The sequence below is a fragment of the Protopterus annectens genome, chromosome 1.part0 (assembly GCF_019279795.1).
Source record: "Protopterus annectens isolate FY-2018-M chromosome 1.part0, PAN1.0, whole genome shotgun sequence".
In the NCBI taxonomy this organism is placed as follows: Eukaryota; Metazoa; Chordata; order Ceratodontiformes; family Protopteridae; genus Protopterus; species Protopterus annectens.
This window is the reverse complement of record NC_056725.1, coordinates 1,473,978,893-1,474,267,250: the sequence shown is the minus strand read 5'-3', so window position 1 is coordinate 1,474,267,250 and position 288,358 is coordinate 1,473,978,893.

Below are 288,358 nucleotides of genomic sequence, written 5' to 3'. Positions count from 1 at the left end.
CTACCCCAGTCTTTACTGCAGTCTTTACTACTATCTATGCTTAAGGCATGTGTTATTCATTAGTGTGCTGTACCACCCCTTTGTACTTCTGCTAAGTAGGGCATAACACCATGGGTAGGCATCTTCACAACTTGTCTGCCATCAGCTTGGCATCCTGGGACAATGTAGGAATTGTGTCATGTTCACTGACAACTAGCTATTCCTTTGAGAAACAGATACAGTATGTCAGAGATGTACTTACACAAGGTCACTGGAGGCAAGACCCACACAAAAGCACTCAAAAATACTCAAGCTGTTAGTAATGTAAGCGTTACACCCACCACACATTGTAGTGACCCAACATATGGAATAATATATGCGGAGGCTCTACAGGAATCATCAGAGGAGGTTAGAAAAGACTGGGAAGAGAGAGCAACTAAGCAATTCACAAGGAAACAATGACAGGACTTATGTATGGTTCCCAAATATGTAACAAAGTCTAGCCCCTGGATTCATGAAGCTTGTGCCAGGTGCAGGTGTAGCGTAGGTGGCATAACGCCAAATATGTCCGCCGAGCGATTCAGGTATGAACCAATCCCACGTGCACTACTGGCATACACCAGAGCTACGCAGCCCTCGGCATAGGTATGCAAATCACCCCATGCGCAGTGTTGCACCATGCTAATGAAGGCATACAACAATTCACGAAGTGGTGCAGGCATAGCGCAAGCCCTTAGAAATGTAAACCAAAAAACACGGTTTACATTTTCCCAAACAGAACATCGGAGTTATGGAAGCAGATCGCACACATGTATTACAAAGTTAACATATGCCAATGGAGAAATACACAGCCAATGGCACAAGAAAGGCTGCACAACACCTAAAAAACAACATTTAATGTCATGTCCACAGTAACGCACAGTACAACCACAGGGCATGTGTGTGCAAACAGGAATACAAAGGAAATATATAAAAATGGCAGAAAATTGAAATAAAAGACAAATCAGGATTGCACCATAATATGCAATGGTAGGCATGGCACACCACAAGCAAGGCGCAAGGGTTGCCAGGGGCCTGCGACAGTGTTCGGTGCTGTAACTATGAATTAGTAGTCAGTGCCATGCAAATGAGGCAGGTAATACTGAATCGTAAATGTCCCGCCGGATTAAGGATGTACCTGACGGCACATCGCTATAACACCGAGCAGTGTATCAAAGGTGATACATGACATCAGCAGAGGGGTGTGCCACCATATCAGTAAGCACATTGGAGCAATGAAAATCTGGCCTGGCTGTTGCTAAGCAAAACTGAAGGACAGGGGTGGGGAGGAGGGTATAGAACCGTTTAGCTGAGAGCACACATGTTGCCCAAAAGCACATGTGTATGGGAATGAACTCGTGCCCGAAACCCGGTAAGCGGATGCACGCGCCACAAACAATAGTACAATCAGGAAGGTCATGGGAAGAAAAGAAGGAAATGCCGAAGCAGGGTAATTGGCGTAGTAATGAGCAATTAACACCAATCAACACACGGCAGCCAATCAATGGCAGTAGACAAGCCTGCAGGCAGAAACCTGCAAAACAGGATAGGGGAGGCATAGGATTGCAAAGAAAGGTGTGGAGGACCTGGAATGCAAAGACAGGAGAACTGTCATAGCAGAGCAAAGCAAACCCACAGTTGATCGGCAATAGCACACATTATGCAAGATAAGCCAGGTCTAGGAAAGTACAAATGAAAGCAGGCAGCTGGATGCATGCCAGCAAATGGTAGGTGTAATGTGCACAAATGTAAATGGAAGGGCAGGAGGTAATCACAGCATCCAAATGTAATGCAACACCAAAGGCAGCACAATAGCAGTTTTGTAAATAAAACACAGAAGATACCCTGTAGCCACGATCATACATACACACCCTATGATATCATCAGTGTTTACAGCAGAACAGTATAAAGTGTGAAAGCATCCAACACACACCTGTGTATTCCCAAACACTGCACCATAGGTGTAAACAGATGGGGAACTTTTAAAATGTACATGTTGGGAGCTGCCATAGCTGTGATTCATCAGCATGTGTTACAGACCGACGGTGTTGTGGAGGATGATGCCGACAACCACCGTGGGCCTCGGAGGAGGAGAAGAGTGTTCAGACCAAGGGTAACCTACCAGGGGCTACATGATCTGGAGATAGTAGAGCATTACAGGGTGGACAGGGACATCTTACAACAAATAGTAGAGCTGTGCCGGCCACGCCTGAGAACCAGAAACAACAGAGGGGAACCCATCCCAGTGGACACGAAGGTATGTGTAAGCTTGCGAATACTAGCCACAGGTACCTTTCAAAGGCCAACTGGAGATATAATGGTGATCTCACAGGCATCGGCATCCAGGGTACTGCACTAGTTCCTGGATGCCATGTTACCACATGCCAATGAGCATATACACTTCCCCCGAACTCAGGAGGAGTTGGCCAGCAATATGCGTCACTTCCACCGTGTGGCAAACTACCCGGAGGTACTGGGTGCAATAGACTGCACGCACATACAAATTAAGTCACCACCCGGTGAGTATGGTAGGCTCTACATAAACCACAAGGGATTCCACTCCATCAACTGCCAGGTCGTGTGCAATGCCCAGGGCATTATCATGGATGTGTGTGCTGGCAGCCCTGGAAGCCACCACAACTCCCATATCTGGCATGCCTCACAGCTGTATCAGGTATTTGTCAGGGGGGACATCCCACAAGGTCACCTTGTGGGGGATGCTGGCTATGCACTGAAGCCATGGATGATAACCCCCATCAGAAATGCACACACACCAATGCAAGAACGCCACAATGAGGCACACGCACAAACCAGAATCATCATAGAGCGTGTGTTCGGGATGCTGAAATCACGGTTCCGGTGCTTGGACACATCTGGTGGAGCCTTGCAGTACTCTCCAGGCACGTGTGCCCACATCTTCATAGTATGTGCCATGCTACATAATATGATCCTGTGGAAACAGCTGCAGCAGGGTCATAATGGGGGAGGGACTCACAGCCCAATGCAAGTGCCAAGGCCAACACAGGCACAGAGGGATCCAGACCACGGGCACACTGTGCCAGCCCCAGTAGGCAGACGGAGGCATGCCCAATATGCCTATGCCTTGGCAAAGAGGGAACGTATAGCACATACCTTGACACTGTAGGCTCCCACAGACTGACACCCCTCCCCACCTGCACACAGTAACATGGATGGCACACAAACACGACTACCTGTAAATTGTGATGTATAGGTGGCCACTGTGGAATCCTACATAGGCAGCCCTCAAACATTGTACACGCAACAGCCATGGGAACACAGAACTGTCAACACCTGAACAGTAGAGGTGCCCATCAGCATCTGTCGGTGCTGTGTGTATAGGTTCCCAGGTACATCGGTAGGTACACGCCTGATTGTCAGAGGCAAAACACCAAACGGGGCAAACAGTGACACCCGTCGCCACAAAATCGAGTAAGCAACTGCCGCATGCTGGAGCAGAGGCAATCGCGGGAGCACATGTGTGTAAGCACTGTCCTACACACAGTCATCATGGATTACCCGCCGCGTTACTGAGGGACTCCACAAAATGTAATCATGGATGTAGTGTCAAGGCAGGGGATGTACCCATGACAGGCATTAGTCACCCCGGCATGCTGCATCCATGGTCTTATGAATGTGTAGCAAATTATCGGGTGCACCTAATTGTGATATACATACCCAGTGCTGGAGTACAGCCAGTAAACATCACATGGACATTCCATTAACTAGACCCATCAAGTTGTAAACTAACGGAGTCATCCATGTGAGTGTAGTGTGGAGTAACTGCTGTAGTGTACTGCACATACAAATTTACATAATTCATGTACAACCCCCAGATGTCCAAGTGGTACATGCAATGACTGTCATGCATGTTCCTGGTCCCACGTCCCTCAAGGGATGTAACATAATCCCGACGGCACGCGTAATGCAGTCTGGATGCAGGTCATCAGAATATGTGTAGCACATGTTAGTGGGAATAAGCGTTGCCCACAGCTGGTAAGCGATGTTTAAATACGGCTATACAGATATGCGCGAAACAGGGCTAAGTGTCACCGACCACTGCACAGATCACGGTCAATGATGTACAGAACAGGTGACACCAGCATTAGTCACCCCTGAGCAAATCGCGCCTGCTCTAAAGGGTAAAACGACCACTGCCAGGAGTGGAACAGGCAGTCATGTACACAATCACCCAACACTATTGCTAGGCAAGATGTACGTACGGTAGGGTTGCCACAGTTCAAATGACCAATGTGGGACAAATGCCAGATGTCAGCAGGACGACACACACCCAGCCAGGATAAAAACCAGAACAACAGTGTTTTGCATAGATAAAAAGCTTATAGTTTAGTAATGGTCGCAGGTACGTGTTCCCTGTCCTGTAACATGTAGGTGGGTCAGATACAGAATAAGTGTGACATGCAACAATGACATAAACTATAGGGAATATGTTTGTCCCAAAGTCACAGGACATTTGCTATGTTCACAAATATTTCGCAGGACACAACTGCACAAAGAGGGATTGTCCCTCGCAAAGTGGGATGGGAGGTAATCTTAACCTATGGCAGGTGTGTAATGTGACAGGTACAGACACAAACATGCGGAGTCTAGGAAACACAGTATACACTGACAAACACACAATGAAAGGCGTAGTGTGCCTGTCACCACTCCTGTCCGAGATATGTATATATATATATATATATATATATATATATATATATATATATATATATACATATATATATATATCTATATCTATATATATATATATATATATATATATATATACATACAGATATATACATACAGATATATATGTATATATATATATATATATATATATATATATATATATATATATACACGTATATAATACAGATAGAAAAGGCGATAGTGTGATATATGTCGATATACAAGGGGTCACTGGCATCTGCAAATATACAGATAGGTTGACGACATTCTAAACACCTTTGAGGTACAAATAAACAGGATGCCACCAACTATGGAACGTGTCACACACCGACACATGTAACCAGGAGGATGAAAGACAGAAAGAACACAGTACTGGAACAGTAGAACCGCGAGCAATAGGACGATAGTAAGGACATGTAGTCACCGCTGTCGGCAGTGTGGACCACGTAGGTACCGTGTACAACTGTGGTTGTGTGTAATGTAGCCTGTGTATGTGTGTGATGAGGGTGCCATGTGTGTTCCCGTGTGACTAAAGTGTGTCGTGTGTGTCCGCATAGTGTGTCTGTAGGTGGCAACTCAGAGGTAGATGACTACGGTAGGTGCGGGTATAGCTATCCGTAGGCATGCGGTAAACACCTGTCCCACATTGGGAGGGACAGCCCCCCCCTGGGCAGGTGTGTCCTGACATGAAACATTAGAAAGGGCAACTGTCTGTGAGTGTAGGACATTAGTATGTCCCACATAATATGCAATAGTTGCAGGAAATACTCATGCCTGTATGTAAGAAACAGAAATGTTACATGCAAACCGATAAGTAGTGAAGGACCAAGAACAATAGGTTTGTAATGAGGATAAAAGTATGCGCTATTCTGTGTACTGACCATGGCCATATGTCAGCCTGTAAACACCACTGTGTGACCCGCAAGTGTCCAACTATGGCCATATGAAAAGGTGGTAAGCCATGTGACAGAGGGTCTGACGCCAACACCACTGCAATGACAGCAAATATCTGGGGCAGACATACACGGGATAGCGTTCATTTACAAATATCTCTGCACATATCGCCGTACATCCGGAGGTATGGAAATATCAACCGCACCTGCATACCATATTGAAACCAATTAACAACGGTCCACAGTAAATTCCCATAATAGAAGTCTATTAAGTGATAGCACTGTAATTAGGGAAGGGGCCCACACACATATATATGGACTACGTAGAAATGCAAGCCCCACAAAACCGTATATGCTACGTACACCCGCCTACATCCCCCACACTGTAAACAATAGCAATACAGACCATAACCACAGCCCAAACATCTAGTTAGTCAATTACATCTGCTGAACCATTGACATACCTTGTGAGAGACATTTAAAGGCACCATGCAAATTTGTATCCATCGTATAACGGAACAAATGGCGATGTTACAGGTGTTTGCAATAGTCCTTTATCAGACGGGTGGGATGACAGGTACAGTCACAGGTAGAATCACACACAATCCACGGGGGCCATGACCCCAAAATAGACTTGGCTCTACACAAAGCAGTTGCAATTACACACAACAAAACACAATACAGGCCGTCTCCCTGAAGGCAGGGCAAATGGCCAACGCCCAGGTGGAGAATTCAATTATACCCCACTGCTGCCGTGTAATTGGCGAATGGAGTAGCTGCACAGCTGAAGTGCATGTAATTAGTCACAATGGACCACCAATTGGCGGCAGTAAACCACATGTTGCAGGTAAAGACGTATATAAGTATGACTTGCCAGATATGCAAACTGTATGCTCATACCGTATAACAGTTGAAGGAGTGATACAGAGGAGCGAGATAGAGACGAAACATCAGAGCGATATCAAGGTATGTATAACACTAACTGTATGTATAGTATGTTCTGAATTACGTAATGTCAGTGCATGCATAGCCTAGTTTGCAGTAATTAACAGTGTCCGCCATGCATACAGTGGGAAATGGTATTTATGTAGTGATGTCTCGCTGATCGTACCAATGCTTGTAGAAGATGTGTGTCCAGCAGTGGGCCACACGGTAAACAGCACAGACACCACAAGAGATGCAACATGATGGCGTTAAACAGAACAATGTCATATGACCTGCCGTCAGTGGCAGGGTATGTCCAATAAGTACGTGCCATAGCAGGGGATAGTATATGTAGATATACTGTAACAGTACACATGTGTATGGGCATATAACGTCAATGACATGTCTAAGGCGGACCCTCTGTGCAAGTAATGGTTGAACTATGGGATACCATGTAAAACATGTGTAATGTATAGTACAGTAGATTGATACATCAGATATGTTACACAGGAGAACAGGCATATGATGCATAACAAAGGTATCATGTAGTGATGTGAGTACTATGTAATTAAGATATGCATAAACAGTTATGATGAAATAACTATGTACTCCACTCTGTGCATTTGCAAAGGACGCAAACATTACTCCCATACTAGAATAGCAGAAGAGATGTGACAGACAAATATGAACATGATTGGCGTGTACAATAACAGTAGACATATGGCCCGTAGTCACGGGGCATTGTAATAGCTGACAGCCAATCTAACTGGAAGGGCTATACCAGTAACCATGCACAAAGGACATGTAATAGCTGCACAGGTTCATAGTGGTGTACCATGCAGTCTGGCAAGTCAATGTGTAACAACAACTACAGTGTGCACACCAGTGGCACCAGGGTAGTGTCCTGTGAACAGAACAGCCATGTGTAACCTGCATCACTGCACAGTACAGCCACTACAGTGATCCCTGGCGTACATGTGTCCACCATCCAGCAAGCAAGGTATCACATGAACACGGCTATTGACTGTCCATGCGTGATGTACATAGGAAACATGTCCCAAAGCATGGTGAGTGTCCGGTCTGGGAATGCAACCCCAAGCACATGCCACACACAGTCACGTGTGTGCACATATCCATGAGCATCATGGTCATAGTGGCTATTGTGTATGTCGTGTATGCGGCGTATATCCATAAACATATTTGCAGACATGGGTCCTGTCTTTGCAGCAGACGTCACCCCTGAGTATGTAGTCTGCAAATGTGTACAGATGTGGTGTCTGTACATAAGCTGCATATGTCACCAGGTGTAGCTCAATAAACATCATGGCGTTTTAATGTTGGGGTATGTAAAGCTGTTGTGTAAGGTACACCCTATGCGGGGTGTTGTACCATTGGATGTGTGTATACGTCCGGTGTTCAGAGGTACAATGGATACCTATGTACCAGCTACACACCCAGGGCAGACATGTGTGAACACGTAGAAGGATATCCATGCCACAGTGGCAATGTGGTAATCACAGGAGTGTGTGCAACATACATGTGTCTTACACACATGTACAATGCAACATGTATGTAGGGGAATAACACCTATGTGATAACCAGTGGGAGGATGGTGTACTGCAAAGGTGATGTACACACCAAGTGTCATGCAGGTAGGGGCCATGATGTTCATATCGGTATCTGTCACAGTGACACCCGTATGGATGGGGTCTGTATCAGCTGGTGGAGCAACAACAGCGCTGGGTATGCAGTGGTCTGTAAAGCTAGGCAGGGAAGTCCCCTCAGTGGTAGCCTGTACCTCAGGGAAGCATATACTGAACATGAGGGCCCCATGACTGAGGACTGTGGTAAGCCAAGTGTAACTGGATTGCAGTATGCGATTTGGTATGCCACCCTCAGTGTGTGTGTCCCGTCCATTAGCCACATTGCATAACATCCGGAGACATATGTTGTGATGTGCAGGTGGATGTGTATGTAGTCAATACCAGAATGGAGAACGGTGCTGAATGGCAGTGAGAGGACAATGCAGACTGTGTGGACACCCGTGTTGTCATCAACAACTCTGGCGACTGTAGGAAAGGTGTTCAACAGGTGTAGGAGGCATGCTGTGGCCCCAACAAGACCAACCCAGCTGACATCAAAGGACTGGGGCACAACATAAACTCGACAAATGATGTCCATGATTATGTGCCCTATAGCCGTGCATAACAGACCAGTGAGATGTGTAGGGCAATAGTCCCAGTTGTGCAGTGTGGCGCCACCTGTGAGGAGTATTACAGTTGCTGTGTGCCAGTCAGAGGCCACAATGTCTGGTACAAGGCTATTACTGAATATGGTGTCCCAGTGGGGAGAAATGCAGTTCAGAGTTCTGTGGACATCACAGCCTGGGATATTGCAGGGTGACAAGGGGCCTGTGTCCTAGGGCATATAGAGTGCAGGTCAGTACTGTGTAGGTGTGACTGCAGGTACGCCGCAATGTACCTGCAAGGAATGTGGCCCTGCAGGGAGGGAGAGGGAGAGGGTGTAATGTTAGCAATGAAGCCATCAGACAGGATGTTGCCAACATTACCTGTTACTGTCATGTTCCAGAGTGACAGTTGTATATGTGAGCAGATGTGGGTATTGCATACGACTACTGACATACCACCAAAATGCCCTGAGGTACATCTCGGAATGTGTCGCAGTAATATGTATGTAGCTAGTTATGGTGTATGTGAGATGGGATACTGTGGCCCTACAAGGCTGACCAGTGAGTCACCCCACCCATTGGAATGTACACCACTGTGTAACAGCCCCCACCTGTTGTTGTAAATTATGTCCTTGGGACTGCACCCCCAGAGTGTCTTCTGTATTCTGGTGTGTACCTGCATGGCTCTGTGTGGAATAGCATGAACCACATTGTCGTCTACATGCTATTGAAGTGCACTGGGGTATGTCTCAGCATTTGCATGTGCATTGTCCACCTGCACGTGTGTCACGACAACAACTACCACTGTCATACGACATCTGTAGTTGGTGTTGTAGTACTCATCTACTGTGTATGCCGTGAAGTGTGTGGTGCCGGTATGTGGCTAACAAGGGTGGGTAGCAGATGTTCAGATTCCACCAATGAGGGGACAACAGCAGGTGTCGAACAGCAGTCACATGTTGGTAGTGTCTATGTCAAGGATACTGTTGGTCTTGGAGGTGGTGTATGGGTCGAACCAGCTGAGCGGAGGTTATGACTCACGCACAGTGTACGCCTAATGTGTCAGTACATGTGCGGCTATCACAGTTAGGTGTGGGTTACTGTCAGTCTCACATTAGTAGCAGCAGTAGTTCCGGACACAGTCATATACATGTGGAGCACCTGTGATGCATTGTGTGAAGTAACCAGCCGGGATGTGTGTACAACATAGTGGAATATGGGGACACCTCAACTGTGGTTGTGCCAGTCCAGGTACATGCCTGAGGGGTACGGTCTGTCTATACCCAGTCATTGCAGGTGTGCTCTGCAGAGCCAAGAGGTAGGTCCTAATCACTGCAGAGATATTGCAGTGGTGCAGTATCAGGTGTGCCTTGCCTGCGTGCGTCACAGAGGATGATGTCAAGCATTGTGTGACATGACCCCATGCTTCGCTAGCCTGTTCCCATTCTGGTGGTGACTGTTATGGCACTGTGCAAGACAGGCAGTATAAAAGCAGCAAGAGACCAACATGTGATCTGTACTCCCAGGGCTGACAGGTGCAGGTCAACTGTGCTACAGCATCATGTTGTTTGGCTGGGTCTGTCAAAGTGGACGTATACTAGATGCCTGTGGAATGACAGCAGTAGCAGGGACAACTATTGGGAGTGACACAGTCATTCGTAGTACAGTGGTAACAGGTCCGGATGAACGCAAAATGCTTCCCAGGGCGTGAACCACACCAGCAAGGCAACAACACTGGTGGGCTATTGCATGTCCCTGCACACGTAGTCTGTGCCCTGAGTGACAACGTCTGTCACACAAACATGGAAGGGGAGTCACACCGTACCTGCTGACTTGTGGCATATGTGCATAGGTTATGTTGCAGAACCAGTTGCTGGACAGCAGGATGTAAGTGACTATCGCCTTGTGTAGCCTGCTGAGTGGAACAGCAGTGTGACTGCCGACAGTCACCTAAGACAGGTGTGTTGAGTATATTCTGACACCCTATTGGCTGTATGTGATGGGCACACATGTCTGTGGGCTACAGGTTGGTGTGGTTGTGTTTGGCGATGTGGGCTGTTGTCAGTGCCCACACAGAGTATGGAGGGGTGCTGTACAAGGTGTCTCCGTATATGTGGCCTGTGGTGGGGATAATGTGGGACCATGTGATGTGTGGGGTGCGTTGCCAATGTTGCACAACCCCACATGACTGTCAGGTGCAGTCAGGGTTAGTGACAGTATAACCCCCAGCAGGGCTGCATATGTGCATTCCCCCACAGGCTGTACTGTTGTATGTTGGGAGGTGTGCATTGACTGTGGACATGAGAATAGCTCTATTGCCACATGTACAACATAGTCATCATAGTGACAGGCAATAGCACTGGTACGTGCCAGTTGGACATGTCTATATATAAGTGGTATGTGGCAGGTGGACAGGCTGTAGAAACCACCATGTCTCACGAGGTATGTGAGTGATGTGTGTACGACAGCTGTTGTACAGTTATCAAGCTGGAAATGTATGGACAGACAGTGTACCTGTGAGGACTGGTGTGAAATGGGTGCTAAACTAAGCAGTAGCTCATAACGTGCCAAGAAGCTCTGAACAAGTGATGAGCATGCCCACACATTGCAGATAGGGTGTTGTATACTATCAACCCACATGTGTTGACAACAGTCATGATTGGTGGCACCGCATCAGAACACTGCCGGGTATGGTCTGCAGGTTCATGAACCATTATCAGTGTAGATGTTAGCAGTACAGATGTACAAGACAGTACGGATGTCTGGCTACAGATGCCTGAGTATGTCACAGGAGTGTTCTACTAGTGGCCTGTTGACAGACTCACAACTACCAAAGGTGATACAGTGACATGTGCATATCACACAGTGTCAGCTACAGTAAACCAGGGTTAATGTGTTGTACCCCACCCACATTGTTGCCCATACCACACAGACAAATGTCAGCCATCTGTGTATGTGATGATGTGAATGGCCATGACCTATGGGCAATTGTTGTCACAGTGTTGTGAACAAAATACAGAATGGGCTGTGTGTGTGATGTGTGTGACATATGTGCACATTCTGGTGGATGATATCAGCAATTACATCAGTAGGGGAATACCCCCGTATCCATTAGGAAACACCTAGGCTGTGGTCAACATGATGGACAATGTGTTAGGGATGGTGTAGTGTAGTACACCTCCCTGAGCTGGAGACATCTCCCTGGCCCTTTAGGTAGTCATCCAAGGTACCCACGACATGACAGGGTGGTATCCATGTGCACGGAGATCATTGGACAGGCATACACAGCACCTGTGTGACCAATATTGGAATACACATCACCCTCCAGGGCTAGAGCCCATGCATGGATGGCCAGTACCAGCCTCCACAATACTCACCTCCAGTATGCTACATGTCCATAGCCTGATCTGAAAGACATACGTCATGGACAACCACCATCCTACGACTAGGATGGCCACATGCTGGATAGATCCCTGTGCCATACCTGTGACATACTCCCACCATACCATGCAGCCCTGTCCACATAGCTGCACATATCACCCCTGCCTTACATGGTGTGATGGCCGTATGGTAGATGTAGTATCATCTATCTGGATCAGTAATGTGTCACTGATGCCCCTCGTGGTGGCATAATGGGTGTCAGATACAACTAGGAAACCCAGCCCGTACATGCTATAGTCGATAACCTTACCTGCAAATGACATCCGACTAGCCACTGTCCCATGTCTATCACATGTGCAACACAGGTGATCCGTGGCAGGATGTTGAACAGCTGTGCATTGTAGATGTCTATGGAAAAACAGATGCATGTACAGGTTTCCATGCGTACTTGGTGCATTGTCATTGCCCAAGTCCAGTAAGGCTGTCTCTGTGTTGATATGTGACATAACCACAGCATCTAGGTCAACAGAATTACCATGGATACATCAGGCATGGGTAGATAGGTAAGAACACCAGTGCATGCAAACAGACATGTCCACATGGAGACTGACGTCACATGCAGTAGGAACACTAATGAGGTGACACACATATATGGGGATGATATCTAATGCATACTGGGTGTTACATGTGTGGGACACATACATACCAGTCGTGTTACTGTCATGTTGATTTGCAAAGATAAATGCGCGAATGTACTAGAATGTATGTGCAGCAGTATCACTGTACATGTCTGTAAATGTGACCTGTCACCTTCATCATGTCTTACAGATAATGCCGCGTACATGCCTACTAGCATATAGCCGACAGGAGGATGATGTCGTAATACCGTACCTCCATGAGAACTACGAGGTGTTATTTAGCCACATGCCACAGCATGCACAGCAGCTGGATGACCTGTGGCAGGATCTTGGCAGGAGGGTCAATGAAGTGGGCAGCCACAACCGCACCTACCAGCAGGTGCACAGACACTGCACAGACCTCATACATCATGCAAAACAGCATGCCACTGCAATCGCCAGAGAACAAGGAGCTACGGGTGATGGGCCACCAACCCAGCCTCCACTCACACACACGGAGGAGCTACTGGCCAGTCTGGCAACACCCTCGGAACAGCCCCCACAAACAGTAGCAGCCATCGTGGAGGTGGGTGTCTCCCAACCAATGAGCCTGGAGTTGCCTGGTAAGTCAGTACTGAACATATGGCTAGTATATCCCACGTATGTGCATGTGTCAGTGTACATCATGTAATGTAACAACATATGCAAGGTATGTGGACACACATGCTTTATGCTACCCTGTGTATGCACCATACCTCCGAACTGCACAGGTAATATCAGGATGTCCAGATGTCTGCCTCATATTGTCGGTGTGTTCCCCTTAATATCTGTCCCTTTCTGGCAAATAGCTGAATAATGGAGTCATTAAATGATGACATACAGTTGTGTTTACGACTGCACATTCCGTTGCAAACCCATGTGCATGCAAACCTATTGGTCTATCAAATATACAGGTTAGTAAGAGCAATATGTCACAGCTGTCCCTATATGTCCCCCATCATAGTAGGCTTTGTCCACATTTATTGTTCTAAGAGGTTGAGAGGTATGGTATGCACACGTGCTGACTTTATGCTATTGTACAGGCAAATGTGTTAACCTTCACTGTGCACCCTGTGGCTGTCATACAGTCATGGATAATGTTCATACTGCTGTGTCACCCTATACAGGTACCTCTGGCATGCCGCACAGACAAGTGTCCATTGCAGGTGAGTCTATCATCAGTATCAGGCATGTCAAAGCATAGATCTATTCACCATGTGGCCAGTTAATACATGGATATACAGGTTGCATCACCCATCATCCACACAGGCCACCCATGTGCAATATATACAAATGAAATGATATACAGACATGAAACTACAGTATTTGTCATTGCTGCATGTGTGCCCAGCTGTGCATAAAACGGTGGAGGTGTTCTACAATGGAGGCATATGTACTATACAGTGAAACAGAATGTGTGGTACATAAACCAGTACCACACAGTGAGCTGTGATATGGGCAGACCGCAGGCGTCACCATTGTGTTATATGCCCCTGCAAAGGTTTCACACATGGTGATGTTCCATCTGACATGTCCGAGACATGAAGCGTTTTGGTTGCAATATTGTCACAATTCCCCATAACCCATACCCCACATACACCTGTTGTCTGCATAGCCCTGTGGATGGTGACATAACCAACATCTATGGGTGTGTGTCATATGGGACAACACAGACATGTGTGATAGACGGCCATCACATACATGACCAACACATGTGCACACATGGCCATGGGGGATGGCCAGAGACACGTAGCCACACAGAAGATGGGATGTGGATACACCCTGTCCCACTTTGTCCACACATGGTCCAAGTACAGCCATACTAGACCGATTGTACAGGTGATGTGGTATGCTGCACATCATAACTGCTTGTGCACAGCTAGCGGAGGTGTCAGTGACGTACCTCATAAGATGTGTTGAACATGTTGTCTGTGTCATAGCATGACGGTAGTCACCTTCACAGATTCCACTGACAGTGACACCAGGCCACAGAAACAGTACTTTTCCCCCCTGCCATAGGACATCACTGTTAGCTGTGCACCATGTGTGCGTGGTACATCAATGTCATGTGTGAAATGGTGGCATGACAGGTCCGCTATGTGTGGACATGGTTGCCAGGCAGCTAACACTCTGTAGTCATCATGCAGGGGTGTCATCTGTATGTCTTCCAGTGACCTGACACATGACACAGCATGGTTGGGTGTGTATACACCTCAGCATCATAGGTCACAATCCACAGGTATGTCATGGGTATGCCTGCAGTTCTGGATATGCAATGTGTACATAACATGCACTGTTTAGCAATATAGACATCTCATGATGCCATGCAATGGCACAGTGTCTGTACATCACACTGTACAGCAACGTAGACAGCCCAGTCCCCTACCATCCCCATGCACATTTGCTCAACATGCATTCTATCTGTAGGGCATGTGGACAACACCGCAATGTGATTCCCAGTACAATGCTGTATATGTGTCATGACACCATTGTGTCAGGCATGCATGCATGTTAATGAACATGTCAGCAGATTACATGTCAAGGTCACATCAGCCATGTGTACTGTTATCCTTTTCTGGTCCACATGGTGTATCACGGGGATGCATGCATACTACCATGATCATGTGAATTGCATGGATAATGATATGACACCTGCCTGCTGTAGTGTGCATTCCAGGGGGTATGCTTACAAACACTATTGATGTCTGAGCTGCATGCTGTCAGCTGTATCACAAGCATGCTGCATGCCATCTGCCATCTCACATGCATGGTGTGTCAGTGTGTGTGTCGGTGTGTATGTCTGTGTGTCGGTGTGTGTGTGTGTTGGTGTGTGTGTGTGTCGGTGTGTGTGTGTCGGTGTGTGTCGGTGTGTCTGTTGGTGTGTGTGTGTGTGTGTGTGTGTGTGTGTGTGTCTGTGTGTGTAGGTGTGTGTGTGTGTGTGTGTGTGTGTGTGTGTGTGTGTGTGTGTGTGTGTGTCAGTGTGTCTATTGTAATGTAGAGTATTTCTTTGCATTCACAGGTGATGTAGGTGCATTACCTTCCTGTGGTCCATCTGATAGTGTCCCCACAGATGCTAGCAGTGGTGAACATATGCACGAGGTACAGGCAGGGATGTCAGGGGCGGAATCTGTGCCAACGGTTGCCATCCCAGCTATGTCCCCCTCTTCCCCGCACACAGTTCAGCTGCCAACACATATCACATCTACAGTGGCCATAGAGGAAGGACAGTCATCATTTGTTAGCGTTGAACAGGAACGTGTGGTGGCTACAGAAGGTGTGTCTCCACACCATGGTGGCAGTATATTGACTGCAGATGTGCCACACAGGCATGTGGCTGGTGCTGCTCGTAGGAGGACCTCTGGCAGACATGCACCTGCAGGACAAAGCGCAGCAGCTGGGATTACCAGACGCATGTTCCAGACTGTAATGGTGGCACAGGCATGTGCCAAATGGCAGAACAGAGAAGGGCAGAGGCTGCAGAGGGCTGCTATCAGTACCCTAAACAACAACATCCAGGCATTGGCAGGTGCTCAACAGCAGCTTGCTGATGTTTTGGACAGGCGATTGGGTGACATGGTCAGAATCCTCAACCGTGGCATGGCAATCCATGAGCGTGAGCTGTCTGTGCTGGAACATCTGGTAGGGGTGAGGCGTAGGACATATGGACGTAGGCCAGCTACACCACCTAGTGCAGGTCAACGCAAGTGCGCCACCTCACATGGTCGCTCCCATAGTGCCGGTAGCAGTAGCAGTGCAGCTGGTGCTGCGATGTCCACACCAGGTCACACCAGGTCACAGCAGGCTACATGGACGTGGCCATGGACGTTCCCAGCAGGGACACGGTTCCAGTGGCCATGTGTCTTCAGACAGTAGCCATTCTGTACCTCTGCCTGGTACTGCCCGTGCAACCCCTGGAAGGCACAGGACACGTGGCCGTGTCTGGTCACAGTGAGCTGTACAACCTGGTCTGTACATTCTGGAACAGTCCATAATACCCTTGTGTAGGCCTCACAAATGACAGAACTGTGTGCACACATACACGCACACAGCAAACACAACTGTAGGGCTCCACAACACCCACATACATACGGAACAGACATGTCCATTCAAATCACTGGCCCTTACCCGCACACATGATGTCATCCATTGGTGCAGCCTATGTCCCTGGCAAACAGTATCACCCTGTGCATATGATGAAGCCTGTGCCACATCCCTGTCGTCCACACCATCGGTGCAGGGATATGCTCATATGGTCTGATGCACAGGGTGAACAGACTAGAGAGGTGTATCTAACATTACTTGTGTATGCATATTGCGGGATGTGTATGTTGTATTGGTCGTGTGTGAATGCTGAGACGTGAGAGGTGTATCTCACATTACTTGTGTATGCATATTAAGGGATGTGTATGTTGCATTGGACGTGTGTGAATACTGAGAGATGTGTATGTGACATCAGTGGTGTACTGTCAACATGCACCAGTCATACCAGGTGCAGCATGCTTTGTGAAATGTTCACAGTATGTGTCTCAGTTACAACAGTAACAGCACGTTGGTAATGCCCTGGTTCCCTCCTATGGTGTACTGGCATGTGCCTACAGGTAGCAGTGTTTGCAGTCCCCCATGTGTAACTGTGGAGTACTCAAAGGCACGTATGGCAATATCAGCATGCTAAACGCACCCTCAACCCAACTGTTGGACAATCAGACATGACACAGATGTCCACACATATACTGCACCTGAAGCATGTGGTCAGTTGAACAGGCTACAGCGGACAGAGATGTGACATACATACCGGGAAACATTACTGGTATGTTGACATGGTGCAGGGGTTGTACACAGCGGTCAGGCCAATGATGACGTTAGAGGCCACCTGATAGCATGAGGCCACACTGTGTAGCAGAAATACCCTGTCACAGTACAGGTACATGGCCACATTCATGGGGTCTACAGCACTATAACACACCCCATAGTGTTCATATGAGGACCCGTGCCTATGTTGCCATCACCCTCGCAGTACTTTGCACCCACATGACGTGGCACAGAGAAGGGACATGCACAGGTAGCCAGTATGGCTGGGACCGATGGCATCAACAGGGTAGTAGACTGCATCACCATGAGGGGTTAATGATCCTGTTTCCACAGTATGGTAGCATACACCCTCACACCAAGCACCAGACAGCCATACATACATACATACATACACAGACACACTGTGGTGGCCAGATATGTGTGTACGGATAGCCGATGTGTGTGATGCACCACACCTGCCAACCTCATGCTTTCCACACTGCAGTATGTACAGATCTGTACAATGGTGTACAGGGATGTGTTACATCTGGGATGTAGTCCCCACCATATGTGGCATGTGTGGTCACACAAGCGGACACACATGACAGTGCTGGGAATGATACACCTGCCATAAGATGATCTGTTTGATAGACATGCAGCGGTACTGTCTGCAATATGTGTACCAACGCTATGTCTGGCAATTGTGTGGCTATGTGCACACGGGTGGATGTCAGTGATACAGGTGTCACGTGACATACAGTTGGTTACACCTGACCTCTGTGTATGCGTTAAGTCATCACCATCAAGTAACATAGCGTACTGTTTGCACATGGCATGGTAGGGTGGTGTGTGACACATCTGTGAGCCATCCCTGGCACACATACATCTACATAGGTGGATCACCATGTTATGTACACAGATCCCTACATACTGGATGTACAACCAACTGTACTGTCTGTATGTCACCATATACAGGTGTCAATGATGGGGCTGCATTGCGACTGCATGTTGTAGTTGGGCACAGCTGTGATATGGACATTGGCCACTGCACATGCATGGTTGCTGCATGCACAGTACAGATTGTACATGTTTGTTGGTCCTACATGTGTCTCCTGTAGCCATGTTTGTATGCATTGCTATTGGTGGACATGTGTGTTGACATACATGACACATAGACTGTGGTATGATATCACGGGTGTCATGGGCGACTACTACAGGGGAATGTGTCCTCCAACATTGCTACCTCCTGTACTGTGAGCATTCAACAGACATGGACCCACCTTCCATTTGCGTGCGTATGATTGCTTAGGCCACTGTTCTGCACGGGGGACAGCAAACACTTAGCTATGTACATATGTGTTGTGTGTGGTCCATGCACACATCCACTACAATCACATGTGTCACAGCTGTGTACCACCCGGGGCCCCTGGTATGTCTTGAGCTGACCTGGTCATGTATAGTGGTATACTTGCAATGCATAACACCTGTTGGAACCCTGTCAGTACATGTGTACCCTGCCCAGTTGCTGTAGACCTCTGTACAGTCCACTGGTCATGTGTCACATGGTGTTGTGGTAATGTATGGCTGTGTACTGCTGCAGCAATGACATGGTGATGTCTCGGGGGCTACAGTGTAGACTGCGGTGTGTACATCTGGGATCTGCACCTGTGACAGCTGTGATGGCAGCTGAGCATGTGCTGGTCACTGCATGTGTGTGACCGCTCTGTGCGTGGGGACAGTTATGCCTTACTGTGCCCTTCCATGTCTAGACTCCGTCTGCATGCAAAATGGCCCTTTGCAACTGCTAAGTGTGTGAGCATGCCCAGTATGCTGTTGTGTAGATGGACACACATGACAGTCCCAACTGAGCCCTTGCGAGTTGAGACTCCATCCGCATGCAAGATGGTCCTTTGCAAATGCTAAGTGTGTGAGCATGCCAGTACGCTGTTGTGTAGATGGACACACATGACAGTCCCAACTGAGCCCTTGTGAGTTGAGACTCCGTCCGCATGCAAGACGGCCCTTTGCAAATGCTAAGTGTGTGAGCATGCCAGTACGCTGTTGTGTAGATGGACACACATGACAGTCCCAACTGAGCCCTTGCGAGTTGAGACTCCATCCACATGCAAGATGGCCCTTTGCAAATGCTAAGTGTGTGAGCATGCCCAGTACGCTGTTGTGTAGATCGACACACAGTACAGTCCGAATGGACATGTATTACTAAGTGTGTGGCCATGCCCAGTGACACCTTGTGTCGGTGATGTCCTTCTGTGCATGGCCGTTGACATCCTGTATAGCCATGGTGGTCATCCAGCCAACAGATGTCCATTTTCAACGTCACGATGGATGCCTACAGAGTACACACTGGTCGACTATCTTGAAGGGTGTACTGTCTGTGGGGCGTCCCGTGACTATGTCATGTTGTCGTGGTGCAACGTACATCTTACTTTACCACGATCACACCACTGCCGTGTGTTTGTCTACGTGTACCGTTGGACAGTAATATGTCTGTATGCTTTCAGACTGATCACTCTCTATACAATCCCTGTCGGCGTCCTTGTCAGTGCAGATGATGACCCACGCCTAGATGTCTGCCTCTAGGACTGCTATGCTTAGTAATCTTGGTAGCGCATTCTGTAAATGCGTCATGCTGCAGTGTGTTAGGGTAGTTAGGTGTATGTTCGACTCCCAGCCCTGCCAAGTGTGTGTGTGTGTGTGTGTGTGTGTGTGTGTGTGTGTGTGTGTGTGTGTGTGTGTTTGACCGCATGCTCCCGTCTGCCTGGGGACTCAGTCTTGCTTTTAGATGCTGCACACCACAGCAGTTTCCTACCGATGTCTTTGCCTTTGCGGATGATGACACGCACCTAGATGTCTGCCTCTGAGACTGCTGTGCTTAGTAATTTCAGTAGCGCGTTCTGTAAATGTGTCATGCTGTAGTGTGTTAGGGTAGTTAGGTGTATGTTTGACTCCCAGCCCTGCCAAGTGTGTGTGTGTGTGTGTGTGTGTGTGTGTGTGTGTGTGTGTGTGTGTGTGTTTGCGCGCATGCTCCCATCCACCTGGGGACTCAGTCTTGCTTTTAGATGCTGCACACCACAACAGTTTCCTACCGACGTCTTTGCCTTTGCGGATGATGACATGCACCTAGATGTCTGCCTCTGGGACTGCTGTGCTTAGTAATCTCGGTAGCGCATTCTGTAAATGCATCATGCTGTAGTGTGTTAGGGTAGTTCGGTATATGTTCGACTCCCAGCCCTGCCAAGTGTGTGTGTGTGTGTGTGTGTGTGTGTGTGTGTGTGTGTGTGTGTGTGTGTGTGTGTTTCCAGCTGCATGACAACAGTACATTGCTTTTACAGTATTCACTCTCCATAACATCTGTGCGGCGTCTTTGCCTTTGATGCTGCTGTCTGCAGACTAGACGTGTGCCTGTGTGAATCATGTGATCCACTGATCATGGTAGCGCATTTTGTAACTGCGTAATGCTGTCGTGTGGTACAGTGCTTACGTTTATGTTCTGCTCCCAACCCTGCCACGTGTGTGTGTGTGTGTGTGTGTGTGTATGTATCTATCTATCTATATATATATATATATATATATATATATATATATATATATATATATATATGTATATATATATATATATATATATATATATATATATATATGGCTCTGTGATAGTGCACATACTGTGTGCTGTAGTGATCGTGGGTTATACATGTGTAGTGACCGGTGTGTTGCTGGGTATTACACGGGCATTGGAAACAATGTTAGTGCAGCACCTTTGACTGGTCGTATGCAGATCTCGGCAACAGTCAGCAGTGGTTATTACATTGGAGTGTGAGTATGGCTCATATCCGTCTGTAGTAACTGTCAATTCTATGCACCTCAGGTTAACATTACAGATGCACATTTATCCACAGGTTGTGGTACAGATCCCAGGAATGTATGTGTAGACATTGACAGGTGCAGGACTGGGTTGTGTTGGATGCATGGAGGGGTGTCCATGGCCAGTAATGGGGATCTCTACAGCCTGGCAGGTACGGTCTGTGACTGTCCCATAACCTCTTGTATATGGCTGACACATGCTGTACCTGTGTATATGCAGACACACACACTTACCACAAACAGCTACAGCTATCACATACACACACCCATTGCACCACCATTGGGCCATGCAATAACAGTTGTCCCTCACACACACGCACCTATGTGTACATTGGATGGCTCTATGACAGCTCTGGACATGTTAACACCACACCCTGTGCATATGATGTCACCTGTGCCACCACTTGTGGTGTGTAACATTAATGCAGGATCTGACTAACCTGATGCTGCTGCACACGGTGGCTTTATTCCACTGTATTGATGTTAGCATTCTGTTAACACACAGTGTGTTACTTCCAGGTGTACTTCAGCAGGCATGATGCATTGCAGCTATGACCATCACTGTAGCATAGGTTACAGCACTGTTACTTCTGATGATGTAGTCTCCATCCATGTGCCATTTCACTGATGTGTGTAGTATTGGCAGCATGTGTGTCTGTGTGTGCAGTACGTGTGTGATGTGTGTAGTACACATGTTTGCATGCTTACAAACGCATACACGACATTACACGGGCTTCACCATTCGTACACTAACTTACTCATTCTTCCACACTCCACACGCGCACACACGCTAACACGCACGCACACATGCTTACTCAGGCTTACTGGTGCGCACGGGCGCAGACACACTGTGGGCAGGTTTGCAGGTCACATCGGTGGTATCCATGGCGTACGCCGTCAGTGTCCTGACGTTCCCTAATATAGCTCATGACATGCCTCTTCCACTGAGTACTGACAGCACACATGTGACACTGCTCTGGTGAGGTTACAGTGTTTTATACATACACACTCATGTTGTCACCTATCTTCTACTCTAATAGTCCCCTTAACCTACACTACACTGTGGAGGCTTGGCCCATAAGGCATGACATGTGATTCACTATCCTCAGCCTCACTTGCCTCACATTGCCTACAAATACTTTATTACATCTCTGACAGAGTGCTTCCATACATAAGTACCAGTACGTAGTAGCCATGTTGTCTCCAGCTTGCCTTTCATCTGCATGGCGTACTAACATCTAACTAAACCTAAATTTTGTATGTATATTATCCATATGTCTTGTTTTGAAGCACAGCGCATTCTCTTGGCGCTGCGCTACGCTTCCACACCAGGGATCGGGGGAGGACAACTACTGATTCATTGATATCCAATGGACAAAGCTGCCACTGGCCTTGGACTTGGACATTGGCATGCTTCTTCGACTGTATTCATACTGTATTTGCAGCTCTCATTGCTCCGTTTAGCAACATACAAAACGTTAGTCGCATAACATCCGGGTACATTTCTGCACATAACTCTGCTCTTACACGGACAGCTTACTGTTTCATGTATCGCATAATTACATCATTTGCATAGCTTACACATACAAATGGGGTATGTTGCAAATCCCAACATTGTCCGTGCAATGTTCGTGTTACGGGCGGTCTTGCACGCCCCTACGGGTGTTTGCTGAATAGCCTGGCAGTCATCTTTCCTTGCTGTACTCTTACCCAATCCATACACGCCGGAGGCTTAGTGTATCATGGCCTAGGCTTTGCTGTGTGCTATGTCTATTTGTGGTGTATGCATGGCTGTGGGTATGTCCCACTGTCATCATTGGTAAAGGTGACACCCTATAGGTACTTCCTGTAGACTGCTGTGTCATTTGACATGTCAGCACATACCTGCGGATGAACTTCCTACTGCAGCGCTTTTCATACCTTCTGCGTTATCTTGCGGCCGATAATGCTGTTTCCTCCGACATGCATCTGTTTCTGATCATACCTATCAACCTCCTAGTGCAAAACATCTGTGCAAAGCCTAACATGATGGGGGGGGGGACAGATAGGGGCAGATTCTACATATTGCTCTTACAAACGTAGATAGTTGACAGTATTATAGGTTTTGCATTAGTATGACCTTTCTGAGGGATTTGGGGTCTTAAACACATATGTTTATCATTATTTAATGAAGTCAGTTCTCAGGTATTTGGCAGATAGGTACAGATTGTGAGAGGAACACAACACACATATGAGGCATACATCTGCACATTCGTACAGTTGCGAGGTATGTTTCTGATACTGGACATCAATTTCCTTACGCCAATACACACAATACATGGCGCCATCACAGGCCAGTTACCATTACATTCCTATTGCAGGACACACCCACCCACAGGGTTATATTCCTCACACAGGCCAACAGGTGCTTATCCACACTAATTATTCCATCATGTACCTTATGTGTACGCCGGTATTTGCGCTTTCCGTCAGTGGCAGAGCTCACATACGAGTATGGGGGACTGGACACTGTATCAGTGACACTGCATGACACCCTGAGGGACACATGTCTTTTGAGTCTATTAACCTTCCACATTGACTTTCACAGGCCATACGTTGTAATTCACATTTGTGGACAAACATGCTTATGACTTTTACATGTTTTGTCATTTGTCCTGACGTCTTTCTTCTCACCTGTCCACCTAGTATCACTAGTTCTATACATTATATTAGGACGGGTTACCTTCATACCTCTCACCTGTACACATTATGGGTATATGCCCTGGGGTTTGACTTATGATTCTGTAACATTTGTCATGATAATGTGCCTTTCTGGTAGATTGCTGGCAAGCCATGACAGACTGTGTGGTTAGGTAATCATGACTGACATTTCTATTTCATGATTACTAACTCTCATAACATTCGTATTCCTGACTACGCAATTATTCTATCAATGGTCTGACTTTGTCTGAGGTATATTTAATATAGTCCCTATTTGTCTGTCGTGTACTATGCCTTAGTCCAGCTGTCTTATTCTGATATTCTGGCAGGTTTGGTTACCATCTTGGTCGTACGCATGTCCATCCATGATAATCGCCTACATGCCACTGATATAGGTCCCTACGTCTTCCCCCATTGGTTTACACAATATCCAGTAGATGGGTTGCACCTTTTTGGAGAATATAGGTGTGTGCTTTACCCACATAGGTATATTGATCACTCCCATGGGGCGTACCTAATAGATCTGTGCCAACCAACACCTTGGCCCAATTCTGCATACCCATGATTCCCATACCTGACACACCTCCACAGTACCCATTAGACATGCTTAATGTGAGCGATAATAAAGTGTGAGGACACTTCCGAGCACTCCCCACTCTGCGGATATCAGCTTGTACATCATACATTCAATCGACCCATGTGTTATTACCCTTGCACCTGCTACTGTTGCATATACAGCTATATCATAGTTGCAGCTGTGACATCTTTCGCATCAGTGACGGTTCGCACTTTGTACAGGATCAATTTTTGGGGTCCTGCAAAGGACACCTATATTCATGTTTAACGTGTAGAACTTGCAGGCCCTGTCACACTGGTACTTTCCGGGCAATGGTTTGGAAACCATCGGTGTATTCTCCTTTCATGCATGTCTGTCTGTCTATCCATATTAGCTACACCGTGACCTATTTATGTACATGTGTTATATGTACAGGGACATATGTTTGTTGTGTATATATCTATTCATGTATCGTGTGTGTATAGATATATATATATGTACATATATACATATGTCTGTACATTCCTCATCTCGTAATTTGCTTTGGATTATGTCTGTGGATATATGTGTATATATATCTTCATATCATACCTTTCAACTGTACAGATTTCCGCTGCATGTACAGCTGTTTGCCTCTTATCTTTGGTCCATTTTTCATAACTTTGTGTCTATCTGGCAAGTTAGTGGCATATCATTAAAGACTGACATTGGTAAATAATGACAAACATTTCAGGTTACGACTTCATACCCTTCAGAGAATCCTTGCTAGTAACACACCTGTTATTCTATCCACTTTCTATGTTTGTTAGGGCAATATCTGGGGATTGTCCCTATTTGTACCAGCTGTTGTCATGGATTTGTCCGGTTTCGTACTTTACAGGGTTGACAGGTATGAGCCATGTACATAGAACGTGGGGAAAACACCATTCATTTTCTATTCTGTGAGCGGATTACACACGCGCAGGCACACTTGCATATCCTTATTGTGGGTTACATATGTTTCATAGATAATTGTGCTTCCGTGAACTTTCATAATTCTGACCGTAACAGTTATATATCTGTATTCCAGTTTACGGACTACTGCGAAACACACGTTCACCTTTACATATTTAAATGTGTGTACAGCACGAACGCTTTCATTACACTTTCAAGATATATGTGCAGTGGTCGTAGGTCAACCAGGACTGCATTCACGTTGGCCGGATACCGGAACCACTATTCTATTTGTGTTCTCCCTCATTGATATGCATACCCATAGTACTTAGCTACATCAACATACGCCTCGCCGCTTCACCTACAACACAGGCATCCATTCCCCTGCTGGAAAAAAGGCGGTACTACATATTACATATTCCCTATTGCCTACTGCTGTGGACTCCGGCTGCATTGTTAATCACTCCGAGGATATACAGAACACCAAGGCATATAGTCCAGCCACATACAGGTCTTTGATTGTCAGGGTGTTCGTGTAGTGATCTGGGTTTAGGCTTGTCCACCTGGTGAATGGAACTTCCCTGGCCGAGTTCAAATGTCAGATGAAGCATATGGACAGGGATTATCTCCCTATTTTGAAGTTTTACCTGTGTTTATAGACACAGGTGTTTGGGCACCTGTCAGTAGCTTATTCTGTTGGCATTACATATTATGGGTGGGGTTGTTACAGTCCATACTCCAATGTGTACTTAAATGTGAGGGGTGTTCCCATTCACATTTGACTATTACCTTTATATAGTCATACGGGGATTATTATTTTTGGACATGAAGTGACTACAGGTATGCAGTTGTACATTACACAAGTGTGAAGGGCTGTTCCTGTAAATATGTACGGACCATACCTCTCAACCTCTTAGAGCACCAAACCTGTGCAAAACCTACATGATGAGGGGACAATTAGGGACACATTTTAACGATTGCTCGTATAAGCTTAGAACATTGATAGAATGCTAGATTTTGAATTAGCATGACTTTTCTGCAGGTTGTGGAGTCTTATACTCAGGATATTTCTCATTATTTAGTGACGTCAATCCTCAGCTATTTACCACACTGGTGCAGATTGTTGGAGGCACACACCAACACTATGGGGCGAACCTGTGGTCATTCTTAGGGTTGCCACCTTTTCGACTGCCCAAAGTGGGACATGTTCTGTAGAGATTTCAGATTTTCCAGGACAAAACATACCTACAGCCATGCATAGTACAGAACTTTAACCTTTTTTGTACATATAATAGCTTATTCTAGTAACATTTGAATTGCTTATGCTACTTCACATAACATATTGAGGATTCATATATAAAATAACTGTTTTATGTGACTATTAAAGTAAATTGGGAAATAACATTGTCCTAAACTCTCAGGACATTTGCTATGTCTTGATTTTTTTCACAGGACACAACTGCCTACAGAGGGACTGTTACTTGCAAAGTGGGACAGGTGGTGACCCTAGTCATTCTGCGAATATCTGGACAGTTGAGTGGTATGGCATGGACCTCTGTAATACGCTGTTGTGTTCTGGCACAGCAGTAGCTCAGCATTAAAGACTGCAGTTGGAACGTGCTGACAGACAGTTGGGTTTCAGACTTCATACTCCAGGCATTAATGCCAATGTGCAAACTGTTATTCTGTCAAATTCTATGTTTCTAAGAACTATCTTTACAGATTGTCCCTGTTTTTGGACCTTTGTCTCACTTATATTCACGGCTCTGTCCACATATCTTGCTCACACAGGTTGACAGGTATGGTCAGTCATGACTGCACACAGTCAGTGTCCCTCACACTTGATCAGGGTTGACCTGTTTACGTCAGTGTTATCCTCACCCTCATGCCGTTTTCCACTTTGCAAATGTGTGCATTATATTCTCCCTCCTATTCGTGTCTGGACACGTGTGTCACGGGAAAGTATTTTATACTGGGTGGTAGGTTATGCATGCCCACTTAGGGCTGGACAGTGTCATGGACCTCCACTGCACGTTCTGACTTGTGTCCAGATATCTACTGGATTGGACATCATGTCGTCATACCCATTCTACTATTTACACAAGTTGGTCATCCCATGAGAGATATCCCAAAAATTGGGCAAGACCAAAACAAGTTAGATACCGAAGATTTTTGTGGCTTCACGAAAACGTGCAGGGGATTTTACCTGCAGGGGATACATGGTTTGCAATCCTGACACTGCCTAGGGTGACAATACCTACTACATATGCGTAAGGGTCACTGTGTGTAGCTGTTTCTGCAACAAACCAGTGGACCAAGTACAGCTGGATTTGGTGGACATTCTGGTATGGTGGCAGGTTGTGTGTTGTGGAGGGTATGCTGGGTAGGCTATTATGCATCCAGGTGTGTTGGGTTTGTTATGGCCAGTTCCATCAGGACCCATCTGTGGGTATGTGATGGTGCCATATCTATACATTTGTCTCGCATATTTCCATATTCATATGTTTGTGGGATTGTGTTCTACACTATGGCCTGTCTGCTTGTCTTGCAGCTGTTTCTACATGAGGTTGTGTTTCTTTCCACTTCACCCACTGCCCCCTCATACACCTCCGGTTCACCTTTTCTGCATATGACACAAGTATCGCCTTTGAGGAATTTACCATTAAACACCCACCCCTCACACACGAATTCCTCACACCCCATAGAGCACTTCTTTGGTTGTTGGCCCATGACACGGCCAGAGTTACACATTGACTACCCTACATGTGTCGGGTACTTTTATGGTTGTGTGGACTACCTTGCCATGTTTGCTTTCCACATGCTATACCTCACGCACATAGGTACACGCCCTTACTTCACTTTCATTACTTGGTTGGTGTGTCCGGGTACTACCCGTTCGACTGTGTCACATACACGTTCAGATTATACAGCTGCCTTCCGGATTTTACCAGCCTGTTCTACTCATTGGTAGGATGGCACCTTTTCCTATGTCCAAGCTATTCCTTACACATGTCCGACTGTTGTGGACAATGCCTCCCCACAGTCGACGGTTGTGTTTCCACCTTTTCAATTGGCCACAGTGTGACATAGGGTTACTACCTGTCCCACTTTGTGAGGGATTGTCCCTCTTTGGGCAGTTGTGTCCTGACATGTAATTGTAAACATGGCAAATGTCCTGAGACTTTAGGACAAACTTATTTCTTATATTTTATGTGATAGTTGCATTAAACAGTTAATTCTGTATCTGAAATACCTGACTGTTATGAGAAACAGAATAAGCAACTAAAATGCTACAAGAATACACTTTTATGTAGGCAAAACAGTTATGTTCTGTCCTTTGTACTGGCTGTGGGTATGTGTCGGCCTGTACAATCTGATGTCTGTACCAAACATGTCCCACTTTGGCCATTTGTAAAGGTGGCAACCCTACTGTGACAGTTGCGGTGAGCACAGCATATTTTACAGGCCGACACATACCCAATGTCAGTTCGGCAGATAGACCTTACAAGTCTTGCCTATATCTAAGCTTATTCTTGTAGCATTTCGGTATCTTATTCTGTTTGTTATGACATTTATGTAATATACGTCCAGTGAAATATGTTTAATGCAACTATTGCATGACGTCTACAGAAGAATTATGTCCTATATTCTCCGGATATTTGCCAGTTTTACATGTTTGTGTCAGGACACATCTGCCCACAGAGGGACTGTCACTCGCAAAGTGGGACAGGTGGTAATCTTGGTCGACGGTACGGATCATACTGTTCCTTTCGGCCTACATGTGTCCGTATTGTTATGGCTGTTTATATGCTCCTTCTGTTTCGTTTACATACGTATGCTATTTCCTATCACATTTGGTATGTGAAATAAGGACATACCTTTTGTATGTGACTATTACATGGCTTGTGGGATATGATTCAGACATACAGTCACTACATATATCTACATTTCTCCTTGTGTATTTTGTTATGGACACATCTGCACAGCTATGTTCCCTCCCTCACATTATGGGTCGGCTGGTGACCCTCTCCGTTGGACTGGATGTACCTACTGGCGGCGCACTAACATATGATACGTTTCACTTCCACATGGTATAGCTATCAACACTACGTTGGACTACAGGCACATGGTTTTCATGTCATTTGTTCATGGGTAGGGACCCCGTTATTCCCTACCGTGCATTTGTGTTTGATTCTTCATTTTCTGTTCGCAGGGACTCTGCTTTGCATACGTTTCAGTCTCCACGGACACTGATAGGTATGATTACTATTGCTGGCAGAATATAATATTCAGCAGTTTAGGTTGCTCCTCGACAGCTGACATTGACATGCCTCCCTGCGCAACTTCGATACGCCCCTTGCACTCGTGCACATTTCCTATGCACGTGGCTGTGGTGGCTGCGCACCTTCATTAATATGCATATGGCACAACTACTCCATATATATGCCACACGGCCGGCGCAAGCCTTATGCCGGACTTGCGCCGAGCTTCATGAATCCCAGGCTAGAACTTTTAGGAGTTTTGCTTGGAAGTGCTAACATATCCCGATTTTATATCCCAAGCAGATTCCTAAGGTAGATGGCGAATGTTGGCGGTGTGATGGGGAAGAAAAAGGTAACTGGACCCATATGTTCTGGGAGTGTAATGAGTTGGCAGACTTTAAACATTGTACAAAAAAAAAAAAAAAAAAACTTGGGAGCCAAAGCACAGCTGAATGCAGAAGTTTATTTAAACATTGGTAAGCACATTCACGCCCTTTATCAGTGCTTCATCAGACCAAGAATACCATTAAAAACAAGCTTTTATATAGATACATAAAATCACATGACCTTAAAACATCAATCCACTCACATTACAACTCATTATGAATGACTCATACATAAAAACGAAAGAGAACAAATTTGAATATAGATGTATAAGGATCACATGGCCATAAAGCACCAATACACTTACAGTACAGCACTCTATTCATGGGTAGCTCATTCATACAAGGAAGTTAGGACATGTCACTTAAACAGATTCCTAGACCTTAAGACGGGCTTGAATGATACGTTCCCATTAAGACCCCTGCCTCTATCCACCTGTAGTTTAATGGTCCATCTAAGTTCATGCTCTTCAGTTTTATTACAAAAATCACCAAAATGCATGTCAGTATATATATTCTGAATCACTGTAAATGTAAAACTATGACCAGCATCATACCCAAGTAAATGCTTCGCTACGGCACTCCTATCATCATTGTTATTTATACTATACTCCCTGACATGCGCCTTAAGCATTCTGTTGGTTTTTCCCAAATAGAAGGATCTACAACACTCACAAACCACCAGGTAAACTAAGCCTCTGGTGGTACAATCAGCATTCACTTTAAAGGCATACCTTACACCTGTAGCAGAGTGTACAGAAAAAAAAAAAAACACTGGTATCTGCATAACTGCAATACCTGCAGTTAGAACATGGATGAGTACCTACAGTTTCTGCCAGTGCCTGTCTAGACCCACCATTACTCTTATAACATAAACGTTTCTTGGGGGACTTCTTATTTTTAAAACAAAAGTGTGGTACATCTTCCACCAAATGTTTGATCTTATCATCTGCTTGTAAGATGGCCAGTTCTTCCTCACAACTGAACATACTCTTTCAACATCACTAGTATAAAACACAGGAACTGAAACTCATTGCTTACCAGGTGGCTCAGGCTGTCCCTTGCCAGCAATAGGGGTCGAAAAATATGGTCTCACTCTCCTAGTCCTCATTTTTCCTACTATTGTACATGTCTTTAACTTCTTTACTCTTGTAACCCCTTTCCAAAAACTCTGATTTAAGCTCAGCTAGGTCTTTAGGAAACATAGCATCATCATTATTTAATTTAGAGACCCTCATCCCTTGCCCTCTCAAGATATTCTTATAAATATACCCAGGGTGCATACTGTCTCTACACAATACCCTATTCTTGTGACAAGGTTTTTTTATAAAAACTAATACCAAATGAAAAATCAGGATTTCTTACAACCCCGACATCAGGGAATTTAATGGAATTTCTAGTGATGGAATGTAAACCTCAGAAAATTCACTGTACTGTGTATATATTTTATGATATCATACAAAAGGCCTATAAAGCCTGTCTATAACATATAGATATCATCTACAAACCTTTTATATAATTTAATAAAGGGTGAAAAACACCCACGACACAACACATGATTATGCTGCCATTGGCCTAAAACCATGTTGGCATGGCTACTTGCACAAGAAGTGCCCATAGCCATGCCAGATTTTTGCAAATAATAACCTCCATCAAAGATTAAAAAAAAATGATCTAAGTATAAGCTTTAAAAATAAGCATATCAGATCTATACACTTACTATCAAACTGACTACTGACAACAGATATTGTTTAACTGACTCTATCCCTTCTTCATTCGGAATGACTGTAAATAAGGAGGCAATGTCTAAAGTCACCATAATACATTCTTGGTCATGTATTGAAACAGATTCTGCAAAAAATGTTTTGTATCCCACAAAACAACATCAGCTGCATCAAGCCCTTGTCTCAGCTGTTTCTCTACATAAATGGAAAAAGACTCAGTGGGCCATCCCATAGCTGAAACTATGCATCAAAAAGGTGGTCTTAACGGATCTTTATGAATATTTGGCAGTCCTTGAAAAACTATTAGCAAAGGAAACTTAACTTAAATTAATATTAAGTGGGCAATAAAGTCCAAAAATGTGCATATTGGTAGAGGATTAGATGAAGGCTATTGTTTTAAAGTTTTACTGATCACTGTTTAAGCTTGCTGACTTCAGCTTCCTCTTTTTTTTTTACAGAGTAATTTTTGGCTGGTGCAGTGAATCTGTTGTCAGGTCTCCCTCATTGTTTCCTGGCTCACTTTGCAAGTGTACTGTGCAAAAAAAAATGCATTTATCTGTTGTAAATCTGAATTCTGCTTGAGGTATACAAACAATATCTTCTTCTCAGTATTTATAGTGCCTTAACTGATAGCGCACTGCTATATGCATGCAGTTTGAACCTTTATGTATTGCATGTGTGTTTACTTTTATTATTATTTCTCTCGTTCCACTTAAAAAAAATAAAAAATTATCTGCTTTTACTGTATTTGTGTTTCTTCCTACTTTATTTTGCTTTTGCGTCATCTTAAAAGTACTCAATTGTATTTATTACTGCTTGGTGTAACTCCTTCTAAGCCTTTTAGTTTAAGCACTTGGGCTTCAGACCAGTTGTTTTACATTAAGGTTTGTGGTCTGCACTGTAGTGGCAGAACCGGTATCTTACATCCTTCTAAGTTGGGAACTGCTGATTGAGGGCTCAGTGTCTGTTATTCTAAAAGTACATTAGTTCTGGTTTAAGCACTTGGGCTTCAGGCCAATTATTTTACATTAAGAAGGTTCGTGGTCTGCACTCTTGTAGGAGGAGAGGCTGGACTCTGCCCTTCTGAGCTGGGAATTTCTGGTTAAAGGCTTATAGTGCCTGCATATTTTAACTGTTTCTTACTGAAATTGGTACACCTTGTTTGCTGTAGCATAGACTAGATCCAGGCCTGCTGAATCTAGCTTTGTTTGTATGCTTGTTGTTTGTTTGCTTGTTATTTCCCTGAAACGCTAATTCCACCTAAAACACAGCTTTTCAGTGCTTCTGTGGATCACTAGTGATATCTGCATTGCTTACTGTACTTATTTCCTTGTTTCACTTGAAAGAAAGTTACTGTTTGTCATTTTTGCATTTAAGTTACCTGTAACACATTGCATTTAAGTTACCTGGCACTTGCTCACTAAGTCAGCACTAAAAAATTAAAAGCACTACACCCTCACAAACTCCCCTTGAGTACCTTGTTCCCCATTGGCCCTTTTTTTCAATTATAAAGGAATTCCCAATACTATTCTAGCATGTCCAAAGGTCAGTTGTCAGTCTCCTCTCTGGTCCAGCTGGTAAATCTAGGAATCTTGAGGCAATGTTACAACTGCCTCATGTACACAGACAACCCTCTACTCCTCCCAACAAATTCCAACACATGTGAGAGATGCAACCATATAGCCAAACTGGAGGCTAATCTCTCTCAACTCAGTACTGGCGTAACCAGTCAGGAGGAGAAGGAAACCACACTCACTACAATTCCAGTCTCACATAGACCTACCACGACAGCAAACCAAACACATAAACACACAAAAACATACTCAGAGGCTCTAAATAAAAATCTGCCTAAGCAGCAGAGACCTCCAAAGCAGACACCCAAGCAACCTCTACCACAAAACAAAACACGTGCAACACATAGCTCACAAAGTCAGTGTGCCGGACAGTCACAGCCCTTAAGGCTAAACAACACACCTGATACACTTGTAATAGGTGACTCTATCGTCAGGCACACTGACGTCCTGCTCACCAGGCTGAACAAGGAGAAGGTCATGGTGAGCTGCCTGTCGGGCGCTAGGATCTGCCACATAACATACGCACTCAGGACACTCCAAGGCAAGTACAAATATGACTCAGTCATTGTCCATGCTGGTGTGAATGACCTGAGACGTACCTCCTTGGACTACATGAAAAGAGACATAGAGGAGCTCTCTGAGCATGTAGCCCAGGCCGGTATGACCCTGACCTTGAGTAGCATCTTACCCTCACGAAGAATGATGCCACAATATGAAGACAAGATGATCAATTTCAACAATTGGCTTAAGTATTGGTTTCATTCAAAGGGGATCCAATGCCTGTTAGCCTGGGATGACATGCTCGACAAGCCACGATGCTTTGCTAGGGACGGCTTGCACCTGTCACCCCTGGGCTTTCAGATATTGGCAAAGGCTCTTGCTACCCCCATAGTGCCTTTTTTAGGCAAGGCTCAAAAGACAAACCCACCTCCATAGGTATCACAAGGGATAAGAAACTAAGAGTAATGCTACTCAACACCAGAAGTCTAAACCTCAAGATGCAATCACTCGAAACTCTCCTTAGCATGGAGAAAATCAATATCTGTGCAGTAACAGAAACCTGGTTCAAGGCTCCCGAGAGCACCCCAGCACTACCAGGTTATACCTCATACCATGCTTTTCGGCCCCAAAACTTGGACCGAACCACAAAAGGAGGGGGAGTATCAATATTCGTCAAAGATACCCACACCTCCAGGTTGGTGGCACAGCACGAAGCATCAGAGACTATCCATGTGCAACTAACAGTGGGTAAATCTGCCTTCCAGTTTATAGCCTGCTACAGACCACCCTCATAAACCCAGGAACCCCACTCGGCCTTCCTGAGAACACTGGAAAATATGAAGGTCTCTCCAAACACCATTATATTGGGCGACTTCAACTACCCAAACATAGACTGGGAGCATTACTCTAGCTCCAACACACTAGTCCAAAGGTTTCTAGAATTTATAAACTCAAATGCTATGGAACAACTTGTTACCACTCCCACAAGAGGGGAAAACATACTGGACCTGATCATCACCAACATGGGGAGTCTGTGCTAGAGACTAGAAGTGTATCCCTCACTGGTAAGATCAGACCATAAACTAATCTCACTGGATATTCACATCCCGACCCTACCCCCTGCCCAGAAAACCACAGTGAAAAACTTCTCTAAAGCAAATTTCACACTCCTCAAAACCGAGGTGGAATCCTTCAAAGCCCCCGGGCCTGTGAAAAATACAGCCCAGACCACAGATTCCTTTATAGACGCATTCTATGAACACCTTCAGGAATGCATGGATCATGCAATCCCAAATAAAACCAAGACCCAATCCTCCAAAGGCAGACGTCCTGTCTGGTGGACCCCAGCCATAAACAAACTATACAATAGAAGGAGGAAGCTACTACATGATAGAGCAAAATCCCAAAAAGGGAAGGCATCTCTGATCAGTATTAGCAAAAAACTACGGGCACTCATAAAATCATCTAAGGCCAGCCTCGAGAGAAAAACTGCACAGGGCACTAAGGATAATCACAAGGCTTTCTTTAGTTATGTTAGGAACCTGGGTGGGAATTCCTAGATATGCTCAGAATTAGTCCAAAATGACAAAAAATACACCGAACCCACAGACATTGCCAACATCCTAGCTAACAGGTTCAGCGCAACCCCCCCCCCCCACCAAAAGGGCGACTATCTATCCCAGCAGAGTGCTGCCCCCCTGACATCTCAGATGCTCAGGTAAGAGCCACCCTCTCCAAAGCAAAAAACACAGCATCAATGGGACCAGACGGTGTCCTGGGCTGTGTCCTACATGAACTCCAAGAAGAGCTAAACCCAAACATAAAACTACTGTTCAGTCTCAGCCTTACTACAGGATATGTACCCAAAGAGTGGCATACAGCAACAGTGGTCCCTCTCCACAAAGGTGGTGCCTCAACGGATCCTGGAAACTATCGCCCCATAAGCCTGACTAGCTTGGTCTGCAAAGCTATGGAAAGGATCATCATGGACCTCATAAATAAAGATATTGGGGACCTACAGACACTGGATCCCACCCAGTTCGGCTTTGTTAAGGGCAGATCCTGCCTCTTAAGCCTGGTCAATTTCTTTGAAACAGTCACCAAGGCCATTGACGAGGGGAAGGTGGTCCATACAGCCTACCTGGACCTCACAAAAGCCTTCGATACAATACCCCACTCGAGCATTATAGATAAGCTCACCAGCTTAAATATAAACCCCTATGTCACTAGATGGGTTGCAAGCTGGCTCAAGGACAGAACCCACATGGTTAGAATTGATGGAGTCATGTCAGACTCCAAACCAGTTACAAGTGGCATCCCACAAGGCTCAGTACTGGGACCTCTCTTGTTCGGTATATATTTCTCGGAGGTACAGGCAAACATGGAAGGACTGTGGCTGACCAAGTTCGAGATGACTGCAAACTGAGTACCATAATTGACTCTCCAGCCAACACAAGCATCCTCCAAAAGGGCCTCATAGAAACAGACAACTGGTGCCAGAGCCATGGCCTCAAGCTAAACGCCAAAAAGTGTATAGTCATCCCCTTTGGCAAAAACAAAGTGCCCACAAATTACCACATAGGTGGTAATCCATTAAGTACAGAAGAAGTAATTATGGACCTGGGGACCGAAGTTGATAGCAATCTCTCATTTGACAACCACGTGGCCAAAGTGGTTAGAAAAACATTTTATATAGCCCACCCAATCATGAAGGGATTCACATCTAGATCAGGGGAGGTCATCGTGCCTCCTTACTCATCCCTCATCAGGCCCATAATTGAGTGCAATGCCCCTTTTGGGATGTACCTTACCAGACACCTGCAGCAACTGGAAAGACCCCAAACGTACCTCACCAAGAGGATCAAAGGGCTCAAACAGATGCCATATCCTGCCCGGTTAAAGAAACTCCAGCTCTACTCAGTGGCATACTGCCTGCTCAAAGGCGATCTGTGCCTGACATATAAAGCCATGTCCGACCCGGAATTAATGGACATGCTGCACCTCAGAAACTCCAAATCCCATCGAGCTACGCGCTCAAGAGACTTGAACTAAATAAATAGGACATGCTGGAGGGACAGATTCATAACCCAGAGGCTCCCTTCACTCTGGAATAAAATCCCAGTCCAGGTTAGGCAGAGTCCCTCATTGACTCTCTTCAAGAGGAATCTTGATGAGTGGATGGGAGATCGTAGGTTTACCCCGGGTATCACTTCTGTGTCACTGTTAGATAGAAGCACAGTATACTAACCTCGAAAAAGGGCATAGCAAAATTAATTTAAAATGGGTGGCGAAAGCCAAACACACACTGGCTAGGCTTACAAATGCCCTAGGGCAGATAGCCTAGTATGAACCTATGAACCTATGAACCTATTATATTTATAGTGCCTTAACTGATAGCGCACTGCTGTATGCATGCAGTTTGAACCTTTATGTATTGCATGTATGTTTACTTTTATTATTATATTTATAGTGGCTTAACTGATAGCGCACTGCTATATGCATGCAGTTTGAACCTTTATGTATTGCATGTGTGTTTACTTTTATTATTATATTTATAGTGCCTTAACTGATAGCGCACTGCTATATGCATGCAGTTTGAACCTTTATGTATTGCATGTGTGTTTATTTTTATTATTATATTTATAGTGCCTTAACTGATAGCGCACTGCTGTATGCATGCAGTTTGAACCTTCATGTATTGCATGTGTGTTTACTTTTATTATTAAATTTATAGTGCCTTAACTGATAGCGCACTGCTATATGCATGCAGTTTGAACCTTTATGTATTGCATGTGTGTTTACTTTTATTATTATATTTATAGTGCCTTAACTGATAGCACACTGCTGTATGCATGCAGTTTGAACCTTTATGTATTGCATGTGTGTTTACTTTTATTATTATATTTATAGTGCCTTAACTGATAGTGCACTGCTATATGCATGCAGTTTGAACCTTTATGCATTGCATGTGTGCTTACTTTTATTATTATATTTATAGTGCCTTAACTGATAGCGCACTGCTGTATGCATGCAGTTTGAACCTTTATGCATTGCATGTGTGCTTACTTTTATTATTATATTTATAGTGCCTTAACTGATAGCGCACTGCTGTATGCATGCAGTTTGAACCTTTATGCATTGCATGTATGTTTACTTTTATTATTATTTTCTTAAGTCAAAGGAATCTGTAAGTGTTCCACTTTTTATGTCAGGATGCTTGTGGACACTTAACTTGTAGCAACTGCTTTTTTTAAACATCTCTCTGTTATATAGAGTTGCAGAAATTGGAAGGCATCAGCAGTTGGCTGTAATATTTCTTTTTAAAACATGTAGGTAGCGAATGTTGGATTTACATACTGATTGCTCTTTCTAGTCTTCATGCATGTTTTTAGTAGCAATAGCCCTTTATTACATAATCGTGTGTTTAGACAGCCACATCACCATTAGCAATGCCCAGTTGTCTGACTATATGCAGCTATACTTCAGTTTTCACAGAAACCATACAACTGAAGAAATATTTCCTGTCATAGGCATTATTTAAATATGCACACTTTTTCTAGATGACTGATGCTGCAAAAAGTTGTGAGCTATGCTCCAAATATATGGTATTCTGCTGTCAGATATTGGAAACAAGACTTGGAGAATTAATGGAATAAGTAACTGCAGTCAACGTCACAAATTTTAAAATGCCATTATACTCTGTACATATAGATTCTGGACCATTTTATACAGTACATACACTAAGGAGATGCTGTTCTAAGAAAGCATGGTTTGTGTCTGAATAACTATAGATCCATAGCTATTCTGTCACCCTTGGCTAAAATTATGGAAAAATGCATCCACAATCAACTCCTGAACTATCTTATCCATAATAATCTTCTAGCCAACACCCAACATGGCTTTAGACCATTCCATAGTACAACATTAGCCCTCCTCTCCTCCTCTAACATCATTAACCAACATCGAAACAATAATAAACTTTCCTCTGCTATCTTTCTCAAACTTTCAAAAGTCTTTGATATGGTAAACCACCAAATACTCATAAATACTTTGAAATCCATCTCCCTAGATGACCAGGCCATCCAATGGTTTCAATCATATCTCAGTGGTAGATAACAGACTGTCCTATGGCAGATCAAACTATCCACCCTTTTACTCATCACCCTCGGAGTACCCCAGGGCTCCATACTAGGTCCACTATTATTTTCCATTTTCATCAATGATTTCTATAAGGTCATCCCAAATGCAATATGCATTCAATATGTGGATGACTTCACTTTAGTATGCTCCCCACACTTCACCTACAGAGTTGCAGATTCTATCCCAAAATACTTTTAACATAGCTGAAAATTGTCTCCTTAACTGTAGTTTCATGTTAAATTCTAGTAAAACTAAACTGATGCTTTTCTCCCCCACTCACAGGTCTGCCTCTATAACCTTTACATTAAAATCCAACAACGGCTCCATTGTTTCCCCAGATTCCTCAACCAAACTGTTTGGAGTTATAATAGATAATAATCTTAGGTTTGATCTGCATATCAATAAAACTATTAAAACAGTTAATAAAAAACTTGGCTCACTATATAGGATCAAGCCCTTCCTAACGCCATTAGCCAGAACTGTAATTGCTTATACACATCTTCTCTTCATCTTCCTCTATGCTTCCCCTCTATTTACAAACCTCAGCAAAACTGACCTTAATAAACTTTCTAGCAGCTACAATCACATTGCTAGATTTGCTACCAATGCAGCCTGCAGAACTCATCATAACCTAAATCTACTAGGATGGCTTGAACTGCCTAACCTACTTCAAGTTAACCAACTTGAGTTGAGTTAGAAAAGAGTCACTATATCAAAATAGGGTCTATATTATAACATAGAAGTTCAAAAACTACGAATGTTATAATATCGAACCCAGTAGAGCAAACGTTTGAAATGGTGAAGCTGTAGAACACCGAATACTTTCCTAGGGAAAGTATTCAGTGGGCCGTTTCTGCAGCTTCTCTATTTCCTCAACTGTAGAGCGAAGGTTACGGACCGGGTTAAGGTAAGTGTGCGGATGAAGGTGAGTGTGCGATTGGGCATGGGTTAGGTGAGTTAGGGTTAGGGTGCGGGTCAGGTAAATGTGCGATTGTGTGGATGTAAGGGTTAGGGTGGGGTAGGTGAGTTAGGGTTAGGGAGCGGATAAGGTGAGTGTGCGATAGCTAGGGACCTTAGGGTTAGGGTTGGGTTAAGGTAAGTGGGCAGCTAGTGGTGTATGTCTGGTTTAGTGTAGGGTTTCGTGAAGTGTATGTGTGTGGATTATTTATTTTGGTGTGCTTGAGTTGTGTGTATGTTTGTCGGAACAGCTTCGCTATTCTGACTGTTTGGTTTTCTGGTGTTTCGATTGAATGGGTTCGATATTATAACATTTGAAGTTTTTAGACTTCGATGTTATAATATAGACCCATCAAAATACTTAGTTTTGACCCTTTTTATTTTTGTTTGCAATATGATGTGATTTTTCAGTCCAGTTTAAATAGTTTGTTAATTTTGACATATGAAGACACAACACTATATTGTATTGCTTTGACTGTACTTTTGTACTAAATTACATTTTGTTCTCACTGTTGTGCATGTTGCCTATAGAACTGCATATTGTTATTGCACAGTTTCTTTAGTTAGACGTATAATAGAGAAATACCATCCTGATGTCATGTCCAGATGCATATATACAAAATGTACATATACATCTATGTGTTTATTTATAATTTTCACGACCTCTATGATATTTTCTGTTAGCATATTAAATATTAAGTCATTTATTGTAATATAATATCTGCTCAGAATTGCTACTTTAATAATAAATAGAATATATATAATCTTCTTCTACTTTTGGCTTTTCCCGGTAAGGGGTCGCCAGAGCGGATCACCTGTCCGCTCATGATTGGCAGTGGAGTTTTATGGTATTGAGTTGCCAGCCCAGTGCCTAACCTTCCACATAAGGCACACACATGCACCAACTCACACCTAGGGCCAATTTAGAGTGTCCAATCCACCTACAGCATGCCTTTGGGATGAAACCGGAGCACCAGGAGGAAACCCACGTGACCACAGGGAGGACATGCAGACTCCGCACAGAAGGCACCCCAGCCGAGGATCAAACTAGAGAACCTCTTGCTGTGAGGTGGCAACGCTAGCCACTGCACCACCGTGGCCACCCAAACAGAATATATATAATATATAAAGGTATATTTTGATGGAATATTATGAACGTAAACTAATGCATGCATTCACTTGTTTACATCAGATGACTATACTATTTGTATTGGCCATTGAATGTGGTGGTATATATTCTGGGTACTTGTCTTGCACTATGGCCACTTTTCTGGACTGGTAGTTCAGTAGTTTAAGATATATAGAAATTTCAAAGTTGAAGAATCCCATGGCATCTCATAGTGTATCCCAGTGTCAAGCTAAATGTCATCAGTTGATGCCTTCTGCTAGTCTGAAAAACAGAGGCAGGACTGTAGGTAACCTTTCAACACCTGCATGGCTGTGTGTATGTAAATTACTGATTCATGGTGCAATGATATAAAAGGAATCCTCACGTAATCATGTTATTTTAATGGAGGAGTATACTGAGACACGTTTCACTGCACATCTGTGAAAAGCAGATATTTTAAGTGCAGACGTCCTAACACTATTCTACACTTTAGTACACGGACATTTGACATAACCACTGGTATCATTACATTGATCTGAAAAATGACACATGGCATTTTCAAAAGTTTAGAAATTAGAGGAAATAAATAAAAATTACTGTCCATTCGACAACAAAAGAATCATTGTTATTTTCATAGACATGCGGAATATATCTTATATAGTGCAACTAAGGGCTAGGGATCATTCAAGAAGAAAGCAGGCATTCAGCATCTATGCAGTGGTAGGACTGTAGTCAAAATCCCAACAAAACATGGAATGTTTTACACATCTATGAGGTCTCATGCCTGCTGTGCTATATGAATTGCTTTGCACTGCAGAAGGCTGCATACACAATCTGTGTCATCAGCTTCTGCAACAGTATACTGCAATAGGTATTATTTAGCCGCTGTGTTTCATACAGACATGATAACAATAATAACAGTCTTTGTATTGAACCTACTTTACCTGTCATTCTGACACATGCCTAGTATGATAAGCATTCACAGGTAAGATTAGCACATTTGCATGAGATTGGATTAGTCATAGGGGATTTTCTTGGGTTTCATACTCAGTCTGATCTAGAGGGCATTTCCTCGCCTTGAGTCATACAGCTGTCGTTGCCCTTGACCCGCCTTGTTATGGTGACGCAGCTTTTTTTCTATGAGCAAGACCATCTAATCTATTGGAGGTTTGGTTTGCTTAGTCAAGCAGCAGGAATTATCCCGGTGAGACACTCCATGCTTTTTGGGAGTTCCTCTCATTATTCAGTGATTTATGACTTGAGGGGAGGATCCAGGAGTGATGAATTGGCCTGAGAAACCTGCAATGTCGGAAGTGCCGTAGAGAAGCATGGGGCTATGGTGCAAAATGTACCTGATTTTCCTATGAGTCCATTCTACATGGGTATTTGATCTTCTTACTACTCCCAGGCAAATAAGACTTGGGCAATGTAACTCTGGAACCTGTGTAGGCCACATGGGTGCTTACGATGCAGATTCTTGTTTTAAATGACTATTTACTAGTCCTGGGGATACTTTATTTAGTATGCCAGTACCACCTGTTGGAAGGATATTATTCTACTTTTGGCATTAATGGTGTCATTTATACCTTTTTTGGCAATTAACCTTATGAGGCTCCTTCACCATGTGGCTGTTTACTGACTATGGTTCTCAAGCTGCAAGAAGTTGATGGTAATGTTATCCAGCTGTGCTACCAGGGCTGAGATGGCTTTGATCTTTCAGCAAAATATACCCCCCTGACTCTGTGACTCAGCCCACTTGGCCACCAAGAGTTGGCTCTTGGACTGAGCCAGCAAACCTGGCCCTTGTGACCCTTTTTCACATTTACTTTGAGGCTTTTCTGTAACTCTGACCTTGTGGGTATCTGCTACTACCTTTTTGCAAGATTTTCTTGTGGATGATGTTTCAAACTCCTGTTTCAGTTTGCAGAAATATCTTAGGAAAGTCAAATATAGAACAAAGCAATTCGCTGCCTTCGAGGTGCCAGATAAGGTCACAAAGGAAGTCATCAAAGGCTATGTGGTCCATTATGAGGCTCTGACCAATTGCAGCCATAAGATCTGCCTGTTTAAAGGGTCGTTATTAATGTCTGGGTGTGAAGGGTTTGTATGTTTTATGTCTTTGTTTCCGGGGACATCCTCCATGGCTTGCCGGTGATGATATTGCTTCACGGAGTTAAGACAGACAGATGGTGGAGCTGTGTGGAGCAGTGGGCCTTCACTACTGGGTGACCAGTTTGGAGCACACCACTGCTTTGCACGATCCTCCCAATTCTTTTGCAGCCTGGTGGGAGCCTAGCTGAGCTTCCCATGAGTGCCCGCACTTTGGGAGTTAGAGGCCGGCACACCATTTGGGGCGTTGGAGATGTTTGCACTTTCTTGGGGTGTAGTGTATTTTCACGATGCTTTCCTTTGGGGAGGGCTTTGCACTGAATATCAGTCCTTCTTTTGGGGATCTGAGTACTTTGCACTGATCTGTTCATCATTTTGAAGTCTGTCTGAGCATATCCTCTCAAAATCCTTTTTGCTTTTTTTCTGAATATAGAGAGTTTTTTGATTCCCATGTTTCTCTTATTTTTTCCTTTTAGTGATTTCTTTCTCTTTTTTTTTGGATTTTTAGATTTTCTTTTCTCACTTTTATTTTTTTGTCTATCTTATTTAAGTTTTGCTTTTTAACTTGTAGTGACTTCCTCCTTTTGTTGTAGAGTTTTAGTTTCCTTGTTTGTTTGTCAGAGTTTGTTGCCTTTGATGGTTGGTTCTGGGGTCCAACCTTTTTGGTGCTGGCCTTTTGGCAATTAGTCTTTTCATTGTGCTGGGTGCCTTTTCCATGGGTGCATAGCTGGTAGAAGGCATGAGTATACTGCGGCTTCGGTTTGAGCAGCCTGGTCTACGGGGGCTCTAGTTCTTTTTAGTTGCCAGTGGTTGGTACCAGTTGGGAAGTTATGTCAGTGAGGCGAGGAGAAGCTGTGATCTGATCCTGATCATTTTGATGTTGGTGAGAGGAAGTATGCAAGTGTGACTTGTGATGTGATCTCCAGTGACTCCATGTTTGTTTGGTAGGTTTGCTCTCTGTTGTCTTTGGGCTTTTGATTTTGTTCCATGGCTTGTGGGATGGTTTGGTTTCAGATCCTGGGGTTTGGAGTTTATTTTGTCAGGAACCTTTGGGCTAGTCGTATGTTGGTAGTATGGTTCCCCATCATATATCTGGGTGGTGATACATGCTAGTATTCTAGTGTTTGAGTTACCTATCCTCTAGTGTTTGGTTATAGAGTGTGTGAGGTCTCGAGCGCAGGCATGGTTAAGTGCACTGCACCAGTCTTGATTTGATGGTGTTTGGTGATGGCCCGTCTTCTTCCGTGGGGTCTCTTGATGATTATGGATACCCTGCCTTGTGGTGGTACTGAACCGACTTTTGGGGGTCTCCTGCATCTTAAGAGGTAAAACCTGATAGTGCTGGGGTGCACAGGTGAGGGCTGCCTGATAGTGCTGGGTGCTCAGAGTGCGCATTTCTTTTTACTGACAGGGGCTTCGAGGCGCTGCACGCATTTAGGACTTTTTGCATCCTTTTTGTGTTCTAGGCTAGTAGGTTTTGAATTTATTCTTTTCGTGTTTTTTTCCTATAGGTGTTTCTGTTTGGTAAGTTAGGGCCTTGCCTAAGTATTGTGCAAGTACTATGGGGTGGCAATTGCAATATCCGCAAGCGGGGTGACAGGTGCAGAGGGCTTGTCCAGAATTGCTAAGCAGCGCAGAGTTTCCAGCATGTCATCCAGACACTGGATCATCTATCCTTTGAACCAGGTGGATCATTGTGAGCCTTGTTGAAGCTCATCTATCTCTGTATTGTGGCATCATTCTATTGGTGGTGAAGGATATCTACAAGGGTCAGGGTCATCATCACCTCCTCATAGCTAATCAGAGAGCCTCTCAATGTCTCTTTTCATTGTGTCCAAAACTGGTGAGCTCTTGGTGCGTTTTAGGTCTTACTACACCTGTCAGGATTCGCTATGTACCATTGTTATTGAGACCTGAGTGCTTACGTTATGGGTAATTCTGCGAGCGCCGCCCGACAGGCAGCTGTGATTCTGACACCCTTCTCACAGTCTGGTGAGCGGTCGGTGACTGTGGTGTCTGGAGTCATGAATGTGACGCTGACTGTGCTGTGTGTGCCTTAAGGCTGTGTGTTGTGTTGTTGTTGACTGTGTTGTTGGTCTATTGCAGGTGTTGTGTTTGTCTCTGGGGTGGTGTTGCCTGCGTTTTTTTTGGTGGTCTGCCTGTTTTGTAGATTTTTGATCAGAGATTTGAGAGGGCTTTATGGTTTTATGTGTTATATTGTAGTGATTTGAGGGTGTTGTGGTACTATGTGAGACTGGTGACTGAGTGTGTGTGGTTCTCCTCTCAGCAGCCTCAGTCAGTCCAGGTTGAGTTGCATCTCTCAGCTGTATATTTGGTGTTTTAGTTGCATCTCTTGTGTGTATTTGCATGAGGCAATTGTAACATTGCCTCAATATTCCCAGTAAAGTTGCCCAATGAGCAGAGGTTCACCAGCTGAGTCAGGCAGGACAGACACTACTGATCCTCGACACAAAAATTAGAAAAGACAAAAAACTGGAAAAGAAGGGAGAGAAAAAAAAAACCGAGAGAGGGGGGTTTTGTGCTTTTGGTGGGAGCTATAGGTATGGTGCCGGTACAAAGTGAAGTGCAATAGAATCAAGAGATAGATAAGTACAACAGGGAGTCAAGTAGAGATGATCTTAGGGTAACTATTGAGTCAAGTAGAGATGATCTAGGTAATTAGGATGCTTGTTGTAGACAGTGGCACTAAGTGTGCACTTGAGAAGAATGCAAGAGAAGCTAGAAGTAGGATATGAAAAGGAAAGTTGTTTAAGTTATGTTTGTTTAGTGGAGAGTTTTTTAAACTAAAAGAGTTACTTTAAAGGGGTAAAGAAAAACTGATTTTTTTGTATACTTTACTATTTTTTTACTGGCGAAATAAATAATAATTGAAAAAATTTAAACAAATGAAGGTGTTTTGTGAATACTCACATAAGCCAGTGAAAGTAGAGAGAAGAGAGATAGAATGAGAGATTATGGTCAGATTAACGTAAGAAGAAAGACAGTGGTATTTTAACAAGACAACTTAAATGGGTGGGGGGGGAGGGGAAAAAATTCGCCTGACTCCTGAACAGAGAGACAGAGAGAGTCTTTGAAGTTTTTTTAATGCTGTGTGTTAAGAAGAATGCAAGCAAAACACAAGGTAAAGAAAACAAACTACAGTATTCAAAATATAGAAAGGCAATACAGAAATACAAAATATGAACTTTGAAGTCAATTCATTCTTATCTAGTTCTACTCTACTATGAAGGTAAAGCACTCTGGGGTAGAAAGACAGTCTGGAATGTTCTCAGATGCTCAGCCATATGCATACCCTCAAAATGAACTCCATATTATGAAGTTGTTGATCCTGAATGCAGCCAGTCCTTGCCTTTCACAACTGTCTGTTGCAGAAGTGTGGCCTTGTATGCCTGTGCTGACACCAAAAGTGGCAGAAATAAACATGATAGTCCACATCTACCACCTCAATTAATGAAATCATAGACACAAAGTGATTGAACATTTTGTACACTGGACGCTTAAGTTTAGAGGATTGCACACTGGTTTCTATTATAGAAAGGATGTGTATGTGTATGTGGATATGTATGGTACGAGCCCGAGTATCGAAATTTCGTGCAGTGACACTCACTTTTTCCTCTGTGTTGATCTGTATGACAATAAAGTTTACTTTGGCTTTGACATTGATGTGAGAATGTGTGCATGTGTGTGTGTCTATGTGTGTGTGTGTGTGCGTGTGTGTGTGTGTGTGTGTGTGTGTGTGTGTGTGTGTGTGTGTGTGTGTGTGTGTGTGTGTGTGTGTGTGTGTGTGTGTGTGTGGAGTCAGAGCTGGAGGTAGCAGAGTTAAAGATGTTAAGATTTGCATTGGGTGTGACGAGGATGGATGGGATTAGGGATCAGTATATTCGAGGACTGGCACAGGTGGATGGTTTTGGAGACAAAGCCAGAGAGGTGAGATTATTGGTTTGGACATGTGTTCAGGAGGGATGCTGGGTATATTTGGAAAAGGATGCAAAGGATGGAGCTGCCAGGTAACAGAAAAAGAGGAAGGCCTAAGATATGGTTTATGGATGTGGTGATAGAAGACATGGAGGCAGTTGGTGTGACAGAACAAGATGCGGAGGACAAGAAGAAAGGGAAACAGATGATCTGCTGTGCCAACCCCTAATGGGAACAGTTGAACGAAGAGGAAGAAGATTAGGGAACAACATTTCATAGTGTTAACAGATGACAGGCTTCAGTTTACATGCATAAGGGAAGAAATATTTAATAGATTATAAAATCTAAACATAACACTAATAAAATATTTCCAAAACTGATACATATCAATGTGGCTCCTGAAAGTATTTCAGATTTGTATTAAAAAAATTGCCCATCCTTTTACTACTAAAATGTATCTTTAAAATGCATAAATCATGCCAAAAAGCAAATGTTGTTTACCTTGGAAGAAAATTAGGATATGATAGATTTTATGTAGGTAAAATAGTTACATTATATTGCAAGTGAATGAGGGTAAAGAGTAATAAGGTCACACAAACAAACCAATTTGTAAAAACTACAAGAAGAACCTAGCAAAGTTAATTTTTTACTGATACCTTAAACCTTCTGTAAAAGAAGCCCACATGATATACAGGAATTACTCCTTAAGAACATCAAATGTTTCAACAATATGGCTTATGAATGCCCATTACTTTTTTTTTTCTTTTTAAGTGTTTGTGGACACATTCAGGCCAACAAAGCCAAACCCCACTAGCTCGAGACATGTATATTTCAACCTTCTTATGACCTCATCAACAGAGCATAAGTGGAATGTTTAGCTGTTTTTTAGAAACATAGGGTCTACAACCCAGATGATGTCCATAGCCATTAAGGTGTCTGCAAAATATCCCAACTAACATCCAAACAAAGAGTAAAAAAGTCACACAGATTAACCAATTAGTAAAATATCCCATGGGCCTCTCTTACAGGAGGTTTAAAGTATCACACAGTGAAAACCCTGACTTGGATAGGTTTTTCTTAAAGTTTTTCCTAATTGCGTGTGTATGTGTGTATATATATATATATATATATATATATATATATATATATATATACATATATACACATATATATATATATATATATATATATACACACACACACACACACACACACACACACACACACACACACACACACACACACACACACGTGTATATATATATATATATATATATATATATATATATATATATATATATATATATAGGTATTTAGGTAGGTTTCTGGTGAGTACCTCCATGTATGATGGTTTATGTGTTGAGTGCATGGTTTGCATAGGTGGTGTAATAAGTGAGCTGACAACCTGTTCAGTGTTACTGCTCTGTGCATAAAAGAGCAAGGATTCCGGATTCTTAGTGTAGATGCATCTCTCATAAATTGTACTTGGGTGATTTAGGAGTAGAGGGTTGTCAGTGTACATAAGGCAGGATACCTTTGTCAATCAGACTGATATGAGAAATGGAGGGAAACTGGCCATCCATAATTCTAGGTTAAATCCTAGTTATACAGCAGATCAGTGGCTGATCAGTAACTCTGTGGAGCTATGTTAAATCAGTGAGTATGTTGTAAGACATGATGATTTTTTTGTGATGCTGTCCAAACATTACATCCAGTAAATTATTTTTGCACACCAACATATTTGCAAATTATGTACAATGGTTTGGACCTTTGCACACATACTTGCTGAGTGGTATTAAGTAGTGTCCTTACATAGGGTTGACCTGTGTGTTTTTATATGCATTGTGCATCATTTAAGTATGAAGGAATATTGACCGTGATACAGCAGATGATGGAGATTTGCATACAATCATCTTGACCTGAACAGTCAGGAATGCTTGGTTGTCAATCCAATGTTTCACAATGATTGTCATCCACCACTGACATGGTCAATATACCATATTGTGAAACAGCTACATCTCATAGCCACAATTTCCATGAATTAAAGGATATATAACATATCTGAGCAGTTAATTACTTGTGATTAACACAATGCTGTTTTTTTCTACTTGTAAAGACAAATTCATTTTCACCCAAGCCTGTGATACACATTATCTTTTCTGCAACACACTGATGTGATCATCCTTACAAATGTGAATTATCTCACACTTAAAGTCGGACTTCTCTATGGTACTTTCTGTTGACACTGTATACTCTAGATTGTATAACTTTGTAGGTAGGCTATTCAAATCCGACAGTGCAGAACTGGTATGAGTGTGTGTGTACCTGTAGTGCTAATAAAGATATGTTTCACCCACACATCAGGTATGTACACTTCCACTCAGGAGAAACATTGCCATTATAACTTCATTGTTGTTTCCTTCATACACATATAGCAATGAAAACGTTACAGTTATGTAACCTGTATGCATATTCTAACATCACTCATGTGTACGTATGTTATTTGATTACTGTGAATCCACAAAAACAAACGAGGTCAAGCGCTTTCGTCGATAGACTTCATCAGAACAGTTAAAAATGTTTAACAGTCGACATTTTAAACACACCCAATACCTTCAATTAAGTAAAACAATTCACAGTTAAAGTGACAGTAAATATAACTATAAGTATAATGTTTTGTTTGATAAGGTTGAAAATGAAGCAAACATTAATATTGAAAGAAAAAAGAAGAAGTTGTTAAGGGATGAATATGAGTATAAGAATAACCTTGCATACCCACTTCCCAAAGCTTATTTTGAAGGGGAAGAAGTATCAGACAAACAGCAAAATAATGAAGGTAACCACTATAGGGTTACACAAGGTGTAAGATCAACTAATAATGATATCTCATATGATTCAGAGTACCCTCCCCTTAGAAGGTCAGCAAGGTTACAGGATAAATATAAATATAGGGAAGATAACAATGGTTTTTTAGAGGCAACAGGTGGAGGCGGGAGACGAAGCAGTTACATAAATCAAACTGTTTGGAGAAAGAACAGTTACCTCCAGTCCTAGACCATGTTGACCATTCTGGTTTAGGTATAGAAGAGACAATTATGGTTAAATGTAAAGGTTTGGTATATTCGTATAAAGGGTTTAATATTTTTAACTATGCAGGGGTTGAAATTAATAAAGATTTGTTTCACCTGCTTATGAAGGGGATCAAATTTGTACCAGCTATTAAGGAAAATATTTGTGATAATCTTACTGAATTAAAAATTTTTGTGAGGAAGTTGAATTTGAAACTTTTATTTAAAGATTCACAGCAAAAAAACAGCAACGCAAATGTTAGTGTTAAGAAAAAGAGTTGCCTCAACCCTCCACTACACCCTTCATTGAATTCTTTTGAAAGTGCATGCTCCCAAGAGATATATCAGAGTTTAAGGGAGCATAGGTTAAAGACTTTCAATTTAAGTAAAACTGAGAAACATTTGTTGGATAGTTTTAGAGGGAACACTGACATTAGGTTTATGAAACCAGATAAGGGTGGGGGTATAGTGATAGCTAACACAGAAGATTATAATAACAGAATTTTTTAGTATGTTGCAAGATGAAAGAAAATACAAATGTGTTTCCAGAAATGAAATTAACATTTCTTATAGAAAGGTTAAACTGTTACTGGAAGATTCACTGTACCAAGGTGCAATTAACGAAGAAATTTTTAATTTTCTAAACGTTGACCACCCTACTATCCTTATAGCTTTTGGTATTCCAAAAATGCATAAGAATGTTTTTGATCCCCCTTATAGGCTTATTATTTCTGGTCAGAATAGCATTACTTATCCACTTGGAATATTCATTGACCGTATGGTTAGAAAAGCTTTGGCGCCCATTGACCACATTTTAATCGATTCATGGGATTTTCTGCGGAGAATTAAGAGACAGTATTACGATAAGAAAGTTTGTTTCTCAACCATAGATGTGGTCGATCTTTTTATGTCAATCCCACATGACAAGGGGCTTGAGTTTTTCTATGAGGTTTTGGTGGAGAAAACCAGTTTGAGTCATAGCATGATTAATTTTATCACTGAATTAATGGAAGTGATACTCAAAAATAATTTTTTTTGTTTTGGTGGTGAATTTTTCCGGCAAAAAAAGGGGATGGCAATGGATAACAGTTGTGCCCCTTTGTTTGCTAATCTTGTCATGTAAAAATGGGAAACAACATATGTTCTCAGATCACCTTTTAATGAATACTGGTCAATTTACCTCAGATTTTTGGATGATCTTTTCATTTTGTGGAAAGGTGGTGAAACATATGATACATTTTTGGATTATTTGAATGGAGTATGTGATTATTTTAAATTCACTGGGAACAGTGGGAATTCACACATTAATTACTTAGATGTTAAGGTAATGAAAGATGAGAGTTCTAACTGTTTCTTTTCAAGTATATACCGAAAACCAACATTTTCCAATGACTATCTTGAATTTTCAAGTAGTCATCCAACCTTTGTTAAGAGGAACATTGTAAAGGGGCAAATGGTACGTGTTGCCCGTATGTGTTCAAATTTCGACCTGTTTAAATTAGAGATAGATAAATTAGTGAACATGTTTGGGGCTCGAGGTTACCCACCAAGTTTTATTAACAGCATTAAGGACCAGGTATCCCATGAATGGGGCACTAGGTATAAGCGACTATTGGGAGATGAGGATGGTATGGTTAACAACAATACAGGTGTAGATAAGGACTTTACACAAACTATGGTATTAACATATGGTGAAACATCACAAGGAGTTAAAAACATTATCAAAAACAATTGGGTGATGGTTAAAGGTAACACAGAGCTTTTGAAAACCATTGAAAATGAGCCTTATTTTACATATAGGGTTAATCGGTATTTAAAGAATTTATTAGAAAATCCAATTCCTGATAAAAAAGGTTATAGAAAAGGAACTAATAAATGTGGGGCCTGTGATTATTGTAGATTTATTATGGACACCCCATCGGTTGTACTTGGACCCAACAATATAGTTGTCAACTTTGTTGCAGGTTCCTGTACTTCCCAGGGTTTGGTTTACCTTGCTATTTGTCAGACCTGTGGACATTTTTACATTGGGAAAACAGAAAGTCGATTGAGCAGGAGAATTTATGAGCACATGTATAGTATTTTAAAAAAGGATGACAACAACGCCTTGTATAAACATATTAATGCCCACCAACCCGACCATCACTTTAGGTTTGGGATTTTAGAGGTTGTAACTAAGAATTTTAGGGGGGGTGACTGGGGTAACCAATTGCTTCGGGTTGAAGTAAGATGGCAACTTAGATTAAATGCCATGGTTGCCCCAGGTTTAAATGAACATATAAGTTTAAAGCCTGAATTGAGATATCGGACAACTCAACTTTGAACTTTTTCAGCTTCATTTTAAAGCCTTTGCAACATATTATTGTAAAATACTAATATATTAGTATTTTTATCATCTTGACAAACTTTATTTTTACAAATTATAAATGTTATAGTGATTTATATGTTGTTTAATGAATTTTTATAGGATTTTTATAGAATTTTTAGTCTTTATGTGAAGTTTTTAAAGCTTCTTTAAGTTTGGAATTGCACTGTTTGGAATTGCACTGTCACTTTAACTGTGAATTGTTTTACTTAATTGAAGGTATTGGGTGTATATAAAATGTCGACTGTTAAACATTTTTAACTGTTCTGATGAAGTCTATCGACGAAAGTGCTTGACCTTGTTTGTTTTTGTGGATTTACACTTTGTTTGGTGGTGATTTTCATGTGGATTGAATAAACGTGTCTTTAACTATTGGTTGTAGGTTATTGGTTCAAAGAGTGGCTTTTGGTGTTACTTGTGTTGATTTCCACTTTTTTACACACCATATTGCATTCCTTATTTGATTACTGTCATAGTAAGCATCAAATGGCAGAGTAGGTCCATTCATCTGCATCACAGGTTTAGCTAGACATACTCAGTATTCTACTGTGAGTGCAAATTTTTCTGAGCTTGTTTCCAAAAATGTATAATGAAAACAGTGTATATTATTTTATAACTGTGTAAACTATTGTATAATGTAAATTTCTAAGCAACACATGCTTTGCTAAGACAATTTTACCCTATAGTGGCCTTTGTATGATTACAAGTTCCAACAACTAGGGTTGGCACCTTTTGTTGTGGCCGAAACTGGCCCAAAGTCTTGCCCCCAGTACACCCATAACCCTGCCCATCTCCTTTCTCTCCCCGCCTGATTTTTACCCATTTTGTGACATTGTAGGCTCATCAGTAGAAGAAGGAATGTCTTCTTTACCTGGATCATCACACAGTTATATTGCTTTAGCAATATGTTTCTTAAATAAAAGAAGAGATTTTACAAACTCTGATAGTCTGTTTTTAAAAACAGGATACCAGAATGTGTACAGTGTTTCTTCAACAATTGGGCAATCAATTTTATTTCTGGATAGTCTGAAAAATAATGGATGGGTGACAACCCTACTGACAACTGACAATAAGAACGCTTTTATATATTAAACTAAGTGAATCACAACCAGTTACGGGTGGGTGTTGGCATGGCATGATTGAAGCCAGAGAGCTTTTTTGGCAAATTAAGTTGAATGTAACACAACTCCCTGGTTTGACTGATAACATTAGTTTAAATAGGTTTATAGGTTCATAGGTAGGTTCTAGGCTATCTGCCTGAAGGCATTTATAAGCCTAACCTGAATTGTGTTGGCTTTCGCTGGCCCCTTAGATTAGTTCCCTGTGCCTCTGTCCAGCAGACCCATTGAAGTGATCCCCGGGGTAAACTTTCTATTTCCCATCCACTCGTCAAGGTTTCTCTTGAAGAGTGTTAGCGAGGAGCTGCAAATTAGTAGCTATACCATGAATCACAGTTTGCTATAAAGACTGTACTCATGAGCAAGACCATATTAAATGAAAATAATAATAATCCGTCTGTTCACTTCTTCAGCATTTACTATTTTCATTTATTCTGCATTTTGCTACCCATACAGGGATCATTTATCAGAAATGTATAAGATTTAAAAATGTAAAGATGAATATTTGGGGGAGCCTATTGTATTTGATTTTCTAAAATCATATTTCCCATTGCTCAGGGGCTATTGTTTGGACACCAAGTCTTTCCCATGTTTCTCTTACCCCTATATCGTAGTGTATTTATTAAGTAAAACTAGCTAGCGTCAACATTTCAGCCCACTACCCATTTTATTGTGCTTTGCTTTGGCACTGATTGTCTGTTTTGCAACATAAGTGAACTGAGAATCTTCTATAATATTGGCCCTTGCAGGTATAATTGTTGCCTTTATTTGAAGGTATTGCTGCCTTTTCAATTTCCCTGTTGGATAGCACTCCTGCAGTTCCCTGAAGGATATGAGAGTATTATACTCTGAGTTCCAAAGGTCTTTAACAAACAGGATGCCTTATTTAACCCATTCTGGCCAGCAAATCATATTTTGTTCAGTTTTAATTAGATCGTAGCTCCAAAATAAGGAGAATAGAGATAGTGTGGGTGTGGAATGAGGTTTGATCCAGTTGCATATTAGAAAGCAGTGTTCCATCCCTCCTGGGTCCCATACATTGAATACAGGTTGTGAAATAGCAAAAAGAAGGCAATGTAAACATAGTTCCAATGCCACTCATATTGGAGAGAGAGGGAGTGGATCTCGTTCTTTCAAGGTACTATCCTATGATAGATACTCCATACGCCATTATGTCAAGTAACCGATAACCTCCCATCTGTGTTTGGACAATTAATCATCTTCTGCTAATTTTCAATGGTTTGCACCCCCCCCCCAATAAAATTGCTTAACATTTGTTGACATTAATCAATTAACTTGATGAATGTTACATGAGATAGGCGTCTTAGTAGGAATAGTATATTGGATAAAAAGTGTGATTTCACTTCTTATATTTTACTGTAAAACAAATGATGGTTTTGCAAGTTGTATGATTTTTTTTCTGCTATAGCTTGTATTAATAAGGTAACTTACAATTTGGGAGGGACTCAATAGTAAATAAAATTTCAGCTGTTCTAATTAGTTGTTTCGATTTAGTTATTCCATTTTCAATAGTTTTCAGTATTTACAACCTATTGAACAGACTATCTATATTTTCTCTGCTCATCTTTCCCCCCACACATGATACAGTGGCATATTTCCCACTATAACTGAATTAATGTCATGGGGTGAATCACTGAATGTCCATTTTTGTCTTTAAGTAGTGGCATCATCATTTCTTTTTGTCATTTTCTACATTTCCATTCTAACACCTTATTAGACACTATGCACTTGACTCAATGAAAACGTTTCCATCTTTAATATTTAACTGGAATGTTATTCCACAAGAATTGCCTAAATTGTTTTTATGAGATAACTAATTATTTATACAATGCAGCATTACCACACTCCTTGTTTTTGCAGGCTTTTTCTTTTGCTTTCATTTTCCACATTTATTTTTCCTGTTCATTTTTCATAGTTTACATCCACTTATTTTGCTTTACTCAGTGTCTACATTATTTTTCTTTTGAAGATTAGTCAGTCTGTCTTAGCATACTTAATTCCCTCCTATGTCCTCCCTAGTAAACGCTGACCCATTATTTCGTTTTTATTTTGAAATACAGGATTGTTTATTAGTGGGCAAACCTACACTGTCTGGAATTGCTCTGACAATTGTCTGACTTTATAATCAGGGTCACCTTAGCATGCTCTGATAAGCCCCTAGTTTGAATATGACATTCTTGCATCCAGTATAATTATGGCCTACTAACTAACCACTTATCCAATCTGCTAGCAATCTGCACTGCTCCCGTTAATGTGCATTCACCAGACATCAAACATGTCAACACTTTTGGACTAAGTGCTTTATTTCTTGTTGTACTTTACGCAGTCTATTTACCAGTGTAGGAGTTTTATTTGTTCATGGATCCAGGACTACAGTGAAGTCCCCCACCACAAATAACCGCCATTGAAAAGACTTTAGTGGTCTTAACACATTCACCCATTCCCTAACTGGGATTACAGCATCATTGTTTGGGCTATAAAAATAAACTAGACATATTTGGTTAAACAGTGTTCATATTAACAGTATGAGCCATTTCCCCTCTTTGTCTTTGTGCATCTTTCATAGTATCCATCCTAAGTGTTTCTGTAAAAAAATGGCGACTCCCATTTTCACTGTATGAGCACGAGGCCTACCCTGATCCTGGGTTTTTCAAGAACACAACCTCTACTTATCTCTGTTTCTGTTTTACTTTAATTTCTTTCAACAGTACAATATGACACATCACTTGCAATACTTTTAACAATAGCCTTACTGTACCACGGTATTGATATGCACTTTATGGTTCAGTTTATATATTTAATTCCCATAGCCCCTTGGCACAAATGTTGGAATAATTTGCATTCAATTTTTTTTATTATTATTATTTTTACATGACATATTTGAGTATGTGACTAATCATGTACTTAAATTGCTGTGTCTGTGTGTGTGTGTGTGTGTGTGTGTGTGTGTGTGTGCGTGTGGACATTAAATACTTAGATATCTTATATTTCAGATGAAAACTGCTTGCTCCAAAAACAATTATATATACTACTGCAAGTTTGAAATATTAGGCAGAGGTACTATTTTACATCCAAAAAAAAAAAAAAAAAAAAATATATATATATATATATATATATATATATATATATATATATATACACACACACACACACACACACACACACACACACATTTATATATATATATATATATATATATATATATATATATATATATATATATATTAATAAAAGAGAAAAAAAACAAATGCAAAACAATAATTTAGCAGATAACCCATTTTCTAAGTGCAATAATGCCCTCCAGGGTGCTTCTTATTGTGTAAATAACATCTTTTCAGGGTATAGAGGCCCATCACTGCTGGAATGCATTATTTAGATAATAACACACACACTGTTGGGCATTACTGCTTGTTTACATTTGTTAACCAGGTAATTGTACTGATCAAAGACCCTTTTCAGGATCAGGCATGAGTAAGGCCGTATCAAATTTTAAACAATGAAAAATAATATTGGACAAAATCTTAGGAAAATGAAACAACATGAATATTGCCAACATTCTGAAAACAATAAAAATAGATTAAAAACAATGATCCTAAATGTCTTCAAGAGACTAAGTAAAATATAAACTTAATAACGGATAAGTCATGATTGGCAGCAGTGATCAATTATAGAATTGTTAAGTAGTGAAGCATAGCAGGCCAAAGACAAACTTCTAGAAGAGGCAATAGTTAAAGAGACAGAAGAGAGAGGCAAGTTTCTAGAAAGGCAAAATATGGAGAAATGTAACTTTAGCAATCTGCAATTGCATGGAAGAAAGTGAAAAAGTTATACAGTAGTGACAGTACAAAAGTTCTGGAGTTTATAGTGCAGATGCCAAGGCATATAAATGGGCCTATAATATACAAGTAGTATGTCAATAGAAATCTATAAATTATGATAGATTTAAACATGTAATCCTGGTATGAATAGGCTGCCTAGCCAAGATTAGAAAAATCATGGGTTCACTAAGTATCTATTATCTGTTCTCTCAGCTACAAGATTATAATCCCAGAGAAGTGGCACACATTTATAAAATACATACAATTACATAAGGAAGAACTCAAGTTATCATAGCTAAGACGTAAACCCAGGTAGCAAAGCATTCTACTGGGTCTTGCTACCCAGCTCCTTTGCCAAGAGAGCAGAAATTAGAGTGATACCAAACATTAGGAAGAGCGTCAGAAAAATATGCTTAGGTATACTTAAGACACAACAGAGGCACTTCCTTCTCACTATGTTTATATTATCAAGAATGGCTGATGGAAGGACACCACCATTTTCAGTACATGATGCTACCAGCTGTCCTGCTTCACATTTCCACTTCCCTTTCTAAACCTGCTGATTACCAAGGATGTGGGAATGGGGTGGATTAGGTACTACTGGAGTAATTAGTGTAACATTGAGCAGGGGATGTTTGGCTAGAAAGTACAGAAAGGGGGGAAAACACATAAAATGTTGAAGCTAAAGTTGTTAAATTAATTGGTGCCCTGCATGACGTCTGTAAAGCAAAACAATGCAATTTATGCATGTTATGTTTCATAACAAAACTAAGCAATTAAAAATGCAACTAATGCAAGTCTGGAGTAAATGTATTAATTGTTCTGTTTAGTTACTTCAACAGATGATCTCATTAATCATTAGTTTGTTTGCAGCTGAATAATGTTATCTGTATAGCTTTGCTTCTTGTGTGTAATTGTTAGGTGTATTTGTGCAACTTTTTGCATCTTAAAATGACTAGCTATATTCCCAAAGCATATCAGCTACAAAAAGTCAAAGTCATTTACTTTTTAGGTACATTTTTCCAACTATGTTACACCACAAAGTTGCGTGTTCTCTTCACAAATGCACTTTGGCTATAAAAACTCACAAATCTAACACTGATTTTTTTTCTGATGGAACCATTGAAGAGCTGTCACATCTGCTGCTATAGTACAGAATGAATTTTCCAGACGTGTCACTATAACAACACCATACTTGAAAAAAAGTCAGCCTTACTTGCATGTTTCCAAGTAGCATAGCCCCCAGGCCTGTCTTTGGAAAATGAAATATTCCCACGTTTTGAGATCATAGGAAGTAGGAAGTAACCAGCGGTGACCGGGTCTATGACCTGAGAGACCTTACTGTCTCATGAAATATGAGATCCTCCTTGACTTACCCCTCCCTTTCCAGCCTTTGGTCTGGGGAGGGGTTGTCTATCATGGGACTACAAATCACAGTGGTCTGATGACAGGAAGAAACCTAATATAGTGTAGCAGTCAACACCATTTCTTTTTAAACACAAGGCTAACTGTGTGATTTATTTTAAAGAAGAGCATAACACCATTTATACTCTGACCTGGCAATCAAGATGGCAGTGCTGTCTTCAGAGCAAATATTGATTAGGTAATGTATGAATAGTAGGACTTCCCCATTTTGTACAAAGGCAGGGACTGGATTTTTTTAATGGTTGTTTGACTAATTACCAGATAAAAAGTTTTAACTATTAAGTGTAATAAACACATGAAAGTGTACAGACACACACACACACACACACACACACACACACACACACACACACACACACACACACACACACACACACACACACACCCTGTTGTATATAAGTCTCAAAGAGTTACTAATTGTTTAGGGTTAAATATCTATGTTTAAGACCTGCATTATATATAGAGCCTTTTCTCATGCATTCATTCCTTTGCAGTTGCCACAACAGCTCAGTTGTTGTCTGCATTTCCATATAATTCTACCCATGAATACCATACATACCATGGTTAATAGGTTATGACTGTAAATGTTCAAAATTTAATATGAATTGAAGCCGTTATAAGAGTTAGAATTTAATTTTATGCAAACTAAGCTCAGTAATAAACAATGGAATTAAATACTGCATATACAGGGACGACATTCCACAAAGAAGTGCAATGTATTGAACTTTATCTGAAGATGATTCAGTCTCTTTAATGTCATCTGTATCCTTAGGACTGCAGTTTGTAATGAGACCTAGTCATCCTCTCTATAAAACATAATATATAGCAAAAGATTATTACTTCCTGTAACTGACCAGAAAAAAAAATACTTGCTATAGTACCACACATGGGTCATTTCAGTTGTTCCTGTTATGATTTTTTTCAGTCATAATTTAATTAGATTTTCTTTTCTTTTTTTCTGGTCACAATTAAACCTTGAAGGTGAAAGGTGCATTATTTAGTTAACGAGTTCACACTAAGGGGGTTATTCAGAAATGATAATGTGACCATGCTGAAATAAACAGTGCAGCAGAAACTCTATCACATGGTCCAGTGGGGATTAGACATGTGTAAGTATTGACATTTCATGTAGCCACCAGGATAGCTCAGCATAATGAAGCCATGCAGTTGCAAAAATGGCAGTCACTGCACAAGTCACCAAACCATGCTTTGACTGGTCATAAGACCCAAAGCCATTGACATGCAGGTGACATGCTATATATGGTGCATGTCACATGATATATGTCTGTACATAGGTTCATAGGTTCATAGGTTCATACTAGGCTATCTGCCCGAGGGCATTTACAAGCCTAGCCCATAGTTTTGTGGCTTACGCCACCCCTTTAGTATGGGGAACTATACCCATTATTTTGCTGTGCCTCTGTTGAGCAGTGACACTGAGGTAATCCCTGGGGTATATCTGCGATCTCCCATCCATTGGTCAAGATTTCTCTTGAACAAGGCCAGCGAGGTGCTCTGCCTCACATATACCGGGATTTTATTCCACAGCATAGGGAGTCTTTGGGTGATGAATCTATCCCTCCAGCACGCCCTATTAATAGCCGTGTCGAGGTTTAAGTCTCCCGCCCTTGTGGCTCTGACGGATCTAGATTTTTTGAGGTGAAGCATATTCATCAAATCTGGGTTTGACATGGCCTTGTATGTTAGGCAAAGGTCACCTCTGAGCAAGTGGTAGCGACTGAATAGAGCTGGAGTTCTTTCAGTCGGGCAGCATAGGACAGATGTTTGAGACCCTTTATCCTTTTGGTGAGGAACTTTTGTGGCCTCTCCAGCTGCTGCAAGTGTTGGGTCAGATACATTCCGAATGGGGCATTGTACTCAATCATTGGTCTGATGAGTGATGAGTATAGGGAGACTATGACCTCCCTTGATCTAGATGAGAATCCCTTCATGATAAGGTGGGCAATGTAGAAGGTCTTCCTAACTACTTTAGCTACATGGGTGTCGAATGACAGACTACTATCAACCTGGGTCCCCAGGTCCCTGATAACTTCTTCTGTACTCAGTAGATTGCCACCTATTTGGTAGCTAGGGGTAACCTTGTTTTTCCCGAAGGGTATGACTATGCATTTTTTGGCATTTAACTTTAGGCCATGGCTCTGGCACCAGTTATCCGTTTCTGTGAGACCCTTCTGAAGGATATCTGTGTCAGATGTGTTTTCTACTATGGCGCCAATTTGCAGTCATCTGCAAACTTTGTCAGCCATAACCCTCCTGTGTTTGCTTGTACTTGGAAAAGTAGATGACAAACAAGAGTGGGCCCAGGACTGAGCCCTGTGGTACACCACTTGTGACAGGCTTTGAGTCTGACATGGCGCCAGCAACTCTGACCCTGTGGGTTCTGTCACTCAGCCAGTTTGCAACCCATCTTGTGATATATGGGTTAACATTTAAGCTGATGAGTTTTTCAATGATACCCGAGTGGGGTATTGTATCAAAGGCCTTCGCCAGATCGAGGTAGGCTGTATGGACTGCCTTTCCCTCATCAATGGCTTTGGTGACTGTTTGAAAAAGTCAACCAAGTTTAGAAGGCATGATCTGCCTTTGACAAAGCCAAACTGGGATGGATCCAAAGTCTGCAAATTCCCTATGTCTTTATTTATGAGGTCCATTATGATCCTCTCCATGGCTTTGCAGATAAGGCTTGTCAAGCTAATGGGCTGGTAATTTCCAGGGTCGGTGGAGGCACCGCCTTTGTGAAGTGGGACCACAGTTGCAGTGCGCCACTCCCTGGGTATGTATCCAGAGGTAAGACTATGATTAAACAGCTGTCCTAGCTGTGGGTTTAATTCCTCGTTGAGTTCGTGGAGCACACAGCCGGGGACACCATCAGGTCCCATGGATGCTGTGTTTTTTGCTTTGGAGAGAGCAGTTCTCACTTGGGCGTTGGTGATGTTTGGGGGCTGCAATCGCTTGGTATAGATATCTCTCCTTTTGGGGGGGAGAAGTTTGCACTGAACCTGTCAGCCAGTATGTTGGCAATGTCTGTAGGATCAGTAATCTTCACATCATTTTGAACTAGTTCTGAGCATATCTGGGAGTTTCCTCCCAGGTTTCTAACATAGCTAAAGAAGGCCTTATGATTGTCTTTTGAGTCTTTAGCTATTTTTCTCTCAAAATTTGCTTTGGATGATTTTATGAGAGCTCTTAGTTTTTACTTATAGTGATCAAGGGTGTCTTACCTTTTAAGGATTTTGCTCTATCTTGTAGTAGCTTCCTCCTTTTGTTGTAGAGTTTGTTTATGGCTGGGGTCCACCAGAGTGGACGCTTGCCTTTGGTACAAAGAGTCTTTGTTTTGCTTGGGATTGCCTTATCCATGCAGTCCTGCAGGTGCTGGTAGAAGGCATTTGTAAGTGATTCAGCGGCTTGAGTACTGTTTTCCGTCGGCTCGGGGCCTTAAAGGAGACCACACTAGTCTTTAGAAGTGTGAAGTCGGCTTTCGAGAAGTTCTTTACTGTGGTCTTTTTATTTCAGGTGGGGTGGGATGAGGACCTCCAGCGAGATTAGTTTGTGATCTGATCTCACCAGTGAGGGGTATACTTCGGTGTTGAACATTGTGCTCCCATGTTCGTGATGATGAGATCAAGTATGTTTTCTCCTCTTGTGGGGATGGTGACTAGTTGTTCCATGGCATTTGAGTTTATGAATTCCAGGAACTTTTGGGCTAGGGTGTTTGGGCTTGAGTAGTGTTCCCAGTCTATATTAGGGTAATTGAAGTCACCTAGTATGATGGTGTTTGGTGATACATTTATCCCCTCTAGTGTTTTCAGGAAGGCCATGTGAGGTTCCTGAGTTTGTGAGGGTGGCCTGTAACATGCTACAATTTGCAGAGCAGTCTTGCCTATGGTTAATTGCACCTGGATGGTCTCCGATGCATCGTGCGTTGCCACCAGTCTTGAGGTGTGGGTGTCTTTGATGAATATGGATACCCCTCCTTTCTTGGTATTGTCCGGATTTTGGGGCCGGAACGCATGATAAGAGGTAAAACCTGATAGTGCTGGGGTGCTCTCAGGAGCCTTGAACCAGGTTTCTGTCACAGCACAGACATCGATGTTCTCCATACTGAGAAGGGCCTCGAGTGTGTGCATTTTGAGATTTAGACTTCTGGCATTGAGCAGCATTACCCTTAGTTTTTCCTTTTTGTGTTCTAGGGTGGTAGGTTTAGAATTTGAGCCTTGCCTAAAAAGGCACTATGGGGTGGCAAGAGCCTTTGCCAATATCCGGAATCCCAGGGTGACAGGTGCAAGCCGTCCCTTGAAGCAGCGTGGCTTGTCAAGCATGTCATCCCAGGCAGACAGACATTGGATCCCCTTTGAATGACACCAGAGTTTAAGCCAATTGTTAAAGCTGATCATCTTATCTCTGTATTGTGGCATCATTCTTGGTGAAGGTAGGATACTGCTCAAGGTCAGGGTCATACCTGCCTGGGCTACATAATCAGAGAGCTCCTCAATGTCTCTTTTCATGTAGTCCAAGGAGGTACGTCTCAGGTCGTTTACACCAGCGTGGACAATGACTGAGTCATATTTGTACCTGCTGTTGAGAGACCTGAGTGCTTGCGTTATGTGGCGGATTCTAGCGCCCGACAGGCAGCTTACTGTGACCTTCTCCTTACTCATTCTGGTGAGCGGGACGTCAGTGTGTCTGACTATGGAGTCACCAATGACTAGTGTGTCTGGCATTGTGTTTGGCCTTAAGGGCTGTGACTGTTTGACACTCTGACTGTGAGGTCTATGTGTTGCAGGTGTTGTGTTCTGAGGTGGTGGTTGTTTGGGTGTCTGCTTTGGTGGCCTCTGCTGTTTTGGTAGATTTTTGATCAGAGCCGAGTATGTCTTTGTGTGTTTATGTGTATGATTTGAGGTTGTGATGGTACTATGTGAGACTGGGTCTATAGTGTGTGTGGTAACCTTCTCCTCCTGACTGGTCTTGCCAGTCCTATGTTGAGAGAGCTCAGCCTCCAGTTTGGCTGTATAGTTGCATCTCTCGCATGTATTTGTGTTTTGTGGGAGGAGGAGAGGGTTGTCTGTGTACATGAGGCAATTGTAACATTGCCTCAATATTCCCAGGTTCACCAGCTGAGCAGGAGAGGACACTAGCAACTGATCCCTCGACATGCTAGAAGGACTAGACAAAAACTTTAAAAGAGATTCCGGGGACGTGAGTGACCGAGAAATGGGGGTTTGCCTTTTTGGGGTGCTATCTATAAGAGTGCCGTATCAAGGTAATAAGTACTGTAGGAGCAAGTGCTAGGTTTAACAGATATAGAAAAGTCTACTTGGAGTCAAGTAAAGATGATCTTTTTAGGTATTAGAGAAAGTGCTAGTAACAGGGATGCTTAAAGGTAAGATTGAAAAGAATGCACTCTGCAGTGTGCACTAGAGAAGTTAGATATGAAAGTAGGTAACTTGAGTTTTACCTGTTTAAAAAGTTAAGGTTTAGTGGAGAGTTACTATTTTTAAAACAGCAAGATGGACTGAAAGGGTGGTTACTTTTGTATTTTGGTACTATGAAATACTGTAGGATGGCCAATAAATTTAAATAATTGAAGGGTGGGATTTCAAAAGTGATGGTTTTGTGATTACTCACATAAGCCAGTGAAAGTAGAGAGAAATGAGATATATGGTCAGATTAACACAAGAGGCGGGCAACTAGAAAGACAGTGGTATTTAACAAGACAACTTAAATGGGTGGGAGGGAGGGAAAAATTCTGCCTGACTCAGAACAGAGAGAGCTGTGGTCTCTTTTGAAGTTTTAATATGCTGTTAAACAGAATGCAAGCAAAACACAAGGTAAAGAAAACAAACTACAGTATTCAAAATATAGAAAGGCAATACAGAAATACAAAAAATAACAGCAAACTAACCTTTCCTTCACAGCAAAGTGTAGCAGAGTCTGGATGAGCCTTTCTGGTAAAGCTCTGAAATGTTTTAGTTTACTCCTTAAATAGAAATTTTAGTTCCTAGCTCCACCCCTCTGTTAACAAGTGATTAACCTTAAGTGACCTTTTCTGTCTTATGAATGAGTCCTTAATTAATCAGTTCTTATTTCTGCCTGACTCAGAACAGAGAGAGCTGTGGTCTCTTTTGAAGTTTTAATATGCTGTTAAACAGAATGCAAGCAAAACACAAGGTAAAGAAAACAAACTACAGTATTCAAAATATAGAAAGGCAATACAGAAATACAAAAATAACAGCAAACTAACCTTTCCTTCACAGCAAAGTGTAGCAGAGTCTGGATGAGCCTTTCTGGTAAAGCTCTGAAATGTTTTAGTTTACTCCTTAAATAGAAATTTTAGTTCCTAGCTCCACCCCCTCTGTTAACAAGTGATTAACCTTAAGTGACCTTTTCTGTCTTATGAATGAGTCCTTAATTAATCAGTTCTTATTTCTGCCTGACTCAGAACAGAGAGATCTGTGGTCTCTTTTGAAGTTTTAATATGCTGTTAAACAGAATGCAAGCAAAACACAAGGTAAAGAAAACAAACTACAGTATTCAAAATATAGAAAGGCAATACAGAAATACAAAAAAATAACAGCAAACTAACCTTTCCTTCACAGCAAAGTGTAGCAGAGTCTGGATGAGCCTTTCTGGTAAAAGCCATGCATGTATGTACTCACTCTGAGTTACCCTCTGTGCATCACTAATGAAGTTTCTTTCATTTATGCATTAGAGTGTCACATATATGCTGCACAAACAGTGCTAAGCACCAATACAAAGTGTCAAATGTATTTATTTTGTAAATGGGAAAGAAGTGCGTGATAGGAAGAGTTACAAAGGGGGAAGACCAAGCAGCTGAATAAGAAGAACACTGGAAGGGAAAAATAGTGTGACATGAGGATGGTAATTAGGGTCTATATTAGAACACAGAACGTTCAAAATTTCGAGTGTTCTAATATCGACCTGTTTTCAGTGAACACTGAAAATATCAAAGGAACAGAAAAACAAATTTTTTCCTATGGAAAGAATTTGGTTGTCCATTTCTGTTGCTTCGATATTTTCAGCGCTGTGGTGGAAAGTTACGGGTCAGGTTCAGGTAAGTGTGCAATTGTGTGGATGTGAGGGTTAGGGCGGGTTAGGTTAGTTAAGGTTAGGGCGTGGGGTCATGTAAGTGTGCGATTGTGTTGACGTATGGGTTAGGGAAGGGTAGATGAGTTAGGGTTAGGGTGCGGGTGAGGTGACTGTGCAATAGTGACGGACCTTAGGGTTAGGGTTTGGGTTAAGGTAAGTGGATAGTTAGTGGTGTATGTATAGTTTAATGTAGGGTTAAGTGTAAGAGTTTAGGTGTATGTGTGTGGATTGCTGTTTGTTTGGTGTGCTTGTGTTGTGTGTATGTGTTTTGGAACAGCAAATGTTTTCCCTAGGAAAAAATTCACCGTTCTGAATGTTCGATGTTTTCAATTTTCGATTCCTAGGGTTCGATATTAGAACACTCGAAATTTTGAATGTTCGGTGTTCTAATATAGACCCGGTAATTATATTTGTAGGGCGGGTGCCTTTTTTATTTTTAGAGAAGACCTGTAGAAGGGAAGCAGGGGAACAATGTGCAGAAAAAAATGGCATAGGGATAGAAGAAAGGATGGAGTTACAAGCATATAACATGTACAATACTGACAGGTGAAATGGGGATGCAAAAAGAGGGGGATACAATGGTGAGATAAGGAGAGGCAGGGGTGGATAACCAGTGATGGGTGAGATTGGGCAATAAGCAAAGGAGGGTGAGTTACACATAAGGAAGGTGAACTCCATAACATGCTATCCAGAGGGGAAATGCCCAGAAGTCAGTCACTTTTGTGGGTGAAATCACAGGTGGGTTGTATCACTGGTAGCCTAACGGTTGAGCCTGGGTGGCTGTTTAATTCTGCCAGTCACACAAGGATTCACTCCAGAGTCCCAATCTAGGTATTAAGCAACTAGTGCATCTCATTCCTGGCCTTTTACTGCACCCTCTGCTGGGAAAACAGGTTAGCCAGCCTGTGCCAATCTCTGATGAGGAGGCTATGCCACCAGAAGTAATGCCAGAGGCCACCAGTGAGCCCTCCAGGCCACTTCCACAGAATAACTTTTATCAATCCTCAAGGGTGGCTGGTCTGGGGACTGCTGAGGTATGGTGTGTGTGTGTGGGGTGACAAATTTTGTTGGATGGTGCCATACCACTTCCTGTTCAATGAGTGATGCTGCAGAAAAAACATGGATCAAAAGCAAAAGCAAAACAGCAAGGGAATATAATAAAATGATGATGGCAAAGAGCAAATGAACAGAACACAGACAGCAATGGTCAGTATGGTGTGGTACACTTTTTCTAAAAGATCCATGAAGAAGAAAAAAACAGGCAAGAGGTCAGTGTTTAAATAAATGCCTGTGGAACACCAATATTAAGACTAGGGATGATACTGTGTATATGAATGGCTGTGTCCTTTTCAAAGCTATCTGAAACTCTGACACAGGTTACATGCAGTACCCAATGTGCATGCAATGGACATGGAGTACCTGTGGAAAACAAGTGTGTGATTAGTTGTAATACACGATGTAGGAATGAGTGGCACTGGTTGTCATAGTATGACATATAACATGTCTAATAATAATAATAATGTAAATACACATTGGACACTACATTACTGCTGTAATTATTTAACTGGAATATAAGACTCACTGCAGTGGTACACAGCTTCATTAGAGTTGACACAGCCATGTTATTCTGAGAACAACTGCTGCAGTGAAGGACGGTGGCATGAATACAGAGGCATTACAAACTGGCAGTCCATCAAGGGCAGTGAACATCTTTACAATGATAATCACTTACAGTACGTGTGTGTGTGTGTGTGTGTGTGTGTGTGTGTGTGTGTGTGTGTGTGTGTGTGTGTGTGTGTGTGTGTGTGTCTATGAGGTACAGAAAGATTTGGGTTTCCCTGCTGCACCACACAGGAGCCCTGCCTGCCCCATAAGATCCTGCAGAGGATATGTTCACTTTCCAGGTCAAGTCCTAGAGTGAAAATAATAACTGGGCTGTGATCTCACTGAATCTGGACACATAGTTGTATGGTGCCCACACATGGCAGCATGATGCATGTGCCTAGTAACATGGACCAAGATGAAAGATGCATATTTATGCCCCACAGGCAAGGACACCTACATAACTTAGATGTATGAGTACACACATGACAGGTAGCAGGATAGAATGATGGCTATAAGCATTACTGTGCAAAGCCAAGCACACCTCAAATGGTCACATTGCATTTGCATAAGGTAGGCTGCATCTCATAGCATAGAATAAGATTGATAATGCATTGCGTTATTGATACATTTTGGAGAATGTGACTCTAAATTACTGAGCTATTTACCCCTTGTTTACCAGGATAGTCTGACTGGGTTGATAACCCCTTTTAAGTGGAAGCCCCGGGGGGGGGGGGAGGAGGCAAGTTATATTCATACTTTTACATTCAAACTGCACATACAAAATATAGAGAAATTTGAAATACAATAGTAATAAAATATATAAAAGAGAGCAGATTGCAATGATAGGTTAATTCACATATAGGTTGTACATACAAAGAAAAAATTCACACTTAGTACATTTTATCGGAGACGTACAATAATAGTGAGATTTGTCAATACTGCATAAGGTATCAGTAAGTATATTATATGAAGTTAGTGTTAGATTATTTGGTTGAGAAGTACACAAAGGGTATGTTAAAAGATAGTATTTTATTAAGTAGTGACAGTTAAAAGGAAAGTATGTTGTTATTAAATAGTATAGTTATAAATCTATTTTAGTGAATAAAAGAAAGGATTACAATGATTATGGGAGTGAGAAAGAGTAAACGAGGAAGGTATCTTAGTAGGAAAGTAACTAAGTATAATATTAGTCGGGTTGAAATTAGGAGAATTATGAACAGTAATAATATTCAGCAGGGATTAAGGCAGGAGGAAAGCCATGATTTGGATAGCTGGGACTTGAGAGTCATGCAATAGACCATGCAGGCAACATAAGGAAAGATACAGTGCTACAAAAATAGATAGAATACAGCAATTAGGTGATATTATATAAATACAAAATGTAGGGACATTTACAGCAGGCTGGAGGACTAGTAATGTAAATCACATTGCAGGGACAATTCCAGGGTATATGGCTACCACGTATGTCTGTCACATGATACTGATTGCCCTGTTGTACTATCTTCAATGACTCTGGCAGAGATATGCCAGACTGTGTTAGAGTGTGCATGGGTAGCCACTACAGCTGGGGTACTGGTACAAGAAATGCTGCAATGCTAAGAAGGAGAGGGGGCACAATGAAACAGCAAGGACACAGGGAACAGTCAGAACAGTCACTCTTCTCATGGTGAGGGAAACAGTCATCCATACCTCACTGTTTAAGCATGAAAGAATGTAATCCTTTGGCTGGAGACAACTGCACAAACCTTGAGAAACAAGCATGGCAGCTGACATACATGTAATGGCTGGGAATCTATAAGGACTCACATGACAGTAGGTGTTGGGTCTGCAGAATGTACTATAGGCAGTGCAACAAAGGAGAGGGTATGTGGAACACATGCCCCACACAACACTATCTGCCATAGTGTTGCAGCAATTATGTCACTGCACTGCACACAGCAGTGCCTATCACAAGGGTAGGGGATCAGTGGTGTGGTTGGTGTTGGCCAGAATGGACAGTCCTATATACTTATTGGTTTACCTGTGTTCCCGCAGGTTTACCAGAGTTGTCGCACTATCAAAAGAACAGCAGCATGGTGAGAAGTGGACAGCACAGGAGAAAGATGTTCTGCTGCTGGCCATGTGGACCAATGGCAAGAATACCTTGGAGATGGATAAAGCATATCATTCCTTCAAAGACCAGTTGTGGTAGGTGAATACTGTTGATGGAAACAAATGCAAAGTGTTACAGGTGTTTTGGAGGGCAACCAGCATGAACTTCCATACAAAGAACAATGCACAAGATATGACTTTTCACAGATCTATACCAGGGCTGCTCCCACAGCACATCATCAGTTTACAGAGGTGGAGCAGTTCTGGAAAACAATCATTGATATAATTCACAGGACATTGATATAAGCAGGAGGACTGGATGTGGGATCTGGACTGATAATTAGTGACTAATTATTGTTGGGGATACCTCTGGTGAGTACTAGAAAATTCCAGTCATGCAGCACATTGCCAGCTCATCCAGCTAATGTATACAGTCATTACCATGTGATTTACTGTCACCCAAGAACATCAGAGCATTGACTCTGAACACCTACAGCACAGAACATGATGTCTGTAGAAGATGATTCAGGTGAGGTGTGTGACATTTCATTGAAAACTGACACTGGCAAGCACCTACGTACAATGTAATCATACAACACACTGCAAGTTGGTCACCCAGAAACATCAATGGATGCATCCAACACCAACATATACTGTCTGCTCATGCCTGTGTATATTCCTGACATGCAGCTGTTTGTCTAATTAACTCTAATGAGCATAGTACACATGCACTAACTTATACATAGTTAAGTTATCTGTATTATTTCACAGGTCCCACAGGGAGATGATCCAGTTGTACAGTTCTGCGTATGACTCAGATCAGCATGTCTGTAGAGATGGGGAAAACAGACGGCACAGTGGCACGGTCAGTAACAAAAATTCTGGTGTCAGTATTCTACTGTCCTACAACTGAGGGGAATGTGAAGGCCATGTCTTATATCACCTATGTTTAGTAAAGGACACCCTATCCATGTACATCCCAGACATGGTGCACAGACAATAGAAACAGCACAGCATCTGACGGAACACAACCAGCAAAGTACACAGACATGGCATTAGGAAAAGGTATATCAGTCTCCGTTACAGATCTGATGCTCAGGCGCTACATAATATTGGTGCTATTGAGGCATCTACCACTACACAGCTGTGATCAAGGCCATTTCATAGTGTGACCATTGTACAATACTTCTTAAAAATCCAATACACTGTATTGTCGAGTTACAAAACAGTCATTGTATAATATATCTCCTCCCAGCTGTTGGCATTCTGTCTTTTAAATGTTCAACAAATTCTACACCCACCTACCCCAAAAAACATATATATATATATATATATATATATATATATATATATATATATAAAATCCCAATCCCTCCACACCACGCGCTCCAGAGACCTCAGCCTCATTACCACAATCAATAGAACATGCTGGAGGGACAGGTTCATAACCAAGAGACTGCCCATGCTATGGAATAGACTTCCCATACATGTCAAGCAGACCAGCTCAGTGGCCCTCTTCAAGAGAAATCTTGATGAGTGGATGGGAAATAGTAAATTCACCTCAGGGATCACTCCAGTGGCTTTACTCGACAGAGGCACTGGGAACTAAGGTTGGATGGCATGATGCCAGGGTAGTCCTATGGACTAGGCTTGTAAAGTCCCCAGGGCCATTAGCCTAGTACACAGCTATGAACATATATATATATTGGAAGGAATATTGCTGGCAAATTAGGCTTAATGCATGTGTATACCCTGGTTTAAATGACAGGGGAAACTTTAAAGTTGTTCTTAGAAGGAAAGGGTTAAGGCATTTGTGTCACATCTAATTGTTATTAAGTATTTAAATAAGCCTGTTCATTTTACAATTTGGTCTGAAGAAGTTTCATGAAGGGAATGAAAGTGCTTACCAGTTGGATTTTTATGAAATAAAGTCATTTTGTGTTTTCAGCCATTCGTTTTTTTATTATTTTGCCTTTTTGTGGCTATTTTCATTTGTTTGTTTGGAGTTTCTTGAGGTGTATTTATATATATATATATATATATATATATATATATATATATATATATATATATATATATATATATATATATATATATATATATGTACACATATGTATATGTATATACACATACACGGGTCTACTTCACTTGGCCAAAAACTCATTTAAATGACGCCTATTTGACCAACACCCAATTGACCTAAATTTCAAATGACTGACAACTCATTTGACTGACACCCATTTCACTGAAATTTAAGACATAGACTTGTGGTGGGTTTTCCTTCACCTGTGACTTGCTTGTGATAAAAAGAATTTCTGTAACTGATAGTGCTGGCTGTTAGAATTCCAATAGTCATGCAGAAAGTATTGTTGTAGTGTTTCTAAATGTGGGTTTGTGTCTACATTTTTTTGGGAAGTATCTAAAGTAATTTGGCAAATGTTTTCTGCATTCCCAGCAGTAGTGGCAGCTTGTAGAGTACTGTAAGGCAAGTTAAAGGTATAGGCCCTTTCCCCACTGTAGTGCAATCCTGGAGTTAGTATTTATAATGGGGGGGGGGCCCAGCCTCCCACCTAGTTTGCTTGTACATTGTCCAGTTTCTGTTAAGAGGGTAAGTAAGTAAGTAGTTTTTAAGTACTGGAAAGAGTTAGTTATTGGTGTTCTAAGTATGCTTGTCTATGGTTTAAGATTTAGTATGTTGAAATTCAGCATTGTAAGCTGTCGGTGAAATAGGAGTCAGTCAAATGAGTTTTAGGTCAAGTGAAGTAGGCCCACATACATATATATATATATATATATATATATATATATATATGCATATCTATATATATATATATATATATATATATATATATATATATATATATATATATCTATATATATAGATAGATAGATAGATAGATAAATATTTATTTTATTTTTATTTTACATTTGTTGGCCGGGATAGTCCGACTGGATATATGTCCATTTTCAGCAGAGGCCCGGGGAGAAAAGCTCCAAGATAATAATTCACATTGAACATTTAGTAAATGCTAGTTTCAAGCAGATTACAGTCATAAGCAATACCAGCATTTAGCACATATAGTACTAACTTATTAAAAAAACTCTTTAGAAAACATAACTTTATTTTCAAAGCTATATATACATAACATCACATTCAGGTTTAAAACACACTGAGCAGCAGTTATACAATTGGTCGTTCCTGAAATGGTGTGGTAGAAAAAAGTTAGAAGTAGTTGAAGGTAAGGCACCTAAGTAATAGAGAGGTCACTAGTCGGGGTTAGTGCAAGGACATAACCAATGAAGTACTTCTTGAGTTTGTTTTTGAAATGAGTTAGTGAGGATTCTAGGGTCAAGTCAGCTGAGAGTCTGTTCCATGTTTTTCCAACAGAGTTAGCAAACAGAGAGTCCCCAGCTGAGTAGTTGGATTTGTATGTTTGAACTAGGAGTCTAGTGGATGACTGCAGAGGCCGGGTGCTGGTGTAGGGGCTGATAATATTTTTTTAGTGCAGGTGTAGTTTCTGGTTCGTAAAGGACTTTATGTGCCACTATTAGCTGGTTGAACTGCAGTAGGCTGGACAGTTCAAGCCATCTTAAGCAATTTAGGTTGTGACAATGGTGTGTCTGGTAGGCTATGCCAGTAGCAAATCTGGCAATGTGGTTATAGCAGGATGATAGTTTATTAAGATCTGTTTTGTTCAAGATGGAGAATAGAGGTGAGGCTTAGAGAAGAGTTGATAGCAGATGGGAATAGGGGTAAGGAAAGGTTTGATTCTGTAAAGAGAGCCAAGTTTTTTATTAATGGTTTTGATAGTTTGATGAGGAAGCCGTGTTGGTACAGCGGTAGCATTGTTACCTCACAGCAAGAGGTTCTCCTGTTCGATTCACGGTTGAGTGCCTTCTGTGTGGAGTCTGCATGTCCTCTCCATAGTCGAGTGGCCTCCGAAAGACATGTGTGAATGGGCGTGCCTTCACTGAAGGTTGGGCATCGGGCTGGCAACTCAGCACCATAAAAATAATCTACTGCCAATCATTAGTGGACTGGAGTTCCGCGGTGGTGATTCCTAACCGGGAAAAGCCGAAAAGACAAACATAGTTTGATTGATATGCGCATCAAACTTAATTTTATCAACTATGTCACCCAGTAGTTTAGTTTGGGCTACTGGGGAGATGATAGTGCCATTGTTCATGGTTATGTTGAAGGATGGCAGGGGGATCCTGTGTGTGGGGAATAAGAGGAGCAGCTTAGTTTTGTTGGGGTTTAGGATTAGATATTGATTGGAGAGCCATTTTACCGCTGTATTGAAGGTATTTTGGGTTAATGTAAATAAAGTAGCTGGTGAGGTGTCAGAACAAATCAAGGTGGAGTCATCCACATATTGAATGCAGGTAGCATCTGGGATGACTGAATGAAAGTCGTTGATAAAGATGGAGAAAAGAAGGGGTCCTAGCATTGAGCCCTGGGGGATTCCTAATGTGATCGAGTAGGTGAGATGATAGCTTTTCCTGCCATAGGATTGCCTGTTGCCTGCCCTGCAGGTAGGATTGAAACCATTGGAGTGCATGGTTGTTTAAGGAGAAGGCCTTCAAGGTATTTATAAACATTTTGTGGTCAACCATGTCAAAAGCATTGGATAGATCTCGAAAAAGTGCTGAGGATAGTTTGTTATTATTGCGGTTGTGCTTAATGATGTTAGAGAAAGAGAGGAGGGCAGAAGTAGTACTGTGGTGTGGCTTAAAGCCATGCTGAAAGTTGGACAACAGCTTGTTCTGTGTGAGGTAATGCATGAGCTGTATGTGTACCCACTTCTCCATAATTTTAGCTAGAGGTGACAGAATAGCTGTGGGTCTAAAGTTTGACAGCTCAGTGGAACTACCTCCTTTATGAAGAGGTATGACACGGGAGATTTTCCATATAATGGGTATAGTGGCTTCAGATATAGCTCTGTTGATCAAGATTGAGATGGTGTATGCTATAGTGTCAGCAGCCTTTTGCAGATAGTCTGTTGGGAGGAGGTTGGCAGCCAGGTTGGTGGGTCTTAGTTTCTTAAGGAGGGCATGAATAAGTTGAGTAGGAACAGGTTGGAAGGTAAAGTATGTTTGGGTACTGGGTGTGGCTGCATTAGAATTAGAGCCATTGGGAGAGAGTTGGATGGCTAGAGACTGGATAGTCTTTGTGAAGAAGCTGTTGAAGTTATTAGCAGTGTCTACTGGGATTTTTGTTGGGAAGTGAGGGGGGTGGAGTTTCAGTTTGGCCTGGGTGGAGTAGTTTGTTTATTCCTGCTCAGAACTTTTGAGGTTTGTTTTGGTGTTTTTTCAGTAGATGGTAGCAATGGTTCTTTTTGTCTAAGGTTATGGATTTTTTGTGTCATTCCTTAGCTGTCTGAGTTGATAAAGTGGGGCTTTTGTTTTTCGATAGGTGGCCCATGCTTTGTTTCTGAGTGAAATTTTGGTTTTGGTATCTTTAGAAAGCCATGGTGCAATATTAACTTTGGTTCTAATAGAGCGGCTGGGAGCATGGGAGTTAAGAATAGCAAGGAATTTGGTGTTAAAGTATGCTACTGCTTCATCTAGGTGGAGACTTTTTTAGTACTGACCAGTTGCATGCCTTAAGTTAATTTTGAAACTTGGTGAGAATAACATTCTTGTTGTTTATTAATGCTCTATAGGTGGGTTGGTAGGAGCAGTCTACTTTGAGCTTGATTAAATAGGTGAGACAGTGGTCACTTAGGTCATCAGACAAAGTGCCTGATTTATAGGACTGAAGATGTGCATTGACGAGTATCCCTTCTAGGGTACTTTCCTTGTTATTGGGTTTTCCTGTCCTGGTGGGGAAGGTTATGATTTGAGTAAATCCATAGAGGTTTATGTGGGTTGTGCTGGTTTCACAAGAGCAAGTGTTCCAGTCAATGTTGAAATCCCCAAGAACACTTGTTTCATGGGGGTAGTTCTTGGATAACTATAGGGTTGGGAGGGTGGCCTAATGGTTAAGGTGTTTGCCTTACAAACACAAGGTGCAGTGTTTGAGTCTCATAAGGGATAATTGGCTAGGCTTAAAGTGGCTCGCAAGGGCAGTTAGCTTAGTATGAACCTATGAACGTATAAACCAATGTAAGAAGTCTTCTAAGGTTTCTGTGTTCCTCCCTGGGGGAATGTAGACACAGACAATGTTTACATATTTGTTTTTATTAATTTGTAGTTTTGAGATAAGAATTTCAGCATTATTGAACTGGGGTGGCTGCTGGGTGTCCATGCTGACAAATAGGGTAGACTTGTAAAGTATGGCTACCCCACCACCCTTTCTGGTGGTGTGGTCTTGTCGAAACATATTGTACTCTGGTGGCAGAATCTCATGGTCCTTGGTTGCAGGTTTTAGCTATGTTTCAGTTAGGCATAATATATCTGGGGAATGAACAGCTAAGAGGGCATGCAGATGCTGAGTTTTGTTATTTATGCTCCTAATGTTTAGATGGCAGGCCAGCAGTGAGTTAGGAGGTCTATTTGTTGGAGCTATGGTGGTAGGGGATATAGTAGGGAGATTAGGCTCAACAGGTGGGGATGGACCAGGGTTTGGGTGGATGTCTCAGTCCTTTGTGAGGTTGTAGTGTATCCTGAGTATGAGTTTTAAGATTTTGAATAAAGTTTTGTAATAGTGTCTAGTTTTAGGACTAATGTAATTAGGTCTAGTAAGATGGTAGTATTTAGGGGTTAAGGAGGTAAGCATGAGGGGAGTGAGTAACGGTGCATTATTATCTGTTGTAGATGGGATGGATGTTTGGAATTTAGGGTAGTGGAAACCTGGGTGACCCTGACATTCATAGGCGGTTAGGAGATATGGGATGAGTAACAGGGGTAGAAGTAGAGTTAATAAGACTATTTTGGGTGATAGCATACCTACTGAATGAGACTTGAAACTTAGGCAAAAGGTATAGTAGAGTTAGAGGACTGGTGGTATCAGGTAGACGGTGGTGCTGTTGAGTGCAAGTTGTAGTGGGGTGTGGTCTAGTACCAATAAGTGTAGCAGCACCAGGGGTGGGAGGAATTTGGGGGCAGGGTAGGGTGGGAAGCAAGCCCGAGCAAAGCGAGGGCAAGCAGAGCAGGGATGAAGCAATGCCTGTACTAAGTTGTAGCAGTTTAACCTGTTTGAGGAAAGAGGGGGTGGGGGAAAAGAGAAGGCAGTAGGAGTGGTGAGAGGGATACCTTAATTGACTCAAGACACCAAACCAGAGGTAAATTGAATGCAAGGACCTAAAATCTGTACTCAGAACTTTAATGTTACTTGCATTCAGCACTTTAATTTTACTTATGTTTAGAAGGAAAGACAGACCAACAGTATACAATTTTGAGGATTTTTACAAGGGTTACTTGTTCAAATGTCAGACAAGTAAGTAGAACTTTCAACAGGAATATGTATCTGAGTGTTAGAAAGTCAGAAAGGTACAAAGTATACCTGTAGGGTCAGAGAGAAATATGTAAGAATCAATGTACTTTAGTTACAGGGGAAGGAGGCAAACACTCAGCTAGAAAAGAGCCCTATGGCTGACCAAAATGGTGACTTGCTTAATTACACAGCACTGATATATATATATATATATATATATATATTTTTTTTTTCCAGAATTCCAGCATTAAATCTTTGCTTGTAACTTACTAAGGGAAAAGTTTGTGATACAGTGGAACAAGTTGTCTACTAGATGATTACCACATGAAAAGAAAAGTGCACTGTACACAGAGGTGAGACTGGGTGATATTACACATAAGGAAGTGACTGGAATAGCGTTTGAATGTGAATATATTAATTTTAGTCTGCAATAAATAAACAGAATTACTGTATGAAACAAAGGAAAGAATGAGAGAGTAACAATATATTATAGTTTTGATACATCCAGATTTATACCTGCATTAATGAGTCTTACTGCAGTTGGATAAAAACTGTTCATGAATCTGGAGGCCCTACAGCGGATACTCCGTAAACTTCTACCAGCAGCAAGTTTAGTGAACCAACCACAGTCTGGATGAGACGTGTCACTCTATATTTTGCAGGACCTCTTTTTACATCTCAGTTCAAAGAGCTCCTGTAAGGTAGGGAGACTAGTGCCCACTACCTTTTCTGCTGTTCTTATTATTCTTTGCAGCTTCTTCCTTTTGGCCATTGTGCTGTTACCGAACCACACAGCGCAGTTGCTGGTGATAATGCTCTCGATGGTTTATATGTAAAATGTATTTAGAGCATTCAAAGAAAACTTTTCTTTTCTGGGTTTCAACTTCCTTATTAGTTTTGCAATAGAAAGATCCTCTGATATGTGTTCCTCCAGGAACTTTCTAGTTTGGACTCTCTCTGCTTCTTTACCATTGATCTTGAGGGGCAGGTGCATGGCAGAGTTTTTTTCTGAAGTCAATAATGATTTTCTTTGTTTTACCGATGTTCAGGTCCAAACTGTTGTTATTGCACCAGTAATCATGGAGTTGACCTCATTCCTATACCCACCCTTTTCATCACCACTTATGAGTTCCACCACTGTGGTGTCATCTGCAAATTTGATGATGTAGTTGTTGCTAGCTTTAACAGAGCAGAAATGGGTAAGGACTGTGAACAGTAGAGGACTCAGCACATAGCTCTGGGGTACACTGGTGTTGATTGTAATACTCCCTGAAGTGTTGTTACCAGCACAGGTCTTTTGTGGTTTTCCAGTCAGGAAATTTCGTATTCAGTTGCATAGCCCTGTGTTTGTGCCAAGGGTGATTTGCTTTTCTATAAGTTGCATTGGAATCACATGAACAACATGAACTGAAATCTATGAACAACAGCCTGGCATAGTTGTTCTTGTCTTCAAGATGCACCAATGTGAGGTGAAGTGCTACTGATATGGCATCAGCAGTTGATCTGTTTGCCCGGTTGGCAAGCTGCAGCTGGTTAAAGGATTGGGGTAGTATTGTAGTCCAATGCCTTTTAACCAGTCTTTCAAAGCATTTCATTACATTTGAAGGCTGGCCACTTCATCATGGTTATTGAATGTGCAGCGTTGACATCTAGGAACAAAATCCAGGCTCTAAACCAATTTGATCTTCTTGTTCTAACTTACAATTTTGGAGTAGCTGACTGGTCCCAAAACATCTTTTACAGATTAGATAGGAAAACAAGAAGGATGCTTCATGCTCACCAAATGATTTATAAAAATCAGTGCATACCAAGATTATATAATTCCCTGTTTCGAAGGAGGGATGGGCCTACTTGAAATTGATTACACATACAGATCTGCATTCTTGGGACTCCACACATATCTGCTGACCTCTCAAGACCCAAATCTAAGATGGTTTCTCTGGTTAATCTAGCAGAAGCATATCAGTGTCAAACAGGAAAGGAAATCAAACCAGAAGTAGATAAAAATCAGGCAGCAACTGAATGCGCCAAAAAACAAAAGAAAGAATATAAGGCGAATATATATAAGGTGAAGGACCAGATGTGAAGGCAAGAAATGTGAAAAATGCATAAATATAGTTGCAAGTATAGAAAACTTCTGGAAGAACCTCATGTTGATCAGAAACTAATGCAGGAATGGTTAAGAAGAGGTGAATTCAAACCAAGAGATGAAAGGTTAATATTGGCAACCCAAGACATTGGGCTATGTACAAGCTGGTTTAAAAAGTCCATTGAACATGTGGGAGAAACAGACAAATGTAAGTTTCTTAAAACTGAATTGGAAACAGTCACACAACTTGTTGTTGGTTGTGACATACTAATGGCAGAAGGACTGTATACTGAAAGGCATAATAATAATGTGGCAAGACTGTTACACTGGGGATTGTGCAAACATTATGGTGTTGAAGCGGATGAAAAGCACTGGAAACATGAGCCACAAAGCATCATAGAAAATGATTAAGTTTTATATCACACGGGATCACCCATTACTAACAGTTCTAAAGACAGAAGCTAGAAAAGCGGACATAAGGGTCCAAGAAAAGAAGTCAAAAGTAACATTGTCATAGAAATCGTTACACCTAGTGACTACAGTGTCTTGCATAAAGAGAGACACAGAGTCATAAAATATCAGGATCTACAGGCAGCAATGAGAGCAATGTGCAAGAAAGATACCCAGACAGCTCCAATAGTAGTTGGAGCAACAGGTCTTATAAAAAAGAATCTACAATTGTATTTAGATATGTTACCAATCCATGTAACCCCATATGAATTGCAGGAGTCATTACTGGGCACATTGTTAGTGCTGCAAAGAACACTTTTGGCTGACATCAGAGATTGAAACAATACTAATTTAATGAACTTTAATCGTACTTTGACTTAGGAATGGGGTCCATTCCCGTCATAGTATTAGAAACCCAAAAGATTTGGAGAAGTTAAAAGATTGAAACCACATCCTTTTTCCAGTGTGTACTCAGGGTGAGTTTGATCACTGAATCTGGGTTTCTTTCTTATCCTCTGTAGTCCACTCTATCATCTTTATGGCTATTTTTTGGCCTGTCAGTTTTTCTGTTTTTTGTAGACAACTAATTCAATGGGGGGGGGGGTGCAGCATCCTCCTCCTAAGCCAGGCCTAACTGCACTGTCATTTTTCCAGCCCTGACCCTTGTGCACCTACCAGGATTAGGCACTTTTTTTTATTGTAAGACATGGGTACCCAGCTGTCTTTTTATATTTTAACCTGCGTCTGTCCATAATATATGCTATATAAAATACAGTCTATATATCAGTGTTGTCTTGGTGAGATTTTATAAAAACAAGTTCCTCCTCATGAAGGTACTCACCAAGACTTAAGGATGAATTCAATTCCAGAAATAGTACTCTCCTTTCCTTGCTGATTTTATCATCTCCATCAAGACCCTGGCATCCTTTTCCAGTTTCTACTCAGGGTGAGCTTGTTCACTGAATCTGAAATGGCCAGTAAAGGGTTACTCAAAGTTGGCCAAAATGAGTCCTTTGAGATGTCAGAAGGCATGCTTTATATTGCTACTTATTTATATTCCTCTAGATATAGCATCTTTTGCAGAACCATTTCTCCATTGCAGTCATCATCTCATCACATATTCCTACTGTGCAGAGCATTAAATTTATTAGACAGTCTACGCTTCCATTTTTTTCAATGATACTAGTATACTGATTGTTGCTTTCTGTATTTTTGCAGGGCTACATTAACTGAATTTGCTATTTTCTTTCAAAGTAATCATTTTGGGATCCTGCTTTCATTGTATCTTATAGTTATATCACAGTAATGATGTAATGGATCATGGATTAGATAGATATCTTCATGATTAATGATAAGAAGAAGGGAAAGCCGAACAAAGCAATGGTATCTGTACTCATGCCAAGACAGTGAACAATGGGCTATGCTCTGATCCTACCGTTCGGAAGACATAAGCCAGTAGAACAAGTCTAAAACATACTCCTAAGAGGACTTTAATGGTATCCAATGACTGCACGTTACATTTACTTTGTGAGTCATGTTGTTTACTACAAGCTTGAAGAAAGATGGAGGAAAAATATATTCTGTGTAGAATAATGTCTGCCTTTCTCTGAATGCTATGAGTAATCACTTCCACTTATGAATTTTAAAGTGACTTTTCAGCATGTTGTGCAGCCTGCTTTATAATCCAAGCCAGTACGTTTTGAACATATGTTGATAAACAGAGAGAAGGCAGGTAACTGTTACTTTGAGTTTAATTAATGATGCCAATGGAAAAATTAACAGTATCTATGAAAATTAATGCTTTCAGCAAAGTGGGCTAAAACTGTGGTCTTGATCAGTAATCTGTGTGTACTGAGACGGTTGCCAGACAGATCAGCAACAGCTAAATCAAAAATGCGAGTAAGCCAAAAATATACATCTGGCGTATCTCCCTTTCCATAGCCATGTGATGCTTTTTATGCAGCCTAACAGTAATTAACCACATAGTATACTCACTACATTACTCATCAGTCATCCAAACAATTCCTATGTTACTTTAATTTATTTCAACCAAAAACAGAGCATGGTAGGGAGAATAACTGCATAGTAGCATAGTTTTCTTATAATTTCAAAATGGCAAGACGAGTTAAATAACTGGCTACATTTCTGGTCCTTGTTTCCAGGTGGACGTTCTTGATACTGAACAGGTTCACATACTAGCAATTGCTACAGAGGTTAAGGTTGGGAGCTGTTGTTCTTGTTTTATTGGGTTTAATACTCCCAGCCCTCATTTATCTCTGTGAGACTTTGAGCAAGTTACTTAACCAAACAATGCAGTGGGGTCTCTCCTGAAAAGGGACTGTCTGCCCAGTGGGCCTACCTGGTAAACAAATATTATTATTATTATTATTATTATGATTATTATTATTATTATTATTATTATTACTATAACAGAAAGGGGGGTTCTTGAGTTAATTGTTAAGTAATAACTGCTGCATGATTTGTAGCCAAGAATGATCCAGTCGAACAGCCCTCCCAAACCCAATTAACAAACAAATACATAAAAATACTTTTTTTTCAACTTTGGAATGTTGTTCCAGTGGCATAAAAAGGTGTTAAAGAGGTACTGGCCTGCTGTCTGAAGGCAACACATTTTTGCCTTCATTTACCAGCCAGAGGTATTATAATGCAGTGCATAAATTGAAAATGCCTTCTTTTAGGATGTGCTTAGTAAGAAAATAGATCTCTTTCGTCAGCTTTTGCAAAGGAGATACAGATCTATTGCACACATTACCACGATGACTAGGATTCTAATACCAAACTGTTGACAAGAATCAGATATAATGCAGAGCTTTATGAATCACTATGTTTTTGGCAATCAAATGGAAATGAAATATCCATTCAGTTAGTTCAAGTCAAAGGGGCAATATGGCTATGATTTATAAAGAGATTCCTGAACTTCTGATGCTGTAGGCTGTCAGAAACGGAGATAATGCCAGCTGAACTATCTGGAATTTTGCAAATAATTATATGTCATCTGTGAATATCAGCATGATTCATATGCTTGTGTGACAAATGCATTAGAAATGTATGTCATATAAGATGGTTTGTACAGACGTGTGCTGAAGAGATATTCTGTAAAGTACTGAGCAGAAATGTATATCTTCTTCTTCTTTCGGCTTTTTCCTGGTTAGGAGTTGCCACAGTGGATCACCTGTCTACTCATGATTGGCAGTGGAGTTTTACGGTGTTGAGTTGCTAGCCCGGTGTCCAACCTTCCACAGAAGGCACACACATTCACGCACTCATGCCTAGGGCCAATTTAGAGTGTCCAATCCACCTACAGCATGTCTTTGGGATGTGGGAGGAAACCGGAGCACCCAGAGGAAACCCATGTGACCACAGGAAGGACATGCAGTCTCCACACAGAAGGCACCCCAGCCAAGGACCAAACTGGAGAACCTCTTGCTGTGAGGTGGCAACGCTAACCGCTGTACCACTGCGGCCGCCCCACTGAGCAGAAATGTATATACACTCTTTAAATGCATATATTTTAACAGGGAAACTGGAACACAGGAGATTATCTTGCAAAACCTCAAAAGAATAGTTGAAATTAAGTTATTTATGGCTGGGCCATAAACAAAAGATGTTACCTCTCAGTTTCAATGCAGTAACAGACGCAATGTCTAGAACTAGAAGTTTTTTGTATTGTCTTGGAAGTGTTTATTGTTTCATGACTTCCAGGATCTGCCTTAGATCTAAGACAAATCCTGTTTATGTATTTTCACAGGTAGATGCTAAATGCTACCAGCTTCATCAGTGGTTGGTTTCACCTGGGATAGAGTCAGATGACAAGAAATGATGTCATGCTGCAAGCTACCTGAGCAGTAATATTTGAAATATTAATTTAAGAAGTCTCTGAGAGAGAGATAGCATTCTGTATTTTGTCTTTGACTTGACAAGAAGCTCTATTCACCACATGTGCTTTGCTTGTTGTGTACGCAGGTCTAGGGAACCGTATGATTTATTTAACTATAATCAGGAATCTAGCTGAGCCTAATTTAGATGGTTTTATTTATTTATTTATTTGAGACTATCCTGCAATGTTGTTTTGAATGTTTCCTGTGATTTTGAACTCTAATGTAACTGTGATTATATACTGAGTATTTTCTTGTTCTGTTATTATTTGTAATTAAATATATTTAAACCTTTCACTGTGGCTGATATTTGTGAGATATATTTAAGTTCTGAGAGCACTTGCATATTTATTTGGTGACACTGTGGGCCACTCCTAATAGCCTTGCTCTTGGTCAAACTACCATTTGGATTAATAGTAACATTATACAGTAAGACTGGGCACCATTTGTTAAGGGCTTTCAAAATGGGGCATAGCTAGTAAACCTGTGCAAGCCTTTCCAAGGTGTGTGTGTGTGTGTGTGTGTGTGTGTGTGTGTGTGTGTGTGTGTGTGTGGATATATGTGTGTGTGTGTGTGTGTGTGTGTGTGTGTGTGTGCGTGTTTGTATATAAATCAAACTTCAAAGTGTGCGTGTCAGCTACTTGGGCAGGGACGCAAAGCACTGATTGGACAGAAAGGGTGATGGACGTCTTGGCTCGGCCACTCAACTGAGATCACAATTCTATAGCTGTGCCAGTGTGGAGTCTTATTGGGGACCTGGAGAAAGAGATATTAACCAGCCCTGGACTGACTGTGGTCTCTGTGTGTTTTTAAGGGAAATTGCAGTTGATGCAGAGAGCTGCTTCTGGAAATACTATGTGTGTACCTGCCATCCTCCCAATGTACATCCTGCACTGGTGCCAGTGGTGAGGATTGAGGCTCCTTGATTACTGGGCCAGTGGTGGGGTGGCACATAGGCAAACTACTTTCAGCTTGTTTTATAATGTGAAGTATTTGTAAACAAAAAACTATAACAACAGAAAATTCACATAAAGAGATTTTTCAAATGACTAAATCATGGTTTCTTTGCGGTTCTTTTCTTCTGTTCTAGCACACTGTTTTTTTGTTGTTGTTATTTGTCAACGTTCATTGCAGGTGAAATACCAGACTGTTTGGAAGTACACACGCAGAATAAATTATACTTTTTAACTTGAATTTCCTACTGTCGCATCACAACTTAAGTATTTCTTATTTGATGACAGGAGTTACGAAAGTCTTGTGGCTTGTACAATCAACAGTGTAGAAAAACTGTGGCTGTGATTGACATTGTGCATTGACAATTTTATATTTATATACCTATACATATATATATATATATATATATATATATATATATATATATATATATATATATATATATCATTCTACAGTTAATTTCCAAATGGAGAATAAATACACATAATTGTCAAATAATTTTCTTTTTCCATTTTCAGTTTAAGCTTAAGGGCATTCTTGTCCATGTTACAATAAATCTGTGGTTAAAACATTGTCAGTGTATTACATATAAATTCTTCAGTGGCCTGTTATGGCTTAAGCAGAAAGAAACAGCAGGTCATATTTGGCATGTAGATGTAATGCTAGAATCAAGGACTTCTGGGCCCACAGGCAGAAAAATCAGATTGTGCTGTGTCATGAATTAGTTAATAAAGGGCCTTATGAAATGTGTTTCGTGATTTAAATTTGGAATTCAATGAGCAGTGGTTAAAAAAAGCAAATGTACATTGCAGAAGTCTTGTGTTTGTATGACAACTTATCCTGGTTTTATCTCGATTTGTGTAGAAGTGTTATCCTTAAAACAATAGCTATATTGTTACTGTTTTGTTTACATGTGGAAACAAAAGGGAACACTGAGTGTGATTCACCAAGAACTACTTTTCATATTGCAGGGCTTCAGTAATCAGAACATGTATGCTACGCACTTTGCCACCTAGCAGATTACATAATTATATTGATGTATGTCTTTTCCACCTTTTAATACTGTGACATGGTTGAACACATGAAACAACACAATAATGCCAACACAGTGCATAGCTAGAAAGCTGAATTATGCAAACACTAACTCAGTACTTCAGATGCATTTTAAAACATTATGTGTTATTCAAAGCAAACTAAATGGATGCAGTTGCATCATTTGCCCTCCATATTACTATAGAAGTTAATGGAGTGCATATCATATTAAATGATACAGCTGCAAGAAGATAGGCCAGATGCTGTGGATGCAACGTGAAGGAAGGATGACCTTCTCTCTGTCATGTTAACCAATACTAATCCTCTACTAAGCATGGGGTCATTTACCTTAGGTGCATGTAGCTTGTCTAACAGAGGTTTATGGTGGACAAATGATCCTATTATTGCACATTCCCTGAAATGGAAATTCAGGCAAAAAAAGGCAGTACAGTACAGCAGAAGGATAGTTTGCATTGCTAAGAAGAACAAATCAGCACAAATTACTTACAGTGATCTTTAGTATATAGTACTGTTTATAGAGCAATATTTATAAATGTATAATTCATACAAAACTGCTGCATGGCAAACAGCTGATTTCATCACTGAAAAAAGTTGTTTCTTAATCCCAGCATTATATTGATTGTTCTTTTCTGTCCTGTATGCATGCCTTACTTTTATTCTGTGCATTAGAAAGCCAGACATCCCTCTGCTGAACAAGGTTCTACTCCCCCACCCCCTACTTTACCCAGTAGTGGATCAAACAGAATTCAGCTATGTGATGTGCTTAGTTTTAAAAAAGGAACACAATTCAATACATGTATAAGAGCTTGGGAGCCTGCTAACATGTGTGTGAGTGTATGTGAATGTGTTTCTTTCTCTTGCGCAAGCAATGTAATATCCATTATACATAATATCCATTCTTTTACTCTGTAACCATATGTTTTTTTTACTAGAGTGCAACAAATATGGCATGCATGACCATTAACACCCCATTTACTGCTATGTTTATGAGGTTATTCACAAACCCAACCCAGACCTGCTTGCCAGTTAGGAACAGAAGTCAAGAAATGCATTCCTGGTGTTGCTTCTCCTGTTCTCTCAAGGCACAGCATTGTTAAATACTGCACAGTGTGTAGCATAGTGACATGGTACTTAGCCCAAGTGTTCTTTGTCATGTACGTTTTTGTTAACATCATATCATTTGTTAACCTTTTTGCTTGTTTCCTTTATCTATGTGTCCTGTAACTCTCCACTATTGTACCTCACTTCTTGTATGCAATGTCATATTACTCTACTCATTGTATATGATGTCATATTACCCTGCTCGATGTGTGTCATGTCATATTACTCTACTCATTGTATATGATGTCATATTACCCTGCTCAATGTGTGTCATGTCATATTACTGTGCTCATTGTATGTGATGTCATATTACCCTGCTCAATGTGTGTCATGTCATATTACTGTGCTCATTGTATGTGATGTCATATTACCCTGCTCAATGTGTGTCATGTCATATTACTGTGCTCATTGTATGTGATGTCATATTACCCTGCTCAATGTGTGTCATGTCATATTACTGTGCTCATTGTATGTGATGTCATATTACCCTGCTCAATGTGTGTCATGTCATATTACTGTGCTCATTGTATGTGATGTCATATTGCTCTAATCATTAGCTTCACATTCCTGTTTCCACTTTAGTCTTTTCTTTTGGAGACCTTTGAATGTTGTGGTTCTGTGCTGGATTCATCTGAGTTCTGTCTGCTCATTAATGACATGTTTCAGTAGTTATCAAGGTTTTTCAGTAAAATGGCATATCTCTGTCTGACATTTCAGTGGGAAAAATCATATGAACTCAGGTAAGAAGATATACTTCATTCAACAGAAGTCACTGTAAAGAAAATTCTGTTTTCTCTAAGGGAGCCTAGAGTTGACTATATTGGTAAAGAAGTTCAGGAACAAATCCCTATGCATAAGGTTTTGGGAGGTTACTTCTTGCAAAATCGATTTCAGTTCCATTGCATGCATTTTGTGTTCATAACATGGAGGATATGTCTTACATCATGAATTATGTGGGTACCATGGATAGCATATTTTTTTCATAAAACTGCTTTATCAAATCATCTCAGTTTGCAAATTACATGCATGGTGTACCTTCTTTCTTTCCTAATGGTTGGCCTGAAAATTCTCAGCTTGCTCATTTACAATTCACCACTTATTGTGATTAAGGTATACAGCAGGTTAAGACAGTCTCATGGATTGCACACATCAGAATTACACTCTTCCACAGAAACATTTGCATATTGTTAAAGCCTTTTATTTTTCTTTCTCCTTTCTTGCCTCTTACTTTAGTTGTTACTGTATCCTGTCTTATGTTGGTACCTCCTCTCTTCCCTTCTTGTTTTAAGACATTGGTCTCATTCTTTCATTTACCTAAATACCTTTTATTTCAATACTCTTGTCCTTTCTTTTTGTCCTAATTCCTGTTACTTTCTCGTCACTAGCTTTCATTTTCCCTACTTTCCCTTGTGAAATTTACCTGTTCTCTTGCACCTTAGTTTCTTCTTAATTTCTTTCACCCAGTTGATTACTCCTATCGCCTACTTACTATTGGATCTTTGTCTGTTTATTTTCATTACTGAATTTTTAATCACTATCAATAAAAGTGTTATTACAATTTTTAAATGTTTCTGTACCTGTAAATGTCCTACGCAACTCAAGTAAAAAACCCTGTCCTGCATGTACCATACAGACTCCCGTAGTCTCTTTATTAATATCTGCAATTATTTTTGGTATCTCTCTAACTTATTATACCTCCAAAATATGTTGTCAATTCTATATCTGGTCTTACACTCCAACACCCCCTGTTTAGTTCTGGGAACATTTTGTTAAGCCTGCACGATATGTAGATATAGTTGTATAGACATTTCTACCCATATATCCTGAAGTTTCATGACTTTGTTGCTTTCTTTTGAGCCAAACACACTTCCTTCCACTTTTCCTCTGACATCTCCTCATCTATCATCTACTGCCACTCTTGTATCTGCTTCTTCATACTCATCCCCTTCTTGTTCTCCTCCAGGGTTCTGTATAGTCTAATTGCTAATGTGTTTTCCTAGCTTTCCATGACCGGGTTTCCATCCAGAGTTTAATTATTTCTGGCATCTCAGTCCTCCACTTTACAACTTTAGAATTGTATTTATTAGAATGTGTAGTAGCCCCCTGTATCTCAACCATTCTTTTCTCTCTAATTGATATTGGTCAACTACCTTCTCACCCTCCATTTGCCTCTTCCTGTTATGGCCTTCTCCCAGTAATGCACCATACACCTTTTCACTCTCTTCACTCTCAGTTGTTTGTGAGTGAAGCACCCAGTCTGAGTTGTTACTTAGCTCAGTAGGCCATAGTTCGATTTTCCACCAAACGGCCTTTTGTTACTTGGGAATATTTTTAGCTTTTGATGAGCTACACCCATTTAATTCTCATTGTGCTTGACAGCCATTTCCTCCAACCAAGTATTTATCCTCTCCATACTTCGTCCATACCTTTTTGTCTCAACATAATAATTTTCCATGTGGAACTGTAGTTTCTATCTTTAAATGATATATCAACCCTAAATGTGTTGCCTTGGGATAATCTTCCATGTCTGATACTGTCAACCCCTGGCCCCTCCTTTTCTGGCAATGCCATCTTCTTACACACAATCCATGGCTCCTTTCTATCCAAAATAGTCTCAAACTAAAGGGAAAAAAGTGCACACAGATTAAGTTATAAGAGACCTAGGTGGATAGCTTTCTCTCATTCAAGCACCATGTTTTCACCACAGTTAGGAAATCCTTCTATCTAGCCCAGTTAATTTCCAGGGGAATATCCTCAAGATCCAAGGAAGTCATCCTTCCATTGTACTATTCACTTCTGAGACCCATCATTGAATACAATTCTCCCCTTTGCTATGTTAAGATCCAAGCATCCTAATTCAAATATTCCTAGCTTATGTCATAAGCTACTACTACAGGTCAAACAAAACAGTAGCTTAGCTATCTTTAAGGCTAGTCCTGATGACTGAATGGGTAAAAACATATTTAAACCAGGGTTGTCATGCACAGCCCTGCTGCAGTTTGCGTATGAGCCCTATTAAGTGCTTGAAAAGGGTCTGCTTTAATGTGTATGTGACTTGGATTCTTATGGTCCCTGTCAACACATGCCTAGTATATTACTATGTTCCTATGTTCCAGACATACTTTGTTATTGCCCTTCTCAGCCTGAACCATCATTCCATTTCTGATTCATATATGAAAGCTTATCCTGCATATAATATAATGGTTACTTTAAACAGTTTCACTTCATCTGTTCTCTGGGCTAAATCCACTTTCATAATTTTTCATCTTTTAATCATCCTAGTAATCTTTTACTTTATTTTACCCTAGGATTCTTTTTGCAAATCCTCCCATTTCTTAGCAGTTCACACTCCCAAGTGTCTGTCTCTGTACTGCCCCACACAAACATGTATTAATGTATAATCAGAAATGTAATTTACACTGATTGCCTTTCTCATTGTTTTCCTTCACTTTATATTCTGCCATCTTTGTAAATTGCCTTAAAACCTCAAGTTACCTTTACATATCCTGCTTAGGATCTGTTATGCACATATACATAACATATGAGTACTATTCAGGCATGACCAAAGGGCAATTTCAGGTATACTCTCCAGTCCAGCTGGTGAACCTGGGTATCCTGAGGCAATGTTACAACTGCCTCATGTACACAGACAACCCTCTCCTCCTACCACAAAACATTAATATATGTGAGACATGCAATTATATAGCTAAATTGGAGGCTAAGCTCTCTCCACCCAAGACTGGAACAGGCAGTCATGAGGAGAAGGTTGACACTTGCACCACACCTCCAGCCTCACACAGACATACTAAACCAGCACTGGCAAAAAATACACATAAATACACAAAATCATTCTCGGAGGCTCTAAATAAAAACCTGCAAAAGCATCAGAGACCTCCAAAGCAGACACCCAAACAACCTGCAACTCCTGTCACAAACCAGACAACACATAAAACACAAAATCAGTGTGCCGCGCAATCACAGCCCTTAAGGTGAAATAACATACCTAACACACTAGTAATAGGCAACTCTATAGTCAGACACACTGACGTCCAACTCACTAGGCTGAATAAGGAGAAGGTTATTATTAGCTGCCTGTCGGAAGCCAGAATCCGCCACATAACACAACCACTCAGGTCACTCCAGAACAAGTACAACTATGACTCTGTCATTGTTCATGTTGGTGTGAATGACCTGAGATGTACCTCCCTGGACTACATGAAAAGAAACATGGAAGAGCTCTCTGATCATGTAGCCCAGGCTGGTATGACCCTGACCCTGAGTAGCATCCTGCCCTCACCAAGAATGATACCGCAGCATAAAGAAAAAATTATCAATTTCAACAACCGGCTAAGCTTCTGGTGTCATTTAAAGGGAATCCATTGTCTTTCATCCTGGGATGACATGCTCGATGAGCCTCATTGCTTCACAAGAGACAGCTTGCACCTGTCACTCCTAGGCTTTCGAATACTGGCCAAGACTCTTGCTGCCCCCATAGTGCCTTTTTTAGGCAAGGCGCAAAAGTCAAACCTACCTCTGTAAACAGCACAAATAAAAAAATGAGGGTTATGCTACTGAACGCCAGGAGTTTAAATCTCAAAATGCACATGATCGAAGCACTCCTCAGTACAGAGAATGTCGACATCTGTGCAGTAACTGAAACCTGGTTCAAGGCTCCACAGAGCACCCCAGCACTACCGGGCTACAACTCATACCACACATTCCGGCCCCAGAACAAGGACTGAAACACAAAAGGAGGGGTGTATCCATATTCATCAAGGATACCTACACCTCCAGGTTAGTAGTGCAGCATGATACATCTGAGATCATCCAGGGCCAATTTAGAGTGTCCAATCCACCTACAGCATGTCTTTGGGATGTGGGAGAAAACCAGAGCACCCAGAGGAAACTCACATGCAACTAACATCGGGCAAATCTGCAGTGCAAATTGTGGCCTGCTACAGATCACCCTCCATGACCCAGGACCACCACTACGTCTTTCTGGAGACATTGGAAAACATGAAGGTCCTACCAAACACCCTGATATTGGGCGATTTAAATTACCCTGCCGTTAACTGGGAAAACTACTCAAGTACAAACTCTCAGGTCCAGCGCTTCCTGGAATTTATCAACTCGAATACCCTGGATCAGCTGGTAAACTCCTCTACCAGAAGTGAAAACATATTGGACCTGGTCATCATCAACATGGGAGGTCAACCCGTCACTGGTTAGATCAGACCATAAATTAATCACTCTGGATGTCCACACAACACCACCAACCCCAGCCAAGGAAACCACAGTGAAAAACTTTTCTATAGCAAACTTCACCTTACTTAAGACAGAGGTGATAAGTTTCACAGCCCCCACACTAAAGGATAACAATGTCCAAGATGCAGGAACCTTTACAAATGCACTCTATGAGCACCTACAAGAATGCATGGATCATGCTATCCCCAGCAAAACCAAGACTCATCCACTAAGAGAAGGAAACCATTCTGGTGGACCCCTGTCATAAACAGGCTATACAATAGAAGAATGAAACTAGTTCAGAAAAAAAAAATCCCAAGAAGGAAAGACATCCCTGATCAGTATCAGTAAGAAACTAAGGTCCCTCATAAAATTATCCAAGGCTAACTTCAAAAGAAAAATAGCCAAGGATTCGAAAGATAACCACAAAGCCTTATTTAGCTATGTCAAGAATCTAAGTGGCAACTTGCAGATATGCTCTGAGCTAGTGCAAAATAGCACAAAATATACCGAACCTACTGATATTGCCAACATCCTGGCAGGTAGAGTCAGTGCAAACTTCACCCCCCTCTCACCCCCAAAAGGGCCCACAACAATACTGGAAAAGTGCAGTGTCCTGGAAATCACAGATGCACAGGTAAAAACAGCCCTTTCAAAAGCTAAAAGCACAGTGTTAATGTGGCCAGATGGTGTCCCAGGCTGGGTCTTGCATAAACTACAGAACGAACAAACCCCCCACCTAAACACACTGTTCAACCTCAGCCTCTCCACAGGCTACATGCCCATAGAATGGCGTACAGCAACGGTTATTTTGCTCCACAAAGGTGGGGCCACAACTGACCCTGGTAACTATTGCCCCATAAGCCTGACTAGCCTGGTCGGCAAGGCTATGGAGTGCATCATCATAGAACTCATTAACATTGGGAACCTCCAAACACTTGACCTGACTCAGTTCGGCTTTGTTAAGGGCAGATCATGCCTACTAAACCTGGGTGACTTCTTCGAGACAGTCACCAAGGCCATAGATGAGGGTAAGGTAGTTCACACAGCCTACCTTGACCTCGGCAAACCATTCCCCACTCAGGAATTATAGGAAAACTCACCAGCCTGAACATAAACCTCTACATCACAAGATGGGTTGCCAATTGGCTTACAGACAGAACTCAGATGGTAAGAATAGCAGGCTCCAGGTCCGACTCTAAACCAGTCACAAGTGGTGTCCCACAAGGCTTGGTCCTGGGACTCCTACTGTTCGGCATATACTTCTCAGAAGTACAGGCAAACACAGGAGGACTATGGCTAACTAAGTTCACCGATGACTGCAAACTGGGAGTCATAACTAACTCTCTGGCTGACATGGACATTCTCCAAAAGAGCCTTACTGAGACGGACACCTGGTGTCAAAGTCATGGTCTCAAGCTAAATGCCAAAAAATGCATAGTCATCCCGTTTGGGAAAAACAAAACACCCATGAATTACCACATAGGTGGCAGCCCCCTTAATACAGAAGAGGTAATAAGAGATCTGGGGACCCAGGTAGATAGTAATCTTTCCTTTGACAATCATATTGCCAAAGTAGTTAGGAAATCCTTCTATGTAGCCCATCTAATTACTAAAGGGTTCGCATCTAGAAATAAAGAGGTTATAGTGCCCCTCTACTCGTCAATCATCAGACCTATCATAGAGTACAATGCCCCACTTGGGATGTACCTCACAAGACACTTCCAACAGCTGGAAAGACCACAAAAGTACCTCACCAAGAGGATTACTGGCCTCAAACATATGTCCTATGCAGCCCGACTGGAAAAACTCCGGCTGTTCTCAGTGGTATATCACTTACTCAAAGGTGATCTCTGCCTGACTTACAAAGCCATGTCCAACTCAGAATTGATGGACATGCTCCACCTAAAGAAATCCAAGTCACTGCGAGCCACTCGCTGTAGTGAGCTAAACCTCACCACAACAATAAATAGAACATGCTGGAGGGATAGATTCCTGTCACAGAGACTCCCAATGCTTTGGAACAAAATTCCTAACTACATTAGGCAGAGCCCCTCACTAACACTCTTCAAGAGAAACCTTGACGAGTGGATGGGTAACAGAAAATACACCCCTGGAATCACTTCATTGGCTGTTCTTGACAGAGGCTCAGTTAATTAATCAATGGGGCGGCGAAAGCTGACACACTCTGGCTAGGCTTATAAATGCAGACCAAACCAAAAATACACAGGGAAGACAAAGTGCATGGATCAAACCATTGCAATCTTAAATCCAAAAAAATATCCAGCACATGGGAAAGATCAAAATATTTAGTAATTTAATGTAGCAAAACCCATAAATACAATAAAGCAAACCAGTTTCGGCCAAAACATTATAGCCTTCTTCAGTGCAACAAAAATGTATTTAATGGGACAAACCCTTACTGCTGCTTATATATCTCACTGAGTTAAAGTGATCCATCAATTAATCTAAACCAGGACTAGCTTAACTCATTCAAGCCTGGTTTGAATAGAGCACCTAGCCTAATCATGTTTAGATGCATTCTGGTTGTTTGTTACATCAGGATGATTCATGAATATACATGGTGTTTGCCCACCATATATGTATGTATAGAGTGGGCAGCCTATTGTTTGTATGTGAACTTCCTAGATTAGAACATTGTTATTTCAATGTCGATGCTCATTTTTGGCTAATTCTTTATGGCTTTATTGAAGTCCTGAACAATATTCAAATATATTGGAATTGTCATGATATGAACCAACCTACATCCAAATTATTTACCTTATTATACACTTGATGTATGTTTTGTAGTAAGTTTAAACTGGGATACTATAGTTTTATAATTTTGGGTCACATGGTTTGTTGACTTCAGTTATCTCTATTTTTGAGAATTATTTATGGGGTTTGCTCATTTTTGGATATATCTTACAGACCCAGGGTATGAATTATTTTTAGTCCTTGCAGGACAAAGTGAATTTACATATTTTTATATGTATTGGGTTAACATACTAATTAATGCCTGGGTGGGCATAATGATTTTGTTATGAAGGTGTCAAGAGACGAAGTCTGTCACCTTTTATCCACCAGTATATGTTCCTATTAAGAACTTTATTACGAACTAGATTAGGTGGAACTGTTTATACTGCTTTTTTGCACCAACAGTTAATAGTGAGTGGCAGAGATGTAGGTCGTCCTTTATTAACTTTTATGGTGGCTAAATCTTTATATTCTTGGCCTGAGAGATACTAACACTTAATGTGTGTGACATATTTCGAAATTTTGCAATAAAGGAAATTATTGGGACCAACATCCAGTGACTCACAATATGGGTTTATACAACTGGTTTTTGATCTGGTTTTGTTTGCTATTGGTTTCAAATTTGGTTGTTGGTTTGTTCCTTTTCATGGTTGAATAAATATTCGATTTGGGTCAGATATATGTTAATATTTGGATTTATAACTGACGATTGGAGAACATTATTCATTTAACTGCTGACACAATTGTGTTGTTATCATGGACCTCACTAAGCTATTACAAGGTTTATCAGCTGATAGAGATAATTTAGAGATTTTTGGTTTTAAACCATCCAATGTTACTAATACCTTTGCAGATAAGGATGAACCACAATATCTTTGTGGCCAATTATTTCAAAAGTTGACTAAAAATATGAGAACACTTAGGGCCAATATTTGGCACGTAAAATTATTTAAAGCTTATAAGCCTAAAGATATTACACCACAAGGTTTACGAGTCAGGATTCAACCCCTGGTGGGACAGATAGATGACCAGTTATCTCAGGATTGGGCCTTAGCACAACACAAAGCAACCATGTTTTTTGTAGACATCCTAATTGCATATTATGAAAGGATGATTGATAAATGCATAAGAGAGGTTACTATCAGTTGTGACCAGGCCACAATTTATGAGACAGAAACCTTCTTTAGTGGCTATTTAAGTAATTTGGCCAAAGATTTATCTATATTGGAGGAACAGCTAGTTAAGAAGAAAACACAAAAATTCCAAGGGACAGTACAGATTATGAAAAGGGAAAACCCTTTGTTACCCAAAAAAGTGTGATTTTCAGATTCTGGTTTTAAACCAACTAATTCGTAAGAAAAGACCCAGATCAATACTTAGAAAATCAGCACAGGTTTACAGTGGCACTTCTGAGGAGGATTCATCCTCTGCCACTGATATAGACTCCCTTTCTACCCAAGAATCTCCGGTGGCTAAAAGGAAACCTCATGTAGACCCTTTAGGCACAAAAACATATGGGGGATAGGAAACATAGAAGAAAGAAACACACAGTATTCAACAACTGTTGGAGAAGATTGTATCTCACTGAATAATGTACACAATATTTCATCATACCAATTGTCTGATGTACAGATTAAATTACTGAATAAGGGTCTCAATTTTATGCCGACTTTTGTGGTACCTGAACACACTTTGGTCAACGAACTCAATGATTTTTGTAGACTACTTAATTTGAAAATTATTTTTTTCAGATACACAAAATATTCAAGGATCTACTGGTTTTCATTTCGGAAAATCTAATTTTGAGCCCCCCCAATGACAAGCATGTTGCAGTTTTCTGGGAATGTGTGTTAAAAGAACTTCACTTTTCTCATGAACATCAGCCAGTTAGATATAATTTGTCTAAAGCAGAACAACAAGCATTACAGGACCTTAGTAATAATCATGATCTAGTCATTTTGTCAGCATATAAGGGAGGTGACGTTGTGGTCATGGATTGGAATATGTATCAGGGAGAGGCTGAAAATCAATTGTCTGATCCCTGATTCTATATATATATATGGTAGTTGATCCAACTCTGAATTTTAAAAAAGAAGTTGATTCATTCCTATACCTAGCAACTGAGGAAGGCATAATTAGTCAGAAAATCTGTAGACAACTGAAGGTTTCAGATCCCGTGCCCCACTATTTATATCTGCTACCTAAGATACATAAACATTCTACTAAGACTGGGCAGGTCTACAGGCTATTCAGTTCTGGCTCGACAAATCACAATTATATTCTAATTTCTCCTGGGTTTAACACACTTCTTGTAAGCTTAACTGAACATGTGTTGTCAAAAAATGTTTTTTATTTTCACGGAAAATCATACTGGCAGGTTCGTGGTATGGCGATGGGAGCATCTTTTGCTCCAATTTATGCCGACCTGTTAATGGGTTTTTTTGAGGAACAGTTAATATATGATGATAATCACAATATATTTTTGGACACGCTTTATATTTGGAGATCATATTTGGACGATTGTTGGATGGTTTGGCGGGGGGACCAACAATATGTGCATGAATTCATACAATACCTTAATGATAACCAGTGGAGCATTCAGTTTACATTGCACATTGAATATCAACAAATAACATTTGTGGATGTTATTATAACTAGACAGGAGGATCATACACTGGAATCACAAGTATATAGAAAATTTCCAGAATATAACACCCTGTTACATGCCTCAAGCTATCATCCTCGCCATATCATCAACAATATTCCTAAGTCTCAATATCTACATATTAAACGTATTTGTTCCTCTGAACAAACTTTGAAAGCCTGCCAGGAAGATTTAACCCATAAGTTACCCACTAGGGGATATCATCAGGATCCTATTATTCGAACTTTACATGAGGTTGATCAAATAGACAGGTGCCAATTGTTACAATATAAGGATAGAACTATTTGGACTGATAATCATTCTTCACAGCCAGTTAGACTAGTCACTACTTCTGGGACCAATACTAATAGTATTAAAAGTATCATAAATAATCATTGGGACATTTTGTTAGCCCAAGATAAATTGAGTGAATTGTTGAACCCCAGATGTCTATTTTCATACCTTAGGGGCAGAACTATAAATTCTTATTTGACCCATTATAAACATTACTGTCCATCTATTAGCCAACAAAGAACCCTATTTGGTGACATACTATATGGATGTGTTTCTTGTGGTCACTGTAGTGCCTGCACACATGTATTCCATACTAAGGAATTTACTAGCTGTAATGTGTCCAAAATTTATGAGATAAGATGTTTTGGAAATTGCAGCAATGAGTGGATAGTTTATTTGGCCACTTGTTTTTGTTCTTCATTTTATGTTGGACAAACATCCAGACCTTTCAGACACAGAATTAGTGAACACTTAAGTGAAATCAGAAACAAAAGGGTTTCCAATGCCCTTTATAAACATACTTTAACACATAAAACTGCTAAATTCACCTTTACTATAATAGATAAAATTCATATGAATAAGTCATGTAAAGCTTCAAGGCATAATTTATTAAATCAAAGAGAATCTGCTTGGATTTTTAGGCTAGGTGCTCTATTCAAACCAGGCTTGAATGAGTTAAGCAAGTCCTGGTTTAGATTAATTGATGGATCACTTTAACTCAGTGAGATATATAAGCAGCAGTAAGGGTTTGTCCCATTGAATACATTTTTGTTGCACTGAAGAAGACTATAATCTTTTAGCCAAAACCAGTTTGCTTTATTGTATTTATGGGTTTTGCTACATTAAATTACTAAATATTTTTACCTTTCCCATGTGCTGGATATTTTTTTGGATTTAGGCTTATAAATGCCCTCAGGCAGATAGCCTAGTACCTACCTATGAACCTGTGAACCTATGATGACATCATCAGCAAATGTTGCCATTTTCTGTTCATAGGTTCATAGGTAGGTACTAGACTATTGGCCCTAGGGCATATATAAGTCTAGCCAAAAAGGTGCTCTGGCTTTTGCCACCCAAGAAATTTATTTTCCTATGCCCCTGTCGAGCACAGCCACAAAGGTGATCCCTGGGGTGAATTTCCCATTCCCATCCAATCATCAAGATTTTTCTTGAAGGGTGCTAATGAGGAGCTTTATTTGATATAGATAGGTAGTTTGTTCTAGAGTGTGGAAGTCTCTGGGACAGGAATCTATCCCCCCAGCATGTTCTGTGTATTGCGGTGACAAGGTTTACGTCCCTAGAGCATGTAGCTTGGAGGGATTGGGATTTATTTAAGTGGAGCATGTCCAACAGCTCTGGGTTTGACATAGCTTTGTATGTTAGACAGAGATCACCTCTGAGTAGGTGATATGCGACGGAGTAAATCTGGAGTTTTTTTAGAAGGTTTGCGTAGGGCATCTGTTTGATGCTGGTAATCCTCTTTGTGAGGTATTTCTGTGGACTTTCCAGTTGTTGTAGATGTCTCATGAGGTACATACCAAAAGGGGTGTTGTACTCTATAATGGGTCTAATGAGTGATGAGTAGAGGGGAACAATGACCTCTTTTTTCCTGGATGAGAAACCTTTTGTGATGAGGTGTGCCACATAGAAGGATTTCCTGACTACTGTGGCGATGTGATTATCAAAGGAGAGACTACTGTCCACCTGTGCCCAAAATCTCTTATCACAGTTTTGGTGTTTTCATTCCCAGTGCCTTCCCATCCTCTTATATCTGATTCCCTTTTTAGTGATAGAGAATCCAGATAATGGCCAAACAAAAAGGCTGAGAGTGGGCAGCTGCATCTGATATTCCTGTTAACTTCAAATGTTGGAGTGACTTTCCCATTTGTTTTGTCTACTGCTTTGTAGATTTTATAGATTTCTTGCACCAATAAAATAAATTTGATTGGGAAGTCTATTACATAAATTGGATTCCACAAATACCTCCAATGCACTGCATCGAATGCTTTTTCAGCATCTAGTCTTAGTTGCACAAGAGCCATCTTTTCTCTCTCTCCACCTCAGCATGTATCATATTAGTTTGCATTACATTGTAAAATGTTTACCTTCCATTCACAAAACCTCATTAATCTACATTAATTAACTTAGCGAGCACTTTAGATAATCTATTTGCCAGGATTGCTGCAAGTAATTTATAGCTGTGGTTTAGTATTGCTATTGGTCTGTATGATCGCCAGCAAGCTGAATTCCTTCCCTCATGTAATAGTTTTTATTCAAGATTCTAGAATCTTCTTCTGTTTTATTACTGTGCTGAATATCTTACACCACATTTACTTTCCTTTCATTGCCCGATTGGGTGTCCATCCCACCCTTGTAATTTCCCTTCCTTCTGTTTCATTATCTGCCTTTCTATTTTTCTGCAGTATAAAGGATCTCAGTAATATCTCCCTTTTTCCGAATGTTAATCTAGGGAGTTTTATTTCTTCCAAGAGCCCATCCAGTCTTATCTTCCAGACCTCTCCATCCTATTGTGCCTTATGCAACTCATTGTTGTATTCTATAAACACCCTGACTATCTGATCTAGGTCACTTATTAATTTCTATGATCTCAGGCCAGATTACAAAAGAATTGCTCTAACTATAAGTCTGTCCTGATTCTGAAAAACTTGTTCTCTCTGTAAATGGCTTACTTCAGTTTAAGACCCATCTCTAAACGGTCTTACTACGGGAATCCGATTCCAAAACACCTGCTCTCAGCCTGCTCTCACTGTAAATGTCACGTATGCTGAGTACAAGTCTTCTGGAACTGGGCCACTTCTGTTTTTTTTTTTACATTATCTCTTTATCTATGTATCTCTCTACCTTTTGCTGTCATAGTTTATTTATGTATTTATTTTATTTTTTATTTGCAGTTTGTTAACTGGGAAAGCCCATTGTGCCAAAATAAGCCCATTTTCAATGGATGCCCGGGGAGAAAAGCTCCATATACAATTATTACAAAGCTAATATTAACAAAGTTAACAAGTGTAATACAATTTTCAAAAACTACTAAAACACAGTAATACAGAAGCCAGAATAATAACATTTGAGCAAGGTGTTGTAACATAGCTTTGAACAAAATTAAAACACAAGTATTTTGGAGTACATAAGTATAATTCGGAGAGTAGGCATTTATGCACTCAAAGTTTCATGAGGTGAGAGGTAGGAATATCTAGAGGAGAGTACAACGGTGAGAGGTGAATAGGTTGAGTTATGAGAAAGGAACAAAGAGAGAGGGAGTATAAATGAAATGAAGGGAGTCACTAGGCTGAGTTATGAGAAAGGAACAAAGGGAGAGGGAGTGGAAATGAAATGAAGGGAGTCACTAGGGTGAGTTATGAGAAAGGAACAAAGGGAGAGGGAGTGGGAATGAAATGAAGGGAGTCACTAGGCTGAGTTATGAGAAAGGAAAAAGGGAGAGGGAGTGGGAGTGAAATGAAGGGAGTTACTAGGGTGAGTTATGAGAAAGGAACAAAGGGAGAGGGAGTGGAAATGACATGAAGGGAGTCACTAGGGTGAGTTATGAGAAAGGAACAAAGGGAGAGGGAGTGGAAATGAAATGAAGGAGGTCACTAGGCTGAGTTATGAGAAAGGAGGAAAGGGAGAGGGAGTGGAAATGAAATGAAGGGAGTCACTAGGGTGAGTTATGAGAAAGGAAAAAGGGAGAGGGAGTGGACATGAAATGAAGGGAGTCACTAGGGTGAGTTATGAGAAAGGAACAAAGGGAGAGGGAGTGGAAATGAAATGAAGGGAGTCACTAGGGTGAGTTGTGAGAAAGGAACAAAGGGAGAGGGAGTGGAAATGAAATGAAGGGAGTCACTAGGCTGAGTTATGAGAAAGGAACAAAGGGAGAGGGAGTGGAAATGAAATGATGGGAGTCACTAGGCTGAGTTATGAGAAAGGAATAAAGGGAGAGGGAGTATGAAATGAAGGGAGTCACTAGGGTGAGTTATGAGAAAGGAACAAAGGGAGAGGGAGTGGAAATGAAATGAAGGGAATCACTAGGGTGAGTTATGAGAAAGGAACAAAGGGAGAGGAGTGGAAATGAAATGAAGGGAGTCACTAGGGTGAGTTATGAGAAAGGAATAAAGGGAGAGGGAGTGGAAATGAAATGAAGGGAGTCACTAGGGTGAGTTATGAGAAAGGAAAAAAGGGAGAGGGTGGAAATGAAATGAAGGGAGTCACTAGGGTGAGTTATGAGAAAGGAACAAAGGGAGAGGGAGTGGAAATGAAATGAAGGGAGTCACTAGGCTGAGTTATGAGAAAGGAAAAAGGGAGAGTGGAAATGAAATGAAGGGAGTCACTAGGGTGAGTTATGAGAAAGGAACAAAGGGAGAGGGAGTGGAAATGAAATGAAGGGAGTCACTAGGGTGAGTTATGAGAAAGGAACAAAGGGACAGGGAGTGGAAATGAAATGAAGGGAGTCACTAGGGTGAGTTATGAGAAAGGAAAAAGGGAGAGGGAGTGGAAATGAAATGAAGGGAGTCACTAGGGTGAGTTATGAGAAAGGAAAAAGGGAGAGGGAGGAAATGAAATGAAGGGAGTCACTAGGGTGAGTTATGAGAAAGGAACAAAGGGAGAGGGAGTGGAAATGAAATGAAGGGAGTCACTAGGGTGAGTTGTGAGAAAGGAACAAAGGGAGAGGGAGTGGAAATGAAATGAAGGGAGTCACTAGGGTGAGATATGAGAAAGGAAAAACGGGAGAGGGAGTGGAAATGAAATGAAGGGAGTTACTAGGGTGAGTTATGAGAAAGGAACAAAGGGAGAGGGAGTGGGAATGAAATGAAGGGAGTCACTAGGCTGAGTTATGAGAAAGGAACAAAGGGAGAGGGAGTGGAAATGAAATGAAGGGAGTCACTAGGCTGAGTTATGAGAAAGGAAAAAGGGAGAGGGAGTGGACATGAAATGAAGGGAGTCACTAGGGTGAGTTATGAGAAAGGAACAAAGGGAGAGGGAGTTGAAATGAAATGAAGGGAGTTACTAGGGTGAGTTATGAGAAAGGAAAAAGGAGAGGGAGTGGAAATGAAATGAAGGGAGTCACTAGGGTGAGTTATGAGAAAGGAACAAAGGGAGAGGGAGTGGAAATGAAATCGAGTTACTAGGGTGAGTTATGAGAAAGGAGGAAAGGAAGTGTGAGTGGAAATGAAATGAAGGGAGTCACTAGGGTGAGTTATGAGAAAGGAAAAAAGGGAGAGGGAGTGGAAATGAAATGAAGGGAGTCACTAGGGTGAGTTATGAGAAAGGAAAAAAGGGAGCAGGAGTGGAAATGAAATGAAGGGAGTCACTAGGGTGAGTTATGAGAAAGGAACAAAGGGAGAGGGAGTGGAAATGAAATGAAGGGAGTCACTAGGGTGAGTTATGAGAAAGGAACAAGGGAGAGGGAGTGGAAATGAAATGAAGGGAGTCACTAGGGTGAGTTATGAGAAAGGAACAAAGGGAGAGGGAGTGGAAATGAAATGAAGGGAGTCACTAGGGTGAGTTATGAGAAAGGAAAAAAGGAGAGGGAGTGGAAATGAAATGAAGGGAGTCACTAGGGTGAGTTATGAGAAAGGAACAAAGGGAGAGGGAGTGGAAATGAAATGAAGGGAGTCACTAGGGTGAGTTATGAGAAAGGAACAAGGAGAGGGAGTGGAAATGAAATGAAGGGAGTCACTAGGGTGAGTTATGAGAAAGGAACAAAGGGAGAGGGAGTGGAAATGAAATGAAAGGAGTCACTAGGGTGAGTTATGAGAAAGGAACAAAGGGAGAGGGAGTGGAAATGAAATGAAGGGAGTCACTAGGGTGAGTTATGAGAAAGGAACAAAGGGAGAGGGAGTGGAAATGAAATGGAGTCACTAGGGTGAGTTATGAGAAAGGAACAAAGGGAGAGGGAGTGGAAATGAAATGAAGGGAGTCACTAGGGTGAGTTATGAGAAAGGAACAAAGGGAGAGGGAGTGGAAATGAAATGAAGGGAGTCACTAGGGTGAGTTGTGAGAAAGGAACAAAGGGAGAGGGAGTGGAAATGAAATGAAGGGAGTCACTAGGGTGAGTTATGAGAAAGGAACAAAGGGAGGGAGTGGAAATGAAATGAAGGGAGTCACTAGGGTGAGTTATGAGAAAGGAACAAAGGGAGGGAGTGGAAATGAAATGAAGGGAGTCACTAGGGTGAGTTATGAGAAAGGAACAAAGGGAGAGGGAGTGGAAATGAAATGAAGGGAGTCACTAGGGTGAGTTATGAGAAAGGAACAAAGGGAGAGGGAGTGGAAATGAAATGAAGGGAGTCACTAGGGTGAGTTATGAGAAAGGAGAAAAGGGAGTTGAAATGAAATGAAGGGAGTCACTAGGGTGAGTTATGAGAAAGGAACAAAGGGAGAGGGAGTGGAAATGAAATGAAGGGAGTCACTAGGGTGAGTTATGAGAAAGGAAAAGGGAGAGGGAGTGGAAATGAAATGAAGGGAGTCACTAGGGTGAGTTATGAGAAAGGAACAAAGGGAGAGGGAGTGGAAATGAAATGAAGGGAGTCACTAGGGTGAGTTATGAGAAAGGAACAAAGGGAGAGGGAGTGGAAATGAAATGAAGGGAGTCACTAGGGTGAGTTATGAGAAAGGAACAAAGGGAGAGGGAGTGGAAATGAAATGAAGGGAGTCACTAGGGTGAGTTATGAGAAAGGAAAAAGGGAGAGTGGAAATGAAATGAAGGGAGTCACTAGGGTGAGTTATGAGAAAGGAACAAAGGGAGAGGGAGTGGAAATGAAATGAAGGGAGTCACTAGGGTGAGTTATGAGAAAGGAACAAAGGGAGAGGGAGTGGAAATGAAATGAAGGGAGTCACTAGGGTGAGTTATGAGAAAGGAACAAAGGGAGCGGGAGTGGAAATGAAATGAAGGGAGTCACTAGGGTGAGTTATGAGAAAGGAACAAAGGGAGAGGGAGTGGAAATGAAATGAAGGGAGTCACTAGGGTGAGTTATGAGAAAGGAACAAAGGGAGATGGAGTGGAAATGAAATGAAAGGAGTCACTAGGGTGAGTTATGAGAAAGGAACAAAGGGAGAGGGAGTGGAAATGAAATGAAGGGAGTCACTAGGGTGAGTTATGAGAAAGGAAAAAGGGAGCAGGAGTGGAAATGAAATGAAGGGAGTCACTAGGGTGAGTTATGAGAAAGGAACAAAGGGAGAGGGAGTGGAAATGAAATGAAGGGAGTCACTAGGGTGAGTTATGAGAAAGGAAAAAGGGAGAGGGAGTGGAAATGAAATGAAGGGAGTCACTAGGGTGAGTTATGAGAAAGGAACAAAGGGAGAGGGAGTGGAAATGAAATGAAGGGAGTCACTAGGGTGAGTTATGAGAAAGGAACAAAGGAGAGGGAGTGGAAATGAAATGAAGGGAGTCACTAGGGTGAGTTATGAGAAAGGAACAAAGGGAGAGGGAGTGGACATGAAATGAAGGGAGTCACTAGGGTGAGTTATGAGAAAGGAAAAAAGGAGAGAGTGGAAATGAAATGAAGGCAGTCACTAGGGTGAGTTATGAGAAAGGAACAAAGGGAGAGGGAGTGGACATGAAATGAAGGGAGTCACTAGGGTGAGTTATGAGAAAGGAACAAAGGGAGAGGGAGTGGAAATGAAATGAAGGGAGTCACTAGGGTGAGTTATGAGAAAGGAACAAAGGGAGAGGGAGTGGAAATGAAATGAAGGGAGGCACTAGGGTGAGTTATGAGAAAGGAACAAAGGGAGAAGGAGTGGAAATGAAATGAAGGGAGTTACTAGGGTGAGTTATGAGAAAGGAACAAAGGGAGAGGGAGTGGAAATGAAATGAAGGGAGTCACTAGGGTGAGTTATGAGAAAGGAACAAAGGGAAAGCGAGTGGACATGAAATGAAGGGAGTCACTAGGGTGAGTTATATGAAAGGAAAAAGGAGAGGGAGTGGAAATGAAATGAAGGCAGTCACTAGGGTGAGTAATGAGAAAGGAAAAAGGGAGAGGGAGTGGAAATGAAATGAAGGGAGTCACTAGGGTGAGTAATGAGAAAGGAACAAAGGGAGAGGGAGTGGAAATGAAATGAAGGGAGTCACTAGGGTGAGTTATGAGAAAGGAACAAAGGGAGAGGGAGTGGAAATGAAATGAAGGGAGTCACTAGGGTGAGTAATGAGAAAGGAACAAATGTTGAAAAATGAAGGGAGTCACTAGGGTGAGTTATGATAAAGGAAAAAAGGGAGAGGGAGTGGAAATGAAATGAAGGGAGTCACTAGGGTGAGTAATGAGAAAGGAACAAAGGGAGAGGGAGTGGAAATGAAATGAAGGGAGTCACTAGGGTGAGTTATGAGAAAGGAACAAAGGGAGAGGGAGTGGAAATGAAATGAAGGGAGTTACTAGGGTGAGTTATGAAAAAGGAACAAAGAGAGAGGGAGTGGAAATGAAATGAAGGCAGTCACTAGGGGGAGTTATGAGAAAGGAAAAAAGGGAGAGGGAGTGGAAATGAAATGAAGGGAGTCACTAGGGGGAGTTTTGAGAAAGGAGGAAAAAAGGGATGGGGGAGCAGAAATGCTATAGAGGGGATCAGGTGGAGTGAGAGCATGAGCATTCCCAGTGAGAAGAGAGATGGGAATGGAGCATGGTCTTGAACGTGGAGTGGTTTTGGGTGATTCAAATTTGGGGGGGAAGTGAATTCCATAGACGAGCGAGGAAGAAAGTCCAGAAAAATTGCCCAGGTGCACGTAAGAGTTTGTATACTTCGAGGAGGTCTGGTTATTGAACTTGAGTTGTCTGTCAGGGTGATGCAAGGTGAGTATGGAGGAGAGGGAAGGGCAATTAGACGGTTTGAAAATGAGTTTGTGAGCAGTTAACAGCTGAATGTAAGAGAGATACTGGAGGAGTTCCAGTCAGTTCAAGGAGTGAACTGCATCACAGTGGTGGGAGGAGGATTTGGTCCCAGTAGCAAACTTAGAGATTTTATTGTAGCAGGATGACAGTTTTGACTTTAGGGAGGATTGAAGGTTGGTGAGGAGAGGGTTCCATACAAGAGAGAGGGGGTGAGGTAGGAAATAGAGTGCATATGTTTGGATGAGGCAGTGAGATAACGGCTGTGATGATAAAGCATTCTGAGCTTTTGGTGTGTTTTCTTAATACTAGTTTGTATATCAATGTCAAACTTTAAATGTTCATCAATGATAACATCTAGAAGTTTTGTATGGGAGACTATTTCAATGGGAATCTTATTCTGATTGACTATGGAGAAGGAATTTTTATCGATAGAGGTGTTTTTAGATGGGGTAAAGATCATGATTTTTGTTTTGTATGGATTGAGAGCAAGGTGATTATTCAGCATCCAAGACTCAGTACAACAGAAGGCATCTTGTGTTAGTTGCATGAATTTGGGGGGAGACTGAGCATATCAAATTATGGTGGAATAATCCGCGTATTGGACAAGTTTGGTATTAGGGATGCAGTGATGGAAATTATTAATGAAGATGTTAAAAAGTAAGGGACCCAGTATTGAGCCTTGTGGAACTCCTGTTGGAGTGTGAGGGAAGGAAGAGGCACTACTGTTACACGTGACAGCTTGCTGTCTATTAGAAAGTAACTGGAAAACCAGTTATTAGAGGAGGGAGAGAGACTGAGAAGAGAGAGTTTAGACAAGACAGGGTTGTGGGAATCAGTATTAAAGTCCTTTGATAAGTCTAAGAGAAGTGTAGATACAATGTTGCCAGAGTCTCAGCCACGGTTGATGATGTCAAGGAAGGAGTGAAGGGCAGTGGTAGTACTATGTCCAGGTCTAAATCCATGTTGAGTTGGAGAGAGAAGTCGATTGTCTAGGAGTTGGGGAAGGAGTTGCAAGTGTATGTATTTTTCAAGGACTTTTGAGATAGGGGACAGGATGGCTATAGGATGGAAGTTGGAGATTTCAGTATTGTTGCCTCCTTTGTGGAGGGGAATGATGAATGCTTTCTTCCAGAGGAGGGGTTCATATGATTCTTGGATTGAATGGTTGATAAGTATGGTGATGGGAATTGCTATGCCATCTGCAGCTAGCTTGAGAAAGTTAGATGGAAGGTTGTCTGGGGCATGAGAGCATGGTTTTAGTTTTAGTAGAGGTTTTTTTATGGTGTGTAGCGAGACGTTGTATGGTAAAGGGAGGAGATGAGTAGTGTTGATGTCAGTGGGTCTAAACTAGATGATGTGCAATTGACGGTGGAGTAGAAGTGTTACTGGAGAATGATGTGGTGAGCTTGGCTATTGAATCAGTAAAGAAAGAGTTGAATTGAGTAGCTAAGATGTGATCTGGAGAGTTAGGGTCAGGGCAGGGATTGTCTTTTTTGCCAGGAGAGAGGAGAGTAGGTATACTGTTCTAAATTTTTGGGGGGGGTTGGATTTATGATTGTTTTGAAGTTTGGAGTAGTAGGACTTTCCGTCGAAAGGAATTTGTTTTTTCTCTTTATTACGAAGTTGCTTATACTCAGTAAGGTGTTAGGTATTTTAGATTTATGGTAATGCTTCCAAGATTTATCTTGGAGATACATGAGTGTAATAGTTGCTTTAGTTAGGCAAGAGGTGGATTTGGTTTTGATTCTTTTAGTTCTGGGGGGAGCAAAGCTATCTATTAGGTTACTGAATGTAGTATTGAAGTATGTAACAGTGTTGTCAAGAGGGAGGTTTTTTACATGGTTCTAGTTCATATGGTTTAGTCAGAGAAAGCTAGCGGATTGAATTTTTTTAGCTACATGTTGTGATGTAGTTGTGATGAAGATGGAGGGAGGATGGTGAGCGATGAGCAAAGGCAGGGAAATGATCACTGAGGGAGTTGAGTAGGATGCCATTGTCAGAAATGGAGCTGGGGTGAGAAACTAATGTCCAGTTCAGAATACTCCTGGAGTTGTTATCTTTATTAAATCTGGTATGAGAGCTAATTATTTGGGTGTAGTTGTATATGTTTATATTCTGAGGTGATGTAGGTGACTGAGTAGAAGTCCAGTTGATATTTACATCACCTGGGAGTATAGTTTCATTGCTTATATTGGATGAGAACCAAGAGAGAATATCTTCATTATTTTCTGAAGCTTGGGAGTGTTTGCTGAGAATCATGTATCTCTCCACCTTTTGCTGTCATCATTTACTTGTTAACATTTTATGAAGCTTGGGACTGTTTTGGTAGAGTCTTTGCTGTCTAATTTCACCTCTCGATGTGCACCATATCTCACTTTCAATGTTTCCTAATTCCTTCTTCTCAATATCACTTGTAAAATTCTTCTTTGCCTTTAACTTTTTGATTTTCCCTAGTCTATACTTCTGAAACCAGATTCACTCTCAACAGTTTCCTCTTTCTTGCAATTTAATCTTGATTCACGTTTTGCTCCCTGTCAAGCTGCAATCATCTAATTCTGATTCTCTTGCATTTTTTACCTATATCTACCTCCATCAATGTTTACATCTTTATTTTTCTGTTTCGATCCACTTCACACATAATCTTCAATGTATTTTCTTCTGTATTAGTTTTGAGTCTCTTACATTTATCATTACTGGTGCATGGTCTGATAGGGTCCTTGTGTTGGTGCATGATCACTCTCTCTATTAAATATTTGTGTTTTTTAAGTTACATATATTCTGTCTAACTATGACCTCCTACCATATTTTTCTGTGAAATATATATGTCTTCTTTCTGCCCCTGGAATTACTCCAACATCTTCTAGACCGTGTATTTTGCAAAAATTCCCCCATAATCACATTTCCAGAGTTGCCGTCCTTGAACTTAGAATGTTTTGTCCCCTCCATCACAATTCTTTCTTTCTTATCCCTGGTAGGATATAAAGAATTATTCTCCATTGCTGTTCTGGTATTCCCCCCGTAGCCTCTCAGAAGTACAAACTTTACTCAATCATCTAATCTGTGATACCCTATACTAATTAGTGCCTACTCGCATTACAGTTATTAAACCTATTTTTTGCATTCTGTCCCATGCCACTGCATGATATACCTTCCTGAATCCTCTCTTGATTAATTCTTTGTATTCCTATTTCTGTAAATGAGTCTCCTGTACTATTGCAATATCCATTCTCCAATGTTATATATTGTACAGTTTTATTCATTTTTCTTCTATCTGAGACCATTCACATTCCATGTAAATAGTTTTGTTACTGTACCCTTATTATTGCCTCCCCTCCATTTTTTATCCTTTGACTAATCTAGATAGCAGCCATTGGCACTTTCCTCTTCCTCTCCTGTATTTTCCCATAAGTCTCTGTTCTCTCTACTCATTTGTTCTTCCTGTTTATTCTTCTTTCCCAATTAAATAACTATTTTGTGTCAGAAACTGAACATATTTAATCTAAGGGATTTACATTAGAACTTCTTTCTCCTTCCCTCATCTCTTTCCTTCCCTGAACACTAGAATGTATGCTCTCTTATGGCATGTATTCTCTTACCCAAACTTCTCTTCTCAGTGGCATCTCCCCTCCCCTGGAAAGTATATTTGGTACTTACGTATTATTGCAATCAGATTCACAGCAAGACAACTTGCTCATTTCCAAGCTGTTCTCCTGTCAAAAAGTGTTGTCAAAGTTACTTGAGAAGTGTGTGTCACTGAAGTGTCTGTCATGGCAGTGACTTTCAGTTGAACATATCGTGCTTACCAAGTCTAAAAGAATGGCGACCTTTACCATTAACTGTCCAAAGTTCATGGCACCTTAATATGGTGCTACGAAGCGGAGTCATTTTCCAGTGGGTGTTTTCTGTATATTAGCACAGAATGTAGTGTACATCCTACCCATTTGTGAAGGTAATTTGTTAGATATGACTGTAGCAATATCCTTTCCAAAAGTGTAATACAGCCATGAAGTCAAGATCAGCCTTAAAGAAAACGGGGTTAACCTTTCACCATTACGACCTCATGCTTACGTGCAAGGTTTTAAGACATGCACATTTACAAAGAAACTGAAACTGAACTTCTCTTTCTTTGCTGTTTTCATCCCCAACTGAATACTAGTTTGTACCCTACTCGATCTTCAATTAATTTGCTTGTACCATTTATTATTTAGTCAATATAAGTTTGCCAGACTTCCAGAATCCAGTTGTCAAGGCACACACTTCCCAAGTACATTTCACAACATATTTTGGAAGGAGAATGGCTTGGAAATGAGCCACGTCTCCTGATCCGAATGTGGTTGCAATAACACACTTCCGGAATCTTTCTCTGATTTCTAACCCATTTTCTGTACCCCCACTCCACACTTGTCAAAACACACACTTCCCAAGTAACTTTGACAACATATTTCGGCAGGAGAAGCCCTAGCAAATGAGCCATTTCTCCTGCTCTGACTCTGGTTGCTATAATACGTAAGTACTGCATATTTATATTATTTTCATCTCAGTTTTATTCTTGTTGCCAATACATTTTTCCTCCAAACCTCACTCTTTGGCTATCATTACCTTCTACTTCTTCATTTATGATCTCTTATGATCTTTTCACAATAATTAACATTTAGCCTTAATTTGCTAGCTTTCCCTTTTCATCTCATTCCTTTTGTTTTCCCTTATAGATTTTTCTAGACTCTTCATTGTTGTTCTCTCATAGGTTCATAGTATGATACTAAGCTATTGGTCTGGAGGCCATTATAAGACTAGCCAGGAATTTCACCCATGTTTTCACGAAGTCAGCATCTGTTTCCCTTGTCCAGCAGGGACACAGGTGGGATCCCAGGGGTGTATTTTTTGTTTCCCATCTAGTCGTCCAGGTTCATTAAAGAGGGGTAGTGAGATACTCTGCTTGACATGGAGATGGAGTCTATTCCATAGATGGGGGAATCTTTGTGACACAAATATTTCCCGCCAACAAATTCTATTAATGTCACAGACCAGGTTGAGGCCTTGTGTGTGGGTTGCGTGAGTAGAATTTGACTTACGGATATGCAGCAACTCCATCAAGGCTGGGTCTGAGACAGGCGTGTATGCCAGACACAGGACACCTCTAAGCAGTCTGTATGAGACTGGGTAGAAGGAAAGGGCTTTTAGCCTATCTGTATAGGTGCTTGAGACCCTGGATTTTCCTGGTCAGGAACTTCTGTGGTCTCTCCACCTGCTGCAATGTGCTTGGCAAGGTACATGCTGAAGGGGGCATTGTACTCAATAATGGGTCTGATAAGGGAGGAGAACAGGGATGTTATGACCTCCTTGTTCCTGGATGAAATATCTTTATTTATGAGGTAGGCCATGTAGAAAGCCTTCCATACAACTGAGGCAATGTGATGGTCAAAAGTCAGGTTGCTATCAACCTGGGTGCCCAGGTCCCTCACGACTGATTACATGCTTAGTATGTTGTTATTAATGTGATAATTAGTGGGGATGCCATTTTCCCCAAAGGGGGATAATGATACCATTCTTGGCATTCAGTTTGAGGCCGTGCTTCTGGCAACAGTCATTAGTTTGGGTAAGGCCCTCTTGGAGGATGTTCACATCACTAGGAGAATTTATGACAGCACCCAGCTTGCAGTCATCTGCAAACATGGTCAGCCACAGACCACTGGTTTTGGCTTGCACCTCAAAAAAGTATATCCCAAACAGTAGCGGTCCTGAGACCAATCCTTGGCATACGCTGCTTGTTACGGGTCTACTACTATAGGTGGCTTACCCTATTTTGACTGAGTGGGTTCTATCAGTGAACCAGTTAGCTACCCATATGGTAACATATGAGTTGGTGCCTAGCTGGGAGAGTTTATCTGTTATGCCTGACTGTGAAATAGTGTTGAAGGCTTTGGCTAGGTAATGTAGGCGGTGTGCACCATCTTTCCCTCACCCATGCTTTGATGATTGTTTCAAAGAAGTTGAGCAAGTTTAACAGGTGTGATCCCCCTTTGACAAAATCAGACTATGTGGGGTCAAGCATTTGGAGGTAGCCAGTGTATTTGTTTATAAGGTCCATAATAATGCATTTCATGGCCTTGCAGATCAGGCTAGTTAGGCTGATAGGCCTATAATTGCCTGGTTTGGTGGATGCTCCACCTTTGTCTGTCCTCCATTTGGCTGGGACAAAGCCAGTGCTCAGGCTTTGGTTGAATAGGGTGCCTAATGATGCTGAGAGCTCTTGCCTGAGTTCATGTAGGATGCAGCCAGGGATTTTGTCAGGTCCCATGGAGACTGTATTTTTTGCCTTTCAGAGGGCGTTAAAGACCTGCTCCCCAGTGATGAGGGGAGTGGGGCAGGTGCTGGGGATGTCTTGGTTTACTGATGGGAGGAACAGGGGCATGACGTTTTCACTGAAATTGTCCTTAGTGGGTGTAGCCAATTTGGACTCAAATTTAGCCTTGGATGATTTTCACCAGTGACCTTATTTGCTTGTTCAGACAAAGGAGAGATTGCTTTTAACTTGACATTTGCTCCTTCTTGTTCCTGGACAGCAATTATTTTCTTTTATTATACTGTTTGTTTATTGCTGCTGTCCGGCAGACAGGTTTACTCTTCCTTCAGGAAGATGATTTGGTTCCATCAAGTATTGCTGAGTCCATACAGCTATGTAGGTGTTTATATAGTTTTTTGGTGTAGGCTTGGACATTAGTGATAGTTCCAACTGAAGGGACAGTGGCTGTGAAGCTGCTTATACCTGCTCTCAGGAGGTTGTAGTCAGTTTTGTAAAAGTGTTTTTGTTTGACACTGGCAAGGGGGGGTGGGGGTCAGGGAAGATGGTGACTTTGAAACTAATTGCTTAATGGTTGGATCTTACCAAGGAAGATGACACTGTAGGAATGCTACGGTGGCTACTCATGCTGGATAGTACCAGGTCCAGGATATTTTCACCTCTCATGGGGGTGTTGGCCAGCTAATCTAATGTATTGGTATTGAAAAAGTCGAGGAATCTGTGGGCTTTTGCGTTGGGCTAGAATAGGTCTTCCAATTTGTGGTTGGGTAGTTAAAGTCACCCAGAGTCAGGATAGAGAGTTGAATTTTGATGGATTCAAGTAAGTCTAGATAGGTGGAATGGGTATCCTGAGTCATGGTCGGGGGTCTGTAGCTAGCTATGATTTGAATAGGTGTTTTGTTAAAAGTTAACTGCACCTGGAGTGTCTCCTGTGAGTTATACTGTTTGACCAGCCTGGAGGTATATACGTCTTTGATAAATATTGAAACTCCACCTCCTTTGGCTTTGTAGCTCTCCATTTGGGTCTGAAGGTATGGTAGGATGAGTAACCTGGTAAGGCTGTTGTGCTCTCCACAGTTTTGAACCAGGTTTCAGTGATTGCACAAATGTCAGCATCTTCCAGAGTGAGAAATGCTTGCAATCAGTGTAGTTTCATATTAAGACTTCTAGTGTTTAGCAGCATTGCCTTTAAATTTCATTTAGAAGAATTTTTCACATTGTTAATTTTGTCCTCATGTCTTTGTCTAAAAAAAGGCACTATGCGGAGGCAAGCACCTTTGCCAGAAGTCTGAAGCCCATGGGAGACAGATGAAGGCCATCTCTGGCAAAGCAATGTGGTCTGTCAATCATGTCCTCCCAGGCTGTCAGGTACTGGATCCCCTTGGAATGACACCAGAAGCTAAGACAATTGTTAAAGTCAATAATTTTCTGTTTGTATTCTGGGTGACAGTAGGATGCTGCTTAAGGCTAGGGACATACCTGCCTGGGACACATATTCAGTGAACTCAGTTTTCCTTTACTGATTTCCCCCCTTTTAAAGTACCTTTTTACTGCCACACCCCTGTCCCTCAATGTAGTCTCACTTTCCTGTTCATTAGGACTAACATTCCTTCTCTATTTCTATACTCATGTATGCTCTGAAGGCAGCCATATATGGCTTGTTATTGCTTATCTTAGCCTCCCTACATATTCTTCAACCTCCTGTTCACCAATCTTGTTTTATTTTCTTCTGTTCTCTCTGATTACTACCTATGTGATGAGTTGCATTTTCTACACACACAATTTCCAATCAGCATTTTTCTTTTCTAGGCCAGTCCCCAAAGTATAGTCTTACTCCACTAACACTCTGTATTCCTCTACTAACAGGTGCTTCCACTTTTTCTACTGTAAGGTGGGCAGCCAATCTTTAAGTTGAAACATCAGGACCTTCAATTGAATTGGGCATGGGAAATGACAAGCCAGCCTCTGCACTGCATATACCCGATGTGCTCTGTCTATTAAAATGCTATCCTTGGGCAAGCTAATCCATTTGCTTAGTTGTTTAATTATATATCTTTGACAACCCCGGGCTTCTATTCCTCTTGGAAAGTTTATTGCTTGCAAGTTACCATGTCTTAAGTCTATCCTCCATCTCTTGAAACTTTTCTTGTATTTCCGCCGAGATTCTTCTAGCATGGCCACCTTTGTTGCTGTCTTCTTCTCTTTGTCTTTAACACCTCTGCATTATCTGAGTGGGTTGAGAAGGTTATCTCAACTTCATTCAGTCTCTTGTCATTTTTTTTGTTGATGTAATCCTTTAGGATCTCACTGATTCTTAACACTTTGGTGTACATTTTCTCTATTTCCTCATTTAGTTCATCAATATCACTGCTTATTTATTTATTTATTTATTTTTATTTCTCCAAGTCTTTTGGGTTTCTAATACCATGATGGGATTGGACCCCATTCCTAAGTCAGAGTACGATTAGAGTTCATGAAATTAGTATTATTTTACTCTTTGATGTTAGCCAAAAGTGTTCTTCGCAGTACATGCAATGTGCCCAGCTCTGCTTACACTATGGCCCAACAGATGACTATCCAATTCTTCTTCTACCAGCCCTTTATCCAAGAACATCATTTCTTTTCCTTTCACCATTATTCTTTCCTTTTTTTGTCTTCTCCTTCCCTTAGACATGCACACAGTTGCTGTTTCTTCTATCTTCACTTTTTAGCAAAATTGTACTTTTAGGAACTGGATTTGCACTATTTTCCTGCCTCTAGGAGGTGAGCTCCCACACTTGCTGTTGAGTACCTTTGTACCATACAAAAAGTCCCAGACATTTTGCAAATCTGGTGCAAAAGTACTGAACATTAGTAAGGTTATGAAGGAGTTTTAACCAAATTAAATGCATATTGTTGTTATAGGGTTGTTCGTGACAAACAAAACAGACAGGCAAGTCAGACTTGTGACAGAAAAAAATCATATTTATTGTCAAATAAGTAAAGTTCAGGAAAGAAATGCAGCTGTTACCAAAGCCAGTTATCAGTCCAATATAAACAAATTCAAATTTCAACAAGATTTTTTACAGTACTGTATGCGGTATTCATTTCTAGACTGGACTTTGGCAGAGGAGATGAAAAAATGCCTTTAAACAGCAGAGTAACTCATCCTAATTTTCAGCAACAGGGAAAAACAAAACAGTAGTAAGTGTGGATTGTCTTTATTCTTCTTTCTGGCCTTCTTGTATCTATCTATGTAAATTCAGATAACTTACTCCCCAAACCCATTTCCAACCCAAAGATCGTCAATCTCGTATGCACTAAGGCATCGTGCTTCAAATGCCCCTATATGCAGCTGCCCACCATTACCACCAGTATCCTTAAAAGACATTCACCACTATGCTGTCAAAAGTGTTCGACAATCTCTCACCAAAACACCCTCATCAAGTTAGCTTCCATCAGCCTTAGTCAGAAATTATTCTCGTGGATCCACTTCTATATACCTGATAGCCAACAAGTTCTTAAAGGGCACCAAGATTTATCACCCTTACTGCTAGTCTCAGTTGTAGTACCACAGAGATCAAAACTGGGTCCAGTCTTATTAAATATATTCACAAACACCATACAGTGACCAACCATGCCACCATTGTGCAATATGCAAATCATTCATCTCTCATCAGCCCGCACACAACTCTCCCAAATCACTCAAACGTTTTTTCTACCTGTAGATTCCCAGTTACTCTAAACTCAAATAAAACAAAACCAATATTTTTTACCCTCAAACAGTATTCTGATGAAAACATGCATTCCATGCATATTCAACCAAAAGCATTAAAACAAAAACTGTAACTCAGACTAAATCACTGTGCATCCTAATTTATGACAGTTACTATTTGACCAACATATAATTTAAGCTATTAAAAACACACATGAATCCTGGATCCCTATATAAGGCTAACCAGTATCTCACAAACAGTGCTAGCAAATTTATTGCTGTTACTTACTTACGCTCATCTTTCCTGTGTGTGTTGCATATTCTTACAAACCTAACCAAATCTGACAAAATTAGAGATATGCTATAACAAAATTGCAAAATTGACTGCAAATGCCCCATACAAAACACACCACCATGTGATCTTAAAAAGGGATAAACTGTCTAGAATTACCCCACTGTTTAACCTACTCACAATTAATCACAGGCCATAAAGTCATCTATAACTCAGACAACTGCTCAGCTCTCCAAAACACCATAAATAATAGTCATGTATCCGAAATCAGCTCTCAAGCTACAAATCCTTTCTAATTGCCATTAAATCTGACAATAATGCAGTAGTCTCAATCATATCTCTCAACATCTTACAGTAAAAAATCTGGACAAAGTCATAAATAATGGGGGGCAAATGCCCAAAAATAGTGACAATTTTTAAATATTGCTCTTAGAAACTTAGAAAGTTGATGGAATAACAGGTTTTGCATTAGCATGAATTATCTGCAGGGTATGAAGTTTGAATCTCAAATGCATGTTATTATTTTCTGACATCAGTCCTCAATGATTTGCCAGTGATTTGCAAAAAAGCACAATTTTATGAGAAACAGACCAAAAATATGAAGCAAAAATCTGGAGATTCTGCAAACATCTGTACTGTTGAGAGGTATGGTCTCGATATACTCAACCATGTTTCAAAACTTTTGAATTCTATGACACTGTCACTGACATTCACATACAGAATAATCAATTTCAAAACCCAACTTAAGCAATACTTAAACATGATGAGGATCTGTATCTGTACCACACCTGGTTAATATATGCCTTAAAAAACTACCCAAAGTAGAAAAACTATATACTCTTCATCTCTGAAGTAACCCTCACAAATGCGAAACACTCATACTCCACCTCTATCTACCATCTCTTATAACTCTTCTTTGCTTTCATCCTCTCACTTATCTTCAAATTCCCCACATTTTACTTCCTCTAGCTAGCCATATAGCTCTCTATATTTCCATCCTCTTTTTCTCTCAAAACATTTGCACCTGTTTACTCAATTCTTATGAAACTAATTTCAAAATGATTTCTCACTAAACTGCTTGTGTATTCATATTAAGATGGATTGTTCTATTTAATATTTTTGTGTGAATAGTTTGTCACTCAACAAGTGCCATAAGTTATAGCTGTTGTATTTTTTTGTATATATCTCTACTGTTAACCTGTTACTCAATATGTATGAAGTGTTTTATATGTGGAGCTTTTCTCCCTAGGCCTCTGCTGAAAAGAGGCCTTGTATGACCCAATTTCCTGTTAAACAAAAACACAATAAATAAATTAACAAAACTAAATAAAGGAACCAGCAACCTTTATGGTACAAGTATCAAAACATTGTTGATATATTTGGTGCAAAAATATTTGACTTCATTTGCTAAGTATAGATTTCTGTCTCTAGAACATCATGGTGTAATTCTGTATTAAATAATGACTTTATAGCCAATGAATAAAATGTCAATTTCCAACAAAACTGACAGTAATACTGGCATAATACCTGAGGTGGAAATACACAGAATCAATATTAAAATCAGGACTCAAAATAAAAATAGTACTGATCATGTTGCTATTTGTTCAGAGCATCATGAAAATAAAATAAATAATGTTTGTGGTCTAAACAGTAAGTAATCAGTGATATAAGACTGAAAAAATTATCTGCAGCAGATGGGGCTGTAGCTTTGTATAAGGTATACATAGGTAAGGTACTGGATAGTGGTTCTGCAGTGGGATGGCTGGGAAGGAACGTGAACTGAGTCATTTACATGTTTAGAATTTGTTAAGTGGGTTAGCCATTCATGGTAGATCCTATTTACATAAGGTGTTTATGTATATATGAGTGTTCCCCGAGTTATTGCCGCATGTATTTCATCTTGTGCTGAAAAGTTGGTGTTTTTTTGGTGGTGGTTCTGTTGGACAAATTATGTAATGATCGAAGTTCATTACATCAGCTGTTACATAATTCCTGTTTTTTGCTTTTTCTTCATGTTTGTGCAACTTTGAAGTTAGTATATTTAATTTCTGGGTCTGTGCAAAAGTTGTTTTTTTTTTTTTTTTTTTTTTTTGTAATTGCAAATGTAACCTGTTTTTGCAATTACTTTTTCATTGATTTTAGGTTCAATTAAATGCAATTGCCAATAAGTTTGAACAATGTTTTGCGTTTAAATCAAACTCACTGGTAATTATTCATTATAAATTTACCAGTACAAAGAAAAAAAAAAACAATGTTTTTCTTGTTTTCATCAGAATTCCATGCACCACAGTTCTTTCATGATGCATGTGTGTTAGTGTGTCAATATTCAGTTTATTAACCTTTTGTTACAGATACTTAGGAGGTCAATGTATGGTTTACTTGACTAATCTATGTATACCCACATTGACAGATAGATAGATAGATAGATAGATAGATAGATAGATAGATAGATAGATAGATAGATAGATATATAAAAGCCTTAACATGATAGAGTCAAATGGATGATTAATAATAACTGATTGGTGACTTGCTTTATTCAGCTCCTGACCACATCACCAGTCACCCCCTCCCCCCAGCGTTTGTACCTTTTTGCATCACTATACCCACCCACTCACCACATCCAATAGATCCTACTAAGGTATAATAACTTCTTTATAATTCAAAGCACTACCAAATTAAAGTTATTTCAATAACTTGTAGTAACTATCATCCCAGCAATAACCATGGTACATTATACTTTATATATATATATATATATATATATATATATATATATATATATATATATATATATATATATATCCCTTTATACCTGCAAATGTACAAATGTTTTACTAATACCCAAGCTAGTCTTCATTTTCTCTGTTTTCTCTGCTTTTAATAGCTGCACTATTTTCATCTGCTTATGGCACCTTTTTTATTTCAAATGAAAATGACAACATGCTATACTCTGCACACAGCATACTCCGATATGCTACATATCACTTTCTATGTCTGTTTGGTGGATTATCTCTCTCTAAGTGCCTCCACCTTGACAAATAAGTCTTTACACTAGTCGTTTGATTACTCCCCAGAAGAGTTCCATTACTTACTATATTTAGTCACTAGACTCTTTCTTGTCTTAGCTACACTACTTTTATAAGCAGGTGATAGCCATGTAAACCACAGTCCTCTTTGTACTAGCTGGAACTTCCAGTCTAATGTGCTTATCATCTGTTTATATGAATGTAAGTTGTGCTGAAAATATATGCTAATTCTTTCCTTCTTTACAAACAATAGGCAAGGTTAAAGAGTAGAAACAGTATCATGGCTTTAGTAAGGAAAGTTTCTAACCTTTCACTGGTACATTTAGTAGAGTAATGCCACCTGTATTAATGATCCAGTGTTATTCTAAAACTTACTATATGCAGCTATACAAATATTTTGGCTTTCTAACTTTAAATTGAAGCATAGTATTTTGATCTGCTTGTTATTGCACAGAGATAGTTGAACACCCACATTAGCGACTCTGTACACTAAGGAAAAGCAATAAGTTGAGAAAACTTAAGTACATTAGGTTACCTAATGTATATTAAATAAATAAACACTGTGTAAATAAAGACCTTTGTGTGTTAAGGTGTACTAACTAAATGAACAAGTAATTAAATACATAGAGAAATTAAATAAAGTCAACAAAATAAATAATGTGCATCATAATATCAAAGTAGAAGTGACCACACTTCAAGTTAAAAAAATCCTCCTACACCTAGATTTGAACCTGTGTTCATATCTGCAAACAGTTCTCAAAACACTATGCCAGCAAGTTGCTTGCAATGTTTTGCTTCACTCTTAGTGTTGCTCACAATGCATTGTGCTGTTTAATGTAGCTGACATTGTTTTCCCGACATAGTGCTTTTCTTTATTGTACAGTCACCGATCTTGACATTTAGCATTGTCTGTATGTTTACAACAGAACGAAGGAACATGCTTAAATCTAAAGTTAGGAAAAATATTTTGTTAGCTGATGTTTACATTCCATTCCCTCCTCACTACAGTTACTTCAAATGTTTCTACAACAAATTCTGAAACTAACAAAATATCACAAATTCATAATTTAAAGAGATGCATATCTAACTACTGTAGCTCATTTTAGTCATGGCTCAGTGGAATGGCAGCTATGAATCTTACACAAGTAGGGATAAAAGGGAGAGGGTTGGAGTAATGGCAAAGGTCTTACCCTCACATGTACAAGGTACAGTGCTTGATTCTGATCTCTGGTTATTGGTTAGTCTTGTAATAATTTGCAGACTGATAGCCTATGACCTTGGAAAAGTCCTGAATCAAACAAAATTCCATTTCTAAACATTTTAATAATCAGTTTCACTTATAAGTTAGATATATTCCTAGTGCTACAAGACAATGTTAGAGGCTACTGCCCTACGTTCACTATCAGGCCTCTAAAAACTATCAGACCTCCTTCACTTCTAATTTGCTCTAGATGAATACCCAGTTTTAAACATTCTTTCTTGGTTACCAAACTTGAGTCTTTAGAATAGGTACCTTTGTACAACTATTCTGACACCATTATTTTTTATCAACAGTTTATCATGTATTAATCTCAGTTCAGTTCAGACGTTATCCAGTTACAACAAAACATGTTAAAGGTTCATCATCCCCTTGGATATCTACACATTTTTCACTTTATTAAAGCAAAGAGGCAATTCTTGATCTGACTGCAATAACTCAGAAAAAATTAATGTATTATCAACATTTAAGATTCAAAGTTATTTTTCAAACGAATGTAGCTAAAGTCATGTATACTAGTGCACAACAGTCATCTAATCTTTGACTGCTAAATGGTTCCATCAAACAGTCAGGACTCAGTGAACTCATAAAGTCTTCATCAAAACTACCTTCAAACAACTTTTATACAAAACAATGACTGATGAAATTAAACAAAACATATCTTTCTCATCATATGCCAATACACAACCTTTTCAAATCCTCCTTCTGCTACATGAAGTCTACCTTTTCATAATATTTTGGAATACGCTGAATTTTATTTCCTTTCAATGCATTCCTCACGGTTAAAGCAAATCATAGATAAACAAGGCACATCACAAAAACCTGACCATCAAACTGTTCATTTAAAGTGACTATACTTAACTTAACCATATACTTTGCAAACCACTTAATGATACATACAGCCTCACTTCTACCACAAAAATGATGACTCTGTCTTAAACATGCAATAATTTTATGAAAAAGCTTGTTACCCCATCCCTTATAATGACCTATGGGTATAATTAGACACTGCATATGTAAACTGGTATAACATATTAACAGATAGGCAACATACTTTTAAGCCAGCTATAGTACCACACCTTATATGTTCTCTTTAACTGTTCAACCATATACCTAAGTAATTAATAATAAAGTCACAGTTACAATTTCTTTACACCTCAAAAAGGCTTTGGATATAATGGACTACTTTTTGCTACTACAAAACCTCTTAAATTTTGGATTCTCAGATGACATGTTCCATTGGTTTTGAAACTACCTTCCCAACAGAATTTTTAGGAGAAATGAACACATCTTTAAAAGTGAAACATTTAAGATTACAAAGTTATTTCCACAGAGGTCATTAGATTCCTCTAGTCTTTTCATTATGAATTAATAATTTCCCTTCAAACTGGCCAGACGAGTTATGTTGTACATGCAGATAGCATTACAAGTGTTTACAAAACTATTTAAATTCTAAGTCCTTGCAAGAAGATTCCGTGCCAATCAGGGACTGGCTAGTTACAAACAAGTCAAGTATTACTACAAAAAAGATTAACAGTTATAACATTTGGTATTCTACAAAAACTACATAAAATTAACTGTTTAAAAGATCACCAACCCAAATGGTGCATCATTTCTACAGAAGAGTAGCAATATTCAGGAAATCTGTTAACTGGGCATCTACTTTCTCAGTCTCATGCAGAATCTCAAATTGACAAATTTCTAAAACAAGTTAAACAGCTTTTCATTTCTTTCAACTGCTAACCACTGAAAGAAGAAAAACTATAGTCAGTAATGTCCTTCATATCAGATTACAGAATGGACACCCCTTAATGTCCTTCATATCAGATTACAGAATGGACACCCCTTCTTTTCCCTCTTTACCCACAAACTACTTATACATTAAAAGTCAGAGAAAGTAAAATTCTAAGTCATATCATTCCTGTTTTTAGGATGAACACCGCTTTTCAACAAGTCAAAAAATAAACTTTTGCCTATTACTGAAAGAGCTGCACAATTGTTAATTTCTCTGACATTAGAGAGGATAATTCAAGAAGGTGCTGTGATGTATACACCCCTGTGTACACTTTGTGGTATATTTCCCCAGTTCAGCAACTACCCCAACATGATGCCACATGGTCTTCTAACACAAAGATGTGCAGCACCTTGAAGGGCTGCCCTACGGCCATGCTAAATGCTAAAGGGATACTCTGGGGGGAGAGGCATATGCTAATTAGCTATGTGCTTTCTGCCTGGAACTACCAAGGGAAGGCATCTCCACAGCCAAGTCATTCAAGAAATTGCTCATTTGTGTAGATCAGCATGGCTTTCCCCAACACACTGCAGTACTGAACAAGGCCAAAAGGCCTTATTCAACCATCTGCTACAAACATGGTCGGGGCAACTGATACTGGGTAAAGCGATACCTATCTAGAAAAAAAGAATGTTAAAGAAGAAATGTGTGTTCCAACTAAACCAAAACATCTCTGTAGGCACACCCCATCAGTGTCTTTACTAAGCTGAAGATCCTTACACTCTTTCAGTCAGCACACATTATTATGTTGTATGTTAAATACATATTTTTATGTCACTCAGGCCACTGAACCTTTATAGTAAACTTTGAATAAGGAGAATGCTCATTCATTTATAATATAAAAGAGCTGATTGGTATTTTGCAGCAGTTTGTTGCAGTTAATCACATGCATGTATGTGCATATGGTAAAAGGTCTTTTGGACAAACCATGTATTTTTTAATCTGTAAATCATGACTCCCCATAGTAAAGCAATATGAGCTGTAATGCTTTAAAAGTTTCTTTTCCAATATAAGTGCTAGGGCAAATGGCATGTACCTTTTGTGGCAGGAGTACTTAACGTAATCAATATATCTTTGTAGCAAATAGATTCTTAAATTAACCAATTGCTGTTTAAATTGTTTATAAATGTATTACTTTATCAAGCATGTTGGGGTGATTTTGCAGTAATATCCACTCATAAATGTGGTATATGTCTCAACAACTTTGCTTCTGTGCACAGTTTAAACTAAAACCTATAACTGCGATGACAGAAAACACTTTTTACAGCATCAACTGGACAAATTCCACTTGTTTTCTGCTACTGTACAGATAGAATTCTTCTTTATTTGCCAGTTTCAACAAGAAGCTTCTAGAGGAAGATTAGTTATGTTCCAGGCTAAGTTAAATGGGAAAACAATGACAGCTATATAATCTGTCAGAGCACCACAAGGATGCAGCCACAGCATGTGTGCATGCTTATACATACATAAACTCACACACATACACACACACACGCACGTATGCACACACACACACACACACACACACACACACACACACACACACACACACACACACACACACACACACACACACACACACATATGAACTTTGACTATACCCTGACTTAGGAATGAGATCCATTCTCATCACAGTATTAGAAATTCAAAAGATTTGGGGAAAATAAATCAAGAAAGTCTGTATTTTTACTATCTGTCTTTGCCCACAGTCTTACTTAGCAGTTCATAGTCTTGGTGATATCAGTAGCTGGTATAAAAACACATTTGGAAAGTTGTGGAATTTTCTTCCACTACCTTTGTGGTAGAGAAGAAGATAAACAGTGTTAGTACACATAACTGACCACCCTACGTGGTCAGAGATATATTAGTTGGAAGTATTATTTTCAGGTAATGTATTTACAGACAATAATGTATTACTCTTGTACACAGGAAATAACTACTAATTTGTCATGCTCAACAATTATGGTTTGATAAAGTGTTTCTATGCTCAGTATAACAAATCAAGAGATCAACATCATCATCATCATCATTAAACTCCTTTCCCATATTTGTTTTCTAAATGGGTCGATGTGTGTTATCAGCTGTTGCCACCTCTCTTGTTTCAGTGCTACTCTCCTGCCTTTTTTGACAGTCATGACTGCCACTCACAGGCCTTCTTTGATGCAAACCATCGATCCATCGATCCATCCAGCAATCCATCCATCAATCCATCAATCCAACCATCTCTTTCTTGGATGACATTGTTTCCTCTGATCTTTCTTCTGTCTTTTCCAAATTTTGCTCACTAAATAATCTTCTTAATATTCTTCATGTGCCCAAACCACCATAATCTGTTCTCTTTGACCTTCTCTGCAATTGTATCTACTTTTGTTTCTGCTCTGATGTCATTTCTTCATTTATCCCATAATGTGAATCCTGCCACCTGTCTCAGGCATTTCATTGTCAGCATGTCTGTCTTCCTCAACTGCTCTACCTTCAATGCCCAGGTGTTTTGCCATACGAAAGTACTGGTCAGACCACTGTTTCCTACCCCTTACTTTTTAACTTCTTTGGCATTCTTCTCTCGCACATTTTCCTTGACTCTCTGTGCCAGGTGGTTGCAGCTCCTGGGTCTATATTACATAGTCGAAGTATTACAACTTCAAAAGTGAAATGGTCGAAACCATAAGTTTGAAGTTGTTATAGTTCCATTGGAAAAAAAGAAAAGAAAAAGAAAAACAACATACTTGAGGGTTGTAAGCAGGGGGCAAGCTCTCCTGCACCCCCCCACATGGGGGTCTGCGCCCCCACACCCCCTGCTCTTTAATTATACCAACTCTGAGGTCGCACTACAGTGCAGTAAAGGACATTTTCCATTTACTGCATTTAGCATAACCTCGGAGTTGGTATATTTAAAGATCGGGGGGTGGGGGTGCAGGGGGGGCTTGCCCCCCCTGCATATAACTTTTTATTTTATTTTCCCTTTTTTTAAATTTTTTTTATGCATAGTCAAAGTTCTGTAACTTTGGACATATGTGTTCGCACATATTGTAGTCGAAGTTATGGAACGTCGACTATGTAATATAGACTCCAGCTCCTCTGATTATAACTTTGACCTCATCATTCAGTTTCCTTTTCCTCATCCTCTCCTCTCAGATAATTAAACCTGTTTACTTATTCCATTATTTTCAATTCTATCTCAGTTTTCAGCTTCTGATTTTTCCCATTTCCTGCCACTACAGCTGTGTGGTCTGTACTCAGTTTCATCCCAAGGCAAAACCAAAGAGGTGGTAGACACGGCAGTTAAAAGATAACTTGAGTTTAACTGCCGTGTCTACAGCCTCCTTGGTTTTGCCTTTTGATTACGTTTTGTACTAGGAGTTGGTTTCATCCATTGATGTGGTGAGATTTTTGTGACTTTCTGATTTTTCCCATTTGCTGCTACAACAAATGTGTTGTCTGTACTCAGTTTCATCTCATGAGCCTTCAGGTTTATGTACCATTCCCCCATCATTTCTTGAATCATCTACATAGAGCAGCTTTGTTGATCAGTCCCTTCTGACCTATTTGTTAATGTAGTCCATCACCATATGAACAGACGTGGCCTCAGAGCTGAACCTTAATGCACAGCCACTCCCACAGGGAACTCCTCTGCGAGTCTGAACACTTCTTTTACTTGTGTTATCGGGTCTGTGTACATAACCTGCATTGATTCTACCAATGTTTCTGGGTCTTTGAATCATCACAGGACTGCCAAAATCAGCTTTCTTGGGACCTTGTCATATGTTTTGTTGTGACTAGGAATGCGCACTTGGACTATGTACTCATCTACAACTCCTTCTCTACGATTTGTCTTTCCGCAAACATTGGGATGATTGTACTACATCCTGATCTGAATCTGAACTCTTCATCTCCCACTCTACTTTCTACTACTCTGCATATTAATTTATCAAATCACCCTTTACAACACTTTCATATAATGTGATAGGAGTGTGATACCGCTGTACTGTCCAGTAGCAGGATGTGCTTGGGTCAGTCCATCGTTCTTTGGGGTTTTCTTCATTCAGAAGCGACTGTCAGTAATTCTTCTAGCTACATTTGCTATCAGGTTGACTGGTGAGTAGATTATTATTGGCATTCCTTATGAAAGGTATGTGATGACTGTCCTCTTTATGTTTCTGTGTTTGCCTTGCAACCTGATACATTTTATTTGTGTGATCTGCTATGTCCTTCTCCTAACCGCTGAAACAAGGCACATGAGAAGGGCTAGTAATAGAATGCAGAAGTCCAGGAAGAGATCAAAAGAAAGAAGGAGTGCAGGAAAAAGTGTGAGCTGGAAAAGACTGAATAGTCTAAGAGCACTGGTCTGCTAACAACGAGGCTAAGAGAGAAATAACTATAGCAAACAAGGCACCAGAAGAACTCTACCAGCTTCTGGAAAGTGACTCATCAGAATGCACAAGGGTACAAAACTAAAGAGACAGTAACACAAAAGCAGAAGCAGCAAATTATAATATACAGTGTCATTGCACATAGTTGACCAGAATTTTTTGAGATAGTGAACAATTTGTAAGAAGTATTATTTTCTGTAAGTGCAACATCTTTACAGACAGCAGCATTTTAGTCAGCCATAACTAAGAGAATGACTACTAATTTTTCATGCACAAGGATTGTGGTATAAATGAAGTGTCACAGTAAAACAAAGTGCTTAATACAATTGAAGAGGATAAATAAATTTGTCTCAGTAAAAAAGGAAACTCTAGCAAAAAAAAAGGGCTGTACTTATTTTGTACTGTGTGCATACTAAAGACAAAGATAACATAACAAGAATTATAAATGTAAATCTTTATTGCAGACCATTGCCCCATAGTTAGGTCACTTGTGTGTTTGCCACCTACTAAACCCCATCACTCTCGGGTGCTCCCCCCAACCTCGTGGAGACTGTATTCACCTGGACGGACACTATAAATACAGACTAGTGTACAGCTATTAGTGCCCTACTAAGCCCCATCACTCTCAGGTGCTCCTCCCAACCTCATGGCGACTGTATTTTACGGTCAGCAGCTCACACTGTCTTATAGAGGATCGCCTGGATGGACACATTAGTGTCCTACTAAGCCCCATCACTCTCAGGTGCTCCTCCCAACCTCGTGGCGACTGTATTTACCGGTTCAGCGTTCACTGTCCCTTATAGAGGAATCGCCTGGATGGACACTATAACTACAAACTAGTGTACAGCTGCTTCTATTAGTGTCCTACTAAGCCCCATCATTCTTGGGTGCTGCCCCCAACCTCGTGGAGACTGTATTTGCCGGTTCAGCATTCACTGTCCCTTACAGGAATCGCCTGGACGGACACTATAACTACAGACTAGTGTACAGCTGCTTCTATTAGTATCCTACTAAGCCCCATCACTCTCGAGTGCTACCCCAACCTCGTGGAGACTGTATTTGCTGGTTCAACATTTACTGTCCCTTATAGAGGAATCACCTGGACAGATACTTTAACTACAGACTACTCTACAGCTGCTTCTATTAGTGTGTAGGTGATTGTTTTAATTGTTGTGTACCTGGAACAGAATTGTTACAGCTAAACTGTATCATAGCATTTTCTTGCTGCGTGCAAATCCCGTTCCCTGCTATCTACTTAACCAAGTAACTGCTTTTCCTTGGAAACGCCACTAGGTGGTGATATAGGCTCACATTATCCCACTTATTTCCCCGTATTTCTCCCAAACAGCTTTTGAGCATTTGTAAAGCTAATCCTTGGTTTCCTGCATCTTACTTAAGCCTCCATTAATGACTGTTTTCTATGTTTCAGTTTGCTACCACTCACCTAGCTGAACCTCACCTGCTATTCCCAGTAACTCAAGAGTGAAAGTGAGCTACTGTGTCACTGATTGGTTCTTGTGGCTGTGCCTTTCCCCTTCTTGGTTCCACAGCATACCTGGTGGGACTCCTCACCTACATGCAGTCCCTCCCTGTCCCCTCCTAAATTTTATCATATCCTGTCCCTGAAAATCTATGAATAGGAGGTACTACTCATGGCGCCATCTTTATTGCAGACCATTGCCCCATAGTTAGGTCACTTGTGTGCTTGCTGGTAAGTGCTTCTGCTATTATTTAACTCTGCCGAATTCACTGTTTGATTCAGCCTGCGTGCATAGCTTCGTAGGCTTACTGTACTGCTCCTATGCTATTTAACGGCTGCTTAACTTACTGAATCTACAGCCTGCAAGTATATGGAATGTAGCATTCTTAATTAATTGGTGTATAACATCTTACTGCTGCTCAATGTACTATTGTTTATAGGAGCATTAGCGCTACATATCTTCTGTGTGTATATTACTTTACTGCTGCTTAATTTACTGTCATATTATGTAGTAGCTGCTTGATTTACTGTTATAAACGGCTGGCATTTTATAGAACTGCTGGCTTACTGTTTAGCATTTTGCACTTTGTCTAAATGCTGCTTAGGCAGTCATCATATAAGATTATGCTTAAGTAACGGCAGCTGTTGCTTGGGATGAGCTTGCACTGCAGCCACCCATGTTAATTTGAAATAGTGTTGCTTTGTGACTGCTTGGTTTCATAGATGTTATAGCTTGCTACTACACTGCCTAGAAACGGCAACTGACATCTGTATATCATTTTATTGCATTTATTGTTATATCGCTGCCCTCTCTAAAGGTTTCTATCTGCTAATAGTAGTGTGCTGATGATATGTAATTGCTCTTTACGTTTACATTGTGTTCACATGTGTGGTGCCATTTATAGCTGTTATCTCCTCTTGTCTCCCTGCTTGCTCTCCTCCTATACTGTTTTCCATTCCTCCTCTCTGCCCCTCTGCCTATCTTCTTACCCTGTAAACACAGTATACCTCTGTACCTTGTTATTTGATATATTTGTCTGGTTCTTACACTGCCTTCTCACTCCTTCTGAACTCTTATGTCTTCTATCTCTCTTGAGCTCACTATGGTCTGCTCTGTCTATACTCCTTGTAGTATGCCTCTGTGACTCTGTTCTCTGTCCTACCCTTTGCTGTCATATTACCTCCTAACTAAACCTGTTTCTTTGTGCTTCCATTACAGCCTACTAAGCTCCATCACTCTCGGGTGCTCCCCCAACCTCGTGGAGACTGTATTTGCCGGTTCAGCGTTCACTGTCCCTTATAGAGGAATCGCTTGGGTGAACACTATGACCACAGACTAGTATACAGCTGCTTCTATTAGTGTGTAGGTGATTGTTTTAATTGTTGTGTACCTGGAACAGAATTGTTAGAGCTAAACTGTATCATAGCATTTTCCTGCAGCATGCACACCAGCTGGCCCTTCCTGCCACAATTTTTTAAACCCGTTCCATGCCATCTACTTAACCAAGTAACTGCTTTTCCTTGGAAACACCACTAGGTGGTGGTATAGGCTCATAATCCCACTTATTTCCCCATATTTCTCCCAAACAGCTTTTGAGCAATTATAAAGCTAGTCCTTGGTTTCTTGCATCTTACTTAAGCCTCCATTAATGACTGTTTTATATGTTTCAGTTTGCTCCCACTCACCTAGCTGAACCTCACCTGCTATTCCCAGTAACTCAGAGTGAAAGTGTGCTACTGTGTCACTGATTGGTTCTGGAGGCTATGCCTTTCCCCTTCTTGGTTCTACCTGCTCCGTTCGCCCTGCAGGCTCAATCTGCTCTCCTACCCTGCCCCCACTACTCCTACCTGTTAACTCCTCCCCTTCCATCTCAGCCAATCCAGCTACAACCCCACCCCACCCCCTACTTACTATCTCCTCCTCCACCTACCCTATAACATCCTGTTCTTACAGCTATACCCCTCCCTCTCTCACTCTCTAACACTCTCTCATTTTCTGCTTCTTCCCACTTACTTAGCTTACACCAATCAACTATGGCCCCACGTCTATCACAAATCCTTTGCATCCCCTGTTTAACCTTATTGATCCTAATTCCTTTATTCCATGCTACCTCATATTCTTTCTGCAAACTCCCATCCTCCTTCCTATCCCCCTACCACTCTTCCCTATCTCCACCCTATCAAATCTCACTTTCACAATATATCCCCCTCTCTAGTTCAACCAAGCCCATTCCACTACTTTAAACTAAAACTTATATCCTCTTCATTCAAGTGTCACTCACCCAAACCACTATCGTACCTCCCACAATCAACTAAGTCCAAATTACAGGTACTGTTCCCCTCCTTTAACTGCCTTTCCCTAGCAGGAGATATTCACCCCAACCCTGGTCCTAACACTAGTGCCAATCTCACTCCCTCTATCACAGCCAATATTACTAACCAAAAATTCCTCAAACGAATTATCATAAATGCCCAGAGTCTAAAAATCAAACCAGCCCTCTTCCATGCTTGTCTATACCATACCCTGCCAGACATAGTAGCAGTCTCTGAGACATGGCTAAAGCCCCAGATTACCAACTCTGAAATCCTACCCCCAGGCTTTCAGGCTCTTAGATGTGACCGGCCTAATATAAAAGGTGGAGGAGTAGCCTTAATTTGCTCAAACCTATTCTCCATCACTCCTTACCAAAGCCCCATTCCTCAATTCAACAATGCAGAATTAGTCATAGGGAAATTTTTCTATGGGCCTCAACTAATATTAAGCTTGAGACATATATATTAGGTGACATGAACATCGACTGGAACAAAATCAATAGCATCAATCCACCCATATCTAGTAATCTATTTAATTTCACTCAACTAAATAATAGCATTACCAAACCCAATAAAAACAACCCCCCAGTTTCCACTCTGGACTGGATCCTAGCCTCCCACCAAAATAAGATCCTACACTAAGGTACCTTACCAGACACCATGAGTGACCACTTCCCTGCCTTTATCCATCGAGCAACTCACTCCTCCCCTCACCCTCACCAACATATCTATACTTGCAACCTCACAAACTTTAACCCTACAAGTTTCTCCAACACCCTCAAACTAACAAACTGGGACAATCTAAACTCTTTCCCTAGATAATGCTGTAGACTTCTTCAATGCAACCTTCTTAGATATCCTAAACTCCCAAGCCCCACCTAGAACTAAACAAATAAAATCCAACCCTGTCTCCTGGCTATCTAAAGATACTAAAAAACTTATACAACAAAGAAACAAGTCCTGGAAACTATATCACCAAAATAAACACCCTGAAATCCTTCTTAAATACAAGCAACTCCACAACCTAACCAAAAAACATATCACAAGAGATAATAAGTCTTACTACACTAAACTCCAGACCAATCATTCTAAAACCCTAAACAATTCTATACATCTATCAACTCTCTACTGAATCCTGAAACCAAAAGTAACCCTTCTCCTGACACCAGTAAAACTGACACAGAAATAGCCACCCTATTCAACTCCTTCTTTACCAACTCCATAGCTAAACTCACCAAGATCTTCCCCAATCGCAACTCCTCCACTCTCCTCAAACCTTCTTCCCCCACCTCTTCTCAACCTCCCAGTCCTAACCCCCCCCCCACATTTCATCTAAAGCCTATCTCCACATCCTACATAAAAAAAACTTCTCTCTAGACTTAAGTCATGCTCCTCTGCCCCTGACAATATTCCCTCTCTCTATCTAAAACAGCAGATGGCATTGCCATCCCCATCAGCATTCTCATCAATAAATCCATAGAGGAGTCTTATGTTCCCAAATTGTGGAGTGCAGCCTTTATCCTACCCCTTCATAAAGGAGGTAAAAATAATACCATCACAAACTTCCGTCCAATAGCCATTCTCTCCCCAATCTCAAAAATACTTGAGAAATGCCTCCACCTCCAGCTCATGCTTCACCTTACCAATAATCACCTCCTCACCCCTACACAACATGGTTTTCATCCTGGACATAGTACAATAACTGCTCTTCTCTCTTTCTTAGACTTAGTAAATCATGCCGGTGAATCTGGAGAAATTGTATCCATAGTCTTTCTAGATCTTTTCAAAGCATTCAACACTGTTTCCCATACCCACCTTCTGAATCATCTTTCTAACCTTAATCTCTCTCAAAACACCCTAACATGGTTCAACAGCTACCTCTCTAATAGATCCAAAGCTGTGAAATGGCAAACTGGCACCTCAACCTTCCTACCCACCCATATTGGAGTACCCCAGGGATCTATACTTGGCCCAATGCTCGTCAATGTATTTATTAATGATTTCCATGCTGCTATTCCTAACACTAAAATAGTGCAATATGCTGACGACTCAACATTAGTATGCTCTGCTCCTAATCTCCCCGACCTCTAAGCAAAAACTCAGTTGGCCTTTTTAACTACTGAAAACTGGATGCTTCAAAACCATCTCTCCCTAAATGCTAATAAACCCAAAATCCTGCTTTCCTCTCTCTCAAAAACCCTCCACCTTGACAAACATTTGTTTAGTATCATCAGCCATACCAACTCGTCTACAGAAATTGTGTCTTCTGCTAAACTACTTGGGGTAAGTATAGATGAACACCTGAAATTGATACACATATTCAGCTAAACATAAAAAAACACACCAGAAACTCTGCCTGCTATATAGACACTCACATTTTCTCTCTTCATCTACCAGACAAACTCTCACCACCACCTACTTACTACCTTCACTAATCTACGGTGTTCCGCTACTTACCAACTCATCCTCTTCCATCTCTTCAAAACTAGAAATGTGTTACAACAAAATCTCTAAATTCGCAACTAAAGCTAACTACTCCTCCCACCATTGTACATCTCTCCACCTGCTAAAGTGGCTAGAACTTCCCAACCACCTCGACTTCCTCCAACTCACTACTGCCCACAAATTAATTTTCAAACCAACTTCATGCCCTGCTTTAGGAAATATATTACCTTTTTACACCCCTCACAGAGCCCTATGATCTGCCCACCAGAATCTCTTCTCTGTATACAAACCAAAACATCCTGCTGGTCAGCTTCTCCCATCTTCTTCCTTAGCCAAAAAATGGAACTCCCTGCCTTCCTCTCTTAGAATCTCTGAAAACTATGAATACTTTAAAACCCAGCTTCATTCCTACCTCACCCTTAATTGGAAATGTAACTGTATTCTACCTACTTAACCTGCTAAGACTCTTCTGTGTATACTTCCACATTGAACTTCTCTACATATTCCTCCACTCCAGGCTGTTCTCCTAAACAGCTGCCACACTCTAAATCTAATGACCTCCTAAACAACTGCCTCCCTCTGAATCTAATGTAATATTTCATTAACAATATTACATTAATACCTAAATGTATATAATGTAAATATTGTATATAATCCTCAATCTCCTCCCCTCTAACTGAGAATGATATTCTTTACTAACTACCTATATTAGCTGATGCTGTTTAACCATAACAATCACATCTGCCATGTTTGAACTCCACTTTTATTACTGTTGAACTATCTCTGTATGAATACTCCAGAAACTATAATGTATGCTCAACTAACAGTGTACTTCCCACCTTTTTTCTCCCATTTCTTCTAAACTTACATTTGCTACAAAACTTCAAATATTAGCTTATAATTATTAACAGTTTTCTACAATTGTGAACTCTTATAACTAAGTAAACATTGTCTTTTGCTTCTACCAACTTAAATGGTGTACAATTGGTTCTCCACTCAACTATGTAAATATGTTAAGAATTGTCTTTCTATTTTGCATTTGTACTTTTTCACATTACTTTGTATAATTTTATTTTTGTTCACTTGTATGTAATATGTAGCTTTCCCCCCCAGGCCTCCACTGAAAATGGGCTCTCTGAGCCCAGTGGACCTCCCCGGTAATCAAACTGGAAATAAATTAATAAATAAAATAATTTTATGGAAATACAGTACATTTGTCCAACATCTGGCAAAAATGCATACTTTTCCACTGCAGATACTGGTGAACAGCAGGAGTACTTTGCATATCCACTAAATGTTCTATGAAGCACAAGCTATTAGCTAGCAGTGAGCTTTGACACCTTAGGAAGACTGTGTAGTCGGATTTGTCAGTACGTGAAGGACTGCAAATTGAAAACCTTAGGAAAACTTACAATTCAACTATTTTGTTTTCCTAAGGATTGACAACTATTGTAGTCAAGTTAAAGCAATTTTGGGAATAATAGAAATTTGGTAATTCAAGCAAAAAGTAAATTTTTTTTTAGATTTCAGCTGTGCAAGGTGCCCGCAAATCATATAGAGGCCAATCTATTTGCATGGGAGTTAAACACTTCTAATCTCCATATGTCTAGCATGACGCATATGAATGGAACTTGCAAAAGGGAATCCAATGTATTCACACCTCATACTGGTACTGCTATTTATGTGTTTTAGTTTAAGCAGCCCTCCACCCTAATGTTGTGAAGAAAAAACATGTGTGTGGCATATATTAGACCTGACTACATACTAATGCACATCCAATGCAGTGAAACATACATGGTTTAGTAAAAGACAGAAAATGCATCCATTGTCTGATGATTCCAGCCAGAATATAGCAGCAGTTCAGCAGCATCTCAGAGTAATTCCTAAAAGCAGTATTTCAGGACATTATGTAGTAAATGATCAAAGAACCTCCAGTGGGCACTGCTGTTGAACCTCAAAAAATGCTGCACAAATAGTAAAACCAAGAGGAACTCCAGAGATACAGCAGAATGAATAAAACCAAACATAGTATAATGACAGTATAACAAAGAGATTACATAGTAAACTGGATACCCCAATGTATTGTAGACTGGCGCAGTGAACAAAAATGCAAGACTGTCAATAAAAGATCCAGAAAAATAGAGCATCATTCCATTAAAGACAGATAAACATGTGTAATGTGACTTGACAGTTGTATACCGAACATTTCGATCTGCTTAGAGTTTATGAAGGGGGACATGATGAAGAACTGTCAGTGTGTCTCTAAGGCTGTAAGGAAACTAGTCTTGAACAGTATCTTACCGTCACTGAAAGTTATGCTACAGTATAATCAAAACATGATTTAATTTTAATACCTGGATTAGTTGATTAGTTATTGGTGATATTCCAAGGGTGACCAATGTGCATCCAGCTAGTGATAGCCTGAACCGACCTGCTCAGAGCCTTTACATACCTGCTAAGACATTATCTACTCCAAAAGTGCTTTTAAGTTCATGTCAGTCTACTCAGACTCAGCCTAGCAGGCTAGTAAACCCAAATTCATATCTGTCAAATATCAGTGTAATGATGCTCAATATTAGGAGCATAAATAAGGAAATGCCCTCTCTCAAGGTCATTCTGACTCAAAAACATGTGGATACTAGTGCTGTCACTAAAATCTGGTTTCAGTGTAGTGATATCAATCTTTATTAAGTGATGCTGCCTGCCACTCATTTAGACCTCCAAGTGTAGTTAGTAATAATGCTGGTGGTAGCTTCTTTGTCTTTATCCAAAACATCTTTATCTCTAGGCTACATGACCTGTACAATGATCCTGAATGCTTTCATATCCTAGTAAGTATAAACAAGACCTCATATTCCATTCTACTCAATGGTAGAATCCCATCCATTGCCCACATACATCACAAAGTATATCTTAATAAACTGGAATCCCTTTCCATTCACACAAACATCATCATTCTAGGGTACTTTAACTACCCTCCATTAACTGGCATGCTTATGTCTCAGCAAATAAATATGCACAATGTGTCCTTTACGTTGTTTATACAAACTAACTCCATTAATTAAAGAGCATCCAGTCATATTAGAGGCACCAACATACTCAACGTCATCCTCACCAACTCATCCCTTGTTTTCTTTTTACCCACTGCAAACCCTCAATGAGTAAAGCAGCTCTAACCATAGTACTAATATATTCACCATATTGCAGAAGTACAGGTCACTATCCAACCCAGCTATCTAAAGGAACAAACATCTGATCATCCTAAAAACTAACTACAAAAGAGTTATAAAGAACTGAAGTGTGGGATCAAATCCTACAAACCTAATAATGAGTTAAAAATTCCTGTGTCAGTGACCATATGGCATTCTTTAGTTACATAAAGGGCCTGATAAATAATTCATAGTATTGCAGCAAGTTTATCTCTAATGGCATCATGCAGTCAGATGCTGAGAATACAGCTAACATCCTAGCAGAAAAATTCAGTTACAACTTCTCCCTGTCACCTGTAAATTACTCAGTACATTGTATCCAGTACATACACCATTTAGATGTCACTTTGGGAGAGTTACTAAAAATGTCCTCTAGGACAAAAAACATGAGCTCTGTAGATCCGGATAATATATCACTCTGTTTCCTTGTCTGTTTGAGGTACCTCCACAGGACTTCCTCTAAATGATTTAGCAGCAGCATCTTCACTGGGTATGTACCAGAATCCTGGAGAACAGTTGTAGTGGCTTTTCAACAGTAGATATGCCCAGCTATGGACCCTGGCAAGTATCTACCTATCAGCCTAATCAACATCAGTAAGAAGGCAATGGAATCTATCATCATGGACCTCATAAGCAGGGACTTAGGGAACTTACAGTCCATAAACGCAAATAAGTTTGGTTTGGTAAAAGGCAGATTATGCATATTAAACCTAGATGACTCCTATGAAAGAAGCACTAGATGAAAATAACTCCAGTTGCACAACTTGCCTAAGGCCTTAGACTCTGCACCACACTCTGCTTGTCACTGGGACTGCAGTTATTAGGCTTCCATTTACTTAACTGATTAAGTACCAACATAGGAAAGTCTGAATAAACTCAGTATAAATCCCTATGTATTCCATTGCATTGACAACTGTCTTGCTGACAGAACCCACTCTATGAGAGTCAGGGGGACACTATCCTCCAAGTTGCTTATCAAAAATGCTGACCACAGAACTCTGTTCTGTGACTACTTCTAATTGTGTTTACTTCCCTGATGTCAAAATTATTTTAAAGGCCTTTAAGTGACCAAATTCCTAGATAATCGCAAACTTGCAGCCATCATCAACTCCGCTAAATAAATTCATTTTCTCTAAGAATGAAACTTGTGGTGTCAGTATCATGGCTTAAAGCGGATCACCAAAATAAATGCAGCATTGTACAGTTTTTGAAATAAGAACACTTACACACATACCTCATAAATAACAGTCTCCTTAGGAAATCACTGTCAATGCAGGCCTTCAGGGATAATGAGGTCTTTTATTGCTATGTATTTACTATCATTAATGTTTTCTATCTTAGCCATCTGATTAATAAGGGTTTCTCCTCTCAGTCCAATCATCATTTCACTCCCTTATCAGGCCCATACTCAAATACATTGTATTTTTCAGCATATGCACGTCCAAGCAATTAACACAGCTTGAGAAACAGCTGTAGTTCCACACTAAAATAAACTGTAGCATGAGTTCCCTAACTTACCTGGTGCATCTGAAAGCTCTCGATCTCTTCTCTATTTTCTATGGACTCCTAAGCTGTGATATAAGTCTACATGAAAAATCAGTAAATGACACAATCCTGTTTATCTACTGCATATCTGCAAGCCTACTAGTAACACCAATACAAAATAAAAGGGACTAAAACTGCATCACAACTTAAATAAGACATATTGGTATGAGAACGATCTCTCCCAAAGAAACCTTTTCATTTTACTTAAAAAAATCCCACCTCTGGAGCAAGTTAGAAGTGTAACTAGGGTGGTACAAAGGGGCCGGCTGCCCGGGTGCAAAGTGTTAGGGGGCATGGTCACACATTATGACTGGTCTTCAGTGCAATACCAGCATTTATTTTCCAGAGCTGCATTTACAGTCTGAACTGAAGCACTTTAGTGCACCATGTATGGGCCAGCAGCTGGTACAGTTTAAAAGGAGTGAAGATTTTGTTTTCCCAGAACATAAAAACTAAAGAACTTTAGTGCTCCATTGGGTAGAGGATAAGAACTAGCTAAAGCTCTGGACCAAGCTTCCATGTTTTATAAAGCAAATTATTTCCTGCACTATATTCAAATGTGCATAATGCATTATATCAGCTACATAAAAACATGCCAGACCTTTTATAAATGTAAAATTCTGCATTAATGTAGCAAAAAATATGGAGATATCCCTTTACAATATGTGTATATCTGAGTAACAAAATCAAAATATACACAAATACATGCCTGCTGTGCCTATGTGTGTGTGTGTGTGTGTGTGTGTGTGTGTGTGTGTGTGTGTGTGTGTGTGTGTGTGTGTGTGCGTGAGTGTGCGCGCGCGTGTGTGTGTGCGTGTGTGCATGCGTGAGTGTGCGTGTGTGCGTGTGCGTGTGCGTGTGTGTGTGTGTGTGTGTGTGTGTGTGTGTGTGTGTGTGTGTGTGTGTGTTTGTACCTGTGTGAATGTTTGCATTTATATGGAATATGTAGGGATAAGGTGAGAGATATGCATTATGTTTAATTTCATGACACTAATTTCTATATCCTTATATGATATTATCTGCTATTTCAGTGGTGACCTTCATATATTCCATTTAACCTGTTTAACCCCACACTTGTTATTGTTTGTGTCAAAGATTATTTATTTATTTAATTAATTAGATGCTCCTTTAACAGTTACAGCAATAGCACCTCCCCATACAGTGAACTGTTAAGCTAATAATAAGGAAATTAGTATGCAGGATAGAGCATAAAACAGCCAGCACACCTTCGCAGAGCTTCTAGAACATCTTTGAACACTTTTATATATTAAATGCTAACTGCCCTAATGAACACTTAGTACACAAAAAAGTGACGTGCCAAAGTACTTACTTGATAATGTGTAGTTAAATTCTTCCTTTCCTTTAAAATATGTCCATATCACAGTCCTTCTGATATGAAAGAATGAAAGTAAAATACGGAAGGAAGGTCCCTCTAAAATTAAGACAAAGTATTTAAAGAAAAGACAGTGACACCACCTATGCATCCCCTTCCATTCTAAGTACTGGAAGCACAGCACCCATTTATTAAAAAAAAACACTGCTTTCTTTCCCTGTCCCTTAAATGAATTCTCCTCTTCATCTTCTACTTCATTTTCAAAACATTGTAATTCCTCTATCTTGGGGACTTTCTTAGATTTTTAGTTCCTGGTAGTTAAGTAAATCCATTTCTAATAATGTTCAAACTTCTCTAGATTTCTCATCACGTCAAAATTTTATAATTGTAGGGTAATTAGAATTTGTCTTCAAAAAACTAAATACATCAGGCTGACAAGTTCTTCTCTAAAATTTTCGAGGGATAAACCGTCACAGAAAATATGAACCTGTTTAACATCTTCAGCACTGATCATTGGTGTTTGGGAAAAATTATTGAAGTCTAGCTGAATTTGTTATTTTTCTGATTTTTTTTTTACCATGTAGATTTCTGTTTGGACTTACTTTTATTACTGCTGAATGACCTTTGTTATTCAAAGATGAGAGGTTCTTGCATTATTTATCTTTTGATCTTTGTATTTTTTGTGTATATTTATTTATTTACTTATTTAGTTACTTTTTTATGTATCCATATTATTTAAAGGTATGGTCTGCATTGCTGATGATTTTTTTATTATTTATTTTTCATTAGTTTTGGAATGCCTAAGAAAGAATTATACACAAACTGACAAATCTGGAAGACATGAGAGGTATACACATATATACATGTATATAAATGTACGTGCACATATAAACGCATGCACACATATACAACACGCACACACTCACACATACATGCAAACATGCATCACGTAAGTAAGATAGGCATGTGCGTTTTTGCTGTGCGCAGGAGATGCAAACATTTCCAGACAAATAATTTGTGTGTAAACTATAACTAGTTGTGGGTAATTCTTGGTTTACCTACTGCCAGCATGGTTTAATCACAAGGGCAAAACCAGAGTAATAACAAAAAGCCAATCATGGACAGATAAATGTTGCAAATACAAGTGTGGCTTATACATTAAAGAAAATATATTGTTTATGTTTTTACAAGCTATTATTGTATTTGCAAACTTTTTTTTAGTAGTGGCTTTTCATCATTCTGAGTGACTTAGGAGAGTTTCCTAATGCATTGCACATGTGTAAGGCATGTATGTAATTGAGCTTGCACAGCCTATTAGTTAAGTTCAGTGTCTGTGCACGTGTCTGACTATTTACGCGAGTATTCTTGGGGACTAGTAGTGCCCTGTGATTGAGCGTTGTTATTTTTAAAAGATTTTTCTGTAGTTTTTTTTTTGCTTTTTTTTCACTTTCTTAGAGGTAAATTTATCACCCTATTACACTCATCTTTTTTCCAGGACAGATCTGTATGCCTTATCTATTATTTGTTTTCACAAAAGAGTGTATGATAAATGAGATGTGCCCATCTTGATTTCGAAATGTTTCACAGAGAATGTATATAGGACAAATGTTTAAACTACTGAGGATAATTGCATAAAATATTTACAAGGAATGTTAAGCAGACTTCATGACAGTTCAAGCTTTCATCAGCTGTGTCACAAGTAAAACTAGGAGAAGTGGATGCAATAACAGGAATGATGTTTAAAAGGTGAGGATATGGTCAATGTTGACATTTCTAAACAAGACATGAAAATAAATTCTCCTTAGTTGTCTCTTTTTTAATACTTACGGAAAGTAGCCAAACCTGTACCTTATCCTAGTCAATTGCATTAATATCTCCTGCACTGTATCCAAATAAACCATGTCATTATAGCCCCATAATTATATTATGCTGCTTGCACAGCATTGTATTGGATGTTTTAGCCTTCTATCTCAATCCATTTAACACAGAAATAATACATCTATACAAAACGATATCATTCAAGGCAAAGTACGTTTTAGCCATGTCTCATAAGCACCACAATCCTGACACCAGTGTCAAGCAAACAAAAAAAAACAAGTAAAACAATAAAAAGCACTTATACAGTGGGTATAAAAGCTTTTGTAAAACCTAGCACTCTCACCCCTTCAGTTTCTTATTGCATCATCAGAGTAAAGTGCAGTCTAAATAATCCACATTTTATACACATCAATTAAGCAGCAGCCACACAAACAGCACAACTAATTAACATAATTAATCAAAATAAAAAATAATATCCTAATATAACTATACAAAATGTATATATATATATATATATATATATATATATATATATATAAAAGCATGAAAAAAATAGACTTATACATGTAAAATTCCATTTATATAATTAGATTAATCTTTCTCAAAGTTTTAAAATGCCAGTAAGTGAACAATGATTGTTGATGCCTGTTTTTATTTTTCCATGGCATTAAGCCTCAACTGTCAAAACACTTCTCTGCTCTCCAATAAACTCTCACTATCCTTTGCCCTATCTTTGTATTCAGTTTTGCCAATCACAAAAAGGGAACCTTTTAAAATGATTACATCCTTTGGAGTGTCTATTAAAGTATGACTACCTCTTCTGTACCTCATGTCTCTAACATAATCTCCAATGATGTCTCACAGTTTTGCCAAGATAATATGCTTGGCAGGTCATGTACATAGTATATTTATTAGAGAGCTGAGAATTGCTTTGGCAGTGGAGGCTTAATGCCATGTAAAACACAGTGATCAATGTATAAAATCTCCACAAAACTAAAAATGAAAGTTGCAGCAGTGAGGATAAATGGTCTAATATGAAATAATAGATAAATGTCCAAAAAATAACAAGTGAAGAACCAAACCACGGCAAGGAATACCAACATAAAAACGTATTTATTGCAAGCACTTTCACAGCCAAGTAAGCCACTTCACCTGACAAATTCAAGTAAAAATCCATTATATTTAAATATCAAAAAGCCAGTAAAAGGGCAGATATAATTAAACAATTAAATATTTAAATCACCTATTAAAGCACCAGATCCTGATGCTAGTAATAAAAATCAATACACAAGTCTACAAAAAACATCAAATTAATATACTAGAAAACAATAAAAATAACAGTAAAAAAGTATATATAATATATATACCTATGTGTGTGGATGGTAAAATAAAATCTATCCAGAAAATTGCCTAGCATGTAAAACTGGTTTGATGGAGATCTTATCATTCAGTCCTCTCCCCCTAGTGGCTCACATTTTGATAATCCATTTCAATTCAGAGATTTCTGTCCTATTCCTAATGTGCACCCCACCCCCCATGTTCACTGGGATGAATGGTTTCAACTACCATAAATCTAATACATTTGTAGGACCATATTCCATAACATGCTTAGCAACTGCATTGGTGTTTATAGCATTTTTATGTTATAAACATGCCCCCTTATTCGATCTCGAAACCTCTTGTCAGTCTTGTCAATATAAAAAGATGAGCATACCTCACAATGGCCAAGATATACCACAGGAAATGATTAACAGTTGGCATGTACACTAAACTCTAGCATCTATGGGTATCTGGATGCATAAATCTACTAGTTGTATCTAGAAAAGTACAAATGTTCATAGATAGGTACTAGGCTATCTGCCCAAAGGCCTTTTTAAGCCTACCCAGAATGTGTTGGCTTTCACCGCCCCCTTAGATTAGTTCCCTGTGCCTCTGTCCAGCAGAGCCACTGAAGTGATCCCTGGGGTAAACTTTCTGTTTCCCATCCACTCATCAAGGTTTCTCTTGAAGAGTGTTAGTGAGGAGCTCTGCCTAATGTAAATTGGAATCTTGTTCCAAAGCATGGGAAGTCGCTGCGACAGGAATCTAGCCCTCCAGCATGTCCTATTTATTGTTGTGGTGAAGTTTAGATCCCTAGAGCATGTGGCTCAAAGGGATAAGCTTTTCTTTAGGTGGAGCATGTCCATCAGTTCTGGGTTGGACATGGCCTTGTATGTCAGGCAAAGATCACCTCTGAGTAGGCGGTATGCAACTGAGTACAGCTGGAGTTTCTTCAGTCGAGCTGCATAGGGCATCTGTTTGAGGCCAGTGATGCACTTGGTGAGGTACTTCTGTGGTCTTTCCAGCTGTAGCAGGTGTCTTGTAAGATACATTCCAAATGAGGCATTGTACTCTATGATGGGTCTGATGAGCGATAAGTAGAGGGGCACAATGACCTCTTTTGATCTGGATGTAAAAGCTTTTTTTTGGCAATGTGATTATCAAAGGAGAGTTTACTATCTACTTGGGTCCCCAGATCCCTTATTACATCTTACGTATTTAGGGGACTACCACCTGTGTGGTAGTTTGTGGGTACTTTGTTTTTCCAAAGGGAATGACTATGCACTTTTTGGCATTTAGCTTGAGGCCATGATTTTGACACCAGCTGTCCGTCTCAGTGAGACCCTTTTGAAGGATGTCTGTATCAGCCAGAGAGTCAATTATAGCCCCTAGTTTGAGTCATCTGGGAACTTGGTCAGCCATAGTCCTCCTGTGCTTGCCTGTACCTCTGAGAAGTATATGCCGAACAGGAGGGGTCCTAGGACTGAGCCCTAGGGAGTGCCACTTGTAACCGGTTTAGAGTCAGACCTAACTCCTGCAACTCTTACCATGTGGGTTCTGTCCATGAGCCAGTTGGCAACCCATCTTGTGATGTAGGGGTTTATGTTCAGGCTGGTGAGCTTGTCTATAATATCAAAATGTGGAATGGTGTCAAAGGCCTTTCTGAGGTCTAGCTAGGCTGTGTGTACCATCTTTCCCTCATCTATAGCCTTGGTAACTGTCTCAAAGAAGTCCACCATGTTTAGGAGGCATGTTCTGCCCTTAACAAAGCCGAACTGGGTAGAGTCCAGTGTTTGGAGGTTCCCAATGTCTCTGTTAATGAGTTTCATGATGATGTGTTCCATAGCCTTGCAGACCAAGCTAGTCAGGCTTATAGGGTGATAGTTCCTGGGGTCTGTTGTGGCTCCACCTTTGTGGAGCGGAATAACCGCTGCTGTGTGCCACTCTATGGGTACGTAAGCCTGTGGAGAGGCTGAGTTTTAACAGTGTGTTTAGGTGAGGGGTTAGTTCATCTTTGAGCTCATGTAGGACGCAGCCTGGGACACCGTCCGGTCCCATTGATACTGTGTTTTTGGCTTTGGAGAGGGCTGTTTTAACCTGAGTGTCTGTGATTTCAGGAGCTCTACATGTTTCTGGTATGGTTATGGGCCCTTTTGGGGGTGAGAGGGTGAAGTTTGTGCTGAACCTGTCTGCCAGGATGTTGGCAATATCGGTCAGTTCAGTGTATTTTGTGCCATTCTGCACTAGCTCTGAGCAGATCTGAGCATTGCCACTTAGATTCTTGACATAGCTAAAGAATGCCTTGTGGTTATCTTTGGAGTCCTTGGCAATTTTTCTTTCGAAACTCGCCTTGGATGATTTTATGAGGGATCATAGTTTCTTGCTGATACTGATCAGGGATGTCTTCCCTTCTTGGGATTTTACTCTTTTCTGTACTAGTTTCCTCCTTCTATTGTATAGCTTGTTTATGGTAGGAGTCCACCAGACTGGTTTCCTTTTCTTAGGGGAATGAGTCTTGGTTTTGCTTGGGATAGCACAATCCATGCATTCTTGTAGGTGCCTGTAGAATGCATTAGTAAAGGATTTTGTAGCTTGGACAATATTATCCTTTAGCATGGGGGCCCCTGAAGCTTTCCACCTTGGTCTTAAGTAATGTGAAGTTTGCTTTTGAAAAGTTTTTCACGGTAGTTTCCTTGTCCGGGGGTGAGGGCAGAATGTGGATATCCAAAGTGATTTGTTTATGGTCAGCTCTAACCAGTGAGGGGTTGACCTCCGGTGTGGAGCACTGGTCGCCCATGTTGGTAATGACCAGGTCCAATATGCTGTCACCTCTGGTGGGAGTGTTGACCAGTTGATCCAGGGCATTTGAGTTTATAAATTCTAGGAAATGTTGGGCAAGGGAGTTAGTACTTGAGTAGTTCTCCCAATTAATGTTTGGGTAATTGAAATCACCCAATATTAGGGTGTTTGGTAGGACCGTTATATTTCCCAGTGTTTCCTGAAATGCGAAATGGGGGTCCTGGGACATGGTGGGTGATCTGTAGCAAGCTACAATTTGAATTGCAGTTTTGCCTGTTGATAGTTGCACGTGGATGATCTCTGAAGCATCGTGCTGTGCCACTAACCTGGAGGTGTGGGTATCCTTCATGAATATGGATACACCCCCACCTTTTGTATTTCAGTCTGGGTTCTGTGGCCAAAATGTATGGTATGAGTTGTAGCCTGGTAGTGCTGGGGTGCTCTCTGGAGCCTTAAACCAGGTTTCTGTTACTGCACATATATTGATTTTCTCCATACTGAAGAGTGCCTCGAGTGTGTGCATTGTGAGGTTTAGACTTCTGGCATTAAGTAGCATTACCCTCAGTTTTTTGTTACTTGTGCTATTTATGGTGGTGGGTTTGTCTTTTGAGCCTTGCCTAAAAAAGGCACTATGGGGGTGGCAAGATCCTTGGCCAGTATTCAAAAGCCTAAGGGTGACAGGTGCTAGCCGTCTCTAGCAAAGCAGTGTGGCTTGTCGAGCATGTCATCCCAGGCAGACAGACACTGGATCCTCTTTGAATGACACCAGAAACAAAGCCAATTGTTGAAATTGATAATTTTTTTCTTTATACTGTGATATCATTCTTGGTGATGGCAGGATGCTACACAGGGCTAGTGTCATACCTGGCTGGGCTACATGGTCAGAGAGCTCCTCCATGTCTCTTTTCATGTAGTCCAGGGAGGTACATCTCAGGTTATTCACTCCAACATGGAGAATGACAGAGACATATTTGTACTTGTTGTGAAGTGACCTGAGTGTGTGCATTATATGGTGGATCCTGGCACCTGACAGGCAGCTGACAGTAACCTTCTCCTTGTTTAGCCTGGTGAGAGGGACAACAGTGTACCTGACTATAGAGTCACCAATGACTAGTGTGTTGGGTACATTGTTTTGCTTTATGGGCTGAGGTTGAGAGGCACACTGATTTTATGGACTATGTGTCATTTGGCTAGTGTTGGGTGGTGGTGGTTGCTTGCGTTTCAGCTTTGGAGGTCTCTGTTGTTTTGGCAGATTTTTATTGAGAGCCTTCATAAATGCAGGTGTGTGTTTTGTGTTACTATGTGTGGGTTTGGGTGGTGCAGGTTTTCATGGACTATGTGTAGAGTGCAGTGAGGTGTTTACCTTCACCTCTTGACTGTCTAGTCCAGTCTTGAATGGGGAGAGCTTTGCTTCCAGTTTAGCTATATAAGTGCATCTCTCACAGGTTGTAGTGTTGTATGGTAGAAGGAGAAGATTGTCAGTGTACATGAGGCAATTGCTACATTGCCTCAAGATGCTCAGATACATCAAGTGGACAGGAGAAAACAGCAGGAGCTGACACTTAGATATGCCTGGTTAGTACTTATTAATTTAAGCACTAAGAACTGATTTCCTCTTGATAAGTGAGGAAAGTTGAGTGCTGCAGTAATTTGTAGATTATTTAGTGCTTGCAACAAGATTTGGACAGTGCTGTGCACAAAGAAACAGCCTTGAGTGCTAAAACTAGAAAACTGGCTAGTTCTAAGGGAACAGAAATCTGAGGGAAAATCTGAAGAGCAGACTTTCTGGCACTGGGAATAGGTTAACTGTAGTAAAACGCCACTGCATAATGCACAAAACCACGCAAACACGGGTTTTTAAACAGAATGATGAAAGGGATAGAAATAGCCCAAAATGGCCAATAAAACTACAAATTCTGTGCTGAAACCAGTCCTCCAGCGACAGATAGGCTGTTCAAAGCTTACCAATCTCACTGATGAACAGAGAAGCTTCCCTCTATCTTAGAAAGGTCTGGGCAACACAGAAACTTACAAACAGCCCAGAATTCAGCAAAATCTGAAAAACTGACTCTACTGGTTTTAGAAAGGCAGCAAATGGATAGAGAGAGAGGATTTTTTTTTTTTTTTTTTTTTTTTTTTTTCAAAAGTTAAAGCAGATACAGGAATACAAACACTTTTAAAGCAGAAAAATGGTCATCACACATGAGTGTGTAGCCCTTAACAGTTAAACAACTGAAAAACACTTAAAACGATCAATTAAATTGCAAACAGTATAAGATTTCAAAAAATAGTTCAAATAAATAGCAAAGTTAATAAAGAACAGTCAGAATAATGCGGCTAGCAAAAATAAGCAATAAAAAGCACAACAGAGGTGCTTAATCCACTCAAAGTCTCCCTTTTCTCTCTCTGCTGCTGTAGGACTCTGCAGGACTCCCAGGCAGGCTCTTGCTGAGGTAATACAAGTGCAAGAACCATGCAAACACAGGTTTTGAAACAGAAAGATGAAAGGGATAGAAATAGCCCAAAATGGCCAATAAAACTACAGATTCTGAGCTGAAACTACTCCTCCAATGACAGATAGGCCGTTCAAAGCTAACCACTCTCACTGATGAGCAGAGAAGCTTCCCTTGATCTCAGAAAGGTCATGGCAACACAGAAGCTTACAAACAGTCCAGAATTCAGCAAAATCTGAAAACTGGACTCTACTGGTTCTAGAAAGGCAGGAAATTAATAGAGAGATAGGATTTTTCTGTTTTTGTTTTTTGTTTTTTTTCAAAAGTTAAAGCAGATACAGGAATACAAACACTTTTAATGCAGAAAACTGGCTATCACACTTGAGTGTATAGCCCTTAACAGTTAAACAGTTGAAAAAGAGATAAACATGATCAATTAAAGGGCAAACAGTATAAAAATTAAAAAAAAACAGTTCAAATAAGTAGCAAAGTTAATAAAAATGGTCAGAATAATGCGGCTAGCAAAAATAAGCAATAAAAAGCAAAACAGGGGTAGTTAATCCACTCAACGCCTCCTTTTTCTCTCTCTCTGCTGCTGTAGGACTCTGCAGGACACCCAGCCAGGCTCTTGCTGAAGTAATACAAGTGCAAAAAATGCACAAACATGGGTTTTTAAACAGAAATATTAAAGGGATAGAAATAGCCCAAAATGGTCAATAAAGCTATAGACTCTGAGCTGAAACTACTCCTCCAATGACAGATAAGCTGTTCAAAACTCTCCACTCTCACTGATGGACAGAGAAGATTTCCTCTATATTAGAAAGGTCTAGGCAATACAGAAACTTACAAACAGCCCAGAATTCAGCAAAATCTGAAAAACGGATGCTACTGGTACTAGAAAGGCGGGGAACGAATAGAGAGATAGGATTTTTGGGGGGTTTATTTTTTGTTTTGTTTTTCAAAAGTTAAAGCAGATACAGGAATACAAGCACTTTTAAAGCAGAAAACTGGCTATTGCACTTGAGCGTATAGCCCTTAACAGTTAAACAGTTGAAAAACACATAAAAATTATCAATTAAAGTGCAAACAGTATAAAAATTAAAAAAAAAAAACAGTTCAAACAAGTAGCAAAGCTGATAAAAAATGGTTGGAATAATGCAGATGGCAAAAATAAGCAATAAAATGCAAAACAGAAGTACTTAATCCATTCAAAGTCTCCCTTTTCTCTCTCTGCTGCTGTAGGACTCCCAGGCAGGCTCTTGCTGAGGTAATACAATCAGAAACAAAAAACAATGCCAGCAGATATATAAAATAATTCAGTCAGCAAATATATAAAATAATTCAGTCAGGCAAAAATTAAGACAATGCAGAACTCTGAAAAGTTAAAGTGCCATGCACATCAGACTGACACAGGCAGGCTGCGGTCTGCTCCACAGTCCATAACGCTTGTCAGCTGTCACAAGCTTGCTGCATGAATGTGTAAATGGCCCTAGACTAATCAAACTCAGAATGTGGTTAAAAATGCAAAATGGAGTCATGTGAATGTCAAGGTTGCAGCAATCTGAATTGTAATCCCTCCCCATGCAATATTATGTGTCACACCCCAGAACCTTCAACAAAGCATAAGCTCCTTACACTTAAAAGTGACACACATAATGACATTTAAGACCCCACAAAAAAAAAAAATTAGAAGAAAAATGTTGCTGTACTATATGTGTTGCTGGTGGTATGGTGCAAAAAATAATCCTTACCAATGATCATTAGCAATAACATTTATTCATCATATGTTTCTATTTTACTCAAGCATAGAAGGGAAAGGTAACTGGTTTCCCTTAAGAAAAAAAAAAGTATATATGACAAAGCAATTTTAGTTAAACCAAACTTGCCAATAATATCAGTTAGAGTGATGTCACACCCCACAGAGAGTGGGTCTAACCCTGATTAATATATCCCAGAACATACTTTCCTTGTTGTTGTTCTGGCACTTCGAATGATGGCATCATTTGGAAAGGCATGAGGTTGTGCCCCAAGCTGATCTGACAAGGAAGCAGTCAGTATCCTCTACCTACTCAATAATTCTTATCAGGAAAGGATTGAGACATGTCCTCACCATAGCAAATGCAAAAATAGATATCTGGTAGGAGTTGGGTGACCACCTGTCAACCCTGACAGGTGGAACCTACTCCAGCCTGCAGTATTGTCACTTGTTTGATGATTTGCAGAAGCATAGGCCTGACCAGCTAGCTGAGTGGGTAGAGCAGGTAGAGGTAAGAAGGCCAGAGTTCTATAGTAAGGAAAAAACTTTTGATTCTTAAAGTTCACTTTTTCACTGAATTGTATTAGTGATAAAACGTTTAACCATTTTACATAACTAGCAGTATTTTCTGTGAAAGATACTGTATGTGTACCTGGGGAAAGATCGAGGGAATCTGAGAGAAATGCTGAAGAAGAACATGCAACAAACACAGAAGGATTTGGGAGCAATTCTGAAGGTAGAACCAACTACCAGAAGCAAGAGAACTTATTAGGACATGCTGTTGTTAATCTGTCTAATATTGAATTTAATACATTTGAATTACAGGTATTAGACAGAGGTTTATCATTTATTCTTTATGTGAATGGTCTTTTGAATGACTCATTAACTGAACTACATATGTTTGCTAGGAAGTTGGACTTAAAATTGTTGTTTAATGATGCTTCTAGTAACTATTATTTTGATTTGAAAAGGAGTACCACATTCATACCATACCAATGAGTTCAGCAACTGTAACTACATTCCTTAAGATGTGTGAGAACGACATATATGATTTATTTAGCGAAGGTAGACCTGATACATTTTGTAATCTGAATAAGACAGAAAATAATGCCTTAATTCAGCTTTGTACTAGGAATGATGTGGTATAAGCCAGCTGACAAAGGGGGTAAAACAGTAATTATGAGTAATAATCAATATAAAGAGTTAGTGTTGGAATTTTTAAGTAATGCACAAACCTTTCAAATTATTAGTAAGATAGAACTTAATAACATTATTTATAGAATAAAAAGTGAACTCTATGACCATCTCATGCAATTGGCTATTATACTTGAAGAATACAACTTCCTATATATTGAGCATCCAGTGTGCCCCCTTATATATGGCCTACCAAAAATTCATAAGAATTTAGAAAAACCTCCTATGAAAACTATAGTCTCAGGAGGACAATGGGCTACAACGACTATATCAAAATACCTGAAGGAACAGCTTAAGCCTTTGTTACAGCATAGTAGAAGTTTCATAACTAGTAAAAATCTTATGGATGTCTATTTTGTTACAATGGATATGAAATCTCTCTTTACAGTTATTCCCAACGATATAGGTGTACAATATGTGAGAGAATTTTTGGTAAAATATGGTAGCTTTACAGCTAACAAGATATCACTCATTTGTTCTCTTCTTGATTTAGTTCTTGATAACAATGTTTTTATGTTTAATGATGAAATTTACCATCAAATATTAGGTGTAGCTATAGGGACACCCATAGGGAATAGCTATGCAAATATTGTACTAGCTAGATGGGAAGAACTCTATATTTTCAATACTGAATCTGCTAATTTTGTAAATAATGGATTACTATTTTACAAGCGATTTGTTGATGACATCATGTTGCTATGGGCAGGGACAAGGCTTGATCTAGATGCATTTGTACAACAATTACATTGTACTACTAACTTCTTATGCTTTGATATGTGTTGTTCGTTGGATGAAATAAACTTTTTGGATGTCTGATTATTTAAAATAGATGGTAATGTGCATAACTCTATTTACAGAAAGGATGTACAAACTACTAGGTATGTACATAACAACAGTATGTATCCTAGATATGTCTATAAGGGAGTGGTAAAAAGCCAATTATTAAGAGCTAGCCGACTTAATACAACTGATGATGGGTTCAGATCTGAAATTATAGCTATGACTAATGACTTTACACTTAGAGGGTATGATAGTGATTTATTACAAAGAAGTAAAACCACGGACAACTTCCGAATTAGTTACCAATGAAATAAAAATAGAAGTCAAAGAGAAGTGAAGGGTAGTATTCCAATATGAACGCTTTATTTGTAAATCACTGCGTTTTCGTCCAGTAAAAGACTTCATCAGATAAAACACATTAGCTTAGCATTTCCTTCCTTTTATATATATTATGTATCTATCCAATCATAATGCACACTTATTTTAAAAAGAACAAATCAAGTTTCACTTCCTTAAAATCTCATTAAATATGTTAAATTAAAACCATAAATTCCTTTTATTATAACAAAATCTTATGAAAAAATATATATGTATTGTTTCTCACTGTCTTCTTTGTTAACTTAGTTAAAATAATCCTATGCACAATTTCATTTGTATGTATATACAATTCAGTAGCATGTATTCAAATTTACTTTATATTATTAAAAGAAGTGTAAATATTTATTTAATAGGGGTTGACACCATCTGCTGGTCATTTGCATTATAATTCTTTTCAATGTACTATTTTCTAGCAGCTTTTAGTTTTAAAAGTGGCAGAAGAGAGATATATTCATTCAGGCCCGGAGTTCTATTGGCTTCTAGGGCTATCTGCTACCATAATTCTTTGTACCCTATGTTCTCCTCCCAGGGGCCACCTCTAATATCTACCTTTACTTGATCCAACACAAAGAAACTAAATTTATATTCTTTGCATTCCTTTGTGTGCCTATATAATGCATTTGTTTCTTTGTGTTTTTTGATATCGTACATGTGTTCATAGATCCTCTGTTTTAGGGATCTTTCAGTTTTGCCTACGTAGTAGGAAGAACATTTTTTACAAGTTACCAAATAAACCAACCATTTTGATTCACAATTAAAGTACCCCTTGCTTTGTACCCACAGTTCCCTACTAACCAAGTAGAGTTTCTCCTGATTTATCACATATTCACATTGTTTACATTTGCCACATCTAAATGTCCCCACCTTACCTGAGTTAGCTCTATCACCTATTACCATTTTTCTACCATTCCCTGTTTCTAATATCCCTTTAATATTTAAGGAATTTTTGAACACTATTTTTGGGTTTGTTTCAGCCAATCCATCCAAGTCTGTGAGATCCTTAAATCTCTACCATTCCTTTTGAAACAGTTCTTTAACCTTTATATTCAGAATGTTGTATTCCAATACCAATGACTGTTCATACTTTGTCTTTTCTGTCATATTATTGTCATTAAAGTTATTTTCTTTCTGCCCTATAATGGGCTTAAATCTGTCCCTCCTTGCTTCTATTACTTCCATTCTAAAGTCCCTAACAAATCTCTTGGGATACCCTCTATCAATAAACATCTCTTCCAGTTTGTCACATTCCTTGGTGAAGTCCTCCTCATTACTGGTCATCCTTGACCCTCTGATAAATTGACCCTTCACTAGGTTCCTTTTACAGTGAATTGGGTGTCCGCTATCATAATGAAGGAACAAACTGATGTAAGTATCCTTCCTGTATACCTTAGTCTCAAAAGAATTAGTAGTTTTTGTAATTTCTAAATCCAAATATGCAATACTATTACTAGATGTGGCATACGTAAATTTAAGGAAATTTGTTGTATTTCCTATGTATTTAATAAATTCCTTTAACTTTTCACACCCCCCCCAGTCCAAAAGATTATTATATCATCTAGAAATCTTTTGTACAGTTTACAGTATTGCGAATAATTTGAAGGAAAAATATATTTGTCTTCCCAATTAGCCAGCACCAAATTGGCAAAACTGGGTGCACAGGCTGCACCCATTACCACCCCTTGAGTTTGCTGAAAAAACTCTCCATTATGGACAAAAAAGTTGTTTCTTAGTATTAAGTCCATCAGACATGTGCAAACTACTTTATCCTCAAATGTCAATGTTTTGTCACCATATACTTCATCCTCAAACATTCTGATTCCTTCTTCGTATGGTATAGAACCAAAAAGGTCCACAACATCTATGGTCACGAATAGTATGTCTTTGTCATATAATTCAGGGACTAATGCTCTTAATAAGTCCCAAGAATCTCTTAAAATAGCTGTTTTGTTTTTCCATATATGTTTTGTTTTGACATCAATAAACCTCACTAAATTTGTAGTTTTCGACCCCTCTGCCGATACTATCGGCCTAAAAGGAGGGTCTTCCCTATTCTTGTGTATTTTCGGTATGCCGAAAATAACTGGTATTTTAGGTTTGTTGGTCTTGAGGAAGGAATACATTTTTTCATCCATTACTTTTTCTGTGACCATATCCTGTAGTGTCATGTCTATCTTTTTGTATGCTAAATATATCTAATTTCGAGAAACTACTTTATATTTGGTTTCATTCATGAGAATATCGTTCATTTTGCTTTCATATTCAATCACATCCATAATAACCACCCCCCCGCCCTTATCGGGCTTCATAACTCTAATTTCTTTGTTGTTTTTTAATTCATCCAACATCCTTTTCTCTCTATCTCCCAAATTCTTACCATATTTTATCTTTTTATCCAACTTTTTAATACCATTTTCCATTACTTTTTCAAAGTTCTTGAGTTGTGTGTGAATGGGTGGATTAAATATGGATTTTTTTCTTTAATATTCTTTTTTCTTCTGTCATATATATACTTCTCCTATCTATACCATATTCTTCATTGCTGTATAACAGTTCCAAATTCATCTTTCTGAGGAATATTTTCATATCCAATATAGTTTCAACTCTTTCCCCTCTTCTTGTTGGGATGAATTTGAAACCTCTCTCCATTAGTGTAAAATGTTCTTTGGTAAGCTCTATGTTGCTAAAGTTGTATATGGTGAATGCATTGAGAGTGTATGTATTACCTTCCTTTGTTATGTTGTCATTCCTTTCTGCAATACTGGTGGAGGATTCTAGTGCGTGTATTTCCCCCTTCCTCTTGACCCCCCTCCCCTGTGAAAATTTCCAAAATTTCTTTCTTTTGGACTAAAGTCATTTTGTTGTATCTCAAGTGGTGGGAAGTCATTATCATTGTCTGGGTTATATGTTTCTCTGTGAGATATTCTTTTCTCTGTAATATATCTCCTTTCACCCTTCTGTTTGTTAAATTTCTGGTATAAGGGTACTGTGTTATATACTGGATTTGGGTAACTTGTATTATTTTCATATTCCATTATATCTCTTCTTAATTTTTCTGTCTTCCTTTCTACCAACCCTTTGCATCTGTGTTCAATCTCCCCTTTTATATTAAAGTATTTCTGTTTCTCTTCTCTAATTTCAAATATTAAATCTTCCTTTATGTGTGAATCCAGTTCATTGATTTGATCATTAATCATTTCTAAGTTCCTTTCATTCTCATCAATAATGCATCTTACAATATCTAAACCACATTTATTAAAACCTTTAACTAAATCTTTATGAAACACAGAACCTATCTGTACGTTATTCGGATATTTCCATGTTCGTAGTCCCTTAGGGACTATGTTTCTGTGCAAACATTCCTTCAAATAGCCATTCTCTATAATGGTAGCTTTATATTTATACATTAATTTAGAGACACATTCTATTTTTTGACTGAAAGAGTCATTATTGTAGGTCTGTTTTCTATTTCTTTCATCAAACTTAAAAGCATATGGTTCTTTAAGCCATTTGTTCATCTCTAACGTGTTAGAGATGTAAAAAGTACCTTGTTGTGACCGCGCTTGCGGTTCAATTTCAATATTGACGCTGTCTTCAAAACAGTCACTTTCAACATCGTGGAAAATGATGGGTGTTGCTGCTGCATTAAACGTTGGACCGTTCGGTTCTGGGCCGTCCTCATTACTTCTCTCCACATCTAGGCATTGTCTCTTCCTCTTAGATTGAGGTTGGCGTCTTCCCAGTCCGTCGGCAGCTTTCCCCACTTCCGGATGTTGTGTGCGTACCACCATAGTCTCGCAAAGAGGCGTTAGAAGATCTACCAAAGCTGTCAATTGTCCTATAAGCTTTCTTGCCTGGCTGCTGTCATCATTGCCAGGCTGTGTATCCTTCCCCTTCTCCATTCCGTACACCGAACCAATAAGTAAAACCACGGACAACTTCCGAATTAGTTACCAATGAAATAAAAATAGAAGTCAAAGAGAAGTGAAGGGTAGTATTCCAATATGAACGCTTTATTTGTAAATCACTGCGTTTTCGTCCAGTAAAAGACTTCATCAGATAAAACACATTAGCTTAGCATTTCCTTCCTTTTATATATATTAATTATGTATCTATCCAATCATAATGCACACTTATTTTAAAAAGAGCAAATCAAGTTTCACTTCCTTAAAATCTCATTAAATATGTTAAATTAAAACCATAAATTCCTTTTATTATAACAAAATCTTATGAAAAAATATATATGTATTATTTCCCACTGTCTTCTTTGTTACCTTAATTAAAATAATCCAATGCACAATTTCATTTGTATGTATGTACAATTCAGTAGCATATATTCAAATTTACTTTGTTTATTAAAAGAAGTGTAAATATTTATTTAATAGGGGTTGACGCCATCTGCTGGTCATTTGCATTATACTTCTTTTCAATGTACTATGTTCTAGCAGCTTTTAGTTTTAAAAGTGGCAGAATAGAGATATATTCATTCAGGCCCGGAGTTCTATTGGCTTCTAGGGCTATCTGCCACCATAATTCTTTGTACCCTATGTTCTCCTCCCAGGGGCCACCTCTAATATCTACCTTTACTTGATCCAACACAAAGAAACTAAATTTATATTCTTTGCATTCCTTTGTGTGCCTATATAATGCATTTGTTTCTTTGTGTTTTTTGATATCGTACATGTGTTCATAGATCCTCTGTTTTAGGGATCTTTCAGTTTTGCCTACATAGTAGGAAGAACATTTTTTACAAGTTACCAAATAAACCAACCCTTTTGATTCACAATTAAAGTACCCCTTGCTTTGTACCCACAGTTCCCTACTAACCAAGTAGAGTTTCTCCTGATTTATCACATATTCACATTGTTTACATTTGCCACATCTAAATGTCCCCACCTTACCTGAGTCAGCTCTATCACCTATTACCATTTTTCTACCATTCCCTGTTTCTAATATCCCTTTAATATTTAAGGAATTTTTGAACACTACTTTTGGGTTTGTTTCAGCCAATCCATCCAAGTCTGTGAGATCCTTAAATCTCTGCCATTCCTTTTGAAACAGTTCTTTAACCTTTATATTCAGACTGTTGTATTCCAATACCAATGACTGTTCATACTTTGTCTTTTCTGTCATATTATTGTCATTAAAGTTATTTTCTTTCTGCCCTATAATGGGCTTAAATCTGTCCCTCCTTGCTTCTATTACTTCCATTCTAAAGTCCCTAACAAATCTCTTGGGATACCCTCTATCAATAAACATCTCTTCCAGTTTGTCACATTCCTTGGTGAAGTCCTCATTACTGGTCATCCTTGACCCTCTGATAAATTGACCCTTCACTAGGTTCCTTTTACAGTGAATTGGGTGTCCGCTATCATAATGAAGGAACGAATTGACGTAAGTATCCTTCCTGTATACCTTAGTCTCAAAGGAATTAGTAGTTTTTGTAATTTCACTGTAAAAGGAACCTAGTGAAGGGTCAATTTATCAGGTTTTTACTGTAAAAATAAAAAAAAGAAATATGTCCATGTAAAACAGTTGCACTCTTTTTAAAACTACTTTCTGTATTGGGTCATAAGGAAATATTTTATAGCTTTGCAGGTGAAATAAATAAACCAGAAATCATTAAAGTTCAAGCTAATGTGACAAATATGTAACTATAAACAGCATTAAACGTTTTAATTTATTATTTCTAATAATTGCAAAGGGTATTTTGGTTCTGCATTGAATGTATTGTATGTACAGAACTTGAGAGGAACGCACTCCCTTTAAAATACTTACAAGCACTTGCCCTCTGAATTCATCAGGTATAAGCCCTGCTCTTATCATTCTTCCCAGGTGGACACACTCTTCCCAAACGACTACTCCCGTTTTAGGCAGAAGCACTTCCCACGCACACATTTTACTTCAATAAAGGTTTTACTGTTATGTTTCAGTAGTATATGAAATGGCATGTAAACATGTTGTGTGCACTTATTGTGCGTTTTCTCTTTTCTCGCTCCTCACCCTTTTCTTTCTTTTTTTTCCTTCTTATTTTCATTACGGATTTCTTTCTCCATTATTGTTTTATTTTTCTCCCATTTGTTTTCCTTTATAGAGGTAGGCTAAGGAATATTCACCCTTTGCCAGTCTAAGAACTTTCTCACAGGGGTGGGGTAGAGACTAGTCCTGCAGGCACCCAGCACGCTGCAGCCTGGCAAGCCTTACCGAAAGGGAGCGATGGAGCTTGGTAGTGAAGGTAGTAGACAGAATTCAGCCAGTTGAAGTATCTCTTCAGAGTGTTGAAGATGTGCTCTCCCACTTGATATCTCCCAAATGCAGGCCCCTACCATCTCAATTTCAGAGTCCTCCACTGCAACACCATCTGGCAATGGATGTGCTTGAGGGTCTGTGGACTGGGACTCATGCTAGCACTTCCTGAGCACTTCTTTCTATATCCTTTCTTCTATACCCCCTTACCTATTTTCAACCCACACTACCCTCTCATATTAAAAAAAAAGAATAAAAAAGTGAAACTCTAACAGGGTCTATCCCCCAACAAAAACATAGTGCCAATCCTCTCCCACCTCCCCCAACACAAATGCTCTTGTTGTTGTGCCCCGCCTTATTTGTCTCCTGTTTTTCAATCTTTCCTATCTCCCCCTTTCTGTTATTTAATGATCCATCAGGGTTACCACAAAAGGATACCCGTATATAAAACATTATAAATCCCTTTTCTTTTTTTTTAAAAAAATCAGGTTTAATCATTGCACAGCCCTCGGCTTTCTTTAAATGTTTTATGCATGACTGCTCTTAGCTATGCTTGCCCACAATATTCAGAAAAAAAAGTAACAAACTCTCAGGATTTTGTGAAGTAATTTGCAATTTCCTAATTCTGAACTTTACAGAACTTATACTTTTGCGAGAAATGGGCGTGTTTTCAAAAATGTCTTAGCTTTTTATTATTCACTGCAAATGACTTTTGCTAATGTTAGCTGCATATCTGCATAGTGCCACTATCCACGGATAAACTTAAGTCATTTGTTAAGTCCCTGAATATGAATATCAGCCTGAGGGCTAATTAAAGGTCATGTAGTCCTAAATATACCAGGATCAGTCTTGTGTCTGAGTATCTGTATGCAGATCAAATCTGTACTTGTTTCTTATTTAAATGGCTCATATTTATATTTAAGTTGTTATGTAACAAGTCTTAGACAGTCTGGCTGTATCCAATCAAGGTTTTATAGACTGCACCCACTTAGTGTTGTAATAGATTTCAGTTCCTAGTAACTCCAAATATAATTACATGGGAAACCAGAGAATGAATACATGAATGAATGAATGAATGAATGAATGAATGAAAGAAAGAGTATAACATAAGTACATCAGAAATGAATCTGGCCTTGTATAATGCACATATGATATATAGGTGCGCGTGTGCACGCACGCACACACACACACACACACACACACACACACACACACACACACACACACACACACACACACACACACACACACACACACACGCACATCATAATGGCATATCTGAATGTCAGACTATAATAAATTCAGGCATTTCATTTTCAGGATGTACATATTTATCTTTTTCAAGAATAATCACCATAAGCATAAATGATAACATTATGCAGTTTCTTTCTCCTGGCATATACGTGAACTAGTAATTTCTTACTTTTACAATATGTACCAACAAAATCCCATACAAGCAGCCACTGACACAGATAAGCATATCATTTTGGTTTAGCTACAGAGATGGAATGTGTTCTAATGGATTCCTCTCACTGTCTCAGTAAATGAACACCTCACATCTCCTACAAATTATTTTTTAATGCATAACACTGCAGCATTATCTTCAAAATCTAAATGCTTAATTTTCCTGAAACTCTATTTTGGGAAGTTTTAATTGCCAATCTGTCAAAGTGTATGAATAAATATAAATGTAGCAGACAAATAACTTACAGAAATGATTATCATTTGTGAGGACTGATGCTGGTATTGAACATTGTCAGCACAGCAGGAATGTTATGGAATCCACTATAATCAGAATACAAAAGGCTTTAATTTCCTTTCTAAAAAACAAAGGTATTCGGGTCAACAGAAAGGAAGTCTAATGAGAAATGTACACTATAGCCAGACAGGTCTGAAATGGTGAAAAAATAATTCTTGGGAATTCTCAATCCACCTTTTCATCCACAAAGTTGGCATATTTTCTCAAAGGACTACCACTAACATGGAAGAGAAGTCAGTCCTTGAGTGCCAGGAGAACCTGTATTAAGTTACCCAAGTTCACATAGTAACAGGTGTCAATGAGTTTGGTGATATTTAACTCCTAGTAGAAAATCTAGGGTTGGAGCCACTGGTGCAGGGGTCGCACTTAACCTGAGTCCCAGACTTCCATGGCAGAACAGTCCGGAGGTTTGCAGCACAGACAAACTTTCATCTTACTGAGTTTAAAACCTCAGATGGTCTCACCTTCCATTGAGAATGGTTACTGGAGACTAGCTAACCATATCCTTGCTGTATTGGCAAATAAGCTTCAGGTTTTCAGATAGGTGTCTTGCATGGATTATTATGGGCTTGGTGTCAAGCTAGATCAGCCTTTTTCTATTCTTCTGTATCAGTGCATGCTAAGTTTTCACTTCAGCTTCATCTGATGAAGAAGAAGAAGTGATTTTTGTGATGCAAAGTTTAAGTACATTCTATCTAAACATGAATAAAAACCTTCTACCAGGCCATCAGTGCCTGCTCCAAGTCGTGCTACATTTTATAAGTCTGTTAATATCATTGTTGAAGTTTTGGATGGCCAACATGATTTTTTCATCTCAAACGAGGATTATTATAATTCCTGTACTGGAAGAGTAACCATTTATTTAGGAAATTCAGGATTTACAGAAGATAAATTGGAAACATCTTAATACCATACCTTTCAACCTTACTGAATTCCTAGGTGTTTACTGTTTTTTTGGCTCAAAATAATAGGGTTACACAAATTCCTGAATGGCCCCTTTAAATTTTGATTGGAGTTTTCTTCTTCTTCTTTTTTGTTTTAATTTTTATGCTCATGCTGATGTCATCAATCACCACCAGACTATTCTATGGCATTATCAACATGTAGGGGTATGCATTATGACACTGGCACCAAGACACCCTGCAGGCACAACTATTCTGGTGGGAAAGAAGAGAACTACTTGGCCCCTACCCAGTACAGCACCAGTGATTCAATTTTTTTACAACCATGATATTTTTTATGTGTGGCAAACATTTTCAATGTGTAACAGCATGGAATGTGGAACTTCTAAGTCTCAAAATGAGGACCGTTCCTCGTGAGGCGGTACAGTTAGCTTTAACTGTTATATCTAGTTTTAATTTTCTGTCCTTCTTTTTCCCATTACATCTTTAGCTATAATAATCTTGTAATACCCCTTCTTCCTGGTTTGAAAACCTTCTCAACAAAGATCAGCTGTGAAATACCAGGTGTATTTCCACTAAGTACATATGCTCCAATTATTTTCTTTTCTTTACAGATTTCTGAAAAAAGTAAAGGATAAGGCAAGATGTGAAACTCTTAAATTCATTTTATGGCTGCAACACTGTTTGTGAAATGCATAGAAGTCAGCGACCCCAGAGACTGTGCCTGCTTTTTTTACATTATTTATGCTTTAATTACAGAATTGTGGAACACCATCAAGATCCCTTCTGCTGTCTTTGTACGATGTTTCAGTGCATGGCCTAAAATTTTAGTTTTGATTCATAAGGAACAAACGGGATTAAAAGCATTATAATCATCAGGGAATGGAGCAATCAGGTTCCCTTTAAGAGTTACGCACCCCCACCCTTACCAGCTGTGTGGCAAGACAGCTTACTTGTCATGTTCAAGAGAGTTGAAGACTAGTTGCTAAGAAGGAACTTAAATTTAATCATATTCCAAGATTACATGTCTTTCAGGTACACGTTTCTGATGAACGTTCTACACAACCACAGATAAGAGTGACATGTCATAGTGAAAACTGTTTAAATTAAACTTTTTACAGCTCATTTTGACACAGCCTTATTGTTTTAACAAAGGTTTTTGTGAACAACTGGTGCACTGTCCCCAAGCAGTTAGAACAAACTGCCAAAAACAGTAACTGTCTCTTACTTGTTGAACGATCTTGACTCACGTAGTACTCACTTTGGGATTTCCCAAATTTACCTTTTGTTAGGTGTACTTGGTACTTTGCTGTTTGGAGGTTGACACCTGTCAGTTTAAAGATTCCAGAAGTGGGTATGTCATGTATGGGGACATTAAAATGCTGTTCTCATAGAACTTAACTACAAAAGTAGTACGTAGTTCGAGTCTTGTGCCAGTCTTACTGTTGTTATATTACATCTCAAGTAAACCTTGTAACGAGGAATGTACATAATTTTGGGTCTTAAAAAGTGTTCCTTAAATTTCCACATTGAAAGTTTCTGTCATACATTCAGTGTTAGGATTTTTTTTACTAATATTCATGATAAATACAAATGAATCATATTAATTCAGTAACAGATCTTTTTTATTTTTTTAATAAAACCAGCATATTTTAACCATACTATGACCTTTCTGCTCCTAGTTGCAGTTGTTAGTATGTGTTTCACATTTTGCCCATTTGTTGTACATTATGAGGGCTAAAGTTCCTCATTCTGGAGATGAAAGTTTGAGTGAGAGCTATATAATGCACCTCTAATTTTGATGGCTTGGTTTTCTTTGAGGAGGCATCAACTCCCAAACATTAAACTCAAGTGCTGGTGGAGCTTTGGATTACACATATTAATACGGAATTTAGGCTCATCAGCCTTGTCTGTCATTAAATATAGTTATAAATACAGTCATATCTCTCAGTTGCACATTTTTGCGGAATCTTCAAATTTTTACCTCATATTTTTGGTCTATTTTTTATAAAATTGTGGTTTTCTAGCAAATCATTGTCAAATCATTGAAGATATAAGCCAGAAATTAATGACAAATATTTGAGTTTCAGACTTCATGCCCTTCAGAAAAATCTATGTTAATGCAAAATCTGTTATTCTGTCTACTTTCTAAGTTTGTAAGACCAATATTTAAAAATTATACCTACTTTTGGGCCTTTGTCCCCCCATTATTTATAGCTTTGTCCAGATTTCTTGCTGTAAAAGGTTAAGAAGTAAGAACTCATTGAAATTGTTGAACTTAATGGGGTGAAATGAGGCAGATGACTAGAAACTGAAGCATGGACGTGCTGTGAAATGCTGCCATTTTAAATGCATTTTTTTGCTTTAGTGTTTCAGTTCTATTTACATACATATTATCCCAGACAAAAAAAAAAAAACTCACTTATGCTAATAAATATTTTATCTGGAATAATTTAAAATGAATTTTAGCTGCATTAGTTTGAGTATCTGTGTTTGCGATTATGTCTTCTGACATTGTTACTTTCTTTGTCTGATTTCAAAGTTCTTAGCTGCATTTGATGCACAGGTTGCTTTGACATATATGCTGTTGTGTTTTATCTGTATAGGGTGTGTATTTTCAAAGTTGTCATATTGGAGAACATTTTCTCAATTAGGACCTGAATGTCGTTATTCCACAATTCCACTGGAGTGGGTGGAATTATATTAATATGCATGCAGAAATTATGTTAATTAGTGGATAAACCACTCGCTCCTTGATTTGAGTTGCCCATAGATATATTAGGTCGCTGACCTTGTGGTATGTTGAAACTGCCACTCGATTGTGAAAACTCCATACCCATTTCCGAAAATAAACGGGTCAGGGAAGAAAATGAATCCCTGGACATAGAGATAACCAAAAACCACAGGGTCAGTGACCCAATGTTTCCGTGGATTATGTTAATTATTGTTCAGATTTTTTGCCAGTTGTACCTACTTTTCATGGGCCTTTGCCCTGATTTTTGATGTCTCCAGGTTAAGAGGTATAACTGATACTTGGTCACCACCTCATGAGTTAGATGGCCTTTTGTATACATTTCATAAACAGAACTCCTTTCTTTAATATCTCATAAACTCATATCCATGACATTTGAGTTTACCTACAGCATATCTAAGGAATCCTTATGGCTCGCTACCCTTCATTATAAATGTTGTCAGACATGAATGGAAAAAGGATTTACTACACTAAGTGCTCATAACCATCTGGCTGACAAGATACTTTAGCTAGATTGAAAGAAAATTCGAGAAATGATTATTACTTTGCATGATCTTCACAGCTGAATCCATGAGCATATAAGCACTAAGGTGCACTTATGCTACATTGATGCACCCTGTAGGAAAAGCTAAATAAAGTTTTAATTGACAACTGGACATATAAAAGAAGACTGCCTGAAAGCAACAAAATAGAAAACCTGTTCCCGAATGGATGATAATTTGAAAGAAAACTCTGAAGTATGAAGTAATGGATCAACGTCACTGCTAACCTGCAGAGTGCATCTTGTGCAAGTATTTGCTTACAGAGATGAATACTAGGACTGGGAGAGGCCTGCATTCTTGGACTTTTAATTCAATGATAGTTCACATTTTAAAAGTGCCATGTGGACTGTGAACACTCCATAAAAAATCAATGCAAGATAATAAGTATTTTGTTTAGATCTGCAAAGTAAAGTGGCCTACATTTTTGTTTTCATGTGACAATATAAACATATTTTTATGAAAGTCCTGTTTTCAGTGCCTCTTGGATTTATAAGAGGTTTATGCCTAATGCCCTTCTGTCATCAAATGTTAGTAGATTTGATGAGGTGTAACAATACCTAAATTGTATTAAGATTTCATCAACTGTGTTTTATATATGTGTTTTATATGACAGGGATGAGTCCAATCACATAATGAAGTATCCGTGCAGATGTGTTTGTACAAGTAGGTTAAAGCAAGGATCAGATATCAATATTGCAGACACACCGGTCAGATTTTGAGGTTTACCAAATGATATGAGCACCTTTTTTTCTTTCTTGCATGCCATAGAATATGCACGTATTTCAGAGCTTTTACATTCTATGCAACCTTTAGGGTAAAGTAAACTTACTATTTTCATGAGAGAATTAAGTAAAAAGCTTAAAAAAACTATGTTTAAAAAACAGCATTGTAGTATAATCATACTCTCAAAAATATGCCCAGTTGGAAAGCTTTCCTTGTGGTCCTGAAGCCTTTAAATGCCCCACAACTCCATTTGATGTAGATGATGAGACAAATAAATTATTTTCTGATCAATGGGCGAAAGCAGCACATGATTATGCCATGACCTGGGCTAATCAGTTTGGTTGTTTGCACAGACTGAGTGAAACGACAAGATCTGAAAGAAAAAAATGAAAGCCACACATGACAAACTAAAGCAACAACTTTTGGACTTTCAACTTAAGCAATTATTTAAAGATGTTGATCAAAAAGTCAAAAAATTGGAAAAGGAGCTGCTACAAGACACAAAAAAAGAAATTGCTAAGGGACATCAAAAATTACAGCAAGGAGAAGGCATTTTTATGGACATCTGATTGAAGGCCCATAACAACAACAGAAAATATATGCTCCTGTGCTTCTTCAGAAGATTCATATGCTACAAGAAGTGTCCCACGCACTATGAGTGGTGAACATTTTTGTGATAATGGACTTTCATATGCAGCAATGGCAGCTCAACAAGTTAATGGAGATGTAAAACAGCAAGGTAATGAATCTTGTTCTCCTTTAATAATTACTTTTGCTCTAACAGAGAACAGGAGAGGCAACATAATAACACTTATCATAATAGGGACCAGATGACTGCCAAAAAACAAAGATATAATAAGTACAGTCATTACACTTGCTGGACATTGTATCAAAATTTTAATTCCTCATATATATAGATATAGATATATATGAAAGAATCTGTACAGTAAGGTTAAGGACAACTACAGAATATAACTGACTGTTATGATACAATAAAACAGAAAAGTCTGTCAACTATCCCAATGTAAACTGCATGGCATTTGTAATACATATTTTCACAAATTTGCCCAGAAACATTTCTGGAAAATATGGATATTTCCATAAATCATTCACTAGCAAAAATACTTGCTTCAAAGCTCCAGTGCCGTATGTAATATATATATCATCAGCAATCTTTTGTAGTACGTTAAGAGATAGCTACTGCTATCTCTGTAGGGCATGTTCTAATAATATATGTCTGCTTGCTGTTAGGAATTCCAATGGAATCCATAAAATTTCTAAGAAAAACATTAATTCAGGTGAAGGGCAATCATGGCCACATCGCCGCAAGTAACATATGCTAACAATGGGTTTGGGATTTGTGTGGGGAACACACGTAGTGCACATATTTAAGAAAGTAGGAGATAGAAAAGGAGATGTGGGATATGGGTGAAGAAGAGAACACACAAGAGGGATGTTGGAATAGAAATACCTGAGGGAAAGTCAGAGAGGCATGGGCAATTTATTTTATTTTGGCAGGAATAGGCCCAGTTTTTGCTTTTTTTAAGAATAGAAGGAAAGATAAATATAGAGAAAGAGGGGGAGGAGGAGGACATTACAGCAAGTACTACCACATAACAAATACAGCAGAAGACAGATAATGATTGGGAAAAAAAGTAAAGACAGGTAAGTTACACTGCTGACACACTGTACAACAGGTCTATATTAGATTATCGAACATTTAAAAGTTTGAACACCATATGTTTGAACTGTTAAAAGTTTGAAAATTAAAGAAAAAAAAAACAGAAAAAACCTACCTGAAAGGTTAAGCAGGAGGGCAAGCCCCCATGCACCCCCACACCCCCTGCTCTTTAAATATACCAACTCTGAGATCGCACTACAGTGCAGACAATGGAAAACTTCCATTTCTGCGCTATACGGCGATCTCCATTGAAACGTTCAAACATTTACATGTTCGATCATATGATGTTGACCATATGACGTTCGAACATGTAAATGTTTGACAATGTAATATAGACACCTGTACAACATGGGCAATGGAAATTTGTCAAACAGGGTGAGGGTGTACACCTGCCATGGTGAAATACAGTAAAACATATCTACCTATGTACTATAATGTTAAAACATGTTGCAAACTGTGTGGCAGTCATACCTGGATGTGTATAACCAATGGTAGACGTGTGCTGGAGGGTAATAAATTAGGATCGCAGTACAAACTGGATAAATAAATAAATATCCAAATAGTCCATCAGCAGTGCAGGTGGAAGCCAAGCAACATCATAGATAAGCAAATGCAGGTCTAACAATGCTAGATAATGCCATCAGAGCACAGAACCAAACCTACAATTATCCATGTGAAAGGCAAACAGCCAAGAACAGTGCCAAACAGAAGTACTACAGAAAAGCAGCACATTGCCCGCGTTATTCACAAGTAAGTGTATACAACCTAAACAAATGTGTAACAGAATGCATATATGTTACACACATATGTTATGTCACAGGCAACACAGAGGTGTAGATGTTCATGTCTGACTATTAGTGGCCTAAATGAAACGTACATGAAATCAAGGTCAATACACATACACACACCAATGATATGTAAGAATATTTACGAAAATACAACAATACGGCTTACTAAATATGGCAAGCTGTGCACATGAAAGTACACACTGGTTAACATACAAACATTATGAGAACAAGGACATATTGCAAGCAGTAGCCAGCGACTTGTGTGCAGATGTCCCTCATCATAAAATGGACATACATTTGGCCTATGTTCAACTTGTCAAAACTAATACATGACAATCGTCAAGAATTGCAACAAAGGCAAACATATCTGAAAAATATAGCACAGAAATATGTAGGTGGAAGGGAGGAAGGTGGACAACCTGGGCCCATATCAGGGAAAAGCAGGATGAGATAAGTTGACACACTTCAAATTCCTTTGTATAGCACACAGGATGATATAGAAAACAACCCAAAATGCATTTAATCCAGATGGAAAATGTATATCACATGGGCAGAATGATTGCTGATGGCCGCAGAACTGGCCAAGTTTATAAAACACATATACACATTAATGTACAATCATGTAACATCAACATGCATAAGTAAGCAAGCTAAGAATTTCAAGCACATACAGATATACTGTGTTATAAATGTCAAATAAAAAAATGAAGGTGTATGTCACACACCCTGCTCATTACTGAGAAGAGGACGCTCTTGTAAACATCATGACAGCATATCAGTAGTAAGTCAAGGAATGCTCCCATGTCAAGGTAAACTGTGCGTCACTATGGATCCAACTATGTCTACACACATTTATAATCAGTTAATATGTACAACTATTTGTGGAAGGTGTGAAATTTTATGAATAAGTAATGGATGTGGAAATGTAAGATACAACAAACATGGCATAATGTACTGTTAAAGAATAAATTTATCTGTAACACTGTGTATAGATTAATGCTATATTACTATCTGATGCAGTCAGAAAAGGAGGACTGCAGATAGGATATAACTGTATATGATCCCACATGGCATCAGTATTGCCAACCCATGGCACACAACACCACATCATGCCAGTGTGGCATCATGACAACTGTCATGCTAAACTATTAGATACAACAACCAACTGCAGAAAGTTATCACAAACTCATTTATTCATGCAACACAGGATAAAGGTTTCTGGTAACACACCTCATCAGTATACTGAATGACATATCCTTCTGTTGCACATACTTGATATGGCAATACAAGGTTTCAAGCCTTACCACAGTGGTAGTGATGGACAGTGGACAACATATTTACCTATTTCACCACCTCACTCTTAATGTATCTCTAACACTATTCCCCTGCCTCTTCTACCTCTTCCCTTCCTCTATCTCCAACCACTCTTAATTCTTACAGTCTCAAAACAACCTACCTGTCAAGTCTGTCTTGATACTCTACCTCCCCTACATCTCTTACTAGCCATTCTTACTTTCCTTTCTTGTTTCCAAACTCCAATACAACTAGATCCTACACACTTTAAATAAGCAACTGCCTAACTATTAACTCATTTCTCTAAGCAGATTAAATAATATTGTAACTAGTCACATTTTCTTCTGCTACTTGTTTAAAACTTTGTAACAACTGACATACTTGTCTGCCAGCTGTTAATACTCTGTATAATTGAATTGCCTGAGGAGCTTTTTTTCTCTCCAGGTCTCTGCTTGTAAGATCCTATAGCTGATTGTTACTACTATTTTACTAAAATTTAATAAATTGTTTTCTAGTCCTGATGAGCTTTTCTCCCCAGGTCTCTACTGAAAATGAGCCAAAAGCTCAGCCAGACTAACCCGGTTAGCAAATGTAAAATAAATAAATAAAATAAAATAATAAATAAATAAATATGTTGTCTGTCATTTACCCCGGCAAAACACATGCTTATAGATTATGTCTTGCAGTGCTAGCTGCAGTTAAACTGCCACAATGCATGGACAGCTGAATGTAGGAGGAAATGGCAATGTGTTAATATGTGTCATGTAGACACAAATGCAGAAGTAAATGTCACACAGCAACATAATAAGCATGACAGCTACATGGCATGCATGCACAAGAATGCATATACAGTCCAATCAATTATATGGTAATCAGCATGTTGGCAGCATAACACAATTGGAGTAAACAGACAATACTTATGTACTGGAGGAACTTGACTGATAGGGCAGAGCCTCACAAATGATCTCATGTCCTATCCCACTGAATGAATGTGCATAGCTCATTCCACATCCTAAAATAATGTCCCCATCATGTCCCTCATCTGTGTTCAGAGCACATCGGTCACAACCTCCTGGATCCCCCCCCCCCCCAATAATAATCTCGATTCTGAGCTTGGCATCTCCTACAGGCTGCAATCATGATGACTTTGGCAGGGGCGTGTGAAACGTCTTCATCATCATTGCCATCATTATCATCACCATCATCATCGGAAGAGTCTGGCAACAGCCTGGCATGCACTTGCCATCTTATAGGATAGCATCCGTGAGTCCCATGCTCTGTCAAGATTAATTGCAAAACACAACAGAAAGGAAAAGCAAATGTCTATCATGCAGAACATTCCCATGAACAGCACAGCAGAACTTAATATGAAAATGATGACAATTTACACAGGGACTGAGACACATCCGTTATGCACAGAGGTACCTTATAAATACCTGGCTCTCAGGATATCAGTATTCTTTTGTGAAAACCTGTATAGGCTTAGAGAACCAAGCCCAGGTCATTAGCATTGTAAAATGAATGAATGTTTAAATCTAGAGGCCGTACTGTCTGCATGTAATGATTTCTATAAACAGCCACCAAGTGTCATTGTTAAAATGAGGAAAAAGTGATACGAAAATATTGTGGACAATAGACAAACCATATGGCAGACATCTGAGCCAGGCAGCATGATAACCGGCTGAACGTACAGCAATATAATGAATACAACAATAATAAATTAGTTATATGTTCAATCACCACAGCCTGTGACATATGAGAATCTAATATATGTTGTACTAACAGTATTATATGCATAAAACTGCATGCATTATCTGCCTATAATTAGTACCAGTAAGTAGCCTGCAAAATGCAAACATCCTATTGATGTTTGCTGATCATGAACAGCTACAAATAAATATCTATCTCTACAGGTGTCAGTAAACCTAAGTTATAACTGTGTTTTAACAAAAACACCCAAGGTGTAGTAGGTAGACAAAATAAAAGTGTTGGTGTGCTGATTGTGAATTGCTGCAAAAAATGTCTATCTACATAAGTGTCAGCAAACCTAAGCAATAACTGTATTTTAACAAAAGAACCCAAGGTGTTGTAAGCAGATTCAGTCATGCTATCCCAAGCAAAACTAAGACTCACTCCTCCAAGAAAAGGAAACCAGTCTGGTGAACCCCTGCCATAAACAAGCTATACAGTAGAAGGAGGAAACTAGTGCAGAAAAGAGTAAAATCCCAAGAAGGAAAGACATCCCTGATCAGTATCAGCAAGAAACTACGATCCCTCATAAAATCATCCAAGGCTAGCTTTAAAAGAAAACTTGCCAAGGACTCCAAAGATAACCACAAGGCATTCTTTAGCTATGTCAAGAATCTAAGTGGCAATGCTCAGATCTGCTCGGAGTTAGTGCAAAATGGCACAAAATACACTGAACCAACCGATATTGCCAACATCCTGGCAGATTCAGTGCAAACTTCACCCCCCTCTCACCTCCAAAAGGGCCCATAACCATAAGAATGTAGAGCCCCTGAAATCACAGGCACTCAGGTTAAAACAGCCCTCTCCAAAGCCAAAAACACAGCACCAATGGGACCGGACAGTGTCCCAGGCTGCATCCTACATGAGCTCAAAGATGAACTAACCCCTCACCAAAACACACTGTTCAAACTCAGCCTCTCCACAGGTTACATAACCATAGAGTGGTGCACAGCAATGGTTATTCCGCTCAACAGACCTCAGGAACTATCGCCCTATAAGCCTGACTAGCTTGGTCTGCAAGGCTATGGAGCACATCATCATGGAACTCATTAACAGAGACATTGGGAACCTCCAAACACTGGACCCTACCCAGTTCGGCTTTGTTAAGGGCAGATCATGCCTCCTAAACTTGGTGGACATCTTTGAGACAGTTACCAAGGCTATAGATGAGGGAAAGGTGGTACACACAGCCTACCTAGACCTTGCAAAGGCCTTCAACACCATTCCTCATTCTGGTATTATAGACAAGTTCACCAGCCTGAACATAAACCCCTATGTCACAAGATGGGTTGCCAACTTGCTCATGGACAGAACCCACATGTTGAGAGTTGCGGGAGCTAGGTCCAACTCTAAACCGGTTACAAGTGGCATTCCCCAGGGCTCAGTTCTAGGACCCCTCCTGTTCAGCATATACTTCTCAGAGGTACAGGCAAGCACAGGAGGACTATGGCTGACCAAGTTCACAGACGACTGCAAACCAGGGGCTATAATCGACTCTCTGGCTGTCACAGACATCCTCCAAAAGGGTCTCACTAAGATGGACAGCTAGTGTCAAAATCATGGCTTCAAGCTAAATGTCAAAAAGTGCATAGTCATCCCCTTTGGAAAAAACAAAGTACCCACAAACTATCACATAGGTGGTACTTCCCTAAATACGGAAGATGTAATAAGGGATCTAGGGACCCAAGTAGATAGTAATCTCTCCTTTGATAATCACATTGCCAGAGTGGTTAGAAAATCCTTCTATGTGGCCCACCTAATCACAAAAGAGTTCACATCCAGATAAAATAGGTCATTGTGCCCCTCTACTTATCACTCATTAGACCCATCATAGAGTACAATGCCCCATTTGGGATGTAGCTTACAAGACACCTGCAACAGCTGGAAAGACCACAGAAGTACCTCACCAAGAGGATCACTGACCTCAAACAGATGCCCTATGCAGCTCGAATGAAGAAACTCCAGCTGTACTCGGTTGCATACCGCCTACTCAGAGGTGATCTCTGCCTGACACACAAGGCCATTTCCAACCCAGAATTAATGGATGTGCTCCACCTAAAGAAAACCATATCCCCTCGAGCCACACGATCTAGGGATGTAAACCTCACCACAACAATAAATAGGATGTGTTGGAGGGATTGATTCCTGTCCCAGAGACTTCCCATGCTTTGGAACAAGATTCCAATCTACATTAGGCAGAGCTCCTCACTAACACTCTTCAAGAGAAACCTTGACGAGTGGATGGGAAACAGAAAGTATACCCCGGGGATCACTTCAGTGGCTCTGCTGAACAGAGGCACAGGGAACTAATCTAAGGGGGTGGAGAAAGCCAACACATTCTGGCTAGGCTTATAAATGCCTTCGGGCAGATAGCCTAGTACCTACCTATGAACCTGTGAATCTATGTTGAACTGCAAGGTGTGCTGATTATGAATTGCTGCAAAAAATACCCAAGGTGTTGTAGGCAGTTGCAATACCTATGTTGAACTGAAGGGCATACCAAACAATCAACAAAAGGTAGTACAAACACTGACGCCCACTCAGTCTGTGAATAGATAGGCTATGCACAACAGATAAGTCACTAGAAAAGCCAGCCACACATACAAGTGTACCAAATAATGCATTATACGCAGCTATCAAAGCATTAAGACTTGTATACAAAACATCCACCTCCAAATATCTGACAGCTACACCAACCCAACTGTTATTTAGGTTGTGGGGTACAATTTAAAACTGTGTGCTGAAACAATGGTTTAATGCTACATGCTATTTCAACATTTTTAGATTTAAATCACAGTTGTAACCACAGCTATAGTGTGATAATTTCACTTACCTTACTAATGGGTATCTTGCATTCTAATCAATATACATTATTGTGAAAAGTACAGGCCTGTAAACAGGATAAGATATATTTTATTTCATAAAAGTAAAAAAGTAATCAACATGCCTCTCTCCCCTTGCTGCTCTTCAAGCCTGTGCATCCACTCGATGCACAAAGCTCAATTATTGATCTGATTTTCATCACCTGTCAACAGAAAAGAGAAATAATGAATGATGTATTCCTCCAATAACAGTGACATACATTGTTTAGAACAGATTTTAGACAGTTTATTTCTGAAGAGTGTTAGATTATCACCATGCACAATTTTCATGGTTACACATACATTTTAACATCTTTGAAAATGGACTGGAGAACATGAGATTCAAACTTGCAACTACAATGTACATCAAAATTGTGGGGTGCATCCTTCCTAGCTAGTCCATCTTGACAAGAGGTGCATGTTTTGATTGTAGTGAAAAGATTTGGTTTTATGACATCACCTGGAAGGAGGATGGTCTGCTGATATGAATCCTGGCCTAGGATGTTAAAGTATGAACATGTGCTGGTCATGTAGGTAAACCGTTTGAAACACTTTGTTCATGCCAGCACTGTGTTCAGAAATACTACCAGTAATGGAACCATTCATTCCTCAGATTGTGTCATGTATCATAGAGCTTTTGTGAACAGAAACATACAAGTTACTGGAAATAAGGGACACAGTGATGTATGTGTGAGGACAATGATAAACTGTGCATCACTTCACAAATACATACATCTTCCCTGTTCTGCATTTCAACTGTAAGTCTGCCCATTCTACCCCTTCAAAAGATGAGGATGATGGTGTTCTTGATTGAGTGCAATATTTAATGATAAAATAAAACTTGATGGCACTTTTTCAAAGTGTACAATATTAACAAAAACATTGGTCAGGCATATAACAGTCTGTAGCAAGCTTTACTGACCCAGCTGTTAAAAAGCTGATGTTAACAAACTGTTACAGATTATGAATACACTTGCAGAAATCTGATAAATAACCGTGTTATTCACAACTATGCACAAAATATACAATAATATCGGTAAGTGGAATATGCTTTTCTAAAGAAATGCAGTAGTGAATTAAATAAAATAAACACTTTCATATATGTTCCCCTATGTGGATTGGAACCCACAGCAAGCCAAAATATAGACATGCAGGCCTGTTTCCTTAACAACCAGCAGATGTTCACTGAAAAACAAACAGGAACTGTTCTACAAACCATGTTGTTAGAAAATTGATGTTAACAGAGTGTTATGGATTACAGGCATATTCATAGGAATTCGATGACTAACTCAATTATGCGTAACCATAAACATTGATATCAACTATTGGAATATAGGTTCATAGGTTAGTACTAGGCTAACTGCCCTTGTGAGCCATTGTAAGCCTAGCCAGTTATCCCTTGTGAGACTCAAACCCTGCACCTTGTGTTTGTAAGGCAAACACCTTAACCATTAGGCCACCCTCCCAACCCCTAATATACTTCTCCAAAGAAATGCTATGGCTGGAGTAAACTAAAATAACAGTTGCAAATGTGTTTCCCCTATGAAGATTGGAGCCCATGGCATGGCAAGATATAGACATGCCATCTGGTTCCCTTACAGCCTAAGCTAATAAACAGCAGGGCTTTCATTTTAACAAACTGGTACTGCAGGTGTTTATTCAAATTCATGTGGTGAACAGATGAATATGGAAACTGCAACCACTTATTGGACATTTTATTGTAAAGAAATAACAGTTATCAACACATAACTTATAACATATATGCAAGAAGTCAGACAGGCATTCCTTTTTTCTTAAATAAACATGACTGTTTACTTTATTAGGAGGAATGAATTAAAGAAGATATTTCAATGTGTAATGGTGCAGTAGGTGATAATGTGGTACTAAAGGCAAACTACAAAGTGATCAGTCAACAGTGGCCTAGGTCCAGTAGGAGTCAGTGATGGACAGTGGCTGTGAGAAATGATGTTGTAATATGTTATAAAACATATGTACATCTACAAAGTTCATAATTATGGATATTACAAATATTATTAAATAAATTAACAGCATGGGAATCAAGCAAACACTTATAAGGACAGCAGTTACCACGTCCACTTAATTATCCCCATGAGCTAATTGTCACAGTAGCTACTCAATGCTTATAAACCTATCTGAGCTATATAGGACAGAGATATGTCTCTAAATTCTGTGGGAATGCTCAGGTGTACCTAATATAGTCACACTTACTGTAAAAATCTCCAGACTATCCCTGGACCTTGGTGAGTCTCCTTCAAAACTTCTGCATATCCCTCTGATGCAGGTTATTATAGTGGTGGCAAACCTGCACTCCAGTACAGTAGATCCCTGTCCATCATATGTGCTCCCTCACAATCCGGTTCAGTACATTTATCATGGTGAAGTTCCTGGGCCTGGCTCCCATTCAATACTCCACCCCTGTGTACATGTCAAAATTTGGGTGGTCTTCTTATTATTCCAGTTTGGCCCATGGACACATCTCAGCCTCCTCGAAGTAGCCATCATGATGCTCAAGTGAAAAAATACTGAAAAATACAAAAAAGGATACCACTCAGTTTGCAGCTAACTGCGGTGGTAGTGCTGCGGTAGCATTGTCGCCACACAGTAAGATGTTGTCCTGTTCGATTCACAGCTAAAGCATCTTATGTGTTGAGACATGCGTGAATGGGCGTACCTTCATTGAAGGTTGTGTGTCAGGGCTGGCAACTAGGTACGTAAATATCTACTGCCAATCATTAGCGGACCGGAGTTCTGCTGTGGCGACCCCTAACCGGGAAACGCCGAAAGATACAACAACAACAACGGTCTGATTGTAAATGTATCAGATCAATATATGAAAGTGGCACTGATGTCATTTTATCAGATCATTGGCAGATAATGGGAAGGTGCCACACATGGTACCATTTATTGATATCTATTGGGTGCCCACGCAGTAATCTGGGTTTATGTGCATGAAGCCAATTTACATGGATGCACACAAATGAGATTCCAAAACCTTGAATTTTAATGAACCTCATTAACTATGTATGGCACAAATGGTCCTTAAAGTTGGATACACATCAGGTGCACTTTGTTTCTGTGATTCGGAGTGAGAGGTACATTGGCAATCAGTAGCATTTCTATTTTGGTGATTATTACATCTGTTCTAGTCAGTCATTTCCAAAGGTACCTGTTTTAATTAACCTTTTAGTAAAAGTGGGATCCATAACAGAAGTTGTTATAAGTTACTGGACTGATTTTTGATTGAAATGTATGCATACAGGTGTTGCTATTTTAAATTATTGATTTCAGTTCCATATGTAGTTGTATGGTCAGGTTTACATTGCAAATGTGAATAATATATAATGATAAATTTAGGGATCATCCACAGTTCTTACTGGTTATTCCTTGCACCCTATGGCGTAGCTACAGAAACCAATGAATTCCGAGACTATCCATATGTACTATGTTATGCTGATATTTTAGATTTTCCTAATTCATGTTTCTTTACAAAAGTGTTAAAAATATGTGCTGTTGCTGTTATGGATATCTCTTCAATGATATTTCTTATTAAAGGTGTTCTCACTACTGGCTCAATATACAAAGGATTCGTACTGTCTGTAACTTGCCTACAGACCCTTAGGTTTTCCATAAGTTGTTGAATCATTACCTTCTATAGTATTTTCATGTAAAGTACATGCAGACTCCTTTGGCATGATGGTCTTGCCCTTGGACCCCCATCCAACATGTATATGGTGTGAGAGGTTCTAATCCCACTCATGAACTCTAAAGATTTTGCAAGTTATGTTCATTTTACAAATATCATGTATGAAGGCATTGCTGTTTCTTTTTATATGTCACATTAATATTTGTCACAGACAGTGCTGTACAGAACTTTGCATTGCTTTGGAATGCATACAGTTTATGTCGACATACGCTGTTCATAAAATCAGCTGCATAAATGGGCTCACACAGGAATATAATCATGTGCATATCACTGTCTTTCAGATGACCAACCATCTTAGGGGGTGACAACTTCTGTCCACAAGAAAATAAAATCAGATTTGATGGTCTCCAGCAACACAGATGAAGGCTTCTCGGCCATTCTGACAATAGAATTTGGAGGCATGAAATCTGGACCGAACTCACTAACATAATAAATGCAACAGTTGGAGGTCAGAACTGATCCAGTGATGCCTGTAGATGGTGCTGGTCAGACATAATCTTTCATGCAGCCAACAGATTAAGACATTATGAGAGATCGAGGGATGCCAGTGGTGGTTGACCACCATTGACCTCCTCAATGGGATCACAATAATTACTGCAAGGTCTGTCACCCAACAGTCCTCAGACTCAATCGACCCAACAACCTCCACCTCCCATCCAGCTAGGGCTACAGGCATGTGCCACCACACCCACATACAGCAAGAGAGGACCAGCACATGACCAGGGTGGGACTGAAGCTGAAGTTCCAGACCAAACACGTATGTCTTTCTTTCCATAACATGGCTTGGTATAAAGACAATCACAGCATACTGCTGTAGCATGTGTATTCATGTATTGTTATTTTTGATTTACGGCAGTAGGGCTGAGCCATGCACACACATCCACAAAGGGTGAGGATGATGAATGTAAACTGAATTACAGACAAAGCCCATACAACATGTGTAATGCTGTTTGTATTAATATTCATAGGCTCATCTACTACAGGACTAAACCAGGAAATACAGATGAGCGTCTCACACCGTTACTGTAACCACTACCTGTTATTGCCTCAGCATCATGTCATGGCCCTGCTGTTTACTGTCATATTGTTATTCTCTAACATTGTACACTACAGGTACAGCCAGAGGAAGCCCAAACCATGCAGGTTCAAGTTCAGAAATGCCAGGAATGTTACAGCAAAATTGTCATAGCTTGCATCAATGTGTACCACATATGTCATACCTGACATTCATGTCAACATTTTTAAACACAGACCCTCCTGGTGTACAGGTGCAACATTCATCTTGTTAGTACCCAAAGCCCCTTTTCCTGTGTTGTATATGTGTTGCTGTCAGTAATGTTTTTATAACTACATGACTGTGGTGTCTTTCTCTTTACCTTCCCATGGCAAGATTCACAGTACAACCCACGACCTTTCCCCAGCAGGAGTCTGTCAGTGTTATTCTATTAACTATGTGTCGTTGCTGTTACTCCTGTTGTTGTCCTCCATTAGTACTTGTACTTCCCATTCCTAGGCCAGTCTATATCAATGTCACCAAGTGCACATACGAGTGGCATGTTTATGTCAAACCTTCTGTATGTTCTGTATGTTTTAACTGGTTAATGCTGACAATAGTGTTAATGTTGCTCCCCCCCCCACAATAGTTGAGGTTCATCCCTCTTCAACAGCACCATTTCCATGAGGAGTTGTCAGGTGTGTGATTGATGTGTATTCGTCATGTATGTCATGTATGTTGGCCTTGTAACCTAATTATATTCTCCATGTATGCGGATTCTGTCAAACATACACACATACAGTAGACCTCATGTAAAGCCATTATTATTTATAACACTGTAGTGAGATTTATATATCATATGTTGTTGATGCCATCCATCATGTGATGTAAGTGCATTGTCCTGATCTGTGTTTTTGTATCTTGTAGCACATCAACTATCTGTATCGTCCATCAATCTATCCAGTGATCTTGATGTGGTTTCAGATATCTCTCAGCATGGTGTTTTGGATCCTGGCACTCAGGACCCTGACAAGTTGGGAGAGTTTGTCCAAGATGTTGATAGTGATGTTGCTGCAGCAGTAGTCTTGAGTGTGGACTGGAACTTGCCTAGCCATTCAGATGATGATAGGACATTGGATGTTGAGCAGAGTGAGGGCATTGAATAGCAGACCACAGTTGAGACCATTGCAGATGGTAGTTACCCACAACAACCTGAAACAGGGCATTGTGGTAGACGTAGGTGTGCAGATGTTGTGCATGGCCAGATATAAGAGGGTGCCCACCTCCTGCTGCTGGCAAATTAATGGTCACAGCAACGGCATCAGTCAGATGTCCGTGTACTTGCATGTGCCACAGAACATGTTGCGCATCAGCTTCATGTGATGCATGCAGAACAGGAGCACAGACACGGTGAGATAATGGCTGCATTTGCTGCTCAGTTTAAGAATCTGCTAGCTGTGTCATGGTTGGTAGAAGCCCTGGCATTACGGTACTGCAGCAGTGTGGTAGTACCTGCAGGTTTCTGCATTCCTGACTGTGTTCAGCAGACTGCAACATTTAGGAGGCCTGTCTACAGAACCAACATTGGCCATTTAGCATCATTGCCTATGGTCCAACCTGCACAAAGTTCAACTGTGGTCCCACCACTCACAAAAAGACCTTCAACGCACAGTCATGCTCCTTCACCTCAAGATGGTGTTGTCACCACATCAATCTCCTCTGTGGAGAAACCAGGGCAATATGTTTCTGTACATGGTCACAGCAGAGCTGTCTGTGGTGTGAGTAGTCAGCAAGGTCACCCTAGATTGCATTACAGTATGTCTAACAGTGTCATAAAGGGTTTACTATCAAAATGGCGATCACCCATCCTCGAATGTACATATTGGTGACTCCATTATGTGAAAGCCGTAATACCAATTCTTCAAAATAGCAATAAAACACAGAACATTGACATGTCTGACCGCTCCACACCACAAAATAAGTGCTACCATGGGTCCAAAGGGGAGGCGAGATTTTGCGTTTTGGAATATCAGTGTTCGACATTATCAACAGTCGCAGTTCAGAGTTCACGTTAGCGGTGTCAATGAGGGGTGATCAACATTTTAATACTAAGCTGTCATAAACATAGTTGGCTCATATTACTGAATTACTACTTTGCTGTGATATATTTTCTGCAATTATTAAATGTTCTGCATTATGTCCTGTGTTGTTTCGCTTTCTTCATGTTATTATATTATAGAGATAGAAATGTGCAGCATTAATGTGTGCCCCTTATTGTCTTCTATAAAGTAATACAACAATCTGAATGTGTATGCATGCCTGTGTCAGTTGTGCCCTGAGCTGATGATCCCTGTTGTGGCACATTTGCATATGTTCATATTGCAATATATTATGATGATGGTGTTATGGCTGATACTCAGTGTGTAGATCTAAGGGGTACCTGCTGTTAGATGCAATCTGTGCTGCTGTGGTGGGACAACATGTGGCTTATCAGGAACCAAAACTGTGGGTCAGATGCTGCCAAGTTCCCTGGGCCTGCACTTGTCGTCACACCATACATTGTATACACTTGTGTCTTCTGCCCCCTACATCCTCTTGCTCCTCATCTGATATATGTGGGATGTCCTCATCAGACATTTGAGGTTCTTGGGGTAGTTCACCCACACCTGCAATGGGAATACTACCATGTGCTCTATTTAGCATGTTGTGCATTATGACACATACTGTTAGCATCTATATTGCCTTCTCAGGTATGTATTGCTGTGCATCCCTGGATGTGTCCAGCCATCCGAACCATGTCTTCAGTACACCAAACACATGCTCTATGGTGTTTCTGATTGTTGCATGTGCTCTATTGAAGGCCTCCAGTGCAGGGTCAGATGGATCTCTGTGTGGGCCATTAGCCATGGCTCAAGTGGATAACCCATTCACCTGTTGTGGAAAATGAAAGCACGTTTGGTCAGAATAGATATTGTTGGGAGGGGTAGTCTTAGCTTGCATCCTAACTGTGTTCCTGTACTTACCTAGTAGTAGTCTCTCAGATATTTTACCTTGCTGGAATGCAGCCCTCAGTTCACTTTCCCTGCAAATGGCAGCATTATGGAGAGTTCCAGGGTGCATTGCCATAATCTTTGTTGTGGCGCCGTCTGATACACACACAGCTTGGCAGTTGATGAAGGGCCATCCCTTTCTGTTTATGTATTGGTCTGCTTCAGGATGTACTGGTGTCTTGATAAGTATATGCGTACAATCTATTGCACTGAGTACATGAGGAAACTGGTGCATTACAGTTCTCTGCTCCATGGAGATGCATGGAAAGTGTATATAGTCATCTACCTTGTTGCACATTGCTTCTAGGAATTTTGACAGGCTACGGCTGACAGCTGTCTGTGGCACTCCCACAACATCCCTCATGTGTCTATGGAATGTCCCAGATGCAAGTACACCCAGGCTGAGACACACTTTAGTTTCAAGGAGGATGGGGTTTCCTTGCAGGGTCTGCACAGACAAGTTTGGGGCATACATGTTGCAGACAGCCTGCTCCAGTTGTCTGTCTAGCTAGTGCCTGTCAATTATTTGCTGGTCTGACAACTGGTTTAGTTTCAGCTTTATTCTGACTTTAGCTGGCTGTCTGCTAGGGTGCACAGCCACAGCATCATTTATGGCTTGTAAGAACAGCTGTCATTAAATATTTGACAGGAGCACCAACTTTTTTAGCATTAACCAGTTGTTGATCAACCAGTTCTTTGAGCTATTGAAGCCCTTCTGTATATCTTTTTGGGGTGCTTGAATGGACTCAACTAGTTTAAAGAGAATGATGTCATCTGCAAAGAACATTTCTTGAATTCCAATAAGATCCTCTGTCAGATCTGGCTTGCAATAAATAACTTGGAAAGATCTTCATTCAATACAGTTTGCAGCCAATTGTCTGTAGCCTCCTCAATTCCTATCATTGTTTCTAATCAGGAGAGTGTTCTTTACCAGCATAAAGGTGCTATGCATGTATATGATCACTGCAGCTTTAATTAAGCTTTTCTCCATGTTGGAAGCATGGTACTTGCAAACTATATGATGGCAAAAAGGGTGTTTGTGTTTTCTGAGAGTTAAGGAAGGGGACATATCTAGCTGTATAACCTTCACCTCACAGATGTATTATATTCATTTTTTGCTCAATACTTTTGTCCTAGAGAAAAAAATACAGGGGGGGGGGGGCAAAGGGAGAAATACATTGTGAGAGGACAATAATGATCTGGTTGAATGTTGGAGGCAATTGTCTATACATATGGAGTTAGTAACATATTTGACTGGCACTGTGCACTAATTGGGACAGCAATTTTAAGTGAGACAAAATGAAATATGAGGCTTTGGTAGAACTTGAACTCTCTTTTCTTAGGAAGTTTGCCTATAGTTTTGTTGCAAATATCTGTGAATGAAAAAAAAACTCAAAATAAGTTGCTGTGAAAAGGGTTGGAATAGTTAAGACGTTGGAGGCTGAGTGTGGTGCTTGAGTTGAAATATCTTTGATCTAGTTGGCAAAGAAATGGCCAGTCTTGGAGCTATGAAGGAGAGGGTTATTACAAATAAAATGTTCCCAATAAATTATTTAATAGCATGACAAAATAGCTCTACTGGACTCACTTGGATACAGTTTTTCCTGTAATGTAGAACATATGCTAAAGCTAGTTTTGATGGTATATAAGTGGGCCAGCTGAATATTCTGTTCTTTTTCCATGCTATCCAAACATGGTCCTTTTTACTTAATTTGCCAAAGAAACACAGAAGCTTTTGTGCCCATTAAGTCTTTTCATCTCATTTGGAAAAAAGTTTGCCCTGCATGGAGATAAATTCAACATAATGCCGCAGGCAAAAAATCAAACTGCTTTTAATAATAAGAGGTAACCAATACACATTTCTAAGTTTGAGAGAAAGTTTGTTTTCCTTATACTAAGAAAAGAATATCCCTAGGACATACATGGAAATAACCCTTGAGCTTTTGAATGACTACTGGGTGTTAAGAGGACAGACATCACTTAACTGAAATGGAGCAGAGTGCCCTATGCATCAGTTTAGCTGAGGTAGCAATCACTATGTTTAGTAAGAAAGTAGAGTTAGTGCTAAGATCTGATTTTCTAGGTTTTCTGACCAAGTGAGAAAGGTTCTGAAAGCAAACAGTTTTGTTGAACTAGGACATGCCTAGCCAATTGTAATTTGAGATATGCCTCCAATAGGACACTTTTCTTTCAGAACTGCTGCAAGGAGGCTGTGAGAGACACAATTAAGATATCTCCCACAATATGGCCGGAAGCTCCAAAGATGGTGGTGTCTCCATATTCTTAAAGTATAAGCACACCTCTAGACTGGTAGCCCAGCATAATGCATCCGAGATACTTCAGGTACAACTATTTATTTTATTATTTTTTTATTTTGCATTTGTTGACTGGGCTAGTCTATCTGGATATATGTCCATTTTAAGTAGAGGACCAGGGAGAAAAGCTCCAAACAGGATTATACAAAGTGACTAAAGATACTAAACATCTACTTAAAGAAAAACATTACAACAATACAATCATATGTAAAAACAACAACACTTTACTATACATTTGATTTAAGATAGTAGATGAGAGAGGGGAAAAAAAAAAACTAACACTGGGTAAGACGGCGATACAGGTCATAGCCTGCTACAGAACCCCAAACATGTCCCTAGACTCTCACTCCAAGAACCTTGAAATCTATCAAATTCCAACCTAATACTCTCATATTGGGTGACTTCAACTACCCTTCCATCAACTGGGAAAAATATTCAAGTACCAATGTACAGGCCCAACACTTTCTGGAATATATCAATTCCAGTGCCCTGGACCAGCTCATTCTGACCCCCCACTAGAGGAAGCAACATCCTCAAACTGGTTATCACTGACACAGGAGATCATTGCTCCACACCTATAGTCAGTTCCTCCCTGGTTAAATTTGACCACAAACTGATCACCATGGAAATCTCCATCTCACCTACAACCCCCGCTAAGGTGACCACCCTGAAAAACTTCTCTAAAGCCAACTTTGGGCTCCTAAAAACTGAAGTGGCTAACTTCTCAGCATCCATGCCAATGGAAAATAGCTGCAGGACTGACAAATCATAGATCAATGCACTGTAGGAGCATGCACACAAAGGCATGGACCTTGCCATACCAAATAGAACTAAGATGCTCTCCTCCAAAAAAAGCAAGCCAATCTGGTGGTCCCCAGCCATCAATAAACTCAACAACAGAAGGAATAAACTGTTGCAGAAAATAATGAAGACACAAGACTGAAAAAACCTTCCTTATCAGTCTCAACAAAAAGCTGATATCTCTTATCATATCCTCTAAAGGCAGCTATGAAGGCAGAATTGCGGCTGACACCAAAAACAACCACAAAATCTTCTATAGCTATATCACAAATCTCCAAGGCAACACCCAGATTTGCTCTGAGTTATTGCAGAATGGCACATCCTATACTGAGCCAACAGATATAGCCAACATACTGGCTGAAAGATTCAGTGCCAACTTTACCCCTCCTCCCCCAAGGGCCCTATCACAATGCCAGAAGAAAACCTGGAATCCACTATTTCTGCAGCACAGGTAAAAGCTGCATTGTCTAAAGCCAAGAATACAGCATCCATGTGACCTGATAATATCCCTGGCTGTGTCCTACATGAGCTACAAAACAAACTGGCAACCACATCTGTGTGCCCTGTTCAATCACAGCCTTACCTCAGGCTATGTCCCTAATGAATGGCACACTGCTACAGTCATCCTGGTCCATAAAGGGGATCAACTACAGACCCTGTGAACTATTGCCCCATTAGCCTGATGAGTTTGGTATGCAAAGCTATGGAGCGCATCATCATCGACCTGCTTAACAAAGATATAGGCAATCTCCAAACTCTTGACCCCACACAGTTTGGCTTTGTCAAGGGGATAGTCTGCCTACTGAACCTGGTTAATTTCTTTTAGGCAGTCACAAAGGTTGTGGATGAGGGTAAGGCAGTGCATACAGCCTACCTCAACCTGGCCAAGGCCTTTGATACCATTCCCCACTCAGGTATCATTGATAAACTCACCAAACCAGTCATCAATCCTTACATCACTAGGTGAGTTGCAAATTGGCTCACAGACAGGACCCACAGAGTGAAAGTTGTGGATTCCAAGTCAGACTGTCGACCAGTCATGAGTGGAGTTCCACAGGGCTCGGTCATGGGCCTTCTCCTGTTTGGCATCTACTTTTCAGAAGTCCAGGCCAACACACAAGGATTCTGGCTGACCAAGTTTGCCGATGACTGCAAGCTAGGAGTCATTATCAACTCCACAATTGATGCAGACATCCTACAAAAGGGCCTCTCTGAGACCAATGACTGGTGTCAGAACCATGGAGTAAAGCTTAATGCCAAAAAATGCATTATCATCCCCTTTGGAAAAATACTCACTTCACATGAATTACCATGTTGATGGGAGCCTACTGGACAATGAAGGGATCATAAGAGATCTGGGCACCCAGGTTGACAGCCACCTCACCTTCGACCACCACATTGCCAGTGTGGTCAGAAAGTCCTTCTACGTGGCACATCTTATAACCAAAGTTTTGCATCCAGGAAGAAAGAGGTCATCATCCCTCTCTAGTGATCCTTCGTTAGACCAATCACTGAATATAATGCCCCATTTGGCATGTACCTGACCAGACACCTACAACAGCTGGAGAGGCCACAAAAGTACCTCACAAAAAGGATCCTAGGCCTTAAACACATGTCCTGCATGGACAGACTCAAGAAACTTCAGCTGTTCTCAGTCTCTTATCGTCATCTTAGAGGTGATCTCTGCTTGACTTACAAAAGCACATCTGACCCAGCTGTACTTGAAATGCTACACCGAAAGAAATCCCAATCTCCCTGCGTCACATGCTCCAGAGATCACAAGCTCATTACCACAATTAACAGAACACGCTGGAGGGACAGGTTTATTTTCCAAAGACTGCCCATACTCTGGAATAACCTTCCCATTCATGTCAAGCAGAGCACCTCACTGGCCCTCTTCAAGAGAAATCTTGATGAGTGGATGGGTAACAGAAATTTCACCCCATGAATCACTCCAGTTGCCCTACTTGATAAGGGCACTGTGAACTAACATTGGGTGGCATGGTGGCTGGGCAATGTTTTGGGGCTAGGCTTGTAAAGGCTCCAGGGCCATTAGCCTAGTACACACCTGTGAACCTATAAACCTATGCTATTGCAGAAGAGGAGGAGGAGCAGACTTTGTCAGTATTGAGAGCAGTATAACTGCTAATTGTGACCTAGGCTATAACCTTTTTGGAACTTTATCTTCAACGAGGTCATTCTTCTTTAATACTTTCACCTTTATGTTGAGCTTTTTATATGCAGTAAGAACTCAGCACCAGTGTTGTCAAATAGAATTTGGGACACAAACATGATTCCTTAACTTGTATCAGTTACAGCAAGGCTGTTTCTTCTGCTGTGCTATCCAAGATTCAACATATTACTATTTATACTGTTGGTGTTAAATAGATCTTTGTTGACATAATGATTCAGGGCAGGTATTTAGGAGTTCTTTGGAGTAAAATGAGCAAGAGTTAGTGCAGTATATGGCTGTCTGCATGTTAAAATCAGGAGATACATTAAGTCTTGTAACATTTTTATTAGTTTAAGATGACTTTCAAAATGATTAATCAGAATGTTTAAAATGAAATCAAATGGGGTAGAAATTTCAATAAACAAGGTCCAATTTTATAGGCACAAATTAATAATGAAGAGAGTAATGTAAACTCCTCATGAACTCCTGTGAAGTCTATCACATTAGTGACAACTAACTGGGAAAGTAAAATGTTGATGAACCCCTTCCCCATCCTCATTGTTCCCCAGGTGAAAGGAATATAATGAGGCACAAGGCCACTGGCTTTGTACTCCATACTGCTAACCAATTTGTAAAAGCAATGTCTCTTTTCACTGAAAATGAGGAAATGCATTTTTAAAATATTCACTGCTGCTCTAAATATGGCTGAATACTAACCATAAAAACTGAAAATGATTGATGGCTGATTTCAAGTCAGACTAAATATTGTATATACTTTGTCAGCATCCGAACAATTTCATATTTCCTTCCACCATGGTTTAATCCTAATATCTACTCAACTCTCCTGTGTCAGAATATCACAGAGAGGGACACAATGGATAACAGACAAAAAAGCTATTATATCACAGCCCTACAAAAGAAAAATCCCATAGAATGGCTAATGTGTACAGTACTACAAATATATCTGACTGCTGAGAGTTTAACTAAGTTCAAGGCATATAGACAATCTGTTTATGAGCATCTCATGTTTTAAAATGCTGTTCTGGAATAAGACCTCAGTAAACTCTAAGTTTTGAAGGCATTGCTTTAATTAAATGGCAGGTGCCTCTGAACATAATTATCAAAACAAAATTGTTCAAAATCCACTTTGCTGACAAACTAAGCATATGAAAAGAACAAATACATAGAACCAAACTACACATTCAATGCACCTTGCTTAAACTATTTTTCTGGGAAGGAATTGTTCTCTAACAATGGTGGCTTTACAAATACCTTTGGAAAAGCTACATTAAGTCCATTTCACTGTGAACAAACACCGTTCATGTGCCCCCTGGAATTCTACATCATCCAGTCTGTGCAGGCAACCATTCAACTCGATGCAGTGTTTCACCCATATTCAATATGTGGCACTATATGCAGTTCACACCTAGCACAGATGAAGGTATTAAGTGCCCTAATGTGCCAAGGACTGCTACTGAAACTCTCTGTCCAGTTACATTGTTAGATACAGACTAAATCTTTAGCATGATACAGTGCATGCACAAGCAGGGGCAGCCTTAGGCCAGCTGAGCTGATTGCATACAACTGGGCCCTGCAATTGTCAATCCATCCATAGTCAGCCAAGTGAATCGTACAGTTAATGCACTGTACTTCCATACAGGGAAAGAGGGGTTGTTTTGATTGCTGTAGTCATGATATTCATCATGCCTTATGGCTATGCTGGAAAAACACCCCCAACCACTACAACTACCTAGTTTCTTGTTGTGTGTCTGCCACAATAAAACTATAACTCACGACCCATGTTGAACAGTCTCTGGCTCTGGCTTGTCATTGTCCATTAAAATCATAATTAAGTCAACATATGCTACTGTTTTTTTTTTCTGTGTTTAGATATGCTGTTGACTCATCAGGCTCTGTGGTCCTGTTTGCTGTTGACTCATCAGGCTCTGTGGTCCTGTTTGCTGTTGACTCATCATGCTCTGTGGTCCTGTTTCCGGGAATTACTTACTCATGTTCTTTTCATTCATAAAAACTGCACTCATCCCTCAATGTCATTGCCACTGACAGTAGGAGACATGGTATGTTGCTGGCTTAAAGAGGTCATAAGGTCTTAAGTAATGTCTTGACAGGTTATCTTGGGATCACTTGTGTTATTAATAAATAAAAAAAAGAGAGAGAAAAGGGTTGGATTATAGGTTACATCTCTCTCTATCTCTCTCTGCTGACCAGGAATGATAAAATACGAGTTTCTGCTGCTGCATGTTTAATTGCATCATGCAGGCTTCTATTGCCAAATAATGCCAGACTGTCAAGTATCGTTATTTCTTAACCATGCAATATGGGTAACATCTCATTAAACACACCTCGAGTCTCAGCTGTATTAAACTGTTAGCTGCTACATTTTCTATGCCAAAAGAAATTGACAGCAAATTATGCTATTCTAATTTGTGACTTTCCATTAACTTTTTTTTAAATTGTTAATACCACAGCTATAAATGTAATAAAAAGGGCATGTGTAAATGCGCAATGATTGGTTATAGAAAAATGCATTATTATCATCCATGGCAGTGACCTCAGATATTATATTGGCATCTTGGTACATTTAAGATCTTGCATTTAAGGTATCCTTCTCCGACATTTAACTATAATTCCATTTACTTTTAACAAAAAAAAAAAAAAGTGTTAGTTTCATACCTCAATCTCATACCTCACAACTGTTCAGTAACTGCCAGAAAATACAGAATTTTGTGCTAAAATGAGAGGGTTGCAAAATTCTGAGGAGCCTCTTTATAATTCTTTTTATAGTTTGCCCCAGCTGCTTGCCTGCTATGACCCACTGTTTCATCAGCCTGGGGCCACAACATCAGTACAGCCACAAATGGAAACTGCAAAAGGTGACATACTTGATGAGTTAAGGCAGGTAGACAGGAAGACAAGCTAAGTCACAGATATGAGTTTCAATACCTCAGGGATATAAGGCATAATATGAGGAAATATACAAAAACTATATGATAACAGGAAGCATGAAGGACATTACATTAGTATGAATATCTATGCAAGGGTCAGTATTTGACCTATTAACTCCATGATATGCTGTTCTCCTTGGTGAATGCAAAGTTAAGGTCTGTTATAACATATTATGTGGCTTTTGATTTAAATATATTTCTAGATTTCAATTAAATAATATTATTGTGACAATCCTTAAAAATATTCAGCTAACACCACCTCTGATATCACTTACTTAAATGGAAAGTCTTTTATTAAAAGCAAAGAATTGCAAAATGATGATTGATAAAATACTTGCATTCATATTATTTTTATTACAGTTAACACCTGAAATTAGTTTATTATATCATACTGTGTTATAAAATACAGCATGAGGAACTCTGCAATGTAACCTCGTCTCTATTTAATCACTTCTGGAAAGAGACTATGTGTTTTCATTTAAGATTTCATTGGCTAAGTTATAATGGAAATTGTGTTTGGGTATGAAAGCCTGCTTAAGAGCTGGTTGTATCCAAACAAATAATGCAAACTAATTGTCAGTGTAGATGGGAACCCTAGGTTTTGTGGCTTTCTCATGCAGTGTCATTGTTCAGGCTTAGTTTACTTCCTAATCTGCCTTCAGTTTAGCTTTGTATTGTTTGACACAAGACAGCAAGCTCTCAGAAGGATTTCTGTGCATCTCTCACCTTTGGTCTGATGAGGCACTTAAGGTCGCCCATGCTTATCTCTTTTTATTTTTCTTCCTAGTCTTTGATTGGGATAAGCTTTGTGAACTGCTTGTTTCTATCTCTTTGGTTTTACTGTTGTGTATCTTCGGCTTTACAAGAGGAATGTTGCATAGATCCCCTCTAGGGTTTTGTCTAGCCTGGGAAAAAAAAACTATTGTGTTTTTAAAGTGGTGTTTGAGTGAAGTAGCCTCTTTTGGAGAGAGATTTACAAATGTTATCTCTCAGGCAAGAAGATCTAAAAAAGAATGCTACTGTCAACCTTGGTGTCATCATGGCCTTATGTCTCTGTTTTCATGACTATTTTCCGAGTAAATGATATCCATGCCTTACGATGTGTGGTTTGGAGATTCATCAGTTACGATTCTTGTTTTTTTTCACTATCCCCTTTTTGAGGTAGCACTGAAATTAAGTTATATTATCCATTGTATGTAAATGCTTTGCCATGAACATGTATTTGCAACCACATTTTTGCACAATATGAGTTCATCTGTACTTTCAACTGCTGTACTATATACTAGACATGTTTTATAATATGTGTTGCTTTGTTTTGTAACTACTGGAGCTTTTCTCCCCGGGCCTCCTCTGAAAATGGGCATCTACACAGTCAGACTATCCTGGTAAACAGATGTCAAATACAATAAATAAATATTTGTAGGAAGGGGTGTTGTGTTAAATTTACAAAAGATGCTAACTTTTGCTTTGCTAAGAAGCTATGCAGTGCCTATACACTGCTACAGTTGTAGGTGAGAAATGTGTGTGGGTTTATGCCATCAGTATTCTGACAAACATGTCATGTGACCAAAAATATGTTCTAGATTCTTACATTAGGTTTTAACATAAACTGAAATTAAAGATTTACCCTAACTCACCCTGCTGCTGAACATAGACTATGTAATATTATGCAATACCCCATAGTAAGAATATTTAAGCAATAACCCACACCTGAGTGTGGGTAATGCTGGATTTACCCACGGTTGGTGTGGTTTGGTCACAAGGGCAAAACCCGTGTGGCCATACAAAGACAGCCGTGGGTAAATCCAGCATTACCCACACCCTGAAGTGGGTTATTGCTATTATACAATGACATTATATAACAAAAAAAATACTTACTTTTCTTAAATAATGTCATTGTATAATGCCTCCGTGCTGCCCTTCCGCAGCTGTCCGGTATTCTGCAGCAATTCTGATGTACTGCAAATGCGTATGCTTATGCAGTACATCAGAGCTGTGTGTGGAAGCTACTGACAAAGGAAGATCTCTGTTGCTTTTTAAAAGGTGTCTCGCTATCTTAAAAGAGTTTAACATAGCGAGACAGCTTTAAAAAAAGTAACGGAGAATGGAAGCTCTTCTTTGTTTTTTTAAGATATCTCACTATGTTAAACCCCGTTTAACATAGCGAGATTACAGCAACGGAGCTCTTCCATTCTCCGTTGCTGCCTAACACACACAAAAAAAAAAGACATACTAATGGAAAAAGTCCGGGCGACCAGACCGTTTTCCATTAGTATAAGTGATTTACAATGAGCACACTGACCAAATAGCGTGCACATTTTGGAATATAAATGGGGGGGTCATTGTATAATTATTAATAATTAATAGCCTAATGAGTATTATGATGTTAATGAGGTAATGTTTGCCTTAGCCTTATCTTTTGCCCAGTTTGACCACTCTAACAAGAATAACATAATGGAGGCTTGCTTTTATTCATTTAATAGCCTGTGGCTGACCTGAACACTTACCCTAATTAGGGCAGCAGAATATTACATTTTGAGTTAGATAATGTGAGCACACAAGTGCAAATGTGTATGAACTGACCAAGGCCAGACAGGAAGTACTGAAGATAGTTACACAGTGAGACAGGATAGATAGACAGAAGTATACATTAGTCAGATAGGTAGATAGATAGATAAATTGCAGGCAGAAAGGCAGACAGACAAATAATTAATGCATCTGGAAAAGTACTCACCTCTTTTTTAAATATGTCCATTGCTCATTATTTGTATTCCATGAGATCTGGAGGTCTGAGATCTCTTACTTTGAGGAAACACGTAGTTAGTACTTACATGCTTAGAAAGGACATTTAGAAAGGTTGTTGCATCTAACTGGAACAACATCTCAGTATATCTTAGGAATGAACTAAAGTTGTCTGATTTCACAGCAAAGTTAGAAGACTGCATTCTTGATGCCTACATATGTTGTTGTCATTATAGAGATAGTGACTGATCTTCTTCTTCTTTCGGCTTTTCCCAGTTAGGGGTCACCACAGCGGATCATCTGTCCACTCATGATTGGCAGTGGAGTTTTACAGTGTCGAGTTGCCAGCCCAGCGCCCAACCTTCCACAGAAGGCACACACACACACACACACACACACACACACACACACACACACACACACACACACACACACACACCTAGGGCCAATTTAGAGTGTCCAATCCACCCATAGCATTTCTTTGGGATGTGGGGGGAAACTAGAGCACCCGGAGGAAACCCACGCGACCACAGGGAGGACATGCAGACTCTGCACAGAAGGCACCCCAGCCAAGAATTGAATCAGAGAACCTCTTGCTGTGAGGCAGCAACGCTAACTGCTGCACCACCGTGTCCGACCAAGAGATAATGACTGATCTAAACTTTGTAAACTGTCCTTAACACTATTCCCAGTGACATTGATTTTCCATTTACTTTTGCTGGAAAATACTAGCAAATCCTGAATTTGGACTGGTTTCCTCCTGGTGCTCCGGTTTCCTCCCACATCCCAAAGACATGCTGTAGGTGGATTGGACACTCTAAATTGGCCCTAGGCGTGAGTGTGTGTGCCTTCTGTGGAAGTTTGGGCACTGGCTGGCAACTCAACACCGTTAAACTCCACTGCCAATGATGAACGGACAGGTGATATGCTGTGGCGACCCCTAACCAGGAAAAAGCCAAAAGAAGAAGAAGAAGATTAAAAACATGGCATTTTCTTGGAATTTGGCATTTTAGGTAACAGAACTCATGTATCATAATCTGTAGTTCTTCTCATATTAGTAGCTAATCAATCTCTATGTTTTACGAGGTAGGAAGAAAAAAGGGTAGTTATAGTCATCCTGCACAGAGAAGAGAGATCATGCAGACTGCACACAAAGAGAAATTGGAAGTCACATGCCATGGAATTTTAAGTGTGGCAATTTTGAGACATAAGTGTAAAATTCATCATTTTAAAACGCAATTTGTCTTGACATGGAGCTGCAAAGACTTGAGATATATACATATAGGGAGTGCTGGGGGAAGACAAGTAAATAAATAAATAAATAAATAAATAAAAGTTAAAAAATTACAAGCTTCAAAAATATGAAAGTAGAAACTGTCACCATCACAATTTGACAGGTTTTTATTTATCCAGATACCCTTACTCAGGTGGTTATAGGATTATAGTTACATACAGTTATTGAGTTTTGTCATGTGGTCTTATGTCTGAATCTGTCTGTTTATACTTACAAACAGTGAGACACTGAAGAACTCACTTAGCCATGCTGCTACCTCTGACAAGGAATATGCATCTAGTGTGCTTACACAGTTAATAAAGAAGCAAGCAAAACTAAAATAAACAATACATTCATACAGTATATATATATATATATATATATATATATATATATATATATATATATATATATATATATATGTGTGTGTGTGTGTGTGTGTGTGTGTGTGTGTGTGTGTGTGTGTGTGTGTGTGTGCATGTGTATGTGTTTATTTATATATACACATGCACACATACACAAATATATATATATATATATATATATATATATATATATATATATATATATATATATATATATATATATATTTATATATATCTATATATATCTATATCTATATAAATTTATATATATATATATATATATATATATATATATATATATATATATATTTGTCACATTCCACTTCAATAAGAGACACCGCACCACCATGGATCTTTGATGACCTTTTATTGAATCCATAAACAACATAACTTATTGCATCATAACTTTGTTCTTTATTACATCATTTCAATTTGTTAATCACCAGAAAACAACCTTTAATATCATCAGGGAAGTGTAACTCTGTTTACCCTGCCAAATAAGCAGCGTACTCACCCTGCTCACTTATTCTTGAACATCAATCAGCATCCAACAGCTCACTTTCAACCCCAAATCCTTACATTCATCCAAACACCATCGGGGGAACAGCATCCAACCACTCACTTCACCCCTAAACTTCCTTACAGCAAACCAAACACCAGAGGGGGACAGAAGAGAGAGAAGCTTGCCACTCTTTTCCACCTAAGCACCTCTCAGCTCAAAATTAGTCATATCTAATCCAGAAAAGAAAGGGAGGGATGGGTGGGTGGGTAAAGGAAATCACTCCATAATGTGCTCTCTAAACCAACTACCCAAACATAAAACTACTCTAAGCTCTACCCTACACTTACCTCACTTCCTCCCTCCTTCCCTCACTAAATTAACCCCTTTGTCACCCATTCATAGCTCATACCAAGCATGCAATTTCTTCTTAATTCCTTCCCCAACCCCAGCCTGTCCCCCTTCCCCTTTTAGTCACCTACCATCTACATCAAAAATGTCCCATAACAAATTGCTTTGTGCCCAAACCTCATTTGTCGCATTCCACTTCAATAAAGATTCAACATACCACCTTGGACCTTTGCCGACCTTGAATCCATGAACAACATAACTTACTGCATCATAGCTTTATTCTTTATTACATAATTTCAATTTGTTTGTTAACCACCAGAAAACAATCATTAATATTCATCATGGCAGCGTACCTCCACTCACCCTGCTAAATAATTAGCGTACTAACTCCACTTACTTATTTTTGAACATCAAGCAGCTTTCAACTGTTCACTTTCAACCCCAAATCCTTACATCTATGCAAACACCATGGGGGAACAGCATGCAACCACTTGTTTCACCCCCAAATTGTCTTACACCAAAACAAAACACCAGAGGGTGAACAGAAGAGGGTCAAACTTACCCCAGGCTGTTCCCCCTCAATTAACACAAGCTCCCCATCAAATCCACCAGAAATAAACCTAAATTCAAATTAATCAAATCTAATCCAAACTCATTCAGGTGCACCCCATCCTCTCTGAACCACATGGGATCCCTGTCAGCAAACTCCTTGTGCTCTGTCATCTGCTCCCTTGCCAACTGAAAGTTAACAAATCACCATGCCCGCTCTACTGCCATAAAACTATTAGCATGCCTCCAAAACAGACAGGGCATTATCTCGGACAACACAGTACACAGACTAGGATACAACTTATTTAAAGTAGAAAAATCCTCCCTTATTTGATACACATTTCCTGCTAAATGTACAACCAAGACTTGAGGAAGCCCCACCTGAGACTGGATAGCTGCAAACTCCTGCACCTGACGACTTTAACACCCTGCCATCTGATTTTTTACCTGAACCAATGCAAACCCAAATCTGAACCATTAGTCCTAACTGCAGCCCTCCCTACTGCCCAGTAAGCATACAAGTAACCTAGGATGATAATCTCATTGTCTACAAAAAAAAAAATTAAACTTACTAACCAATTTCAATATTCACTATCTAATGTAAGACAAAAAGGCATTCAAAGACCAGTGCCCTACCCTCTTAATGACCTCAATATAACTACATTCTTTGTTAAATTAGAGGCTCTACCCATCCAAAAAGAATGGGTTGAAAACCTATCACCCACAAACCCACACAGTGATGCACCCTTCTCATTACCATTATCAACTGATATCCCGTTATCACCATCCCCCCCCCTTTGATCGGAAAACCAGATCATGTGAACTCCCCTATGAGACATAAGGAATTTCCTAGTCCAAGTCACTGGACGCATCCACTCGTACCTATCTTTTCCCAAAACTGTCTGCATGCCCCTCCCCACCTGATCCATTTTCGATTTCCTCAAACAAATGTGTACTGCCCCAGGCAGTATCATGACATATTCCCAAATCAAAGACCTCAACAGCTCAGACACTCTAAAACCCCAAAATACATCCATAAGCTCAATTTCACCCATAAAACATAATCAACTGAATCCCCACTCACGAAAGCTAGGCCTCATAACGACAACTTCAACACTTGCCTTGTCACTGGCCAACATTTGTCCTTACTCAAGCCATCATTTCAACATATGCCCAACTGTCAAAGATTAAGTGAAATTACACAACCTTGCCACACAAGCAAATATACTGATTGCAGTCAAGTCCATCTTGACAGACTGGACTGCCCTACCTTGTACACAAGACCAAGCCATATATTGCAACAACAATTCTTCTGACCAGACTCCCTCCTCCTCCTTAGGCAGCTGTAAAATTAATCTAGTGAATTCACACAATGCCCTACCATATGCCCTCCTAGTAGATGCTGCCCAGAACTGCTCCATCAAACTCCTGGTCACTGCAACCAAATCCTCCACACCTCATCTGGCACTGCCTTCAGTTCCTCTGCTGCCATTGAAGCTAGCTGCCAAAACCTGGAAAACCGAATGCAAGACAAACTGTTAGCAATCCCATTGCTAGCACCTTGGACATGCACACCTGTAAAAGAAAAGTTAACCAGCGAACTCTGTAAAACTAACTTACATAAAACTAACAGTAACCACTCAGACTTAGCCATTTTCACCTGTAAAACCTGAACCACTGCACTATAATGTGAATTAAAGATAACCCCGCTTCCCCTCAATTACTCCTGTCAAACCAGAGATGCAGCCCAAATAAGCATTATCTCTTAAAAAGCAACATACTTTTTCACATCATACTTCCACTCAGCCGGCCACAGAACTGCAAACTTCTCACTCCCAGATAATGCCCCATACCAATACCCCCTGCTGCATCTGTAAATAACTGCAAATACTATTGACCAACCCACTCTGACTGCCAAAAGGAAACTCCATCAAACTGGTCTAAAAATAACAACAAAAGAGATAAATCATCCCGTGTTAACCTACTGAGTCTTATCCAATGATGCTTGCTTTTTCCCCGTTTCAGCAGAAAAGCCACAGACCCACAAAAGGTACGACCCAGGTGAACAGCTCGTCATGCAAAATTCAGAACCCCTAAAATTCCATAATATCGTTAATCTGCACTTTGTCCCTAGCCATCACCCAAGCTATCTTTTCCTTCAAATGGGTTATCTTCTCCTTCGGCAGACAAAACAAACCGCATTCTGCATCGACCAACAACCCTAAAAAATCCAATGACTTCACTGGACCTTCCAATTTCTGTCTAGCCAATGGGACCTTCAGGTCTTCTCACATCCTCACAAACTCCTGCATGCCTAGCAGAGCTCCCTCATGCCCTTCCCTACTAAGAGGAAGTCATCCAAATAGTGAACCACCCTTTGAGTGTCCACCAGCTGCTGCCAAATCTAGTGCAAAGCCATACTAAATTTCTCAAAAGTAGCACAGGATACGAAACATCCAATTGGCATAGCATTGTCAAAATAAAACTTGCTACCAATCATCATGCCCAGCAGTGTCCAATTCTCCTTCTGTACCAGTAAAAGACAGAAAGCAGATTCAATATCTGCCATCACCAACCATGGATCTTTAAATCCCCTAATGACCACATTGCATCATCCAATGACGTGTAACGCACCTTAACCTCTTCTACTGAAATAAAATAATTTACAGAGTTCCCCTCTGGGTAAGACAAATGGTGAATCATCCTAAATTCACCTGCCTTCTTCTTAGGCACCAAGCCCAATGGCAAATCTTAAAACTTTCAAAAGGGGGCTATCAAAAGGACACAGTATCTTACCCGCCTGATGCTCTTTCTCCACCAAAGCTTCAAAAATATCTTCCCTCCCCCACACTGATTTCAAGTTCTTACCAACTGTTCTATCCCCTGTCACCATTGATTTAATAGAAATTCCTCTAGAAAATCCCTCAGTTAGCTCCTCTACCAGTGGTACATCTGGATATTGCTGTAGCATAACCCATAACACTTGCACCTTAATGGGATAATGTGTCCCCAAGTTTCACTCTTGCCTCCAAAAGGCACCCCCACTTCTCTGCCCATAAAAAGTCCCCCTACCATGCATACTTTGAAATCTCTGAGAACCAGCCAGCAACCCACATGTAGAAGGGACAAATGAAGTTTGGCTGGCCATATTAACTTTTCACCAGACACACTGTATCTCCAGGTGTATGTCTGCACACTTTGAGCATATGTGCAAAAATCTACATGCTGACCATGAACACCTCCCCTCATTAAAACTCCAACATACCCCAACCCTTCTCTTCTTAACTTATCCCTCCTGCTGCCCGCACTGAAGCTGTCCACCATAGTGGCCAGCCATATGTCTAAGTGCCTCACCTCCCAGTGCAGGGAGAGATTGACTGCCTTCCTCTTGCGAAACCTCTGATCATACCACAACCAAGCATTACCCACCCGCACCTCCCATATTGTCAAGAAATATGTCAAAAGTAGAAGGGCCAGCACACTTTCTGTCTCCAACCAAACTGTCATATAGTACACAAACACCATCACCCAATTCTTCTATGTTCTTCATCACATTTTTCCCACCTGTCTAAGCTAAGGCTGCCAGGAGATCTTTACCGTTCCTGGTTTCTGCTTCCAGCAAATGCTGGACACCATCCATGTCAACTAAATCAAAAATATCAACAAACTCCCTGTTCCAAATCTTTTCTTTGCGTGAAGAAGGTATATGACAGGTCAGGAATACTGCCCATTCCCCTGCCCCAGTGCTTGTATAGCCAACCAATCACCTGGCTGAAACCCAAAGTATAACCCTACCTCTTGCAAGGGGGGAATCCGAACCCTTCATGGATGATGCCAAACTACCTTGGCCCTAGTGTAGGCTATCCAGCCAAGAAGTCTGGTACTTGAAACAATGCCCCTCTCCACCTAGACTCTGCTGGTCCCCAAAAATACCTGCAAGGTTTTCTGTTGCCTGCCTGGATCCTCCACTGCCTTTACCCTGGCTGAGAGCCCCTCGCTCCATCTCTAACATGCCTATTGAACTTGCCACTAACATATCATTACCTGCAGGAACAGCAAGCACTGAGTACACAACAGAAGCTTCCATTCCAACTATTTGTCTCGACTGTGACTGATGTGTTCTCTTCCCTCTGGCTGTCTGCCTGGTCTTCACTGGTTGCCTTTTCTTCCTACTGGCTCCACCATGCTCCTTTGACACTGGAGTGTCACTGCTTGGCAGCTCAAAAAGCAGGTCCTTCACCTGTGCCACAATGTCCGCCCATCTAAACTGCAATGTCTGAACCTCTGCTATCTTACTACCTGCAAGACAAAATGAACAAAACATAATCAGCCACTCTAGCCATACACATCCATGCACCCCCCCCTTTTTGTTGTTTTTATGTTTTCCCTATTCTCTTCTCCTCCCCTTCCAAACCTCCCTGCTAGTTCACTGCTCACCATCAGCACTGGGAAGGAAAAAAAATAAAATAAAAAAATGTTCCATGCAACCATTTCCCCAAGCATTTCCCCCCGCATGTGCATTTCTGTTGTGCACCTCACTCCCACTCAAAGCAATAAATCTGCACCTCTGATAACACCCTCTTCAACCATGAATGTTGTGAAAATCACCTTAACCACAGAACCCACTTGCAGTAATGCACCTACCTCTCAACCTGTTAGAGCAACATGCTGCACACTGCCATAAACAATGGTGAGAAAACAGCCCAATTAGAAACCCTGCAAAGTTGGTGCACAAAACTAACAAAGGCACCTGCAGAACAGACATATACTTCCAGAAGTCAGGCAAACCATAACTGAAATTACCAGATAATGGCATTTATCAAATGAGTGCCTGGCTTTACAGTAAAATATACACGTCTGAAAACATACCATTTATCTACTAAAAGGCTTAAATAAAATGACCCACTCCTTTAAACACAAAGCAAATAACTAATATGTACAAGTTTGATATTAGCATAAAGTGTCTGAAAGCAGTTGAACTACCACTGACTGAATCACCTTAGGCAGTCCTCTTGAGCTACCCTGAATAATGCAATCTCACGGGAAACCACAAAGTAATAAGAACAGATGCCTACAAGGTAAAATCTGTACACTTGTGAAAATCTTCACAGTCGAGAGGTACAGTAGAATATTTGAAACAGGGGCCGATCATCACCACATCACTTTCCATGTAAAGAAACCCCCCCAGCCAATAAATTACTAACCAATACTGCCCCAACATTACTGTAACCACCAATGTAAGTGACCCCCCCCCCAACATCGCACAACTGGACACAAAATTAAGTGCATACCTATGCATGTGCAATCCAAGGCATCCACTGTCTTCTGACATGACCCTGGACCGTAAATGCTAAAACCTGGAAAAGCCTGAATCCACTTTGCACCCACCAATGAATCAACTAACATGCTTTTTTTTCTTTTTTTTTCTGCTATATAAATAGCTGCTGGGAACTCAAGACAGCTGCAAAGCACAGGGCTAATCCTGTATACAAGTACTTAAGTTGATACCCTCGATTTTTGAGTTCAGCCTTATAATATTAGTTAATGGCTCCATAACAAGAGTAAAAAGCAAAGGGGATAGAGGACAACCTTTTTTAGTTCCTTTAAGAAATTAAATGGATTGAGTAACTGAGGGTAAAAATACAAACAAAGGAATATAAGAGGCTACCCTCTTCATTGACATACGGGCATAAAAAGTAGACTCCGATCTGAATGCTGGATATGTTCACTGTTTATTAACAACTACTAACTACACTATTAATTATTGTTCCAAGTACAACAACTCTGTATAAAGCAGTATTTTGCAAATTTTATTTACCCTCTGAAAATACTATTAGCTGTAGGAGTTAAGCATTTTACTGTAATATTCCATTCAAGCTGCTGCTGCTATAATGTTCCTGAAAGTAGAATGCTTTGTTACAACTGTATAAAATCCATAAACAGTACAATCTGTAATTATAAGGTTTACTTCCCTTTAAAACAAATGCAAAGACATCCAACCAATCATAGCTCAAAACAGCCAAGAAAGCAAGGAGTTACATCACTCAGCTAAAGATAAGTCCGACTATGCAGATTTCCACTGGGAAATTCAGTATGCTTGCGCTATCAGAGAAAACTACAAGCTTGAAAGGGTAGAAAAAGCTCAAGCAAGAGAAAAAAATCCTCAGACCATCAGCGCTGTGGTGGAAATTTACGGGTCGGGTTCAGGTAAGTGTGCGATTGTGTGGTTGTTAGGATTAGGACACGGGTTAGGTGAGTTAGGGTTAGGGCGCGGGTTAGGGTTAGGGCAAGGGTTAGGTGAGTGTGCGATAGTGACGGACCTTAGGGTTAGGGTTTGGGTTAAGGTAAGTGGATAGATAGTAGTATCTGTATTCTTTAGTGTAGGGTTAGTTGTAGGATTATAAGTGTATGTGTGTGTATTGATGTTTTTTAGGTGTGCTTGTGTTGTGTGTATGTGTTTCGGAATAGCAAATTTTTTCCCAAGGAAAAAATTCGCTGTTCTGAATGTTCGATATTATGTGGTTTAGATATTTTAGATTCGATGAAATAGCGTTCACTATTTTCATCTTTCGATAACGTTATATAAACGCAATGTAACCACCCCGATTCTACTAAATACCCCAGTGGTGTAACTACGTTACAAGTGCCCTGAGGCAAACTTTTCCTAGGTGCCCCAACACCCCCCCCCCAGGAACCCAAGCCATTGAGATGACCGAAGCCAAAGAAATTACATATAGTCATGTTCGGCTGACCTATGACAGTGGCATAAAACACTGAAATAGAATGCTATTTCAGCAAAAAGTAAAAAAAAAACAATTATAAAACAGTACATTATATAGATACCAGAATGTGAATTGTACCTCTATTGTTCAATCCTACTCCTAGAATGACTTCTTGCGGACTTTGCTATCAGCAAAACTATCAATGACCTTGTCAGTGTCCACGTCTTCCAGGTGTCGGCTCTCAATCGACAGAATGGCTAAAGAACTAAGTTGAACCTCAGACATTGTACTATGCAAGAATGTATTTATCAACTTCAACTTCGAAAAACTTCTTTCAGCGCTGGCAACTGTCACAGGAAGTGCCAGATACAGCAAACAAGCAGTGATTATATCCGGAAAGCTGGAAGATGATTCTGAATGAGTTATCAAGATGAATTCGGCCAAGTCCTTGATAGATTTCAGCGCTGACAATGTGACACTGAAAGTCATTTTGAGCAGGGGCAGTTGGTCAGACAGCTCATCTGAAATGTCATCCAAGTACTCCGTAATCAGACTCTTCGACATCTTCAGCAGTTCATCATCATTCGTTTCAGTAATAGTCATAGGTTTCAAGCATGTGAAGACTTGGTCAGTATCTCGCAGTGACTTGAATCATGTTGTTATCTGGACAATGGCGTAGTCGATGATTCTGTTGAACACTTCGACCTTATAGCGCTGTTCTGCTGACTCCAGTCTGCAGTCATTTGAACGTTCATTGCAAAACTTCTTGGCACGAGAAACCCTCTCTGAACTGTCAAGCTCGGATGGCATGCCCCGACTTTGAGCTAGCTCCTTGGCCGAGAACAAAACAGTCTCCCAGTTGTTGCGAAGTTCACTCAGGTCCTTCAGTAGTGATTCCAACAGAACACAAACAGATGTGACATCAGATTGTTGTGACTGCATTTTCTTGGAGATAATGTCTAGTGATCCCAGAATGCGCAACAGTAAAACAATGTTCATCATTGATGAAAAGCGTTCAAAATATTTCTTCAGCGACGATGCCTCGCCTTTCTCATTACTGTCCTTGCCAGTCAGTGATAACACAGTCAACAGTTTCATCATGTCGAGAAACCGGCTGCGAAGAGATATCAAGGCTTGATTCCGTGATGACCAACGTGTAGGACAAAGTCACTTTAATGTAAGTGAGCAGCAGCTACTATCTTTCTGTAAGCGATTCCATCTGCTAATAGCACTGAGGAATACATACAGCTTTTCCAGCATGTCAAAAAAGTTCTGAATGTCCTTCACGTTCTTAACAGCATCGTTTATGACTAAATTTAATGCATGAGCACTGCAGTGAACATAACGGCCTTTGGTGCTTTCTGCTTCATTAAAGACTGGACACCCTTGCAAGCACTACTCATTTTGGCGGCTCCATCATATCCTTGACCGCAAATCTTCTTCAGGTCAGTGACACTTTCAATTTCCTTTGTAATTACAGATGCCAAATCTTGACCCTTCTGGCTTTCAACATCGGTGAACCCCAAGAACGATTCCTGGATATGCAAGCTTACCGGCTTCCCTTCGTCATTCTTTTTGACAGTCACATACCAAAATATTTTGCTCAACTGATCCATCTTTGAACAATCCACTGTTGTATCAATTATAAGAGATACAAACGGTGCATTGGCCATTTTGTCTATGATCTGCTGCTTTACCTCTCTTACCAGAATGTAAATGATTCATTTTGAATCGACCCGCTCAAGTACTTGGTGATTCCTTTTGACTGCTTCAGCAAGTTTTCCAAAACAGGATCGTACTTGGCAATTAAGTGAATGAATTCCAGGAAACATCCTCATGAGCCGGGCCTGTCATCCTCGGTGTAGCTGTTGTTTTCACGGTGACCTCAAAATGCGATGTTGCATTTTGACATGGTAATGATCAGATTCACTATGCGATCCACAACACAGCACCAGTACTTACGGTCTTGCATAATCTGTTTGTCGGTCAGGACATCGACAATGACATTGTTCTTCCAATTAGTAAAAATCTGACAAACTTTTGCGTGGGTCACTGAATTTTCATGTATCTGTATGGAACGCGACAAATTCTTCCAGTTACAAGTACCGTCAGTCCATGAATCACCAGTTCTTATCGGTGATGCAAACAGCCAACATGGAATGCAGTAGCACTTGCCACCAGCCATGCTGTAGGACAACCATGTTCTTCTGAAACTCAAGCCAGACTTCGTTTTGCATGTGTAGAAATGTTCCTGGAAGCTGCGGCCTTTGTTAAGACCTTCTGCCTGTTTCGGGAATGGACCAGGTGGCTGCAATGCACCACCCATCACAACAAATCTCTTTTCAAAAGCGCTTAATGTCTTGCTTCCAAAATATGCTCGGTCAGCAGAGGGTGGCAGCAATTCTGTGGAAGCACTTGATTCTGGTAGTTGAGCCTCATGTTTAGGAAAATTCTGTTCATTCAGGGCATCATCAGATTCGGAGTGAGTACTGGCATTCTTCTGATCGTCCTCTGGCTGCCGAATATCTTTGTTCATTATCCCTTGTCCTTCTTCCCGCTGTTCCAAAGTCACACTACAAGACGCTTGTGGAGCAATAAAGTATGCGCTCAGTTTTGGTACTTTTTTCAGCAGTTCACTTTCTGCAACCTCTTTCTGTCTCTCTCGCTTTCTACGGTGAGTGCCACTAAGCTTTTTCTTGCCACCATCACGGGAATTCATACTCATCCTTTTGTCTGGATGCAAAGCAGTCAGAGCAACATACCACTATGCCAAATCAGCTGCTTTGTGAAAGAAAAATACTGTGTTACCACCATACATTTTACTACCAAGGTCCCTGTGCAAAACAGTCAGAGCAACATACCACTATATATATACTTGAATGAGGAAATCATGTATCTCATCTGACATTTTCTGTTGTGTAGAGACAGTGATAGTGCACTGTAGAAGAGAAGCTGGATGATGCAAGATAAGCAGTCCCCAGATATATACTATGTCACCTCACCTCTGCTCTCTTGTAAATAAAATAATGCAAGGATAATGCAGTTGATGCTATCAGATGCACAAATATCATAAGAAGACTGACCCACATTCAAAGAAAATACATTTTGCCAGTGGCAGATAAATATTAACTCTGGGCTGTCTTCAAATTCATAGGCCCCTTGAACATGAAACATACACATGCTCTTTGATACACCTTCCTGACTGTATTACATTATATTCCTTGTACAATATAGTACAGTTGTTAGAGGGCATTTTAAGTGTATTGTTTTGAACATTTTTCTAGTAAACAATGAAACAAAATGTATACACCAATGACAAAACTGCCCAATTCAGAACATTTCCATCATAAAAAGTCTACTCAACGTTCTATAGTCCACCAGTATCAGTAAATATGCACAATCTCTGAAGTAGTAAAACCCACATTAAAGAAATCTGTAACTAATAAAGAGGTTGCTGCTAGCAAACAACTTTATATGTCATTGTTTCATCTACAAATAAAGTGCCTGTTGCCCTTGAAGAATAAATTGCCTTTGTTGCATGCATTAAAAACATAAGCTAGTAATACCGCAATAGGGAATGGATAGCAAACTGATAACAGGTTCATAGTTACTAGGTATCTTTGCCAAAAAGGACTGCAGCATCCACCCCCTTTACAACACAGTACAGTATCAGCAATGCATCTATTTACTGTGGGGGTAGAACCCACAACCTTCAGCATCAAATATAGCCCCCAAACATTCAGTGAATTCAGTTCTCACCACAGCTCTCAACCTCTTAGCAAAAAACATCCGGACAAAGCCAGTAATGGGGGAATATAGCCCCCAAACATATTCAGCGAATTCAGTTCTTACCTTAGCACAAAACCTGGATGAAGCCAATAACAGGGGGAATACAGTGCCAAAGATAGGGATACATTTCAAATATCCATCTTATACACTTAGAAAATTGCTAGAATAAAAGCTTTTGTGTTACCATGCACTTTCTGAAGAATATGAAGTCTGATATTCAAATGAGTGTCATTTTTTTAACATTTGTTAACCAGGAAAGTCTGACTTGGAACGAAAGCTAATTTTTAGCAGAGGCCCAGGGAGAAACACTCCAGGCACACACACACACACACACCTCTCACTCTGAAATCCCCCCCCCACACACACACACACACACACACACCTCTCACTGTGAAATCCCACACACACACCTCTCACTCTGAAATCCCACACACACACCTCTCACTCTGAAATTCCACACACACACCACCACTGAACAAACAGAATGTTCACCTACAACAAAACAAAATGGGTTTCATGGATTTTGTCATAGTACAGCAAACCCTACCATTTTCACAAAAATGCACAGTACATCCAGCCACAGTGTTAGGCGTAGATGTATTTAGTAATGAACACTTTATTAATCTCATATTAGCACAAAATGAAGATTTTACAACTTGACTAATGTGTATGGCAACAAATAGACCTAATCTGAAGCTTGAAACTTTGAATACTGACTGCAATATCAATTTATTGCCATTCAGTGCAATTAAATAATCATAGAAGAATTTGAAACCAGATACCACATTTATATATTGTATCACTACCTGTAACTTCTACAATAATTTCATCTGTACCTTTCTCTGCCAAAAAGCACTACACACAAATACAAATATCTGTCTGTACATTAATTAATATATATATATATATATATATATATATATATACATACATCTATATATATATATATATATATATATATATATATATATATATATATATATATATATATATACATACATCTATATATGGGGCCTTCTCACTCTGAAATCCCATACACACACACACACACACCTCACTCTGAAATCCCACACACACCTCTCACTCTGAAATCCCACACACACCTCTCACTCTGAAATCCCACACACACACCTCTATCTCTGAAATCCCACACACACACCTCTGTCACTCTGAAATCCCACACACACAATTGCCTCACTTCGCCTCTCGTAGTTACGTCACTGTTCAACATACTCAAGAAGACAGTGCTGTGGGCAAAACATCAAGCACTCCCAATGTAACAGAGAACACTACAGTTGTGTTTTATTTTGGAGCCCAGAGAGTCTAATCAGTTTCTTGGCACATTGTGTTGATTACCAAAAACGTAAAGGTGTTCAACAACAACCAAGATGACTGCCACATCATGTTCACATACAACACACAAAGACAATAAAAGTAATCAATAACTTTGCACCAAAGTCTACATATTGGTCTTTAGCCACAGGTCCCCATCAGGCTGACCCTCTAAACAAGTTTTCTGCAGCAAAATTAGTCAGTTACTAAACTCAGAAAGCATACACATCCATCATGAAATCCTTGCAGCCACCCAGTAGTATTTAGCATAAGGAATAGATCATAGTTTAGAAAGGAAAGAAAATGTCTACACCAAATGTACTAACAGTATATATTTTTTCATCAAATCTTCCAAACTGCTACATATTCTAACAATTTGGTACCAATTATTCAAATGTTGCCTTTGAAACAGGGAACCAACAACCTGACATGACAACCAAGAACAGAAATTGCTCATCACTACAATATTCAAAAGGTATGCCTCACAAAAGCCACCAAGCCAGAAAGGATTGACTGCATAACACTTCTCTAGTAAAATCCCCTGAAACAAATGGTACTCAAACACAAGCAATTCAGGCCAGCCACATAGGCCATCGAAGCACATTGCCTAAAAGAATACATAGTACCATTCACATAATATCTCAACAATACTAGCTACAAGAAGCAATGAATCATCTGCTCAGTCCATGCAACTAAATCTGCCCAAGCAATTACAAGTTCCCCTTGAACTAGTCACCCAGTTAACTGATACATGCATTCTACATGAAAACCACCACTTTGAACTGTCAGAACTTTCACAGAGTTGAACAAGAAAAAATACAACTACACAGAAGAACTATTCCTTTTAAACAAGTCAAATAATAAATTAGACAGCTCTTAGCAATGAAATCTGTGCCTGCAAATAACCTCTATGAACCAATGTGTGAAGTGGAAAGCTAACTATCCCTAAATTTAACTTGTGCGCAGTCCCACAAACATTTTATAAGCAGCTCTGTGCTTACAAACAGCAACAGGAATATGTTTACTAAATTTCAGTAGACAACTGTCTTACAGAAACTTTTCAGAAGAATGAAGTGCATTAATTACGTCAATGTTTAATACAGTTTAACAAACATTTTCCTTTTTTCTAATTTTCCAAATGTGGAGTATGTTAGTACCATGGCAAGGACAGACTCCATCTCCAATTCAGGGCAGTGATGTTCATGAAATCAGTTTTGTTTCAGTTTTTAAATGTTTGCCAATGGTGCCATTTTCAACACCTGCAATATACTCAAAATTGCCTCCTTCTGTAGTTCATATGGGTTTACCTATACTGGTGACATAATTTAATAGGAATTGAAATTATTTTTCTACGAACACAATTGCTCCTAATACCATTGGAATTATAAGGATGTCCTTAGTAGGGATGTAACCCTTATACGTAAAGACATCTAGTTGTGGACAGTCCTCTTGAAAATGCCAGTAGTAGGCTCTTCCAGTGTTGGTTTAGGCTTCAAGGCTCCCTTCTCTCCCATTCTGAAATCCCACACACACACATCTCACTCTGAAATCCCACACACACACACATCTCTCACTCTGAAATCCCACACACACACACACACACCTCTCACTCTAAAATCCCACACACACACCTCTCACTCTGAAATCCCATCTTCCACACATTACTCATTCTGAAATCCCATCTTCCGTCCGTCCGTCCGTCCGTTTCAGTTCCCGCTCGCAAGTAGTCCTCGACTAAACCGAACCGCTCACCCGCAAGTAGTCCTCTAAACCGTCCGTTTCGGTTCCCGCTCGCAAACTTGAAAATAAGTGCTGCACTGCGCGCGATGATGTCAGCACGCCCGCGGCCCGCAACTACACTTCTTAAAGAAGAATGCCCTAAAAAAAAAAAAAAAAAATATTTTTTTAAATTAAATGCCCTGCCCAAAGTGCCCCCTGCCGCTTGGCACCCTGAGGCAATTGCCTCACTTCGCCTCTCGTAGTTACGCCACTGAAATACCCCCAGACAAAATCACATCTACAAACTTACAAACTAACAAAAAGCAGACCAATACACTCATAGAAAACTTAGTTAAGAGTGCAAATTACCGCAAATTCATGTATCCATACAATCAAGCTACAGAAGCACAACTCATTCAGAGCATATAAGCAAATACACACACCCCCAAGCCACATATACTAGGTGCATATCTAACCAAATAGATGCAATAAAATAATAGACATAGAATGTATATCAGAAGTAATTAAAAAACAGTATCGATGTGAAAATTACAAAATTGAAATTATATGTTATAAATGTAGTTAAGTTGTCTTATGGAAAAATACTTGAATAAGGTTAGTGAAGCATTTAAAACAAAATAGGCTATAGAAAGTATTGAAATGAACCAGAGTGAAATCCCTACTTATATATATCTATCTAAGGACAATAAAGGCATTAAAAACAACTTTACCAACAAAGAGAAATAATTGAAAACATACTCGTTACCTTTAAGAAAAGGATTTCCACAGTTCCTATATCATTTTTTGAATTATGTGAATACCAGATATGTAGCAAATAATGTTGCCAGTAAGAAAGAGAATGACACATTTTGCTACTAAAAAATAGAAAGTTAACCGATGAGTCATTTAACTTTCAAGTTCTTCTTCTTGTCATTTAATTTCCAGTTGTTAGTTTCTGCAGTTCTGTTTAAAGACAAGCCCAATCAAGCCATATCTTCTATTTTGTCCAAAACATTACTGGATCTTATGTAAGTCACAGCTGAGTCCAGGTCTTCAAATATTTTAAATCCATCAGGATGAAATAATTTCACTCTGGCAGCAAATAACAAATGGACCTTTATTTGTTTCTTTTTAAGTTCTTTAATCAAGTGTTATCTTTTAGAAATAACAGCAGCTGAGTTATCATTGTTAAAATGGATATTGTCATTTATTTTAATTGGTGACTTAGACCAAGCAGTTTTAAGAACTAGTTATTTATCTTGGCATGAAAAGAATCTTACTATTGTTGATTTAGACAAAGAGTTATTCTTAAAAGGAGATCAAGCTAGGTATCTATGTGCCCTTTCAATTCCATATGATAAAGCATCTGGAATGTCTAACACATTAGGTATCAAGAGGTCAGGAAATTCACCATATTATTACCTCCTATGTTGTCTGGAAGTCTGAAGATCATAGGATCATAGGATCATAGGAACTTAGTAGGCTATTGGCCCTGAGGCCTTTACAAGCCTAGCCAGGAATTTAACCCATGTTCTGACAAGTAGGCACCCACTGTCCCTGTCCAGCAGGGACACAGGTGAAATCCCAGGGGTGTATTTTCTGTTCCCTGTCCAGTTATCCAGGTTGTGCTTAAAAAGGATTAATAAGGTACTCTGCTTGATGTGGAGACGGAGTCTATTCCATAGAGGGGGGAGTCTCTGGGACACAAATGTGTCCCACCAACAAGTCCTATTAATGTCACAGACCAGGTTAAGTTAATGCGTGCAGGTTACTTGAGTGGACCTTGACTTGCGGATATGCAGCCGTCCCATCATGGCAGGGTCTGATATTGCTTTCTATGCCAGACAGAGATCACCTCTGAGGAGTCTGTATGAAACTGAGTAGAGGGACAGGGCTTTTAGCCTATCTGTGTAGGGTAGATTTTTGAGGCCCTAGATTCTCCTGGTGAGGAACCTCTGTGGTCTCTCCAGCTGCTGCATGTGCTTTGTGAGGTACTTGCCAAAAGGGGCATTGTGCTCAATAAAAGGTCTTATAAGGGAAGAATACAGGGATGTTATGACCGCCTTCTCTCTGGATGAGATACCGTTACTAATGAGGTGGGCTATGTAGAAAGCTTTCCATACAACGGAGACAATATGGTGGTCAAAACTCAGTTTGTTATCAACCTGGGTGCCCAAGTTCCTCATGACTGATTGCATGCTTAGGACCTTGTTATTAATGTGATAATTTATGGGGACATCACTCTCTACAAAGGGGATGATGATGCATTTTTTGGCATTCAGTTGGAGGCCATGTTTCTGGCACCAACGATTGGTTTGGGTGAGACCCTTATGGTCAGCCACAGCCCAATGGTTTTGACTTGCACCTCAGAAAAGTTTATTTCAAACGACAGAGGTCCCAAGACCTATCCCTGGGGTACACCACTCGTTAGAGGTCTACTGCTTGAGGTGGCTTCCCCTATTTTGACTAGATGGGTTCTATCAGTGTGCTAGTTTGCTACCCATCTGTTAATATATGGATTGATGCCTAGTTGAGAGAGGTTATCTATTATACCTGAGTGGGGAATAGTATAGAAGGCTTTGGCCAGGTCAAGGTAGGCGGTGTGCACTGTCTTCCCCTCATCCATGGCTTTGGTGGCTGTCTCAAAGTAGTCAACCAAATTTAACAGGCATGAGCTCCCCTTGACAAAACCAAACTGTGTGGGATTGAGTGTTTGAAGGTTGCCAATGTCCTTTTTAATGAGGTCCATGATAATCTGCTCAATGGCCTTGCATATCCTGCTAGTTAGGCTGATGGGTCTATAATTTCCTGGATCAGGGGATGCTCCATCTTTGTGCAAAGGGATGACAATGGCTGTCCTCCACTCAGCTGGGATGAAGCCTGTTCTCAGGCTTTGATTGAACAGGGTGCCTAATAGAGCTGCAAGCTCCTGCCTGAGTTCATGTAGGATGCAGCCTGGGATGTTATCAGATCCATATACTATTCCTATGAGACCTGTTTTCCAAGTCATCTGGTTTATTCAGTAATAATGTATTCTGCTTCAGTAAAAAATCAGCATTCATTTCTCCTTAATGTAATTGTTCAATACCCAAACTTTGGGTTTTATGCTGTTGTAAGTCCTCATGAATCTGTTCCACTTGTTTTGAACACTTCTCTTTAATATTATCCAATTTAGTGTCCATTCTACCTAATTTCAGTGACAGCTCCTGCATATTTGCTAGGAGAGACTGAAACTCTTTTTTAAATAAGGAATCTTGAGAGTTAGCCTTGGAAAAACTCATCTTTTAGTCAAAATTATGAGAAGAATTTATCACAGAGATGGATAAATAAAAGATGGAGCTCATAAACAAAGACATTGGGGACCTACAGACACTAGATCCTACCCAGTTTGGCTTTGTCAAGGGCAGATCCTGCCTTTTGAACCTGGTCGACTTCTTCGAAACAGTCACCAAAGCCATAGATGAAGGGAAGGTAGTCCACACAGCCTATCTGGACCTTGCAAAGGCATTTGACACAATACCCCACTCGGGCATCATAGATAAGCTATCCAGCTTAAATATAAACCCCTATGTCACAAGATGGGTTACAAACTGACTCAAAGACAGAACCCACAGAGTGAGAGTTGCTGGGGCCATATCAGACTCGAAACCAGTCACAAGTGGTGTCCCACAGGGTTCTGTCCTGGGACCACTCTTGTTCGGTATATACTTTTCCGAGGTACAGGCAAACGTGGGAGGACTATGGCTCACCAAGTTCGCAGACGACTGCAAACTGGGCGCCATAATCAACTCTCCAGCTGACACAAACATCCTTCAAAAAGGTCTCACAGAGACAGATAACTGGTGCCAGCGCCATGGTCTAAAGCTAAATGCCAAAAAATGTATAGTCATACCCTTTGGCAAAAACAATGTGCCCACAAATTATCACATAGGCGGAAACCCATTAAGTACAGAGAAAGTTATTAGGGACCTGGGGACCCAAGTTGATAGCAATCTCTCCTTTGAAAACCACATTGCCAAAGTGGTTAGAAAGACCTTCTACATAGCCCACCTCATCACGAAGGGTTTCACATCTAGATCAAGAGAGGTAATCGTGCCTTTATTCATCCCTCATCAGGCCCATCATAGAATACAATGCCCCTTTTGGGATGTACCTTACCCGACACCTGGAGCAATTAGAAAGACCCCAAAAGTATCTCACCAAGAGGATCAAGGGTCTCAAACAGATGCCATATGCTGCTCGGTTAAAAAAACTCCAGCTCTACTCAGTTGCATACTGCCTACTTCGAGGCGATCTATGCCTGACATACAAAGCTATGTCAAATCCAGAATTAATGGACATGCTCCACCTCAGTAAATCTAAATCCCTTAGAGCCACATTTCGAGGGACTTGAACCTCAGCACAGAAATAAATAGAACTTGCTGGAGGGACAGGTTCATAACCCAGAGGCTCCCTTCACTCTGGAATAGAATTCCAGTTCATGTGAGGCAGAGCACCTCACTGAAATCTCTTCAAGAAGAATCTCGATAGGTGGATGGGGGATCGTAGGTTTGTCCCAGGGATTACTCCCGTGTCACTATTAGACAGAGGCACAGTAAACTAAACCTTAAAGGGCACAGTATACTCAAATCAAGGGGTGGCGTAAGCCACACAGAATCGGGCTAGGCTTATAATTGCCTCAGGGCAGATAGCCTAGTATGAACCTATGAACCTATGAACCTATGAACATAGCTGTTTGACAGGAAAATTCCAGTAAATGTATAAAATTTTTGATACAATCCTAAGTGGCACTTAGAAGTATCAGATTCTGTATAGATAACCTGATTGGGATTGCTTAAAAATACAAATTCCTGTCAGAAATCTTTAAATTGTCAGAGCTAAAGAAACCTACTGTTAACTAGAGCTCATCTTGGCCACATATATTAATCTCTTTTTAAAACATCCATTTCCCAGTGCTGAATGTTGACTTTGCAGGTGCAGCTCACAAAAGTGGTTTCATTTGATAAGTCAACAATTTCTGGCTGTATAGGAAAAAAGAAAGAAAAGTGCAAATTATGAAACTTTCCACTCAACTTTTAGGCTCTGAATAGCTTATTAGGCAAAGCTCATTTCAATAGCATTGATGCAACAGATATATATCTCTACAAAAAAATCTAAATTCTTGCATTATGTGCTGAAAGGGGACATCTAAAAGGTTAGATACACTGGATTCAGTAGAAGAACTTGTCAAACCTAAGAGGTTGCATTACAAAAATAAAATTCATATAATGACAGTGATTTTGGAAAAACATGATGATTTTAAATCATGTTTATCTTAGAGGAGTTTATGGACAAAAAACTAAAATTAAATTATCACACTTCCAATTCGCCAACCACAAGCAACTCCAGAATCAAAGTTAAAAAAAAAATGTTTTACATGAGGACAAAGGACAAACCCCCCCACACAGTATGCAAAAGAAGATACCTACACTAGCTTTAGAACAATCAATACTAATGTCTGTATGTGATAGGGAATGCATTATACTCATAGTATGGTGAACGATACAGAAGAAAAAGGTTTCCATGTTAGGTTCATAAAATACAGTTTCTTTGAATTTTAACTTGAAAATCAAAACTAAAAACATAAAGTAAAGAACCTCACTTTGTTGGGTGAGAAGGGTGGCATAGTATGATAAAAACAAATGCTACTTCCAGGCAGCACTTTAGGCAGAATGAGAAAAATGAAAGTGATCTCTTCCATGTCATAATGTGATAAAGTGTTATGTAATATGTTTTGAAAATATGGAAGAATATTTAAGAGTTAGTTATGTTTCTGTTGCTAATGAGTTTTGTAATTTAGTATGCAGGCAGTAGTGAGCATGTATTAAAGTAAGGCAGACTATAGAAGGAAAATTATCTACACATGAACATAGTACTCAGATAAGAAAAGACTGAAAATATGGCTGGCCACCTCTTGTGCTCTTTCTCAATATACTGACTACTAAAGGAAAAGAGAAAACAGAGTAATACATTTTTTCATGCAGGTACAAGATGGCCTGCTTCTGTGCATTGGCTTCTTTGGAACTGGTACAGCTAATTAAATCAACAATTAAAAGGTACAAGCAAAGCAATGAAATGTCAAAGCTGCGTTTTGAACCTAAACTTGGACTGATTCAAAATGCACTGCACTGTGAATTTGGTATGAAACACTAGAGACAGTATCATTATCAGCATTCATAGAAAAAATATACCATCATAATCAAATGTAATGGCTCAAGGACCACTGAAAATAGCATTGACTATGGAAGCTGCAGACAGAGCTATGTATCTGTTGAGGAAACATGAGGTGCTTTTTCGAACAGTACATACACATGAAATTCTGATAAATAACAGAAAGGTAAAAGATTGCAATAAAAATTCATCACCCACATGACTAGACATTTAAAGAAGTTAAATACTCTAATTGTGGGAAATTGTGGCATGCAGGACAAGCATGCTGTAGGAAAATGTAGTCCCAAGTGACGAGCAAAGAATTATATGAAAAGTATATGAGCTATGGTTTAACTTTAAAAACATTAAATGATATAATTTTTGTATAACTTATAAAACAAGTATGCTGTAGTAAAAACGCCATTTAATTTACAGTAATGGTGTTTACACTAAGAGAATACAAAATATGTTTCCAAAGAGGACAGACAACTGTCACGTGTTCAGTGTTAAATGATGAAGAAAAGTGCTGTTTGTCTCTATGATTGCATTAAATAATAACAAGCACTGAAATGGAAATTGAAAAAGGGCAGCACTTTCAATTTTATTTGACAACATTTTGGTCATTGTTCACAAGAAATTGTTGCAAGCCATAGCAGTTATACTTAAAACCTATACTGAGGAGAGTTAGTCAGTATTGAGTGAGATTCTGACTACATTGCACAAAGAAAATCAAAAAGACCTTTCAGCAGTAGTTATGTAACAGGAAGTGGTCCTGCTTTGTACAGGTGTAGCTCAATATGGACAATTATGCTAAACAACAGTACATAACTTTGAGTGTCAAAGTGTGAAAAAAGGGTTAAAATCTACTGAAGAAGGGGAAGTACAAGAAGTACATCCTGAAGTGCTTGAAGATAAATTAGTCACACTGAATGGTGGGAAAGCTGCCATTTTGGTGATGTTTAATGTTTCTACTAAATTCTGTGAAAGGCAGTTCAACCCATTCATGATGAAAGAGAATGTTTATCAAAAGTAAGAAAGTTTGAAAGTGACAGATCTACAGCAAGAACTGCAACAATTTTCCAGTTGTAAAGAGATATTAAAGTATGTGTAGTGATTAGAGGTTAGCTGCAACCAAGATGCTACAGAAATATATCATGCCAACACTGAAAAAAAACTAATAACAATGCTGTGTGGTAGAAATATGTTTTCAAAACCTGATTTATAATTTGGAGGGACACAGGAAGCTACACGTTAAGACATTCTGTTAGCATGATTTTGCTTCCATGGGTTCTCTATAAATATTTTTGCTGTAATAATCCCAAATGAAGGATACAAGTTATGGACTATAACAGCAGAATGTTGTGTTGACTATCTGATAGTGGTTAAGAGGAGTCACTTGGCTGTTAAGATAAAAATGTATTTTCTTGCAGTGCAAACAGATTCCAAGATGACAACCACATTTTCTGACTTGCAGGAAGATAAGAAAATAATCGGTTCATCATTGGGAATGCCCACTGTTATGATACATTCAAAATTTGGACATGCACAGCACATTAGGATTATTTTTCAAACTGTGAAAACAAACTGAATTCCTTGGAAGGGAAATTTTCCTGAATAGCACCAGAAGCTTGTAAGTAGATATGACTTGGCTGCAGTACATTCTCTGGAAATTCAGGACTTATAGGCATGGCTTTTAAACTGGACAACACTTTGGATGATTTGGATAACAGGACCTGCAGGAAGGTAAGGGCCCTCTGGCTTTCATTAAATAGGGGCTTGCAATGCCATTGCCAGGTAAAGAGCCTCCACTAGTGGATAGAACACATAGAGTGTCACACAGGTGAGAACTACAACCTATCTCAAGCATTTAAATTTAAAACTGATGGAATGCAGTTACTGGGAAAGTATACCTCAGACACTGAGAAATTGGATACAGTCCTGAAAACAAAATAAAAGAGCATGCATTGAAAATTACACCAGACTACTGTAATGTTTTTTTCCAAAAAGGAAGGTATTTGCACTTCTCATTAGAACATGTAGGTAATGGGGCATACAGGTTAACCTTAAAGTCTCTGTCATGCTGATAATCAAAATTAACAATCAGTTTTATTTGTTTGCATATCTACTGCGAGCAGAACCTTTCCTGTGTGATGTGCAGTCTGTAACAGCTGGGCTACATCTCAGCCTTTAAAGATTGGGCTACATCTCAGCCCTTTAAAGAGAAATTATGCAAATAGGGTACTTCTCTCCAGGAACTCCAAAAGACGGGCAAATCTTTTCTATCAACCACTGCAGATCACCAGGGATGAAGGATGGCAGGGGTAATTCTAGTCTAAGAACATCCATAAGGAATACATTTTTAAATCACAAATATCCACACAGGACATATCTCAACTGCTAGAGGTTGTGCCTGCTCAGTCAGCGGGGATTCCTTTTCCATTGCTCATCAAATGTAAATCCAATGTGGACAAGAAAAGGTCTCTGAGCAAGATAAGAAAGAGAATGAGATCAACGAAAGAAGACTCCCAGCCACAAACATCAAAAAGGACTTAAACATTAAAGAATGCCTAGTTCTAAATTTATCCAGCAAGCAATTTACTCCTGCACAGATATCGTTACTACAGCATGGCTTATCTTTCATTCCAGCTTAACGGTCAGTGTTTAGTGATACCACTATGGACATTAGACTCTTTGCAAGGAATATCATCCTAAAATTAATGTACAAGAACAATAATGTTAATGAATGTGATAGTGGCATTTTTTAAAAAATGAGTGTGTTTCAACCTGTATTATCAGCTGCAGTTGAATCCTTTTGTACGAAATGTTAAGTTGATTTGTTTCATATGTTCAATAATGGGGAAATAAAAAGTGATTTTTATAATCTGAATTCCCAGGAGAAGCAGGCTCTTATGGAACTGAGGAATGACAGCGATTTAATTATTAAGTCTGCTGATAAGGGTGGAGCCGTGGTAGTGATGGACCATGGCTATTAGAGCAACACGATTGGCGAGATGCTACCTGATGAAAGTACCTATTATAGTGTTAATGAGAGTTATATTGCCTCTATACATAATAAAATTAAATTTTTTATAGAGGATTTTCTTCTCGATGGTGTTATAACCATTGAACTAGCACACTACCTTACCGTTGATTATCCTGTAACACATTTGTTTCAGGGGCTACCAAAGGGCAATAAAATATGATTTCTCCACCCTTTAGACCCATAGTTTCAGGACAAGGGTGGATAACAGAGCCGTTCTCTTTATTTATAGAGAAGATGATTAAACCAGTTCTGGATCAGGTTAAGACAGTTTTAGAGGCATGAGACATTTCCTGAATGATCTCTATGATTTTACTAGTAGAAATGTTATATCTGAGGGCTGTCTTTTGGTGACCCTCAATGTGGTATCTTTGTTCACTGTTATATCCAATTTTGAGGGCATAGAATTGATTAGGACATTCTTAAGATAGTATAGCTCTCATGATAATACTAAGATAGACCTAGCATGTCTTTTCTTGGAGTTAGTGTTAGAAAATAATGTCTTCTTGTTTGACGATTCCCTATTTTTACAAAAAGCATGTGCAGCTATGGACACATCATGTGCCAATAGCTACACCAATATGGTCCTTGCTCAATGGGAGTCTGACTATGTGCTTGCCACCAATGACTTTACTCCACATTTAAAGTTCTACAGGAGGTTTGTTGATGACTGCTTCTTGATTTGGGAAGGGACTCCAGATAATTTGTTTAGATTTGTAGACTACCTACATTCTACTATTTAAGATTTACCTATCATTTCTCCAGATAATCTATTGATTTCTTGGATGTTCAGGTCTTTAGGATCATTGACGCTGGAATGGGAACAAGTTTATTTAGAAAACCATGCAGGAGAAATGCTGTATTACAAAGGGATAGCATGCATCCTGGCTTTATTTATAAGAATATTCTGAGAGGAAAGGATATGCGTGTATCCAGACTCAATAGCACTGATCCAGGATTTCAACGAGATCTATACACTCTTAGGCATGACTTTATAGAAAGAGGATATAGTAATAGAGAAGTGATTAGTATGTGTAATAAGACTGACTTTTAGGAGTAACAAAGCTTGTCCTTATTTCTCTGGGATGCGTGTAGGAAGAATGGATAATGATACAGTATGTTGGTGCAGTCTAGAACCAGTTTTTCTGTCCCTATGTCAGTATACTATACCAGTGATGTTGGGATAATATGTAACATCATTAGAATGAACTGGTCAATCCTATGAATGGATGATCGCCTTCAAAATCTTGTAGGAGTTAGACTATTTTTTATTTTGAGAATAAAAAATCCCTAAAACAACAGTTATGTTATAAGAGTAGCAAGAAAGAAAGAATGAGCAGTGATGCAGATGATATGATGCACCCATGTGGCAAATGCAATTATTGTACATTTATTAATGTTTCAGATCACTTTGTACATATTTTAACAGGCACTAAATTCCCATTTAAAGTTTCAGCTGAGTGCACTGCAGGTAATGTGGGTTGTGTACGTTTTTACATTGATGAGACCAATCGGTCCATAGCTGAATGGATTAGGGAGCATCTCTGCTGTATAAGGAGAAAGGACAATAGGAATTCCCTGGCTAAACATGTTTTTGAAAAGGGTAAAGATCATTCCTTCATATTTAGAGTGATAGAGAGGATATGGATGGTGCCCGGGAGGGGGTTAATTTTAGAAACTATACAAAAGAATGCGAGTTACATTGGATTAACACACTGCAGGCTGATAAGTATCCAGGATTATGGCAGGGTCTCTCTGAAACTGGTCCTAAAAAGGAGAGGACCCTTTAAATAATTTTAAGTAATTTTACCATTAAATTGAATGAGGTATGTGACTGGTGCATTTGAATGAAGTTAGTTGGAATCAGAATGATGGCATCACTATATAAGTATTTGGCCTTTGTATCATGGTCTGATGAAGCACTATTTTAAGTGTGAAAGCACTTACCATTTCATTATTGTTTTATTTGTAATACGTTTTATAAGGTTTAATCAACCATATTTCTGTGCATTTGTGTAAATTTTATATTTGATTTCAAAGTTGCCCCTATATACAACATTGCTGACTCATGTGCATTTAAGGCAATATGCTATCCTCAGAGATTGACAAAAATGACTGTCATGAGAATAAATGTTTGTGCTATTTGTGCCCATTTGCTAAGCTACAACGTATAAACATAGGCTGACCAAGCTTCACACAGAAATTATCCCTGTCTCACTTTAATATCTGATCGCCTGAGTCTAGACTATGCTAGTTAACCAGTTTGATAAATAATAGATACATTTAAGCTCACTACATCTATAATATTAAAGCAGTAAGCAGCTTTATACTTAAAGCCTTCTAATTTTCTCCATATATATGTAAAACATACTCCACAAATTGGATGACAGCTGTGTCAAAATCTATAAATTCCAGTGCATCAGATTATCCACACCTTCAGTGTATGACTTAATCTAGTATACAGTGGGTCTGCCTGGGGGATGGCTTAAATTTCTGAAAGTGTATAAACCATATCATTTGTGTATTAGATTTGTCTGATGTGACCTTGTTGCTATAAATCCATATTGGAGCTGGGTCCACAATTGTCTTGATACTATACTGATCCATTTAACACTAGTTCAGAAGTTTTTAGCCTGTCAGGTAATCTTGTTTTGGAGCTAAATATTCAAACTGGTATTTTTTTTTCTTGACTCTTGTGTGATACTGATAGTACATCATAACGAGAGTGTTCCTGAGGCGTCACCATTTTGGGACAATAAATCAAGACTCTATGTGCTGAATTGGTTGCAGTTCACGTGGCTGTAAAATATCCCATGGTGCTTGTGTAAAATGTAAGGACATTAACCACAAAGAGCATATATTATCATATAGATCAATACATCCATTAGCCTCTGCATATAACAGTAGTAGAATCTTATCAAGTCTAACATGCATTGCTTAACTTGCAAGTACCCCAAGCATCTAACGTAACAGATGTCCCCAGTGTAGCTAAAATGATAGAAATGGTGAGGCAGAAGAGATCAATGAAGTCTTTTGTCTACCACTGTAAATGCAAAAGGAACAAAAAAAACATCATCTGGTATTGAACAATTGCATTTTCCTGAGAAAGACCTAAAATGCAGAATGAACTGCTGAAGTCATCTCTGATAAGCTCTGAGTAGAAAAACAACCATCAGACTGATGCCTATTGCTATTACCCAGGTCTGCCCCATTGCAATAAAAAGTAGCCATAATAAAACTGTGTGAAGTATTAGCCAAATAGGTTCAGCCAAACATATCATATGCCTCTGTACCCTGCATTGATAAATATTAATGATCTCTTTGATGCCCACTGCATTTCTCATCCCGACCGATGATGCCCTCCCATGTTGTACATTCACTAATGATAGAGTTTAAGGCTTAGAAAACAAAAGGACAGCACTAGAGCATATTTCAGTTCCATCTCCTTATATTGACTGACCCCTTCCCCCAAATCATATTTAACCAGGGTATATCTTTAACACATTACACTCTGTGATGCTCCAGTCCTAAAATGCCATCTTTCAAGAAGGATAACATTCTCTTCAAAGTTTTCACACTATTCAAATTCACGGAACCCACATGCCAAGAAATTATGCATAGTAAATGATAACCTTGATAAATTTTGTCTTCATAACTGCCTTAGCAACATAAGCACAACTCTACCCAGACCCATCTCCAGGAACCAGAGATGTGTCCAAGTCCATAACTATGCCCTGCATAATGGAACATTATGAAAAAGGCAGAAAGCTATCTTATAGTGTCCACTATGCTCTTGCTCTGCAGACTTTTAGAATCATCTTATTTTTAAAAAGATACCTGGAAAGGTACATACTATGTCACATCCAGTATCAGTTGCCCCATGGCATATAAGATCTTTGGTAGAAAGTGCAGATCCCACAGGGAGCTATTTACACCTGGTCAGAATGGACTGTCATGTACCTGTTGTGGTAGTACAGATCCCAGGCTCTAGTCCTCTACAGGTCCTACAAACAGAAACAGCACTTGGCATTGACATGACCCAAAACCATACAATGGTAATACTAATGAGGCTGACCGGTATAGAAAAGTACACCTGTCTGGACCTCACATAAATACATTAGGATGGTGCTACAATACACAGAATGTAAAGAAATTACATCTTTCATGCTGCAGTCTGAATTCACATTTCATGCAACAATAGTGCAGTGTCCCCTGGGCTGAGCTCAGCACAAGTGCTGGGAAACAAACCCTGAACAGAACTGTAGGATACAAGAGCAAGCATAAGGGTTGCAAGTGAGAATTAAAAGTAAGTCCTTGCATAAATACATATCCTTGAATGAATAGTGCAGATCCTGGAAATGGTCTAAGACAGCTACAGTTTCAGAGCTGAAATCTTATTCAGATTACCCAAAATGTTGCTAATTACTATATAGTTGCTGTGTTGAAACCCACAGAGTCGACAGGCATGGAATTTGCAGGGCTGAGTGAAAGCAACACTCTTTTGGAGCTCTGCAGTAACATCTAAATTATACAGGAAAATGCAAGTTGTTGTTGTCTTTCGGCTTTTCCCGGTTAGGGGTCGCCACAGCAGAACTCCAAAATGCAAGTATAATAAGAAAATTTCTACACAGAATGACTCTTGAGTAATCAGACTACATTATTACAGAATTTTAGGGAATTATCAGAAAATTTTCCTTTCAAAATAAGTCAGACACTTACTGGACTGGAGAACAGATGAGTTCTTCAAAACATATGTTCATCTGGACTCCACTTAAAAAGAATATACAAATGGTTTCTTCTTCTGTTCAAGAACTGATGTTAAAAACAGATGTTCTTCAAGATAATCTAGAACATTTAAGAGAAAACAGCTGAAAATAAATAGACTTTCTCAAGGAGATGATATAAAAAGAGCAGATAAAAAATTACTGATATAGAAACTGCCTTAAGCGACATGGATGGGAGATTAAAAGAAGACTAAATGCAGACTGAACACCTACTGAAGCCAAATACATGGCTACTAAATAAACTAGATGACCAAGAAAATAGGGAAAGGAGATGCAACATTAAAATATTCGGTCTTCCAGAGAAAATAGAAGGAGAAATCATTTCAGCATTTTTAATTGCATCTATATCATATTATCGTACAATGTAAATAGCGAACACTATTTCATCATACCGATAATATCAAAACAACAAAATATCCAACAAACAGAACAGCAAATTTTTTCCCAGGGAAAACATTTACTGCTACGTAAAAAAAAAAAAAAAACTTAAACACAAATTTAAGTGGGGGGGCTTCACCCCCCCCCCTACTTAAATATACCACCTCTGAGATCGCACCATAGTGGATCGATAGCATCATATAGACCCTTTTTAATTATGTGGTTACCAGATTTACTTAATCTCCAAGAAGGTCTGTCATATAATGTAAAAAGAACTCATAGGTCTATTTGCAAACCTGTTCCATCTAAAGAATCACCTCTAAGATCTATTGTACAGTTTCTGTAGTTTACAGATAAACAGCTTGTAATCAAAATTGCCTGGGAAAAATCTCCTTTAAAATGTGGACATCATATCAAAAGAATTGATAATGACTATTCTGCCACAACTATGGAATTAAGGAAAAATGCTGGCCTTTGGTAAAACTGCTAAAGCAAAATGGAATTAAATCACAAATGATCTTCCTAGCAAGAATTAACATGCAATTATCAACTGGAAATAGAATATTCAACACTATGGAAGAAGCAACCAGTTTTGAAAAAAGAATTATGAATACCTACTACAGAAGAAATCAATTGGACATCATTTACCTTGAAGAGAATATCTGACAAAAACTCATGGAGTCATTTAGAAAAGAAGAAATAAAAAACTGAATCAAATGCAAGTCCCAGCTCTAAAGCTTTGAAGACAAGTCAAAATGAACAACTTATAATGTCTTTTCTCTTCCTTCATTATTTTAATATCACTTGGAAACTTCTCTCTTTACTACGTAACAGAAAGAGTGAAAATATTTAGGTAATAAAGAAGGGAAGCATGATAATAGGAACTTTCCTTTTCAAAAAGGATGGTGTACTTCAGTTATTACAGTCTAGACATAAAATGCATATTTTAAAGCTCTATAAATATAACTATTAAAATAAATATAATAGTCACACTGTCAATGTTATTTACTAAGATATAGTATACTAAATATAGGCAAAAAGACTCGACACTAAAATATATTAAACTTCCTTTTTTATTTAAATGAATAATATGTCAATACCGTTGATGGTGGCAAAATTATGCTGTTTCCCCTTTAACAGTGATGTTAAATACTAATAGATGACACTTCCCTTTTCCTACATAACTCTCAATTATGAGTGCATTTCCCTCTCATATATTATTTGCTTTTAATGTTTTCCTCAAATAGTATTCTCAAAATGGAGGATGCATTAAGAACTTCACAGTGAGAATGTCTTAGGTAATATTTACATTAGACGCTCTCTTGTCAACTGCGATGTTGTGTTTTAGAAAAAAGGAGGAAATGAGAGTCTAGTTCAGAGTAGGGTGGACTCTGTGTAGATGACAGTTACATTCCTACATACCCTGGGTAATCTCATTTGTTGTTTGTCTTGCCAACTACTCCAGAGGTTTTTGAACATATATAATAGTAACTCTTGTCTTTAACTCAATTTCCTCCCTTATACTTTTTTGTTATTAAAGATTTCCATCCAATACTATTTCTAAATGGAGGACACATTAAAAGATTTGCAGTGAGAATGCCTCTGATTCCGCTAGTGTTTTATGTTCTCTGTTGGCTATGATGTTTTGTTATGAATGAGAAAGGGGAGTAAGAAACTGGCTTGGAGGGGAATGAAAACTGTGGAGTTGGCGGGTGCACTCTGTTTCTATGTGCCCTGAATGCTTTCATTTGTTGTGTGTATTAATAACTGCTCCTGAGATTTTTGAACATAGATTTAAAGACATGAATTCAGGGGCAATTACGTGTAACTGTCCTTTTCCCTCTCTCTTATGTGCATAATGGAATAGCAGTTGTATAGTGGGGGCTGATGGACCTTGTGTTATACTGGTTTGGGGGCATGATTTTCTTGCATGCCACTGTTAGTTCTGAGACTGATGGCATAGATGCTAGGTGTTTGACTTGAACTTCTGAAAAGCATGAAACTGTGAGAGATGCTGTTTGCTTCCTGTTTTTGGCTTTGTCTCTGCCCCTACCTTATCTTGTTGCTTCTGTGGCACTCATTTTGATATTGTATATTTTTTGCAGGGTAGAGATGAGCTCAGAGCTTCATGCGGATGGTGGTGCATTGATGAATGCCTTGTGTTTGGTCATGAAGATGGTGGACAGCTTGGGTGATGTGTTTAGGGTGGGGGGAGTTGGGTGATGTGTTTAGGGTGGGGGGGAGTTATAATTTCAACGAGGGAAGAGAGGAAAGAAAGGGAAGGAAGAGGTGGTGACAGATTGGGGCTGTGATGTGCTTTTGCAGATGAGATCACCTATCCATGTTTTTGCATTACTAGTTGCTTCCAAGTGGGAAGTTTTGCCAGACATTACATTTTCTGTGATGGGTGTTTATATTGGTGTCTCAGGTTATGAGGAGACTGTGCATGTGATTGTTTATATGCTTTCTGATACAGCACAAGAGATGGTTTACAAGTGGTGATATGGCATAGTCAAATGCTTCTTCTTTGTTTTGCTGGTGGGAAGGGTCTACAGAGGAGAAGGTGACAAGTTGTTTGTAGAGGTATGCTGTACTTCTGCAGCTGGGATACCCTGTTCATTTTCTCATTTTGTGGGCTGCTTCCTGATGAGAAATTCTACTGGATGTTTCTCTGCTTGTGAATGTGTGTATATCTTGGCAACTCAGTCTATGAGAGGGTGGTGCGTAGAATCATTTCCCTACTTATTAAAGTGGCACAAGAGACTTATTTAATAATAATGATATGGCATAGTCTTATGCTCCTGTTTAATTCTGTGTTCAGGTTTTAGACAATATAAGTACATTGTAGTACCAGTTTATGTTCTTTTTTCTGGCTAAGAGCTTACAGGGGAGGAGATTTTTTCTTTTTTGATATTGACAGAGATGCATATTTTTATGTGGTTCTTAACTAATTTCTATCCTTCAACCCTCTTCCTTTCCACTTTGAACACGTCTTATTTCTTGTCCTAATTATTCAGTCTTCAGTAATTTACTGAGATGTTTATAAAACCAGAATTCAACATCTCTGTATATAAATGTACTGAAATTAGGAAAGTTGTTGTATACTTTACATATTTTATGTTATCATGTATGAACCCTGAGCATATCTAAACAATCCTACCTTGGTTTGTGATTTACTGTGGAGTTGACTGGTAAGAGAAGTTTTATTTGAATTTATGTTGTATTTGTTGTCACTGTTTGCAACTGTTTGTAGGTAGGAAGGGATAGCTTGTTAACAAGACTTACTTTGATTAATACTTTGTTGTTTTACCCTTAATTTCACTGTTGGTTGTAGAAAGGGAGAGGTTTTAGACAGGCAAGCTCTAACCACCCCAAGGGGCTTAGACAGCTATAAATTTACACAGACTGCAGAGAGGATAATCCTGAGCATATGTAAACAATCCTTCCTTGGTTTGTGATTTATTAATCTTTACTGTTAAAAAGAAGTGTGACTGCGAGTGATAATGTGACGTAAAGGAATTACAACTTTTGTCTGGCTTGCAGAAGTTGTATCGTCAGAACAACTTTACTGTACTTAATTTATTATTTAGTTGTATATTGCTGGTGTGATCTTTTGTCATAAAAGTTGATTTAAATTCTCTTTGAATTCTGTTGTGACTGTTTTGATTATTCTTTACATTTCCAATATTTTATTCATTTGAAGCTGAATATGGATTCCTTAAATGAGTATGAAATTAATGATTTGCTAATGCACAGATATCTTGTACAGTGTAATAAACTGATTAATGACTGTAAGGGAAAGAGAATACATAGTAAAAAGAACACTGCTTTGTTATGTAACACACAGGTTACATGGAATGATGATATTTTTCTGTCAGAAAACCTTCAGTCTACAGAAGAAGACATCATTTTTCCAACAGAGAAGGTAGAAAAAAGAGACAAGAGGCAGGTGAAAAGGAAGAAATCAAAACTTAACATGGAATGATTGAATAACATTACTGTTAGAAAAAAGAACAGAAAGACAGATGTTGACTACATGGCTCAAGCTGTGAATTTACAGTGCCAGCTGGATGAGAATTCAATACACAATGACAACAGTGGGATTTATACGACTAATGGAGATCAAGATCTATCCTTTGTAACAACTGACAGAGCAGATATTACTGTATTAGAAGCTGAAGATTCTCCAGAGCTGGTCAGAACAGATATTCTTGTAATTGGAAATTCAGTTATTAGAGGAACTGATACTTATATTTGCAGAGATGATAATGAACATCAAATAGTGTTATGCTTGCCAGGAGCAAAAATAGAAGATGTAAGACAAGCCTTGGAATGCCTTAATGTAAGGAAGAACAGATCAATTTTTATTCATGTTGGTACAAATGATGTCATCCACAAGGATTCTCTGCCTGTTAGAAGGGAACTGACAGCCCTCTTAAATAGTATAGCTTGTACTGGTGTTAGGATGTATTCTTCACAAACCACCTATAGAAAGGATAGTTAGGTCACTGTATATGAAAAGATTTTTTGGGTAAATACCTACATGGAAAAAATGTCCTGTTTTAAAAAATAGAAATGTGTAGAGCATCCAAACCTACATTTTCTGTTCAGACAGGATGTCATGCATTTGTCAAGATCAGGGAAGAACATTTTTGCAGCAGATAACTGGAAACCAGTTCTGTCAGGGTATAAATGTTTTTACTGTAACAGACAATCTAACAAAAAATCAGGTGGAGGTGTTACAATAGGGATTAAAGATAATTATGAGACTTGTATTTATTACATGTTCAACAATAACACCAATACTATAGACTGTGCAACAATAAAGACAACCCTGGAACATATAACAATTGTTGGCGTGTATAGACCACCAAAGTCAAGTGTAGATGACCTAGAGAAATTCATACATTTCTTGCATGAAACACAGGAGGGAAGAATAATATTAACTGGGGACATAAATTTGCCAGAAACAGACTGGAATCATATTGAATCAATAGCATTAGCAAGGAAATTATTCATAACATATATTCAGGAGCAACAATTGCTTCAGATTGTAAAAAAATCTTCCAGGGGACAAAACATAGTAGACATTGTTTGTGTTCCTAAAGAAATTACTGTTACTGCAAGTCAAGTTTTACCAGCATTGATGTGCAGTGATCATAGGGTTATAAAGTTTAATTTGTTGCTAGATAATTCTGCCAAACTGAAATTTAAACCAATGGACAGAAGGTTAATTACAGATTATATGGAAGCAAAACAGTCACTGTGTAGAACTAACTGGAGTGAGATGTTCAGTGGAAAAACTGCAGATGGAATGTGTAAAGTTTTTGAAAGAGAAATTGTTTGAGTGAAAAAAATAAAAAAAAATGTTTAACATCACGATCTAGGCATAAAACATCAGGGGGATATATTTCCATACGAACAAGATATCTGATTAAAATTAGAGACAAAAATATAAGAAATGGAAGAGAGGTCAAACTACAACTTTGAAAACTGAAATAATCAAGCTGGACAAACAGATTAAGCATAGTGTAAGAAAAGATCAAGAAAAAATTGAAGAACATTTATATTAAGATATTGAGCATAATAGGAAACCTTTTTAAAGATACATAAGATGTGGAAGGAGTAAAGACACACAAATTGATAAACTGTGCACAGATTTTAAAATCATTCTCAGGCACAACAGATTATAGATATATTCACAAAATCTTACGCAAAACAGTTTGGCTCCCAAAAAGGGGTAATACATTGTCCTAGTGACATCCAGGTAGCACTAGATACTGAAATCAAATTATATTATATTGAAAAAGAGCTGTGCAAACTTGATCCAAACAAAGTGCAGGGAGGAGACAGAACACTACAGCAAGAACTTACGTTACCATTATATCTATTATTCACTAGGTCATATAAATATGAGGAGATTCCTCAAGATTAAACACATGCACTTATTAAACCTGTCTTCAAGGGAAAGGGGAGTCAGATAAACCCAGAGTCAGACCCATAAGTGTACTTTCATGCTGTGGATAAATAATGGAGAAGGTAGTTATGTATAAGTTATAGTCAGAACTGGATAGGCTGGGACATGAAACCATATATCAGCATGCATATATTGAAAACAGATCTATTACCACCTGTAACATGATGTTCTATAACAATATAATAACAGCTATGTATAAAAATTGTGCTGTGATGTAATTTATATAGATTTAACTTCAGCATTTGACAGGGTCATACACGAAACACTGATCAATAAATTAGTACAACTAGGTATTGATGTATTCTTGATAAGATGGATAACTGCATGGCTTACAAATAGGACATGGCAAGTATCATACAGCAACTGGACAGGTGAAATCCTTGGTTACAGTCAGGGTGTCCCACAGGGTACTGTCCTAGGCTCTTACTTGTTGAGATTGTATCGTTCAGACCTAACATTTTCATCTGAGGTGTTCTACTGTCTATATGCAGATAACCTGAAATTGGGTAAACTGATTACATGTGTTACAGATAAGGCATGTCTGCAAAATAACTTGACTAAATTGACCATTTGGGCACAGGAGAATAATATGCTGATAAATACATCAAAAACTAAGCATATGAGATTTGGGAGACGTAAATTGAAAGGTGAATATTTAATACAGCACACAAAGATTGAAATTGTAGACTCGTTTAAGGACCACAGTATAAGTGTAGATTCAGCTATGAGTTTTTCTAATCATATCAATCAATTGGTTAATAGTTATAGAACTATAGGTTGTATAAAAGATTTATAAAGTCTAGGAAATCAAAAATAATGAAGTCATTGTTTATTAGTTACATTAGACCCAAACTTGAGTATGGAATAACAATATGGAAACCCTACAAGAAAACAAGCATGAGTAAACTGGAAAGAGTACAACAGAAATATACCAAGGGCATCCATGGATGTGAAAATTTAAGTTATTATGAAAGACTAAAATATTTGAACTTGTACAGTGTCTCTTATACATATCTAAGAGGAGATCTTATTCAAGTATAATGCATTTAGAGACAACTACCTCTGGGAATGTTTGAGGTTATCAAAAAGTACCAGAGAATCATCAGGCAACCTATGTAGATGATTCTACAGGAGTGAGAGATGCACTAACTGGTTCTCTGACAGAGTAGCTGATGCATGGAACTGACTATCAAATTACATTAAAGCAAATACTAGTGTACATATCTTTAAGAACAGCCTGGATACTTATTATGGGAACAAGTGTTTTGGTATATTGGCAGGCTAGAAGGGCTCTTAATGTCCATGCTTGAAATATTTGTATGTGTGTATCATATTTAATAAGGAAGAAATACATGAATAGATGTCATGATATATTTCTCTGGGAGTCAAAAGAAATGTTTTTAAACTGGATATTTGTTTTTAATCAAATATGCCATAATGATATGAAATAAACACTTTTTTGAGAGGTAGGGGGTAGATAAAGTAAATGGAAACAAGGAACAAAATGAAGAGATGGGAAAGAGGAAAGGTAAAAGAAGAGAACTTATTATCATATTCTGTATATTACTGCCTTTATTCTTAATTTTAAGACACTTCTAATAAACTGAGTAAAGTATAAGTAGTTCTCTACAAAATATATATAATATATTTACGTTATAACTTTCAGTAGTTAATAACTCACTAACTAGGAATATACTACAGAGCTCTAATAAATCTAAATTTCCATACTTATTGCAGATTTGTTGGTTGGTTTGTGTAAAGGGAATAGCTTAGTTAAAAACTTTATTTCTAGGCTGGGAATTTGAATAATTCCATGTATTTAGAAAAACAAAGTAACTTTCTGTATAAATATTTAAATAAAAACATACTTTGCCTGGTTATAAAAATTTTGAAATCTTATCATCATGTGGAAGCTACAACGTTTATGTTTTCTCTCTCAGTAAATCTATCAGAAAATTACAATTATCAGTGACAATAAAAATAATAAACTTCCACTATATTCACCGCAGAAATATACTTAGCTCTACTTTCACTGCATGTTAATGGATTAAACAACTCTAGAAAAAGAATGCATTTATTACAATTTCTAAATTTAAATAAAGCACAACTTATATTTCTTAAAGATTCACACATTAAACATGAAGATAATAAAATTTGGAAACTGTTTAATTTTGAAATACTATCACAATCTACTCATAAAAGTAGAAGAAGAAGAAGTGTCATGATACTATGGAAAATAACCTAAATAGGCACTGAAAACTTTACAAATATGAAGATAGTGATGGTTTAATGATGCTAATATTAATAAACCATAATAATAGACTCTGGACATTCGTCAATCTCTATCGGTTTCCTGGAATGGGTGCAACCCTATCATATTAAATCATACTAAACACAACATAATTTTAAGTGGAGACTTAAACTGTAAGTTAAATAATGAAGAAACCACTGGAACAAGAGAACTGCAGTTATTATTGTCTGCAAAAGCCCTTAAAAAGGATAGCACTATTAAATTTATAAGATACATTTTCATTTAAAGGAATCAAATCTCTAAATTTTACTCATTATTCTTATAACTGTGGAAAGTGAACCACAATAGATAAAATAATAATCTCTCAAGATATAATATCTAAGATAGTAGAATTTGATATAATGCCCTGTTCAATCATAATGCCCTTGTTTTAAAACATCAAACCATATACAAGAATCTTCCAAGTTAAATTATTACAAATCATGGATGCTTCCTGAAGCTGAATTCTTCTTAAAATAATATGCAGAAGAAGCAAATATAATTGTGGATTGGGACTCATTCAATGCATAAATATGTATATCACTATCCTGGTATAACCACAAAGTAAAGGAATGGGAATTTGCATTGATAACTATGCAAAATAAACTACAAGAAGCTGAAGCTAAAACAAGACATATTCTGAAATATTAGCACACAAAACAAATAAAGCCATAGAAAAATTTAATATAAACTTACTTGCTAAGATAGCTAAACATATTCATAATTCATCCAGAACAGTTAAAATGCAAGTAGAAACAACAAAAAAATCACCAATATATATATATATATATATATATATATATATATATATATATATATATATGATCTTGGAGATATAGTGGATATCTTTAGACAATTACCTTTAAACTGCAAACCAGCACATTCAGATCAAATCTACAGATAAAATTATTTAACCTATTTTTAGAAACAATCACTCATGAAACTAAGAAGAACTTGACAAATCTAATAATCTGTAATGAAGTAGTAAACAAAATCAAACAATTTAAAACAAACAAAGCTCCAGCCATAGATGGAATCATACCACAAATATATAATTTATTTTCCTCACCCTTTATTAAACTCTTTTACAAAGCCCTCATAAAAATTCAAAATAATGAAGTTATCCCCCTTTTTTGGAGATAATTATTCCAGCACGGAAACAAAATAAAGATCCTAAACGGTGCTTCTCTTATAGACCACTTCTCTTTATCTTATATAGAATCTTTCTGAATAATTAAATTTTATTTTGTTTTATTTCATTTAACATCCTTAAACTGCTTCCTCTGTGTATGCCTATTCTATCCTACTCAACATCTTAAAAAACATGTAAGGTATATGTTTATGTAACTATATGATTAAATAGAAATATATGTATATATATATATATATCAATCTCAAGGTTAATAAAGCATACTTATTATGTAGTTCTGAGGGTAAATATATGTGTAACCTTTATAACTTATCAATCAACTAAAAACTGATAAATATAAAAAAGTAATGTATAAAAAATAAAGATGAAAATTAAATATAATAAATGCAATATAAAGAAAAATATATGTGCTCAAACTCTATTACTTAAGACTTCATATTAACTAATGAGTTATCATATACACTTTTATTAGATAGGTCCCTGATATTTGGACACAAGGATTTTAAGAGTATAATATATGTTAGTTGAATATGTAGTTCTTAGTTATTCAGAAAGATTCTATATAAGATATCTGTTCAAGTAAGCTTTTATTATTATTATTATTATTATTATCATTACATATATATTTTTTTTTCATTGTTATTATTATAGTTAATCATTTCATTTAGCTATGTAGTTAATTCAGCTGTCACAGCTAAGGTCAGTATGTAATAAAACAATAATTCTTAAAATAATGCTTTAGATACAAATGCCTACATGGACTTAAAAATGTTATAAAAATGTTTTTCGAATGCTCTAAAAATGTTTTTCAAATGCTCTAAAAAGTCCTATTTGATTTAAAAATGTCTTAAAAGCTCACATATTGTGTTCTTTGTCTATTAAGCAAAGTTTTGTGACCTGAATGATTTTTTCTGATTGAATAATGAACTTAGAGTTTGATCATTGCTTAATTGTTTTATTGTCAATTAGTTAGAAGAATTCAGTATATATAAAACATTTGTAGTGTGTAGTTTTTATGGATCTGAAGAAGCGTGCTTTATGTACGCGAAAGCGCTTGTCCTCATTTATTAAAGCCTTTTATCTATCGTGGTGGTCTGCTTCCAGTGTTTCAGCACCCTATATTATTTGCTGTAGCCATTGAACTACTATCTATTAAAATAATAATGTCAAAAAGGCATATAAACATCAAACAATTATATTTAATAATTAATGCTTTGTGCTGAAGACATATTATTAACCTTCCCTAATAACAAATCAACATTTAATGAGGTTGAACTTACTATTAATAAATTCCTATTATGTTCAAGATTAAAATTTAGCAATACAAGGTATCAACATTTGTTATTAAATTAAAAAAAAAACTCATGAGAATGCAATATCAATATAATTGGAAAACATACATTAGCTTTAGAATATTTAGATGTTAACATAATAGGCACACTTGAAGAGACAAGAAATACCAACTATAAAAATATCCTGGAAATTTTCAACAATTTAACTACTAAATGGAACAAAATGATAATTTCATTTGCGGATAGATTACAACTAATAACAATAGTCTGATTAATCAATATATTGTATATTATGCAAGCCTTAACCGTATTATCTTACAGATTCCAAATAAAGGAAATTAACAATTTATTATTAAACTTCCTCTGTTTCCTCAGGAAATCTAGAATAACATTACATCATACGGAACCTTGGGATTCAAAAGAAATACATTTTTTCAGATTTAAATATTTGCGTAAAATAAACAATTATTAAAATCATTCTTAACAGGATAGACCCAAAATGTAAATCTAACTGGAAATATTTGCACTTGGCTCTTTTTCAAGATAAAAATGAAAACTGATACAGCCAAGCACACTGGAAAAGATAATCTTTATTATTTATGCATTAACATACAATATAAAATATCTTGGTTAAAACCGATCACTCTCTAATCAACAATGTCTCAAACATCTAAAAAAATAAAGATTTTCATTGTCTCACAAATGAATATAATTTAGATCTTCAAGACTGGATTTATCTGCAGAGTGTATTAGTATATGCATAGCAAATGTTTTGGACTATCTCAGTCTCAATATAAAAATAAACTAACCTTAATACACTTTATTGAGGGAATGTTATATAATAAACTAAATATTGAAAATACAGTGTCTAAGCTTTACAAGATACTTATACAATGTAACATTTATATTAATGATAAATTCTGGAAATGTATCATCTTGGGACATGACATAAATCCAACTTAAGAAAATAAAAATCAGTTATTACACTCAATGAAACACACATCCTGGCCATAATACTTGAACATTTTTACTTGGATGTTTTATATAAGTATTTCTAACACCTACTAAAACAGCTAATTTTATCAAAAATATCACCATTAACTTGTAGAGATGTTAAAAAACTTGTAATGCACATCTTTTTGACTGTCCTGTTATTAAACCCTTCTGTGAAAAAGGTGATGCTTTCTTAAGAGCTTTGTAGTTTGATACATTTTCTCTGCCTAAATCTCTTGTCTTACTCAATGTAACTGAAACATATAAAATGCAACACAAATCTAATTATATACTTTGGACAATGTTGGTGGTACAAAGAAAAAATATAATGAGGAACAGGAAGAAGGCATCACTACCTCACTCTGAAGATTTCCTATCCTCATTAAATTAAGTTATTTATAAAGAACTTAGTATTAAATAACTCAGAATCTTTCTTATGACTATTAACACAAATCCTTGGACTAAAGTGATATCTCTGATTCATTCATATCAAAATATAACTGCCTCTACTTTAAATTAATTACACCCTCTACTTCATGTTCTAGTTCTTTAATTAGTAAGAATGTTTACTTGTATGTTAAATTGTTATATTTTGTATATTATATAGTATATATTATTTCATTTTAGTGATTAACCAGGCAATGATGTACATAGTGTATATAGCTAAAATGTATTTTTTTCATTATATTTAAACTTTTTAAGAATATGTTTAATATTGTTTGTTTCTATGGATGTCTGAATAAAAAATGTATTTCAAAAAAAAAAAAAAAAAGAAAAAGAAAAAATAGAAAGAAGCCCACAGAAACAAACATCAATTTCTTACAAACAAATCATTTGTCAAGAGGACTCGTTGTCTCCCAGCATTTCAAATACACAACATTTAGTCTCTGCTGAAGTAACACTTAGCAGCTTTTGTAGTTTTGACACATATGAAGATCATGCCATCTGCCATGCTTTACCCATACATGCTCTAGGATTTGGTTTATAGTACACTTCTGGAGCACTGTACCATCATATGACTTAGCATCAACAGTATATGCTATCTTCCATTTACTTGAGGACACATCCTGGAAAGGTAAACAGTTTTTTCTAGGTCCTGTGGCTTTCACCATCACATAATGGTTAAAAGTGATGCTCAGCAGAGTGAATAGCATTGCCCCAGTAGGCAATGACTAAACTCAATATGCACTCTTCAAAAGCTCTAGCAGTATAGCCACAATTACAGTATGAACTTCCTCCACCAAAAACAAAATATTAAGGGAAGCTACCATGTAATTTGGCTAAAATATTCCTACTTAGTATTTATACTGCCTTTGGTCTCCACTAAAGTAAGCCATGCCTCATGCAATTACCCCAACTACCAGACTAAATATACATTTTTGAGAAATAATAAGCTCACTGATGAGCAAAAGAAGAGGTTCACCTCATAATTTCTTAATTTTTTTTGTCACAGAAAAATTTCTGGCCCTTTTAGAAATTAATTCTTGTTTACTTTAGTCAAAGCATTTCATAGTTATTATGCCTGATTTAATTCAACAAGTTGTTATTGGTGGTAAATAAAATGCCAAAACCTCTGAATAGTTGAGCGTATCCAGGCATGTCACAACCTTGTAGCAGACAAATGCAAGATAAATGTATATTCCTGGTAGGATTTGCATCTCCTCCCACCTCCACACTTTATATTGTTATTAATATTATTGCTATTGTTATTGCTATTATTATTTATTTATTTTGAAAAGCCATGAACTACTAATGCTTAGTAAGTGACTATCATGAATGAAACAATGACCAAAAATAATCTTTTCTAGAAGCCACCAACTCGATTGCACTGGACACATGGCTCTAGACTTTGGATCCATGCCTGAAGTGTGGGGCTGTTCCACTAAGCAGATGCAGACCATCATGCATAAGTCTACTGATACACAAATCTTAGCAGCAGAAGGAAGTGAATAGGTCAGCATAGCCAGAAAGCTTACTAATGAATCCCCATATAAGCATTTCATGAAACTCTATAAAACTGATCTACAAATCCATCTCCTATCCCAAAATAACATACTCTCAGCCACTGCCCACCCCTAGCTAGCTACTTCTACAAATCCCCCCCCAAAAAAAAACAAATGCACCTCTAAGTAGCCAACCTCCCTTCTTCTTTCACACTTGGTAAATTCTAAACACTAATACAAGATATAATGTCCTAACTATATATCATCTTAAGTGATTTCATCTTAAATGTGCTTCAGTCCATATAGCAAGACATCAATGAAATGTGGCAGCTACTGTGAATGCTGGGAACTAGATTTATTTTTATTTCTTAAAAGCCTGTAATGGCCATTTAACATCATGCCAACCATGTGGAAGCTACTGTGTGCCGGCTGAAGCTCTCTTGTTGTTCCTGATCCTGTTTGTGTTGCTTTTGCGAACTTGGGTCAAGCCTGTAATGCCCATGTAGATAGTTGGGAGCCAGTCTTTCTTCTAACCCCTGTAACGACCATTAATCAGTACGCCACCCATGTGGAACTACTATATTTGAGCTGAAGCTTGTTTGTTTGTTTTAGCCTGTAATGGCTATTTGGAAATACACCATCCACGTGGAGCTACTCTGAGCGAGCTAGGCGCATTTTGCTTCTCTTGCTGTTCTCAACTTGTGAAACAGAGAACTGAGTTCAGTTTGATATGTTTTAATTTGCTGCCAGTTCTATATACCATGTGTTATGCATCTATAATGGCTATACTTACTTCCGTTACCCTCAGGGAGCTGCTCTATACATTCCCTTGTCCTGTAGAGCCTTGAAGCCATATTTTAAGTGTATCCTAAATAGCCCTCACACTATCTGCAAAAGAGATGATTATCTCTGCATGATACTATAACAGATAAGGGTCTTATGGATCAGTTATTTGTATAATGCTGTGGCGACTAGTAGCATCCAATGTGTGCTCTGCTGCTAATCACTAAAGATAATCATTTTTGCCTTCATGACTAATATACAAGCCTAATGTGCGAATGTTAATTGTGGAATGCTAAGCCTACATTACTGAAATTATTAGTGGGTAAAGCACCTATGTAGCTGTCCATGTTAGTTACTGAATATTTTTACAGAATTGTTTAATGGTGTGCTATATATTGTTTTATAGAAGGTGCTGAATCCTTTTGACCAATGCTTACTGTAGATTATGAGCCTGCCTGCTAGCATACTTCTGATACTGGTAGCTTCAAGCAATAATAAATGATTGCTCAAATGCTAACTGTTTTTATTTCTTGTCTTAATGAAATGCCTGATATTATATTGCCATAACTACCTTTCTATGTGCTAACTTCTTGTTACTCACCACCACTATTGTCTCTCTCTCTCTCTCTCTCTCTCCCATAAGTACCCTGCTGCCCATTGCATTGTTACAGCAATTAAATCTCTGTGAAACTACCTACCTGGTGACAAAGGACCCCATCCAAAAACCTGTGGTCTCATCTCACAGTCTCTATTCCCTGCACTCTCTCTCAAGGAAGAAAGAAAGTATGTTATCTATGTCTTGCCTGTAAAGCCTATTACCATCCACTATTGCTTCAGGGCTTCAAAAGTATGATCTGAACCTGGACAGCCAGCAGCCTTTACCCCCCTTCTATCTACCCTGTTACCAAAATACCTCCACCATCTCATAGTAACCCCTCTTACTAACTCCCCCCCCTTCCCTAGTCTGATAACAGCTAGCTCCATACAGAACTGCCTGCAATACTAGCATTGTCCAGTAGGTGGCACCCCTATCCCTTCCTTTATTCTCCTGCTTATCCATCTGTTATTCTTATTTTATTTACTCTACATTTCTTATGTCCTAGACCTGCTCTGATACCTCACACTTTACCCTTTACTTTAACTGTCTACACCCTCCTGTTTTCTTATAGACTCCTTCTTATCTCTGCTCTTTCCCACTTTGGACTTACCTTACTTACCTTCAGTAACCAGCATTGCTGATTGTTTCTCCACTAGCTGCTCCATTACCTGTCTCTAACTGCTCCATTCGCCCTGCAGGCTCACTCTGCTCCCCTACCCTATCCCCAATTCCCACCCACCCCCAGGGGTTCTACTCTTATACTACTTAACCACACCCCTTCCCCCTTTCCCACCAAGCACTACAAACATTAACATTTCCCATCAACCAACATATCCCTCCTTTCACCTACCACTCCCTACCTCTCCCACCAAACGCTCCACCTCTCCCTATCTACACCTTCTTTACTTCCTTACCTATAACAAAAAACTTACACCTAACCCATCCAAATGTACAAACGACACACCACAGCCCACTTACAGCTGTTACTCACACTCATACTACTACCTCCTTTAAATTTAGCCTACCTGCTTACCTCCTATGAACACCCATTAAATCCACTACTTCAATACCCCAATAAACTAACCACCTCTCTTTCTCTACCTATTCTCACTAACTATGTTAATATAACATCTACACCCAGCTATCTACAGCCTAAATATCATAGAATAGCCCACATTAGATACAACACTCTCAATCCCAGGAGATCTCCAAACCTATACTGTAAATCCCCAGATACTAGATTTCAAATACAGCTCCTCTCTTTAAAAGCTGGAGATATTCACCCAAACCCAGGCCCAACAACTGCTACTACCACTCAACTCCTCAACCCCAGTCCCTCTACTGTTCATTCCCTCACCAAACCACGAAACGTAATCTTAATAGCTCACCTCAATGTACGTAGTATTAATAACAAAGTTGCACAGCTCCATTCTCTCTTAGAAGTCTACTCCTTTGACATTCTATGTTTAACAGAAACCTGGTTAAAACCTGTTACTAATGACAATGAAGTCATCCCACCCGGCTATAACATCTTGCGACTTGACTGTGTAGCTAAGAAGGGTGGTGGGATTGCTATCTTATTTAAATCAGGCCTACAAATTACTACCTATGATTATAAACCACCTCTAACCTTTAACACTGAAATTCTTATTTCCAAACTTTAAATCAACACTTACAAATCCATTTATATTATCTGTATCTATCTACCTCCTGGCAATAACAGTGCCACCATAGAAGATATCCTTTGCTAGTTGTCTCGAAACTTACCCCAAGAAACCATAATCCTAGGGGATTTCAACATTGATTGGAAATGTTGCAGCGGTAATCACCCTACCACCCATATTAACATATTCAGTGTCTCTCAAACCATTACCTCCCCTACCAGGATAAACAAGCCTAATAAGAAAGAAAGTACCTTAGATTGGATTCTCATAAATAATCTTCCCCAGATGATGTGAGTGACCACTCACTTACCTATATCATCAGGCATATGACCAATCTACCTGCTCTAACCATTTGTAGGACAATTAGAACCAAAAAATACTTTAACCCTGATCTCTTCCAAAATGAACTAAAAGCATGTAACTGGTCTCCCTTAAAATACCTCCCATTGGAGGATGCTGTTAAATACTTTAACTCTAACTTCCTAGCTATACTTGACCACCATGCTCCAACCTGCTCTATCAGAATCAGAACTAAATCTGCCCCATGGCTTTCAAAAGAAACCAAGCAAAAAAATCATCTTAGAAATAAATACTGGAATAAATAGCGAATGACTAAAAACCCAGTAGACCAACAAAATTTCAGACAGCTGAGAAATGACACTAAAAAAATCTATACTCTCTCATAGAAGAAACTACTACCTACAATTCCAGCAAACGTATCATAATAAACCTCAAACGTTCTGGGCAAGTATTAACCAACTATTACACCCAGGTCAATCTATCACTCCAAACCCACAAGGCACAGACCATGAAAATCCCAAGCATACTGCCAATGCCTTTAATACCTTTTTCACTGAAGCCATTCAAACACTTGCCAGTCAGTTATCACCTCAAGGCTTTCCTATATCTAACTCAAACTCTACCCTACCCCCTCCATTTCTTTTCCAACCAGTCCCATCAACATACATTCTTACCCTTATCCAAAAACTGAAACCATCCTCTCCTTCAGCAGACCATCTACCCACTAAATATCTAGAAAATGCAGCCAAATCCATTGCCTATCCCATTTCCATCCTGATCAATAGAACCATCAGTGAAGGAGACATCCCAAGTATCTGGAAAGTCTCCCATATTATCCCCCTACATAAAGGCAAAAGCTCTACTGAACTCTCCAACTACCGTCTCATAACCCTACTTTCTCCTTTGGCAGAGATCATGGAGAAATTTATTCCCATAGCACTACTACTGCCCTCCTCTCCTTTACTGACTGTATCAACAAAAACCGCAACCACAATATGCTTTCCTCTGCATTGTTTATTGATCTGTCCAAGGCATTTGTTATGGTAAATCACCAGATACTTTTAAATATCCTTACATCCCTGTCACTAGATGAACTTGCTATAAAATGTTTCAAGTCCTACTTAGAAAACAGACAACAGGCTGTTCTTTGACATAATATTCTATCTACCCACCTACCTGCTACACTTGGTGTCCCGCAAGGGTCCATATTAGGACCCTTACTTTTTTCTATATTTATCAATGACCTTCACCTAGCAATCCCTCAAGCTACATGCATCCAATATGCAGACGACTCCACTCTTATATGCTCATCCTCAACCACATCTGAACTTCACTCCCTTACCCAAACAGTGTTTAACACAGTTGAACAATGGTTTACACAGCGCTGTCTGCTCCTGAACCCCCAAAAATCTAAACTCCTCCTTTTTACTCCTACACTAGGTCCTCCCCAATAGATTTCACTGTAACATCCAACAATGTTACTCTTGTATCCCCTGAACCTACAACCAAACTACTAGGCATCACTATAGATGACAACCTCAACTTCGATACCCATATCAATAATACTCTAAAAACTGTTGACAGAAAACTTGGCTCTCTCTACAGGATCAAACCCTTCCTTTCTCCTTCAGCTAGAATAACTATTGCTCACACTCATCTAATCTCTACTCTCCTCTATGCCTCACCCATATATATATAAATCTATTTAAAACCACCTCAATAAAATGGAACATTCCTACAATAACATAGCCTGATTTGCTACAGGAAACCCTTTCAGAACCCACCACTGTTATAATCTAAAGCAGCTAGGATGGCCTGAACTGCAAAATCAGCTTAAATTCCACCAACTGACCATTGCCCATAAGACCGTTTACCAACCTACCAATACTCCTATACTATCAACCCTCATCACCCCCTATACCAATCTGAAGACCCTAAGATCATCACATAAACTTCTTGTAGATATTTCAAAATCAAGCAACAGGGCTGGGGACTCTCTCTTCTCTAATTCTGTTGGAAAATCCTGGAACCTTCTTCCCAGTGAACTCTCCTCACTTCCCTCTATATCACTTTTCAAAAGGAAAATAAAACTCTTCCCCGGAACACACTGGTTGTGCCCTGTAGTAAGCCTGACTAAGCAACTAGCTCTTCTATCTTGATTCTGTATACCCTCTTCTTCTCATTAATCAAGTCCAACTCTCCTTAAATACAACTTACCCTTGTCCTACTATATACTCTTACCTGCATCTTCTGGAAACCTATGATTGTGACAATTTTTTTTACTAAATAATTATAGTATAACCTGCTTTCTTTTTTATATTATGTCTTAACCTGTAATTTTTGTAATGTACCTGCACTTCTCTGTACTATGTTTGGAATGTCTACCCTCTTTGATAATCTCTGTACTATTCCTACAACGCAAATTGTACATATTAATAGTTGTTTATGAATCTTGTATTTATATGAGATGTTTTGATTTTGTTTTCATGGAGCTTATCTCCCCAGGCCTCTACTGAAAATGGACTACATCTAGTTAGACTAACCCAGTCAACAAATGTAAAATAAAAATAAAATAAAATAAAAATAAAAATAAAAATAAAAAAATAAAAATACTTGACTTCAGCCTTAAGCAACTACTGCAACAACACACACAACCTAACCATATCACTAAAATTAATTTCATCTAGATATAATCTTTACTGAAAGCCCCAGTCTAATCATAAACAGAAACTCTCCAGTACACTTAAATCCCTCCAGGGCACATGCTTCATTATAATGTCTTGACTCTACAAACCAAAAGAAATTATTGATTAAATCCTGAATTAAAATCCCATTTAAAACTTACAAATGAAACATGACAGGCATGGGAAAACAACACCTCTCATAGCAAAAAAAAAATGTATACATCTCTGAAACCTCTAAAGAAACAAGCAATGCAATTATACAACAGACAGAGCATGAAAACACTTTAAAAATGCTTAGTTAAAGAACCAAAATATTTCTGAGAAGAAATGAATCATCTCATAGTTTGGAATATACAAAATAATCTAACAAAAAGGAGCTCCTTCATTCTCTGCTTCTGACTTCCTCTCCAAATGATTCAACCTCCCAACCAAGCACCCATAATGCCCTCCCATCCCCCCAGGATCACCTCTCTATATTCCTCAGTTGTAACTTAAAAAAAAAAAAACCTAGAATTTCTTCTGAAAAAAATTAAAACTGACAGCACACAAGGTACAGCCTCTGGCCTCTTTCCATGGTTCATACTACCACTGCAGGGACTTCCTCACAGTCCCCCTGCAACACATCTTCAGTCTCTGCCTAGCACAAAATACCCTGCGAAATATATGGAAAATAGCTATTATCAGCCCAATCCCAAAGAAATCTAATCCCACCAAAACTTCCCAGTAAAGAAAAATCTCTATAATTTCCTTTCTAGGCAAACTGCATGAAAACATTATCTATATTTAACTCAACCGATGTATTATTATTACAACCACCTCTCCCATAAACAACATGAGTTCTGGTCTTGGCTTAGCTTAATCACAGCCCTGCAGACCCTAGCTAATAAAATACTACTAACTATGGCCAGAATCCACTTTGCCAGCACCAAGTACAGTCTTACCAAAAGAAACTGAAATTTGGCCAAAATAATTTTGCATACATGCATACCTGAAAAAAGCCCATTGCTCACAGTAAGGGCTGCAGTAAAAGATCCTGTTTCTACAATGTGTAGATTTGCAGTTCAGAAACACATTAGTAGTAATGAGGAAAGACTGGCTAAAGTGCATGTCTTTGAATCATTGTTAACAACTGCATGTACAGATCAGCACTTTCTTGTGGTCATTAACACTGGTGGCCAATGTATCGTGTAAGCAGAAGCACCCCCCAGTCATTCTCCATCACACAATACACAATAGACACATTCAAACACAGATGCAAAATCACATTCCATGTACCTTTTACTTGCCCCCAGAATAAAAGGGTGACCCTAATATCTTTACTTATTTGGTCATACACCTCTAAAATCAGGGATGTGTACACTCATCTGAATAAGTTTCAGACTTCATATTCTTCCGTAAATGCATGTTAATGCAAAAGCTTTTATTCAAGTGACTTTTTAAGTTTATAGGAGGAATAATTAAAACTGTCCCTGAATGTGTGTCTTTGTCCCACCGGTATGTGTGGCTTTGTCGTGATGTCTTGCACTATGAGGATGAGAGGTATGCAAATATGTAACCTGTCCCTCTCCCTCCTATCTCACAAACTGTTGGCAGCCTTGAGTAAGGCCTGGGATCATCAATATATGAATAAAAAGACCTCAGTGCAATAACTTCTTAGTTAACACAGCAGCTTAATGCTGCTGTTCCCTTTGACAAGGGTACAGGATTTGAAGCCTCTCCCCCTTTGTAATTTAAATTCGTTATTTTTCAACGGTATAGCTGCTACTCCCTAGTTTTTCCTGGTATCTAGTTGTGATGCAGAGAACTGAACTCAACTATGGAATACTGCATAGTTTGAATATTTTTAATGACTTTAAAGAAAACAATTTATAGTATCCCAGGGGTCTAATGGTTAAGGCACTTAAGTCACATCCACAAGGTGCAGGGCTTGATTATAACCTCTTTTAGTCTTGCAGTTGGCACAGAGGTTAAGTTTGTGAGCTGTATTTCCTGTGGTACATGATCTGATTCTGTCAGTCTTTATCGGTTGAGGTTGGGTTTGCTACAGTGGTTAAGGTCTTCACCTTATAAACATAAGGTACAAGGTTTCATTCTGATTCTCATTGTATGGCAAGATTTTCTCTTCAGATCAGGGGAGCTGGGAGTTTAGAGGTATGGTAGCCCCCCCACACACACACATTGATCACAAGTTCACAGATTCACATGCGTGCGCACACACACACACACACACACACACACACACACACACACACACACACACACACACACACACACTTCAGACCACTCCTATCTTTGCATACACTCACACATGCAGCCATACACATGCACACATACATAAATGGCACAACACCACCTGTCCACTAAACTCCCTGGCACTTACTTCTAACATGATCTAGCCCACTAAAAGTAATACATGAATGTGACCTTTTGGCTGCGTTGCTTAATGCAGCTCAGCTGAGAGGTTTAGTTAGACAAGTGGTTCTGTGAATTATTCAGCTGTGTAAATCACTTACTGCAGATATTTCTCATTATCATGTACCTCTCTCTCAGAATATCTCATGCAGAAAGACAGTCCACTGTGCTCCTCTTTGAGGTAAAGCACTGCAGTATGGATGTTTTTGAATTGGAAGCAGCTACTGCCAGTATTAAGCAGTGATTACTTTTGGCAATAACGTTTCTAAATCCCACATTTTTTCTGACTTTACACACTGCTTATTTACTGGAAATAGCAATAGCAAGCTTAGCTTTATATATCTCTTATATATTTTTTTCGTCTGAAAAGTAATTACACTGACTTCAGTTCAGTTCACCTCTTTTACACCTTTTTCCACTTGAAATTATTACAATGTCCCAACAACAGTTAATATCTTAAGATAGTTATTCATTTGCATTTATGTATGGTTTATGAGGTTATGCCATAAGATGAAACGTAAATTCAAACTGTACTCAAGAAATGACCAGATATGAGAGATGGACCTCAGACCACAGAGCTATTAAACAGAAGACATAAGCACTGCAGAACAATATGCACCCAAATCTTCTTCAAATTATATTTTGCAACAAGGCATTTCATAGTAGCATAAATCCTATATTGCACAACAACACATTCAAGTTACTTTGGATCATAGGATCGTAGGAGGTAACTAGGCTAATGACACTAGGGCCCTTACAAGCCTAGCCAAGTTTTACCCTTATTTCCATGATCAGCACCTATTACACTTGTCCAAGAGGGACGTAGGTGGAACCCCTGGGGTGAACTTATGGTTACCCATCCAGTCGTCCAGATTGCGTTTGAAGAGGGCCAATGAGGTGCTCTGCTTGACCTGAACCAGGAGTCTGTTCCAAAGGTGTGGTAATCTCTGGTAGACAAATCTGTCCCTCCAGCAGGTTCTATTAATGTCACATACCAAGTTAAGGTCTTTAGAGTGAGTAACCCATGTACCATTTGACTTACAGATGTGCAGCATTTCCAATAAAGCAGGGTCAGAGATTGCCATATATGCAAGGCAGAGATCACTTCTGAGTAGTCTGTATGAAACAGAATAAAGTGACAGTGACTTCAGGTGGTCCTCATATGACAGATGCTGAAGACCTTGAATTTACCTTGTGAGGAACCATTGTGGTCTCTCCAATTGTTGCAGGTGCTTGGAAAGGTACATACCAAATGGGGCACTGTACTCAATTATTGACCTGATGAGGGAAGGGTACAGGGAGGTTATAATTTCTTTAATTCTGGAGGCAATGCCCTTACTTATGAGATGAGCAATATAGAATGCCCTTCTTACCACTGTGGAGACATGGTGATCAAAGGTAAGTCTGCTGTCAATCTGTTTGCCCAGGTTTCTCACCACTCACTGCATACATGGGGTGTTGCTATTGATGTAGTAGTTAGCAGGAACATCATTCTTACCTAAAGGGGTGATAATACATTTTTTTTGCATTGAGTTTAAGGTCATGACTTTGGCACAAATCATTTGTTTGTGTAAAAACCTCTTGTAAGATGTTGACATCGTTTGGAGATTCTATGACCGCTCCTAGTTTGCAGTCATCAGCAAACTTTGTCAGCCACAGACCTTTAGTTTTAACTTGCACTTCAGAGAAATAGATTCCAAACAGTAGCAGTCCCAGGACTGATCCCTGCGGAACACCACTGGTTACAGGTCTGCCCCCTTATACTCATTATGGTCAGCCAAAGTGTTGAATCCCAGACCAGAAAATCACTAAGAACACTTTTAAGTTTCAAAATGACCAGTTAAGGGTGGCCATGCAGTAATGTTACAAAGTTGCAGCACTCATTATAAATTAACATCATTATAAATTAACATAGAGTTCAAACACATTTGATGAGTGATATTGAAAAATAGTGTTTTCTGATTTTATTACAGTTTGCAGTTTCCAACCAATTGATAGCCAATGACTGTATTTCTAAGCAGCAGGATTTGTCTATTTGTGAATATTACTGAAGTAACTGCTCAACCAAATATGTCATTAGACAAGTCACAAAACTGGAATACATTCCAACTCCAGAATAGAGAGCATAACTATGCAAGATATAGAATTATTTTAGTACCATCTCTGCATAAATATCTGCAAGTTAATGGTAATAAAACATATAGATGTAAAGATGAAGGGACAAGTTCTGCAGCCATACTGGTGATGGTTATGAATCTCTGCCACTGGAAAGCCAATGAAAGTGGTATTTATATACCCGATTCCTGTTTCTTGGGTCACAGAAACTCATGAGTCATTTTGCATGGATCAAAGAACAGAGTGCATCCATATGAGCAGTGAAGGTTTGGACAGCTCTTTGTTTTAATTAATCACAGATGATAATTTTCATATAGAGCAGATGAAGAACAATCTCAGACTTTAATTAGCATTTAAATGACTGATGTTTTGTTCATCTTGGGTGGATGTTGAATTAATTTTAGATATAGTACATACATCCGAAAATGTAAGTGTTCAAATCAGACATTTTAAATACTTTGGAAAACACAGATTTACCATTCTAACACCATTAGGAAAAAGGAAAAAGGCAAATACTGTTTTTTGCCAGTGCCTGTAGATTTTAAAAGGTCACTACATGTGACTCACTGCTTTGCAATTCTGCAGTAGAAAGGAAGCAGATAATCCACCAAAAGGTGTTTATCATCAAAGGTGAAATGACCTTACCTTACCTTACACGTGAGGTTCAGTGCCCATGCAACTGATTATCTTGGGTCAGGGGCACACATTGTATTGTTAAACTTTACGTTTCTGAAACATGGAGATTTAGATGTGGATTAAACACTGTCTTTGATGAAAACAAAAACTTAAATGGGATTTTTTAATTGTGGGTATTTAACCATGGGGCAGGCGGAGGGAGAATAGGTCAACACCATCTTGGAAGTTGGCGACGGGGGGGGGGATAACAGAAAAAGTGAGGTGTGAATATTCACAATACAAAATTCATAAGAATAAGTTGTTCTCGCTGGACACAACTGCCCAAAGAGGGACTGTCCCTCGCAAAGTGGGACATGTGGTAACCCTAACTAATGCTGGAGAGAGATTTGTCAGTGAAGTGTAAATATAGCTAACTTAAAGGATATAGAAGCCTAGTATATGGAGATAAAAAAACAGAGAGACCAGAAATAATGTAACGAGACCTCCTTGTTTATGACGTCCAGAACCACATCAAATGCAAGATGTAAAATAACAGCTATCTGTTTTGCTTTTATTTTCTTAAAAATACATTTTTCAACATATCCACTGAGAATTAAACATTCCATAAACTTAATGAAAACATCTCAAGCAACTATGCTAAGCTCAGCAATTATTCCTACCTGGTAAACAGCAGATGTTATGAGACACACTTCAAATTAAAATTATATCTACGCCCAGTGTAAAGATGCTGTAATATTCTTCATGGTTTGCCCATTTTTCATTCTATTGATAAAATATATCATGCATTCTGTTCATTTTTAAATAGTAGGACAGGAAGCACAGAAGTTAGTACGAGAACAGGGAAAAAATCAATAGTCATAAAAGCATAGACCCCCACCCCCCACCCCCACCACCACGCACAATTTATTCTGAGGTACAAAGTATGTTGCTAAATTCTAATGAAAAATGGCTTAAGAGTAGACCCATTTCTGTGATATAGATGGATAAAGCTCAAGTTCGACTGGTGACCTGGGAACTGGAAGAACCAGATGGGGTCAGGATGGGAATGAGCATTCAATGCTCACCTGTGCTAGGGGGGAGGAAGAGGTGATTCTATCTGACTGATTGCTACCACATAAGATGAGAATTACACAGTATGAGCATAGCCAGGAGCAGAGGGTATGAGCTTGATGCTTTCTAGGTGGTAATACTAGCTTTCATTGGTGTATGTGTCGAAGGACTCATACGCATGAGGAAGGTGTAGAATGCACTATGGTGATGCATCTACTCATGCCAACCACCAGACAGTGAGAGTTTAGGCCCTAGGGGAAGATGTTCAGCTGTCCACATGGACAGATCAGCGAAGTAGCAGTGGTGGAGGGTGTACATAGAGAGATTACGATAGTGGCAGGCGGGTGTACATGGACACATTAGGGATGTGGTAGTGGTGAGACAGTAATTAACCATGAGATGGGCTATAATTTAGAAGTGGAGGTGCAATGGTGAAATCTCTTTTTTTGAGTTCTCAAGCTGTCAGTTAAGATGATCTGTAGTATGTCATTGGTGAGACACTTGGAGGGCAGTAGGTTAGAATGGAGGATGATGGATTGTGAAAAGTTGGAGTAAAGTGTCCTACATACATGCCTGTATAATGATTCCTTCTGGTTTGCTCTCACAGGGGTAAGTAACCACATTTTTCAAAGACATATTAATAGAAAGATTTAAAATTACAATACATTATACAGTAATAGAAAACACTTTCTTCATAATGATAATTCATATTGCTTTTACTTGTGGTATATGTTAAATAAGCAACATCTTCCTGCATTTTATTTGAAGTCATATGTTTTGGGCAGGTTTCCTGAGGAATCCAACACTTCGAGAAAGTACATTTTTATGTACCTGAAATGTTTATATGGCAATAGTATACATGAGTAATGATTTAAAAATTCTGATTATTGCAGCATATCCATTTTGTTATTTACCTGGTGCAGTATAGCAATCGGTCATAACATGTCATACCTCTCAACCTCTTTGTATAAGAAATCTGGACAAAGTCTAAAATAATGGGAGGACAAAGGCCCAAAAATAGGGACAGATTTTAAATATTGCTCTTATAGACTTAGAAAGTTGCAAGAATAACAGCATTTGTCTTAGCATGCATTTTCTGAAGGAAATTATGCCTGAAACTCAAATGTATGGCATTATTTAGTTATTTCAGTCCTCAGTGATTTTCAGAAAATCACAGATTTTATGTGGAATAGGCCAAAAGTATGAGGCATCAATCTGGACATTCTTCAAAAATCTAGACCATTGAGAGGTGTGTATGTTGCTTGTAGCACCTCATTGGACAGTAATTGTTGCAGTGTAATCTTTTTCAGTGGTAAACCAACTGTATTTTGTAAAATAAAGCTGTTCAGTGCCGTTTTACGTTTCAGTATGTATAATGATATAGTTTATAAACATTAAGATGTTATACTTTACAATGGTATGGGTAGTGAAGTGATAAGAACAGAGGTCTAGGCTTGAGATAGACTGCTGTGACAGCTGTGAACTTTGGTGCTCTGTAGAAGCTATCATCTTGTTATTAGAGCTGAGTTAAATCAGCTATTTGTGGGGTCACACATCAGATCTACTTTCCCAGGACTTGGTACCTTTCTCTCGCTCTCTCTCTTTACTCTCCTGCAGGAACAGAGCATGCTCCCCATGTGCTGCCTTCATTCAAAATACTCACAATTTCCTGAGCAGGCTGAAAAGACAGATTCACTGCAGCAGGAAGCAATGTGAAACCTTCATAGGAAGCTACGTCAGGCTGGGAAGAAATTCAACAATTTAGATCAAAGGCTTATGGCTACGTTCAGAGTTTAACAGGCTGCGAACTGATAATCAGACATAAGAAGGGTGGGCAACAATTTCATAGCTTGAGGCTGGCACTTCAGAGGGAGAGGATAAACTTACTAATGCCGAACACACACATTGAGACAGCTGTATGTCAGCTGGGAATAAAACAAGAGAGTAGCAGCAGTCAAGAAAGTGGATTGCCCTTAGATGCACCATTGACCAGAATATAGTGTCTCCCTGTTGAATGATAAAAAAACACTGTATGAGGGTTAATGGGGATTGACATACTTACATGGAAGAATTTCTACCACACTAAATCATGTCATCATGTTCATCCGGAGATACAGGACACACTGCAGAAAACACATCAATGAATTACTTTCACTTGACAACTGTGACATTGTTGAAGGAAACACTGTTTTGTCATGAATGTCTTGGAAACTTGGCTCCAAAACAAACTTTGGCATATTTTGCATACTGAAAGGCATACTTATTTGCCTGTACTGCCATTGATAACATGCATATTATTTTAATCTCTCACAGAGGAATATACATCAATAAAAGTGCACAGACTCTCGCAAACACACAACATACATAAAGAAATCTATTAATTTCCTCTGTTTCATTTTTTGTCAGAAAGCGAGGAATATCTGGAAAACTGTTGACAAAACATTTATCCACATGTTCACAGCTACTATCATTACACCTCTGTGTTATTTTTATGACTAATTTCTGCTCAATGCTAATTTTTAGTGAAGAAGACACACTAGTCATACTCTTATATATGAGATAATGCTTATAAGGTGTGAGAGATGTTTGTGAAAGGCAAACATAATACCCAGCTCTTCTACTCCACAAGGAGGCATGAACAATGTGCAGACAAACAAGTGCAAGAAAAATGACCAGATACAGGAGCCATTTGAGGCATTTAAGCTTCAGTGCTGCCAAATAACCATATTCTAATTCTGAATAATAGCTCTTTCACTAGAACATGTTTATAATAACTGCATTATTGACTTGTATTGCCTATAACACTGTGTTATATTTCAGGGTTAGTTTATTGATTTATAGACTTTGGTAAGCAGTTTTTATATAATTTTTCATATCTGCTGTCTTAGCTCATTTTCATATTTATTATTATTAGTATTAGTAGCAGTATTATTACTAATATTATCTTACCTTGTACCTTCACAGTTGTTGGTATTTGCAGCCTAATATAAGGTATAAGCAAGCATTTGGCAAACAGCACTAAATATATAATATGCTATATATCGCACCTGCATATGCTTGCATATGCTATAAAGAGTCTGTATTATAGGCCCTGTTTTAAGCATGGCATTAAATTGACACGGTTCTCCCAGATTGACAAGGATATACAAAAAAGTGATACCTGAGTCGCAACTCAAACTGATTCAGCAACTATTACAGTTAAAAAAGAGACAAGGGTAGTATTTAAGTTTATTAGATTCTTTTATTTATTGTTTTGCTCCCCTTGCAGCTGTTGACCACAATCCATATCACACAGTCCCTCCTTGATCTTTTACTCCATTATCTTGAGCACCTGTCTACCTTACTGCTACTGGAATGAGGCCTCTTAGACAGAGAACTCTCAAAGTAAGTGACCAGAGAATGGACAGAAATGAGATCTCGTAATCCTGCTAATGCAACATCCTGACAGCTGCAGAGAACGTTTTGTTATGCCCTACCATTGTCCTGACAATACCCAATGTGTATAGATAATGCTCACATTACCAGTCTAGAGGTCTTTATGTCTACTGATGACAGCTTTCTCTAAGCCTATAACTCCACCTTTCATTCTTGTATAAGTAACCAAACAAAAATGCTGGTCGTTTTATATATCCTTGACCAACACCTCAAGCATTAAATTAAACCAGGCTCCCTGAGTCACAGTCAAGTCTCAATCCCTCTGTGCCATGGAGTTTTTTTTAATACTTTTCTAACACTGAAATAGTATTCAGAAATGAGAACATTTGCACAATAACTATTTCTTCCCACTGCAAAATATATGATAACTGCAGAAAAATTGTTCATTTACGAAATATAGCTGATGAAACCATTAAAACACATTATGATATACCACAAGGTTCAAATTGATGTTGTTAGAAATATGGTGTCAAGTTTATTACCAAAAACACATAGATTATTAAGAAAGCAACATAATAACAAAATAAGCCACTGAACTGAGATTGGCAGCATCCAAAATACGTAAATATGGTCCATCAGCAGAAAGCAGAAAAGGAAATGGCAAAGCAAATGAAATCCATTTTCTTTAATGTCACTTGGACTTGTAAGTGACTTTATACTTCTGTAACACATTGCCTTTTATTACAGTAACTGTTGTTTTTGCTGTTGTTCATAAAAAAAAATCTTTGAACAAAACATACTATTTTACAAAAATAAAACAGGTACACACAAACAGTGCAACACAATGCACACACAAGAACATGAGCATGTACGCCCACACACGCGCGTGCATATGCACACACACACACACACACACACACACACACACACACACACACGCACGCACACACACACACACACACACACACACACACACACACACACACACACACACACACAAACACACCTCATATGCATAAATGCACGCACATAGATATGTACACTATGGCCACCTATATCCATTTAAAACCCTAACTGAAAAAATCAAAAATATTTATTACTGCCACAGCTGTTCAGTACATACAGGATGGTTAAACAGATGCATAATGTAATAATATTAAGTACGAGGTGCACTGAGGCTAGGTTCACCAGGTTCACTAATCTGTTCACTTCTTACTACTTAGATTTTACTATAGTGGGTGAAAAATCTCAACTGTACTTACTCATAACTTGGCCTGGGTCATAGCTAGAAGAGTAATGCATGCTCATTTGAATATGTTAGCTGTGGCTGCAGAAATGGCACCAGGCGGCAAGGTAAAACTAGCTTTATGCATAAAAAAGCATTAGCCATCCTAAATACAAACTGTGATGGCATAGGCCTTTCTAAACAGGTGGCATGAAATGCATGCATATTTTACTCAAAACATCTATGTCTGTATTTGAAATTAATTGGATTATGTGTCAGCTGTAATTGTAAGATGTAAAGCTGATCAGAAACTATAGTCTTGTCTGACTACTTGCCAACTCTGTGGTTTAAAATAGCATTATTAACTCAAGAGACACAATACAGATTGTCTGCAAACACCTTAACACTAATCCTTCCTATAGCAATTCAGAAAGGAGCTAGTGGCAACCATTTATTGCTGTGATGTAAAGAGCAACACATGCAACAAACTGAACGTAGCAGTAACCATTTGAAATGTGAAGATATGCTATAGCGATTTCTAAAACACTTTGAGTGAATCGCCAAAAAAGCAGACTTACTTATATCAAGTCTAAGGTGGCCATTTCGCAGGATATTGTATTTTCTCTGAGGTATGGTGATCTCAGAATTGGTATACATAAGTTTGGGGATGTGGGAGGCTTCAACTCCTTTAAAAAAAGAAGTCTAAAGGGGAAGATAAACATTGAAATCTGGTCTTCTCTTGAATTTTCAGTCTTTTTCTTTTCAGCATGCCAGCACTTGACATATTGAGTGCCAACATTTCAATAGGGGCCATTGAAAGCAGTTTTATTCCCAAGTGCAAAAATAAAATGCACACTGAAAATACACACATACTGTACCAATATAAACAGCAGCAATGTCACATGAGGATTTTTTCTGCGCTCCACAGTGAGCAAAATCATGAGAGATGCAAATAAGAATGATTATCACATGTACATATTTATCTGCTTTGCTGTGCTGCTAGAACTGCATTTGTCTGACACTTGATTATGGAGGAAATGACTAATGTGCAGTGCCACCTGCTGAAAAATACAATAAATAAGCCTTATATGGGTTTCCTTGCACAACAATAAACCACATCAGGATATGTGTCATTCTTCCAGGTACTTACTAATGGAAAATATCCATATGAGTTGTTTACCTCTGGAAGTATGAGTAAACCACAGCCCTCACTGACAGAGAAATCTAGCCTGAATCAAAATATGATTTATTGCATAAGAGCTATGTGTCTGACTTTAGATCTACAACTGAATTTTAGGATGTAAGTCTTAACAAAAAAAAAAAATGGCTTTGCTGTAAACTGCTGCTTTCAGACTTTGAATACGATGCTCATATTAAAAGTACACCACCATCACATTATTATATACAAATGGGTTTAATTAATCTCTTTTACAAGTGGCAGCTTTCACTTAAGGTAAGAAAGACATATAATAGAAAGCCCAACTAGATTTTTGTACAGTTCTGAAATACCATTAAAAACTAGTTAAGAATGCTGTAGCATAAGGTAATTCTCATAGTTACATAAATAAATACATAGACACTGTATGTGTACCATTACGTCATTAGTCAATAATATGTGCATCAGAAAATATATTGTAGCTATTCTGTAACGTGATGAAAAGGAAACAAATAAATCACAATAAATTACATTCAAATGTCAAACAATAGAACTACACAATAATTACAATAGAATATGGAGAACATTTTATAAGTGCTGATTTAAATTTCCACTGAATATTTTAATGTTCTAACCCAGATAAGAGAAATTTACATATAAGGTACTTTGTAGGAAAAATAATTCTTACATTTGTAAAGCCCTGTAATGGGGCATTTAATAATTTTCATGTGTTAAGTCTAATACATTGGGACAGATGGAAGAAATATTAAAATTAAACCAATCCTTTTGAAAGGCTTAAGAGAAGAACAATGCAGCTTTCACAGTAATTTTTTTTGTGTAAAGATTAGACCACATGCAATCCTAACTATATATTATGTACTACCTGCAGATGTAGGACATCTAGCACAGTTGTCTATAATGTGGACATTGCAGTATTTCAGCCAAACGGAGGCATAGGGTATCAATGCTTCAGCCAAGTAATGCTTCAAAGGTGCTAAACATGTGTTGGCAATGGACAGTGCCTGGCCTTCCCTAATCTGGTAGCTATGAAGTATAACACACAAACTCTTCTCCCAAAGTGGAGCACTCAAAAATAGTTCTCAAGATAACTGCAGTAGAAAGGAAGAGCATATGTCCAACCTTATTCATACCATAGTCATTAGTCTGTACTCTAGCTCAACTAAATCCTCCACATCCACATCTGTATTTATTTGCAGTAATTGTTAAACGCAAAATCCAGTTCATACCAGCTATCTGTAAGCAATATTTAAAGTTAGGTTTCATTACAATAGCAATAAATGTTTTGTCAATATTTAAACATTAAGTTGGTGCAACTTTTAGGTATGGTGTGTTTAGCCTTAGCTAGTATGGTTTGCCCATGAGCATAATGTTTCATTGTATAATCATTAGCAGAGGCACATTAATAAATAGTGACAAGTAACTGATGGTGACTTACTGACTTTGGCAACTAAGTAATTTAAATATCCTCATGTACTTTTAAATGACCTTGGTGGTGGTGATGGTTGTGGAGTTGCAACAGACTGCCTTTTACAGAATAGACTAACGTTGCCAAAAGTGTCCCAGTGCATTTGAATGGATTGACTGATGTTATTATTTTTCATTTGTTTGCTTAATTTCTGATTGATTTGTTTATTTGTTTGCTTTTGCTAGTTTGTTTTACAGTCAACACACATGAAGACAATACAGTATCTCGGGTACTTATTACATTGTTTGTCTTCTTTTAATGAAGCTCTTTTCACTAACGATTATTTCCTAGTTGTTATCCCAATGATGAAAATGATACTCTGAGTTGAGTTGAACTGGGTTACTCACAGGCTACGCATATTTCAATCATTAGTTCACCCTGCATTCATGCCTTCTTTTGGTCTTTCGCCTGTTCCGTAAATGCAAAAGAATTCAGAAACACAGTAACAGGGGAAAAAAAAAAAACAGTGCAGATACTGTAAGGATCCTGATTTATCAGAGCCAGTCTCATATTAATTATTTTCTAGGATATTTTTGCTCATGATAATGCTGTGTTTTCTTCAGGGAAGTGTGTTTAACAGCTGGCATGTTGTCAGGGTTTTTTTAACTGTATAATTTCTAACAATGCCACATTGTGGTAGCAAATAGACAGGCAGTCTGAGGAAAAACAAGAAAAGCAATGGACAAAGTACACTCCAAGCAATATCAAAAGTAATGATACTGTAGTTTAAAAAAGTAAGGTTAGCGCTTTCATGCAAGTCAGTGCCTGCACTTCTTCAAACAAAAAAACACATTGCCAAAGTCAGTTAAATACCCTCTCCCAACAAACAAACTCACCTACCAGGAATCACATGAGCAATTAAACAATTAAATACAATTAAATACATTAACCCATGAGTAAACATAAAAAAATGATCTATTTAAAAATCCATTTAAAAACTGGTGTGGGCAGTGAAGTATTAGCAGGAATTTCAATAAAACCAAGCCTAAAATATATTGCAAATGTATGCATGTCCTAAAAAAAGTAAAGGTCAAAAACATGCTCTATCAAAATAATAAATATAGTGTTACACACATTTACATGAGTATATTTAAAAATGTGTAAGTGCTATGATAGGCCAATGGAAACACATACAAAGTTTATACATAAATAAATAGTGCGTCCTCCACGTTTTTTTTTTTTTTTTTTGATGTAATTCCAAAAGTATAGTTTAGTTTAGTTTATTTAGCCAAGTGTAAACTATGTCCCATCTTCTATATTGGTAAGACGGATAGAAAACTTAGGGACAGGCTATATGAACACATTTATGCCATCAAAAAATAAAAAAAGTGGAGAACGGACTTGCAAAACACATAAATAATCACCCAGATCACTCATTCGATTTCAGGGTTATACAGCAGGTTAATGGATCCATTAAGGGTGGCTATCCCACTATGGTTGGAAAGGTTTGAGCTTTTATGGCAACTTCGATGTGATGCCTTTAGATATCCGGGCATCAATGATGTGTGCTCCTTTGCCTGCATTTTAAAACTAAGGAGTTTAATGAGATGAGTCCTTTTGTTATTTGTGTGTATATTTATTTATGTATAAACTTTTTATATGTTTCCATTGGCCTATCATAGGGCTTACACATTTTTAAATATACTCATATAAATGTGTGTAACACTGTATTTATTATTTTGAAAGAGCATGTTTTTAACCATTACTTTTTATAGGACATGCATACATTTATAATAGATTTTAGGCTTGGTTTTAGTGAAATTCCTGCTAATACTTCACCACCCATACCAGTTTTTAAATGAATTTTTAAATAGAACATGTTTGTGTTTACTCATGGGTAAATGTATTTGATTGTATTTAATTGTTTAATTGCTCATGTGATTCCTGGTAGGTGAGTTTGTTTGTTGGGAGAAGGTGTTTAACTGATTTTGTCAATGTGTTTTTTTGTCTGAAGAAGTGCAGGCACTGACCTGCACGGAACCTCTCACCTTACTTTATTAAACTACAGTATCATTACTTTTGATATTGCTTGGAGTGTATTTGTCCATTGCTTTTCATGTTTTTCCTCAGATAGACAGGCAGTAATGGAAGTAAAATCAAACCCTGTGAGTTCCACAAACAAATCGAAGTAGAACACAAATATAAATTGCAGCAGGTGCCAGTGTACCCTGCTACATATTAACATTCACAGTGCTAGCTTGACTACTAAGATGCTGCTTGCACTTTGTCACAACCCTGTGGCAAATGCTGTCAAAGGTTGAAAACCAGCAACCATTCTGACAGTGTGTTGTCTAGAGCAGGTCATTAAATAGCATGGTATGAGTCACTGAATGAAGTATTTCTCTGTCTCTATCAAATGTAATTTGGATGAATGGATGAGAAACTGCAAATTTATTCCTGGTCTAGCACCCTTGTCTCTTATGTACAAGAGCAGCAAGCAGGTGAATCCTTGTGATTTATAATTCTTGACAAAGCAATTTTTTTCTTTTAGTAAACACTGCTTTATTAGCTACTGTCTAACCTAACCTCAGAATAGCTCCCTAAGTGCTTCATCCATACATTGTCAGGGCCTAGCTTAGTAGTTTCCCCTCAAGTTTTTGGACTTTGGCCCTGTATAGATGATGGAATCTTGAACCGACATTTTCCAGTAAAAGCACTCTTGAAATTTCACTAATAGCTAACTGCACACAGGGCAACTAGTTTGCACAGTGCTAAGTACTACTTCCAGAGTTGTCAACCAGATTATCCTGACTTTATTCTATATTCTTACTGCAACCATCTAATGAATAAAAAGGGCCTGTTGCCATGGATATAAACTTTCCCACTATTTCATTAACTGGCTTGGTGGATATGGGCATCCTGAGGCAATGTAGAAATTGCCTCATGTTTACTGACAACTAGCTAATTCTCAACCAAACAGATAAGGTATGTGAGTGATGTATTTACATAATGTCACTGGAGGCAAAGCTCTCACAGAAAAGCACTCCTAATGTCAATTAGGTTGTGAATCGTACACATGCTGCACCCATTACACACAATTCAAAGCAGACACATAGACCTACATATGCTGAGGCACTTAAATGTAACCTTCCTAAACCCCAAGGACCTCCTAGTCAAACGCAAATAACAAATGCCTTCAGCAGCCCCAAATACACTTTTTCAAAACAACCAACACATACAACCAAATCTCATGGAGCCTTTACTTCTAAGCCCATAAGGCAAACCTCCACACAACTCAACTGTCTGGTCATTGAAGACTCCTTTATGAGATACACTGATGTCCTTCTCACCAGACTGAGTAAGGAGAAAGTTATAATCAGTTGCTTATCAGGGGCCAGTATCTGGTATATTACATATGCACTCAGGTCACTGAGCCAAAAGTATCAGTATGACTTAGTCATAGTCCTTGTGGGTGTACATGACCTGAGACATACCTCCCCAAACTATATGAAGAGAGACATTATGGAGCTCTCTGAATATGTTTCCCAGGCTGGTATGAGCATAGCATTGAGCAGAATTCTACCGTTTTCAAGGACAATGCCACCATATGAATAGAAAATGACAGACATTAATAATTAGCTTAGTTTCGGGTGTCATTCTAAGGGGGTGCATTATTTATCAGCATGGAAGAAGATGCGGTTAACAGGCCATACTGCTTTGCCTATTAATACTTCTGACATAGCAAATCATAACCAAGAAAATCTAAAGGTGTTACTTTTCAATGCTGGAAGTCTAAACAAGAAACACTATTCTCTACAAGCTCTCATCACCATAAATAATGCTGCTGACTATTCAATCACTGAGACATGGTTTAAAGCCAAAGAGAGCACCCCATCAGTGTGAGGCTATAATACCTTCCACAGATTTAGATCAACTACTACATAGGCAGGGACTAAAGATGGAGGTGTCTCAATTTACATCAAAGATAAGTACATCTCAAGCTTGGTCATACAGGATGATGTACCTGAGCTTCTCCATGTTCAGATCACCATAGGAAAAATACCATACCAATTTCTTGTAAGTTATAGGTCCTCCTCTATGACTCAGAAAAAAAAACTAAACACATATTTAAGATTACTGTAAACACTCACCATCCAACCCAATACTATATTCATGGGCAACTTTAATTACCACACTATTAAATGGGAATAATATATGACACCAAATGTGCAGGCACTAATATTCATTTTAGAAACACAAACTCCCTGGACCAGATTGTCAATATGTCAGCCAGGGGAGCAAACATACTGGAGATGGTCCTCTCTAATATAGAAGAGTGTGCTGCACATCCCCCAGTGTAATGGCTGGCTTCTCTGGTGAAGTCAGACTACAAAGCAGACTCCTTTAAAGTGAAAATAAAATTTGGAACTCCAGATAACTTTGGAATGTCCAGGAACAAATCTAAGGCTAACTTTCTCAGGCTCCACCTAAACCCTGCAAACACTACTGACTGTGTACAGAAACCATATACAAGCATGTTAATAGCTGCAGAGAGGTAGCTGTACCCACTAGGAAGAAGTACAAAAATAATTCAAAACACAAGACACCCTGGTGGAATCACAACAACAATAGGCTGTGTGACAGCATGAAGAAGACTGTGGCAAAAATTAGGAGGTATAGCACCCAGCAGGAAAAAGCACTGTCATTAAACTAAGCAAACAACTCAGAGGAAAAGTAAATTCTATCAAAGCAACATATGAGATAAATTTAGCATATAAGACCAAGAACAACCACAAGGCATTCTTTAGCTATGTCTGCAACCTCAAAGGCAATACATAATTGTGTTCAAAGCTCATTGTTAATGGCGCCACCTTTACTGAGTCAGAAGTTATAGCAAATCAACTGGAAGACAACTTCAGCTCCAACTTTACCCTTCTCTCTCCCCAGCCTCCTCACAGGAAAGAACATCAAATATAACTCCCCTTACTATCACTAGGGAACAGATTCACAATGCTGTATCTAAGGCCAAGAGCAGTGCATCGATGAGCCCAGACAATAACCCAGGCTGCCTTCTAAATAGCATGAAACATGACCTATCAGGCCCACTGGAATCACTATTTAACAGTAGCCTTCAAAAAGGCTTCATGTCCCACACATAGAGAACAGCAACCATCATCCTTCTGCACAATGGTGGGCTATATACAGACCGCAGAAACTATAGACCCATAAGTTTTACTAGTCTCATATACAAAACTATGGAAAGAATTATCATGGAAATGATCAATAATGACAAAGGAAACATCCAGGAACTGGACACAACCCAATTTGGTTTCAACAAGGGCAGATCATGCCTACTCAACCTAGTGGACTTCTTTGAGAAGGTCACCAAAGCAATGGATAAGGACAAAATGGTTCACACTGCCTACCTTGACCTGATCAATGCATTTGACACAATACTGCACTCAGGCATTATTGACAAACTCAAGAGGTTAGGTAACCCTTTTGTATCACCTGGTGGCTAAGCAACTGGCTCACAGACAGAACCCAGGAAGTTAGAATTGGGGAGTCCACCTCTATTAAGAGGCCAGTCATCAGCAGTGTCCATCAAGGATCAGTCCTAGGACCACTCCTTTTTATCACCTACCTCTCTGAACTCAAGGTCAATGTCAAAGACTACTAGCTGACCAAATCTGAAGACAATTGCAAATTAGGATCAGTCAAGGAATTCCCAACTGACACTTATGTTCTATAAGAAGGGATGACCCAAACAAATAACTGGTGTCAGAGCCATGGACTAGAACTAAAGGCCAAGAAATGCATAACAGTATATTTTGGGAATTCAACCACTACTGGCAAATATCATATTGACAATACATGCCTAAGAGTCAACCTGGTAGGCAGGGGCATTTAGACACACACAGACAGTAATCTAGCCTTTGACCATCATATGTCTGCAGTAGTTCAGAAATCATTCTATGTTCTGCAAATTATACACAAAGATATGGCATCTAGGTCCAAGGAAGTCACTGTTTCAGTGTATGCAGTATTCATCAGACCTATCATTGAGTACAATATCCTTTTTGGAATGTACCTAACCAGGTACGTCCAACAGTTGAAATGTCCACAGATATCTTCACTAAACAACACAGGCTGTAAATGATATGTGCTACGCAGGCCACCTCAAAGCCCTATCCCTGTGCTCTGTCTCATATAGACTGTTGAGGGGAGATCTATGCCTGACAAAAAGGGCATCATTGGACCCCACTCTGATGGACTGCCTGCATATCTGCAAAACAGACATCACCTGAATTACCCCTTCTAAAGATATAAGCCTTGCCTATGAAATAAATAGGACCTGCTGGAGAGACAAGTATGTATCCCAGAGGCTACACTTTCTCTAAAACAGCATCTCCATCCATGTACCCAGTTTAAGTATAACTTGGACAATTGGATGGGGAACAGGAAATTCATCCCTGGCTTGCAGCCTGTAAATGTTTCATCTCCCAGGACCCTGCTTACACTTATCAACAGTACCAGAACTTGTCAATGATTTGGGCTGCATTGCTAGGCTTAAAAAACGCACAGTGGTTGTTAGCCTAGTACACACCTATAAGACTATGAACAAGTAAGTGTCCCAAGATATCCCTATTTGGCCATTTCTGGGTTATTCTTATTAACAATATAAAGTCTAAAAATGTTCGTGGGAATGTAAAGCTAAGCTTCTTATGGATTTCACAGATCAATAGCCAAGTAAGTACCTATGAGCCTGTTATACCTCCTACAGTGTCTGGAATGGAAGTGGTTAAATTTTATTTTATTTATTTATTTTATTTTATTTTACATTTGTTGACCGGGATAGTCCGACTGGATATATGTCCATTTTCAGCGGAGGCCCGGGGAGAAAAGCTCCACAGTAAAAACAAAGATTAATACATTATAATAAAACAAAGATTAATACATTATAATAAAACAAAGTAAGAAAATAAAACAAAAAGCAACTGTATCTCCTATATTAGTAGATGCAACAAAGGAGATGCAGAACAGGACTATAATATACAATATCAGGGATACAATAATATAAACACAGATTCCAGCATACCAATTCTCCTTTTAGGCTAGTCACTTTGGTTAAGAGGAGAGAGAAACAAGAAAGAAAGAGGGGATGCTTCTAGGAAGGGATCTATACCTGTCTGAGAAATGGTTAGTCAGGACTTGAGCATTGACAGAGCCAATGTGACTTTAGATGGTGATTTAATCTTTTTTTGAAGAGGCTTAGGGAGGAAATGCAGGAAAGGCTGGGGGGGAGGGAGTTCCAGATTTTACCAATGGAATTGGTAAAAAGTGTCACCCCCTACATTTTTGGATTTGACTGTTTGAACTAGTATCTTATTTGAAGAGCGCAAACTACTGAGATTATTGTAGGGTCTAATTAAATTTTTCAGCCCTGGAGTTTTGTCAGGTTGGCTCAGGATTTTATATGCTTCAATAAGTTGGGTCTTCTGTAGAAGGTTAGTGAATTCAATCCAACCTAGGTTTCTTAGGTTAATACAGTGGTGTGTTCTGTAAGGCATTCCTGTTGCAAATCTAGCAATCTGATTATAGCAACGTGATAGTTTATTTAGTTCAGCTGTGTTAAGATTGGTGAGCATAGGGGAGGCATACAGGAGGGTGGAGAGAAGATGAGAACGGGCCATGGTCACTTTTGCTATTGGAGTTAGAAAAGTTTTAATCCGGTATAGTGACCCAAGTTTTTTATTAACGGTTTTAATGGTCTGATTGATATGGATATCAAATCTAAGTTTGTTATCTATGGTGACTCCTAGTAGTTTAGTATAGGAGTCTGGAGAGATGATTGTCCCATTTTTGGATTGGATAGAAAAGGATAGGGGTGTAATCTTTTGAGTTGGATGGAAAAGTAGTAATTTGGTTTTGTTTGGATTCAGGATCAGTTTACGTCCCAATAGCCAGTTCTCTACTAACATGAAACATGATTGGGTTTTGGTTAGTAGGTTGACTGGAGATGTATCAGCACAGACTAGTGTCGAGTCATCTGCATATTGAATGCAGGTGGCTTCAGGGATGGCTTTATACAGGTCATTTATGAAGATAGTAAAAAGAAGAGGTCCCAGGATAGATCCTTGAGGTACTCCTATGGTATTAGGTAGGAGGTTAGAAAGCTTGGATTGCCAGAGTACTGCTTGTTTCCTGCCAGATAGATAGCCAAGAAACCAGTCCAGAGCTTGTTTGTCAAGTTGGAGATTTTCTAGTGTATGGTGAAGTAGCTGGTGATTCACCATATCGAAGGCCTTTGATAGGTCAAGAAATAGTGCTGAAGATATTTTTTTGTCATTTCGGTTGAGATTAATAGTGTCGGTAAAAGAGAGAAGAGCAGTGGTTGTACTGTGGTGGGGTCTAAAACCATGTTGAGAATTGGTTATTAAATTGTTCAGGGTAAGATAGTAAAGCAGTTGTTTGTGTATACACTTCTCCATGATTTTGGCCAATGGTGACAGTATTGCTATGGGCCTGTAGTTTGAATAAATCATATACATTCAGATTGTGCTTTGAATGCAGAATGACAATGTTTTCAACAATCTTGTCTGAAAAAAAATATCCAAAACAAGATTAGTAGTTAGTTCTATACTTCAGCTCATAGATGTTTTTTTTTTTCCACAGAAGATGGGTTGGATATAACTAGCATTTTCAAGGAGAGCAGAAATTTAACTTCACCAAAAGACATCTACATTACCTGTGATGGATATAGCCTACACTCCACTATAAATATTGCTAAGACCAGGATGAAAGTGGTATGAAGTATTAAAGTCAACTCTCATAGCCAGTGTGTCTGTGAGATCAAAATCACCCCAGAATCCACTACTAATACAAATGAAAGGCAGTGAAATTGAACAAGACAAAATCGATCCTGAAAAAAAAGAAAGAAAAGCAAATGTGTCACTTAAGTATTTAAAATGTCCTTTAGGTACTGAGATGGAAATTGCCTTATTAATTGGGTCTACTGAACCCATCTTAACCTTTCCCAGTCTAATAAAGCTGAGGATCGTTGTGCACCATCATACACCTGATGGCACTGCTTTTAGTTATGGCCTAACCTCCCCACTCCTCAAGTACTCATTAAATCCTGGAATGGATGCAGCATCATACACCTGATGGCACTGCTTTTAGTTGTGGCCTAACCTCCCCACTCCTCATGTACTCATTAAATCCTGGAAATGGATGCAGCATCATACACCTGATGGCACTGCTTTCAGTTATGGCCTAACCTCCCCACTCCTTATGTACTCATTAAATCCTGGAATGGATGCAGCATCATACACCTGATGGCACTGGTTTTAGTTATGGCCTAACCTCCCCACTCCTCATGTACTCATTAAATCCTGGAATGGATGCAGCATCATACACCTGATGGCACTGCTTTCAGTTATGGCCTAATCTCTCCACTCCTCATGTACTCATTAAATCCTGGAATGGATGCAGCATCATACACCTGATGGCACTGATTTTAAAAGCTATGGCCTAACCTCCCCACTCCTCATATACTCATTAAATCCTGGAATGGATGCAGCATCATACACCTGATTGCACTGCTTTTAGTTATGGCCTAACCTCCCCACTCCTCATGTACTTATTAAATCCTGGAATGGATGCAGCATCATACACCTGATTGCACTGCTTTTAGCTATGGCCTAACCTCCCCACTCCTTATGTACTCATTAAATCCTGGAATGGATGCAGCATCATACACCTGATGGCACTGCTTTTAGTTATGGCCTACCCTCCCCACTCTTCATGTACTCATTAAATCCAGGAATGGATGCAGCATCATACACCTGATGGCACTGCTTTCAGTTATGGCCTAACCTCCCCAATTCTCATGTACTCATTAAATCCTGGAATAGATATGAGTTTTCTGTGGCAATTCAGCCACTTTCCTTGAATTCCAATGACAGTGCCCCTTTGTGTAGCCCCAGCTTCAACTGGGGATTTCCTGGGAGATACACCTGGAAGGGCTCACCAATCTTCCTGTGCAGGTGCCTTAGACAACTGAACTACTAATTGAAGCTGGGTCACCTGGGCTATAAATCAGAGCTTTATCCTGCTCTGACATTGTGCTGATGTTATAAGGACAAAATTCTTCAGTCAGTAGAAAAACAAACAAGATCATAGAATTTAATTTGGAAAGAGGATCATGTGAATTAAATCTATAGTGAAGTAGTTACATTAAGTGATTAGGTCTTTTCCAAATAACATTATTTTCATGTATAAAGTAAATATTTGGTCTAGGGATCTAACACTTTAAATGTGCAATAGGACAGAGCATCCTGTGTAAAGCCATTCTTCTACATAAGCCACTGAAACTGTCCTATCTGGCACATTGGCTCCTCAGAATTTCCATCATTGTTCATGTTTGAGCAAAAATTAGTTATTGCTTGAAATCACTATGCAATACTTTGAAGAGTTTGTCTACATCTATGCTGTACAATCTTGGAGTTGTTATCTATACATGTGGGTGTATGGAGGGCTTAGAACCACGTGGGAGAATAGCAGGATTTGGCCCTGTAAAAAATGTCTGTGTCACTGGAAAGAACGGTAATTATGTGTTTCAACTGGATTTAACTGGTAAGTATTTTCCATTTCAGTCCTACATAGTGCACCTCCAGTGTAAAGACTTTAATTTGACCATGTGTTGAAAAACCAAGGATCAGCTATAAAACAAATTCCAGTTTTGTGCAAACTTTAAAGGATAATTCCACCCAAAAATTAAAAAAAAAAAAATAACGTTTTCACAAAGTCATACTTGAACACTTCTGCATTACTAATGCCACTACATCACCATTAGTGACAGTTATTTCTAATTAGTTATATCCCAAAATGGCTTTATGGGCACTGTCATGGTGTGCAATTCTATTTTTTATAGTGAAGGCTTTCATCTCAGTGATATCATTTAATAGCTGTGTGATAAAAGAAACATTTACTGTTGTCTTCCTTTTCCACTAGCTTACAATGTTGATACTTTGATCTACTGTAGTCGATGCTTCCCTTGGATTTACTTAATGGTTATCTCTGACTACTGCCCATTTCTACTAACAGCATTTTAAGTGCTTCCTGTCTGACTTCTTGGGTTATAAGTCTTTGAAGAACAAATCTGCTGATCACAACCCCATGAAAAAATAAAATGTTAATTTATTTTTCTGGGGTAGCTTGCCCAATACCCCACCACCACAAACACACACACACACACACACACACACACACACACACACACACACACACACACACACACACATACACACACACACACACACACACACACACACACACACACACACACACACAAATTTAATTATACTAACACCATGATCGCACAAGCATAAAAAAGGGAGAAATCTTCCATAAGAAAGAAATCATTGTTGGTGTACACTTAGGAACTGCACTGACAGTGATTTTATGTGAAAGTCTGTGATGAGTTTATTTGAAGAGTTGTGCTAGGTGATTTGGATTCTTAAGGATTTGTAACTTGATAAGCAATGGAACACTCCATTTAAATGCTCGGCTTGAACGAGTAGTTGCGTTAGCTTTGTATTCGGCTTGGGACAGCAGCTCTTTCATTGTTTTTTGCTAATGTCTCAGAAACCTGACACCTTCATCTAATAGGGTATACTTGCATTGAGCTAGGCTTGTATAGTACTCTAAAAGATTTGTTGCTCACACTGTAGCTAGAGTACCTTCGATGTTACCATTTCTGCCCCACTCCTTCATTGCCTAAACAAATGACATGTAAAAGTACTGGCTTACACCACAAAAAAATAACATGCAATTTAATAGAAGATGCTGTAAAACAAGAAGGTAAAAGAAAATATTGTCAAGAAATCAAGTGAGTAATGGCAATTTTGCTCCTTTTATGCCGCACTCCTGGGTTTTGGTTAAAGGGAAGTGACTGTAAGTTATAATAAGAGCACTTGGTTTGTGGATAGACATTTGTTGTTCATTTTATTTTATTTATTTTATTTTAATTTCTTTAACATGGTAGATCACTGATCCATTTTTCAGGCTCATTCCATTGATTACAGTTCAGAAAAGTGTTGCGTAGCATTCTTTCAGGTATGCAAAATTGTACACGTCAGTTAGTTAAATTAAAAATACATGAATTGCAAAACAGCTTAAGAATAGCAAAACGTTATGCTGATGCATGTTACAATAATGAATGTGTTAGTCTACAAGATTAGCTGCATATATTGTACAACTTTACAAGTTGTAGTAAAGTCAATTATACATTGAATCAGTATTTGTATTAATTTCAATATGTACAGGCGAGCATAACAAGAGAAAATCCTTTTATATCTCTTTGTGGCTGGTAGTGGGGGTGGGGTGATTGTTAAGGGTTATGTTCATGTGAAGGGGATAGTCATGTTGGTTTACTGTTAAAAAGAAGTGAATTTTACCCACATTGTTGTTGATTTTTTTTTTTTTGGAATTAGGCATGTAATGAAATGTTTGGTATGAGTTTAATCCCTTAAGTGGGTGCTGATTTGTATAACTGTGAAACAATAATGGAATGATGGTCAGGCTATGGTTGGTACAGGACGGATTACTGTGGGAGGGTTTATGATAAAGGCCCAATGCATGGGGATGGGCTAGAGATCGTAACAGGATGTCCACTGGGTTAAACAACTAGAGAGAAAGGGAAAGAAGGTCCTACTAAAGAGGTCATCTGAATACTAATGAGCCAAGCAAGAAATCACATCTTAGTTTTACTGGATGCCAATTTGCTTTGCAGAGGGTGTCTCACTTTGTTCCCTGTTTGACCCAGTCTATTTGATTTATTAGTTTTGTAATGCAGTCAGGTTTTTTTTTTTTTACAAGTTCTGGATATCAAGGACAGACCATATTTTCCTGGCAAGAAGACTCCCTTGTTTTAAAAGTACTTCCTCTGTTCTGGGAAAGTAAATGTGAAACTTTTCTATCACAAAACAAAAGTTTATGTATTTTTGATTTTATATCATATTTGAGGTATTAGAATATCAACTATATCAGAACTATGTTGCTATTTCTAAGAGTAATTGGTTACTTTGTAATATGTATTATTTCTGTGGGTGGTTTTTCCACGTCCCAAAGAACATTACTTATTTATTTATTTTTTTTTTTTTGAGTTTAGCAAAAAGTTTGTATTTTAAAGCCAGTATGAAAGTCACTTCTGGTGTTTTGCAAACTCATTCCTTACAGTCACCAGGGATAAGCTTATTCCTTATATAACCTGCTCTCAGCATGATGAAAGGACAGGATACATCTCAGAATAAGATGCTGATGAAGAAAAAGAATAGTAAAGGAACATCGGAAAATCTTTGGTTAGGGAGTTGTTGAGGAAATTGCTTAACTTATTCTTACTTCAAAGTATCTATTAAAGGTATAATAACTAAACCATTAAGGGAGTGTTGGAAGCAACAGTCCACAAGTAGGTAATCAAGTAGGAGTTTATGGTCAACCAGATTGAACGCATTTGTAAAATCAGTTTTGCTTCAGACTAAGTCAACTATTAAGGTACATAAGGCTATTAAAGCGTTCTGCACCAAAATCCATGCTGATGCTTGGCTTGTAGCCCATATTTTATTTATTTATTTATTATTTATTAGCCTCTGTTGACTGAAAAAGTCTAACTGGGTAAAATCCATTTTTAGCAGAGGCCCACAGTGAAAAGCTCTACAGTTAAGTTACACATGACGTGCATTTATAATTACAGGGTAAAAACATCTAGAAATTAGTTTATTGAGTTTATTGATATGATTTAAATATTTGTAAATGTTTTTTATTTGAACATAACATTTTAACAAAAAAAACAAGAGAGAAATTAATATAAATTGGCTAATTATTCAATAGGAAAGTAATATACAATAACAGCTAATGTATTCATAGCTTGATGGCTGCAGGGAAAAGATTAAACTAGAGTGTTTAGAAGTTTAGTAATAATTTACAGACAGACAAGTAGAATGTAGTTTAAAAATTGATGAGAGATATGAAAGGAGAAGTTATGGAATTGAGCAGGAAGATAAATGGACAGATGGAAGAACTGTACTTAATGGTGGGGTGTGGGAGGAAGAGGAAAACTAAGAGTTTGGGAAATCAGAGCAGTATGAGGAGGAGTGATAAGGTACAAAAAGATGGGAAGCAAAGTGGCTGCAAGAGTTGGAGAGAGGTAATCCAAATAAGCTAGCCAAGTGAGCAGGAAGACCATGGATAGCTGTATGAGAATAAGCTATCTTTTCAAAATAATTCCCCTAGTACTGCTAAAATGGAAATAGACCAGACGTCACTGACAGAGACTGGTTTGGTCATATGTGGGGATTTGGTGATTTGTGGGAAGGAACTTATCACAGATGTCTTCTAAATAATTGTCATGGAATTATTATAAAGGCAGAAGTTGACCACAGTTTATAGTGGCTATGCAATGCGTTTTCAGCACATAATGATGGCCCAGGTTTGGAGGCCATTGACCCCAAAAGGGCATCAGTGGGGATCTGTTCTAATACAGTTCCAACTTATTTTATTTGCATTGATGGGAAGTAGGAGGAAGGAATGGAGGCAGTTCTGGGGTTTGTTGTTGATTTGTTTTTTTTTGAGGCATGATTCACACAGTGACATGGTCAACAGTCTTCCAGAAATGTTTGAGTAGGTTATATCTATAGAGGGTTGTTGTTACTAAATGTGGTTAGTTTTGAGTTATCTAACATTAATTTTTGCCCAAACACCCTATGTATATGATCCTGCTCCTTGTGTTGGAGTGTGGCAATTGCTTCCACCATTGCCAGGCAATATCTAAGCCTGAGTAGAACATTTAGCTATTTTGATAGGCAATTACATTTATATTCGAAAAATAAGCTTGAAACAAGTGTTTTTTTTATGCCACGCTATATACCTAAGGTCTGGGGCTAGCTATCTGTGACTGATAGTACATCATTAAATACCTAGGTTTAGAGCTTTTATATTGGTACTGTATTTAGAATCAGTAGTGTAACCTAATTACTCTGTTTTCCAACAATATATAATTGTGAAGCATCTACACTCTCTGTTTACATGATGTAATAGATAATTAGATAAAAACAGGAAAGGAAATGCAGTATTGCACAAGCCCAACCGAAACAGGTTCAGGTATAAAACAAATGGAATAATGTCTTAAATCGTTCACATGACTCACTTAGTGTTGGCTTAAATAGAAGGAAAAACATTTTTTGAAAAAAAAATGACACTTGGCTGGGGTTTTCCTCTGCTAAAAGAGTGACCAGTCTAAACTGTCCAAGTATAATGCAGCTGTCCCTACTCTTTTGACACAGATCATAACAGGAAAAGGACTGCAAGGGTCATTTTTCCTTGCTAGTGAATAAATAACAAAACAAACAAACAGACAAAGTATACATCAATTGATTGTGCATTCTATTCATGGCTTCGTAAAATCTACTTTTCTGTGTTATTGTACTTATTTTTATAAAATTTAGTTTCATTTTCCATATTTACTCATAAAAAAACCCAAGAGCTGTGTTATTATAACAGATTTATGACAGTTTTTGACTATCATGGTTTTCAAAAATTGCTGCCTTTCCAGAAGAATTTAATCTCTTTCTACAGCACAGTGGTACACATCTTCATAAATTCACATCTTTATCTATATCTACCTATTTCTCTGTCTGTACTTTCATACATTTCTGTGTCTGTATTATATATTTCATGTGCGATATAGGCAAGAATATTCCATTAAACATGCATTGTATAAACAAATAAACAAGTATAAAAAACAGAATATCAGAATAAATTGTAAATGCACAGATATTATGCATTTTGCTGCTTAGCAAATGTATATTTTCAGTTACAAATATTAACACAGCCATGAAGTTATTGCATGCTAAGATAATGAAAGGTACTCAGAAATAAATGGCACAGCACGTTAAAAAAACAGCATGATAAGTGGCAATGTGGGGGGGGCAATTCAAAGACATATAGCGGTCTGCAGATGAGTGTCAACATGCTAATTAGAGCCACAGTGTATACAAATGACAAATTTAAATATGATGGCATGAATCAATAATATATAAAATAATCTTGTTGAGACACAGCAATCATTTATTCTGAACACCATGATTCTAGCAGTAGCATAAGCATTAACTGGACAACATGTGTTAGCGGCCACCTTCAGCACCAACATGCATGATATTACACTTTGTCTCCCGACATTTCAAAGATGGATGCATCAGGGGCTAACATAACATTACTTGTATAACCAGGACATTGCTGACCACTACAGTATGGATGGGGAGATTCATAAAGGAGTTAGTACACATGGCTACACATGCATAAAATCAAGGGGGATGCATGGAATACCTATGCCAGTGGACAGAAATGTTAATGTAGAGTTAACCATTCAATTTATTTTATGTTATTTTATTTATTTATTTATTCTTTGCTAACCAGGTAAGTGAACTGGCACAGGAAACCTTTTCAGCCATCACCCAGGCCACAATGTCAAAGACACTAGTAGGTAAGAAATACACTTTTGAAGTAGAAAGAAAAATATATCAATACTGCCACTGAGGTACTTAGCAAAGGGGTCTATATTACGTAATTGAAAATTAACTTACTCAAACCAGATTTAATATCAAAATTCACTTCATTGAGCTTTTGATATTGAGATCGCTGTACAGTGAAGAATGGAAAATTTGGCCTTTCCTCACTGTAGTGTGATCTTGGAGGTGGTATATTTAATTAGTAGGGGGTGTGGGGGCGAGTTCAATGAAGTGAATTTCAATATTATATCCAGTTCGAGTAAGTTCATTTTTGATTACGTAATATAGAATCTGGCAAAGATAGCATGTACAATACATAGTCAAGATGTGGTGAATAAGTAAAACATAAAACAATATATACAGGAACGCATACATTATTAATGTTTAAATGTTCAATGTCAACCATTATAAAAACAGGATTATATGTATGCACATTCCTCAGCTCACAGTAGTACAAGATGCTACTACAATGTAATTGGCTAGAACTCAGCAAGTGAATGTTCCATGGTTGAAGAAATACAAGAGGGTAATTCTATTTGCATCACTCTTGTTGTTTTAAGGTAGTAACAAAATAGCCTATAGCTGCACATTTTGGAATGGAATCACCACTACAGTAGAACCTAAGAATTAGTATACCATTGTGCTATCCCATGTATCTATAACACTTACATATACTTTCTTTGAATAGATAGTCCCAGAGTATTTTCTTGAAAGTCAATAGCTGTTCTGCATTCCTAATATTTGTTGAGATATTGTTCCAAACAGCTAGGGCTACTTTTGAGAAGGCTCGTTTACGTATCCTAGGTGTGACTGGGAGCCTGTATAACCAAACACCATCATTATTTCTAGGGTAAGAACTGGTTTCTGCTCTGCAATCTATTAAGGAGTGGTGGGCAGTAACTATCATTTAACATTTTGTAGATGAGTGTACTGAACTATAAAGTGTGAATGGTAGACAGCTGTGCCTGTATAATTATTACTTTTATTTATTTATTGATTTTGTTTACCAGAAAGTGCAAAAGGGTTCAGAACTCATTTTCAGTGGTGGCCCAGGGAAAAAAGCTCCAATGCAATACAATACAATTGAACATTGACAATGACATCTAACAAAAATACCCTATGCTTAACCATGGAAAGTGGCAGTTTTATACAGTGTATACATAAACAGTGAGAGCAAAAAATCAGAAATGGAGCTATATACAAACAGGCATAGGTTTATAATGGCAGTTGTTCGTTACATTATTGATACAGTATTTATACATATTGTAGGCTGTCATTTTATGCAGTTACTCTGTTTTAGAATGGATAAATAGTTTTGCAAGGAGAGCAGTTAGAGGAGAGAAGAATGGCTTAAGCATTGACCTTAACATCCCCTGATTGATGCCAAGGGTGAAACTTTGGTCTGCAAATGTCCCAGAGACATGGAAACAACAGCCACCTGCACACACACGCACACACACACACACACACACACGCACACACACACACACACACGCACACACACGCACACACACACACACACACCTTAGTGGCAGTGAAGTCACCTGACACCAAAAGTGAGGGGAAACATGCGCAGCATGGATGGGACTAATATGCATGGTCATTTAGCACCGAGGAGCTAGAAATTCATTTCATCCCTCCCCTGCCATCTAAACTGGGGGTGATGTAAGTGTGCCTCCACTGTTAGCATTGCTGACAGTGCCAGTGTGTCAATGACTCAGCCATGTGCATGGCTCCATTATTATCACAAGACACCGATGGCCCCCTGACTTCAGGTATCTCACAGACTGCTACATGCCAATCATATAGCCTACAGATGCATATGTACTTAATGATGCAGGTTGTCATTGTTACAGCCCTGATGCCCCTGGATGGTAGAAATGCATATGTGTTTGTCTGAGTGAACCCCTGATAGCTGCTAGTCAGTGCCCTTCATTAATTGCACAGACATGGAACATCTTAGTGTGTCCTTTTCAGACAGTCATACAATCATCTCCAGCCCAGCTCCCTCATTCAAGACACCACCAGATATGAGAGTTCCTTTTTAAGGGTTACTAAGAAATCCACACCTCTGTGAGATGCCTCTGTGTTGGCGGGCTATTCCTAGTTGTCAGCCTATCTTTGTCAATTTCTTGTGATTTAGTCTTGACATGTAGTAACATATCAATGATCCTGTCATATGTCTGTATTTTTGACCTGTTATGGCCACTCACTGCATTGAGGTCCAGCACCATTCCCCTGCAACATCTGGTCCTGAATGTCCTTGTCTGCGTTTCCTTTTTCAGGAGGATGCATGTCATGTTTATGTGTAGTGCCTGCAGAGGTACCTCTGTCTCCATTCAGTGAACATTTTCAGCTCTTGCAGCTCCTTTAGTCCCATGACAAGACTTGTGCATCCGTGGGTTACATATATAGATTAGTGTGTGTACATTCGTGACTGTCCATGTCAGTCACCAATCATGACAGTACTGCCTCCAGCCCCCTTTTAATGGTAAAAGTGCTGTGCGTTACTGTGGTATCACCATTCTGACAGCATGTAATATCATGGGAGCAGTGTACATGTTTGAAGTACATGCCATCTGTCAGACAACCCAGTTGTTCCTGGTATACAGGAGGCCACTTATCCCCTGTAGCATGCAAAACAGAGCATAAGTATATGGTACACTGTTGTGAACCTTACACAGCAGGATCACAACCTCACCTTATCATGTTTCCTGTACCCTGTATTGTTGAGCTGTCACCGCTGCACTGTAACCTATCTTGCACCACTTCTCTGTCCTATTGAGTATCACTACCCCTAGCAGGACTACAACCTGTCTTAGTGTGCCTCCTCTGCCCTGTCAAGTTGATCCCCCAGCAGAAGTGTGGCCTTTACTGTCTTGTCCCATGTGACCTGCCAGTTTGGGACCCCCCCCCCATTTGTCAATCCTCTGTCATTGCCTGAACTGTATTATCTGATACATTCCTCTTCTCAGTTCCTGTCCCTGTTGCTTCAATGCACTTTGTGTGGTCAATGTAGTGTTGATTACCATTGACTGCATAGTGCTGCCTGCTGTTTGTTAGTCTATATGGCAGTACACACTTTTATCCATTTTATTCTAATTCTTTAAGTTGCTCACCATGATGTGGTTTCCTCCAGTATGCTGAGCAAGTTTTTAATTGCATTACAATTGACCCTGTAGTGCATCATTATTCTAAAGAGGTGATTTTATACAATCAGCTATAAAGCACAGTTACAACACAGTGCACTATTATCCAAAATTGGTGCTACGATGCTGCGTCTGCCCATTTCAGCTTGGAGATCATGTGCAGTTTGGCACATATGCAACCACTCTGCAGTACGTATTGCCACATGGCTGTGGCATGGTTACCTTGCATCACACTGCCATGCTGCACAATAATGTGCATCACATGGTATCCAGTATGTGTAATTATGTGCATCAGGCTATCATTTTTCTTAGTTTAGAACTGTAGAGTGGAAATGGTTTCTGCAGGCAATGAGTTCAGCAGGTGTCCTTATGGTACCAGCAGGAAAGCATTATCTTTCTACACCTGCTGCACAGGAGCCAGGGCAGGACCTGCTGGAGAGAATGAGAGGTTGTTCTATAAAACTGATGCCTGGAACCAGTTCACCAGGAGAGTGGTGCACAGTGCAGGCACAGGTATAATGACCAGTGGAGTGTCCACTTGGACCTACTCTGCCAGCGGGAGGCAGAAGTTAGGGAGGAGGAGTTACTTTATTATTGTAAACATTGTTCACTCCACTTGGTTTAGCACTGGACATGAAATTATTGCCAGAAACTGCAATTGACTTCTGTTGTTAAGGATATGTGTGCTCTTTACTATTTGTTTTATGTATCCCACTAACTGAAGAGCTAGAAATAAGTTTATTCACTGCATAAAACTTTGTACAGGAATGGGTTTAAGGCTTCGATTTATATATCCTGCCATACTAAAGGTATTTTTCAAATGGGCATAAAAATGTTTTGGGACCCAGATGCATCAACGAAGAAACTTGGGAAATATACACCATTTTTGCAGTAAGAGGGCCAAAGTGAGGGGGAAGAGGGAGCACAAGGGAGAGGAGTGCTGTGCATACGATCTTCAAGTGATAGGAGGCCAGTCAAGCCATTTCTGGTATTTTGGAAACAGAATGCAAGACAAAATAAGAGAAGCAATAAAGGGAGAAACATACCAAGCATACAATAAACACATTGAATGGTACTTTGACATTGTGCAAGGCTGGAAACTCACAGGAGGACAATGTATATGGACTTTAAAGCAGTTGCTGAACTTATAAAGTAAGGAGATCAGATAATAGTTGTTGAGATATATGATGGTGAATTGATTTTTGTTTATATAGGTTAGTTTCCTTTGTTAAGTTCTTCTGAACAGTGATGAAGTGATAGGCTACACTGCAGACAATCTAAGGTAAGAGAGCAGTCCCTTTTTTTTCTACCCTAGTGCTCTCCCACACCTGTGGTTGAACAATATTGGGGAGGATGTCTGAGGGAAAGAAAAAAATGTAAAAAAGCAAGAAAGTTTGAAATGTCATGGACTGGAAGAGAAAGAAGGTGATGGATATAGGTTTTGTAGATAATGAAAGAACAGCATGATGGGACTAGAATATAGGTGAGAAGTAAAGAGTTCTAGGGACAGCTGTAGGGGGAGGAGTACCTTCAGTATTTAAAGAAGCCGAAGTTAAAAATTGGAGATTTATTTATTTTGTGATGCCAGGAGAGATTTGTTTATGTAGCGATAAACCAAGAAGATGAATATTGCATATTTTAATTTAAGGAAGTGAAAAATGGTAAGTTAGAGTATGCTTCTTGAAAGATCAAAAATATGTCAACAGCTGGTATCATGATTTGTAGTAGCTAGAATAGAAAACAGTTTGTTATTCTTAGATAGTAACACTATCATCACAAAAGGATAAAGCATATATTGTAATTTTGAGTTAGGACTTGACCTGAATTAACATGGTCTCTTGCCTAATATTACATGGAAGGGACGCTATATGTGTAGTGTATACAAAATTTGTATACTTGATCTTTCTTGATGAGAGAGAAGAATGTAGACTGGAGGAAACAAGCTGTTGTTAAAAGGACAGGTGAGTGAGGATGTATATGTGTGGAGAGGGTATTACAACAGAGGTTGAGTAATGGTAGCAAAGTGCCGAAGAGGAATGATAGCTCAACAAAGAAGAAGAAAGATGAAACAGAAATGTAAAGGAGGGGTTAAGGCGGACATAGGTGATAGTTTACAGTTTTTAGGTTATTTAGTGTTACAAGGCTATTGGTTCAAACTGCTGACAAAATATTTGAAGAAAGATAAATTAAAAAGGAACGACATACCTCTCAACCTCTTAGAGCAAGAAATCTGGACAAAGCCACAAATAATGGGGGGGGGGGGGGGTAAAGGCCAAAAAACAGGGACACATTTTAAATATTTCCCTTACAAACTTGGAAAGTAAATAGAATGACAGATTTTGCATTATCATGAATTTTTCTGAAGGATATGACGTCTGAAAATCAAATGTCTGCCATTATTTTCTGACTTCACGCCTCAATAATTTGCAAGTCATTTACCAGAAAACTACAATTTTATGAGAAACGGACCAAGAATATGACTCACCAGTCTGGACATTCTGTGAAAATCTGGACAAATGACATCTATGAGAAAAGATAATGCAAGAGAAACCAGAAACAGAGAAGATGAAACATCTCTATCAGGGAGATGAGTGAGGATTAGAAGGGGAAGAAAGGATGGAAAACAAATATTGCCATATGACTATTGACTTGGAATGTGAATGGCTTCACAGACAAACTAAACACCTAGAAATATTAGAATATGTTAGACGTAATGTAATAGATGTGGTGGTGATACAGGAAATCCTTTTAAGAAGAAACAAACATGAGGAGTTAGTAAGAAAGTGTTTTGGGGAAGGATACCATGTGGAGGGTCAAGAAGGAAGGAAAAGGGAAGGGATGATTTTAATAAGGAAACCCCCATATGTATAGAGCAGGTTACGAAAAATTAAAAAGGGAGATATAAGCTAACTATAAGAAGCTAGTGCACACACAGAGTGACACAGGGTAATATACCTCCCACTCAGACTTAAGAAGAGGAAGCTGAGAAATGCATTCTCTAAAATAATTGAATTTCATCAAGGAATTGTAAGTACAGCGGGAGACTAGAATTTCCCAGTGAGATCAGATGATGTGAATGGAGGGCTGAGGGAGAGAAGGGGGTCTACAAAGGTAGATCTTTAAAGGTTATTCTAACAATAGTTGGACTAGTGGATGTGGGAGACATCAAGAAGACTGAGGGAAGCTTCACGCATTATTCTGCACAATCCAGGTGATGGGCGAGATTAGACAGACTGTATGTAAAAAAAGAATATGAATATCTTATAAAGAATATGCAAACTCACCCCAGACTATTGCCTGACTTTGCACCAGTTAATGTAGAAATGATAACACAGAATGAGAATCAGGGAAGAAACACTGGAGGTTTCTGGTATGATGGTTAAATAATAAGTGAAACAGGAAAGTAACTATTCAAGAGGTGAAAGGAAATTTGAGAGGAGCAAGGACACACGAGGAGGAAGTTGGAAGTGGTAAAAAGACAGATATAAAAGAAAACAGAACTAGAGAAGCAAAACAGCAGAATATTCTCATGAATGTGAATTTGGGAAGAGGTTGCATAAAATATTCTTGGAGGTAAATCAAGAATATTGAGATGTTGAAAGGGACAAACAGGGAACTGCGGACATATTGTTTGTCCAAATTTTAAGCTTGAGATACAGGTCTTCCTTAAAAAGGAAAATACTGGGTTGTGAGTGGGAAATATGGAAAAGTCATGTCTGCCTGAAATGGACAGGAGCATTGCAGGAGAAAGCACACGAAGGGTGTGACAGGGTTAATACTAAAAGTGGCAAAGAAGGAAATAAAAGTCAGAGCAGGAATCAAACCCAGCAAATGTAAGGAAAAGTATGGATAGTATAAGGCAAATAAAAGGGGAATCAGAATGCACAAGGTGAAATGTAAGATATTGAAGGGGTTCCAAACAGGCTAAGACAGAGGAATTGTTAGCCAAAACTGATGTGGGTATACATACAGTTTAGAAGAAGGAAATTGGGAGAGAAAAGAGTGAGGTCAGGGAGAAGAAGAAGAAGACGGAATTTGAAGATGAGTCTGCAGGGCTATTTATTGGAATTAAACATGGAAAGAATGGATCGTAACCTTTGGTAATAGGTTGGGCCTGATGTAAAAGTAAAGAATATCTCATAAAAAGAAATGGCTTAGCTGTTAGCAATAATGAGTCCAATCACCAAAGAATGAATACTGCACCATGTATGTGGATTGCACAAGATTGTAATAATGGAAATCATAAATAAAGCAGTGTTGCTATACTTAAAAATATGTGAATCCCATTAAACAGTTGTAGCTTGATGCAGTTTTAATATATGTATTTTTCAAGCAAGCCATATAGACTATCACAAAAGACAGAGTAATTTCAGGACTTATACTGTAGTGTTAGGGCCAAGTTCCTAAAGAGTCCAAAAACTACTATAATAAATGCTTATGCTATACCTGACTCTAAAAGTCAGACTACATACAAACCGTGTGCTGTTTTAGTGATGAAAGTAGCATAACATCACTTGGCATGCCATTTGTACCAGCTGCACAATGTAAAACTTAAAGTGGTTCCACTACTTTAACCACAATGTCACAAATCTGACATGCTTCAGTTCTAAGCACTAATGTATTAATTATGCAAGGACAAAAACACTAAACTAAGTGTCTCCTCAAATACATATGAACTCTAAGGTTGCACAAACATGAAGAATGGACATTTTTCCAAAGACAAATGAATTACTGCTGGCACACACACTTAGACTTCATATCTGCAGTGATTTCCTGTGGAAACAATGACTGGCACTCTCTCTGTTGACATCTTGTATCTTTGACACCAGACACTCAATGGAAAGTAATGTCAATTTGTAGACAAGCCATCTAAAGTGCACACAAACAAGTAAAAAAATTAAGATGAAACTTCAGAAACAAAAATCAGAAACTACATTCAACAAATGATTCAGGTACTGACTGAGCTTTTCATCAGGAATAACAAACAAGCACACCCCAAATTATTTTAATAAAGCCTCTTCTGTCACAAACATGAGGCATAATAATTAAATAAATAAAACATTTAAGCCTTAAAATTATAAAAAAATCAAAGTATTGTGTGTTGCAAAGAAAAGCAGCTATTATAACAGGTTCTACCTAGCCTTTCAAGATATATATAGAATAATTATGACAACTTGAGTTTTAAGTCTTGATATCATTAATTATTTATACCTTCCAAAACATAGTTTGCTTGTAGATAATATTATATTAGCCATTACTGTCTATTTCATAACAACTCTTACATTAAATAGCAGTACAGTTTTTAATCAGAATGTTCTCCTTAGAGTAATCAAAGTCTGTCATGATTTGAAGAAAAAAGAAGTTTGCAGCCTCCCATCTGGCCTGCCTCAGTCACTTCATAAGGGAGTATATAAAACAGAATGGTAGACAGTTGATGCCCAGATTAATAACATTACAGATAACCATGCAACAAATAAATACAACATGTATAATAAAAATTATCATATTTCAGCTTACAATAAAGAAATGATCATATTTCACCTTGGTCTTTCTCTTCCCTTTTCCTATTGAAAATATGACCATTTATGGAATAGACACACTTGTTCTTAGGTCATAGATAGTTAAACTGTTTTTCTGAGCCTTATGCTAACCACTGAAAAGTCCTTGGGCCTTCCTTTATTATTAAATAAGTATTTTGTGGCTTTCCAAGTATAACATATATGTGCAGTACAGAGAGGTAGCCTGACTTCACTAACAAATAGACACATACATACAGACACACCATTACATGCACATAAACATTCAGACAGAGACACACACACACACACACACACACACACACACACACACACACACACACACACACACACACACATGCAAATATGCACACACAGGCACATTATTTTCTCACATATTCAGTAATAAAAATATTACATTACATTAAATAATTATAGAAAACATACCAAGAAGATTCAATAATCCTACACAATAATTTCTGACTATTTGCATGTCACCATGCAATGTGCACATGGCCACGAAGAGTTTTAGATTCAGAAAACTCCCTGTAGCGGCACTCACTCATGCAAAAACATGTAAATTTCCATGGCATGCAAATTACAGCATAAGTAGCTAAATTGTATGCTAATTAAGCATATCAACACAGTGGACAATTCGACAAGCTGTAAAGCAACAGTGTAGACTCATGTTGGCCATGTATTCAAAAGTTTTCCTAATACAGCCATGGAAAGGAGTCTACACAGAAACAAGAGCAAGTAAATGTCTATAGATTTGTACAGAAAAGACTGTAACATAACATAACAAACATTATGATATTATCAGACATGTTGCATGCTACAAAATTATTTTAACAATACCAACAATACCTTTTTAAGTGCCATGACATAAATGTAGCTTTGCACCCCACCCCCAAATGAACAATGTACTTGTAACTAATGTAGACAGCTAAAAGTGTAAACCCCATGAAACATAGTATTCAAAACCTGCATTCCTCTGTGCACACATATACCTCACTAATACCTTGAGTGTACAACTTTGGGCTTCCCATCACTTTCCCTGCCTACACGGTTACCAACAGTGTAAATTCAGGGCTGTCAGCATGGTGAATGTGCAAATGAGGTCAAAACTCATTAGATTTGCTGAATCCCAAAAACTTGTAACCGTGTAGTGATGTTCACTCCATTTAGGCACTTCCACAGTGTTCATGTTGAATGCATGGCAACAGTGAATAATGACAGGATGTGTGTCAGGTTATACTTACAGTGATGTACATGTAGATCTGTGAAGTGTAAAAGTGCATGTAAGCAGTGGACAATTCACAAGTTCTGATTCATTCTCTTTAGTGCTTGTTAAACTGTATCATCTCTGTCCACTTTAAGTTAAAATGTATTTTTTAATTTTTGTCCCTGTTTGCACAATGCGGTGCTTAGTGCATCCACAGGAATTGGAGGAATGAATGGAGGTTTCTCAATGCATGTCACATAACTATTCCTGTGGCAACATGTGTATGTGTAGGGCTAGAGTATAGAAGTTCCTGGGTTCTAGTACAGGGTCTGCAAACTTTCCTCCAATTTTTGAGCTGCATGTTTGTGCGATATCATAGGCACAGAGAAAAGTAATAACAAGATCAGTGGTGTTCACCTTATTTCAGCACCTGTGTGCGCAGTGGCTTGTAGGTGCATATCACTCACTAATGAGCACCAACAGAGTTGATATATTCGGTAAAGCAGCAGTTGTTTTTCATAGGTGCTAATTACAGCATAAGCAGGTAATTTTCAGTACAGCAGAGCTATTCAACAAGCTATAAAGCATCCATGTAGCCTACATTCTGTTTTTTCTTGCATGCTTCAATACCATGTGAGCAGAGACAAAGAAATTCTAGGCTTGACATAAAATTGTGGTAACTGCTGCATTTGCAAGGTAAGTCTTGAACCTAGAATGTGTTCTTTAATAATATTATGGCATATCGTTGAATATCTTAACTTGGTACAGTAATGAAGTAAATAGTGGTGGATTTGTACAAAAAGCACTTCAACATATGACAGCAGATAGTTACTTTACTTATTTGTGTCCATTACTAAGTTTTTCTTTCTTATTCTTCTTGTTTTTCTTTGCACTTTTTGTGTGGTGTGCCACATAGCGCAAACAGCAGAAGCAGGTAATGGCTGGTTTGTGTGAAGCATGGCAGACCACATAGGAAGCAGATGACCAAAAATAGTGACTGGATACATTCAATTAATACCCTTGGCCATTGTGATAACTCAGCATGGAGTACAGATGGTACTGAATTATATTACAGAGTGTGCTACCTTTGTTTTACTGCTGTAACATTGCAGTTTATAACAATGAAGTGCAGCATAGACAATTGTTTCCTCAACATTCCTGTGACAACAGGTGTAAATGGAGGACTCCCATATACATGATCTTGGGTTTGAATGCACTATATTCCATATAGTAGTATTTTTACTGATAGAGTAATCTATGTATTATTACATTTATGATCAACTGTATGACTGCAGGTATACTGTGTAATATAGTCCTGTAACTGTAGTCTTGCTATATTGACCAGCATGGCTTTAACTTTCATAAAAAACACATAAACAACTGTCTGTACATGAAATTTCTTGCCTCTGTTGCATTCTGCTTGGCAGATGTTAGCAATGTGGCTCGTGTTTGCACACCACTTATCTACATGCAACCGTGTGAAACTCACATGCATGTACACTTTGTTAACTATCACGCAAATCTGCTGCTCACTGTGCTATGAAACTGTATATATGATACTTTCTTATTGGTGCTTATTGTCCATTTCCTTTGTATGATGTAAAACTACATGCGAAAACATTGCAAATCCAAGGTACATTCCAAGTATACATCATATATTCACAATACATACATGTGTTGTCCCCTCCCCACCACAAATAGTACAACCCTGGGGCTCAGTATTGTTTTACATACACATATATCATCCTCACTACAAAATGTAATATATAATGTTTTGTGCTCCCTCATGGATAGGGCCAGTTGGTTGTGCCGACAACTTTGCTCTGCTAAACTTAAACATCCAACTATACTCAATACGGGTACTTGTGTTTTTACACAATTAGGCTTCTACACACCCTAGTGATGTTAGCCTACTGGCCTCACATGACCCTATGAATCTATGTGTCTATACAGGCTTCCAAACCTGTTGCCCCCCACATGACCTGTTGATGTCATCTACTATAAGTGCACCTGCAGTCATGTAAAAGTCAGACTTGTACCATTGTGCTCACATAAAGTACTGAGTCCTGTAGCCTGTGTACTTAGAAAGGTAGTGGTTCTGTTTTACCTGCAGTCAACTGTGTGTGTGTGTGTCTAGCCAGAAGAACAAGTGTGTATCCTGCAGTTACCACCTTAATCCTGTAAATTGACAGTATTTTGATACTTGCACCTGCCTACATATCCATTTCATGCAGGCCTCCCATCTTCTTCTCTCCAACATGCGCTGCTGATGTCATCCATTATATGTTAACCTGCAGCAATGTAAAAGTCAGACTTGTGCAATGGCACTTGCATACAGTACTCTGTTCTGTAGTCTGTGTACTTAGATATGTAGGCATTCTGTTCTCATTGCAGTTTAAGTAGGGGGCTTCGCCCTTACACCCCCCCATGTGAGGGGGCTGTGCCCACCACACCCCCCTATTTAAATATACCAACTCTGAGATCACACCATAGTGGAGGAAATGGCAAAGTCCCGAAGACGGCCCACTGAATTTTTTCCCTGGGAAAAAATTCAATGTTCCGTGACGTCGCTATTTTGCCATTTCGACATTATCGGATCAACTAAATAGCATTCGCTACTTAGTCCATTTGATAGCATCATATAGACTCGCATTTCCATTAAGGCAGGGTACATGACTGCTCTGTAGACCAGGTAAAAGTCACCCCTCAGCAACTTATAAGATACAGAATACAGTGACAGGGCCTTCAGTCTGTCCATGTAGGCCATGTGTTGCAGACCTTGAATTTTCTACATGAAAAACCTCTGAGGTCTCTCTACCTCCTGCAGGTGTCTGGTGAGGTACATATAGAAGGGAGCGTTGCACTCTATTAGAGGTCTGCTGAGGGGTGACTGCAGGGTAGTTATAACTGCTCTTATTATGATGACCTTATTATGAAATGCGCAACACAGAAGGCCTTCCTTACTACTGTGGACACATGGTGATCAAAGTTAAGGTTACTATCAACCTGTGTTCCCAAATTTCTCATAGGTTCATAGGTAAGTACTGAGATAGCTGCCCTTGTGGGCCATTTTAAGCCTAGCCAATTTCCTTTTCACAGGTGAAAATCAAACCCTGCATCTTGTGTCTGTAAGGTAAACACCTTAAACATTATACCAACACTCACCAGAGATATGTAAGGTGTTTACCTTACAGACACAATAGTTAAGGTGTTTACCACAGGGTTTGAGCTAAGGGAGGTACTGTTAATACTGCAATTTACATGGAGTTCCCCTTTGTCAAAAGCGATAATAACGCATTATTTTGTGCTTAGTTTAATCTGTCACTTTGGCACAAATCATTTGTCTGTGTAAGCCCTTTCTGAAGTATGTCAACATTGTTGGGGGACTCAGCGATTGCTCCAAGTTTGCAGTCATCAGTGGAAATGGTAAGCCACAGGTCATCTATTTTTCCCTGGACTTCTAAGAAATAGATTCCAAACAGTAGGGGGCTCAGCACAGATCCTTGTGGTACACCAGTGGTAACTGGTCTGCTGGTTGAGGTAGAATCCCCAACTTTGATAGTATGCATTCTGTTGGTGTGCCAGTTTTCTACCCATCTAGTGACATATGGGTTAATTCCCAACTGTGTGAGTTTCTCAATGATGCCTTAGGGGGGACTGTGTCAAAAGCCTTGGCTAAGTCAAAATAGACCGTATGTACTGTTTGGCCTTCACCAGTTCTTAGGTCACATTCTTGAAGAAGTCCACCAGGTTTAATAAGTATGATCTATCCTTAACAAAGCCAAATTGGGTTGGGACAAGAGTTTGAAGGTCACCTATGTCATTGTTGATAAGGTCCATGATGATTCTCTCCATGGCCTTGCAGATAAGGCTAGTTAGGCTTATGGATCTATAGTTCACAGTGTCAGTTGATGGACCCCTTTTGTGCAAGGGAATTACTGTTGCTGTTTTCTAATCTGCTGGGACAAAACCAGTACTTAAACTGTTGTTGAAGAGAATGCCAATTGGTTCTGCTAGTTCCTGTTTCAGACCATTTTGTAGGCAGCTTGAGATGTTATCCAGTCACATAGAGACTGTGTTTTTGGCCATGGAGAGTGTGGTTATGACCTGCTCTTTGGAGATAATAAGTAGAGGATTGGTGATAGGTATACTTTGGGACATGTCTGGTGGGGACAGAGCGGTGAAGTTTGCCCCAAATCAGTCTGTTAGCAGGTTGGTGATGTCTTCAGGGTGTGGTACCATCCACTACTAGTTCAGCCAAAGATGGGTTTTACTTTTAGATTTCTGATGTAACTAAAGAATGTCTTCTGATTATCTTTAGGTAGAGATGCTAGTTTAGCTTTGTAATTGGCTTTAGATGACTTTACAAGATATCTAATTTGCTGGTTCAAGTTGTGGAAGGTGTCCTTCTTCTGTTGAGTAAGTTCCTTCTTGTTCTAAGACTTTAGTTTCTTCTACTTGTTGTATAACCTTTTTATGCTTGATGCCCACCATGGTGGCTTGTTTTTTTTTTTTTTTTTTTTTTGTGAGAACCTTATTTTAGTATGGTCAGGTACAGCTGAGTCTATACATTTGTATAGTTGTTTATACAGGGCATTTGTGTACACCTCTATATAGCAGTCATTGTTGACAGTGGTAGCAGGGGGTTTGCAACTATTTATGGCATTGTTTAGGAGGCTATAGCTTGCTTTAGAGAAAATGTTCATCTTTTTTGCTTTCGTGGGGGGGGGTCATGTATAATCATTAATTTAAATGAGACTGAAATCTTATTAGACCTTACCAGGGAGGGCAACACACAGGGGGTAGTGTACAGACCCACTGTTTTGGTGAGTAATACGTCTAGGACATTCAAGCCACTTGTGTGGGTGCAGACTATCTGTTCCTGAGTATCTGTATTAACAAAGTCCAGGAACCTTAGGGTGAGAGTGTTTATGCTCATATATAACTCCCAGTCAATGGAAGGATAGTTGATATCACATATGACCAGGGTATTTGGCTGTATAGTGAGTGACTCAAATAGGTCCAAGTAGGCAGAGTGGTTCTTGTGATTCATTGTGGAGGACCTATAACTTAACAATGATATAGAAGGGGATATTACCTACAGTTAGTTGGACTTGGAGTAGCTCTATGGAGATATGCTATATGACCAGTCTTGAGTGGTATTTGCCTTTAATGAAGATGTATAGACCTCTGCCTTTGGTTCTTTTATGCTTGTTTTGAGGTATGAACATGTGGAAGACATTGTAGCCTTGCATGGCTGGGGGGCTCTCTTGGCCTTGAACCATGAAAAGCAGTGTTATCTATTGACCATATCTTCCCAGGCTGACAGATATTAGATCCAGCTGGATTCACAACAGAAGCTAAGCCAGTTGTTAAAGTCAATCATGTTTGTTTATATTGAGGTATCATCCTGGGTGAAGCTGGAATGCTGCTTAGGCCTAGGGACATACCTGCCTGGAACACATAATCTGAGAGCTCAGACATGTCTCTCTTCATATAGTTCAGTGAGGTACATCTCAAGTCACTCCCTTCAACAAGGACTATGACAGAGTTATAATGGCACTTGTTGTTGAGAGAC